Here is a 255015-nt window from a genome sequence, read left to right on the forward strand (position 1 = left end):
TAATTAAAAATGCACGATAGGGTGGATTAATTACACCCCAGGCCTCTGGTAACAGAAACCAAATGCCTTGTTCTGTGGTTTTATAAGGAAGAAATATGTGTTTGGACCACACTCTGTCATCAAGCTCAGCTCCCCGGTGCTGATGCACGGGGCCTGAGGCAGGCCTGGAGGCTGGGAAAGCTGCAGCGGGGAGAGCAGGGATGGGAGCTCGCCCCCAGACCTGCGCAGGGGTTGCCAGCGCTGCTGCTGTCATTTACTAAAGCACGAGGGACCGATTCTGCAAGCTGCTGAATCTATCTGGAGTTGCTGAGTGAGCAGGGCGTTGACTCCAGCCTGGTTTTATAACCACCTCAGCATCAAACAGCCCTGTTTTGGTGTACGGGGCAGGTCTGAGGGTTTTTTTGGTATATAGCCATAGAAGGCCATCACGCTTTCTCCATGTATAGTATGTGTGTGCGTGATTGCAACACGCACGCCTGTCTCAGCCAATGTGTCTGGTGGTAAAAGATGAACCCAACCGCAGATTCGGCACGCCGGGGTTAACCTCTGGCTCACAAGCAGCCAGCGCAGCTCCAGCCCTGTTTCTTGTTTTGAGTAAAGGGGAAAAAAAATAATACACAACCCTGTTTGATTTGCTCCTGTAATAGCAGCTGATCAGGATTGTCTTTTATCCAAGTCTTCATGTGATTATACAGCCTGATCCCCACAGTATGTACACAAAGCTGTTAAAAAAGAGAGACATTTTAAAATACAGTCAGGCTTTAAAAAGGTCTGCTTAAATTGTAAGAAATACTGAACTTCTGCCAGAGATTTTGGCATTTGGGCAAAAATTGAAATTGTAACAAGATTTGTTACTTTATTAAGCAATGATAAGTATCGCTAGTTAAATAATGAAAAAATCCCAGTTTTACTGGTCTTCTGCTAGTGAGTTGTCATGTGAAAATAAAACAAAATATGTCAGTGTACGAGCAGTGAAGCAGAGTTCCTGCAGGAGGGGAAAAGCCCACAAGCAGGTTGATGGCCATGGTGCGTCTCTCTCGTGTAGGAACATGACAGCGTAGAGAAAAGAGAGGATGGGGAGCTGACTTGCACTGTGCATAAGAACTGGCTGAGCAGCAAAGCCCCTGTTTTCTCTGGATAATTTTTTCCTAAGTGAGCAAATGCCTGCTATAGAAATGTCAAATATTTTCCGAGCAAGGTTCCAGGTAGAGAGTGTTGACTTGCAGATCTGAGAAATCACTTAAACTGCAAAGTTCATGAGCAGATGTCAGTGTTTTGAATCTGTTTGACATTATTAAAGACGCAGGTGGCACGTTGGCACTACTGACTCAGCTCTGGGCAGCAATGGGCATTGCCTGGGAGATGCAGTATCTCATCACTCTTCCCAAAACTCTGGTCACGCTCCATGAGGAAAACCAGGCTAAGATGAACTATAAATCTCAAAATACACATTTTTAGTAAAAATTACATGTGAAGTTCAATTTAAAAAATTGTAATAATATTGATGTTACTGGTGTGTAGGTAATTTTTCACGTGTAAGAGGAAATACACCAGATCTTTCATGTCAGTTTAGGCCAAACCTAGTGGACTGTGAAACTCTAGAGAAGAAAGGGATTTAAAAATTGCAGTTTTGTCTCCAATCTTGTTTTCTTGCTGCTCCCAGATTTCCTCAGGTGCCTTCTCAGCTTTTCATCAGCTCCCAGCAGCCAGGACCTTGTCATCTGATATGTTTTTCAAGTGTATTGAGTCCAAATGACCAGTATTCAATGACTAAAACATGCCTGGTCAAGGCCACCGTGCAGGATCTTGTCTCTGAGCCCAGCCCTATCCTGCAACGTGCCCAGCACCCTCAGCTCCCCCCTCACTGGCTCTTAGAACCATAATGTGGTTTGGGTTGGAAGGGACCTTTGAAGATGATCTAGTCCAACCCCCCTCCGTCATGGGCAGGGACATCTTTCACTAGATCAGGTTGCTCAAAGCTCCATCCAACCTGACCTTGAACACCTCCAATGATGGCATATACACAACTTCTCTGGGCAACCTATTCTAGTGTCTCACCACCTCCATCATAAAAAATTTCATCCTTATGTCCAGTCTAAACCTCTTTCCATTTAAAACCGTTGCCCCTTGTCCTGTCACTGCAGACCCCTCTTCTCTGCTGGCAGCAGCTTTTCTTTTGTCTGTCTCTCCACAATAATGGGGAAGGAAGCCTGGCAGAACATAATGCCCAAAGGAGCATTACTAGCGGGGCTGGAGGAGCAGCTCTTTGCAATTCCTAAATCGGTTGTTTGAATGTCGATGCTCCTTCTTACACTTAAAATAACTTATAGTGTCTCTAAAATAGAACGTGGTGGGTGCTGATGAGTTTGTCTGGATTTTTTTTTGTTTGCTTTTTGTGTTGGCTTCTTTTAAGTGCAAGTGCTTTATGTCGCAGGTACAAATGTTTGCAGGGCAACAGAGGCTGCAGTGGGACCATGCCTGTTTGTAACCAATGCTGGGTGAGATACCTGCTTGCCCTCTGCTGCCTGCACAGGACACTGACTAAGGCATTCTCCTTAAGATTTTTTTGTGTCAGGCCCTCGGACCGACAGAGCTGGAAAGGATTGCTAGAGGAAGAATGCGAGGAGAAAGATCTGGAAAGCACAGTAAGGTCCCATAAGTTTAATCTGAACCTTCTCAAACCGTGTGAACTTGGCAAGTTAAGCTTCCAAGTTCATCTGGCTGAGACACAGAGGAATCAAAGAGAAAGAAATCTCCTTTTCACTTGGTTCCAGGTGGAGCAAGATAACTTGTCTGGCAGCCTTTCCATGTCTCAGAAATCTGTAACGATGTATGCTGAACCGCGTGCCCCTACCCTCTGGGGGAGAGTTCAGCATCTGCAATAAACTTGCATAGCCTAAACCATGCCCAGAACAAGAGGATGCTTTTCAAAAGAAGCTGGCGAGTTCTCACCATTGCCTTCAGCAGTTGCAGTTCAGCCAGCTAATTTAATAAGGGACTTCAATGTATGTTCTGCTTCCAAAAAAACAGAGTCCCCTTTACTATTCAAAAGGCAAATACTGACCTAGGGGGAAAAAAAAAAACTATTTGCAAATATGATTGTTTCCTTCAAACTGTGAGTGATGCTGCTTTCCTGCTCAGCTGGCACTGTTTTGACACATACGTGTGAGTATTTAACATGCTAATTAAGTGTCTCGTGCCACACAGGCACTGGACCCTTTTAGCACTTACTTGAAAATTCCCTGAGGAGCTGGTGCCCATGCCCACCCCGGAGCAGCACTGCTGCCCGCTGCCGCCTCGCGCTGGGACCCAACCTCGGGGCAACGCGCACCGAGCCTGAGTCGCAGCCCCTGCCAGGTGCCTTGGCTTCCCTAAGGAATGTCTGGTGCAGCAGAAAATGAAAACTGAAGTAGAAGCATTAACTCTTTGCTTTTCTTTGGGTAAAAAACAGAGAAAAAATAATTCCTCAGTAATATCCTGGAAGAGTAGCTCACATACGGGATGTTTAGCAGTGCTGAGAATCACCTATGCTTTCATACACAATAAAATAGTACGATGATTTATTACATGAGAAACCTTTTGATTATATTTAATGAGCTTCCATTATATTGGTTTATTAGAAGAGAGACAGTTCTCATTAAAATAATTTCCAGAATTAAACTGGAAAATTTATTAGACATATTTGGGGATATAAAAGTCTCATACGTGGGAAAGGGCTATATTTGTCTGAATGTGAGAGTACAAAGATGCTTTTAAATGTGAGGAAGGTGGCAGACAGCAGGAGTTCGGTTTTGCAAACTGAAATTTTTGCTCTGGCCAATGCTTATTTTCGGGTTCTGCATTATTTCTCTGAGTAGTCTTGTTCTTCCATTAAAAAATATGTTAGATAAGGTTTGAAGGCAAGTAAAGAACAACAGAGCTGTAGTAGCTGCTAACTCAATTCCGTAGTTGGAAAAAAAGGGTCGGAAGGGTTTTGTCCTGTAGAAGCAGAGTGACAGCTTTGTGCTCAGCTTTCAGATCACCTTGGGCTTCTCTCAGAATGATTTATTTTTCATTTACTCTGTACTTATTAAATGGTTTGTGCAATGCATTCTAAAAGTTGGAAACACAGCAGCAAAATCCATTTTCCTCATGTACTGCGGATCACCAGCGACATGAAAGCCTTGGCACAGCCTGGCAGCGGAGCACGGGTGAGCGTCAGACACATGTTGCTTTCCTGAGTCACACAAGAAGGGAAAACTTATTGAAATGTTTGTGTGCTTGTGTTGGATCAGACAGCCTGACAACTCTGCTTAATGACACGAGCGGAGTTTAATGTAATTTAAAGCTACTCTGATCACTAATCTCGTCGTAAAGAAAGTTGTGGGCTTTTCCTACTTCCTTAACTCCCACCGACTCCATTGTCCATTGATGTCAATAGGAATGAGTGCCCTGGGCGTGCAGTGGTGAGTCTGACATTTTAATGAGCCACAGTACAGGAGCTGAGCAGCGCTGAATACCCCGGCTTCTATAGATTACGCACATTTAAGGGAGTGGGAGAGGAACAGAGAGATGGAGAAGGAAAAAAAAACCCTTTCTGCCTAGCTTTACACTGACTGGAGTGGAGAGAGCCATCAGCAGGTGATAGGATTGCATCCAAGTCTTGACATTTTTCCTTAAAAATGCCTGTAAAAGCCAGAGTCTGCAAAGGGTCTGAATAAAACATGACGTGAAAAATTGTGCCTCTCTTCTACTGTGAAGAAAAATCAGTGGTGGAACAGGAGCGCCCCTTCCCCGGTTTGATTGTCGCTGCAATCCCAGGAATTAATTACAGCTTGGCCACTGGGTGCCTGGCCAGCAAACACTCCCAATATGTGTATGGAAAAATTATTTCTAGACGTGTTTAACTGTCTCAAAAGACCTTTTCCTAACAAAAGTACTTGCTCCATTTAAATCACAGAGTGCCTGGCCATTGGCTTTATTCGGAAAATAAATAAATACAGTGGATATTTGTACTACATTTGTTAGACAGTCACGTTGCACTACAGCTCGGGGCACTTGAAGATGAGCACCCGAGTTGCCTGTGTGGTCATGGGACCAGAAATGACACCCAAAGGGTGGCCCAGGACATCCAAGACAGGTGCTGAAAAGCAGGAGGTGTGACCGTTCAAGTGGGAGGTGAAGGGACCTGAGCTCCTCTCATGAGCCATCTCACCATTTGTAAGATGAAGTAAATCTCTCAGAAACTCTTTTTTTTTTTAAATCTTTTTCTTTTTTCTCTTTTTGTTTGCTGTACCGGCCAGAGCAGCCTGAAGTGCTAGAACATCTTACATCTGACAGCAGGGTGCAAGGTGGGCTGACAGCTGTGTAGGATGGACCTCTCAATAGAGCAGTGTCTGTGTCTCCTGCCTCTCTAAGATGGTCCAGCCATGCTGGGAAAAGCTTCAGCATAAGGATCTCTTGCCCTCCATGGATGCAAAGGGGTCCAACCAGACCTTGCTCTCTGCAGGAACAAGACTGCAAACTCATTTTTTATGCCACTGACCCCAGTATGGAAGTTTCTTTGGGAAATGTGCAAAGCCTATTCATCTCATTTCCCAGGGGGCAATCAACTGCCAGGGGACAGGTGGAATGTTTTGTCACTATCACCCTGACTTAATTTGAATTTAATTTCCAGGAAGAATGCAGCGTGTGACGACATCACCTTGCCACCTTGGCGTGCTGCCTGTGACGCAGGTGATGGCTGCTCGCAGCCAACTGTCCCTTTTTTGTCTCCTCTTGGCCACCCTCAACAAAACCCACACAAAGCAGGACACTGTACCTCCTTCACTGTACAAGCAGGGAAAGTTCCAGGTTAGGACAAGCAATGTCTTTCACCAGCGTGCGAAAAGAGTCTTGTCACCTACTTTCATACTCAGCTTGCTTCTGGGGGGAATTTTAAGCAAGGTGATGAATCTAAGTGTTTCTTTTCTACAGAACAGCAAGCCTCACGGTAAAGACCTGAAGGCAGAGGACCTACCTCACCTCCTGTGCTGGACTGTTCCAACAGCAGTTTTGTATATGCCAAGGGGATTTCCACCCCTACTTTGGGAAACTCTACCACCTTCTTTTACTTTGTACCTGTGTCCTTGCACAAAACACGTTTTTTTCCTGTCCATAAATTCATCCCATTACATCTAATCTTATCCCAAATGAGCCACCCTTGGTGTTTATAGCCTTCAAATACTTGCAGAGGGTTATCATATCCTCCTCCTTTAGTCATCCTTTGGAAAAGTTGTTTATGCTGAATTCTTTCAAGCTTTCCTCATCCAGCCGTTCCCTCCCACCTCTCATCCATGGCGGTGCTCTTTGAAAGCTCTCCAGCCTGTCTGCATCTTCCCGGGCCCGAGGTGCACAGCAATGATTGCAACAGCCCAGGTGCGGCTCCGGCAGAGCCCTGCTGCAGCCCCAGCACATCCTCACTCTGCGCTGTGGTGCCTCAGTGGGCAGCTCCAAATCACACAGGCTTGTCCTGTCACATGTTACAGCAATGGCTGCTAGTGGACGTGCCTGCTTTCCAGGTTTCTCTGTCCTATTGACCAGCAGTGTTTCAGATTATTTCCCTCAAATATATTAACTTCAGTTTTCCCAGGCACAGTCATCTTTCTAATCTCTCCAGCTTCCCCCGTATTATTGCTACATCCTCCCTCATTTGCTTTTGACTGCTTGGGCCAAATTACAGAGAAAGCAGAGATGAGCCAGTGTGTGTATCCAGGCTTTCTGCCAGCCATTTTGCAAAGAAATCGCCCAGGCCACAAGATCCCATGTCTTGTAAGTCACAGCGACAAACTGTGAGTCAGCAAATGGCTCTTTTTCTTCCAGCCTACCTGGTTACACAGGCAGAATCGGTAGCGGCCGCCAGCCGATCCATGTGGTCACAGGGGCTTGAAGTTTCCAGCTCCTACAGCAACCTGCAAGGTGCCCCTAGGTCCTCAGGGGAGATCATCAGGTATTATTTCCAAGCAGGCATTTGAGGTTAGACACAAAAATGAACGTGTCCTGGTTTTCAGATGTCAAGTGCTTATAGTTTCCAATTTTGGCCATCCTGCTACCTAAAGAATGGACCTCTGAGTGTAATTTGACAGAGAGCAGAAAGGCTCACCACCTGTCTGAATTTCACCTTTGAAATTGCTTTTGTGTAGGTGAACGAATTTCAGCAATTTTTGAATTGTTCGCATGCACATGTGTGCATTTGTGCATCTGTGTGTGTTCTGGTTTTGGAGGGTGAGACCAGGCAGAGGGCCATCAGTACTCCCCGAGAGCACAGGGACTGAAGGGGCGATGACAAGGGTCACTGGAAGTCTGTGGCCTTACCTGGGAGTGGGGTGGCCTGTGCTTTAGCCAGCAAGCTGTTGCATATTTTCCCTCTTCAGAAATAGCCTGAATCGCCTCACACCTACATAAGCTGCTTTCCAGGAGGGTGACCTGCTTTCCTGCATCCAACCATTTAATCAAACTGGGCTTTATTTCTGTTTTACTTCTTTGTGTAATGTTACTCCTGGTTCATGAACACTTTCAGCAGCTGTTTGTGGCCTTTCATCATCGCACCTCTCACTTCCTCAGGGCTTTTTCCCACTCAACAACCAAGGCTTTGTGTCTGCCGACGCGAAGTGAGCGTTCCTAACTTCACTGCCTTCAGCTTTTAGAAAAATGAAAGCAGGAAAGAGCTTACATTTCACTAGACTGCAAATGATTCTGCAAACTAATATTTACTAAGTCGGTCTCAACCCATGAAGCATTCCCAGTAACCAGCTGTCCAACACCTGGGCAGGCAGGGTCAGCTCCTCAGAGCTCAGGAAAGGGAGGAGGACCCCGAGCTCCTGCACAGCTCTAGGTAGGAAGGTGAGAAGTCCTGCTGCAATGGTAAGGGCTCAGGGCAGGCCTTCTGCGCAGAGCCCTGGGTTACTGGGAAAACTTAAGCATCTCTAGACTCCAACAGTGGGATTCCTCTCTTCTCACTCTATAGTGGAGCCATACACCCCAGCCTCCTTTACAGGCAGTAGGGAGAGGGAAAAACCTTTTGGATACCATTCACCTGACTTGCTATATCTGCCTCCTTTTGGATGAGGTGACTCCAATCCTAGAATCCAGCAGCCAAACCAAGTAGAGCTCTGCTGACTGTGGATCTGAGCAGCAGTGATTGCTTCCTGAAAACCTCCTCTTAGCTCCTGTGTGAAGCCATGAGGCAGATTCAGGAGCAAGATATTCTGCAAGTCTGAAGGCTGAAAACGGACAAAAGGAAGAGCGGGCAGGCAGGGCGTTGCAGTGGTCACAGTGACAAAGCCATTTATAGCTGCTTCCATGCCCTCCCTTAGCTTGCTCATTCCTGGCCATTGCTTGTAGGCAGGAGCAAAAGCTGAGGAACTACTGGGGCTTCAGCTTTAGTAAGTGCTACAAAAAGTGAGGACAGAAGACTTTGAATGAAGTAGCTGTTGTGGCCCTCAAGTTGTCTGTGCTTACCTAGCACCAGAATTGAGGAAAACAGCCCAGAGGCATCCTGGTTGGTGGGCTGGGAGCCAGAGCAGGTCCCCTGATGTCAGTGCAGTGCTGTGCCCAAGCTAACAAACCCAGGGCTTATTAGCTCAGGTGCGATGCCAGGTGAACATGTCAGTACTGCTGTCAGACCCACTGCTACATCTGTGTGACATGGGCTGCACCTCGTGTCACTACCAGCTCACTGTGCGTGGGCAGCCCTGGGCTGCTGCCTGGTTCGGGCTCATAACCACTACTTGCCTCAGGCCAAACGTGCAAGATCCACCTCCCTCCCCCTCCTACATGTACAGTAATAAACTCCATTAAAAAGTAATAGCAAGTGAGAGAGAAGAAAGTCCAAGCCTGGTTTTGGTCACTCATTTGGATCTGTGCCTTGGAGACGAGCAAACTGCTGACAACCATGCAGCGTGAGCAGTTTACCCTCACTCTGTTAGTTCCCATGTCCCAGACAAATGTCCTGCACTTCTCACTCGATATTAGAGCCTGCCTGTCTCCTCATAGGTATTAAAATGTGTCTTACAGGTTGAAATTCTTGTGGTCCCAGATTGCTTTCAAGAGACATGACGTATGCAGGAGACAACACACACTGTCACTGGTGTAACAGCAAGGCGGCTGCTGTTGGTTCGTCCATTTAGCCTTTCCCAGCAGTGTTCCCTCTGCAAGGTAAAAAAACACTTGAGTATTCTGCACACGGAGTGCTTAAAAATAATAGATTTTTGTCTATGTGAGGTGGGGCAGGTGGTTTCTCTGCAAACTGCCATGCTATGATCTGGCTGAATATTTCAGCAGCGGAATAAAATCCCCTCTCCAACTCTTCTGTCCCCAAGCACCCAAATAAGGGTGTATGTATTCAGCACAAGCACTGCTCTAAACCCAAGCCCCAAACGCTAGCAGGTGCTTCTCCCTCCCTTTTCATCATCTGAGCGTAGCTGATGTCCCCTGCCAATTTCAAAGGCAAGTGAAGACAATGGTGACAGGGGGCGAAGCAGCTGGGGGGGCAGCAGGGAAGGGGCACAGAGGGGGCCCTGCTTGGCAAGGTGAGCTGTGCCTGGCAGGCTGGCGGGTGGCCCTGCCAGCTCTCTTTGTGAGGGGGGAAGGAAGAGACAACAGCAAGCAAGCAAATTCAAAGTGAAGCGGCTGGGGCCAGCGAGCCATGGCTGACCCGTGCCAGCTGCGAACCACTGCTCCTCTAGTCAATGTGCCAGTTATTTTGCTGGAGTCGGGAAGAAAGAGCCACTAGATGTGTGTGTGTGTTCGTGGGCAATGAGGCTGGAGGAGGGCGGCGTGGATCTACCTTACCCGTATGGCCACCACAGATTTTCTAGTGCTTGGCATTTGGGGTGTGCTCCGTGCTGCCGCAGCCCGGCTGGCCCAAACTGCTGGGTCCCAAGGGGGAGGGAAAGGGCAGCCACGCTCCCCACGCCTATCCCTGGGCAGGGAATGCCACAAAACCAAGGCTGCATCTGCCAGGGAGCCATTTTCTGAGCTGCCACAGGGGATGAGATCTCAGCACTAGCTTACTTAGACCGCCTACCACATAATCAGTTGGCAGGGAAAATGTTTGGCCCTAAAACTGCCCCTGCTGAAGCGCTGGCATCAGCACAAGGAGTGGCTGACTCCCCCCTCCTCTGTCCCCTGGGCCAGGGTCCCCGAGGGACCACGCCTGTTCTCACCACCAAAGGATGGTTTTGCCCTTTTCGTGTGCTTCTGGATGGAGGAATGTGGTTCAACCACAGCTACTGTCCCCAGGCTGGGATTAGTGCCGCCTGCATGGGAAGAGGGCTGGGTCGGAACAGCTCTAAGACCCCGAGGGGGATAACAGTGGGGAAATGTGGCTGCTAAAGGCTTTTGACGTGGGGCTTGTGCAGCCTGGTAATGGCTGCCGTTTGGTAGCGGAGCACCACGGGCACACGGCGGCCAGCGTCGGGCCGTGGGACTCCCCTGTAGCCCCCAGCCTGGGGCTGTGAGCCTGGCACCGAGGCCCAAGCCAGCAGCGACGAGCCGGTGTGGGCCGCTTGGGAGGGCAGCAGCGGCCGGCAGCCCTGGGATCATTTTCCGGGCCTTCCCTCAACCACTCGACTCCTTGTACGCTGACGCCGGTAACCGGAACCGCCCGGCCCCGCCGGCTTGCAAATGCCCCCGGCGCCGTCGCCCTCCCGGCAGGCCCCGCCCCGGGCCCGCCAGGCCGGCGGTCGCGGCAGCCCCGCGGGCGGCGGTGCCACCTGCTGGCGGCGCGGCTCCACGGCGGCGGCCCGCGGGGCTGCCGCTGCCGCCCGAGGCCGGCGGGGAAGGGAGCGGGCTGGGCCCTGCGGCGGGGCGGGTGGGGGTTTGTCCCCGGGGAGCGGCGGGAGGGAGGCGGCCGGGGTTGGGGCTGAGGCGGGGTTGCGGGGTGCCGAGCGCCGTCGCACCCTGCGGGGCTGGGAGCAGCGGAGAGGCCCCTGAAGGCCCGGCCGGCCGGCGGGCGAGGCGAGGCGCCGTCAGGCCCGAGGCACCGGGCGGTGGCGGGTTAATGCCAGCCCACGGCGGCTGAACCCGGCTCCGAGAAGAAGGACGACTTCGAAGCGGCGTGAGGGCAGGAGAGGTGGCAGCCAGACAGTAACGCTCTCCTGCTCCACGTCCCGCAGGCGCTTTCTGCTGTGGCCATTGCTTAACGCTCACCAGCAATTAATGACAGATGCCGCGGGCCAGCTGCGTGGGGAAATGGAGGCTGGCAGTACCTCCCAAACACTGACACCCCAGCGCTGCAGCGAGAGGCGCTGGGCCTGCCACAGGGACAGACAGCTGTCCCCTGCCTCGCCTCTGCACCCCCGGGTTTTCAAACACCTGTCCGGATGAAGGGCACCTGGTGAAGTCCCCGAGGCAACACAGTGTCCTGCATCCAGCTCCGTTTTAGCCAGAGGAAACACGTGAGCCTCCATGGGATGATGTCCTCAGGGCAAGCGAGGGGCAGAGGCAGTCTGGTATGAGCAGGCCGGCTGGCCCAGCCAGGAGAGCTGGTGACAGGGCAGGAGCACAGTGCTGGGCCGGTGTTCCTATGTTGCTCATGGTGAACAGAAGGCACAGTGTTAGCCAGCCACGTTTTGTGTAGTGCAGTAGCCAGTCACCTCCCAGTCAAAATCCCGTGGTTGTGGCTCACATGGTGCAGCGTGAACATGGAACAAGGACAAGCTGCTACTAAATTCAAACCAGGCTGGCAGCCTTCAGACACTTCCTAATATAAAATGAAAAGACGTTTTAATCACTCTGTGCTGGCATTTTTCCAATGCTTTTTCCTCATCTCTTCCCTTTCAAGAGGGCTCAATCATATCCCATCTACCAGCAGTGCCTTCTCATTAGCAAACATCCTCTGCCTGCCTTCACTGGGCTCTGCCTGCCTCCCCCCACACAGCTCAGTCTCTTCTTTGGAAATGCGGCTTTAAGGGCTTCCTAACTTTTCTTAATGAGTTTGGCTAAGAAAGGGGAAGGTTTTGTGTATATCCTTCAGGAAGAAACAAACTCGTAAGAGATCCCTCAGAGGACAGAGTGAGGAGGCCGCATACGCGAGTATGTTTCCAGAAGCTCCACTTTCGATTGTGCCTGATAAGGGCCATCTCATTTGAGAGACATGACTTGGAAGTGAATCTGCTGCTACCAGGCTTTCACAGACCACTACCTGTTGTGTGTCAACAGAAATGAGGCAGCTGCAGTAAGGTCCTCAAACACAAAACTACGTATTCTTCCAGCACTTGATCTTACAGTCTATGAACAACAACAAGCACGGTGTGTTGGGAAAGGTGGTGTCTTATTTGTCCAACTAATATGCACTCCTCATAAACCTCACCTTATGGAGCCTTTGCATATATTTTAAGGACAAACTGTAGATCTTCTGTGGTATCTACTCTGTCCAAAGTGGTACCAAGACCAGTGGTGGTTCAAGAGGATCTCATCTTCAGAGGACATTCCTGAAGAGTTCCAACTTGTCCCTCTGTTGTTCAGACTCTGGACTCCCAAAGTTCATTTCTGTTGCTGCCCTGTGTAATTTTGGCTGTTTCTTCTGTGCCTCGCGTCACTTCCAGCCTTGAGCACTGCATCTGCTTCTGCAAAGTCTGTCTTGCAAGTCTTCGCTCATCCAGCAGTCATGTGTTGGCAAAATGCATGGCTCTATCTAAATCAAAAAGCATTGCAAAAATTAAGTCTGTTTTGATGGAAATTTTGATACTGAAGTAAACCAGAGGCTTCTGGATAAAGTCAAAACCTCAGACTATTTTTGGTAGTTTTCCTTTTGTGAAGTCTGCTTCGTTCCTTAGTATTTATTCCACTGGTGTGGTATGGTGCAACACGGTTCTGCTTCTGGTCTGCAGCCAAATTTTGAAAATATTTTCTTAAATAGAGGGTCATCTTTCCCAGATCACTAATAAACCACTTGGAAAGAACTGGGGGGAAAAAGAAACCGCCCCTGCCCCCAAGTGCACCAGCAATCGTATTCCTGAGATACAAAAGTTAGAAATGTTAAAAAAAACCCCACATATTTAAACTGTTGAGACTTCAGTGAAATGAAGGTAGGAGTCAGAGTTGGAAAAAAGAAAAAGCTTTAGAACTAGTTGAGATTTTACTTGGAAACCTCTTACACAAATGACTTAAGTTCAAAAAAAGCTGTAGAAGTGAAATGATAAAATATTGCCTGAGCCCCCATAAATAAACCAAGCCAAATCTATTACTTTTCTGTCTATAAGTCATGAGCAATTTATAAAGCATAAAGTGAATGAGCAGAGGCACATATAATAAAGTGTTACCACTTCAACAACATTACTATATACAGCATCCAATTTCTGGAGCTAGGAAGCAGGTGCCTTTCTGTGCAGCAAGTCGCCTTTACCAAGAGTAGCGATCGTACCGAGGCTGCATAAAGACAATTAATAGCCCCATACATGAACAGCTACCAGTTTATACAGCATATTTCTAAATTAAAGGGATTAAATATCAGAGTGCTGCTATCACAGCACAAGTGGCTCAGCACTGGAAAATGAATGTGCTGGTTAGGACAGCCTGGACTGCACAGGCTGCAGAGGGGGAGCGTGAGCAAACACCACCCTTTAGGGGAGCGTAAAATTGAAGCTGAACAGGTGTCAGCTAGCAATATGAAAAATGAGGACACTACAGGTTGCTTTCTTCTGCTTCCCCTTGCCCTTGCTTTTCCAGTAGTGCATGTGTGCTAGGACTTTTCTCTGGTTCAGTAACTTGGTGATTAGTTCCACAGACAGGTCCCTGCAGAGGAGAGAGCAGAAGTTTGGGGTTTAGGTAGTGTTTGCAGCCATGGTGTAGGCAGCCAGGCTAGACAGACCCTCAAGGTTCCTTCCAGCTTGGTTGGATTGGTAGGGCCACAAGTGTAGAAATGCACGACTGCGGGGGTTTGCCAGCACGGGGCCTGGGCTGTGCGCACGCAGACAAGTATAGCAGAGCCAGGGACCGCAGATGCATTCAGTAGTTTTTACAATGACTCTCTACAACTGACTCTACCTTCTCTTCAAAAAAGTGAAGGAAAGTTTTCTTCAAATACCCCAGTTCCTGATTGCAATGGGAACATAAAATAAAGCTCGTGGTTTTGTTGTTTGGTTTTTTTTTTCTTTTTTTTTTTTTGTGTGTGTGTGTGTGTAAATATTGTATCTTGTAGCAACAGACTGTAAGAAATTTGTTCAGAGTGTGGTCCTGGCTGTGAAAATATATTGCTGTGCTACTCTAAGGGGCTACACTGAACAGGAGTGATTTACAAAGCTTTATACTATAGTCTTGCCAAGAGAACAGCTGGCACCTTCTGCTTTGCCAGTGCATCGGGACTGCATGTGGACCTCAGGTCATGGGGCTGCCCTTACTTATAACCATGGCTGTAGAAACAGGACAGGACAAGTCTTTGCCCCTTGAGCTGCACATCCTTATACAGAGCACAAGATTTGGCATGTAAGAGTGTGAAGATGCCATCCCTGCCGCTGATCTTGCGTGCCTGCTGCCTTGGCACTTGGGCACATTGCACCGATTCCTTGAGGAATAAAGGGCAGAGCGCACCTAAAAGCAAAGTAGCCCAGCTGCAGGCAAGATGATGGTGTGCACACAGCATATGGTGCTCCCTCTTTTTCACCATTCCTCTAAAATATGCTGCACTTCAGGAGAGGCAAAAGCCTGAGATAAAGATTTACTTTGCTTCATCTCCAGAGCATACTGGTTTACAGGCTGGTGGAAGTTGCTTCTTCAGTGGCTTTCCAGCTCTAGGAATAGTCCCCGCATGACTGGCTCCCAGTCCATCCTGCTCTCTGCCACCCCAGAACACAAAGGAACACGGAGGAGGGCTGTCCTCCCCATGAGATAGGGCTGCCAGCTCACAGCTGCTGAAATACTGCCTCTTAGCTGCATATTCCGCACATCTACCCCCAGGTCTAGCAAAAACGAACTGGAAAATCCCTCACAAAACATTCCTGATACAGAGCAGGTCCTAGGGCTGCCAAACAGAGAGTCACAGAGCAAGTGGGATGTCTTGGGGCCAGCTCCTTTGCTAAACTGAGAGACTGATTTTGAAGATGTATCTCTGTGGGCCGGTACCCTGTGCATGAGCAGCAGATTCCCTCACAGGTAGGGCAGTGGCTGATCAGCACAGTCCCCTGGGACTGCCCTCCTGCCTGCTGGCAGGAAGAGCTGCTGGTTCATCCTTTTCTTTCTGGGACTGGCTGTACTTAACTGCTCAGGTATTTGGGCTGGGCCTCTGTCCGTGCAGAGGTTTTGCACTTGTTCACCTCCAAGTTCAGAAGTCAGTGCCCAGAAAAATACTGCTAGGCAGAAGCCAGTACAGCACACATGCTAAAGCTTAACATGAAGGGAAAAATACTATTAAAATATTTTAGCTAGTTTTTTTTGGTATTATTTTTATAGGACCAGGATAGTTGGATAGAGAAAAACTGTGACACTACTACCTCACAGTCACAGGTTTTAACAAAACTTAGCCACAGAGCCAGCGTGAATGAGGAAACTGCACTGACCCTCCAGACTGTTCTTCAGGCAGTTTTGGCTACCAGCTCACCAGGACAGCACCAGAAAGAGGAGTTACTCACAATTAACTGTTCTTCCAGGTGCTTGTCTTACTCTGCTGATCAAATCACAGGAAAAAACAGAATCAGTGTTAGTCTTACAGGGCATATAAATATGAGAGCAAAGGAGAGAAATCAACTTGCATTTTAAGCACTGCACCCCAACCTGCTTCATCCCTATTAAAGATCACACACTCAGTCTCAGGAGGAAGATTAAAAGTGTTTATCTACCCATGGCAGCATCTCGGGCTTGTATGATCAACTGCATGCAGTTGCCCTGTGAGAAGCAAAGGGGCCCATGTCTCCCCAGAACCCCACCAGTACCGACTGGCTGAGCAGGATCCTCACTGTGCCCAAAAGGGATTTCCCTGCAGCATCAGCTGTCAGCTCCCAGCATCACACTGGGAGAGTGCATCAGGCGAACAGGGGCCTCGCATGTTTGAGCGATGACTTGGGTGTACTGCCTGCTTTCTCCTACTTCTGGGCAGCAATGACCCATTAGAGAATCATAGAATAGTTTGGGTTGGAAGGGACCTTTAAAGCCCATCTAGTCCAACTCCCCTGCAACGAACAGGGACATCTCCAACCAGATCAGGTTGCTCAGAGCCCTGTCCAACCTGGCCTTGAATGTTTCCAGGGATGGGGCATCTACCACCTCTCTGGGCAACCTGTTCCAGTGTTCTACCACCCTCATTATTGCAAACCTACTTTAGTTTCCACACAAGGGGATGTGGATAGCAGGCACTTTGGAGAATATTATTATTTGAGCTATTTCTCCTCATCTGCTACTTGATCCAAAAGGGAAATTTAGACAGAGAGTTAGTAGCAGAGACTGGTCAAATTGTTCTCCCTGCCCCTCCAGTCAAGTAGGGTTAATGCTGCCCTGTGGGGATCATGTCTTGGGCAGCAAAAGCCTCTGTCCCAGACAGCTCTGCAGCATTCAGACCTGACCACGCTAGCCTGCCACTGCCCCCCTCCCACAAAAGCACCACAGGCTTTCAGAGAAGCTCAGAATCAACTTTCACCTGTTGTGCACATCAGTCCACAACTCCTGCTCAGCTAAATACCTGTTTGGGAGACTGGTGAGATGGCGATGGACAGAAACAAGATCTCCCAAACTGTTAAAGATTAGTTCTGGTTTTTCTCCCCCTACCTACCTTCCATTTTCCCTCTTCTTGCTAAAGCATACAGGCTGCAGATTTTTCAGACACAATGTTTTATTTGCTGTTTTGGCATACTAATGTATTCATGGTTCCAGCCCATTTCACTGCTAACAAATCCTTATGTGTGCAGGAATGCTTGTGTAATCAAAGAGCAGTATTTTTATGAGTCAGGATTGAGTAGTTTTAAACCATAGGAGATAAGAATTATGGCTCAAGGCCTGGAAGCTGCAAGATCAACAGAAAATGCAGAATGCCATGTTCAAGGTACTGCCTTTTTCACATACAGAGTCCCTGCACCAGATACGTTGCCTTTGAATGCACCCTAGATGTTAAGTGTGTTCTTGGGGGTCTATAGAAACAAGAAAACAACACTAGGTAAACCCATGCAAATAAAGAAACTACCCCTCTCCTCATACCCAGGCAAAATCTATTTCAGTTGTATTTCCCATGCACGACTGTAAAAACAGTTTAGGAGGATTTTAATGACCCTTTCCAATGGCATCCCCACAGTGGAGATGAAAGGTAGCAGAAAATTAAAACATAACCCACAGTTCTGTGTGAGGCTTTACACTGACTTGCTTTCTGTTGTCAGCTTCACATTTCAGGAAAACATTTGGATAAATAACAAGCATATTAAGGACAATAAAATATTATATTTTCTGAAAAACCTTGAAGCTTTCCTAGGCAACATTATGAGCAAAGCACTTAAGTAGGAAGTTGAGTTCTGTGTCTCAGTTCCCAGAACTGGGACATGAGATACCGAATTGTGTAAAAATTACAGGAACTCTGAGAGCCAACAACATTGTTCTGTGTTTCACTGGCTGCAGGTCCCTGTACCAGCTTGTCTTGTCTTTTAGCTGAGATTCTAAAGGCGTTAAGGATGGGTGGATGTTGCCCTTCAGCAGCACTTGAAGGACTGATAGTGTTTTCAAATAACAAAAGCAGATGATACTACCCTGCTAGAGGGAAAAACAAGGTCAATCATGCTATGCAAATCAGCTCTCTGTTGGAGAGAAAAATCAAAACAGAGGAACCTGCTACCCCCACAGTACAGATTGAACATGAATAAACAAAATTTAATTCCTGTTTGATTTTGTTGCCAGACAGAGTGAAAGAAGAAAATATACGGGTGCAAAACCACTTAGATTAATACAACAGTGACTTTGGAAACTTCTCAGTGCTTGAAAAATAAACTTGTCACTATGAAGTCCTGCATTTTCAAACTAAGAGTGTCTCCCATGCAGAAGACATAGCTGAGAACCTCTGAGGAACTATCAGACATCTAAACATCTTGCTTTTTGCTGGAGGCTATGTAAGAAGTATTCTGGCTCTGAATACTGTTGCTACCCTTTTCTTGAGTTCTTTATTTTCAGTTCTTGACAGAAACCAGTAATGAAAGGAAATACTCTAGTGCAGAAAAGTCACCTGTAATATCTCAGGTCAGGTGAATAGCACTTGTGTATTTCTGGACTTTTGGTTTATTTACTTAAAGGCTAGCTTACCACTTACTGACTGATCTGTCAAAACAAGACTAATTTTAACTATGGAGCAATATTTACTACAGATCTTGATAAAATCTAGACCTCACACCTTCTAAGATCCCTGGGCCTAGGAGAATAACAAGAGCAGCAGCAGGCACCACGGCAGGTGATCCCTTTTTACCTAGGCAGGACGAGCTCTGAATGGCCGCACGGCAGAAGGAAACAGGTTGGCAGGAATGAAAATGTGACGTCCACTAGGCTGCCAGAGGGGAACCACACAAGATGTTAACAGAAATACCAAATGTCTGAAAAACATTTCAAACAATAGCGAATTTTTACTCAAGTACTCTATTCAATGTCCTAATTAGCTGAATTAAAATAATTTTGACTCCAGTGGCTAATGAAAGAATGGACACAATGCCAAACTCATTTTCAGTTCAAGTTTTACTCTGAATTGCACAAAGGTTGAAAAGATTTTTTTCTAAGTTTAAAATCCAGCATAATAATTTTGGTTTCATGTATAAAACAGGGCAACCCAAAGGATACAGGAGTTGGATGACTATTCCAATGTTCATCAATAAAGATTTACACAACCTAATCTCATGTCATACATAGATTTTTCTCCTACATTATCTGCTTCTCAAATTATAACTCCATACAACACTCACAGATATCTAAGGTTAAAATATTTGTATAAAATACTATGCTATGGAAGATTCCAATGACTTAATACAGTTTACAGTACAAAATAATGACAAGTCAGAGCATCGCTAAGGGTTTATTCAGAAGCTTTTACTTTCGGTTCTTATATCACAAAAGACATGTTTAATGTTTACAACAAGTATTAGAAACTGAGATGTTTTTATTTCTACTATTATAAAAGTAACGTAGGAGACCATTCTAAGCCATCTTCAAAATGCAGACCAATCTTTTTTTTTATATAAACTGTACACAAAAAACAAGGCACTATACATTTTTGGATAATAAAGTATAAAGGTTGATTCGCATAGTTTCTCAAGAAATCCATGCTATAAATACAAATGCTTTGTTCAGTTTAGCACCTGAAGCAGCACTGAGAACAATTCATTACCTATTGCAAAGATAAACTTTTCAGAATGCGTAAGAGATGCATATTGGTGGTACAGCTAATTCAGTACAAGCAACTGCCATCCAGCTACTTTTCTGTAGTTTTGACATGAAAGTCTTGAAAGTGAATATATATATTGCATTGTTAAATACATACTTGTTCTATGTGTTTATATAAATATAAATTCTTTGTAATCCACAAACTAACAAAATAACACTATACAAAGAGAACTTCTTCAAAAACAAAAATGGCAAGTATTGTATATAGCCAAAGGACACCTGCTGCAGTAGTTCAAGAAACTACTGTTTAAGTGCATAGGAGAGCAGAGCTTAAACATGTTACCTTTAAGAGTCAATTCCATTTCCAAAGAGTTCTCTTGGCCTTTTATAATATTACACACCTCCAGATAGGTAATCACTAATAACTTCAGATTATTTATATTTATTTTGTAAATGTGGGGTACAATTCTTCTAAAGGGCTTAGAAAGTGAAAACAGACATCCCTTTAGTACTCACTCCAACAAACACAACTTAGAAAAGTCCTTTCGCCTTCTTCAGGTTAACCTGCTTCCAAGATGGCAGTGCATTGTACTCTTCTCTCGTCATCTCTAACGCAACCTGCATTTAAAATGAGAGGATATGCCATAGGTAAAATTACTTACAAGTAGCAAAACTGTCAAATGTCTTCACAGCATGGTTAGATACACATGCACAGAGTTACAGCGCACCCATTCTCTCCTTACCTCAAAGTCCTCATCTGAAAGATAAATTTCAAGTTTCAGTGGATCAACTCCCTCAGGTAGAGGCCTAGCTAAGAGATCTGCTAGTGGATACACCGTTTTACACAGCTTGGCCAGCACGTCCTCTACAAGGATTATCTGATTAGAAACGTCAGCATCCTGCAGGGAGAAAAGGAAAACAGAATAGGATCACCACACTGAAACCACCAGCTGCTCCCATTGCATTCTGCAGGTGGCATGGGATCAACCTGCACTGCCTGGCCCACGGAGCACAAAGCTGTACATCCCGGTCTGCACACAGGCCAACAGCCCTGCCCTACAACTTCACAGCTAAAAAAAGGTCTGCATTTAGCAGAAGGACATTCTCTACTCTCAGAACTTCAGTTTAAGGATGAATTCTGTATTTAGTCATGAAGCCAATATTTTTCACTAAGGATGGCTGCAGAAGACTTAAAAAACAGAAAATGTCATTTGACTTTATATGCCCCTTCACTGAAGGCTTTTAAAGCAGTTACATGTAATTTGGCTGTGACTCCACTTCCCAGGTGGGGAAATTAACGCTGGAGCTCTTGGAGCCAGCTGATCCCTTGCAGGGCATTTTGCTCGCATGCCCTTCAAGCCTGGAGGACAGACCAGAACTGCACGTTGCTACTTGCTTCACGTGATTGAAAGTTGTTCTGCTAACTCTAGCACATCTTCTTCTAAGAAGTGACCCAGATAACACTTTCCTCCTGGTTTTAACAAAAAAGAATACTAGAAGTTACGTGAAAAAGAACCAGGAATGACTCCAATATCCACACTCCCATTCAGAATTTAGCTATGTTGTTATTTTTTTTCCTGTGCAGACTCCTGAAGTGTACTTTGTAAGTTCATCCTCTGGATTTTGGAGCTTGACAGCACAAACAAGCAATGTTATTGACAACACAAGACAAAGTTACTAGCAATAGGAAACAGTCTGTGCAATGACTTACCATTTCTGTGATCTCTGCAATGTCTTCCCTGTGTTCCCAACTTGGGAACATATTAGTGAAAGTCAGAGGCTCTAGGCCAGCATGAATTAGATAGGATTTCGGGGGCTTCTTTACGTTTTTTCCTAAAGAGTCAAAATATTAAAAAAAAGAGAGAAATCACAAATGGTACCATATTTTCATAGAATCACTGCAGTTGGAAAAGACCTCTAAGATCATCAAGTCCAACCATCAAACCATTTTGCAATCCACCATCCATAAGCATGTTTAATTGATTCTTTCCTGAAAAGCTGAAGTAATTTAAGGCATTAGGAATAAATTTCACCAGGATTTTTTTAAATGTAGTATGGCACCTTTTAATATGTTTTTCAGTATTCTTAAATCTGCCTTTTACTATATCTGAGCACAAAGATCAAACCATGCATGCTGAAAATCCCCCCCAGTTATTTCCTAACCCAATGTATTTCTTATCTTAGAAAAACAGAGTTAGAATAGAATAAGCAGAGTGTCATGGCCTGAAATGAGCCATATTCAGGTAAATGAAACCTTGTGGTATGCTCAGCACAAGCATCCTGTCAGCAGCAAATAAAGCTTAAGATTGGAGGCTTAAGTGAGGATGTTTAAACTGTTCTTAACTTGGGATACTGAGGTCTAACACAATCATTTTGTTATTACAAATTCAAAGGAATGGGATCTGAAAGTTAACAGAGGTATTGCAATAGCTGGATGGTACTTACTGATGATTTTCAAAGATAGTCCTGTGTCTTTGAAATATGTATGTGTGCACACCATACAGGCCACGGACATAACCCTGCCTAGGAGTGATGCCATATCAGATTAAGTGGTTAAAGTCGTTATGCCAAGTACTGGTGAAAAAAGGCCCTCCTGGTTGAATGATTTCATTCCCCAAGGTTTCAACAGCACTGATAAACTCTAAATATTATTGTAAAGAGGTAAACCAGTGGTTAGGGACTGGGAGGAGCTATCATTCAAAAAATATTGTACCTTCATCTTACTTGGATTCAAACAACTCAGTCTAATCAAATCTTTCTTCCCAACAGGCAGTGGAGAAGCTGAATATGTTGCAAAATCCAGAATCATGTGAAACTAACAGAGCAACATGACACCACCTCCTTCTGAGGGCTGTAGCTTCCCTAAAACCTGCTTCTTGTAAAATTCTGTTACTCCCTACATTCAATCTCAGAGCATCTTTAATGCCCTAAGATTTCTTCCAGAGCATGTAAATCCGTTACAGAAGACCCTGTTTTTTACTGTAGTCCCTACCTGCACTTCATGCATGTGGGCTGTAGGAGGGTCTAAAAGAAGACAGCCCCGTCCTCCCCATTGCCAAGGAGCAGCCCAGGAAACTGAGGCAACACCTATGCTGAATGCAAACAAAGAGCGTGGCTGGACATTGTTGTTCCATTAGGTCTGCAAAACCTGAACATTACAGGTTTAGCTTTACATCAGATGTTGGGAGCAAACTCATTGGAGAGAATATGTTCACATGAAACTCAGTATACTAGATATAAAAGCTCTGTGGAGCAGTCTAACAAACATATTAGAATGTGAGTGCTTTAATTATACAATTTAGACAGGAGATTTATCATTTGAATACTTGATTTTAAGCCTTCTCTTCCAAATCTTTCCACTGTGGTTTATTTGTTCATTCTACCATGAATGATTTAACAATGATTTTAAAACTTTGCATTTAAAAAATAAGCAAATCTGCTCTAGTTGCACTGCTCCACTTTCAGTAATTCAGCCAAGAAATAAAAGGAGAGTGGCATTTGTTAATGTTCCAGTATAGGTAAGATGAATTTGTAAGTGGAGAAATGTTTTCATTGCATGAGCTCTGTCCTCAGCACAAACTGATCTCCTCGCTAAGAATCACTGAAGGGCAAACCAGATTCTTTCCTCTCCTAGTGGTCTGCAGCTCAGCTCTCCAGACTGCTGATTTAGCAAATAAAACCACAGAAAAAAAAAGTTTCAAGACATTTTGACAAGTTAAATGAGATTTATGCACAAGGAGAACTGCTAAGTATATTCATGGGATATCCAGAGTTGCTAATCAATCTCGTAGTAACACACTGCCAGCCAGGACAAGGTGGGGTGGGGGGGAGGGGGGGGAAGGATGTAGGGGAGAGATGGACAAGGATAAGGAAAGAAATGGAGAGAGGAAAGTAAGATGCTTCTGATCACTCAACTATATTCTGGTAGTAAAAATAATTGCAGCAGCATTGGCATCTCCTGAAATTCAATTTCTCCACCTTGATAAGTAACAACACCCAAGTGCTAGTCAGCCCTGACAGCTTGATGCAATGAAATTTAAGTGGTTGACAGAATCCCAGATCATGAAAGTGACAGACCACCAGAACAGCACAGTTTGAACAGTAAAAAACTGCTAAAGAAGTTCGCATCAGCTTTAGCATAGAAATAGTACAAGTAGAATCGGTCTTCACCAGTAACAAACTTGCTCTGTACCTATCCAACAACAGAGCCCAAAGCTCTTGGGAACTACCCCATGGCAAGGGGGGTATGAGGATAAAGCCAGAACTGCTGCCAAGTCATGACGAGAGGAAAAGAAGTGAGCACCCAGCAAAAATAACTTGTCCTATGATACATATGCTAAACTTCAAACCCATAAGGATCCACTGAAGAGCTTTCCACTGTGCAAACTCACATGCAGCAAATTAAATCCAGTCCAGAAGGTATTAATCCTTTTTCCCATCATAGAACTTGATGAAGTTCAAGAAATCCGGAAAAGTATCCAAACCTCAGCATGTGTATCTGATTCCATGTCCGCTGGGGCCAGAAAACATGATTTTCATTACCAGAAGATTACAGTACTGCATCAGGAACACTGAAACTGGGATCATTCTTACGTCTCTCTCACTAGCCTGCTGAGCAACTCTGAGCACTTCATTGCATGGGGCTCTGTTCCTCTATGCTGACATTCACTTCTGCTGTGAAGCACACTGGATGAAATTATTTCAAAGAAACGCATCTTATCACTCCTCCTGACTTGTAAAAGCTGGGGATGGGGGCAGTGGAGAACAAGTAACCGGCCTCCTCTTTAGGAATTCAGCAGTCACTGCCAAAGACCCTTCCAATCTCTGCCCTGTCTTTAGCATCCCATTCCTAAACAAATGCTGCCGTTTGGCAGGGCAGTGCCAAGGACACCAGAAGATGAACCATATAGAGCAATAACGCGGTCCAGTAAAGATCACGTTTCAGTGTCTGCAGTACTGTTTTTCAGCTGTCTCCTGGCAGGCATTACCACCTCCCCTCTGTGACACGAGGCACAACACTTGCTCCTACTCCTATTTGACCTGCAGACTGGGAGGGAGAGACTGGCTTATCCTCATAAGCGGGGAATCCAACGAGGGTATTGCTTTTCCTTTTTAAATATACAAATGTCTATGGGAGAAGATGACAGATGCCACCAGCTGTGTCACAAGTTGAAAAGTTTATTTGCTACAGAAGAAGTCAGTGGCATCACGAGGTCTGAAGGTCTGTAAGCCATCAGGCTTTCCTTGCAAGAAGGCACAGTTTGCACCAATTAAGCCCTAGTAACTTAATCAGAGTGGGAAACTGGTCTGAACTAACAGAACATCCAAGGTCTGTTCCCAGCCTCACATAACCCTAATGAAGTGAGAGGAAAGCATTATGGTGTCTCATGGAAACTCTACTAATGCAGAAAATAATCTGGTCAGTGTACTCTTACATGATCATCAATTGCAGCTTGAATCACTCCATACTGAGAGGCAATAACTCTATTTTGTAGAAATAAGCACAGAGCCTGAGCTCTGTTCTCCACCATTCCCAATGACCACCTGTTTGCATGTGAGACTTGTTCTTGATCTTCAGAGTCTTTCCACCTCCCCCACTAAATCAAAACCCAGTTATATCAGCAAACAGCATCTTCATTCAGTATTTTAATACACAGAAGCTTACGAAATCTAAGAGGAGCTAGACAAAAACCATTCAGGTTTAAGAGGTTGTGTTCTCAGAAGTCACCTTTAGAGATCTAATGTCTGAACTATTCTCCTACAGTGGGGACACAAAAGAGAATTAAAGCCTTTCCTCTGAGAACTGAGTAAGCAGAGTATATTAGTAATTTGGGAACAATGCCATTACTACACAAATGGTTTGCTAAGAAAGACTGGAGAATATATCTTGAAATACATTGATGTATATCCGTGCCATTGTGGAGGCACCTGAGTACCTTTCAACTCGGGACAGTAAGGCACGGAAAGGTATGACACACTCAGAACGGCCAGGCACAGCAATCTGTTACCTTTGCAGTACCGGAGCACCGTCTCCATGGCGCATTTCCTGTCTGCAGCCCACCTAATTCGAGCTGATCCAGCGATTTTGTTTTCCACAGGCCACCAGCCTTGCCACAGGTAGACTTCATGGTGATTGTCAACAAGGAACAGTGCTACATAGCCAAAAAATACCAAATCCATTATCAGCCACTTATTAGTTCTTGGACTCCCCTAAACAACCCCAGTCTTACATGCTTGTCAGATCAGGACAGGATAATTTCAAAGCCTACCAGTCCCTTTTGTTATTCATCCAGCTGAACCTCAGCTGAACTCAGATTCTCTGATATAAGCAATGTGTTTTCACAGCAAGCTTTTGGAATACATGTACGTTTGATTAGTTCTCAGCATCTTTATCACTAAAAATGTACTGTTATTGCTTAAAGCTGTATAAATATCACATGCATACATTTTCCTGTGATAAATCAAGTTAAAAGTGATTACAGTTACTGAATCACTGCACAATGCAGGATATAGTTATCTGTTTTCTTGTTACTTAAGTATTTCAAAGCATATACCTGGCTGTGAGGCAGTGTAAAGATCCTCTTGCAAGAATGGCATGGAATTGATGACAGCAGGGTCTCTCGAAGGGTAAACGTACTCAGTGGCTGAGAATTCTCCTGATGAACTGCTGAGGCTGAACAGGCGGGGGGTGAAATTAAACTTTCCAGGATCTTTAAAGAACAAAAACAAAGAAGATTTCCAATATTTCCAATATTTTCCAATATAAAAAAAAAAACAAAAATAAAAAAAACAAAATCAACTTTTAGAGTGACTATAAATTCTCCAGTTTTTGTAAAGTCAAGAAAGATGACCCGATGTCTTGGGGGACTAGCAACAGCTGTGAAGAACTTGAGCTAGAAGGCTGGCTGCCATCAGTTTGAATCTGATCCTGGTTAGTTACTATCAGCCATTTCATAACTGGCTGTTTTGCAGCTTAAATGAAGCCAGTCCATCTCAGAGTTTACTTTTTAGCTGACAAATTTTCCACTTGGTAAATCAATCCCCCTGCTACCTTTGTTGGCAGTTTCAAAGCAAAGACTGGACAAGAATGCATGCAGAGCCGCCCTCTAATCCCTTCAGAAGAGAAGCAAAATTTGTTGGTAACAGTGTTAACTGTTGTTCTGTGCTGCATGAATACAGAGGGCCTGCAGAAGGGGGGAGAGAACAAAATGAAACACTTCATTTTCCAGTACTTTCCTTCTAGAACAGTATTACTTAACTCAGTAGATTTTTTTGGAAGCGTCTCTCTGAAGGGATCACGTCAACTACCAAGAAGTTCTTCAAAAGCTTTACAGTAAATTTCAGAATACCGTAGATCAGTAAAGTAAAATGTGAGTGCCCAATCCAGGGATGCAAGTTTACCTTGCAACATGCAATCATAGGCCTTTCGATCTCTCCTTCCTAATGCATCCCAGAATCCCAAGGGCTCTGATCCTTCATCACATTCATGAATCGTCACCTTGCTGCTGCTGTGCAGCCCTGCCTCCAGTGGACATCTACAAAACACAAATAAAGAGAGTGAACCCAACTTTCCTGCCCTGAACACTGCTAACACAAACCTGCTGACTGCTTGCGTTATTAGAACCCAAAACCAACCACCCCATAGGCTTGTTGCACACTTCATGTCAATACAGACTTTTGGAAAATGATGACAAGAATTATCAATAAATAAGATACGTAATTTCAGCAACCATTCTCATAGCATTTCTGATCACATACTCAGAGAGGAGATGCTCACATGAGCTCACAATAGTGATTCTCACTGCCTGTGTTTGTGACAGACTGCTGTCCTCCTCGCACGCTTTCTCAAATTCATTTTGTCTTCCTCATTCAGAAGGCCTGGTTTTAGTCCTCCTATCAACTGGAATTTAGTTTGCTATTCAGATATTGAGCATCTCCCTCCAAATGGAGACTGGTGGTTTGTTTTTTTTTTTTTTTAAATGTTGTTAGAATAGCAGGAAGAGTAAGAGCATTTGACCTTAAGTGCAAGTGATTACAGAACATGTGTTTTCCCCACTCCACCGAATCAACTAGCCATCATTCCTCCTCCTTACCAAGCATGCACACACTGCCATTGTACTCAGAGGACAGCTTTATTTATTTCAACTTTTTTTTTGAGGCAGACTATTTTAACTAAATTGGTAGCCTGTATCTCCAAAATATAGGTCAGACACTCACTGTTCTTTTATTTTATTGGCTGCTGTTCTTCCTACTTCCTTGGTATGAGATTGTGCTTTGCAGCCATGCCACAGGTAGATAAGAGCTTTATTTATATTGAGGACAATCATGGATGTCCGGGAACGCAGGCTGCTGCAGTGACATGCTACTTCAAGTAAGTTTCCTTCATTGGGAACTTCTCCTCGCACGCAATATAGCCTCCAGTCACCTGGAGCAGACAGGAACAGTGTAGCGGTATTATACAGTCACATGGGATTGAAAATTCAAGACTTCAGCTTTGGAACAGCTGTTCTCAGACTGGATTAATTTTACATATCGCATGCCTATATTGTCACAGAATAAACTAGCTAAGCATCAGGTTTGGCTAACAGTACTTTAGAAACCCTGTTGTAGAAAAGATGTCTTACGAAACCTTGCTACAAGAGTACAAGTGCTAAGAGCTGAAGAGCTTAACAGAGCAGAAGAGTCAAATTTCTCCTCTGTTTCATACAAGAAAAAAGGGGAAACAAATACAGCAGTCCTATTCAGCTCCTCTTCCACTGTGCATCTTCGGCACCGGAAGTCACACTCAGATGCAAACTGGAACATGTCCAAGCTACACCTGCACTGAAATTCTCCTACGTCAACTGCAGCATTCAAGCAGTATGTTGCAAAAAGTAATGAATGGGTAACAAAAGCTTAGAGGTCTCCTTGGAGCAGGAGAACCACTCATAAAAATACTCTTTTGCCCAAACTACGTAGAACAGAACATATTCTAAAGCAAACACACACTTTACTTAAATAGAAAACTACTAGAACCATTTATATGCATTTCAATATAAAGTCAGCTTGCTCTAGGGTGACAAAATCCATTCTAAGCTCAAATAACAAAAACTACCTTGAAAAAAAGCATGGCAAAGCTGTCTCATGGGTTAAATTTATCTTTTACAGAGCATGGTAGTTGAGACTGAATTCAAAGCCCTTCACAATAGGTAAAAAAGGATTTTTGGGCAGAAGATCTTAACTAATAGTAATTTACTTTGTGCATTTTCTTCTTCCTCTTCCCTTCTTCCAGCATGCACAATCATCCCTCCTTGGAAGCACTGCAGGAAGCATGGTGGTTCTTTGCCTTGAAGCACTTGTACCTGGATATTGAAAGCACCAATCTTCATTAAAAAAAATGAAGCAAGTATACAGACTCAGGAAAACTATAGTCTCTGTGGATTATTAAAAAGTATATAGTTACGGCCACCCACGAAAATGGCTTTTCTTGTACTTTACAACTGCTGACTATTGTTTAAATTACCATACATGTCAGCTTGCAATGGGTTTCATATGTGACCTGCATATTAGAAGAAGCGTCTGTTTGGAATCCAACAATCAAGTGTTTCAGAATAATAAACTTCAATTTGCATTAGTTTAAACTAAGTATTATTTTAATTCTTTCCAGGACTGGGCCATCTTGCCAGATATTCTTTGAAACTTATGAGATACTGTAGGAACTGAAGTAGCTTCACAATTTGCTGTAAACTGGTTTACATGACAACATGGATGTTCTTTGCTCATTAAACACTGCATTTTGATTATGAAACTGATATAGCCAATTATTAAATCAGCTGTGCTGCACAGCACTCCACACTCTGGGTCAAGTGTGTTTGTGCGTCTCCTCTGAACTCCCGTCTTACTGGTCACGTCTATGTTGCTGTTAAAACACTAATTACGGCATTATTAAGGTACAGAAACTAACTTTAAACCTCTCTTCTTGTGTGCTGGTAACAGTCAAGCCACAGCAAAGCCTAACTCCACCTAAAGACAAAGCAAGCTAGCCTGTTCTCTGTTTGCCATTCAAACTAGCTGTATCTGCAGTTGCTAGAATCTCTGCAAAACAAGGCAATCTACTCCATAATTACAGAGTAAACAAATTTAAAATTTCAACTATATTTTCATGCCTTGGCTTGGCAGAAAGTGGTTCTCCTGTTCTCAGCACTAGAAAGAGAGTCCTGTTATCTGAACATGTATTGAAGGGAAGGCACAAATTTCTTTAAGTGTGCTTCCCCTATTCCTGCAGAGAGAGGAGGGAAGGCATTCTTTTTCAGTCATTCTCAGAAACATCACCTTTAGAAGTGGGATTTGGGAATGATAATCCATAAAGGAGCTTATGTGTCTCTGGAAGTTGAAATAAAGCCAAAAGTAATTTTGAGGGCTGGCTATTTGTACTGGCAAGATGACCTTTACAGAAAGAGAGGAAGCAAAAAAGGATCACCCACGTTTACTGTTAGTGGCTACTTGGGCAGGCAGATCTTACCAGGACTGCCACCTAGGTCTGCAGGAAGCTCACCTGTGCTCCTCTCTCTTCATCAAGTTCCACTGTCATCAGCGCTGATGTCCCTTTCTCACTCACTGTGGAGTGCCTTCCTTGCCAAAAGAAATACACGCATTTCTCTTTTCCAACAGCTCTTACTTGTTGCTCTCCTTTTTGCCTGCTTCCAACTGCAAAACAGAAAGCACATGCTGAAGAAAGTACTCTGGTTATAGGTTTAAAACAGCACATGGTATAATCTCATCTGCCAGCTCAGCATTATCCTGTCCAGAACAGGAAAGAGAAAATGTCCAACTGGAGGAACATTAGGTCTCCAAGCCAGTACATCCCCGTGCAAAGCTGGCATTGTCTCATCAGGTGGATATAAGCCCACATGCAGAGATGCTTGTGTTGGCCAGAGAAAGAGATGTAGAAAGAACTGGTACTATCTGGAGAAAAATAACTGACATCACTGGAGCCAAAATGCATGTGAAATAATATGTCCAGTTATGCTACCAGAAGAGTGCATTATGGCTCTTTTTCCACATTACACACTGTTCTTTGGCAGCAGGAGAGTAGCTGGCTGCTGAGTGATACTGGAAACAGCAACAGTTGAGAAAGCTACAGGCATAAAAGGAAAGTCCTTCTTGGTAAAGTGATATTACAAAGAAAAACTACAGAACAAAAGAATACTAAAGCAGTATTTTGCAGTCACTAAAAAAGTTAGGATTAGGTAAGCTTTATTTATTTCTTTTTTAAAAATTAACTCAGCATTTCCTGTTGGTCTGCAAAGTGCATTAGCAGCAACTGTTTGTTGTTTTTGTTTTGGTTGGGATTTTTGTTGTTGTTTGTTTCTTTTTTTTTTTAAAAAAATTGATATTTAGTTGTTACAATAAACAAATGTTTAGAACAAGTGAAGCTCAACAATATAACCAGTTATAGAATTATTTTACTCTTTCCAGTGAATACTGCATAAATAGATATATTTAAATCAAATATTAAAAAAAAACCCCAAGAGCTTTAAACTACATTCTTAAAAAAACCCTAAACTTCTGCCTTGAATTCAGCAGTGCTGAGCAGCATCCATCTGAAATACTGAGGAGGAAGCATCCTATTTTCTTCGAGTTGAGAATACTCAAATCACCAGCCACTTCTAAAATTTATGGTTTTTACTCTTATCTGTACATTAATTCCATAAAAGTACTGCCTCCTACATAAAAATTTATTCTGTTTTGGAGTGATGGAATATATTTTCATCCACTGGGTTTAGGAGTCTGTTTACAGTCCAGTATTAGTGTTACTCAATTCTCCCAAGACTTAAAAGCTTTTCTATTTTTCTTGGATTTGCCAGTATCTGAACTCAACGATCCTGAATAAGACCTACCTATATTTTTTGGCTAAAAGCCTGAAGCTGTATAGCTGTTATACTGCTTTCAACCAATTTTAATATTTTCCTATTTGGAACAATCATTTTTAGACTATTTCTATTTTACTTACCACAAAAGCCATCTATTCTTAGTTTACTGCCAGAAGGGAGAGTTACAAGGAGCATACCGAGCTGACTGATTCTCAACATTTACCTGCTGCTCTCAGGCTCTTTGTCACAACACTGCTAAATTTTCCGCTTGAGAAGGAAACCCATAGCAAAGGGTTTCCAGAAAGAGCAAAAAGGACAGCAATGGCAATGAGTTGGCAAGAGCTTTTCCTGTCATTGTTACTGTTCTCCATTACCCAGCAAAGGCTTTCCTTGTTGCTAAGCCTACGTCTCCTGCAAGACATTCAGACCACTGTCATTAGTCCAGCTGCCTAGTTATTTTGATGTTAAGCTGTGGGCACAATTCTGGCTTAATGAGCTGTCCTGTGAACACGCACAACACCTCTGTTGGGTAAAAGCAGAGATGGACAGTATTACATTCGATGTACAAAAAATAACTACAGCTTTCGTTTTTTTTATGCTTTCTTTTAAACAAAATTAAATAATAATATGTACTTCTTAATGGCCTAGGAAGGCTAAATTACCATTTCCAACCTTTAAAACAGTTTCACATCCAGGGAAGTCTAGGTCTGGATCTCACTACTAACAGCAGCAGTTTTAGCTGCACTTCTCCATGTTTCAGCAGGATGAAAATGAATTGTTCACTAACCTGTAGTGCTCACCATGTACTTCCACTTCACCACGTACGTGTCTCCCTCATGGAACTGCCCTATGCTTTGCTTAGGCAGTCTACTATAATCAAATTCAAGGATGTGCCAAACATCCACAGATGCAGTGATAATTTCAAACTGCCTCCCGTCTTCTCCCTCAACAAGTCCGTAGCCCCGGCCAATATTCATTCCATCCAAGACTGTGCCTACAGTCGTTTGGGGCACAGCTACCATTAGCATGACATCATATGGTTTAGAGTCAGATCTGGATTCTTCCTGTCAAAAAACACAGAAGAGATTTATTTGAACATAGCTTTTTTCTTCTTACCCCACAGTTCCAGTCAAACAGTTTGACTCCTGCATATTTCAGTACTTTAATATCTTGTCATCTTTTGATGCCTTGTCCAAGTCACCTTGGCAGTATTCATTGAGCTGCTTGGCACTATAATATAAAGCAACTCTATGCATTCACTATAGGTGGTGATGTTCTGACCCCCTGGGTCAAAGCCCACAATATAAAGAAAGTGCCCTGGATCCTTGAGAACAAGTTTCCTTGGCTTCCATCCCAGCTGGGTCATGTAGTTTGAAATACCAAGCATGCTTATACACACCTTCTGGTGAAGGGATTCACTAGAATTCTTCTCGTTGAGCTTCTTCAGCTCTGTCCAATCAAGAAATTTTTCTTTGAACAGTATGGTCTCATTATGTTCTGTGAGTCTGCCAAACACAGCCCAGTCTGGGCGTCCTTGTCCCTTTCTGTACAAGGGAACAAAAGAAATAGAATCAAATTAAAAACTGTGAAATAATGGCAAGAAAACCAAGTTTCTGCAATGAGACTAAACTTGAGTTTTAATACCTGGGTATGAGGGGATTGCATTCCCCTGGGTCCAGAGGATTTATGTCACAGTTGGAGTAGTCAAAGGTGCCATTCCACAAGTGTTTTGCCAGCTGGAATGCCACTTTTCTTTGTGCTAAAGTAACTTCCTTTCCATGCCATACATATACTTCACTGCCAAAATCAAACACCAGCACCTAAAAACCAAACCAAAACAACAAAGCAACCTACCATTAGGTTAGATGATAACCTGATCCTCCAGTTTCCTAGTGCTGCAAGCTGACAGTGCATTGAACACAAACTCCTCCAAATATCTGAGTTTCTGCAGTGACACTAATAACTAGCACTGCAATGCAAGTAAGGCCAGGGCAGTGGTCTGCACTGTGATGTCTAATTGTTGAGGATGATCTAACTTCTTGAGACCTGCAGCACACTCTAGGAGCAAAGTGTTCAGAAGCTTTTCAGAAACACAGAGGACCCAATTTTCAGTGAGCCTCTCCATAAGCATTTGCAGTTACTGAAAGTCATTATCAGCTGTGTGTTCCTGCACTTACCACAGGAGCAGTAAGTGGCACGATACCTCTTTTGGTTGTAGCAGGGTACATTTTGGCACCTTTCCCCAGTAGTCATCCTCAGGAATGAGTTTATCTTCTACAAGGCGGTAAATGCAATTTGTTTCTATTATTGCAGCTTCGTACATTTCATCTTCTTCAGGACTTCCAGCAGCTTAAGGAAAAGATTGTCAAAAATAATTAAAAAATTTAACATCCAACTATCGTTGCTAAGGAGAACAGACTCAACTGTTTTACTGTGATAAAATATCAGATACTGTAACTGTAAGGATGCTTACACTGGTAATTTGTCTGTCCACCAAGGAGTTTCCAGAAGTCTTTGGCTGCATGGGTGTGGGTATTTATTCCTTCTTCTATAGTCTGTATATAAGAAGCTCTACAGCCAAGTTCTCTCTTTGTCTGAATTAAAGTTGCAAGTTCTGAAGCCTAAGAAATTAACAGTTATCTGAACAGAATTGCTTACATTTTTTGAATACTTGTGCATATCTTGTTCAGGGAGAAGGCAAAAGTAGATAAGATAAAATAGAGCAAATAGCAGGAGAAATGGTTATAATTTCTTGCACTAAATAAACAGACACCAGAGAAAACGTTACAGAAATACATTCATTCTTTCATTTGCCTTAAAACAAAACTTGATCTTAATGAACACAGGAATAAAAAGGACATCCTGCAATTCAGATTTGCAGTCAAACAAAAAGCAGTCTGTTTCCTGAGGATATCCTCTTTTCTCTTGCAGCTTCACAACCTACACACTCCTATGTCAGCTTTCATTCAGTGCACAGGCTAAAACATATTTACAGGAATCCTGCTTATCTACCTGTCACTGACTATCAGTTACATGCCACTTTTTGAGACAACTGGGACCAAGGCTCAATTACATCCCAGAGACATATACTGCGACAATTTAAAAAATAAATAATAAAAAACCTTAAAATAATACTAACCTTTGCTTTTTCTATGACATTTGCAAACTCTCCTACCCATAAGAAACAGAGATGTGGAGTTAACAACAGGAAACAGTCTCCGCTGTTCAGTGATGAGGCCCTTGGTTCAACTAATCTTGTTTGAACATGTCTTCTTCCTAAAGAGAAAACAAAGCTAATTATATTCCTTTGACTACTGCTATCAAATGCCAAGATCTAATTTGTTTTGAATGAAACACAAACAATAGCAGCACATTTAGCAAAATATATGGAAACAGACTATTAAAGAAGAATAAAAGACTACTACTGTGGAAAAAGGATTTACTCACAGGAAACAAAAAAAATACCATCTCCTATCAACTAATATTTCTATTATTTCCTGTTCTTGCTTTAACTACTTTGTATCCTTCTGGAAAAAAATTAATTAAGTAAATGGCAGACAGCAGCCAAACTCCAGAATCCTTTACATTTGCTTAAGTGAAGCTATGGCACAGTTTCTGTAGGCAGTAAAAACTTTTAAGAATTTTACTTTACCAAAAAGGTAGCTATTGTTTTACAGAATCAGATACATTACTACGCACTGTAAGGATAAGTGGAGCAATAACAGTCCTGTCACTTCCAAGTTATACTAAGCACAGGAAGAATGGGACAGTTAAAAAATTTCCACAGGAGATGGCTGGAATTCCCAAAATATTCTGTTTTCTCCTTGGAAAACACACACCAGTGGCCACGATGCAAACTTATTTGTAAGGTATTGCATTTGTCACACAGTTATCACTTATTCTTTCAGGTTTTGAACATAAATCTTGAGCTGGATATCTAGAACAAGCTAACTATCCAACTGTGGTAGCAACTCCCACATTACAATCAGTCTATTATGTATAGAAAATAAAAGCAGTTCCAGCATACCTTTAATTTGCAGCAGCATTAGCTTCTTGTATGGCACAGCACTGTTGTTAGAGTTTTGCTCGGTTAGATTAACACTACGCAGGCTAACATTGCTGAAGTTCTCTTTGCTTGCCAAGCCAGCAAGTGCTACTTCTGAGAAATTTGAATTTGCAGACACTTGTACATAAAACGAAGTTGGAGGAAAACCACACACACAGGAAAAAAAAGGACAAAATTATTTTTAAAAGGTTGTTGCATGAAAAAAAAATATTTCCCCCCATTACTTCCAGTCTCCTCCTTCTAAATACCAACAGCAAAACCAGGTTGAACTCAGGTTAACTGTTAGCCCGAAAGCTTTGTGAGTTTAGTAATACCTAAATTTCTAGATTTCATCGAAGAGTAAACTGTCAGTGTCAGAATTAAGTTATTTGGCAGAAATGCCAACTTTGCTAGGAAACATGTCTTACCCAATGTTTTGTGAAGTACTGTCTAGATCTTCGATGCTTCAGTTGATTAATCATAAAAGACAGCAGAGTAGTCAAGGCTAATTAACTGAAATTCCCTTCAAATTTGTCTCAGTCGGTGTGATGCAACAGTCACATTTTAAAGCCTTAGTCATGTTTTACTGTAAATGTCAAGCCTAAATTCTTGGCTTTTGCTTATTTCTCAATCAAAGACAAAGCACTTTATGAATTTATAACTCAGGAAAATGCTTCTCATGAAATGGCAACAAAGTATTGCACATATAATTAGTATTTTCATCAATATAGGCAGTGTTTAAAGATGATCTTTCTTTCTCCAAATGTAATAAGGAAAACTTGTACCCAAAATGGTAAAAGTGTCTTGACAAACCTTTGAATAAATTTTACAATAATGTCTTTTGCTGTCCATCTGTTGTTAGGAGAAAGCCGCGTCACAAGTAAAACACAAAGCCCTGCCACGCAGCACTGATCCTTTATGGAAATGAATCCTTTGGAGTCAAGAAGGCTAATTCCAGTTTTTGAGAAAACTAGGGCCCAAAATTGAGGCCAGTGTACCTGAACAAATGTTTATCTATTCTTGCCACCTCCTCCCTCTAGCATAACATAATGCTAGATCTACTTTCCTGTATCTCCTGTCCTCACTCTGCAGGTGCAGTGGCACTCTCTCTTTACAAGGTGACTGTGCTAAAAATAAATAATTAAACCTACGCTCAGGAGGGGGCTGTAAGTAGCTTTCCCTGAGGAAGTCACACATGTCCTTCTCTCCAGACCTCCTGTAGACAGTCTACATTCAACCTTATACCTCAATCAATTTATTGCCTCTCAAAGAATATGTTCCATTCCTTCAGTTGTGGTTTTTGTGTTGGGATTTTGTTTTGTTTTTAATTAAAATTTTGTTTTTAATTAAGATAGCAGGACAGTGTCTTGTACAAATCATCCTGTTAGCTTACTTTTTTCTACTTTCATTCGCTTTGACTCCATGAAGGCAACATTCAGTCTTTGTTCCGTATATTCATGAAGAATATCTTCTCTTGCTGCCAGCATTTTCAGGGGGTTTCTTGAGGACTGGACTCTGCGCATAGGCCTAACTGCACGTTTGTGCTCTGCTACAGAAGATATTAACCTAAAAAACAAGCAGTGTTTATAATAATCAGTTATTTTTTAGTCAAAATAATCTAATGACAAGACATTTGTTTTGATTTTGGATGTGTCATTTGTTCGGAAATTGGAATCAGTTCCTTGACTCAGGCAGAAGAGTGGTTTCACAAATGTGTAGAAGAAATGGACATCCGCAGTACTAAGATATCTACAAGATGACTTAAAGCTGAACATTTTGTCCACCGCCCCTATGTCTGCATTCAAAACTTTGAGGGAAAAAAAAAATTAGTTCTTACTTTGGTGCATAAGGATCAAAGATGGCATCAAAGTCCTCATCAAGGTCCAAAGGCACTGAGGAAGAAGGGAAATCCACATGGCGATAAAATTTGGAAAATGTTTCATCATCATCCAGCTTCATCACCTCTTTCACAGATTTTCCTGTAACTGTCAGCACTGTCTCTTGCATCCCAGCAACTGCAAGAAAGAAGCATCTCACCCAATAAAGAATCATACTAGAGTTTCTAACTCTAGAAAAGGTAAACACGGCCTGTTTTGTAGTTGTTCGAACGGGGTTTTTTTGGGGTGGTGGTGGTGTTTTGCTTTTTGGTTTTTATTGTTTGGTTTTGGTTTTTTTTTTTTTGATTCATAGAAATTGAAGGAGAGATGGTAGAAAAGTCTGTTAGAAAAGAATGATAAAAATGGAGTGTAACTGCTACTCATATGCAATAATCTTTATTACAAAATGGTTGGGTTGGAAAAGTCACTACTCCAGACTAGTGAGTATGGCACAATCCCTGTCCTACGCTAGTGCTTCCACTGCCGAAATGTGAATATGCTTGTTTATGGTACTTGACACTTTTGTCTTACAAATGGAGGCCAGATATATGAGATGGAAACACCATAGAACTTGAGAGCTTCATAGGTAGCCAACAATCTGTACAAGAAAGCTGTATGAGCTCCTACAGAGAGTCATTTTAAAAAAAAAAAAGAAAAAAAAAAAAGGAGGAAGGTGAATGAATTGTACTTGGGAGCAGCTTAGTGTCCTATCTTGATTTTAATAAGATTAAACTACACTTAAAGCTGTTTCATTGTATATGGCAATATGGGTCAGATTGGCTGTGTGGTTTTAAGAAATTTTGCATTCAAGAAGAATGTGTACATTTTGTGTAGAGAAAGAACAATGTCATTTTGGCATCTGTGATTTATACTATTTGTAATACAACAGTGTAAGACTTTTTTGTTAAATTTAGCAAAGACCGAATCACAAAAAAAACTGTATGATCAGTAAGTACAGTCTGAACACAGAAATATTCCGTTTCTGTTACTAGATATTTTAACTAGGAGGTACTTTAAGTGATTTACTGAAGCCGGAGAGTGCATACGTTGCTACCTTTGGTAACTCTACCAACCTTTGTTATTCAGCCTTCCCAAGAACGACTCCAACTTGTCAAGTTTCATATCTGATTCCAATTGCATATCAGGCCTGGCTTCAATTTCTAAGCAAACCAGAAAGTAAAACTTGTTAATTGACAGGAAGCAAAAAAGCCTGAATATATTTCAGCCGTTTTTATTCCTTACCTTCCAAGGGCTTTGTAACTGGAGTGGTAGACTTCTGCCGGTTACTGAAAGGGGATGCTACTGGTGTTAGCGCACTTGGAGAAGCCAGGCCTGTGTAAGAAGAGAGAACATAGGAAATGCAGTCCAGGGTCAGCCCACGTTTCCAACAACGATGACAAGGCAAGCTATTTAGGGAAAGCAGACGAGCCTTGCTGCTTCTTACAGTCCCTCATACTTCCCCAGCCTCCACAACTGTTATGTTGGGGACGGCAGAGTGCACTGCCCTGCCTGCTCCTTAAATCAACAGCAGCCTCAGAAACTGTCCCATTCACAAGAACAAAGCTTTGTTTCCAAGTGTCTGCAAGCAAGCTAACACAAGGAACATGCTTTCTCTTGAATTTTGCTTTTTTTCAAGGTAGCAGCAGTTCACTTGGCCTACTTTTGGACTCCAGTTCTACTACAAGCCACATTTTAACAGCATGCAACTGTTCTGAACAAAAAAGGGTAGTTAGGAGGGAAACTACCAAGATCTTGCTTGGCACCTTAACAACCACCACACCATCACCCCTCTTTTTTAACTTAAACTCATCTCTATTAATACACATAGCAGGATGCATCTGACCTGTGAATATTGTTGCTGGATTAAGGAGTAATTCTTGGGCCCTGCTGCTTTTTTAAGAACACGTGGAAATGGAAGTAAAAATGGAAGTCAGAGTCCCCACTGCATGAAGCACTACTCCCTCCTTTTGTTGTACTCTCCTCCCTTCTTTTCAGTAACTATCATGAAACAAATCATTCTAGACTCAGTGGATAAAATATGATTATTTTTGTTTAGTTCTTTTCATGTGAATCTATGTTGCTCCAGTAAGAGAAATGGCACAAACTCCATAGGTTTTGTGTTTCTTATTAGGTACAAAAGCATACTGAAGCAAAGAATTGCATCTATTGCCTCTTGTTGCCTAGACTTTCAGTAAATGGGGAAACTAATGTTTAAACTTTCCTCTAATATCTATTTTCCACTTAGCCATAGCTTACTAAGTAATGAGCCACATAGGTTTAAGCCTTGAGTTATTTTGATCAGATTAAATCTATATTGTGCTGGGGAATATACACTAACTGCATTTCTGCTATCTTTACTGCAAGTCCTAGCAAGTCAGAATTGTCAAACACCAAGATAGGTTTAGAATACAACTGAGGAACTTTTCTACAAACAATTTTCTTCCCTGTTACCCAAGAGACTCAAAATTCCAGCAGGGTTTAAGTCAACTAGTAAAGCCTTCATCAAGACGTATTAGATAGGACAGAGCTCTTAAAGCAGCTCTCCCAGGACTTAATCCACAAGACCACACTGAGAACCGCTCAGATGTCAGTAAAAAATCACCTTCCAATTAGGACTGAAAAGTTTTCAGCCATAAGCAGCAATTAAAATACAGCATCTGTGCACATGTATATAACAAGGATTTAATTTTGCATTGCCTTCTCATAATCTCTTAAATTAAAAACTCATCATGATAATTTATTCTTCTAAGCAACAAAAATAGCACATATCTGAATAAAAACCCATGTGGGCTACTTTTATTGATGAAACTGCCACCGGATTACCTTGCTTCTCCAAAAGAATAATTGCAGCACCTAATGAGATCCTTTCAAGGTATTTTTCTTTTCCCATTAAGAAAAGCAAATGCTGTCACCTTCTATTCCTTTCCAAAGACCAATCTATTTGGCAAAAAAAAAACCCTCAAAAATCAGTCTGTAGACAACTGAACACTTTTTCTTGGTGACCCTCCAAAATAGGTTAGTCTTTAGACACTGACCACTGGTGTTTCTAGCAGTAAAACAATGTAGGCAGCAGCTAAAATATGTTACTAATAGATGTAATTCCTAATACCGTGTATGTTTATCTGCCAACAGAATGTGGCTGGGATTTCAAAGGGAGTTACTCCCTGTTGCAATACTGCCCTCACCCCACAATGTTTATTTTTTCTGAGTTGTCATTTACCTCAAGGTTCATTGTTGTTGTGTTTAATAATCAAGTTCTTGTAACAAAATATAGTTTAGTATTTGTTAACCACAAGAGATCACTTTAGGTGCCTTCTTCCCAAAGCTATCGCTGTCCCAGCTGCACTGCACGAACAGCTATATTTCTACCATGTACAACCCTCAGAGACTCCAGTCCACTTCAGAAGAATAATTGCATCTGGAAACAGTGATCGAAGTCAAGAGATCCCAAAAATGTCAACATTGCTCCCTTGTCATTTCTACTCCTTGGTTCTATGCAGAAATTTGTTCAGTGATTTCTTCAGCTAAACACAACACTTGAAATTGTTGTCCAAAATAGCATCCATAAAAGTAACATGTGCTTGCTAAATATTCCCAGTGATCCTAGGAGTGGAGGAAGTGCCAGCAATAGCAACAACTAGATTTCACAACTTTTCTCTAGACAGTGCACCTGGGTTTTCAAAGGAAGAATAAATAAGAAAGAATAATTCAACTGTGCCCTCTGGAATGTGTTAGAAGGAAAAACAAAACATATGACTGCTCAAGTGATTGACTGCCACCAGTCAGATAGCCCAGTAAGAACTGGATGGTAGTGCAACAGCACAGAACAAAATGGATCAATACCAGTGGCCAGAAGAAGCTAGAGGGACAGCCTCACGATGTGATATTCAGTTGAAGATAAACAGTCCTCCTCTTGCTAAACATGGATGCTGTTTCTGCATTGCTTTAGCTGGATTTTATTTTAACTAGACAGATAAGCAGCGGCTTATTTATATTAGGATCATTTAATCACTGACCTTTTTTTACCATTCGGCCAGCTACAGTGAACTGCGTGGAGTCATTGGCTGCTCCTTTACCCTTGGACTTCCAGGCTTCTTCTCGAGCTGTAATCAGATGCTTCCTTTCTTCAATGGTCATCTGGCTCTCCTGGTTATCTGATATTCTCTGCTTTTTTGGGGGAAAAGAGAAAAAGATGTTTTTAAAAAAAAAAACCAACTGGTGAGGATATAGCAAAGGACTACCTGAACATTTCAGCTGCTAGCTGTACAGGGAAGAGAACAGGAGAACAAGCTACTAATGGGAAGTCACAGGCACAGTGATCCTGACCCTGAGGAGCTTCATTGTCTTGCTGCCCCATTACACTGTGAAGACAAGGTTTTGGTCTATGCTCTTTGACCTCTTCTTGAAGCTACCAGCCAAGGCAAATGGCATCCCCCTAAGCAAAGCAAACCATTTACTTCGCATACAATATAATTTTCCACACCTTGTTCTTTTGAAGCGTGACCTGCTACACTAGTGAGATCACTAAACTGACTTCCAGCAGATGTTTTCAAGTGTGCAAATCTGCAGCTGGCACAGGGAATAAAAACGAAGAAGTGTAACTTCAGTTTGTGATTCCTGAGTCACTCTCTTACAGTAACTCAATTCTCCAGGCAGGATTAGCACCCTTATCTCTCCAGAGGCTGCTCACTTTAGTTCCTCTGTCAGCTTGCTCCACTGAATATTTTTCCAATGACTGTGATCATCTTTTTTTTTTTTTTTTTTTTTTTTTTTTTTAGGTCACCCTCAGCTTTCCTTGCTTGCTTTAGAGGGTAACAGCCAACAACTTGAGTGATTAGGAGCAGCTAGGAGCACTAAGTATCTTAGTGCTCTCCTAACACAGAGGATTGATGACGGTACATGAAACAGGAAAGAAACTGAATTTACATACTCTGCTGTAGCTGGGTCAGGCCAAAGAAATACTGCTTCAACACACATCTTAAAAAAGTAGCACAATTTCAGGGATTATACTGTATAGAAATCAAGTATGAAAGTACTTCTAGTGCATGGGACTGTCAACTCTAGAATTACTTCCAAGTTGTCTGCCATTTGGCATTTTTCTTCACAACCTAGCTGCTAGAATTGAAAAAAAAAAACATATGAAAATCTGGAGCTTTATCACAGCTCTAGCTCATACAGCTACAGAGGGGAAATGAAAAATGACCCAAAAGCTTGTGAACATAAACACTCTTCTCAGTTTCAAGATATAAGGAAGAGCTATAAACCCAGATATTCTTATTTATTTATTTGCTTAAAATCAGACTAAATAAAACAGTCATTTTATATAAAAAGTCTTGTGACATCAGAGGACACACAGAGATTTTGTAGCTTTCAGCATTTACCAGGAACAGTATCCATCAGCCCAAAGAATAAAGACAAGCCTATAAGTAGCTTGTACAAGGACTAGGACACAAGAGCCCTTCCTCTGGTTTCGTTTACCTCTGCAGCCTTCCGCAGTAACATTTGCTCTCAGTTTATTAGGAAATAGAGCTGTGCAGCCAGACACTCTGACTGCAAGTCATGATAATCAAGATAAAAACCTCTGATTTTTCCCTAGAATTCTGAAATGTTCAATAGCAACAACAAGATGCAAGTCTACTCAACATCGCTTCCTCTGCTGTAAAAGCATCTGAATGCTTTAAATAAAAACACTGGAAATAATCTCTGCTCACTTCCCCAATCTCTGCCCATTCCAGTGTCCAAAGCAGACACCTATGGGATGAACAGACGCTAGAATAAAACCCCACAGCAACACACTAGAGGAGATCTTGGCAGGAAATTAATATATACATATTTTTTTTTTTTTTTCCCCAGTGACAAGGGGCTTAATTTTGAATTTTATCTCCAGCAAACATCTGAAGGTCCAGAGTCTGCAGAGCCACTGAAAATTCTGAAGACACAGACTTGGTATGCAAATGTGTTAATCACAGCACATGTAAATTGTCAGAAAGATCATGAGTAATGCTGGAGCCTTGTCAAAGGACAAAGGAGAGTAAGTAGCTGTCTAATGTTAGAAACAAACATTTTTTTTTTTTTTTTAATGGAAGATTTCGAGCTGTTCCATTGAGCAAAACATCCTTGGAGTTCCTAAAAAAAACAGGAGTCAGACTGGATGTGTATGTTACAAACCTCAGAGCAATTCCATATTAGAGCTCTTCCTAATGCATGAAGAGTCCCATCTTCCTGTATTAATAAACAAATTAGCTAAAAAAAAATTATAAGCTGAATAGACACCAAGCAATCCCTAACCCATTTAATTTGCTGTAACAGTCCTCGTGAAAAACGAAAATATATGTGACGCTTAAAGAAAATAATTTTCTATAGCTGGAAAACTAGTATGAGTCAATGCAATTGTCAAAAGAAATTTCAAAACAAATATATCTGGTAATTGAGAGAGTTTAGAAAACTTTCACAACTGTCAAATGACAGCATTTATGGAAAAATTAGTTGGTCAAACACGTTCTGGTGGGCAGAAAATATGTCAAGAAAGGTAAAACTTTACAAGCTTTTAAGTGCAAATTTTATTTCCAGTTTTAAAAAAAATATGTATAAACAAAGATTAAAATCTCAAATTTGTAACTGTGACATTTTTATAAGGGGAGCTAAAGATCCCAATAAAAAGCCAAAACAAGAATTATTTTAGTGCATCAGGAGTAAGTAAAAGCTTAGGAATACAACAGCTCCCATGCTATTTTTCCATTAAACAAAAAAGATTGTCATGTTCAATGAAATATCCTAATTTGTCATGAAAAATACACCCACATGTTCATTGATATCTCCTGTTTCAGACAAATGACAAATTTCTAAAATGAAGTGAAACAGAAAAAGGATCAGAAAAATTGGCATCTGACAACATGAAATAACTGGAATAAGAGATGCCCCAAACAGAAGCAGTAATTTTAAAAAAAAAACCTTTGAAAATGGGAAAATGTATAGGACTGATAAAAGCTCAGATGGGGACAATATTTAGAAGAACTAAAGCATGTAGGTACAGGTCACACAAGCTGTGTATTGTTCCGGACACTCATGGTAAGACTGCTCTAAGACAATCAGTAAAGAATCAAAGCTCAGGCACGTAATTAATGCCATTCCACATGGCATTATGGAAAACAGGTTTAATCAAAATGGTAAGTTTGATGAGATCAAGTATGATTAAATATGTTAACACAGTTACCTCTGATTTCTTTAACATATTTGACTTAATCACAGATGACATTCTGAGTTCTTTTGAGCAATATAAAAATATCAGTGCAGCTTACAGGCTGCAAACTAGTTAACTGATTGAAAAATTATTTCTAAACAGAAAAGAGCCATGCAGTGATCTGATTCGTCCCAACTTTGATAAAAATGTTTTCATGCACATCGAAAAAAAAGATACAGTTCTGCTGAGAAGACTCTGAGGATGGCATCAACATCAGAAGAGCCAAGAAGAAATAAGCACATAGATGGATTAAAAAAAAGGGTTATCAGAAAAAATGGTAAATCAGGCTTTTAAGAGAAATGCTATTTGAAAGGGAAACAAGCAAAACCAGCCAATTAGGAAGACAGAAAAAAAAGATAAGAAAAATTCCCATGAAAGAGTTGTTCGGAACAGATAATCTGTACTGCAATAACTCATCCACTTCCAGTCTCTAGACTTCTACCCGGGATGTTGACAATTTTGAAATGTTTCAGGGAAGGACTAAAATATTTTTTCAAGATTTGAAAATCTACCTCAGATTAAATCAGGTTTGTATTTCTTTTTACTGAAGAGAGCATTAAGAGTTAAGTTTTACCCAGTGAGAATAATTACACATGAAAAATTACTTTAATATTGCAGTGAATTTTCTGTATGTTGACAGTTTAGAACAAAGACTGCATATTTTTTTCTCAAAGATCTGTTTTAAGTCTGAGGAGTTACAGACTCGATGCCAGAACAGTGAGAAACAGGGATTACTTTTCTCCCACTGCTTGACTATGCTGGATGATAATACTGGTCTTTTCTAGCACTGCAACACATTTCTTGAGGGTATGCACAGGCACTCCACTGCTTTTGCAGCGCCAGTTCACGCTGAGGAAGGGTTCACATCTAGGCAACGCTCCATTCTGTACCCTGCAATTTCCCAGTCCAAGCAGTGTCCCCTTTAGGTCACAAGAACACAACTGAGAGTGGTCTGTTGGCATGCTGGTTTGTTGCTTGGAATTTCATTTTGTTTCTTAATGCAAGAAATAAGATAATTCATCATTTTCTACGTTGAAGATCAAGACTGTCTCTATCTAAGGGAGCCCAAACCAAGAATGAACATTAAAAAAATGCATTTTTCAGAAGCCGGATCCATTTAAAACCAATGTTACAAGTTATATAAAAGAAGAATTTAAAAAGTATCTATTCGCTTTTTAATGTAAGTAAATTCTCTAGTTTAGGCTCCTAAGACAAAAAAAAAAGCACAAGGAGAATACAACGGCTGTATATGTATGGAAAAGTTTCTGCATTGCTTTCCTCTGCAACTTTATGAGTCTTGTAAGGAGAAAATTGAAATGGAAATGAACAGCTTTCTGTTCAAAGGTGGTTTGAGCAAAATAGAATGTATGCATGTTTGGTGCAAACAACAAAATGATTAATTGTGCCAGGAAAAAACTCAAATCTCTACGCACTTGACACTATCCTAAAAGGAAGCAGCTTTCTAAGAGGGCAGGATGTAGCTGACCATGGTCAATGGAAAGATGAACACTTTTTGGGTGTTCCCCTTTTAAGAAAGATGGCATGAACAGCCCATTGAAGGGCCTCCTCTCACTACTGGGGGGGGATATTATGTTTTTAAGTTAGACTATATATTTACCCCTAGATATATAGAGCTGGTGAACTCTGTCACAATAAAATGAATAGGTTATCAGAAGTGAACAGTAATGAAGGTATATTAAATCTGGAGCTTACAAAGAAGAGGTAACACTAACACATTTCAGTTACTAGCCTCAAATTTAATTTTTAATTAAATAAATTCAGAGTAAAAGATCATAGTATCATAGAATGGTTTGGGTTGGAAAGGATCTTTAAAGGTCATCTAATCCAACTCCTCTGCAAGGAGCAGGGACATCTTCAACCAGATCAGGTTGCTCAGAGCCCCGTCCAATCTGGCCTTGAATGTTTCCAGATCTGAATGTAATTTTCTGTCTTACTCCTCCCTCCAATAATTAAACAGAAAGTTTATACAGCATTTCACCTTCCATCTCCAAGGATGACGTTCATCAGAAATCAGAGAGCTTGATTCTTTCAAACTAGTACTACAGACCTTAAAGGAAGAAAGAGAGAGAGAAGCAAGAAGATGGGATAGTCAGAGAAAAGAAGCAGGATGTGCCACAGCAAAAATCCTTTAGACAGAGACTAGGGAAAAGCTCTATAGGAAAGTCACCTCTGAACAAAAGCAGCTTGTTTTTTACAGTTAATAAATGTAGATGATTTTATGTCTTACATTGTATATGTGCATTACTTACAGAGAAGACAAAGTACACAGCATCTCATTCTATAATTAATGCTGTGCAGTTACATATTGCTCCTTTTATATACCCTTTTAAACAAGTTTTCAGTGTTATAATGAATGCAATAATGTCTCCTTCCTTTACTTTCTCACCTATATAGCCTAACAGATACAGAACTTTTAGAAAGGCAACCATAAGAGAAACACTAGCAGAATGTATATTGAAGAGGAGTACACAGCATAGTGGCATAATACTATGTTTCTTTAAAGCAGCATTTACTAAGCTGGTTAATCATTTAAGAGGATTACTAATTTCCTATGTGAAAAAACCCCAACTGCCAAAATATGCTTACTTAAAATTGTTGAGCATTTAAATTGTGCAGACTTTTGCTCACCTGATTAATAGGTAGAAAAGGATGAAATTTATGGAGAGCAGGTATAACGGGAGAGTAAGTAGAAGCATATACAGGTTCCTATGACAAGGACAGAAGCAAAGCAAAGGAATTAGAAAAGAACTGGACTATCAGAAACAGAGATGAGGGGAAATAACTAATCTTCCTCTAATTTTTTAAAGTAAAGTAAATCTGAACCTTTCAATCCTCTAGAAGTATCTTCTCTATTGGAAAGCCAGAGATCAAAAATGTTATCATAATACAACAGCAAGTTTACCAAAGCCATTCCATGCAGGAATTAAACAAGTTAGTAACAATATCACTACAACTCAACACAGAAGGAAACAGCACAGCCAGAAGATACACTTTTCATGTGCTGGTAATTGTTTTGTCCCCATTTTCATGCACCAATGAATTGATGAACCATGTCAACCACATTGTGAATAATTCTGCTGCAATTCTAATCGGAATCTGCTAAATAACAAGCCACCTATTTTCTGGATGAAAGGAAAGAAAGCTTATTAAAACTGGGATACTCATAAGCCATCTGGAGGGAATTGCTAAGCCCACAGCTCTCAGCGAAGGTGAGTTCACCATTTTAAACACAGCCTACACGTAACCCCTGTCTTAGAGCTGGGCTTACCCAAAGCTGATTAGATGTTGGCTTTATCATCTGTAGTTCTTCTTCCTTTCTATAGCTTAAAGCAAACGTGGAACCTCGCACAGAATACGGGTAAGTTCAGCTTGTTAGAGTGGCTCAGAATGCAGCCTGATCATTAGAGTTTCAGCTTTGATTAGAACTGAGTATGTGCACTCAGCGGATGCCAGATATGAAATGGATAAAACCATTACTACAGCAAGAGACTAATATTTTGCCTAAAGGTGACCTAAAGGTCACTTTTTAAGGGCCTACCCCATTAAGATTTTTACATGCTTTCTCTCTGAGTAATTCTGAATTGACTGTTCAGCCCTAGCCTTTAACACAAGTGCTGAGCTGCAATTTGAACTTGCTGTAAGAATTAAGCGCATTTCAAATGTCATTCACTGCTTTAATGCGACTGCAGTGCAGCTGGTAATCACATTAATCAGGGACTCTGTTAAAAATGGCTGACTATAAACTAGGCATTTTCATTCCAATAAATCTTGATATTTTGATACTAAAGAAAGATTTTAAAGTTAGTTAATTTTTCTACCCATGAGAAAATCCAGCTGGAAGTCTTCCATCCAACCTAAGATGATGAACAAAAATACATTAAATAAAAAACATTATTCCCAAATAAAATTACTCAGTGTACAGTTGTTCCCCTGATGTTAGAGCTACCCTTTGAATTGTCCAAATATGTTTTAATAATAATTTAAGAAGTCTCACAGCTACTAACAAATTTTCCTCCTATATGCAGCAATCATCAGAACAGATGCTGGACCTCCAAGTAAATCTCAGCTTCCCCTCTCATCTGTAACTCCTTGAGTTAATTGCTTAGTCCTTTTTCCCCGTCATTTGAGCTCTGTCAGCTTTTCCATGAATTTTATGTTTTTTCTACAGTTTAGCCTATATATAAATGACTATAACACATTTGGAGCAACATCGCACCACGCAGACAATTCTGCAGAAGCATTTTGACTAGATGTGATCAAACAGCACTATTTAATGTAACTATTTTATTAAGAGTATGAATCTTTCAACTTTTGTTGTTTATTAGAAATCTAAACATACTCTAGAAACCTCTATTTTATACAGGTATGCTTCAATAATCAAATCTCCAGAACAACTTAGATAACTTTTTAAGAGGCACACACACAAAAGAAAACCTAAAGAGGTGTCTGACTACATTAACAGGAGTGACACACTGCAACGAAAAACTTCAGGCATTATTTTGAACCACCAGGGCATGACAGACGTTTACACACCCTTCCTGTCAACACATGACTGCCATGTGTGGAAATTCTATTTTAACTAGCTCAAAACACAGTAATCAATACAATTCCTGCATTTTTATTGCAGTTCAGCAACAGAAAGTACTAAGATTCTCAAGCACATTGCAGTCTCGGAGCTCTTCTACAAATAGAGACTTCAATGGCACACTGCTTCATGGTTCTCGAAGGATAATAGCCATCACACTGATTAATTATCAATAATAGTATTTCCAGATTTAAGGGCAGCTGACACAGTGTGTTTTAAGTAGTGTGGTCAACTTCACGAAGCTTTACATTATTTATCATGTATCACATAATGAATCAGTGTCACAAATATCAATACAGTTCAGGGAGTTGTGTATCTAGCAAGACTAACATTTTTTCATATGCATCCAAGATTTCACCCACTGGCAGACATGCAAATCCTTTGATTTAGGCTCTAAATAGCCAAGAGCTAACATGAAACCAGCAGAGCGGGTGACCCGGTGTCACAGAAACTCCCAGTGCTAGCATTGTCACTTCAAAGCTTGTACCTTTCAAGCACTTCATGCTCGCTTACTTGCTTTAAAAGCCTAACTTGTGCTACGCTGAGTGAAGTTGCTGCACATGGTAACACAGCAGGGAGGATATGGGTGCTGGGGAGCAAGAGGAGAGATCAAAGGTTTTGTCTCTGCCTAAATCTTGGCAGCTGCTTAAAGCTTTTTCTCAACCCCATTGTCTTTACTGGAGCACATTCGTTATCTGATCTCAACAGTTGTCATTTTGGAGACTACTCTGTTAAAAATGTGACCGCAATTTAGCTTTCCTTGCTGAAACTATTTCTGCTTTAGTACATCTTTCAAACTAGCGACTAGATTTTTGAGCAAGTCCACAGGGCAAAACCAAAACAAACTCATAAACCATACTGCAAAAATCAGCTTTCTTGTTTTTCTGTCCAATTAACACACAACCATTTATGAGTTACATGTTCAGGCACGGATTTATCCTCAATAATGACAAACTGTAACAACTCTTTACTTGTGATATACTGATGGAACAGGAGACTTTTTGTTATTGTTTGCCTATACTATTTAATAGAAGCAACATTTTCACAACTAAATAATTAAATCCAAAGATTACTGTCTCCTCTAGTAAAATTTATAGCACAAACTTTACCTTCACTTGTCCTCTGTGAAAATACTCCTTCAAAAATTAAAGGCTTTTGAAACAGTCTATTTTATCTGCTAATCATTTTCAAAATACTAGACTCAGAAGGGAAGCAAGTCTACATTAGTTCTGTAGTTTGAACTAGCAGTACATTTTAAAGGAGATCGCCCAGTCATCCTCACTTTCTGTGCAGAATGCACAGAAACTAAGGATGAACATCCAAAAAAGGATGAAACTAAGCCCTGAAGCACACTCCTGGATTCCCACATAACAGCAGGGCTGCTAAGGCAGTCAGGCCACAAGAGCAGACTAAATTTAGCCTGAGGCAAAACTTCACTGAAGCAAAACAAGCAAGTAGGGTATAGATAGCAAGTCCTCATCAGTAATCGTTCTGCTTTACAGATCCACTCCTGCTGGGCAATGTAACTTACTCATGTATGGACATAGCCAGAGTGCGATAACAATGCATAGCCAGAGTGCGATAACAATGCGGACTTCCCTTTCCTCTACATCTTTCTACCCATCTCTCACTCTATTCACCAACACTGTCAAGACAGATAAAGTCCTTGTCCAGATGGTTTTGGCTATCCAAAACCACCAAAGATCATGCAAGATAACCAAAAGCCAAATGGCTCATCAATGCTCTGGTATGCCTTTCCTCAGTGTTTCTAGGATCCAAAACTGCTGCTCAAAAAGTATTACATGAACAGAGACAACACAGCTTCAGGAACTGGAAATTTTTACAAGCTCACTCATACTAAAGAAAACACCTGAACTTAATGTCTTAAGCCAATTTCATTGTGGGGAAAAAGGGCTTAAACCATTATACCTGTAAACGTTCCAGAAACCTTACAGGCCCACTTATTGGTTCATAATCTGCTGATGTAAAGACACAGTAACCAATATTATACGTCCCAAGACAGTGAAGACATTCTCGTTTAAAGAGGTCTCACGTTGAGAGAATTGTTTTTTAAACAAGTCTGACAACAAGAGGAATAGCAGGAGCTAGTAGCTAATATTAGGCATGCCTATCTAGTTGGATGCATCTTCAAAAAGCTGAAGCATTTCAAGAAAGATTTTTTTTTCCAAACAAGGATAGAGTTACCTTCTTCAACAGCTGCTCAACTTCTTGCATCTGCGCGCTACGATCAGTCACAGACACTTTTGCATACTCCTGCTTTTTGCCGAGCCTGCTCTTCCAATCCTCTTCACCACTCTTCTTCAGCAATGCCAACCTAGAAGAAAAACCACACCAACAGGTAGCTTTAAACACTGTACTTCCGGTTATCCTCAAAAGCTACCCTTATTGTTTCACTAATGCGGCATTTAAGAGAATTTGAAATTAAGATTTCTAACATTAACTATAGCTATATACATTTCATACACATATACAAAGCTCACAAAACCTTTACTGAACATGTTGAGTGGGAACCATCTGTCAAAACTCAGACATCTAGATCTGAGACAGGCACCTCAGTTAATTTGTATAGTCAGTGGAAATTGCCAATACAGTCAAGAGAGACAAAGATACAACACAGATCACCCTAAAGTAGACATATAAATAGGTTAGATTAATCACTGCTTTTTTTCCCCTTCCTTCTGTCAATAAGGCACAGAGCTCAGCTATGGATGCTGATGCTCTAGATGTCCAAAGTTAATGAGATGAATCTTACCTTTGGTCTTTATTGTACTCATTTTACAAAGATTTTAAAAATTATTTTCTGTAAAACCCAAGAAGAAAGAGGTCTGTTCAGCGGGTCCCCACCAATTAGGTTTCATCAGGTACATCAAATGACAACTCTGCAGCTACTGCTTTCAGCACAACTCCAGTGACTGAAGTTACTATCAGGCTCCTAGGCATCACTTGGTATCTCCTTGCTTAGCTCTGGCATTGCTGTGACACAAATCAGTAGTACCAGTGCACCTAGTAACTTGGTGCTAACTACACCACAGCTGTGAAACCTATTTGCAAGATTAAATTCATTTAAAGGATGTCTTCTATTTAAAATGTGGATTACCATTCATCTCAGGTAAGCAGGATCTTTCAGAAGTGCTATTTCCTAATCTTGAGTAAAATTCCGAATATAGCACAAAGTGACACTGACTGGCTCTGCTGGGGACAGCATGTAGATTTATTTTGCTAGAATTAGAACCTATGTGTCCCTACAAACCCTGAGGTGATTAGTTTTGGAGGTAGGGGAAGCCAGTTAGGAATACAAGGTCTACACAGGCATGATCTTCAGCTTACCTTCCTCAGAAATTACTATCTGTATGAATTTTCTAGCTTTCCAAAACGATTCTCAGTAATCCATAAAATGTTTATCCGCAGTACTTGCGCAAATAGTTGCACTGGTCTACTAAATAATTTTAATCTTAGTTTTAATAAATAATGAATAAATATTAATATATTAATAGTAATATATTTAAATAACTAATAAATTTAAATGAATGATAAAGTCAAATAATTATTAATAAATAAATAAAAAACAAGTTTTATTTCAGTTAATTAAGTTCTACTATATAACTTTAATTCGAGGCATTTCAGTAAGGATTATAAAAAACTCTTAACCCTATTAATATTTGAACAAGTTCGGTAGTTAAACCTATTTTGACCAGCATTACAGAGATTCCTTTTTACAGATGTGATTACTGTTACCCTGACAGTAAGTCTTGTCTTGAAGACAAGACTTGTGGGGAGAAGGAAAGGGTAGGACCAAACAAGCCTAGCCAGAAGCCAAGTTTTAGACAGCTGCTTCCTGCAAAAATCCAGGGCGTGCAACCATGCTACTGATCTATTCAAGGATGACCAATTGGTCGTAAGGCAGTCATTTGAGAAAAACTGTGAATGCAGAAAACAGCAAATCCACAGAATACAATGGCAGTAAGAATGTTAGTATTCAAGAAAGCAGTTATTTCCTCTCTTCCTGCCCAGGCAGGCAGCGCCGGCAGGCTTCACTTGCCTGGTTGCTTCATACCTCACAGCATGGGATGAGTAGGGGTGAGAAGGACTCACAATAAGGAGATGAGGCCATGGTCATTGTTTCCAGAACGTATACAAGATTTCACTGCCCAGAACTAATCTTCTGGAGTGCATCCATGCATGTGTGAAACTGTGGAGGAGACCAAGATGGGACTCAATTGCCACCATGCAGTTGAATTATCTTCAGTATTTATGTTCTCTCCGGTCAGCTTTGCTTAGAAATGACCTGTGATCATATGTGATCAAGCTGGAAGGTACTTTGGTTAGCTTTGGCCTAAGATGGCTTTGTTTTTAAAAAAAGTCTATAGCTGCTCAGCACAGCAGGCAGAAAAAAAAACCTCTTTTTTTTTAACCTGACATTACTGCAGGGTATTTGCCCTAGAACTTTGCTCCAAACAACCTGGTTGATCAGGAAGAGAAAATCTGGAATTCTGAGAATGCTCCTACGCGTCTGGAGACTTTGTTTTCTCCTCTGTCATAAGGATGGACTCATACTAGCCCTCCAGTATTCAGTGTATGTGTAAAGAAACAACTCGTTAGGGTGAGAACACAATGATGTCTGCTTTGAGCAATGAAGTCACTGCTTAAAGAAACATGTATGCCCTGTATGCTGTTGAAAACTTCATTGCTGTGTAAAACCTAAAGCCATGCTTTTTTTCAAACAATGGAAACGGCAATAAACTCCGACTGCCCTGACTCAGCAACAATTGGAGGGCACCCTTTGTGTGAGTAAAGATACAAGAACTACTGAATTGGTTCACACAAGCAAGCCCACCAGCTCTGTAGCTTAACTCAAGGCAGATAACAGCTAACTCTTTGGAAAGTACAAAAATAAAGCAATTATTGGGTCTAACCCTTGGACTGGTTTAAGGCCTGCTGCCTTCTAGTTTCATTGCATACCTCCAGTTTTCCACTTTTGATAAACAATGAATAATCATTCATTATTCACTTTCACAGTTCTATTCATACTGCTTTTGCCTCCAAGAGTTACTTTTCCGATCTGAAAAAATAAGTTTTACTCTTTTCTTGAAATAAAAGCTTTTTATATATCTGCCCATCTTTGAGAGCTTGCTGTGTCCTTTTTTCACCTGCTACTGAGAAAGAACATCTGCCATCAAGATAGAATGATTGTCATCTCAGAGGTGTCAGGATGGGTTCAAAGCAAAAGCCTTCACAGCTGAGGGCAAAACGTTTGATTAATACTGAAGGGAAATAGAAATAAGTTTTGAACAATGGTTTGGCCTAAACAAGGAGCTCTGTATGAAAGGCCTTGGCAAAAGTCCTGGCAAAAATGTCAAAAATGACACATCTTTCTTCTGTGGCAATATTTTAGTGTCTTAGCTGCTAGTGTTATCCTTGAGATAGATTAAACTGGACACAGGCTTGGCTTTCACATGTACTCCATTGGCTGCACTTGACCGGTTCTTTTCAGCTAAATCATAAACCTTGGAGGCCAATATGAGATAAGTAACTACAAAAAGGATACCGACTGTTAAAGAGTACATAAATTCACTATAGTGGGGACCAATATGCATGAGAAAGTCTTGCTCTGGTGTCCATACATCAAAAAAGGTTGAAAATTAAGTTTAGGCTGGGCTCTTCCTAAGCAGGAATGAACAATGGTAAGAGGTCCACCAGAAATTAGGATTATTTGTATTTTTTTTTAAATGGTGATAATGGCATGTGGCTGACTTCTAAACAGAGCTGATAGGGTGGCCTTGTAGCAACTTTGGTCTCCATAAAAGCACAAAGACAGGTAGTTTCATGCAACTGATGCTCCATTCAAAGTCCTCCAAGACATTCCTCTTCCTGAAGGCAAGACAGTTAAAAAAACCTAAACAGTTTCCACCACTCATGTAACACATTGGTGGATCAGCCCTGGCTGTCTAAAACAAAGCACAGCCAAAACTATACAAAGATACGAGCCTTTACTCCCTCTCACCTCCAAGCTGCATGTTTGCAGAAGAAGAGAGGATAGGTATCTTTTCTTCCTTGAAAAAATCATTATTTTCATTCTTCCATATAATATAGGTAATTCTGAAAATGCCAGGCATGCACTCACTCCACAAAGATAACATTAGTTCAGTGAAGTATGCCTTTGTGGAAAATCACTTTCATCTAGACCAGCATGCGTGCATCCTGCCCAAATATCATTACATCTGTGGAAAAGCTGTTCTTCCATAATGTGAAAGAATGTCTGACAGAGCCAGAAAAATCCATTGGGTGGGAAGATGAAGTTAGTGAATGTAAAAGAAAAAAAAAAAAAAAAAACCCCAAAGTGTAATAGCTAATCCTTAGCAGAAATGTTCTTTGAGGTTTATGAATACTTGGCACCAGCTATAGCCAAGCAAAAGAAAAATGACTTTTTGTAGCTTTTTAATTCTGGGACAAGTAGTAGACTACTGTAGTATTTTGGAAGGCTAAAACATTTTGATACCAGTTCTGCCATTTACAGATGTTTCTGGAATCAGAATATACAAATTTCTGATGAGACAGCAGGTATTTTCTTTTGTCAGCTTTAGGACTGACTAGACAGTCTTGGAGGCCTAACAAAAGTGATTCCACATTGTGAGTGTGACTGACAGTATTTAACATCAGTTCCTCAAGAGATCAACTCAACTGAAGCATTAAATTTAGGACTGAAACAGCTGCTAATACTTGGATCTTCCCTTCCCTCCAACCTCTTTTCTCCCCACCAGGATCAGGGAAGGCAAATCATTTACTACCTACAAACCGTAAGTTACTGGTCTTAAACCTTATCTGCTCAGAGAGTTGACATGTTTACAGAAGGGGGACAGAGGGGTGAGGGATGAAGGTTGCTTTAAACAAAACAGCAACAGTAAGCTAAAAAAGATAAGTACATCCCTCAGAAGGCTGCACAGCTGTTGTAGCTGCCTCCTCTTTATGTTAAGGGAATAACAAGGAGTGAGGATGCTTTATAAATGAGGATGACTCACATACCTCCTAGAAATACACCAATTTAAGAAGCATGCTTTGAAATTATGTATACAAAAAGAATGGTTAGGAGTTCCTAATATCACACCCCTCTCACCAAGTGAGAGAATACTGTTACACAGTGAAAATTTAATCAAGGATCTATTTTTTATTGTCTCTGTTTTCACTGAGAAAAAAAGAAGTAAAAATAGGCCTATATGTCAACCTGAAGAAAATAATTGTAATTTTACTCACTTGATTGCCATCAGATCCTTTTAAAATCTGGGGCCGAGTTCATACTCTCAAATTTTTAACTAAATGAGGATGACTTTTACAAGTACTATAGCAACTACTGGAGCTCCAGCCATGAACTCCTACTGTCTGCACAAGCGCAGAACACTTAACATTTTGTTTCAGATCACAATGACCTTGGGTTGGAAAAAATATCTCTAATACTCCCACAAACCTGTCTGACTTATTACCCTTTTAAAGATCTCTACAGTAAATGCACAGAAGTCAAACAGGCAACCATGAATTTCTGAAGCATAGAGGGAAACATTATAGGGTCTATCCCTGACTCCCTGTACTGAGCTTACTTAAAAGAGACTCCTGCAGACCAACAAAAAATCAGCTATGAAGAAAATTAATCTGATTATACCCATTGTAATTGAAAGCAGAACCTGGGGAAGTATATTGAGTATATAAGTATAAATGTAACTAGAACATGTACTTTTACAACTTTCATTTTCTGAACTACTTATTGATCATTCAGGTGGCTCTTTCAAAATCAGATTACCAGGTTCTCTTGAACAGTAATGCTCATTCACCACCATCTGCTTTATAAGCATGTCAGGCAGATTAGCTGCATGTTTCTGCTGTTAGTATTTGATATCTAATAAAGCCTAATAATCACTGCTTAGCTTTTTCAGAAACAGATTTAAAGCTTCTTTTTATACCATCAGTCTTATAACTGTATTTATAGAGAACATTTTTTAAAAAGTGAAATTTAAGTACCTTTCCTTAATTGACATAGTTTTGCTGGAATTATCCAGGACATCCTCAGTTGTTTGTGCTTTGTTCTCTCCAACGGAAAACATCTCACAGGAATTCTTATAAAATTTGCCTTCCAACTGCTCGGAGAGCTCCTGCAGTCTACAGGATGCCGCAGCTGCAGTTTGTGAAACCGTCCTCATCGCTGATGTGCTGGCGAGTTCAGAAGTAGGTTCAGCATGGTCTGCCCATTCAAAAGAGAAGTGCTGAATTAGACTTAGTGCTGTTCTCAAGGATATTTTACATTACTAACACCGAAGCAGCAAATCTGGTTTTTAACATTCAAATCACATATTACCCTAACAGAGAAAAAAATTCTGACTGAGCTAGAGGACAAAGATTAATCGTGCAATATTATCTGCTCCATATACTGGCCATTTGTGACTGAAGTTCACACGAAGCCAGAGAATAGCATGTTAAATACAAAATTCTGAACTTCATATGGATGAGGCACAAACTGCAGCTCCTGTCACCACATCAACAGGAAAACAAATGGGGAGATGAAAGTGAGAGGGGAACAAAGCGCAGAGGAAGAGAAGCAGACAAAATTTAAATAAGAAATTAACTTAAGTGGTAAAGCAGTCTAATGAATTAAGTAGAATAGGAGGACATTTAATAGCTTAATAAAGGTGTTATTTTCTAGGAGGGTGTTGGCGGCTTTTTTGGTTTTGTTTTTTCAAGCAGCAGTTAAATCAAAGGAAAAACGGTCTTAAAAGATAAATGCATCATTACAGATATCAATTGTTTGGGTTGGAAGGGACCTTTAAAGGTCATGTAGTCCAAACCCCCTGCAAGGAGCAGGGACATCTCCAGCCAGATCAGGTTGCTCAAAGCCCCGTCCAACCTGGCCTTGAATGTTTCCAGGGAAAGGAAACACCCCACCTCTCTGGGCAACCTGTTCCAGTGTTCCACCACCCTCAGAGTAAAACATTTTTGCCTTATATCTAATCTGAATCTACCTCCCTCTATTTTAAAACCATTACCCCTTGTTCTATCACAACAGGCCCTGCTCAAGTATTTCTCCCCATCTTTCCTGCAGGCTCCCTTTAGGAACTGCTTGTAAGGTCTCCCTGGAGCCTCCTCTTCTCCAGGCTGAACAGCCCCAACTCTCTCAGCCTGTCCTCGTAGGAGAGGTGCTCCAGCCCTCTGATCATCTTTGTGGCCTCCTCTGGACTCTCTCCAACAGGTCCATGTCCTTCTTACATTGAGGGCTCCAAATCTAAGCGATATTCATTTTTCTTTTTGAAATTTTGTAAGCACAACATCTCTGATACTGTTTTATTCCAGTCTCCATCTCTCCTGCAGTCACTAAAAGTTAATTGGATGGAATAGACACTGCTTTTGAGGAATACAGGCAGAACTATACCTTCCTCCCTATGCCTGTTCGAATACCATTAAATTCAAAATAAGTTAACTTCACAGGATGAAAATAAAAATACTTCTAGCACTACAGGGTACCGTGGTCCTGTGCACCATCATAATAAAACAGAAAAATAATACAACATCCTTCTAAATTCAGCAGAATAGAAGACTTTATGTAACGACCAAATTGACTGATTAGTTCCAAAGCACTTTATTTAAAGATGAGTGACTTTACTCATTAAGCTTGAATTGTGCTGTGCATATAGAAATGTAATTGTTCTGATAATTATTTATTTTATATTTAATCAGAAAATAATAGTAGCTTTGCAAAATTAGTTATTTGAAAATTACCCACTATATAGGTACATATGTAGTACATAGGTACCACTATATAGGTACATATGTAGTTAATACAGACCTATATATGCACGAGATGCAACAATTAAGAGCAGTAAGTTTAGTTTGTTCAGCACTTTGGAGGGTGAGGGCAAGGGCCAAAGAGGAAAGGATAAATCTTAGCTTCAGCATATAATACCACTTATTTTAAAGTAAGAAAATCTGCATAAAATTGATCTATCTTTAAATGCTGAAGAAGTGAAAGAATAATAAAGAGAAAACTATTTGTAAAACTTAAGATTTTACAGGCATTTCTCTACTTTTAAGCAGTGTTAAAAAAAGGAAACATAACCAGCCTTGACAATGCTTGAAATGAAGATGTTTAAAACTAGAGAAACACCACCATTTTCTGAATGAGAATACACCAATAGCAAGTATATACTGCACCTCTTTGCAAAGTCTTGCTTTTCGTAACACTTTCCAAATCCATCTTTTCTTCAAAGGACTGGCCTTCTTTGACTTCCCATTTCCCTTGCATGCTGGTAGTGATTTCCTTCTGTTCAAGAGGCTGAAAAAGTGCTTGTGAACTAAACAGTTCCATGCTGCCCTTCCTCAGGAAGCTGTATGTTGTCTCTTTATGGTAGTCTCCTGGTTTTTCAGGAACAGGATGTGTGGTTTCTTCCTCAAAGGAGCTGTACTTTGTAATTTCATTATCTTCATGTGCTAGAAGCCTCTTTCTCTCTTCTTCGTGCTTCTTTGATGGCCTTTTGCTTTCTAGTGCTTCCACGGAGGGCTGCCACTGTTCTGACTTCTGTGTGCGTTTTCCTGAAGAGTCCAAGTTTTCTGCTGAAGAGTGGAATCTCAGATCAGCTCTAGTGGCAGCACTCACGCTTCCATCACTAGCTGTCTTTGTGTGCAGGTCTCCAGCATACAACGGAGAAAGAGCAGATGCCATCGTTGAAACCGATGTTGCGACTGCAGTTGACAAGGGAGTAATTTTTCCACTTTCATTTTGTACCTATGAACAAAAAGAAAAAATTGACTTAAAAGCTCTGAAATCACCGGTTCCCGAAAACAGTCTAATCACATCAGTTCTTTAGAGGTGTGCTTCTGTATGATTATAGTGATCTATAAATATAGACTAGAAAGAGATAAGGAGAGCAACAATGCCCCCATAATTTGGCTGCAAATGGATTATTCTACTCAGGAAAGAAACGACTGCATGTCAACAGCAACATCTTTAGTAAGAAAGGGTGGATGTGTAGCATGCAACATGACCTTGTGTCAGGCCTCCAGAAAAGGGTCATACTGGCATGGTACTGTGCAGCACTGGGGGAAGAAATTAGTTCAGGTTCCCGACGTCGGATGACATGCCATGTGCCCAGGCTAATCAACTCTGCATCTTAGCAGGACTAAATAGCTTTGGCACAGCTCTGCTCTGATAGGGTTACGCAGCTTCCAGCTCTGGAGCTAGCTCAGCGCCAGAGAAACTCTGCTCCATGCTGTCCTACATAGGGCAGACATTCCTGATGCTTCTGCCACGTAAATCACCTTCATGCAGGACTGTTAGTCTTAAGACTTTTTCAAATATAAACATTGGCTGTCATGTACACCTCGAAGCAAAGTGTTTGAATCGAAGAAGCATATTAAAAAACCTCCAAATTTGCTTTGCTGGCCTCCCCAGCGGGTCAATTATCTGTTCTGCTCCTGTAACATAATCACTTTATAAAGTTTTCCTAGAGATAGGAAAGATGCAGATTTTTTTTCTGAAAGGCAGAGCTTGACTTTATCTTCTCCAAAGGAGACAAAAGCTATGAAAGAGACTGACAAACATGCCTCGTACACATCGGGAGAGGTTTCTTGTTTGGCTTTTTTGATTGTTTTCTTAATCTGCAGGGCTAGTGAACAGCATGCAATAGGAATAGACAAAGTCACACCAGTAGGAGGAAATTTGAAAACTTAAAACGCACATGCAAATTCCACAAAGCATGGACAACACAGACATTCATTAAACAAATCAGAAAGCAGAGCAAAAGCTACTATGTTAGCTCAAAGATTCCAAAGAAAGGTTAAGAAAATAATTACCAGTTTATTCTTTTTCCATTGCATCTATCAGAATTAGAAATTTAGAGGAGATCAGCAAAAGGATTTCAGCTTCAATTACAAGACTTACATTCGCAATTATGTATTTCAGTAACGTAACCTCTAGTTATCTATTTTGATACCTTTCTTTTGTTTCTTCCTAGAAAAACTGTAACTGCATCTCAAAACATCCCAACACTCCAAATCAACAGCTCACTATAGAAAGTCTTTTTGAAAATACACTCCCATTGAAGCCAGTTTAGAGTCAACTCTGGTTTCTTCTGCTAGGTTCAGAAAGAGAGGACAAAACATGCTTCCTCCGGATTTCCTTGCTCGAAGAGCAAATTTGTACTGTAAAAGTGTGCTAAAATAACGTGACTGTCACTTCTTTCCCATCTGCCACAGCCCATTTCTGTTGAAAAGTTAGTGACACAATCATTAAAGAGGCCAGACTGTGATAGTGGTTGCTATGTGGAAAATGAATGGAAAGAGGACTATGTAAAGTCTGGAAATCTTGTTGAAATAAGTTTGTCCAATATTTAATATTACTTCATACCTAAGTAAAGTAGGCATAAAGTACGGTTATATATCTGTACAGTTTTGCACCAATATGGTTCTCATTATTCTTTTATTATAAATTATTACTATAATAATCATGAATTAAGCATATAGAAAGGTAAGAACTTCCGAACACTCAGATTCTTCCAGATCCCTAGAAATATGATATGCATAGGAGTTGTGCTTCACTGTTAAAAGTGATTTCCTTTAAAGTTGTAATACTCAGGGACTGATGTTTCTGCTGTTGTGAACATCAGCTCTGAAAGACCACTGCTGGGCCATCTTATGCTCAAACTTCACTACAAAGGCATTCCTTTGCAGTTCCAATTACATGAAGTATTGCAGAACAGGAACCCAAATTCCACTGTATATATTAAATAATTTAATTTTGACCATGACTTTCTGAATTTCAAAAATATTCTGCTTTTAGAGAAAGAAAAAAAATAAAATAAATAAAAATCAATGCTCCTTCCCAGAAGAAAATGACAGAATATATCCTGACTAATAATGGAAATATATAGTGCTTTCAGGAAAGCGTCCGAAAGTTGTGCATGATAAAGCTCCAAAATTCCCTGAAAAGACATCTAAGGTGAGACACATCATCATGCTTTTTTTACCCCTTTACTCAGGAATGTACTTTTAGAAGACATGTACTATTCTACCGGAAAAGAGAGACATTGTGAAAGGTACAGCATGAACTAATCAGGAAGATTATATACTCTTGAATTACTTAAAAAAGAAAAACAAACCAATGAAGTTGAACATTTTAGAGGATGTTTTTCCTCAATGTCAGAAGACTGCTTTCTGACAAGCTTTTTCCTGTGAATACGTCACAACCCCAGTGCGTAGCTCAGAGCAAAGAGAAGGCCTGCTGTTACGGCATCTTACATTGAAGCTGTTTTCTCCAGTAAAACGAAACAAATGAAAAAGAGCTAAGATTGCACTTACCTGCTCAACTTCTCCAAGAGTGACTGGCTGAGTCTGATAACGAGCATTCATTCTCCTGTGCCTAATATCTCCTCGACTCCTTGTGGAGATGGCCCTGGATACTGGCTGAGACAGTTTGTTAAACAAAGCCATCTTTTCTGCCAAACTTAAGGTGGAAGAATCTGGTTCATCAGACTGATCTTGCCCCATCGCCTCTTTGGCTGCTCTTATCTCCTCTTTAGCTAAAATTTTCTGGTGTGCTGATGCCTGCAAGCTGAAGAAACAGAACTGGAAATGAGTTCTGAAGAAGTCATTATGAAGTTTTAAAATCTCACCCTGATAGAAGCAGAAGAACTGCACATGAAGCACAATAGGCAATGTAATATAGCAGCCTAAGTGGTTATGCAGTGGTTCAACATTGGCATGATGAATTCTAATTCAACAGCTGAAGATTTAAAAAAAGTTAAATTTTCATTCACAATTTCACCTGATTAGAACACAACAATTTTTTAAAAGGGGAACTCAAGATTGAAAACAGACTTTTCAGTCCAGTTTCTTTACACAGAATACAGACCTACAGAGAGACATTTAAGATGCCTGCTGTAGAACAAACATGGGTCCTACAGTGCCATTTATGTAAAATTCAATTTTATTAGAATAATTTGTGGAACATATATGATAAAAAAATTTAAAAGACTGATTTTAAACTCCGAGTTAGCGCTGCTTTTAGGTTAGCATAAATTGTAATGCCTCTTGTAATTTGAAGCAGAACAGAATTCAGACTGTCTTTTGTTTTGAGTTATCAGGGGTAACTCAACAACAAAAAATAGTTTTGAAATACATTTCATTAATTTTGAAGATTGTTTGACCAATGCTGAAGGCAGATACATTTATTCATAAAAGCTGCAGCTGTATTTGTCTCTACAATAATATATTCTATTCACCTCTACAATAATACATTTTATTCACTTTCATTCCTATTTATGGAATTAGTAGTATTCTCTTTTTTTTTTCCTGTCGTGGTCTCTGCTAAAATTCTCTCATTCAGAACAGGCAAACAGTATTCTGTAACTTTACCTATAGGTGGTGCAATTTCTTATCTTTCATTTAATTTTGCAAACTAAAAGAAATATATGTAGAGACAGACAAAGAGGGTATGTACTGCTTGTGAAATGAAGCACCCAGCTTTGGTATTTTAATCTCAAGATGACATTACTGTATAAAAAAAAAAGTACAAGGACAAAGAGGGTTCTGCTAGGTTTGCTCACATGCAAATTTCTTTCTTTCACAAAAAAGAATATGCTTTTAGAACAGGTAAGTGTAGTTAGAAAGGTCCTGAAAATAGATGCTTGGCAAAAAAAAAAGCTGCATTGTTTTATCGTGCAAACATAAATGAAGTTGACAAATGTTTTAAATATTCTTGAAACGAGTATTGACTTGACACATTCAAAAGACATTCAAAACTTTAAAGATGCATCTGCTATTGAGGAATCTTGTGCTCCATGTAACATGCATGTTTATCCCCCCCAGTACCTGATAGGTTGTACAGTGCTCTTAACTACAGTGGGACTAGGTACTCTTGTCACTACTGTGTGGGTATTCACAGAACGTGAAGCAGGGGTAGATTCACTTTAAAGAATTGCCAAGGAGGGAAAATTCACAGGGAGAGAGAAGAAAAAAGCATTAAGAAAAGCAATACATTAAGTGTTAACTACAGAAAAGACCAAAACCAAACCAAAACAAAACAGAAAAAAAAACAAACAGCAATGATTTTTAATTAACTGAGTTATCTGCTGCGACCTTTGCAAAATAACTTCAAATACTTTGAAAGAACTAAAAGCCTAGAGGAGCAAACAGGTTGTCTCGAAGTCACTCATTAATCCATAACACAAGCCATCTTTCAGTAGATCATTGAGGGAACATCCATTCACCTTTGTTTAGTTTTCCCCAAAAATGACTTTTCTTTTTCAGGAAAATTTCATTATGTATGACCAGAGTGCAAGAAACACATTTCCAAAAAGTACATTTGAGATTTCAGAGTGTAAAAGGCTTTCCCCAGCACAAATAAATTCCGTAAGAAACTGTGCAGAGTAAATTATCTCGGCGCAAAGTATCTTCTTCATTTGAGTTAGAAACCAATGCTATGACTAATCCCGTTTATCTAATCTACAGGTTCATAAGCTTTCTGCCAAATTAGAGTTCATACAAGTTATGCTTTGCTAGTCCCTCTACTTCTGAAAAGGAATGTCAGTATAGTTCCCCCTGTGGTTCTCAAGGAAGTTGGCCCTTAACAATAAATGTTTTCCTTGCTCCAAAGTTGTAAACACCACATATACAGAACTCATTCCCAGATTTAAAAGCAGGAATCAGAGAGTCAAGATATGTACAAGACTTACGTAGCTGCAATGACCACTTCCTCACTGGTAATTGGCTGTGTGTGCGATCTATCCTGCAAACGCCGCAGCCTTCTCTCTACTGCTGAACTTCTTGTAGGTGGTTTAGGAATATTTTTCATTTCAAATGATTTTTCCATTTCCTAAGAGGATGTATGTTGCAATTAAAACTATGGAAGAAAAGTTCCAGAACAGCACTTTCTTTTTACGTTTCTTGCACGTGAAGTAGCAAATTTTCCAAATGCTCATCCCTGAATTAGAAGCAGGTTGTAACTGCACAGTAGGCATCACGGAGTTAAAACTAACTACTCATCTCTCTAAATGGCATTCTTAAAGAAGGCTTTACAGTGACAGGTCTACTGTGTAGGCAGGTGAGATGAAGTAAAAAAAAAAAAGTTACATAGTTTTTACTTGGTTAACTGCATCACACCTCATTCTAATGCACTTCAGCTCTTTAGCATCTTGTATATGAAATGTTTAAATCGGCCTCCTATTAAGAAAATGTAATACTTACTCTAAAAAGTAGCCTCTTTGCAGCTACGCTTAGTTTGGCTCGGTCATCCAATTTTTCTTCATCTACACAACGGAAAAAGAAAAAAAAAAAGGAGGCTGAACTTAATGAATCAAGCTCATATTAAGTACCAGGGCTTTTCTGAACTCATCAAAAACTGTATTTTAGTAAGACAAGAAGCACTACCAGCAAGTAAGCTGGCTGCTACTCCCTTTTAACAAAAGACTCACCATGAACCAAACTGTGTAAACTTTACTTGTATTTACATGTTTTGCATCAGAGGAAAATCCTTAACAGGATTTGAGAACAAGTCTTGTCTTCAGGACAGTTCATGTGCTTTCAAGTTATACAAACAACCTCTTATGAATAATCAAACTTATTATATTAGTCTATGATAACACATGGACTAAGAAAATAATTAGACTGAAAGATTGTCTTAAGAGTCAGTATTCATCCTGCTGTACAGAACATCTCTTTTCTACTAGCTGACCATACAAGATAGTCTCTCCTAGAAGTTGGTCATTCTGATTACCATCTTGTGTCCCATTTTTGAGAGGCTCAACTAGTATCCCTAGGAGCTAAAATCAGCATCCTTCAGATACAAGAGCCAGCATCTCAAAGCTGCAGAGAGTATCAACTTTCAAATAGCATAAGACATTAAATCTAAATTTAGCTACTCATGAGATTATCTACTTAATTTGTGCCAGACTTGCTAAGAGTGACAAGAGAGAAAGAGAAGCAAGATGGCAGACTGAATTGTATAATTTAATTACCAGCATCTTGCAACTTCCTTAGCTAAAAAAATACATTACCAATATCAGTTTCACACTACAGTAAAGGCTTTTTAGTTATTAGTCATAGACCACTACTGATTGAAATGTGTATTTTTTCCCATCAGCTAGCTTATTAATTGTCTAAATCAGGAAAAAAAAAAAAACCAAACCCTACGTTGAAAAGTATCAAGCCATTTCTCCCCCTTCCCTCCTATACAAAGTTCAGCATCCACAGACAGACTCTTGGACTTAAATGAATCTGAAATCAAGTCTGTAGTAAATATGGCCCAAGGAAAAGTGGTACTTCAAATATATTATAGGTAACAACAGTTACTTTCAAGTGGACTTGGTTTGCATTATCAAATATAGTTCTTCAGTTAAAACAAAACACATTTGCTCCGATTTCTTCCTTAGAAAGTAGTACAGTAACATACCTTCAGCATTTGGTATTTCTGCACTCAAAATTGACCTAGTGAAAAATTATCAAACAGAGAAAAGTTAGTTGGAAAAAAGACATCAAAAATTAAATTTAAACTCCATCTCAAGTAGCAGGACCTCAAAAGTCTTAAGAGTGGGACAACTTCATCTATTTTTCAAGTTTCAACAGTTTCCACTTTAATAAAGCAGAAAGGCAAGCAATTGCAGTTTCCACTTTAATAAAGCAGAAAGGCAAGCAATTGCAGCCAAACTTAAATACAGTAAAGGAAAATTATTTCCAGTTCATTTTGCACAAGATAAAAGCCTAAGATTTGCTGCCATCTTTTTTAGCATAAAATACGTAGCTCTGGTTATTTACAAAAAAAAAAGTCAATGATAAAGCTGAGTAGATGGAAAGTCTTTATATAAAACCAAAAGCATTTATCATTAGACAGAACCAGACAGACTATAGTACTTTATGATGATTCACTGTTCACCATTTTATGTGGGGGGATTTGCAACAAATTGGTTTTGTTGGCGGTGTTCTGGTTTTTATTTTATAAGAAGCTATAACAAATACTTGATTGTTTTTAAAAAGAAACAGTAACCTTGCAAAATGTTTACGCTAATAAACGAACAAAGTCTCTTCACAAGCTTGTTCATGTCTACCTGCCCCAGAATGCTATGCAGAGCTATGTACGTGCGTACCTATCTGTCTCCTTTCGTTCTGCTGACGTTATAGGTTGAGTTTTAAATCTCTCAGAAGTCTTTCTATTTTCACCAGGAGAAAAATAGCGCCTCGGCTTTCGTGGCCCTCTTTCACGGTCACCATTGGCAGACAAAGTGCTACCTGCCGTTGACATCTCAAACCGAGACTCACTTTTAAACCACATGATAGAAAGCGCATAGAAAAGAAAATAGGAGAGAGAAGTAAAGCATAGATGTAAGCATCTTAACAATTCACCAGAGATCACTCTGCATGCTCCTCCGGTAACATGCGCAGACGTACACATTCCAGCTACCCCACATCACAACTTGCATGAGCAAGCAGAAGCACAAAAGCGGGATTCAAACCATCTCAGCCTCCAGTACACACTGGTGAGAGCTAAGCTGTGTGCTTTAAGTGCCGAACACAACTGCTGTTGAGTGTGTGTAATTTTTGCCAAGGACGTGCAAGTTTCACACGAAAATACGTCTGAAATGTCACCTACAGTTCCGTTTTCTTGTTGGCATTAGCAGTTTCCAGAAAGACATTACGGAGCTGGGCAACAGAGACTTTTGTGTCAACCATGCCAATCTCACCGTTTGGTGCATTTGCTTCCATGCTCTCCTTACTTTTAAAAGCTTCTAGCTTAGGAGCCACAGTATAGTCAGACATTGAACGAGTCAGGACTTTATGCTTTGCTGTTGACACTTTCCGAACAGGAGCTTTTGCCTTGGCAGGCTGCGATACAGACCCACTCTGTATGTACATAACAGCTTCACTCCTTTCTATGTTCTCAGGGGTCTTATGCTGCTCAGGAGCCTGCCTCTTATTGCACTCCAGCTCCCTTTCAACTTCTGAGTTAACTGTCAGCTTGCTTGCGAAAGAGGAACTCCCCACGGCTGTATCCATTTCTCCTCCAAAGAGGCCTTCATGGTTCTTCCCTTGCTTGCGAATCTCAGATGGCAAAATTGGTCTTCTGCCTTTGGAAGCGTGGTCACCCTCTAAAGAACCTTCTTCATCAGGCTTTGCTCCATAATCAAGTGCCTTTTTCTTTTCACTCTCTGATGCAGTGGCTGCTGATGATTTTGTTAAGAGGCTAACACTGTCTGGTAGGAGGAGGCTACCAACAGAGGTGTTTGTTGGTTCTTCTGTTGCCATCAGCTGAGCCGTGTGAGCAACGCCAGCAGGCTGAATATAGCCATGTATTGGTTGGCGGACCGAACTGACGGGCTGGTTTATAACCCTATCAAAGGCAGATGTTTCTGTCTGAAGAGGCATGTAGTGGGCTGGCACGGGATGGGATTTTCTCTGAGATACTGTGTCTGTGCCAAGTTCAGGGCTTCCACGAGCACTTTCCTCTTTCACCAGTTTCTCTCTAACTTTTACTCTTTAAGAAAGAAAAAGGATTAAAGCTGTGAACAGCAATACCCAATCTGGGAAGGAACAGACACCTACTGTGGGGACAGACAGCAACATCGTATTAAAATAAAAAACAACCAATACATAAAAGAAACCAATCTTATGATGCAACCCCTTCCTCCCCACCAAATCTTAGGAGTAACTTTGTTCAAAAACGTTCAAGTGATTCACAAGCCGCCAAGCATGCACGACTCCTGAGAAGGCAACTGAGCAAGCTCTGAAAACGCACAGCATGTTCCTATGAGGTCACAACTGTGTTCATCAAACAGCACATACCCATAGTCTCAAACAAACAAGATGATCAAAACTGCTTTTTGTATTATCAAAGTGTTGGGTTCAGCCTGAAATTGCAAATTCCATTGGCAATCATGTATGTAGCCAGATCTCTGAAGATGTCTAAACACTGGGCAGCTTACGTCCAAAGATGGGGAGAAACTCTTTGGCAGGGCCTGTTGTGATAGGACAAGGGGTAGTGGTTTCAAAATAGGAGGAGGTAGATTCAGATTAGACATCAGGAAAAATTTTTTTTACAACGAGGGTGGTAGAACACTGGAACAGGTTGCCCAGAGAGACGGTTGATGCCCCATCCCTGGAAACTTTCAAGGCCAGGTTGGATGAGGCTCTGAGCAACCTGATCTGGTTGGAGATGTCCCTGCTTCTTGCAGGGGGGCTGGACTGGATGACCTTTAAAGGTCCCTTCCAACCCAAACCATTTTATGATTCTATGTCATACTAAGATGCTCCTGCATTGGGGAAAGGGACCAAAAAACCACATTGTTGTTTCTACCTAGCCCTTCAGATGTTTTGGCAGAGACTTTTTTACTTGTGCTTTCATGTATCCTGTAAGACATCTAAAATGTTACATGTAGTGTAACCTGTTTCAGTAAGTGAGAAAAAACGTTAGAAGTGTAAGCCTCGAAGTGAAAACTATGGCATGGCTGTTGCTCTTCAGAGAACTTGCAAGGGAGAAAAGAATTAAAAAAAACAAACAAAAAAAAAACAGAAAAAAAACCCAAAAACCAAAACAGGCATTCTGTTTTAAAACATTTCATTACATTCCAACATGCAAAGCTTACAGGAATGTTCCCCAAAGTTACCTTACTTCAGTGTATCTTCTAGAAGCAGCTCTAGACGTGTGTAACATCCGTGCAAAAGGGGGTCGTGTTCTACCTTCAGACACTTAACACAACTGCACCAGGGGAAGGCAAGCGCGGGCAGCGGGCAGCAGCCCTTCCTCTCTGACCACAACTGCAGGAAAGCTCTCCAGCAGTTTGACAGCCACACCAGTGTTTAGACAGCTTACAGGCAAGCGTTTGTAAATATCGCATACACAGTATTAAAAATGAGAGCCCTGTACTTCCTCCCTTCCCAAATGGGTATAAAAAATTATCTTAATCCTGAGGAAGGAGAAAAACTCAAGTACAATAAAAGACTAGCTCTTTATTTGAAAGTAAGTAATCCAGCTCAAAGTATGTGCAATTCCAGGCTTGCTATCAACAGGAATTTGTTGTTGAGTTCACATTATTAAATATAAGCAAGATTTAGGCAAAAAGGCAAATGAATATCTGAGAGATTAATTCAGGATATCTAAAGTTACCTTAAACACCACCTTGCTATTATTTTGGTGTTTCTTATCTCTGAGGATTGGTGCATATTAGGGAAATTTCTCAAAGTTAATTAAGCACAGAAAGTGTGTTCAGTCTGAAAAAGTGATTCGTTAAACTACACGTACCAAGCATTCTCCAGAACATCCACACTGATGTTAGTACTGGGTTATAAGAACTGCTTTAACCAGGAACATAGAAAAGAGTCTTCCTGCAATGATTCTCATGTTGGTGGGCTAACTGTGTATGTTACCAAACTGGGAGAAAGCAGCTGCTTACAGCTCTGATCAAGATCTTGCTTTAATTTTCAATATGAATTTTTTACTTCTCTTGTACCATCTCTTTTGGAATTCAAGGAATTAATTGTAGGGAATGCTAAGATGGATTGGTGTGCGCTACAAAAATCTGATGGTTTGCAGAGTACAAAATGGGATAAAAAAAAGAAACGACAAAACTTAAGGGAATTATAGTAGCTGAGGAAGAAGCTAGCAGCATTTGTGCTCCTTCATCAACATACCAATTGGTCATAAGTTACAATAAAAGCAGAGGCTTCAGAGAAGTTTCAACAGCTGTTTATCCACAACAAACAACACTTTCTAATGTGCTGCTGTTTAGGGAAAATTAAAGGCAAATGTTAAACGAAGACAGAGTAAAGGCAAAGAAAGGAGAGGTTTGTAGTCTGATTGTTAGCCACACAGCTACATTTCATGATACCTGGAGGGCCAGCTGATAAGTGAAGGTGTGTCCCCTTCCGAATCTTTCTGAAGAAACCATTCAGGTTTTGCTTTCCCTGCACTACTACAGAAAACAGAACTTCAGGTAATTTTTGAGATCTCCACACATGCTCCCATTGTTTCTCCCAATCTTCCCTCCCCATTGCTTTTTTTGTTTTCTAATTACTCAGTTACAGAGGACTGTTTACGAAAATAAAAGCACAGGACATAAATCAAATTGAAAGGTGATAAACTGTGACACAAACTATGATATTAATTTCACAAACATCTAAAAAGTATTCTGAATGTTAAGTATTCTGCAAAGGTAACTTTACCAAGTGTATATCATCCTGAATTTTAGAAGCAAAAGCAACTACAGAATCTTATTTTTGCCATTTGCCATTGCAGGTAGGATTGATGGGTTTATGTAAGGACACCTGGAAAAGCTGCTAAAACCATTCCTTTATTTTGTGGTTTAAAATGGTAAAGATCTTGGGTCCAAAACAAAGTAGTAATATGAATTTAATGACGTCGGAAATTCAGATGGCTACCCTACGAAATTCTCAGGAGCATCTGGAACCCCTCTCTCTCCTTGTAGCCCTGTTTCACAAAAACTTCAGAAACGCAAGCCCAGTCAGCTCAAGTAAAACATGCAGTGTCACTGGGTGACAGGGGAAAGCAAAAGCTTAAAACACAAAGTAACCCCTAACTTGATCTTGTCTTGAATTTATTCTGTTCCCATTTTGGAGTTGAAAGCATAGAAAGAAATAAGATCACTGCAAACTTTTAAAAGCTCTGCAGGAAAGGGTACGCAGGTAGCCTGCAGACACAGTTTCTCAAATACTTTCCTAAGGCCCACCTTCATCGGCAGTCCCTCAGCAACAGCAGATCACAAGCACAGACTATCCGGCCACACTAACGTTTCCAAACAAACTCCACAGAGGTGACAAATGGGCAGGCTGCTTTCCATTACCCACAGCTACACCTGAAAGAACTCCTCGCATTGCACTAAAGCCATTTGGGATGAAAATCCCAAATTAAGCTCCAGGCCATCTACTTCAATTTTTCTTAGCTGGTCTTTTAATAAAAATAGTTGCAGAAGGTCAAATCAATGACTGTTCTTAAGATAACAGTGCACTTACTGCAAATAAGTTTAAATTTGAGAACTCACCTACAGTTGTCACCTTATCCAAATCAAGCTTAGAACAAAGTCAAACACCGACTGCTAATAGATCTTTTGTTTTTCCAAATATTTTTTAATTCCTAAAGGAACTGACGAAATAGGAGGTAAAAACCTTTCACAGGAGCTGACCCAGTAGCTGGAATTGCTTTGTAGCAAGCAGACTTCCTTCTTGTCTGGTAATGTGTACTTTGGCACATTTTATCATGGGCATGGCCCAAGCAGCAATTATTTGTACTTGATCATTCATCCTTTGAAGACAGCAATCAGAAGAATGTAAGCCTTGTTTTGAATTTAATCAGCCACTTCAGTAGCCAAATGCAGAAAATGTCAAATGATACCTTCTCAGCACTTTGTTGTCTTCTCAGTGATGGATAATAGGATTAATTATTAAGTCTCCTTAGGACTGAAGGGACAAAGCTTTCATTTGTATTCCAAGGCAAGCTGCATTTATTTTCCAATTTGAACTCAGCAAATTTAAATGTAACAAAAATAATTTTGCAATCTGTATAATGTGGAACTGACTTCAAAATGGTAGCTAATGCCTGGACAGCTGGCATTAGCCCTTATTTTGCTCGTGCAAACGGCCTTATAGGAGACTACCACACAGTAACTTTAAACAGACTGTGTGGAAATAGGCAAAGACTTCTTTACAACTCAGAGACAGGGACAAGAGTTTCTGCGAGGTTATTCTTACACCTCTGAATATCACACACCAGTTGGTACTGTACACTGGCACTGGAAGTTGTCAGGGGTATTAAAAGGAGGAACGGGCTATTGGCAAGTTGGTCTTTAAAATACCACCTACTGCCTACATAGGTATGCAAACAAAAGACCACATCCTAAGTTTAAACTCCTGGCTGCTCTAAGAGCTCCACCACATCTTGGTGGGAGCAAATTATTTCCTTCAAAACAAGACAGATAGTAATTGTAGGAAATTTGTTTTACACAAATACCGACCCAAGCGTTGCCCAGAAAGAATTAGGAAGTAGTGATAATGCAGCTGCCCGTTTGTATTAAGTTATGACTTATTTCTGCTGTTTTTGCCCCAGTCTCTCATTTGTTAGTATAGCACTACTGCGGAGCAGAGAAGTGAAAATGACCATACCACAAACGGGATGGAGTTTAAACTCTGGAACTGCCCTAACATCAGAATCCACCTGAAAATGGATCTTGCCATTTCATTATCTGGAAATGGAGAACAACTAATTTTCAAAGAAAGGAAGACCCTGCAGAAGGGGCCTGTCTCCAGTGCTTGTGAAACACAGCTGGTCCCTTAGTGTTTCACACTATAACTTTGAACAAATAAACAAATGAAAAAGTATGCTCCCATTAAAAACAGTTTCCTTAATTATATCTCTTCTGCTCAACTTTTGCAGCATCTTTTATTATTAGAAAATAGGTAATGCCAGAAGTGGCAGAAACAGTTGGAATTTATGAATAACTTGGTAATGCCTTCAGCCTGCTCAGACTGAATTTGTAACTGGTTTACAGAGCTGCATTAAAAAAAATACACTTGTTAGCTAAAGGTGAAAGAGCTTTATAAAGAGACCTTATTCCTCCAGATTAAAGGCTAATCTGTGAATTGAGTGGATTCAGGTGCCACTCTCAAGCCAGCAACTGCCATCCCACCCATGCTGCATGCAGCGCAGCTTCTCCTGAGTTGGAAGAGATAACAGCCTCGAAGGCATTTCATTGTTCAGTGTTTCAGTGCTCTCCTAAGGCTGAAAACTTTGTCCCTTCCTTCACCTTACAAAACAAAGAAAACAACCTGCCAAAGGTCCATTGCTCCAATATCCCTTCCTATCAGTAATTGGATTAGTCAAGAGATTTATCTCAACTTGACCATTTGAAGATAAGGGATAACATTTTGTAATATTTGAGTTGAGACTGCTTCAGAAACAAGTATTTCGGAGCCTGGAGTAACCTAGTCAGCTCAAAGAGTTTCAGTACAACTCTGGTCTCAGTTGTATGGATGACCCTGCAACAATTATTTTCTTCACTGTAGTAGCAGAATTGTAAGTTTAAAACATAAATTAAATATAAGATATTACTTCCTAAATATGTTGACTTGCTTTCCCTCTGATGGCTTTTTTTTTGAAATGACAATATTCCTTTAAAATTTTGGCTTAACTGGGAAAGTTCAATGATCACTTATATTGCCATGTATCCATGCAAAAGAAAGTGAGCAGGATTAGAAGTCACCGATAATGAAAAGCTATGAAAAAAAAATTTAAGAGACTACTAGGAGTGTGTCCTATGCAACAAAGTGAAACAAAAAAGAAGGCTAAGTACATTTGAGCAGTTTACAAGCACTGTAAATAGATGACTTAATCTACCAGGTGGTTAACCTTTGACGTGGAAGATTGCTTCCTCATTCAAACTTTAAGGTATGCTTATGAGAGTTAATAAGAAAGTCCACAACAAATAAGAGTCAAGTTTTGTGATTTTGATGGGAAGGATAAAGAAGTCCAGTCAAGGTAGCTCGTTTCTGAACCTACTGCAAAAAAAAATGTAAGCAGTTCAGTTTATGCCAGTTCATTTCAATTTTTTAGAAACAGGCAGCACTGCTCTGCACGATACAGGTGCGTTTACAACTGAGTTCTCATTACAATTTACATCATATTTAGCTGCAATATTTTAACTTGTTTTTATAGTTATTATCTTCCATCTATCCACCTACCTAGAAATTAAAGAATCACACTTAGAGAAAATCATACTTAAAATTCTTAGTCATAGATTGTTTTCAGTCACCATAACACTAACAGTCTGGTTTTGCACTACACTGAAATTACAATGTTAAATTAGTGAAAACTATTTTTTTTTCCTTCTGGAAGGATCTGGCTACCCTATTTCTGGAGTAAATTTGTCAAAACTGAAGTAATTCAGCATGAGGGAGGCTGTTTTCCAAATTCAGCATGGAATATTAACTCTCCCCTTTGTCCCTCCACACACACACACACACACACACACAGAGATATTATCTGAAAGATTAACTCTCACACTTCAAAAGGGTTTTTACACTTTCACAGCAGGAAAGCAAATTAACTATTATTTCAACTGACCGAAGACACTTTTCAGCTGTTAACTCAGGAACTGCTTTATTTTGGCAGAAACCTTCATGAAGCTATTCAAATCTTCACTGAGAAACAGCTTGCCTTTACTTGGAAACCCTCACCCAAACAATTACAGGAAAGAGGAAAAAGTTAAAGGCTTGCTCTAACAGGTTATGGAAAAAAAACCCAACCAAATTTAGAACTGTAACTGCTTAAATTTCTAGTTTGTGTAAGTATCTTAAATATACCAGTTATTCCATTCCCTGCCAAAGGGCCTAATTTTAGCATAAATTCTATAAATATAAAGTGAAACCAAGAACGTATTCAATCATAGAAATAGGTACCCAGCTCCCTGTATCAGAAACACACTGTGATTCAATAAACCAAACCAGTCCAGCCTGAGACATCCAAAGCCACTAAATACATTCTCATAAATGCTGTAGACACTGCTGCAGAAGGTGATGAAGATAAAGAAATCTACCATATAAACAAACAAATAAAAATCACTCTTACCTTTGTCTGATGTTACTGTGCAAGGGCTGGTCATTTTGCAAATGGATTGGTGAGGCTGCCCGCTTTGGTGAAGAAAGGGACTCTCTGGGGATTTGCTTTGGTGATATTGGCACTTCATTATAGGAGGAAGATTCTCGTCCAGAGAGCGAAAGGGAGGCAGAACTGTCCAAGGTTGCAGAAGGGTCAGAAGCCTTTCTAATGGCACTGTCATCATCTGCCTTTCTATCAGTCTTTTCATTTGAGAGGTGGTCTTTATCTGGAACACCATCTTTTTCATGGCTGGAGTACTCTTTGGATTCAGAGATCAGACTCTTTGACTCCTTCATCTCAGTCCTGGACAAATACAGGGAGCCATAGTCCTTGTTTTCATCATCTTGCCTTTCACTTTTCACTGCCTTTCTTTCCACGCTGTCTTTCCTTGCCCGCGTATATCTGGATGAGTAGTCAGAATCCAAATCAGAATCAAGAGATAATCCATATTTTTCTGCCAGCTGGCGCCGCCTCTCTGCCTTGTACCTAGCTATTCTTTCTGCTTTTGACTCTAGTTCCTGAACATCCATGTTTCCTGTACTATACAAAGGCTCTGTATTACCTCCTGTGATTTCTGCTCGGTATCTGGATGATCTGGGTTGTTTTTCTACAGAAGAATCTGAAGTTTCCTCCTCTTCATTTGATCTTCCTGTCAAAAGTACAACATATATGAACAAGTCCATCCCAAAATTCTGAGTATCCTGCCCACCATCCACATCAAGCGAACTAAAAGCTTCCCATTTTCTTACAAATCAAAGTGTACTAGTGACTGAACAGACACGTTACACTTTTCCACTTATGTCTCCAAAAGCACATACAAACAATTAAGAAATGTGTCTTAGTTACAATTCTTTAAGAGTCTCATACAAAATTACTGTTTTAAGACATTACAGATTATCAACCTTTTTCAAATAAGACAAGTAGAGAATTAAAAGGCAACTTAAAAAAAAAAAAACCTAGCCATAGCTCTTCTATAAACCTCCTCACCATGCACTGCACAAATGATAGGGTAGTAAACACGAAGTAATGCAGCAATGCAAGACTGACTGATACATACTACTTACCTAAGTGGGGACTGTATGGATCGGTTGCACGCATATATCTTGGTGTATCTTCCTCTAGTAAACGGTGTGTGACTGATCCTGGGCAGTTTTGTAGAAGCATAGGTTGCGTATCATTTTCAATTCCCTCTAAGCGTCTAGCTATTCTCTCTTTTCTGAAAAAGACATGAAAAACGTGAAATCAGGCATCAAATGATGATTCAAGGGGAGAGTTTCTAAGAGGAGGTAACAAAACAGGTGTGTGTTTTGTTCTACGGGCCGAAGACTTTTTTTTTTTTTTACCTTTTCATTTCCAAAAAATCTTGGTTGTTTGGTTCAAACAGTTTTCTTAATTCTGAAACTGAGACAACAAAAGATTATACAGTTGATAAGCTACTAAGTTTCAGAAACCCCAAAAAACTTGCTAAAATGCTTTAGAATAACAGTCCAATAAAGTTATGAGGTTTGAAATAGCTTTTGTTGGGGAACAAGCATTTTCTTCTTGTTTTCCTAGTTCATGAAGCTTGTGTTTTTAAAAGTGCATTAGGCACACAGCTGTAAACACCAAGGAGCCCTCCTATCCAGGTACTTACAGGCCAAGCTAGAATCTGCTATGTCATCCTAGCAGTTTTCAAGATCTAATATAAACTGGGCAAGTTGGTTTTTGATTGACTGATGTCAAGCTTACATGCTACAGTAACCCGTTTCAGAACCAGGTAGGATGGAATTACTGCTTATGCTATCTACACAAAAGCTGAGGACTGACCATGTTTAAAGAGAAACAGTGTCCCCTATTCCTTACTTTCCTCCACTCCCTTACATTGAGCAAATCCCAAGAATCCCAGCGACTCATGGTTGGAATGAAAATTACTGTGTACCCTCCTGATATCCCTGCATGGTTAATCACTTTCTACTTTGCTAATTTTCCCTTGTAGTTTCAATTGAACATACTTTCCTTCTCTCCCCCTGAACTGTTTGGTGGTGTTATGTGCTAGCAGACAGCTGTCACCGTTCACAAAATAGTAGTGAACCAACAAGAGGCATGATAGATGAAGTAATCTCTACATATACACGCATATGTGCACAGTTATCAGTGATGTTTGCAAACCACACTGGAGCAGCGAGTGCTACGTAAACAAGTGTGGGGTGACTTCTTAACACCAGGAAGAAAAACCATCCAGGCTGTCAAAGGATGCAATGGACTCAGGGGGAGTCCATTGCCTCAGGGTCTCCATACCATTGCCTTGGCAAAGATGTGAAGCTAAAAGCTGAGCGTGCCTATTCTGATGCAGTGCACCTCTTGGATTCTGATCCGGTTGACCCAGGGATCAAAAGTTAAAGTAAGCTTAAGTCTACAGCCTGCTAAAATCAGCCCTAGACTGCCATCAGAAATGCCCGATGAGTCATGAGTGTCTAGTAGACACTGTTCCAAACCACTGCAGAAGTAAATCTATGAGCTTTTTTTTCCCCCTACCAGAGTTCAGTGCTCTGAATACTTAGAAGATAAACATTATTGAAACACCACCCTTTTAAAGGTCAGCTGCACTTTCTCTCCCTTTCCTCTACTGCAAAAACCTAACATGCATAGCCAAGTTAGGATTTGAGCTTAGCTGACACATATCCAGGCAGTTTGCCGTAGTCAGTACCAGTGCTAATACGTCATAGATATAGATAGATGCTATTGACATTGGCTGTCATATCAACCTTACGTGTCGAAAAGTCACTAGGACTGCAGGTAAAACGTCTTGACTCAGCAAGAATGAATACATTCTGATAATGACTATTTGGAGAAGGAAATGAATGAGCTATGAAAATAGCGTCTGAGGCTACAGATGAGTGCCTACTGAGAATGTGCGATTAACAGGGGAAAGAAATCAGCTGGGCCACTCTCCAAAACAACTCCTTTACTTCACATTTTTACACAAAGCAGATTCAAGCTATCCACTTCAATTTCTCCAAACAGGTTATAGATTGTGATCATGCCATGAAAAAAATCTAACACAAACACATTTGATGCAATTAGCAGTGTGGAATAACTAAGTAGGCATCTACTTAACAGTGCTAACCCAAGGGACACCTCTTCCATGCATTGCTTCAGCATCTGCAGCAGAGCAGACTGAGGCCTATGCTGTTGGCCAGGCTGACAGTGCAAGATAGCCACTGAAAGTCAGCAAGCTCCAGGCACAGATCTCTGGAGACAGATGGGAACTGGACTTGGACAATGCAAAATCTGCATCCTGAACCAACACCAAAGCAAAGCAGAGCCCTCACATTCTGTTTTCATAGACTTTTCTCTCAATGTATAAGCAGTTCCCACTGCTGCCCTGCCTACTCAAGATGTGCCAGCCATGGAACTGTATTAAACAGAGAACTTAGCCTTATGAAACCAGTCTTCGTCTCACGTTCACACCAAAGGAAATGATTTCTCATAAATACTTTGCTCTCACCTCTGCCAAATCTACTTCTGTTTTAGTTTGTTCTTCTGGCTATTAGAGTTTTTCTGTTCCATCTGTTGGCTATACATACATAAAACGGTCAAAAGAAAACCCATAATTGTTCTGCCACTTCAGACAGGTCAAAGGTCTCCAAAGCTCACAGTTAACAAAACCACATTCCATCCAAATCCTGATCATTTTTCTTCCCAAGTCAACGATTTATACAGTCCCTAAAACCATCATCAGAGAACAGGTCTTTTACACAGCTTTAGTAAAGCTCTAAAGTACAGATAGCCTCATATACTTCAGTCATCTTTTTTTTTTCCGCCCAGAAAAGGAAACTTGACTATAAGTCATCTGCATACAAGAAATGTGGAACATCCAAAGAAATCCCAGCAGCATTAGCTCAATACCCTCTTGCTACATGTTAGCTGAAGTTCCAGAGATTCTACTACCGCTTTGCAGTCCTAAAAAGAGCACTGGCCTCATGAAGCATCTCTCCAACACCTTCCCAAACAAGATGGGACAAAAATAGTATGGCTCTAGTCTATGCTGCCTTACCACTTTTTCTACACTTGAGATTCCAGACAGTAATTTCAGCTAGGTTGGCCAACATCTGCAGAGCTTTTTGTGAAAAGAGTTTCAGCAATATTCTTCTTCTGGGAAGGTGGGGAAAAGAAGCACAAAAAAGAAGACAAAATGCAGGAAGTCATCTACTCTAGTGATTTCTTTTTGCTGAACAAAATATTCGACTGCAAAACATGAAAGCCAGTTGGAGAAATTTCACTCCCAAGGACACTGGTTGGCCCTTGCAAACTTAGGTGATTGGGGTTCTCTTTTTCAGTTTGCAGTTTGAGTATCTTGGTGCCAATTTCCCATCTGTTCACGAGATGTTCTTCCACATGACCATCAGAAACCACTCCATTTCAGAGACACTCATGACAGTGTTAAAGAATGACAGCACGTCTACCTAAAAGGTCACACAAAGATCTGATTCAGCACACAAGAAAAGACTAAGGAGCTTAAAATTAATTTCACTGTAAATGCTCCTTATTTAAGTTACTTCATGCCAACACACCTTATAAGCAATGTTGCTCAGTGTAGTAAAGGGCAACAGGAAGAACAGCCATAGTTCAGGAACAGTCCTGAACTTCAGGCTTTATTATAGGACGTTGAATAGGATGCTATGGTAGGATACCCTCTAAGACAGACTGCCAAGAGGCATCTTAATTTTGTTAACTGTAGACCTTCTGAGCAGAATTTATCTTGTAACACTAGTACTTAGCAAAAGCAGTATTTTTTTCATGGCTCGTCCCAGAATAAAAAAAACCCCAAAGAGTACATTTGGAACGTACCTTATAAAAATGTTCTTAAGCCTCCTCAAATTAAGGTGAAAGATTTCTTATAGAATTCAGAAATCTTTCAGAAATATTTGATACAGCATACAAATGTTTTTGCTGAAAGCCCTCTTTGGTAACAGCAGAAGGGATATATGTGGATAAAGTGTCAGGCATGTGACAGCAGTTTTATTTTTGAAATACAGAAGCTGTAAAAACTAAATCAAGCCTTCCAGAAGTCCCTAGTAGAGAGTGACCATATACATTCGTAAAGCCTGAACAGATGTGCATCACAAGTTTACCTGTCAGAGGCTTAACCTCTCAGAGATGGTAAATAACCATTGCAACACAGGTATATCCGTTCTCATTTTGAAGAAAATTTAACATAACAGTGAAGTCTACCAGTCTCGTTCCTACCTACTCCTCTCCTCACCTGGAGAGATGATGGTCTATAAACCAGGTTGGAGAAGCATTTATCTTCTGTTTAAGTTAGCAGAGGCATACTAACATGTTCAATGCTTAACTGCAGACAGCAATATGTGAGACTTCAGCTAGACTCTTTGAACCACAGATGACTCTGTGCCACTGAAAATCAAATATATTCCTCTGATTTACCAACATGTGCAAATCTGGCTCAAGGTCAGGCCCTAGATGGGACATGTAACCTGGATTTTTGGAAAGTGTTTGGCCTCAAGTAGTCCCCTCAGAATGTAATCACCACCTCTCACTGCTAACTTCTTCTTAATTCTGGTAGACACCAAATCTGATGTCTTTATTAAGAGAATAATTTCTTAGGAAATAGACATCTTGGAATACAACTTAGTTCACTGAGAAGCAACTTACAGAGGATGTTTCTCAAGCGAAGGCTCTCACAATTAACTTGTTGGCCAGTATGATTCTAAGGCTGAGGATACGGAATAATGAAGGAGTATGTATTCTTACAGACTAGTGCTCTCAGGAAGTTCATATTGTATGAACGCATATCACTCTATTCCATCATTGTGTCAATGAAGTCTCTTTCTGAACATCTGTAATGATTATATTATAAAAGCAAGCACATCACTTGAATATCACTTAAATGTTATGCTGGAAGAAGGGCTCCTTTCTAAAGAAACTCTGCAGAAAATCACACTGAAAGAGTCAGTTCCTTTATGTTGGGATTAGTGCATCTAGCCTTGTAGTTTGTCTGAAAAGGGTAAAAATACCATCAGAACACACACACATCATTTTAATCAAAGTTCTGAGATCCACAACATCCCCGAGTGAAGGGAACAACTTTATGCCAGTTATGTGTAGTTCCTCAGACAAATGTCAGTCTTTACTGGTCAAGAACTATTTCCAAGTAGATTGCAATTTCCTCTAAATAATTCAAGATAATTAATTCTCACCTCTACCTCGACTGTGTCAAAAAAAACCCAAACCAAAACAAAACAAAAACCCCACCCAAAATAATCCTCAAACCCAGGTCCTTTAGCATGCAAGATGAAAATTGAGTGTGTAGTCAGTTGGTCATGCAAGCACAGTGATTCTCCCAACCACTCAAGGGGACTGGAAGTAGCTATGACTACAAGCCAAGCTAATATCTTTGAATTCAGTATTAATCTAACTACAAAGAAACCTCTCTGAAGTTTTGAATTTCAACTACTGCTTGACCTATTGAAAACTATGTAAACAAAGATGAACTTTATGAAGCAGGGATGTAACAAGGTCTTGTAAAAGAGTACTGTGGTTCATCCCCTGTGCATACTTCACAGGAAAAAGAAAACTCATTTACAAAACATCTGTGTCTAAGTGATTTTAACTATGTCTTGCACTTGCATAGACTAAACTTCACACTCTGTTAAATTACCACTTGTGTTCATATGTCTCCCTTACCTACCTTTTGGAAGTACTGCTAAAAGATTAGCATCAATATCCTTTGTGCTGTTGGCAAGTTCTTCTTTATCTTCAAATGAGAACTCCTTCTGAAAACTGAAAGCAACATCTGGTTTACAGAACTGTGGATGTTTCTGCTTCAAATCAAATCAAGCCAAGATGCAACCAATTTACTGAAAGACAGTCTAACAGAGATACCAAAGAAAATATTTTCCATAAGAATAAAACAAGAAATAACCCCAAGAAACTCACAAAGCCAAACCTAACATAACTTGAAACTAGTTTGGAACTGTGACACATTTTTGCATTAAATTACTGACCGGAGACTGCCTTCAAAATGTTTTAACAGCAATTATATTTGAAATAATCTATATTGAATGATTCTTCATAATTATTAAAACATATTTCATCAAATGCAGTACTATATGTACACTCTACCTAAAAACCTTCTGCACAAATGCCCTATTGTTGTTACTGTACTTATCCCTGGCTCTTATATGGGTTATAATAAACTAATGTAAGCAGCAGATAATTTAATTTCATACCTTGTCTTTTCGAAATAGCAAAAATGCCCATTTAGATGAAATAAAATATTTCTTTAAGTATGTTCATTAAATGAACAAATGTTAACTGTAAAATGTAGGTGTCATAATAGCCTAAAGTACATACTAACTGTCTACAGAGACTTTTTGTAGAAAATGTTCCTCCTTGTGGGTAAACAAAGTGAAATTCTTCTCTCCAGTTATTAAAAACAGAGAGAATTAACTGTATTCTGCCATAATGACTTCTAAATTATCCCAACCAAACTTACACTAGTCTTAAAACCTTTAGTAAACCGTGTAGATGAGCATCTACAAACACAACCCCCCACAGTGATCCAAGGTCTTTTGCCACGGTAGCGATGTGCCACACAATTTACTGCCATTCTGGTAAGACAAATTGCACAGCCTCGCTTTGGAAAATCCTTCCTTAGGACAGATTTTAAATGGCTTTTTAAAGAGCTGAATACCCTTTCATCAAGGATATTTGGTGAGAAAAAAAATAATAGGGGAAAAAAAAATGTACTCATAATTCCAGAAGAAAATTTCTCATTCAAAAGAGTTTTAACATATAATGACTAATAACATTTTACATGAACTCCAACAAGTATTTGCTTCTTTATCATCACTACATAATACTCCTTTGTAAGACATTGAGGAGAGAATAAAACCCTTGAAATGACAATAAAGAAACTGAGCTGTGTCACATTCAGGCACCATGCCACCTGCTGCAAATCGTCTCCAACAACTGCACTTACAGAAATTATTCCAGGTACTGCCAAGAAAAGCAATGTCAGCCAGTACAGAAAATAGAAGATGAAGAGCCGCAATAAGCTGTCCATTACAGAAAACTGTGTATCCTTACAGGGCAAAACCGCTTTAATGAAACTAAAAAATACCCAGAAGAAAATTAAAAAATAGCACACAGTAGCCACAGGCAAATGAGTGTGTGTGTGTTGAGACTGGGCAGAGACTCTGACAGTCAACCTCATGTTTTTGTATGTCTAACTCCACATTGCCAACACTCATGATTCTTACTAGCTTCACAATATGTTATTTCCTTACAGACACAGCTTCTAGTGAATCCCCAGGTGGAGATATTCATAGTCTACATTTGAAAGCATTTTCTGCTTCTTTTGGCTGAGGATGAGTTTGAAAAATGCAAATAATATTGGCTTAAGGCTATAAATCAAAACCAAAATTTATTTTGTCAAATCAATTTGATTAGGTAAGACTTGTCTCAAAAGTGCTGAGGGACCTAACTCATGACTTCTGAATACCTGGACTTTATTTAGCAGCATCTCCAATTGCTTCCATAATGCTTGCGACAGTGCAGTACCTTAAGTTTCCATAAACATGGGACTCTATACAGACAAGCATTCACTCATACAGAAAAATCCTTGGTTAAATTAACTGTGCACCAGTATCCACAACTACGCCTCAGTCCCACATGAATTTCCAAGGGTAAAACACACAGAATCAGGACTGGCACTAGCCTGCTGTTTCTAAAAAGAATTATATTATTGGATCACTTGTGGATCCTCAAACTTTTAAATATTGTCAACTTGTTAAATTCATTCCCACCCCTTCCTCCAAACTCCAGAGAGTTCCAGGGACCTTGAAGCCACTGAGACTCTCTAGATCCAGCTAAATGTCTTTCACTGGGTTTCCTTACTTATTTTCCTTAACATATTTTCCACATCTACTCAGCTTCCTCAAAACAGGCTCTCAGTTTCATTGATTATCTGGAAAAATGTTCTCTAAGTATTCCAAAGTCATCTTTTTGTATATAGTGACCAGCACTGGACAGTCTTGATTCCAGACCCGAGTCCTAGCAATATCTTATAAAAATAGGAATTTTAATAGAGAAAGTATTACTACATGATTTGGCAGATGAATGCCAGGATCTACAGCATGTTTGCATTTTTGTATCTGCATTATACTGGTCCTCAATCCCGCATGAGAAACTAATATGGCACAGGCTTTGCTTTCATCAGTCGCAAGTGACAGAAAAATTTATCAGCCCCCAATGCACAACTGTGCACTTAGTATTATTACATTACATCCTTTTTCTATTACTTCTCAAGGTCACCCACTTCTCTCTGTATGTGAGTTCCCTCCTCCTTCGTACTGAGGGTGGCTTCCAACCTTTGCACACTGGCAGATTTCATTAAAATACTTTTGATAACCACAAACTTCTTAAGCTTAACCCTCACCGGGCTGCACAGCATCACAGGTTATCTGCTTTGTGAAAGTCCCTTCACAGTTTCCCTTATGCTCTCATTTTCCATTTCCCTCCGGACAGAGTGTCAACTTTTATTTACCTGCTTATTTTTAAATGATTAACTATTTTATATACTGATTATTTTATCCACAATGGAGGAGCTTTTCCTCTTCAGAGGCATTTTTGCTCCCTCTCACAAAGCTGCAGGTAGCATTGCTTGTTTTAAACATTTGGACATTAAAAACACAAAATGTTTTAAACTGATGTATCAATAACATTGCATTCACTCGCACAGAGAACTCAGAGACAGATGATTGCTCTGAAGATGATACAGCCAAGCCGAACAACTGGGTATTTATAGATAGACACATATATAAAATTAGTTCTAAAAATGAAAGTAGGCTTATTTAGGACACATCACAGTATTCAATAAGAACATTCATTAGGAATCTAAATTGAGATGGAATGATGTTAAAGCAATTCCAAATAGTTTAAAAAAAAAAATTACAGAACACTACTCACAAAGGTTTTAAAAAAATATGCTTGTAAATAATTCCTCACCAGACTTCCTTTTTCCTCAAAGGGATCTATCCAGATGTCTCCCTGCTTTATCAGTTTCTCTGCTAAAGGAGTAGCATCAATTTAGTTGCTTAAGCAGAATCAGACAGTCAGACTTGAATTGCCAGAAGTATCACAACTACATCTACTCATTTTTGCTTTTCCTAATTTCTCAAGTCATGCTATAAATTTATGTGCAGATTTTGAGCAGCAGCACCAGGAGTTTCTGCACTTAACAGCTATGCTATGTACATTCATTATTAAAATAACTTAAGGCATACTTGGGTTTCTCTAAACCGAAAAAAAAAAAAGAAAAATAGAAGTTTGCAAGAATTCTTTCTTCTTAAAGTTCCTGTTAAATCTGGATACTGAAAAAGCAAATTCTCCTCCTTAGCTTGCCTGAAATATAGTCTGTGATCACAGTTCATGAAATGCAATCAACAGCATGGGGTCTCACAAGTTTGTTCTGTACAGGATGTGTGTGTGGTTTGGCCTCAGGTGCCCAACAAACTCATTATACTCTCAAATGTTCAGGAATTCATAGGATTCCTATTAAAACACAGGCAACAATGTTTCACAACCTCAACAGTTTTTCTTTTAAAACAATGTATAATGTGGCATTAGTAGAGTATTTAACAGTTTCAGTAGTTATACTGCTCTTGCAACTTCCGAAGTGTGGGCTGCTTCTATACATCAGGGATTCCAGGCTTAAAACTTCATCTGCTGCTACCGCAGCAGCATGCAATTTCTAAATAGCTGTCCCACTGACCTAGTTATATGCCCAAAAGCAAGCAGAAGTTTGACTTAAACGCCACTGGTAACACTGCCCTGCCATCAGGATTGTAGGATATGAGCTTTTGTGATCAAAACACATGAAAATCCACTTGTATACCTGCCAGCTAGGTGCTCAGTGTTTGTTTTTCTTCTCCCTTTTTCTTCTCCTTCTCTACGTCCAGGAGAATTTCCCTCTTACATAAACAGTCCACTCTACAGTGACATCCTTCTCTACTAGTCTCATTTCTACTGCCTTCCATAACACAAAATGTCTTGTACACCTATTTCCTCCATCTCTCTACACTACCTAACAAACAACATTACAAGAAAAGATGCTTGCAAACACAAGCCTAGGCACCTAAAGATGGTGGAACCCTGTGCAGCTGAGCCAACAGAACAGCTTGTTGCTGGGGCAAGAGTCAGTTCCCAACTGCCTGATCTCCTCTCTGTGCCACTGTGAATTAGTCCAGCAAGCACAAAGATGGACACCAAAGAGCAGTCGGAGTGAGGATGAGAAGAGAGAGGGAACGTGACCCGCCACCGTGCTGAACTGTAAACTGTTCCTGCTTACTCAGCCTTGTGGAACCCCGCCCTAAAACTGCAGGCACGAGGCAGCATGGCCCTGCAAGGAAGCAGCAACATCACCTCTCTATTCATCTCTGCGATGTCCCCCTCCCATGTGCTGACAAAGTTCTCTACATGGCTGTATAATTAATTCACTCACTTTAGCCACCTTCCTTTTCAGACAGATCTATTTTCCAAGTTGGTTGACTAAATGTCTGTTCTGTGCCTGTGCCATGTAAGGAAAAATGGGCACTGCAGTGGCAGGAAGCTCAGTGCAGAGCGGGACTCCTCCCTCAGCAATGCCAGCTATAAATTTTCACTTTACGTAGGAGGCAGTTGGTGTTTTCAATACCTGTTCAGAGCATCCGCTTTATGTCAAAACTTGGTCCTGCCAGAGGACCAATAATCATTTTCCCTGACAAAAGAAAAAAAAAAAAAAAAAGATTCAAGCGATGACTGCAAGTTACAGTCCTGAAACCAGTCACCTTTACTGGGGAAGAAAAACTTGAGCTTACCTTAATGCTCTCTTCCTTTGGAGTAATCGTGAAGGCTTAAATCTGACTGAGTTTTCTTTGCCAAAATCTGTGAAATGAGAAGAAAAAAAAACATGCCATAGTGAAGATGCTTTAATAAACAGGGAAGTTTTAGGGAACTAGGTTATAGACTCCAATCAGACCCTTTCCACTCGAAAAGACCGTATGAAGTCTTTCCGTCTAGTCAAAGCAGCATAAGCTGGCATGCCCAAGACAGCGATAAACCAAAGCCTTGCAAAACTGAGTACAGACAGGAAACATCTCAAAAGCATCAACACTTTATGGAATTGCCATGTTCTAATCCCAGTATTCATGAGACAGCACTGCAGCTTGGGGCTATCATTTAAACTCCTGGACTCAGTTTCCTAGCTTATAAAACAGGTGGCAGACATGTTTATGAAGCACTCTGCAAATGAGAAATGCTGCAAGCAGCAAGAGCCTTTTTGGCTGCAGCCCTGCAATACCATAAAAATTGCATATTCACTGCAGAAGTCAGTGATGCCCAGCTGAGGATCTGTTGTAACAACAGTATTACACCACCCATGACAGAAATATCTCTGAGGGTTGTCTACTGCTTGGAAGGTCCTCTTTTTTTCTGAATAGCCTTAGAACATGCTTACTTTCAGAGAGGAACATGTGTTTACACTGAGAGCAAAACTGTGTCAGATGCAGCCTTATATTCAAAAAGTATGTTTTACAAAGCCACTAGCTCCCAAACCTTTGTGAATTACAACAAGTAATGGGCAATCTCTGCCCCCAGATTTAAGTTTTTCATTTCTGCAGTCAGGAGCATCATCAGAGGGTCTGAATGATGACCAGTGGCAAGGGGACCAGTGCTCCGTGTACTGGCTCCCTCCATTCAACAATGAGGATACTATTAAGAGACCTTGGAGAACTGCTAGCTAGGGAGCACCCGGTCTGTGACTGCTGTTGAAAAACACAGGAAGCTACTAATAATTTACTCCCAATGGGAAAATTGCCTTCTGTCTCCATCTGTATTATGCAAACTACCTTAACACTCTAAATTAATAAACAATTGATCACGGACACATTGTTCCTTTTATTTTTCAAAGACAGACATGAATATTACACAACCTGGAAGAATTCAAAAGCATCAACATCCCTTTTACTCTGCCTCAGAACTGAGATTTAACTATTTCAAAGAAGAGCTAACTGGCAATGAAATATTTTTTGCTTTTACAAATATTTTAAAAACTAGGTAGGATCTCTCTTATTTTCGCAGAAAGGGTTTATTAGAGCTGACAACATGGGTCTTAATTTAGAAAATATATCTATTGTCTATGCCTTTCAAAACTCCTCTTCTCTTCCACTTCTTTCTGCTACCTCTCCAGGTAAATAGACTTAAAAAAAAAAAAAAAGAAAAAAAAAAAGAAAAAAAAGAAAAAGCTTGATAAGGAGGCTTAAAATGTGCAAAAACCCCCATTTTTTAAGGTATCTGCTACAAGTCACTGTGGATTTCAAGCAGCTTTGCTAAAAGCATTTTTCAACTTTAACAGGCAACTTTTTCCTGTTTTTGTTAACATTCATTTTCTCTTTCCAAGTAAACGGAGAGTAAAGCACACAGATTACACAGAAACATCTTGTTACACCAAAACAAAGTATAATAAGAAAAACAGCATGAATGGAGTATAAATCATTATATTTTATGCTACAACATTAAAAAGAATACTCCATGCCATAAGTATCCTCTAAAAAGGCCAGATTTACATGACTGTGAGAGGAGTATGCAGTAACTTAAAAAGCTCAGCTCAGGATCAGCTTAGCTAATCAGAACCAGGCACATCTTAAATTTACAGCCATTCTAACGGGATCTAACCCATCCTATACTTTTTGGCACTAAAACAGCTGTCCACCATGAAAACCACAAGTAGACCACAGCGAAATTCTCCCTACCCTAGCCAGAACTGGAGGGGGGATATGAGAAGGGAAGAAAGCACCTTTCATGGCTTCACTGGGAGAAGGGCTGTTAAGAGCCCTTTAAACACATTCAGTAACATTCATACATACCACATCTATAATGTCTCAAAAAAATATCTTAAAATTTTGCCATATTTCACTGAGGAAAGCTCCTCTCTTCCCCGCTCTGCCCCAAACACAGAAAATCCAACCAGACAATTATATTCTGTTACACAGTTTTGATATTTTATGTATTTCCTCCTGTTCAAATTAAACCCCATGTGGGAGGATTAAAGTCCAATAAAACTTACTTACTACAATATGGAAGTCTTAAAACTATACACAAACACAGGAGAAAAAGTAAAACAACCCTGCTTCAAAAGAAAACAAACATACCCACAAGAGAAACATCAGTTTAGCACAATCTTAATTCAATGGTTAATTTACAGGAAAAAAACCCACCCTCACAGTACCTCGTACACACAAGGAAAATCTTTGCAACAGCATTTTGTTCCTTCTTTCACTGAAGAATTCTGAACATGCTCGTAACTACATTAAAACAATTTTAAATATTTGTATTTAAAATTAAGAGTATATTTACTGAAGCATAAATCGAGCTTGCTCACAAGTTTAACCATTTGTTCAGTCTAGTCCCCTTTCCTCTAAGATACAAACTAACAGATAAAACCACCATCCATAGTTTAACACATAGGAAATTAGAAATGCTGAATTTAAAGGAAAAAAAAAAAAAGTAGATGCAACCTTCCAGTGTTACTTAGTATATTTAAAGGCCCTAAGTCAGTGGCAAGCTAAGCTAATTAAAAGATCCATCTAATCGGATCTTTCAAAAGTGTCCTTTAGGAAATAACGAAATAGCCTAGGTGACTAACTGCATACTGATTGCTAAAGTAGCTAATGTAGCTGCGGGAGAGCCAGTCAAACAACATTTACACATGCACACATATATACAAGAGAGATTACACACAGACAAACGAACAGCATTTTCCTCTATCTACCTGGAACTCTTACCTTGCTCCTCAGAGTATTTAACATTTCCAAAATAGCTGGAGATCCAAGGATTTCTGAACATGGTTGCACAAACAAAGGATTCGGCAAAGAGAAACTACAATAGCAGCTAATTCTCAACCAGCCACAGCCCTAGGCCTGTCTTAGCGGTATCGTGTGGAGATTTTTCATAGCACAGGACTGGAGCTGTCAGGCTATCGCGTCCCAGGGAGTACAGTAAATGCATAGCAATAGGCTGCAAGCTGGAGCAGCTCAAGCCAGTAATCAGATTACAAACAGAAATTAGGCACATGAATGCTAAAACAGATTGGGCAACGGTGATTGGGAGATTTATAATATTACCACTTCAAAGATCCAGCCAAATCACACGTTATATTCCTGCAAAATGAATGCAGAACTCCTAAAGCCTCATACTAAAAAAGAAAAAAAAAAAACCTCCAAGAAGAGAAATAATTCCTTCATATCTCTAATCAGGATAAACGGCAATGCTTCAGAAAAACAGCATCCAGGCTGCCAAAAAAATGGACTCTGTTAATCATATCATTATGCTAAACGTTTTGCCTAACTGTTAGCTGGAACATTTAAAACAGACAAGATTTATGGATAACATATGAGCAAAATTACTGGTGGGGGTGGGAACTTAAGAACAGACACCACAACTCCAAATATTTTAATTTGAGACAGAAGGTGTAAAATGGCACGAAAGTACTGTCTAGCTACCATATTTTTTTATTAAACAGATTTGATGGATTTTGGATTGAAAAGTCAGAATTCTTTGTAGTTCATTTTGAAAGTCTGGAAGTATTTGTTCAAAATGGTGCAATAACCCTGGCTCAGTCTTCCACACTGACCTACCTGATCATCTAACACACACACACACACACACAGACACACACACACAAAGAAGCAGTGAATATGTGATGGAAACAGGTCCATGCACTTCACCCCATCTAATCAAAGGCACCAACTACTTACTAGCTTCCATCCAACAGACAGGATTCTTCCCTTCAAAAAGGTTTCAACTAGTATCAGCAGAAAACTCACCACGAGGCTGGGGTTGTCAGGACCATGAAAAGGTGTGCCTAGAAACACAGGACTGAAGTTCTTGCCTTTTCTCACCTGTTTTTACAATAGCTGGTACAACAGGACCCTGATCCATGCTGGGAATCTCTATGTCCAGGTGAAGTATAAGCAATGATGCTGTGAAAGAGACTGCTTAACCACAGGTGAAAAAATACAATCTATCAAAAATCCTATTAACTTCTGTTAGCTCACCATGAAGTTGTAGCCTGTCTAGGTCATCAAACACTGCTTTTCATGCTAACAAGTGCTTGCAATGGACAGAAAAACATGCACACCATCTTGTCTAATGCCCCTGCTATTTGTATTCATTTATTTATTTTGAAACATGATTAATGTTAGAGTCACCTTAACTGAAGCACCTTCTATTAGGTCATCTTTCAACAGTGCGGAGCTCCTTGGAACGAGAGTCACCCAACACATGGAACATGGCACAGAGTCCCCTGACTCACCAAGCAGTAACCTCTGTTCAGAAATATTTGATGGTACATACCGCATTTTTTTCTTTGCCTGTAACCTCACTGGCTCTTGCATTTCATTCTAACCACTTCACAGCACTACCCATAGAGCACAAACCAAACACTGTTGTGCTCTCTTGACCAGCTGTGAAGGCCTACACATACTTGAGCTTACTACATACAAAAGCAGTTACAAAAACTGGAATCTGTTGACACTGGTCAAAACTTGCCATTAACCTGAAAATCCGTTTTATAGCTTAGACATAAGTACAGGTGTGCCTAGAACACAAAAACGATACAGTGCAGAAATAATAAAGAAGCTGCTGGTAACAGCTAATGGGGACATTCTGGACCAGTATCTGTGTGAGTATATCAATAAAGAGATGCCCAGTTCTGAAAAGGTCCCTTCTTTCTGAACCCTGCTTGTGTGAAGATTGCTTACTTGATCTTGTGAATAGAGGTATTATTAACTGTAACTCATCTGGTACACAGTAAGGGAACCGTTTCTCATGAAGTACAGGTAAATAACACTCATTTGATAAATCTCATCGCTGCAGTCTTTAGCAAGGTTGAAGGAGAGGTTAGACTTGACAGCTGAGCTGGTGCAATAGCTCACGGCTGCCAAGACAGTCCTCCCCATTTCTCTCTGCAGGACCTCTGCTAGGTCTTGCTCCCCTAGTGACCCAGCCAGATGACTAAACTAGTAGTAAATACTCCCTTTTATTTCTGCTGGGTATGCTTTTCAGGAGGCTTCAGAACAAAGAAAAAGGCACGGGATCTTTGGATCAAGATAGGGATCCACCCTTGTGACGAACAAGGGAGGTGACCTTAGCTTGGCTGTCATCCCCATGTCTGGCGATGTCCCATATGACAGAGGAGAGGTGTGTTTATGTTTGTGTAGGGAAGGGAGAGGCTCCCACATTCCTTTGCTGTCATCCTCAATTATTTGTCCTCAGCATCCTTCTGGTGAACAAGGTGCAGAAGGTAAAGCACACAGAGCTGCAAAAAGACAGAAAAACTCTATAAAGTGTCCTTCATAAATGCATATATTTTTAATAGGTTCTTGCTTGTGCTGTTCAAATTCTACTCGCAGGACACAGAGCCCAGTTTCTCCAACAGCTCTGGCTACCACCAGGGAGGAATACTTGTGATAGGCTTTGGTACCAGCTGGACTCCTTTCCCTACTATACAGAGGCCACTTCATGGGAGCAAAGAGAATTATTAGAGGAAAAGTAAAATAGCCAATAAAAGGATCATCTGTATCAAGGTCTTTGCAAAAAACAAACAAACAAACAAAAAAAAAAACCAACAAAACCCAGCCACAGACTGGAGTCTGGCTTCAAGCTCTCTTCCTCTTAGGTTGCGAGGTGATCACCAGTCATAGCTCTGTGCATGGTATCTATGAATTCACATTAACATCACTGCCGTTAATATCAGAACTATGCTACTGTGCAGAATCTGTGACCTCAGAGTTCATTCAGCTTCATTTCAAGATGAGGGGTACACGCCAACATTGCTTCCAATATTAGAACTCTTGAAGTCAAGAGATGCTGGAGCCTTAGGGTATTATACCAATGCTATGCACTTCACAGAGATAATGGGGAAGATATAACAGTACGTAACTTACAGCTTTCCTCCCTCCTTTCCATCAAAAAGGCATCTCCTATTGCAAGACAAGTTTCTGTGCTGTCCCTTAACCAGCTTTAGGAGTGGGTAAGATACCTCGGCAAAACCAGTAAGTTAGCAGGGTCAAGCAATGGCATAAAGAAAAGAAGTCTTAGATTTAGCTTTTTGTTGTTTGTTTGGAAACGGTAAAATGGCAGGTTTAAATGCAAGCCTTCCCCAGACCAAAGAAAAAAAAAAAAGAAGTCCATTTACAAATACTTGATGAGGGAACGAGGAAGAATATTTTGTCCTTCAAAGTGATCCAGTCTCCAGGACATAGAAGTATGCTCAGCCAAACTACGTTATCAAGGCTATGTTACAAATCAGTAGTAATGTTCTTGTTCTCCTCTGCCATCATTAATTCTTGAGCATTAGCAGCCTCCAACATAAGCAAACAAAAAGAGAACAACAGTTCAGCTGTTAGAAAGGGGGCAGCCCAGCTGGAATTTAAGTTTGCAGTCATTTGGGCAAAGAGCTAGAGGTTAAGCATGCATACATTTCAAATCCAAGACTGCTCATGAAAGACCAGCTGGCAGCTAAATGTTGTTCTGAAGCTTCTCACAGGAAGAGAAGGAAAATATCTTCCTTTTGTCTGGCAAAACTAATCACTGTAATCAAAGCTGGAGTTTAAACGGCTTCCAAAGCTGTTCCCAACTTATAGGGCTGCCAACCCCAAAGCACTGAAGAGTTATGAATCAGGTCCCACCAAGATCAAGACTTTTTGCTTTCTGAATTTTCATTGCTTATGAATTCATATTTAGAAGTATTTCTCTGTGGTAAGGAGAACTAGATACTTTGTTGTGGCTTGCAGTTATCATAAAAACAAAAAAAAAAATCAAAGAAGCCCATGACAGCTGTTTGAAGAAAGTCTAAAAATAAAAATAAAAAAAAAAAAATCAAGAATGCAGAGGAAAGAAAGCCCACAGTGACTGCAAAGAAACTTTCAGCAAATATGCTAGTTAGGTAAACAAGCCTGAGCAGCACGGAAAACTGAGATGATCTGTATAAACAAGATGATGAAATAATATTTTCATCCACACTTCATGGTAGAGGTCTAAAGGAGCTCATTAATTTTATTCCACTGCTCTGTTCCTGGACAAGGAGAGAGCACGCTTGGAATAGCAAGTCAAAGCGAGCTGTGCTGAGACTTGAGATACCATGGATGATCTCAGGAATGAGGGTCAGAAGAGAGAGCTAAACCTGACCACTCTCTTCCACCACTCCATCTGACCTCCCTTCCCAGGCTCCAGGCCACTTTCCCACTCTAAGCCACCGGGTCAGGTTTTGGCACGTTAGCATGCATTTCCAAAACTAAATGGTAAGGCACCAGAAGAGCCTTCCTTTTCTTACTTCCACTTTCCCCCACCCTCCAGCAATTTCTGCCAAGGTGTTCAAGAAATCATTCAGCTTAAAGTTCAAGGATAGGTAAAAAAAATCTAACAGAAGATTACTTCAGTAGCACAACCACTTAACAGAAAGTTACCATCTCAAGTCATGTTCAAGCATCCTAGCTTGCAAACACAGCATGTATTCTGAGCTGGCAATGCTAGTCAGTTCTCTGTTTCAAGGGATATTCTCATTTCCTAAATGAAGACCATTTGTAGGGACTTCTAAACTAGAATAAAGTTTCCTGACATGCTATCATCTCTCCAACGGGAAGCAAGTTTAATTCTTTCCACTTTGGTTTCCCCCCCCCCCACTTCCACTGTATAACAGTTTTTGAATAACGATCCTGTTGTACTTTAAAACAGGTCATGTGCAAAGAGATTAATAAAACTGATTAGTAAGCGTCATAAAGGGGACCAAGATTTTTAGGACAAGATGACAGATGTGTCAAAAGAATATGGATGGTCTTTTTTTACTGAACATGTATTCATGTGCCCTGGGAAAAAGGAGAAAACCAGGTATTTTTCCATGCATACTCTAGAAAACTTCTCCATCTCCTGAAAGGAGATTTTAGTACCTTTCCATCTTGCCACATGTTTTCAGAATAAGGAATAAGACATGCCTACATCTTGTATCACTGTTCACAAAACTGTATGGAAAAATTGTAACACAATTAAAGTTCTCCAAGGTTTTCCTCTTTAGGAGTAGGATCAGTCTAGACTAGAGCCTTAAAGGAAGTTCAAAGGCCATGCAACCCTCCCATATGTGGTAATCAGATACACCAGTGAGGCACATTATCCCAATTGAGTCAGACCTATTTGTCTGTGGGCCTGAAACAGTAACCAAAAACGTCAGGTGTGCACAGGGCCAGGGTTAGGCACGGACTGAGCAAATGGCTGGAAACAAGGGATAAGGCAGGAACTCCTGTCCCAGCACTATGCACAATTCAAATGATTAAACAGCCCAAGGAAAGATGGGGTTTCACCTAGCAAAACAACATCTGAGATTATTGTATACCACAGCTCACCGCAAAGCAGCCGCAGCTCAGAGCGTGAAGGCACAGGGTTAGCCACAGCTCTTGGACATCCTTCACTGAAATTGTGACATAAGCTGCTTCTTCTCTACTGCCATCAATGAGAGCTTTGCTGCTGCAACGACCACAGGCATAAGCTGCTGTTGGGAAAGACTGTCTGCAAACTCCCATCCTCCAAACAAGCGGTCAGGGTTTCTAGTACAGGTTTCCCCATCTTCTGATATTTTTAGTCTCTTCAGTCTCTGGAAAATTTTCTGCTGGAGTGCAATACAAGCACAAAGCTGTCTCCTTGCCTGGAGTGGCAAGTGGCCCTGTGCAGTCAAGCAATGGAAAAAGCACAGCCACACTACTGAGCTTTCTCCTGGCTGCTCTTGAACACCTCTGCACTGTTATCTCCGCACGCCTGTAAAAGCCCAATAAGGGAGCAGAGGCAGGCACGCATACCACAAGGAAGAATTTATAACAAAGTTCTTTAGCTCTTCTTGATAGTCATCTAAGGAAAACACCAATTTTGTTTACCACTGCGATGTGACATTTCACAGGCCACATCACATCCCTGCATACTTACCTAGAAATATAACCATCATTTTCAAGCCTTAGGCAGACAGCAAATCCATGACTCCAGCTCCCATCCTGTTTATAGCATGTTGCAATGCTTTCTTTAAAGATTAAATATTTAGTAAAAGCAACAAAGAAAAAGCATGTATGTTATTCAAGAGCTGATGGTCAAGGTAGGACAGCTCAACTCTAAGTACTGTCACTGAAAATAACATCACTATGAACAAGCACTTGTACCAGGCTTAATTTGCATCCAGCAGGGCTAACCAAAAATTCACGAGGAAAGTCTAGTTAGCACAGTGATGCTGCAGTTCTGGAGTCTGTTCTCGAGAGAGCAGGTTTAAATTCACAGCAGCCAAGGCCTTTATTCTTTACTGCCCTCATAAACTCCGTAGTCTTCTGCAAAAATGACAAATGTGCCCAGTGCTCAGGAGGGTCCCAGTCACTAATAGCAAGTTAATCACAAGTCAGATCTGAAGAGTTTTCCCAGAACCGCACACGAAAGCTTGCATAGCACTTTCCTGTACCGTACTTGTCTAAATCTATGGGGATTTTACTAAAGGAAAAACAGACTTTTTTTTTTTTTTTTTAAAGCCTTCTTCAATGTGAAAGTCCGTTTTTATGAGGTGCGTACAAAGCAACCTAGTCAAGTCCTAGTTTGCACACAGGCAGCAGGTGCCAATATTCCCCGTCTCCTGGGAGCAGGATCATTCCTTTAGCCAGGAACAGTCCGTCTTCCAATAAAGGGCATAAAACTGCACAAGGCGAGAAAACAATTCCTGAAGTCTCACAAACAAAATAAATCTTTCCTCTTTACTTCAGGTGTGTCTCTGAAAGCAGGCAGCACAGGGAATGAAAACACACTTAGCAAAGGCCACCGCAAAATGTTCCCGTATGTGGAATCATCGTGAACCGGCATCCTAAGGTTACAACCAAGCATGTGAAAAATATGTCAGGAAAGAGAACTACAGTTATTAACATTTATATGGAAGGATTTATTTTTTTTAAAAAGCATCTCTAGCATACTACTTTATATTTGCCAAGCAGAGTTCTGTCTCTCGACAGCTGGGCTCAGACAGCAGCAGCTCCCTGGCAGTGCAGCCAGCGTCGCGGTACTGGGTCGTATCTCCCGGGGTCTGGGCTGGATCTGTTCTGGGCTGCGCGCTCTTCACCGCCATCCAGCATGTTCTGTCCCCAGACACCATCGTCGCAGCTTGCCTAATAAGGCCACACGCGAGTTGACTGGCTGGCTTATAGGTCACCCAGTGTTTACCTCGCAAGCCAGCAATGCAGCAGCGGCTGGAACCTACCTACCCCTTCTGCAGGCGGAGGGGGGCTCGGCCAGCCCTCCTCCACCGCTGTGCCACCGCTCTGCCACCCCGGCTCTGCAAAGCCACTGGAATTTCGGCAGAGCGGTGCTGGTCAGGAGCTCTGGCTGCTCCTGTGCAAGTTAAGCTCCGCTCACAGCTGAGGGAAAAGTTTTTACCGCAGGCAGCGTGAAACTGCAGCGAGTTTAGATACAGTTTTCATCACAGCACATTTTCGGACCGCTAGAATGAAAAAGTAATCAGGTTTCTCTCTGCATGAATTGCTGCAAAGTAGGCCAGCAGCGTGGGTATAAACAGCCACCTTCCCAGCTCCAAGACAGAAGACAGGTACTTGTCAAGCACCAGAACCAAACGAACTAGATGAAAGCACGGCACAGATACTCATTTGAACACTACTATTTAATTATTTAACACTCTTGATCAGTTATAGTGAGATTCACTGTAACTCGACAGATGGCTTCAAAAGTAATGATTTACTCTCCCCAAAATAGCTACCTGCAAAAAAATCCCTGCTTCTCGCTGCCTCTCTTGTGATTCAGATTAGTTTTCCCTTTATACTTCTCCCAAGGTAATTTCAAGATGCCAGATTTGGACACCATCCTATCCTCTTTCCCAGCACAGCACCTGCAAGGAAAGCCATGAGACCGGTGTGCGGTTAGAGCCGCAGACAGGAGAGGGGCATGGGTCACCTCCTCCTGCAGCCCTGCCAGGAGCCCCCTCCAAGGGGCCGCCTTTGTCCCAGCAGGTCAGCACAGACAGTGCATTTCTGTCATCACTCCCCGCCATGTCTAGCACTGAACAGTACAATACCAGGACAGTTCAGATGTTATTTGTACCCTGATATTTCTAAAATCGGCATCCAATCTTCTAAGCACTTTGCTGCCTTGAATGAAGCATCCCCAGTGAGCGTGCTGCCAGAAGGCTGGCAGGGACCGTCCCCAGTCAGCAGGGACGAGCATCAGTCTATGGGAGGGCACTGAAGAAGAAACAGAGGATCCTACCCACTGCCCTGGAAACTTTTATTCCTTGCATTTTGTAAACTCCGTATCACAGCTCCTTAGTACTAGAAAAACACCACCACCCTGTAAGGCTTAAATACCTAGCTAGTACTACCAGACGTAACCAAATGTAACCATGTACCAAACCAGACGTAACCATGTACCAAATTATTCTCACAGCTAGAAAAATCTCTAACATACAGGGAGTAAAACTAAACTATGATTATCATCCCACTGAAAGAAACCAAACGACCACAGTTATGTCCCATTCCTGCAATGAATGCGGGGTTCACACCATTATAATTAAAACTGACAGCATATATGACCAACTCACTCCTAAATAGTGCACGTTAAAAAATGTGGCTGGGACTCATGCTGGCAGTTTGTAAGCTTAGCCATTATCATTTTGGGCTGAAGCTGTGCCCAGATGCATACACAGATCTTGGCTCAGAACTGCTGATTTTCTGATAAAAGTCTATTCTCACCCAATACATTCTTCACTAATACAAAGAAATGGGGCACACACATTCAAAAAAGGGCCAGACACAATTACACACAAGTTGTCTTAAAATAAGCTAACTCACTTTGTGTCCAATTTGCTTAGCTCAGCAGCACAGTATGCTCTTACGACTATGGAATATCAATAATGAATGGTGTAGGAAACTAAACAACACAGTAGGAATGAAGACGGACTGGTGCGCATGCATTAGGCCTGTTAACAGAGTTTTAGGAAGAAGTCAGGATAGCTCTGAGCTACGGAAGTCAGTCACACTTCACAGACATCGAGCCTGGGATGAGGGGAAACCTACTGGGCTTGCACTACTTGCTAAAGCAAATGTGTTCACCCATTCACTTCTAGTCTTTCAGAATACACACTGACAAACTCGAAGTACCAGGGGGAACACTGTCCCTTCTCTTGGTTAAAAAGGAAAATCTCAATAAACTCAGGCACATCCAGAAAAAAACATTGTGACACCCTCACAGGTGACTGCTTATTTGACACCAGTTAATTTAGGACCATTTGTGTAACTGCACACTAGCAAATGCTTTCAAATGCTTCTATGCTTCTGTAGTTTTACTTTTAAACGGGTGGTAAAGTAACAGCTGACTTTTCTCCATTCTAACACTCCCATTTTCCACCTTTGCTCGCAGATATTAAGAATTCCAAAAGACAGGCTTCAGGAAGGAATTTTTGTGACAGTTTAGAAATATAGCAGTATCTCTTCCACTGTGCTAAAGATAGAAAGAAAAAGAAAAAAAGAGTTAACTTTTTAAATCTGTACTCTGAATATCTTAAATGCAAAAGGACACACAAGTGGCAGAGAAGTCACCCTCACAAAGAAGCATGGCTTTTTCATTGCTCAGAACAAAACATAGTTATTATATCAGTTACACCTGACTGCTGCAGAGCTAGAGAGTAAAATTCTCACTGAATTCTTTCAGAACAGAGTAGAAAAGTAATTTCATCAAAATCTATGCATTTCACAGGTGATGCTGAAAGAGTAATGGCTCACATAAGACATCTACTGTAAATCAAGGCTGAATAATATTTTCTGCATACACTCCTCCAAACAGGTCACTTCCTCTGACCACCTCACAAGAGTCAATTGCCACCCCAGCCCTTGGTCATATGAGAGGAAACAAATTCACCATGTAATCAACAATTATGTGCTGCAGGCACACATTCACTGAGAAGGCAGAAGGGGCTTCAATGAGGTAATGAGGAGGTGTTCTTCCTCTGGTGTACAGATGGTCACTTCAGGCTCCAAAGCAAAAACATTGTGACTTGGTTCAAATGAAACAAAGTGAGCAAACAGCCTACAAAGGAAAGAACAAGGGCAGGTGCTTGGGGAGCTGAGAGGTTTGTTACTGTCCAGCCTCCCTCAGCCGCCTCAGGAACGCACAGAGGACAGCCAACAAAGCTGGTGCAACCTTGGTGCCTGGGTGACGGCTGGGATGGAGCGCTCTGCCACACCATAGCTTTCACTGCCGGATGGGAGGAGCTCAGCTGCACTTGCCCCGAAGTTCACAGTTCTTCCTGAGGCTAGAACTGCCATTCCCAGCCCTACTCCTTTTAGTCTCCCAGTTCTCATTCTTGCCAATCTCTCTCCTCTGATTTTATTCCTGCTGCTTTCTGCATACCTCCACCTTCCTCCTGCACCCCATATCCTATGGGTAATCCCACCACACTTGTATTCTTCAGTGTTTCCAAATCTACTTCCACTTCTCCAGCTCCCACTGCAGATTATCCCATTAGAGACCCAGTCCCACCTTAGTGGTTCTCTTCACTCACTCCATCCCCTCCCCAAACCAGCCACCCTCTTGAGCAGGGCTTTATTTTCCTTCTCCAGGATGTTTCAGTAAAAAGCTGTCCAATCTAGCAGACCTGACACTTGCCTTTACTGGGTGAGATCTGCACATGAGAAACTAAGGATGCACAGACATGAGAGCTTGATCAACCCAGAGCACACAAAGCTTAACTTCAACAGCACGTTACAGAACAAGCCAACAACCAGAGGGTGATACTGTAAGCATGCCGATCGTCTTGGACACTTTTCTTTTGCAGGTAAATTCATCAGTCTACTAATTTGTCCCATTAATAGCACCAAAGGAACGCTGTACTCTTTGAAGAGAGGCACTGAGCATGTGTAATGGAAAAAAGAGACATCCCTTAAGAAAAGAGAAAAGACAGGCAGCTTAAACAAATTAGAGCCGGAAAGAACGAAGGACTCCCTAGATGTCTTGACGGTCATTGGTTATTAAGGTAATACATTAACAACCAGTTACAGAAAGGGCGCCGGACTAGGTCCTTGTAAGGCAGGCCTTACAACCCAGGTTTTGAAAACACACCTACAGTAGCACTTGTATAAAAGTGAGGGAAAACCACTGCGGTCAAAATAAGACATGCACAGTGCAACATCTCTTAGCCAGCAGGATACAGCAGGACCCAGCCCTGTGCCAAGCGATGCTACCAGATCCTGAGTCACCAGGGGCCTGTCGTGTGTGATCGCAGCCTGGTGCTGAGCTGACTGTTCAGCCAGCTCAGGTGAGGCAGCAGCAACACATTCAGCTGCTGCAGGAGAACAGAGCTCACGATGGGCTGCAAACCCCAGCACAGAAACAGGGCAAGTTCTGCAGCAAGACTTCTCTCTGCCACCCACACCACACTCCCTCCAGATCAAGAACCTTGCAGTTCTCAGAAACGACGAGATGTCACAAGCCTTGGGGAATTCTGGGGTGCATGGACCCTGAGAAGCTTCATTGTTAAAATGCCCCATCATCCTCACAGGCCACAGGTACGGCTAGACCCACAGCTCATGATCCAAACAATAAGCGTCAGTTGTACATGAGCTTCAGCGTGTATGGGACAGGTACACAAGACTTTCACTGAAATGCACCCAGTTTATCGTCAGCACAGTGCCCTGCTCACAGACCCTGCAGAAAGGCATTCAAACAGCAAGAAAACAGTCCTTCTTCCTACAGCAGGGAGCCTCCAGGAGCCATTTGGGAACTTTATTTCCGCACACTAGCACTACCAGCACACTTAATAGTAAGTTCTACATCGACACTCCACACAAAGCATTTTGAAGTCCAAGCAAGATGCATGTTTTCCTCACTGCCTTTCTATACCTGGCCTGATTTTTTTAAGTGCTAATGAAAAAAAATGAATAAATTAAAGCAGTAGAAGAGCTAGGTAATTCAGCAGCTTCTCTAAATAAATGATTTAACCATTTTTATTGTACTTCAACATACACATATCTTGCTTTAACTTAAAAAATCAAGTTCTTAAATAGTAAACAGAATAAAGCTCGGTCAAGGCTACCACTCAAGACATTTAGACTCTCTTGTAAGTGCATTGCTTGCCAATGGCTTTAACTCAAACTACAGCAGTATTTTAAACTCCCATGGAAAGTATGTTTGCATTAAAACTCAGTATAAGAAACTTAAACATCCTGACAGCATGTGGCCATGCATGAGATCACTGTGAAAAGCTGCAGCATTTTCTTCATCTCTTTATTTTCGTTTCCTGGGAAGTTTGAAACCATAATAAGCAGCTTATACCCAAAGTCTAGATGTCAAGACAGCACAGACTGGAGTAAGTCCAGGAGTCACATTAGCTCACAATATGCAGTAAAATAACAAAATCCTATCCAAGGAGACCCAGAGCACTAGAATGCTATTTAGCAAGGCTGACAAAAAAAACTAGAGGATTGCTCTCCTGGAGAGGATACTATATAGGGATTTCACTTGGAAAGCATAATTTCAGTTTTATAGTCAAATTCTCACTTTCTTCCCTCAAGGGTATGTGTGTGTGAAAGTATTCTATTAAACAGTTTGGCATATGTAAGTTCTCAACTAGTTGCTTTTTTGGGAGCTTTTTGTTTGCCAAGAATTCTCTGTATTTCTTGCAAGTCATTATGAGGAACAGTGTGAGAGATCCAGTTTCTGATATTTCAAGGGTCTGAGGGTGTGTAAAAACCATCTGCGTAGAAATTGGATTTTAAAAAGGGGGCACAGGAAAAAGGTTTGATTGGTTGGGGGTTTTTTAAACATTTTTTTAATCTATTGACTACAAGAAAATTTTCTGTTAGAATAAACACACAAGTCTTGATTGAAAGAGTCTTATACACCTATCCCATCTTTTTGTCCTGTAACTGAAAAGCAAAGCAAAGCAGAAGACCATCAGTTTGGTAAGTAACCTTGAAAAATGACTTCCAAACATAGAAAGGCAGAGAAGAGAAAGGAGGAGACTAAGGGATGCCAAGGTGAATCAGCACCAGGAATGACAGAAATCTACATCCCTGTAGACCACTGCTTTGTTTTATTTATAAACTTAACGAGTTGTTTCTCTGTGTTTGATAAACTGTTAGTTGTGGTGCTTTTTTTGCAGTCGGTGAAGCATGCCACTGAGGGTATTCCACATTCACTACTTTGTGGCAAATATCTTTAACAGGAACATCCAGTAACATACATTGTTAAATACGGCAACAAATTTATCCTCCTTTGAAGAAAAAACAAACAAACAAAACAAAACAAACCCACAAACTTACATTTTATTTCTATTTTCTTATCTAAAGGCTTAAAAGACATTTTTATTTTTTCCCTTAATATCTTAAGCTGTGAACAAAATAAACACGTGTGGGCTCCACAGATGATATTTCAGCTTTCGATTTTAGAGACTGCAGCAAGACTTTGACTTCCTCTCAGTTACCTTTACTAAGAGATAGGGTTTGGAAAATAAGATGATAAAAAGAATTCAGAATAGATTCTGGGTCCCATTATGTCAGAATAATATAACATTATACCCATCTCCATCTACTGGAATTGATACAAATACCATTTTTCCCCTCCCAATTTTTAATCCCATCATTATGTCAAGTTTGTTCTCTCTTTTTCCAAGCACTGGTAGTATTAATGTATCAAGATAGAGTCCCATAAAAACTCTTATTCCAACTTTATAGAGCGTGCTGGCTACCTCTGCCATAAATAAAAGCTACTTATGCAATGTGCAGCCAATATACAAACAAAGCCCATATCTGTTATAACTGAGCCACCACACTCCATTAAGCTCCAGTTAGATTACAGTTTTTTCTATAACTTCTTCCACAACAAAAATTATTTTAATGCCTACTGCTGCTACTTCTTTTTGACCAAATATTAAAACAATGATTAGTTTTAGCTTCTAATATTAGCTTCCCTGTTAACTTGCTACAGAGAGGCCATACTCAAGCCATCTAATGCCTCAAGACCAGTCTTAGGGTGACTTGGTGTCCAGCTTAGGTTTTCAGGAAATCTCCCGAGACCCATAAGACAGGTTACGAAAGCAATGGTACTACTACTAAAGTGGTAGTGATGGATGGCATTCACAACTAATTACAGGTAATTTCTTGAAAAATTTGAGAGCAAACCACCAAAACTTTGGCTCCAATGCTAGCCGTGTGATTGAAGACTTACATGACTGAAGCACCACATGAAACATTTTAGCATACCTTAATCTTTGACAGTTTCTGTAAAACTGCCTTCCAGGAATCCGAGCCATAGACATGCCATATCCTACAACACCAAGGATCATAAAAGGCGGTGGGATCTCTTCCTCAACATATCCTACTTGCTGTTAAACTGCTCCTAGTACATGACAACTTTTTTCAAATTGTTGGTTCAGCAGATTCGAGGAAGCTGTCTGCTGGCAGAGAATGACAAATGCTAGCACAGCTACACCCCTTTCCTGGCAAGTAATTTATCAAAATTAGATTAAGCTTCTCTGACCTCCTCCATCTACCCAGGGCCTGGGTTAAATGCAAGGGTACCTATCCAGCCCCCTCAGTACTAACAGGACACAGCTGAGCCAATGGCTCTGCCCTCTTAACGTACAGCAATGTGACTCAGAAAAAAGAACAGGCTGGTTCCTGGGACTCCTGACACCACTCAAAGAACATCAATCATTTTGAGCCTTATAATTGATACTGAAAGTCAGTTTTGCATGATAAAGCCAGATACCATAACTTTAAGAGCAACTGTTCATATGTACAGAGGTTAATTTAGAGGGTATTTGCGCAGACAGCCCATTAAAAAGAACTAAGAAGTCAGATGAGCAAGTTAGAAGATAATGACTTCTGTTTTAATATGTTTAATCTGACATTGCTTTACCTATAATATTAACCACTTTAGGATACAGCATTACAGAAAAACAGTGAAAAGATTTAGAAAAAGAGCAAACGGTTTTCCTCTGCACACTGCCAACTCTATTAGCAGCACAAGTGAAATATCTGTTGTTCTGCAAAGCCTGGAAATTACAATTCTGATTTTTTTTTTTCCTGCCCGAGGAAAATTATAGATTTTAAAAAACACTAGCATCCAGGCCTTCTTGTTAGAATAGATTTTATTTGATTTTGGAAGTAAATACTTTGGGCTTTTAAAAAAAGAATAAACAACCGAGGTGTTCTGCCACTACCTTTACAACTACGAATAGACTACTAGGTAACTTCTTAAATTAGCAGTGTAGGCTAAGGATGGAAACCAGTTGAGAAGGAATGTCTGAACTAGACTTGCCTGATAAAGTTCCTTTACATAAATCTGACTGTATTTGTCTATAAATGACTGATTTTGCAATCTTTATTCTCAAAAAAAACCCAAACCCCTATAAAAATGAAACTCTCCAAAGAGAGGACAAAGAACTGAAATTTCCTAATTCCCTTAGATACTGAGAACAGTCACAGGCCCACCAGGTGCTGGTTTTATAGCCTCCCCCTGTTTAACAGGCCGTACACTCCTTATTTCTTTCGACAGTAAAGCAACTCTATTCTCACTCTCCCTCCTCCACTGAAGGAATATCATACCAGCAAGCTCTTCTTTGATAGTTCAAAGCATGTCTGATTAAACTGAGTAGTTTTTTTGTAACTTCTGTTTAACCTTGAAATCTGCTGCTTCTATTTCAGACCCGATGAAGTGCTGGTGTGCCTGCAAGCTTGTCTCATTTTTTCCCCCCATACCAGCTGGTCTAATAAATTACCTCTTCCTAACAACCTCATGTTAGCTATGTCCTTAGATCACACACAGCAAACACCATTAAGTCACTTCAAACTTGTATTAAATCCGGATAAAAAAGTACTCTTGGCTTAAGAAATAATAAAAAATAAAGTCACCCGAACTACTACTTTGCATTAGAAAGGTAGCCATTCAGCTTCTCCACTCATCACATCTACTAGATGAGAGTTTATATGCAAGGAAAGGCTCACTTATTAAATACCTTCCAGGAACACGGGCATTTTCTGTTTAAATGGCTATAAACTAAAAAAAAATATATATATACATATATATATGTATCTCTTGACTGGACATTTTAGTAAGTTTGAGGCGACTCCAGGGCTCACGGTTAGGTTCCTAAACTGTCACAGAGCATGAGTGTAAAACAACCAATTTTCATTATTTAAATTTAAAAGCAACTTTTTCACTTAATTTGAGAGCGGGAAGGGGGGTGGGTGGGGAAGGAACAGTTTGTTGCAGATAAATCACCTCTTTTCAGTCCATGGGTAAAAGGTCCTTTTTTTTCAGGTCCGGCAGCCGGAGGCTGGACTCCCCTCTCAGACATGCCTTTATTTGGAAACAATGCAGGAGCAGGCAGGGCAGGGCTTTTTCATAAATGCTGCCTGGCCACATGCAAACTAACAACAACTTGGCAGAACTGGCAGCTCTGCACAATCAATACAGCCATATGCGCCTCTAACTGTCCCTGTACAAAAACAAATGCAGAGTTTATGGTTTGAAAAAGCAAACCAACCAAAAAAAATCTCTTTGTAATTGCTTATTAAAGGACACAGAATTCTAGTATCTGCTTTTAGGCAGAGACCAGAGCTCCATATAAATCCTGCAAAGCCTGAAGCCCACACAAGGATACTCTGTAGGACACTCACTGCCTGTATCACAGTGCTATCTTCAGGACTGCAGCGTATTTGCTCCTGAGAGCAAGGACTGGCTCCAGATAAGAGGGCATGGTCACATGAAATGCACAGGCAGCACTGATTATGAATGAGAGGGGGAGAGGGAGCTAACTGAAGTGTTGACAAATGACTGGACATAAAGCTTCACAGTGGGCACCATCAATGTACCAAAATGCAGGAACAATACGCAGCTTGCACCTTGGTGTTAGCGCTCATCTGTTCACTGCAATATCTGCAAGATGGCTCCTTCAGATCATATCCCCCTTCTTCCCACAGACAACACAGGAGAGACTATTTTTACACAGCCCCTGACCAGCCCACTTTGACAAAAATAAATGTAACTAAAACTTGAGGCCAGTCTATCTACCAGGACTCTCAGGAACACTAGCAGCAGAGGGGACCCAGTGAGAAGATGAGACCTCAGGAATTTTAAGTTATAACCAAACCTCAAGTGCAACATCAGGATGTGTTTGCATTTCCTCTCTCCATTCTGGTTTATCTCACACCAAAAAACACTCTCAGCTAGGAAAGTTACCATATCTTCAGCAATTTTTCTTTGTTCTTTTGGAAAAAAAAGACTTGATCAAGTTCCACTCAGATTTTCTTTCCCAACTTCTTTCTCTCAGATACTGCCAAGGTCAGATACGGGAACCACACAAAAAGGCATTAAAGCAAAACAGAAAGAGGAGGTATCTATTTAAAGGTACTTTCATCTTCCTCAGGAAAAAAAAAAAAAAAAAACAACCACATTTGTTTCAGAAGTTGAAGTTCACATTCCGCACAATCTTTAGCTTGGAGTGTCCCCGTACTCCTCCTGGAGCACCGGCTCAGTGCTGTTGAGCTGAGGAAAAAATGTCTGCTTTATTGCAGATGCCTGGCACTGGTGCCAGGTGGACCATCACCACCAATCCATGCTATTCCAACCCTTCTAGACCACAGTGTTCACAGAAACACCTGGCTGCGATGACATTTGCATCCATCCTTTGATAGATGACTGATCTGATTATATCAGTCCGTAGGCCTGTGGATACTGCTCACCTTGGGAGGGTACCCAAAGAATCTCGAACTAGACGTGGTCTGCATCTGCATGAAAATGTAGATTCCCCATCTAGACAGCCTGAGCAAATCAGGTAAGAAAACTAAGTACAATAGCAACATAACAACAATGCAATTATGGGAGAAAGAACGGGAAACACCTACTAAAAAACTTAATTTGCTAAGGAAAAGCGTGGACTTCAAACAAACAAGCCTTTTCTTCCCAGAGGACAGACTTGTCATGAAGGTTTGGCACCTGTTCAGTTATTCTGCAGTGGCAAGTAGCCTTGCTGTCACCTGCACGAATACAATTAACACAACTTTGCCTGCCTGAAAGTTACATTCAAAAGGGTCTCATCCAGAACAGTTTTCCACCATGAAACACATTTTGCAAATGTATACTTTTATTTTTCCTGCCTCATCTCATGTAGAGAGGCCACTCAGTTAAAGCATCTTTGGTAGGCTTAAAGCAGGAAGAGGTGGGTGGGGGAAAAACAGTTCCTGTGGCACAAGTCCCTTTGCAGTAAAAGGACTCAAGGTTGAGCAACAAGTGTGGAAGAATGCATGCTTAATTGCCAAATTAAGTAAATTCATTGCTTAATTACGCAAACTCCAAGATTAGGTAAGTGATAAATAGGTTTTCCTCTCAGAGGACTCCAAAGGCCTCTGTCAAGAAGGCAGCCTGTGTTTTACACCCAGACACTGCCTCTTTAGTCACATTACAGCAAGGGCTGCTGAAAGCTGAGGTTAACAAGTTATTTTCTTTCTCTCAAAATTGCAGCATGCCTCACTAGACATCAGTGATTTCCTGTTGCACTCCCTCATCTGGTGAGAGCTCTTGAGAGAATTATTTCTGATAAAGTAGGTTTCAAAAATTAAGATTTCTTAAATTCTTATGGCCATATAGCATCTCTATTAGATTTATGACTGCTGAAGAGTTGCATCTTAAGGAGAAAAATTTCAGTTTCAAAACAAGTTGGAACAATTTTCTAAATCCTCCCAAATCTTCAGAATCCTATTTAGCATGTTTTGAGATCCACAGTTGCTTTCAGGCTTTTTACTGGAATTTAAGAACTGCTTCATCTATGTTTATAGTGTTTACTGTTCCTTGCTCTGGCAAAAGAAGGGAGGCCATCAGCTGTTCCAGTTCCTTGACCAAAACAAATTACTAGTTTGGTTTGGTTTAGATTTTAACTTTACACCACATCTAAAAAAAATTCCAAGTATTATTTTGTTACTCTTCCTCCTACTGGCTGTGCTGCTAAAAGGGTCCCATGTTACAGATCTTGACTTAAGAAACACAGTTACACGTTCTTCCTTTTCACCCTCTCTATTTAAGAAAGGAAGTAGCACTATTTGAAGTGAAACACGAACAATAATTTTGGTAAGGTCCTAAAAATTTAGGATTTCAACTACCCTGATTCTAGGGTAGCTAGAATCCTGTTCAGCATTTTTGCCCATCGTACTGCTACAATGACACATATGGCATTTCTTCTAAAGTTTAAACCAATACTGTGGAAAAAATGCAATAAGAAAAATAAGAGTACAGTGACCATCACCAAAAGTCAGAGATTTTTCAATTCTTTTCTGCCAAGTGGGACTAGAACTGTGACCGCTGTAGCTCTCTCCAACCCCTCAGCAATTCTGAAAGCATTATAAAAAACTGCAATCCTACAAAACAGAAATCAGGTATTTTTCATAACTCTTTTGAGAGGAATAAAGTCTTTTAAAACAAAGCAACAATCCTTAAAACTGATTAGTACCTTGTGTAAGTAAACTTACTGTAGTAAGTCCCCCGTAATAAGTCCAGTGAACACTACAGATTGCATTTAACTATCGGCAGTTTTCAAGAGAGCCACCACGTGCTTCCCAGCCTAGCAGGGCCCTTCATGGCAAGCAAGCCAACCAGAAATTGTGACCAATTCAGTATTAAAAATAAGCACAAAAGAAATAATCAGCAACTCAACTACTTGAAGCTGATTTACTTCCAGAGTAGCTGGATGTAAATACCTCCTCCTCTCTACACTGGTAGACTTTCAGTTCAGGGAATATATTAAGAGATGCAGAACCTACATCCAGCACTGTGGCTCCCTCTGATTGTTGTATTATGTAAAAACCATTGTGAGAGCACGTTCAGCTTAGTTAGCCAAGAATTTTGCCATCTCTATAATTAACTCTGGAGTCTGACATCATTACCCCCTCAAGGTTCTCTTAAAATTTTAATAGCCTGGTTTATGAATATTCATTTGCAAGCATTACACTTCCAGGGATTTATGAAAACCCAATGGCATGTCAGTTCCCAAATGTGTTCCATTATTCCTGCTGCTTCCTCAGCATATTTATTACAAGCCAATTTTATGCTGTCAGAAAGTGCATCAAGCCTGCAGTTGGTCCAGCCATCTAGGTTGTTTCATAGAGATAAAGAGACACAGCAGGCATCCCAGTGCTACTACTAAGGATGCCTATCAATCCCTTCGCTAGACATGATGCTGCTTCACAGCCCTCATCAGTTCTAGGCTCTAAAACCGGCTTCTCCCTTATCTTCTCCTGCTTCTCTCCTATATGCCACTGGAATTAAAAGCCAAGTATGTGACAACCAGCCCTTCAAAGGCAGCTCCTGTGTGAGAGAACAGTCACCCAAACCACACGGGGTTTATGAAATGTGTGCAGACTATTTCACGCAGTCAGGTTGCTTCTGCAAGTGCTACAACTCAGATGAAAACAGCACACTGCAACAGCTAAATAAAGTTTGTGACACATTATTCCATTACTAAGAGGCATAAACAGTTCTTCTGTACCAAAATGTATAATTTGTTTGACAGTTAATTTTTTTCAGAACTGTGACAGTGCTGCAATTTAAGCTTGGGCATTACTGTATTCCAGAAAGACTTGACCCAAGCATGCCCAGATGTAAAGCAGCTCCAGTTCTGAAAGGAGAGCTCACCACAAGTTCACAGTGCAGGTAAATCGAAAGCCCTTATGAACCTGAATTACAGAACAAATGTTAAGAGCACATTTTGTAAAGGCATGTGAAATTGAAGGCTACATTAAATGTATTAAGCCAGGTATATTTTTGTCAGTTATTTAGAAGCTTCCTCCTAATATTTATGCAAACTGGAAAGCAAAACTAGAAAGCTCAATAGTATTTGTCATTTCTCTCGTCTGTTCCTTGGCTCCACTTCTCCTTTGTCAGCAGAGAGGGAGCTCAAGAAAGCTCAGAACTACTTTTGTCATTTTCTAACAAAATGAATTTAAATAGATCTTTGAAGGCATCGTCAAACCCTACCTTGGAACAACTGATGCAATTACGTGATTTTACCCTCACCACCACAACTTCAGAACAAATAGGGCAAGAGGTTTGATCTGTCATAAAGGAGCATTCAAAGTTTCAGCTCCGCATATTTACAAAGCAATGAAAACCTCTCAATTTGGAAGAGCCGTTTCCAACAGTACCATTTGGCAAATGCAATATTCAAAGGTGCCTCTAAATGGAACCTGCAGACTACTCAAAGTTAGCAGGGGAAAGGGGGGAGAGGAATACAGACAAAGAATAACTTAAGTAATAAAATAGTGTATAATGCTTGAAGGGAAAGGGAGGGGAAATTAGAGACCAGCAACTCAGTGAAGAAGAAAGGTCAGAAGCCCTCAAGGATGTAATCATGATCCTGTTTTAAAGAGGTAAAGGCTAAAATTGTGACTGATACAATGGTCTATTGGCCAGTTCAGAAATTCTGAAGTTCCATAAATAAAGTGGCTTTACAGGATACTATCACTTGCAATTTTTCATTTGGTGCTTCCTCTAGCTCCTAGACCACAGCCTTGGCCAGAGAGTGTGTTTGGGAATAGAACTGTAAATTCCTACCAAAAACCTGATGAAAGTTTTTGTACTACAGGCAGTTCTTGATACTGGTGAGGGTACAGCAGGAAAACTGTGGTTAAATTACAGTATTTCTGGTTTGCTTCTGTGGCAAAATCAGGCTATTTGGCCTTGATTTTTTCTTTCCCAGCCTCCTTTGGGGAGGAGAGGGAATAATTTATGCTATGTCTTCAGAACACAAAGACCTATTGTCAAAGTCACAAGCTGCCTGTTTGCCCTAACAGTGATAGATCCTTTGTGGTGGAGGGGGAAGGGGGACCTTTCACTTGTATAACATCTCCTTTAGAAGCAGAATGGGATTTTTGTTATTATTATTATTATTTTAAACAACAACAGAAGGTTAAAATTATTTACTCCAAGAACTCCTGAGCTAAAAGGTAGATTTTTGCATTAAGAGCTCCAAAAGGAGGAAAAAACCACCAACCCCAAGTCTGCTCTGCAGAAATGTCCCTGTCCCCCATTTATTTATTTATTTTTAGTGTCTTGCAAGGTAAATCTCTACCCTGCAACAAAATCAAGTTTGGGTAGCTGTCAGCCCTTAAAGCTAAACCAGGTACAACACTTGGCAGGTGGCTGTAGGAAGGACTTTCAGCTACAACAAAAAAATATAATAGGCTGGGTAAAGCCGAATGCCCAATTTTTCTGGCACTCGACACTCTGGTAGACACACAGCTATGCTGGCCAGGGTCAAGGTCTTGTATTATGTACACATTTCCCAACGTTTAGAACTTGTCTGTCTTGCTAGACCACCCACAGGGAGTACAGCTTGATGGCCATGGGAACAGTACCACCAACTGCATTGTTTTTTACTGTACTCTACTGAATACACTTAACCCCCAGTGAACTGACAAAATTACTCCTCTGTGGCAGGAAGATTTACACGTCTGCTCAGCAGGAGCTGCAGTAAAGCTTCCCTTCACAGGCAGAAGGGCACAGCTCAGCTCCATTAGCTTTCATGCTTAGGTTTCAGCCTACTAGTCTTAGGATGTGCAATGGCCAGGCCTAAGTTTTGCTCCACTGCTAATAGCAGGAACAAAAATACAGGTTTCTGGAAGCAATGCAAACACCAGAAAACTACTTGGTAATTCAACTAATTGCTGCAAGAGAGAAGCAATGTATTAGCATTAAACAATCCAGAGTTGTTTTCAACTCAAACCATTTGTTGCATTCTGCAGTCCAGCAGCAGATTGCATTTCACAGCCGCTGAATCAAAGATACGAATAAGGAGGAAAATATCCCGAGGTACTGAAGAAGGCATTGTCAGTGAAGTCATGTTGAGAACTAGCCATTTACACCTCCTAGGGTGTAATCCCGTGATGCAATACTGAGATTAAATCTTAGACTATTATCCCAGCATATCAACCCTGTCTGTTCCTGGCAGAGGGGTGATGCAAAGATCCTGTTTAAACTAGCCCATTTATCCAATCAAGAGAGTAAAAACAAAAGCATGAGAGAGCTCTTCTTCTCTAAGCACTTCCCTTGGTTCTCCTTGAAACCAGCTCTAGGCTTCAGTCTCAAAGCCTGGTCCTCAGTCCTCGATCTCTCTCTACTCCTGCTTTCACTCCTCTTTCTCTCTCTGTCCCTCCAAAGTCTCGGCACAGGGAGCAAGTCGCCTGCTGTGGAAGCCTGCTTGTAATGCCAGAAAGGGAAGCCAGGACCACTAAGCCTAATAGTTCTTGATTTATCTTAAGTGTTTGCCAAGAGGAATGTGTGTGGAGTCACTTTTTTTTCCAGACAACTACTTCCATAGAGTTCTCTTTGGCATAAGAACATTAGCACACTTGCACAACACATTGGCTTACCTGCCCTACCATGGTTTGTTTAAACCCCTAAATCAAGCAAACTGAGGCTATCATGAACACCGTATGACAGACCTTGGGTCACTAACACTTAAACGCTGACATTCCACCTGATGTGCTGAAAGCAATGCAAAGCACTGAGGTACCTCACAGCTCATAGGGGTCACAGTTTTTGTCCCTTCTCCTGCCATCTAACCAGAGCCAACAGAGTGCTCCTTACTCACCTGTCCTTCATTCTCATTCCCACATTGAGCAGCTCTTTTCAAACCCCAACTCCTCCCACCTCCATTAAATCAGCAGCAGCACTGGCATTGCCGTGGTGAACAGGACTGGGGAACCCATAGGGCTAGAGAGGAAAGGGAAAACAGATCCTAGACAGAGCAGTTCTCCAATCTGTGCGGCCATGTAGCCAACTGACACACATGGAGAAAGTAGTTCAGGGGCAAACTGGCATCAGGAGGGCAAGTGAGAATGATTCCTAAACCGGTGTTTTAAAGCCAGGTTGCCACTTCCACATTCCCATCTGCCAATCCAAACCTGACTGCTTTAGGCAGCTGATGAAGAACTTGGTATCCTGAGCCTTAAACATTTGCAGGAACATGCTCCACATAGGTGGACAACCATCACTCCTGACAGTAGTAGGAAAGAATGTGACTGGTCTCATCAAATGGTGTCTGAATTGCCTAGGTACTTCCAAAAGACCTGAATTTGAAACTCACCAGCCTGAAATCTGAACACACTTCAAGGCAGCCCAGAATACCAGCCTACAAGCAAGCAAACAGCAAGGCTGCTCTTGACTTCTCTTGTTTAAGCAAGGCAGCTATGAAGAACAAAGTCTTATCGATGAAGATGTGTTTTCCTGCAATTAGTAATTGCTATGAATCCTCCCAGTTAATATGTCTGACACACATCACTAGCTCAGAGGACAAAATGTTGGACTGAAGTGTGTTGATGCTGTTTTCTCCTTTGACTCAACCATTATGAATCCTTACAGCCAGCAAATGTACATAATCAAAATAGCCAGAAACATGATTAACAATGGAAAAACTAAGCCTTTATGGCTTTGAGTAAGTGCCAGGATGGATCATTTTTCCTGTGCCCACCCAAACAGAATCCTTAGACATAAAGGGTTGTGACTTCACCTAATGACAGATCAGCAAAGGCTTCCAGCCTCTGGTCAGAGGAGAAACGCCAAGCATTTGCGCGTATGGGAGCTTTTTTAACTTCACAACTCTTTAAGCTATCAGAGTTCCTCTGAGCTGAATGCGTATCTCTCTTATGCTATAATATTACTCATATCACAATATGCTACCTGTGAGCATATGATCATCAAACCTCTTCTTTTGAGCTCTGAGATACTTCAAGACAACCAATCTTTTGCTAATATTTCAAAGAACCTAACCTAGCCAAGTTTTCTACAGCTTAAATATCCCATTTCCATCTCTGTCGGGACAGGTGACTCTTCAAATACAGACGGCAATCAGCAGCTAGATGAAGACTTGGTATAGATTTCTACATGCCAATGGTTAGTTCAGTTAGCCTTTCTTGCTCTGAATAAACCAAAAGACCTTTACCCTTTCTAGAAATTTCAACAAGGAAAAAAAATATCAAAGTTGTCCACACACCAAATACAAACAATTTTTGCAATCAGAATACATTTCTTCCAGAAGTGTTCTGATTCACAAGTGTTTTGGGTACAAAATAACTATAATCAGTTGATGCACAATTCTAGATGATTGCTATATAAGCAGAACTGACTGCAAAAAAAAAAGATACTTCTGATAGTTTCGTTCATTCTCAGTTCAGTTATTTAAGGTCGACTGAAAGTGCAGTGTTCATGATTTTTTGCAGAGGTACAGGAACATTTTTGTGTTAATTGCTCAGTTCAGTTTTAAATGGCTGAGTGGCAGGACTCACCCTGCCCCAAATACTAACAAAGCAATTGTTAAAACATCTGTAACTCCAGTATTTGCACATATAAACTGACAAATGCATTTTGGCAATATCAAAATTGCATCTGCCACAATTACATTTGTAGCATACCTTTAGATATCTGTGTACTGACAATCAGAATATTTTAGCATGTAGAGCTCTACAACCAAAATGTATTCTGTGATTTTACAAGGTATAGGTTTTTTCTACTGATGTTTCCTCACTGATAACTTAATAAGAAATGGAAGTAAGAAAACATGAGAAACCTCAACCTGAGAATTTGGTATTTAAACCTGCAGCTGTAATGCAGCCTTTAAAGACTTGATTTCCTTTTACAGTTATAAAATTAAGTTTCCCATTCTAAAACACAATCTCCAGTTACAAATGTAAAGATTTCTTGCTTGCAAGGACAACCCATACTATCTGATCAGAATGAAAGGACGAGGGTTGAGCTATGTTTTCAAAGTCAGTTTGTACAATTCACACAGGTTTCATTGAGTGCAACGCAAGGAGTTGGCATGTTTTTTGTTTGAAGTCATTTTAGTATAAACTAACTCTAGTTAGGGTTTTCAAGGCATGCAGTAAGCTTAATTTCCCTCAACTTCAAGAGTTTATCATGTTGCTTAGAATTATCAACACTGAATCCTTGAGTCTGTTTCTTTTAAATTATTTACATGCTCTGGATGGTTTGACTACAATAATAAGAAATATATCATTCAAAGTTAGCTTTACTCACTACAAAAAATAGCTACTTGTCCTCACAATGAAGAGGAAGAAAAAGCGAAATCCAATGCCACTGGAGCAACAACTGCCTCAGCTGTTCAGCTCCAGTTGCCCATGTTAACAAATTAAGCAAGTTTTTTGGAAACTGAAGGCAGGCAAGTGTTATGATGACTGACACCAAAGCCAAGTCAACCCAGGTCTCTTAACTCCCAGACCCAGCTTGTGGCTATAGGGTTAGCATTACCAACCCTTACTCACTGCTGGAGTGCCAATAACTGCCTGAAGCACTGCTTCCATCGCTTCTTATCAGAAGGGCAAGATTGAAAAAGTCGTATGTGAAGCACATGACTTGTATATTCCCCAGATCACTTGGTGCAACTGTTTTGAAACATTAATCCACACTCCTCCCTCCTTCTGCAGTGACTTAATATGAGACAGTGCTAGCTTTGTTTTATTTTAGAGAACAGACAGTAATTTTGTCTAAATCTAAGGCTGATATGATGGAACAAGAATGAAATCCTGCAGGTCTTTGCTGACTGCCAAGACTTTTACAGGTATAAGCCCCAAGGAGTACATTTGGCTGTCATTAACTCCATGGAAGTATTATAAACTTTGCATAGTACTTTGGCACGCAGTCTCTCAGCTAACACCTGAACCCAGTTCTTTTGTAACAGACCACTAGTAATGGCATGACAGCTTTCTGCATCAAATGGCTCAGTTCTGTTGGGAAATTACACACTTCCTGCGTAACGGTCTGATGGAGCCTTAAATTGTTTTAGAAACGTACTTGGCTTTAGTTATTAAAACACATGATGCTTCATGTCCAAGTTCATCATAATGCTTTTTTGTATACCTGAAGACAGACAATCCCAGAAATCTAAATTATTACAACCTGGGTTTTTGACGTCTTACTTTACAGCTTATTACTTTTTTAACTCTGAAAACTCACATCATTAGAGCAAAGAGAGACCATCCCATCAACTAAATCAGCAAAGACTTAATGGACAGTTGCTCTACCCTGTCTACTGAAAGACTCCCTTCAACACACCACCATGTGAGTAAGTGACATCAGAACCATTTTTATCACCAGTTACCCAATGCATTCTTATCTGCTTAAGGCAGATTCCCACTAGGACATGTTTTGCTCTTTAAAAATAATGACCTTCCAATGTGCCTGTTAACTCTAAACTGTCTAGTTGAAAAAGAAGCAAAAGCAGTAAATTAATTAGTGGGGAGCATTTTGTCCCTTGCTTCCTTCAAGAGCACACTATTCTCCTCCATTATGCCAAATGGAGGCTTCTTGGTGGAGAAACAGAAGCCTATGCATTCAGCACGAAAACACACTGCGAACCACGATACCTTTGTATCATATAAACTATCAAACTGCGAACCACGATGCCTCTGCAAAGTGAACAATCTCAGCCACCCTGTTACTGCAAACTATTCTAGAGCTTTTGCCTCTTTAAAGGCAAAAGACAACAATAGCCAGCATGTTGCAGAACAAACATGAACTCTGACAATGGTAATTTAAATTAAATAAGCTTGTGCCATTTTAACCTGTGTTCATTACACGAAAGGCTTCAACAGACAAGAGCCAGTCTTGTCAACATGTTCTAAACAAGGAAAATGACAATGTTGGATTTAAAACAACAAACACACAAACTACAAATTCTACAGTCTTAATGCTTTGCATAAACAAATACACTGACACTATAAAAAGCTTTCATACCACTTCATCAATAAAAATTTAAACAAGAGAGAAACCTTGGTTCATCCTGTGTTATGAACCCTTTCCACACAGAAAACTGCCAAAAGACTTCTCCTTCAACCTCTCTGGTAATGTCTTCGTCACAGATGGCTCAACTCCATCATCTCCGAGTCTATCCTGACTCACTATGAAGAAGAAATGTGTACTGCCATCTCTCTTTTCCTCAACTACAGAGTTTTGGGGAGCTCTATGAACACATATAGCGTAATCTCTCTTCTCTGTATAAAAATAAAAATGGCACAGCTAGATTAAAACTGCTTGCCTGTCTCCACTACCTTTATATCATATAAACTATCAAATATAAGGAATTTAGCAAAGAAATACCAATTACAAAGCTTTAGTCCTTCTGAATAAAGCTCCTAGAAATTTGAAATCCGCCTTCCCACTGGAAATTTTTGCCAAAAATGTAATTTAGCAATGCAATCAAGACAAAACATCATTGAAAGAGGTAGAACTAATGCTTGAATTGATTAACTAATCCCCCAGAGATAGCAGGAAGGAAAGTTTACCTGTTCCAACAAGTTTAAGCATCTGCTGCACTGAGAAGAGCCGATATTGTTACTTCTCATCAATCAAAATGTTTCCTGCATGACACTCTTAGTGCATTTGAGCCTGAAACTCAAGTTTGGAACTCCAACAGTGTCTTCCTGCTACTATGCAGACTCTGGGGCATGTAACTTCCATATCTGATGTATTTTTGGTCTGTTTTAAGGCTTTTAAGGCATTGACATTCTAACAGGTTTACAGGAGCACAACACAGGCATGATAAAATGGTGGAGCAATTTATGTTAACTTGCTTTTTAAAATGCAAGTAGTAAAAGGAAAAAAATCAGATCATATAAAAAAAGGATGCCTATTAAAAATACTAATTGTACTGGAAGCAACGTAAAAACATTTTAAAGTCAGGTATCAAACTGAAGTACACATCTGCTAATCCAAGACAAAAATTAACAGGCTATCTGAAGGAGGATACTGATGGGGTATTTTTTTTCCTAACCCTCACACTGCCTCTGCCGATAGAGGGATTCAATCTCCTGCAAGATATGCAGATAAAGGTGAATATTTAAATGTATATCTAAAAAGGTCTGTCTGCATTTTTTATTCCAATAAAATATTCCTTCCCCTAAACTAGTGAAGTAGTTTTTAAACAGTAACTCTCCAGACATGTTCTGTCTTCTGGTATTCTCTAGTCTAAAACATAGGTTTGCATGAATCAGAATTAAAATTCTAGATCCATTTGACAGACAAATACAGATTTGTAATCCAAAGAAAACTGAAGATGGTCTTAAATTGCTAGTTCCTGAAAGAGCAACTGAAAAATAATTTTTCTTTCCTTGGCAAGTACACTATTCTTGTGTTTCTGGAGATTAAAATACAATACCTGGAACATACTTGAAGCAAGGAACGTCCTCTTCCTGCCCCCCTGCCCCTTATGCTCCCCCCTTTAACAGCTGAAACTGCTGCAGGCAAGAAGGGTAAAACACTACCAGTAACTTTCACCTGTGGTGTCTTAGTACTGTTTAAAAATAAGAGAATGGGAAGTTGGAGGAAGCTTTCTTCAGAACACGGCATGTCTCAAAATACAACAGTTATCCAATGAGACAGTATCAGTATGTGTTTATAGAACTTCTTAAACACAAGAGAAAATTACTACTGAAAAATTTTGTTTCTATAGAAGTGTTCTTATAGCTGCTTGTAGTACTGTGGCTGAGGTTAACATATTAAAACTGGAAAAGAAACAAACCAACCAGCAACAAGACTTTCCATTCATAGCAGAATGAACTCATCCTCTAAGCAAAACCACGAGAATAAAATCACAAAATGCCTTAAGGAAGCCTGAATGACTGGCATGCACAGGCTGGAATTAACCCACTCACATTTCAACCTGACAAAGCTGCAAATATTCTCAAATAACTGGCTCTAGCAACTGCGCGCAAGCTCTCCAAATGAGGTGGTACTTACTTCAGAATCACGTAAAAAAAATCCACTTGTCTGCCTTTACACAAGGGAGGAAAGAAAGAAGGTACAGATGCAGCAGAAGGGGTCAGAGTCTTCTCAAAATAGCTACTGATAACGCCTGAAGCTCTCTTTAGCCAGGTATTTCATAATTCTTGTTTCAGACAAGTTTCTCACTTCAGCTAAGATTACTTTCCAAACGACCTAACACTCACTCACTAAGAAAACAGAAAAGTGACTTCACAAAAGTTACCAAATATCAACACGCAGGGCTGGCAACTACATGTGCAGTCAAGATGATTCAGATAAGTTAGATAAATTTAGAACAGCGCTTTCCTAAAAGCATGCGTTCACCAAATGCAGTAAATATGCAGGAGCTATATCCAAGTGCTGATTCCAAACATCAGAGCAAAAAATTTATTAGTGAAAATCTCCTTTATAAGAGTTCGCTGCCATCTGAAGTCCTCGGCAAAGTCGCTCCTTAGTCTGCCTTTAGTATTTCCATCCATCACTAGATTTATCCTCATAAAAAGCTATAGGCTCTCCAACCTCAGAGGACTAAGCCAAATGCAGTGTGGCAACTTCACATAGGACCAACCTTTTATGGTTGGAACAGTAGAGCTTTGATACAGCTAATCTACCATAAATAGCTCTTGAAACTCAGAAGGATCAAATCAGCTGTTGCAACAGTCCCAGCCTGTAGCTGCTTCAAATCCAATTACACTGTCAACTCTGTCTTGCCGCTCTCCTTTTTACTCTTCCTGTCAAAAACATTTTAGTCCTGCTCCTGCAAGGAATTAAAAGCTGCAAAGACAAATGCAGCAGAATAAAATGCATTTAATAAAAATCTGGAAGAAATGCACAAGTATTCTTACAACTACCTTCAGGAACAGAAGTTTTACTCTCTTGAAAAAAAAACAGCTTAATAATTTGATGCCCATTAAAAAAAAAATTATCAGCCCTGACTTGTAATGCAAACACACAATTTGCAATAAGCAAAGAGTTCCAAAACCAGCAAGCTAAAAGGTGGGTGAAACCAAACAGATAAACTTCACAGAGCACCATCCACATCCCAGATTAAGGCATAAGGGACTGAACTGCTTGCCTATTTTTCTTGTAACTTAAATACACTTGAGAAGCGCTAGAACTCAGTTACAGATCCTTGTATTACAGCGTTTCCTTTCAGGTAGTTAGAACCATTTTCCCACACAGAATCTGAGAACTAGAATTTAAGAATTCTTAAGGAACCAGGAACTTCCAAAATGTATGTTTACTAACCATACACGTCAGTATACCTCTGAAAATTACCACTAGGACTACTACAGCACAGCAATTCCTAAGAAATTAATGCAGTGACACTGTTCTGGAAAAAAAAAAAAAAAAAAAAAAAAACAACCAACAGGTTTGGATTCAGTGAAGCACAGGTGAGCAGCATCATCATCTTTATGGTTCACCTCACAGTGCAAAGAAACAGCACACAATGGAAGTACATAAGTATAGACAAATAAAAGATATTTTTTAAACCCTATATTATTAACAAGTCCCCAGTCTTTCCAAAACAAAAAGTTCAATTATTCCAGCACAGTACAGGAAGTCTGGTACTTCAAAGGGAAAGAAGTCTCTTGTGGGCAAAACCTGGATCCATATCTCCTGGGAGCACGTAACTCCTGAACATTGCCAGGGCATCCTCCTGTAATGCTGGGCATGACATCTACCATCTAGGCATCAGTCCTTCTCATACAAGCAGGGGGAGAAGGGGACTGCTAATTCCAATATTCAAACTGCTTTAAGAAGGGCCTGAAATTTAGCTCCTCCAGAAACTACTCTAATGAAAGGGATAAAATAAAAAAATCATCATCTTCCATGTCATGGAAAATTGTCAGTCATACGCTATCTTATTCCTCTCTGAGCTTGTGCTAAATTTTGTCATCTAGGCATGTAACACACCTTGAACACAGAAAAAGTCACTAGTTTCATTCTTGCCTACACAGATGATGACAAAGCAACTTCAACTAAGCGTGGGTGGGTTAAATGACGTGGTTTGCTATCTCCTCTAAATTGTGCATGAAAAACCCAGCTGGGTCACTCTCTGTAAACCTCAGAAAAGTCAAAGAGCTGGAAGAAGACACGGAGTCTTCCCTTTAGGCCCTAGCAAATGCCCAACCGAATCAATTCAGATGCAAGGGGACAGTGAGCTTTTCATTAGCATGGAGTAAACTGAGCATTTGACAAGTAGATAAAACAGACCAGCAAGATCTGCCCGAGTAAGTTTATCACTTTGAACATGGCTTGTAGAACTTGTCACTTTATGCTTCTGCACCATGGTGAAAAAAAGTAGCTGGGCCAACTGCTGACAAATGTTCAACAGAGCTCTTAAAAATGCAGCAGGCATGCTTGCAAGTGGTAAGAGAAAGAGCAGCCATGAGCATGCTGCCAGAGCACAACCACTGGTGCTTTATGCCCTATCCATAACCAGTTAAAATCCAAGGTCTTTTATTATTGTGGAATTTGAAGGATGTGAGTTATGACATGGAAACACACCCCCTTTCAAGGAGCAGGACTGGGATTGCTTGTTTCTTTTATAGAAACCACTCTGAATCTTACTGTTTGCAGTCATCCTCCTTATCACACAAGGAACTATGTTAAATATTTCACTTTCACATCTAATTAAAAAAAAATGCTTTGTATGCTCTTTTCACATAGACTTCCTTGGCTACAAACACAAAAAGCAGAACTGACTACCATGGAATTGCAGCAGTTTCTCCCTCTTCCTCCTCAATAAAAAATTTCTATAAACGCAGAGCAGAGGAAGCCACAGCCAAGCCATTAGTTCACCACTAGCTCTTTACAACAAGCACAAGATCTAGCACATATCTTCCAGACACTATCACCTCAATTATCATGACTTCTCAGACCACAGGTTCTGCTCCAGTTAAGACAGAAGTACAAACTAACAGACTCACTTTTGATACCAACATCTTGCACTGCAAGAGAGAATATATGCTTCAATGAGTAACAGCCAAGAAATAACACCAGTGTAATACAGCGTACAGCGCACACAGCTTGGGAAATCTGGGGTAAGCACGTGTTTATTTAACAATTCAGCTTCCCAGTTTTCAGATATCTTCTTTTCAGCTGGGGGGTGAAGGAGAGAGTTCCCAGAAAAAAAAAAAAGACACACAAATGTAATAAAAAGTGACTTACTAGCATCCATTGTTAGAATCATGACCCCACTTCTGTGTCCCAGGAAGCAGGAAGCCTTACCCATCCAGCGTATGCGAATGACTCAGAAGGACAGCATGGCTTTGTTTCAGCTTATATCTTCTAGCTCATTCACCCCTCCTCCCTCCCGTGGGATAAAAGTGTTGCCTGTGCCTGGCCATCCCTATTGGCTCAGCTAGGGAACCACACTCATTTAGCACATTCACGTTTCTGCCAGAGCCTAAAATGACCCACCACAGAGGACTTTTTATTTTTCTTAAAAAAACCCAACCAAACACACAAACAACCCTTTTTGTCTTTCTGGGAGAACAAACGGTTCAGTCTTTCACTATCAGACGCATATGACAGTTGCTGTTATTGCCACAGGGCCAAACGATTCCCCATGCTCTGAATCAATGAGAAGGTGGCAAATGAGGGAGGACAGTCCCACAGACTCCAGTAATCCCCAGTTCAGCTGCACTGGCTGTCTATGGGAACAAGGCAGCATGTTTTGTATCAAAGCTTATGCCCTCCAACGCAGCTTCTCTTCAATGCACACTGTACATACCCCTAAAAATGAGGATCTCCCAGTTTGTCAGGGAGGATGTGCTCTTCCATTTTACTTTTAAATATGCAGAACAGTAAAAGATTGCTGTCTTACTGAAGAAGAACACCTAGACTCCAGAGATTAAACTCTGCAGTAAGGAAAAAGTCATTTTTTTCTTAACCTATAGGGTCCTCTAAAGGTAATGACTGGTATAATCTAGGCTCTGCCTGAAGAATTTAGAAAGCTGTTACAATTTGTTTATGAACTACCACTCCAGTGAGATAATACAGTGTTAAAAAACCTCACCACAAAAGTGAAGAAACTATCTGATCAACAGATATCACAATTCTTTGTTAACTCTGATCAAACCACAGAACAGCCTAAAAAGTGCATCTGGAAGGATAGAAGGTGGATTTTTCTTTCTGCCCTGCATAATCCTTAAGAATTTGCAGTAGGACCCTGAAAGGCAAGTTTCTGTATCTTGCAGCATGAACTGTCAACAGACTCTATATATGTACTTAGGGATTCAACGAATACAGTGAATGAAACATTGGTGTTCCTCATCTCTGATAAGAACTACCTTTTCTAAATAAAGCATGGACATATTAGGCTACTATCTCACCATGTTAGTCACCGTTAGATAACCTAAGATTCATAACTCGACGGTACAACCACAAGTGTATTTTGGAAGTGTTGCTTGTGGTTGTTGAAATAAATAGAGTGCTCCCTCTCCTCTGTTTTTAGAAAAGGTATCAGTTGCAAGTCTTGAACACCAAGGTTTGTAAAGCCGCCAATGAAATTAGAATTCACCATTCAAAGAAATTAGCAAAAGCAGTATAATTGAGTCATCACTTTTCACGTTTCTTGACCTTCTCTTGCTTTGCATGATTTCTCACTAACAGTCTTGAGTCATTACAGTTTGGAGCAAACAAAGTATTTCTAAAGATGAGAATTTCTGACATTGTCAGCACAACACTGCACTAAAAGCTTTGGAAAGAGGCATGGGTAATTCAGATCCTAGAAATAAACTCAAAATCTTTCACTGAATGGAAATTAGAAAGAAACATCCCCAGTTCACAGGCTGCTCCGGAAAAGTCTTACTACATAAAGAAGCACACAGTGTTAGAAACTATGTCAGACTGAACGGATCAGTGGTTTCATCCAAAGTTTACAACACTCAAATAGCCAGGATGCTCTTTTGTTGACTATAATTACATAGCTAAGGACATTTGGCAACAGCCTAAGCCAAGAGAGATGCAGCAGTAGGGAAGATGCTTTTGCTTTCTCCCTATTCCACCTTTTTTCACCTGGCAACATCTTTACTAAAAATCCCCAATGCCCTAGATAAACAAACAAAAAATGCCTACAACAACAAAAAGTTGAGCATGTCTTCAAGTAGTGCAATCCCAAAGTCTAAGCAGAACCCTGTGGAAACAATTACAAAAGACTAGTCTTTACCAACAAGGTAGAAGGTGAAGAGCTGTACACTTTTAAGCACAACTGAAGACCTCCACTCTGCACAAGATGGCAGGCTGAGTCAACACTAACACTCCGTCCTCAGGCAAACTGAGCATGAATAATACTGCCAGAGAACACTGGGCACAACAGGTACTACGCCAAGCACACACATTTCAACAAAAGCATTATCGTACATTGTACAAGAGCAAACCACTTTCAGGAGGATGACATTCCCCATAAGTCTGGCTTTTGCAAGAAGTCTAGTACTACCAGTTTGCAAGAAGTCCAGTTCTGTGGCAATAAATCACAACAGTTCAAGTAAATTGTTCTAAAAACAGCAAAAAAACCATTCTGGGTGAGTAAGAGATTGTGAGGTACTGTATGGCATTTTTTTTAATGGTGCAAGCATTAATAATTCAGCTTATAAAGTATTCAGAAAGGTAGTTGAATTCAAACCATAGCAGAGGGGAACAGTCTTATTGACAGCATTTCCACAGCATCTTGAAATATTGTGCAGTATTTACTGTACCCATAACTTTCTTATAAAATATATTCAGTAAGCAATTACTGAATATACTCCATGATGGAAGAAAATTCTGGAGGTCATGACCTAGCTTTCTAATCTGTTGCTAGAGTTGCACCTGAGTAAGACTGCTCAGTTGACTTCAGAGGCTGGGAAACGTGCAGGGTGCGATCAGGTAAGTCACTTTATACTCTCTTTTCATATCATGCCACTAAACATATTTTATGAACAGTTATTTTGTTCCTTTAATTTACAGTGTGTTGGCTTTGCTAGCTGCACATCATGTACCATGTTCATGTACATCCAAAGATTACATATCCAAATACCCTGAGGTTTAGTTATCAGACATTCTCAAGCTATGTCTTATCTTAATCACATTAAGTCTGTAAATTGTGTACTATTAACAATCTCTGGTTGTTTAAGTTGTCTACTAAAATAATCCTCATGGATTTTAGTTGTTGATTTATATATTTTTAAAATACAGTCAGAATACCCATTCACATGGTCTGATAGCATCATCTTCTGAAGGTTACACTATTGCATGATGGTATATACTAAGAAGCAAGTTCAGCAAGAAATTCTCTGGAGGCTTGACTTACGTCTTTGCTAGAAGTTATTTAAGTACATTTTACTCTTAAAAACCTAAATTCACAGAATAGTTCACATCATTTTCAGCACATGCTTTAGTCTTGCAAGAACAGGCTACTTCTGCTCACCTTCATTAAATTATTCACTGCACAGAAAGTATACAGCTAATAACTATGATGTGAATGAACATGCTTGCTCTAAATATTTTTGGAGGAGACTTTATACAAATGCTTTAATTCAGAATTGTCAAGAATCAATCCATTTTTCCTATGACCATGCTCCAAACCTGAATCTTCATGAATCTAGGTCAGGTCAGGTTTCACTTTTCTACTGCGAGCCCTTACATCTTTTCAAGCTCTCTAGCATGTGTAAGAGCAAGCACTGTCCTTGTTTGGTTTTTTTTTTTTTTTTTTAAAACAGATGTTAAAATCAGCAAAATAAGCTTTTATTCAAACTTCCACTCTAGCCTTCAGAAGCTATGGCAAGTTGCAAGGAAAACAGTTCTCACGTAATTTTGGAAGAACAACTGAAACAGTGCCTACCATACCTCTGAGAAAAAACACAGGCTACATGTGGGGAGAGAAACAGTAGGATGACAGCTCTTTCCAGGCAGATTAGACATCAGTTCTGTTTCAGGAAAGTTAAGCAATAGATCACCTACCTATTATTTTGCTGATGCAAACCAGTGAGATCTTCCTGACCATGCCCAAGAAATCACATCTCTCCACTAGCAAAAACTACACAATTCTCCAACAGCAAGATTAATCCCACGCACTACACAAGTTCTGGGAGCTCTGCCTTTACATGACTGACAGAACCTGCTACAGAAACTTACACACAAAAAAGGTCGCTGTTGTTCTTGATTTGTGTTAGGGAAATGCCTTCCCATAGCCAAGAACTGGAAAAATCAGAATCAAATACAAACTGCAAATATATCACCAAACACCTGCAAAATGAACAATGGGCAGGTTGGGTACAGACTTACAATTAATTAAAATGTTACATTTGAAAGAATTCTCCATAGTCTAGAGTGGCTGAAGCTATTTTATTGTACAACAATTGGAAGTGGGAATACTAGAAGAACTGGAAGAGGGGATCCATCTCAGCTGCCTCCTGCCTCTCAGTGCACACTGAGATGAAGTTTTGGGAACTCCTATTGTCATCTTCATACCGAATAAAATTTCTTCTTAAAGCAGCAGCATTTCCTAGTTATTTAAATACCATTCAGCTTTTCTGAAGGTCCTAAAGGCTACTCTGGGATTTCAACTATTCTGTCACTGCATTTTATTAGTGCTACACATGTACTAGGAGGCAAACACTGATTCTTCTTTAAATGCTTGGTACAAACAACTCCAGAAAAAAAAAAAATGGGGTGGCGGTGGGGAAACAAACTCATAGTTCACGGTTCACATCTGCATTCATTTTCCAGCCCAGGCTCACCTCAAATCCCAGCCATCCAGGCTTGACTCTCTAGGCAGATCTGCATCACCATGTCCAAGCAGCTCACAATCCAAAAGGCAGTCCTCCTCCTGCAAGAAATAAACACAAAAAAGCATGGCTAAGAACCACAAATACACATCCCAGGGTATGAAAACAACTTCAGAACTACCAGGCAGTTGCTTAAAGAGGGTGATCTGAGTGACTACAGGGAAGGAAGCAGTTCAGAGTATCTTGCTACCTTGCCCATTCATATAGACAAGATCAGTATCCACAAGCAACAGCACTTTTTGAAGCCCAGCTTTTGATGCCTATTCACAAGGAAAGAGAGGTTTTGCAAGTTTGCCAGGAGCCTTGAGGAACTTGACTCTTCAGTTACAGGAGTCTGAGCCTTTACCATGAGACACATCTTGAATTTCTCTAGAATGCCGAGCTTTGACTTAATCACCTTGAAGAAAGTAGTCTGTCACACCTTTTGATAAAGTTAAGCAGCACTGAAGGCAACAACAAAACAGCAGCATCTACGAAAAGACTACTACCCTCAAAATCTTTAATTTTAAACATCAGTGGATGCAAACAGAAAAGCCAGCTCTCTTCCTAGAATCACAGCATTCAGGAGACAGACCTGAGACCCCTTCCTGGTGGAAAGCACCTGACCTACCAAGCAAGTCCATCTCTGTAGGCAACATCTGCCATGTGGCCTGATTTCTGATCCTCACATCTCAAACCACAACTGCTTTTATTTTCTTCTTTGGCAAATACAAATAATCTCTGGCTCTGCCTGTAACACCAATTACTTTCCCGCAGGGTGACCTAGCCCACGTGGAGATTCATATTGATGCAGTATCCAAGTTAGGTTGTTTCAAACTAGTTGAATTATCCCAGCACCACATTGTCCTTAAGGATGCCAATCCTCTGAACTCAAAAACCCACAATAATAAACTACTCTGAGCTTGTTATTCTGTTCTGTAACACAAATGGAGTTGTTTCTTTCCACAGAGCGGTGAAGTTCTCCAGTGCAGACCTGGACTCCAGGAAAGTCTGTGCTGTTGAACAGGTTATTGTCTCCCTCTTGTAGTATAGCTGGTAGCAAAACCAACATTTTTACTCTTGTGGGGTGAGGTTCAGCTCACCTGCATACTTTTTTAGGTACCGAATATACTGCTTTCACTTTCACTGCTTTATTAAACTTCCTTTTTTTTTAATCTACTAAGAGGCAGAAAATGAAGTAATGACATCCTAAGTGATCAGAGCAACAACTGTTAAGATCAGTCAGGTCACTGCTCTGCTTCCACTGCAGCTGCTGAATGTGTCAGACACTAATAACAGCATCTAGAAAAGAGGGCAAAACAAAAATAATTCATTGAAAAGAAAGACAGACAAGAGAGGAATTTTGCCCAAGTTGGGAAAAATTCTTATTTTAGAAGACAAACAAACCCCCAAACACAGAGTACCTTAGAGTCCATGGGAACAGATAAGGCAGCAAGTCAGTCTTCTCCCTAATGTTATGTAACTGTTCACACATTTTAACTAAGCCAGTTTTTACAGTCTACCCACATTTATCTTTGTATTCCTGGCAGGAAACTAAGCTAAAATTCCCAGAATATGGTAAACCACATGCTATTGTTTTCCCACTTCCAACTTTCCTTCATCTCAAACGAGCATTTGGAAAAGTAAAAGAGTGAGGACTCATTTCAGCCTGATAGGAAAGTTGAAGAAAGAAGATGGTCAGCAAGGGGTAGTCAAAACAAAGATAAACTAGTTTCCCTACCATCACATAATGCTCAGTTTCTGAAATCCTTCTTGCTACTTAACTTAAGCGCTACCTGATTACTTCTATTGTTCCTACCTTACTTCACTCTACATATTAACATTTTTAAAAGACAGAAAATGAAGAACTTTAAATCCAGCTACAGTTTTGGTCAACTACTTCACAGGTTTCCTGGAAGCCACTATGAGGTGGCAAGAGGTGATATTTCCAATGCACAGCACGCATTAAACCTGATGTGCACTGCCACTATTCCCCTAGCATATTCCATAATTTCTTCTTTTTCGGCAAATGCTACATTTGTGTATTGGAACAAGAGAGAGAAGACCATGGTGCTGCTGTTTTGAAGTCCTGCAGGTTTGAAGCCTGTCAAAGTCCATCCTTTTAAAGCAACCTGGAACATCTGGTGTAAGTTGAACTATCTTGATAGAGTTGGGTTTGGTTTTTTTTATATATTTGCCTGTGTCACTATATTCTACGCAGCCTTGTAAGTGTCAGAAGTCTTACAAGAAGTTTTGGTAAGAAAACATGACGAGACAAACACAAGGCCTAAGAAGTACAGAGCACCTATCAGGGAACATTTGAGATTGAAATGAAAATGTGAGAGCTGGCAATTGAACTCCAGCCTTTCAAAGATTTACCTTGGCCGCAATTTTTTGCACTCTCTCTCCAGTTCATCTGAGAAGTATCTGCAAGCCACTTGAACCATCTGATAACTCCCAAATTCTGAGAGTTTAGAACAAAAGCAGGAAAAGACACTCCAAATATTAATTGTTGCCTCTTTGATGGACTCTGATTTATTACACAATAGATAGATCCTGGAATCAGTCAGTACCTCATGAAGGAAAGACAGGCATCAAAATATTATTTGGATACTTGATATTACGAATTAGAAAGAGGGGCTAGTGGGTTATTGTTTCTGCTTGGCCACAAACGTCCATAATTTTTGATCCACGAGAATAATCAAACTTTGGATTTTTCTACAAAGATTCTTCTGGATGCAGATAACATCAATATTTGGACTAATTTAACACCTGGAAGCTGAACCAGGAAAGACTGTAACTATGTGCACAGGAGACAGAAACATGGCCCCTCTGCAAGAATCTGCAGTGACCCCCTCAGGTTATTCACTAGGCTGGCTATAGGACAGCTACAACAGCTTCTCTTCAAAATAACCCTCGTTGTTCTGGAGCTCTTACATGCAGAACAGACTTTAAAGAGTTTCACTGAAACAAATTAAGGTTGTATCCCTCCAATGTCAAAAGGACAGGAAAAGGAAAGAAATATTTAGGATGTTTCATTTATTGCCTAACAACTCACACCACATCAGTTCTGCAAAGCCAACCTTTTCTCAGGCTCTTCAAACTTAACCCAGTGAGGCCTGACACCACAAAACTTAAAGATGTTTTGATGAGGCCCCATTCTGCAAAGCTTTGGTTCATCTTCATTTCTTACAGAGAATAAAAAAGAAAAAAAATGTAGCCTGGAAAAACCTGGGAAAGAGGCAAAGGAGAGTAAGAACTTTCCTGTGAAACCAGGAATCCTCACAGAGATTTCAATCAAACCAGAGTCTAATACCTCCTTCCCAACTGAGGTGTCATCCTTACTGCTCCAGAGGCATGTAATAAAGCATACTGGGCAGCAGCCAAGAGCAAAGGAGATTTTCAGACTGCTGGTCATGTTTTTACAGTTCCTCTCCCTCTTCTACCCCATCAAATAAAAGGCCACAAAGACTTTAATCAGTCCAGGTCTCTCCTGAACACTTAGACAATGACTTAACAGCAAAATTCAGCCCTATGCCCGCACTTGCCCTCTATATTGATGCTAGCCTGTAAACTCTTAACATCCTATATTCTTATTTTTCTTGTCTTCCAGGTGTTTCTGAAGAACTCTACACAAGAGTAACAGGATACAGGTACTTTTGTTTGTAGCCAGTTCTCTTAGAAAGTACATTCAAAAGCTCAAATCCACCTTGCTGTTATTTTTTCCTATTTCACCATCTTACTTGAATTGTCATTTGTGACGTCATCTGCTCCAGTCAGCAGGACTCTCCTGCAGTGCACTTTTCTCCCCTTTGACCTGACATAACACTTGTAGTTTGACCACTCTTCTAGTCTCCCTGCCCAATGATGTTTTCAGAAACAATCAGCTTTTGCACATTCCAGATGTTTAAAAAACTACTTTTCTGGAGAACTGAAGAAGACCTGCTGAGGAGACAATCTCTACAAGTACCATGATAGAACCATGCCTGGCTATGCATCCCTCAGCACCCAGAAGTGAAGCCATTCACCTGGAAGTTACCAGCTCAGTGCCCAGGAAGCTGAGAGCTACACTAAGAATAGGAGGGTGCACGTGCAGTTCTCCCACTATGCCCTTAATAAGTACACTGCACAAGTTAAGGATGTCTCCTATAAATAGCATGGCTATTTACAAAAATATACATAGAAATGTATCTGAACCAAAAAGTCGTGTTATTGCAATGCAAGATGAATGTCTGAGGTGCACGTTGGAACAATTAAGTAAGCGTATCCATGCTTACCACATTAAAGTGCTGTTATTGATACTTGCCAAATATTCCTTAAGCAAGGAGAATTGAAAGCAGGAAGCTCAAAAAAGCCCTTTAGCCAAGAAAGTCATAAGACATGTTAATGTGAAGTTTTTTCCACAGCAGTAGACTACAGTGTCTCTTAGAATCTGGTTCCAAATTTCCTGAAATAGGATTCTGCAAGAAACTCTATACCACCTCCCAAGCTCCCGTCATATGCTGACCTCTAGTGTAATAAAGACTCAAAGCATCAGAAGCCTCTTCAAAGTCTTAGAAAACATTATCAAATTATTTTTCCAGCACTTTGAATGACATTTTCACGCAGTAAAACAGACTGAAGTCAGAAGGGCCTTGCAAGATTACTCTCAGTTGTTTAACAGAACTGAAGCACAGGTAAAAGAAGCTGCAAAACTTAAATTGTTCTAATGTGAAGCTACTGCTGTGTTTACACAAAGTAATTTACATCAAAGCTGCATTTAACTACTTTGAACACCAGCTTAATTTAACACCTAAACATTCTGGATGTACAGAATTGTTTTCTAACTACAGTTATACAAAGCTCAGATGAAAAACATTTCAAATGGAAACACTCAGCTCGGGCAAGTCCTGTACCAGACAGATCACAAGCAGATCAGCCTAGGTTCTGTATCAGGCCTTCGGAGGGCATGTGGACAGAGCTGCTGACTCAGATATGCTTACTGTAGCCAATACTCAAGACAAGGAGTCTGCTGGAAATGTCAGAAATCCTCAAGGGTCCTCACTCACTGAAGACCCACCCAGGGCTCACAGTCAGCTGGACAGGTGGCCTCTTAGAGAGCCCTGGCAGACTGGGGTGGGAGAGTGGCTGGTTGGTTTTGACCAACAGCTCTTAAAGCGAATAAATAAAGTTAGTTTCAAAACTATTAACTTAAAACCCAAACAAAAACTTCCCCCCACACTTTAATGATTAAAGAATCTACTTTTTTTTTTTTTGGGAGCTAACTATAATTTTATGATAAAAACTATTTAATGAAAGTGTAGCAAATACTAAGACAGCATTGCTGAACAAGACAATTAAAATAGATGCCCAAATTATTTACTGCTTGTATATCACTTCTACCTACTGCTCAAACACTTCTCCTAAGCACCTGACTCTGGACAACAAATCTCAGATGTTCCCTTACTTCAGACCATTTCTTACGCCTCCTTTAAAAGCAGAGCATCATTCAGAGGCTGTTTCCAAGTGAAGTGACATTTTCACTTTCCAATGTCTGTACGCAGCACCTCTGAAATGCAGGTGTATGTAGCTATGTTGGAACAAGAGCTTTCACATGCACTCCAGAGTAGAAGCTCTTATAAACTGAAATCTCTTTCGAAGAAGATATTAACAGCTTCAAAAATACTACATTCAAAAAGAGTTATGCACAGCACGAAAACAGCCATCATAATTTCAATGTCTTAAGGAAGTATTCGGAAATAATTTCAGAGATAGTTTGAAACTAAGTTCAGATCAACTAAAGAAAGTCCTTTACATTTGTGCTCCCAAATTAGTCTGTGAAGATAACACAGAAGGTAAGGACTGAGTTTTTAAGATAATTTCTAGCTGTGAGTACCAGAATTCAATAAACTCTCATCTGTAATGATGACATTTGAAAGAAAAGCTTTGCATTACTTAAAAAAAAAAAAAAACAAACCACCAAATATGTGTTTAAACCTAAACATCTAAAGTTTCAGACCACTTCTGAAATACATGCAAGTCATTAGGAAGACAACTATTAGTATTGACCACACTTGCCTTCTGCACAGCAGTGAACTTCTTGCAACCTGAACAACGAATTCCACCTCAACATAAGCCATGATCTGTATCCTGAAGTCTGCTTTTTGGATGCACTGTGTCCTGCAACTCAAACCTGGCAGCCGCTCTTGTCAGATCGAGGTGATAGCACCAAATATACGAGTTGTAGTGAAGTACAGCACCCTTCATGCAATTTGGTAAGCAGTCTAGAAGAAATTAGATTCCTAGCTACTGGTCCAGAATGCTAAAGGACAAATCTTACCTGTAAGAATTGCTTTTCTTTCCTACATCACAGTCATTTTATAGCAAAAAAACTCTTACTCCAGTTATAGCATGAAGTCAAACAGTAGCACTCAGGATTTACAAGGATATTGGTTGCTAAGTAAGGTCATTTCAGGCAGAGTTACGAACAAGATTCGTATTTTAGTATGAGAGATTCTGGTCAAAGCCACTCAGCTACACTTCATTTCCAATTCAAGTATGCCAACTCGGCCAGCTACTTACCTCACATACAGCCCATACATCACTCAGACAAGGACCTATATTGAGAAATTCCTTATGGTAAAATGTAATTTCTGTCCAGAAAATAGTTTGCCACTGACCAGGAAAGCATGATACCACTCTCCCAGTCCAAAGGGGGCAACAGCTAATGCACAGAGTACATTACGCAGACCTCTGAATAAGTGCATGAGTGAGCTCTGACAAGCTTGCACAACAGACTTTTCCCATTGCATTTGACAGAATGTGTTCTTCCAATTATTTTTTCGGTAAATTCTTGTATTTAATTCAATGCATGTGGTGGTGGGAATTACTTTTAGAACAGTGATGTGCATCAGTACACAGATGTTCCACATTCGTCATGTCACATGAACCTTGTGGCTAACACCCAACCATTAAAACTCTAAAAATCTGCCTATGTAAAAATCCACATGATGTATTTGTTCCTAGAAGAACATCAGACAATATATTAGACTACTGGAGACAGATTTCTCCAATATCGTGCGGGTTTTTTTGTTTGGGTTTTTTGTTTTTTTTTTTTTTTTAAACTGCAACAAGATTTCTTTGGTTTCAATGAAGATTTGGGATGAAGTTTTGGGAACTCCTATCGTCACTTTAACAAAAAAAAATACAGAGAAATAAAGTCAAATAGTAGCTCGACAAAATTTGCAAGAGCTAGGAGAAAGCCCTTCAAACGGAATTAACTGTAGTGTACTGTGTAAAGAAAATGCACGTTACATATAATCATATCCAGAATTTTTTTGGATAGCCCCTTTTCTAAAGAAACTAAAAACACAGGAGTGAAACAGACAGTTTCATAGTCAGCACAGAGCTCTAAACTCTTCACTCAAAGAAGTTTCCTAGTTTATTCCTTCCTAAATAAATCCAAACAAAAAATAAGGCACAGAAGTTGATGCCAGAATACATGATCTAAGCTCTGCCCTCAGACCCTTAAGCACTGCCTTAATGATAAGGAACATAGCTCAAAATTCTGAATCTGTTAAGAAATTTGTGTGTCCAGCATTAGTGAAATACTCCATTCTAAATTTTGCATTAAGCTATTGATAAAATGTTACACTGCAGACAGTGTGAGTTATCAGGCAACCATGTACTGACTGATTTTTTAGAGTTTGCAATATAATACCTCATAAGGATTTGTTTCAGACACTAATTCCTGAGCTACCTTTATTAAAAGGCAGTAGCCCTTAAACATAAACGCACTGTAGTTGACAGATCCCTGTCTATCCAAAAACCACATTCCTAAGGAAAAGTTACCTGAATTAACTATGAATTCCTCACGGAAAGCACCCAGCTTGCATGTGAGATCTACAGTTACGACCAGCTTGGTACGTTTGGATTTTGGCATACACCAGAATGCATCTATTAATTCATACATTAAGCAAATAATAAAATCAAGTAGAATAAATCTAAAGCCACTTTCTACCACTTATTGCATGTGACAGACCTGCGGTCAGCACCCTATAACACAAGAGAGATTATTTCAATTTCTTGCTGACAGAAGCTTGTGTGACCCTGGAGAAGTCACTGGGGTTGGTTTGTGGCTCCACAGCAACCTCAGCCAGCTGCTGGCTGCCAGATTCCCACTCCACTCCCTGGCTGCGTGAGTCTGTCCCTTCCCTGCTCCACAACATATTTGACCCTGCACTGACTCATTTCAGACCAGCAACCATAAAAATAATTCAATTGCTTCCTTACACATTAAACACAGATGACTCAGTATGGGGTCAGAAAAGCAGAGGAGTGCCAAGGGGGAACCTGGTACATGTGGGTGAGAACATTGTAGCTAGCCCTCATAATCCAGCTCCCAGTCCAACATGCAAGGTAAACAGAACTCTCCAATCTCACAGTGGTCTAGTGAGGATGAGTAACTAAAGGTTAAAAAGGCTCCGAGATCCATGCTCTCTCACTTCAGCCATTTTTTAGATTATATGCCTAAAAAAGGTTGGACGGGGCTCTGAACAGCCTGACTGAGTTGAAGATGTTCCTGCTCCTTGCAGGGGGCTGGGACCAGATGACCTTTTAAAGGTCCCTTACAACCCTAACTATCCTAGGATTCTATTATTTTATAAGGGAATTTTTTTTTTCACAGAATACTCATCTTGGGCAACTTTGTGGCTCCCATCACCCAACTTTCCACGTTCTCTAGGCACTTTGAGTCAGAGACTTAGTAAAATAAAGCTTACACTGGGATCCACGCTGAGGCAGGAGACTCTAGGAAAACCCTTTGTTTTGCAGGAAGCTCCAGTAGAAGAGAAGTGAGAGGGAACAGGCACACAAAGGGCCTTCCCTTCTACACACTCAACAAAATCACCATTTGCTGCTGCTTCTGTAATTCCTTCTGTATTTGGGTATGGGATTGTTATCTTTCTTCCACCCTCTATGTTCGGGGGAGTATTTTTTTTTCCCCCTAGACTGCTGCAAGTGTTGTTTGTGTCTATTGGCACAGCTGCCTCAGGTGGCAGAATTAGACAGGATGGATGGGATCAGGACAGCTATGTGTTAATAGTACCAAAGCAGAACCAGGAATGTCACAGACAATGCTCACTTTATTAGCACAATCAGAATACAACAGACAGAAAATACTTAGCAACATGTATTATCTAGCAGAATAAGCAGCAAAAGCCTCACTCAACATTTAAAGGCTATTTTTAACAGAAGATTATAGGAGTGACCTGTTGGAAACACAGCTATATTGGTAAAGAAACTCAGCATATATCTAATAACAGCTTTCTCTCTTAGACAGTTTTTCTACAATTGCCATGTATCTACACACACATACTTTAAACAATTAAGTAGTAGCCATTAACCCATCTGCAAAACCTTAAGCAGCCTCTGGAGCCTTTAGTTTCCTTGTTTGTTTTATGAAATCACATCACAAACAATCCCGTTTTATTCATGAGCTAAGCTTCGGAAATTTTACGCACTTAGTGAACTACATAATTATGTTAGAGATTATCTAGTCCTGTGGGATTTGCATAGTTCCGTGCTGTCTGCTATTGAAAAGCTTATGTTGCTTACTGTTTATTTATGGACTTAAGTTCCTTTGTTTTAAGGTAGCTGCCTCAGATTACAGCTTAAGTCTAAGATCAGAGCAATTTTGTGGTGTACTTCATTGTAGCCAACAACAGCCTTGTTAGTCAGTAATACAGCCATGAATACTGTACGTAGAAGATAATAATCTGAATTTAATGGAAGCCAATCATTACCAATTGATTTGCCAGTTTTGCATTAATCTGTTCAGAAGACATCTATGCTGTTTGGTGGGCTATCGAATAAACAATGGGGAAAAAAAGCAAGTGTGACAGCAGCTCTTGTAGAGGAATGTTATATATGTTTATTACAACACAAGAAGCACTTGTGAGAAGATTTTAGATTTTTCAGAGTGAAGTAGCCTGTCTACGGTGACAAATTCAGTTTTGAAAACGGAAGCAAGTACTATAAGCCAGAACATCAGTAATGCTGGAAAAGCCACAGTTTGATTGCTTTGCGTGTCACTTAGCTGCCAGTGGGAAGAATCTTCCCACAGAACAAGCGACAGAAGTACATCCCTGCCTCGTGTAACTCCTGGGAAAGCAGGGCTGTGATTCTCGCAGCGTGTTTACCGTGGTTCCCACCTGCAGCCCTTATCGTCGCTGGCAAGCTCAGCCAACACTCCTCCCGCCCCTTCACAGGGGAAGACATCTGAAGAAGAGCAGACCTCCCTGTTTCAAGAGGCTTGAGAAACTGCAGCACAGAGAGACCAGCTCCATCCTGCCCTGCACAGATGTGTGCTCTCTTGCTTTTCCCCAGCTCCATGCAAACTCATAACCTAGATGCTTAGGGTAGATGTTCAGTTTGCCAGTTAGCCAGCAGCAGGTGAGTGCATTTTCTGAAACACACAGAAAGGGCTACAACATAAAGAGTAAATTTGATTCCTTTTCTTAATTTCATTTTAGACTGCCATGTTTCACTTTAAATGAGTGAGAGTGAGGGTTTTGTTAGGCTGCTAAGAAGCTTCTGAAAAGCTAGACACATCCTAGAAAGGCAATTCCCTCTCAGCTAGGTAACAATGTCAATGAATGCAAAAAGTAACTATTTGCATCACCTTTGAATTTCATCTAAGTTCAAGTGAATTTCCCTACCTACAGTCTAAAAAAAAAAAAAAAAAAAAAAAAAAAAAAAAAAAAAAAGGCAGCAAGAAGCTTCATCAACAGCACAGTACACACAATTAGAACTGGGTTTACAGCAAGGCTAGGAATGAACTATTGTTTTCAATCTCTTCCTTGCAGTTTAGGGAGTATGTGCTGTAAAACACCCACCTCACATCAGCCAACTGGCAGACCCAAGTGTTCTGGATTTATGTTATCTGAGTGACTCCTAACCTGCACTTGCACAGCTCTGCTCAGCCAGACCTGGGTTATAAATCAGGACTGTGCATATTTGCAACGCACGCTCTTACTGAGAGAGTTACCTCTGACATGTGCGAGTGTGCAAGGAGCTGGAGCGGGAGTCTCTTCTGACAGAGGTCCCTGGGACAAAACCACTGCCCAGAAACATGTACTATGGTTAGAGCTTCAGTCAGGAGTTCAGAGGGCAAATCACATTGCTGGAGCTCTCTTAGGCACACTCACTCCTTAATCTTCAGCTTGAATTCCTTCCTCATCTTTTACATATCAATTAGATATACCAAAAGAAAAGCCAAGTACTAGCTGCATTAACTAGTTCATCCTCCAAATCCAATTTTAAAAAGTAAAGTGCAGTGATTGCCCCATGTTCTAGACAGTATGAGTGTGGGTATCCCTGTGACAACGTAGTCTGAAGTCTACACAGAACTCTGTGCACAGGTTTCATTGACTGCACATTCAAATAACTTCAGCAACTTTGACTAATACACAAATATGAAAGGAATCTGTTTGCCAAGTGTAAACCAGCTGCCATTGATTCAAGTCACATCTTGAACTCATACACAGGCAAACACTGATGTCTAATGAGACTTGCAGTAAATTGCCATGCTCAGCTGTGTACCTAGGCAAGAATATTTTCAACTTTCAAAATTTTCTCCTAAAACCCCTAGAAATAGAGCACACTTATAACTAAATAAATGCCAATCTTAGCCAAAATAAAATATGATCTTAGATTTAAAGATTTCATTATATAGTAAGCTTGTCACAACGAAAATGTGACATCAAAAGGTGGTTCCATTATAGTGTCTCTTAGCTCCTTTGGCAGGGGCATCAATAATTCAGGACATTTCCTGAAAAGGCTGCAAGACCAAATTATAATGTTCTTAGATTTGTTCAGTAGCAACACTTATGAAAAAGATATTTTATCAGCATGTAAACCAATAACTTCTACCAACCTAACAAGTACCATGGAGCAGATTTCCACGTATGCTCATCAGATTGTCTTCCAAGTTCTCAAAATGAATTTTTTTAAACATTCCTTCAGGCTGAAAGACATTTACATGTTCTGATTTCGTAATAATAGCAGTTTTTTTCCTTCAGAAGATACATTCAGTTATGCTGCAGATTACAGTTCTCAACCACCTCTTTAAAAAATCCCATACATTCAAGACTTCATTACCACAAGGTAACTTTTATTTTATTTGCCTAGCTTAACTCACTTCACCAACTCATTTTGCTGCCATGTTACCTCCTTATTGTAACGTAAGTCTATGGCATTTGAAATACGTAAAGTTTCAGTGTTAATACCAAGCACTGAGGTCTAAAAAAAAATTAAAAAATAAAAAAAAAAAAATCATTCCTTCAAGCCAGAATGCATTCCCTTTCTCCAAAACAAACCAGCTTTCACCTGCTTTCCTTAATTTTGATACTTTACTGTCTCCCTCAGCACTTAGATATAGGAGAATTACTTAAAATCAGATACACCATTAATCTCTAAGAGAGTTTACAAACAAGACCTTCAGCACATTTTAAGTGAGTAACTGCTTAGTTTCCGTTTAATCAAGTTAATCCAAAGCCATTAGTAGCATAACATATTCAGTGCTTTAAAAAAAAAAAAAAAAACTTCTTATATGCTGAGAAGTGGCAGTTATCACAACTGTTTGCCATGGGACCGCAGAGGAACAGACTTGCTGGAACCAGCACAGAAAGAGAGAGAGAAATCTTTAAAAATTCAGTTCTACATGTAATAATTGTCAAATTTTGAACACCAAGTTTTTCAAATTAGTCTGCCAGAGGTTGGTGGGGTTTTTTGACCCTCACTGGGCCTTTACCCGTAGAGACAAAATTTGTTGAGATAACACACAACTCATGCTCCCTTTCCAAATTCACACCACTTCCCCACTCTAGCAAAATTATTGAGTGGTGCACAAACCAAAAAACAGAATACAAATAATATGTGCATGCTTTCTTTTGGCCAGAAAAGAAAGACACTGCAAATATCACTAAAAGAGACTATTTGGTGGAGGTCAGGTAAATGTATAAGTGCTACAGTGGTCAGCAACTCCAAGTGCTTGGCTAGCCAAGGTGGAAGTGGTAAGTCTAGGAATGTCCTATACAAATAAAAAGTGGGAGAGGGAGGGAAAGACAAACTGCACTTAAAGTCTTTGCTGAATAAAAACCTCCTCACTTGAATTGGGCAATTAGGATTGATTTCAAAGTCCCCAGCAGTACAACAGAGCAAGCTTCCAGTAAGTTGGTCTCCATGCGATCCATCACGTATCACGCACTATAAAATCTGGCAGGTAGTGCTGATCTTCAGTTACATTCAGCTATACTGTAAGATCTGCTCTGCACTGGAGCGTTCGCACATGCTCCTTTTACATCTCTACAAAGGAGGAATCAAATTTGGGTTTGGCAGAGATAGTAGTGATACATTGGCCATTTCCTGCCCAAGCTACAATAGTAATTACTACACCTCTGCACTGAAATGGCATCATTCAGCGCAGCAACGACAAAATTGCTCTGTGTATCTGGATAAAACCAGGAACAGCAGAACAATCCCAAAACTTTTAAACGAGAATTAAAGCTGCGCAGCTCTTGAGAGACTCATAATAGAAAAGCAGTCCCTTAAAAGTATACCTGCTTTCCAGCAGCTCTTTCCCTAAAGCTAGCAAGAGGTCACCTATTTTCCTCTTCTTTTTCTACAGTCACCTCTCCTGGTCAGATTATTATGCATCATCCCAAAATGCATAAGCACATCATCCAACTCCAACAGAATGCAAGGTATCTTAGCTGTTGGGACTACATGGGTCAACTGGACATGGCCTGAGTGTCTAGTAATGAAGTTTTTGTAGCAAGTTAGGAAGGAACACAGCCAAAAAAAACCAAAGAAAACCCCCCAAACACCCAAGAACAGACTAATGACAGAAACAGACCATAAAATCCAAAATAGAAATAGTTGAAAATCCTACCAAAGATAACAGTCATAACTAATTACAGTCTCCAGAAATTCCAGATTCAGAAATGGAATGAATATTAAACATTTAGTTCTCTCAGACAAAGCAGAAGGTCATGACTAATACTGCATGGTCATTAACCAATAGGTCGTGCACCAGCCTATTCAGATCATCTCTTAACAACACGTTCAAGACACATTCCCTGCGTTTAGATTTATCTCCTGGGCTTAAGCACGCTGTGACAGCGTGACTGAAAACATCACCCTCATTAATGAAATTAATTTCATTTAAAATAGATTCAATAAATGTGAGAACTCCTAAAGTTTTTTAAAATATAGTTTTCTAACAAAACAACATAATTAGGGACATAGTGGATTCATGTAGCCTACTGCACTTCTATTCACCTACGTGAAGTTTCAAAAATGCTCCATCTGTTAGAGACAACATTATGTTACACTGGAGAACAGAGGAACTCTTACAGAACTGCAATCATCTTCTGATCTGCAATACCTCAAAGCATCTCAGCTTCCTCAACAACAACTGAGATAGCTCTCTTCACCAAGCAATTACGGAACAAGACTGAATACTCACACATGAGAGCAATAGCTGCAGCAGAAAACCCCTCCCCAAGGTTTTGGAAATGGATAGTGCCACACAAGAAACAAACAGAAATTAGGTAAAGGCAGTAGACAAGATGAATCAAGAATCTCAAGAGCCTAAGACAACTGGAACATAAGAGTGACTCTTGTGAATCAGGTGCACACACAAATACATGCTTGCTCTAGAAACAGCACTCAAGACAGAAGCTATTAAGAGGATAAAAAAAAAACCCAAAACACAATACTCATGTTGCCATGGACAACCAAATAATATCAGATGTTGCACTCAAAGATCAAAGTTAGTTTGGTTTCTTCCCCTTCCTTTAATTCAAGCACACTGTTTAAACAGAATCTATTAAATAGATTAAATTAAATCTGGAGAAAATACAAAGTAATATTTGTGAGTGTAATCCAAACAGTCCCAACTAAGTTCTAGCGGCACATTTCAGGCTACGGGTCCTCCATGTCACATCTATTAAGTTAAATACGTTGGTGCTGTGAGACATCAGAAATAGCACTTGAACAAGGAGAGTGCTGTAAGCAGAGCTCAGCTAACAAACCTTGCAGCTCAGCTGAGGAGCAAGGTCACCTCTGTTAACAATTAACGCTGGAACATCTCTGATCAGCATGGACTTTGCTATGGAGATCTTACCTTAACTTTGAGTCTAAATCTCATTAATTATGTAATATTTTGGACAATAAGATCACCAAACAATAATGTAGAAAACTTAATTAGCATCCTTTTGGGACAGTCCTCGAAATGAAACCTGTGAGAGAAGTTTGTTTATACAAGCAAAGTTCAAGGCAGCCAAGCAGTCCCATGCTGCTCATTGCCAGATAGCTCTGAAATTTATTTCATCCACCTGTAACGCAGAACATTCTGCCATGTCTGGAGCTTACCACAACCATGAGTCTTCCCTTTGCACAGAGATGTGCATCTACTGCCAGAACGAAGTGAGAAATCAAATAGTTTTATTTGCTGGCTTTTTTTTTTTTTTTTTTGCTTTAACTCAAATACTTCAATTTACTCAATAACAAGCCACAGTTTTGTTAAGATGCGAAAAAAGACAGAGCCATTTTTATTTTGTTCAAAAATATACACATGAACTATTTTGGAGAACGTACTTACAGTAGAGCACAGCCTTCTCTAAAACACTGAGGCAATTCAACACCTGCAGCAGCCAGTAGGGCCAGTTCAGGTGTCTTTTGTAAACAAAGCCTAGCAACAATCTGGAGATCTTGGTCTGGAAGATAATGTCTTAGGAGACAAGACTCCCGTACTGTGAGGTAGGTGTGCAGGACCAGTCACTGGCTACCAAGCAGCAGCAGTGATGCTACAGGGTCAGCAGGCAGAAGCAGCAGGTTTGTTAAAAACTCAGCTGGCAGCTCCTAGGAAGCCAGCACACTCGGAACCGACAATCCACCAATCTGTCCTGTTGCATCCAATTGCTTTGTTTCAAGCCAGTGTTTATAAATGACTGGTTTTTACCCTATATTCAAGTGTTTTTGAGACATTAAAAAATCCTGGAGTTTATGTAGGTCATCATAACTCCTTTGCTGCCAAATACGCATTGGTGGCACTATTGAGCAGTTACAGAAAAGGCTATGGATAGATCACTGCTGGGAATGTTTCCAACCAGACACTTGTGCTCTGAGAACTCAAACAAGACACTTGTCTCCTCTGTGCCACAGCAAATCCCCGATTGCAAAACTAGGTGAAAAAGCAGGCCTTCATAGAAGATCACAAGCCAAAGCTATCAGGTTCAATAGCATACATTACTCTCTAGTGAACCTTTAAGTACTCAGCCTGAGTTTAACAAAGCTTCCCAAAACTTCCTATGTTGTTTGTATTGATCCAAGTATAGTTATTTCAAATCTCCTTCCTCCCTAACATTTCTTCCCCATTCTTTTGAACTTACTCCCCAGTATAGAAGAGATATCCTGTCACTATGACTACTGTACCTCCAAATTACAGCAGTTCGTGCTGTCTTTAAAAGATGCTAGATGCTCTCATAGCCTCTTTACAATCTGATGAACAAGTAAAGGAGCTGCAATTTCAGATTAATAACAGCCATAAACAGTCACACATCCAACAGAGCCAAACAACACTATACAACTGGAATGGTTTCCGACCTTTCCCAGCTGTGATCTTCCCTGAAAAGTGCAAGGTTTCATTTAAGCAAACAACTTAAAAAAAAGAAAAAAAAAGCATGAAAAAGGCACCACAAACACACACAAAAAAAACAATTCCAGCATTTTAAGCTTCAAATAAACGCTACTTCAGTGTCAATTTGAAAGCTTTTAATTTGTCAAATCACAGCTGAAAGGTGTGATGGGAAAACCCATGTTGATACATGGATCCATGTTAGATGAAGTGAACTGTGAAGAGCACATATTTTTTATCCAGTCTGACTCTGACCCATCTTGCCACCAGCATGAAGACCAAGGCTCTAAAGTCAGCAGCTGATCAAGGAGCCTTCTGCCACCAGCACTCACTTCCCTCTCCATCCCCGCTCCCAGGCGGACTGATCCCCACTGCACCAGCTCCCACACGCACTGGGGATCTGAGAGCTTCCTCGGTTCACTAACACCGCAGAACACCAATGTGCTGACCTAGCACAAAAAAAAAAAAAAAAAAAAAAAAAAAAAAAGAGATAAAGCAGCTTACAAAGTTAAAGGAGTGGACTAGAGCCACTCCAGAATAATCAGCACAGGCATAAAGCTGGGAGCAGGAAGGAAAGAGGGAAATGGGAGGAGTAGGGAGCCGTTAGACTCATAAAACTTCATCCCCAAAATGGTATATTGCAAAGCCACACACACATCAAGAGTTGGCCTGAAAACTGCAATACAGGTTTTAAATCTCACTATAATTGCCTCTAAAACAAAGTTTTCAGGGTAGGGTTTCAGTGGGAGAAGTGAAATAATTTCTCTGAATTACCCTGCAAAGTCTGCCCCTTGTAGAAATGAGTTCTGAGGGTCCACAGAGTAACCCCACTATCCTCTGCAGGGAATATTCCATAATACTGTAATAATATAGTAAATAGCATTTACAATGAAAGTCTGGAAACTTGAACAGCTGTTAGGACATAAACTACAACTGAGAGGGCAGCCAACACCGAGCCTGCCGCAAGGGAAAAGTCCCAAAGCCCAAGGAAGTCAATATGCAATCCATGCTTTCCAGAAGGAAGGGAGCAAGCCGAGGGCAGCACACCGACAGGATGCTGCTAGGTCTGGATCCCAGAAGCCTTGATGTGTGCATGACATGAGACAATATTAGCACCATTTGTGAGAAGGATGAATTTATTTTGTGCACACCCTTACAGTTGAGAAAGTTATGCTTGACTAGAAGGAAAGTTAATTTGGCCTAATTTAGCAAATTCTTAAAACTCTGCCAAAGCATTGTCCAGACAACAAGACATAGCTACTGGCAAGTTCCTGCTCTCAGAAATCACAGACTTTCAAAGAGTCATTTAACCTCTCTGTAGCATTATTTATTTGCAGTATTTTCAAGCTGTAGAAAGAGCAACAGCTACATAGGTAGAGCATAAAGGCAAGAATTGTTCAGCCTTGGGGAAATCAGACTCTGGACAAATCATGACAGATGTCCTGCCTTAAATAGCAGCAGTAACGTTCCAGCACTTGAGAGCCCAGCTAACACACCAAAATAGTAGAAAGTATAAAACGTTAATGAAGATGATGCAATAAATTTGTTTCAAACAAGTAGCTTGCTCTGCAAAGGAAAAAAAAATCATTTTTATCACTGCTAGCTTAGGTAATTTACTACATCCCCATCCATTGTTCTTTCTTCTTTCATTAAAAATAATATGTTGAATATTTTGAGTTATACTCTTGATAGTGTATTTGAAAGCAACAAATTAAGGATGTAGTTGTCAGTTAAGAAAGAGAGGTTTACCTTAGGTGAAGTCTGGAAAATCAGTCATTTGGAATCCAGAATGGGGATTATAAAACAAAGCAAAAAAAAAAATTGAGAAGAACAAGTCATAAAGCAAGATATCAGCACAAAGAAAAAGAAGGATGCTCAGTATAGTCTCAGTGAAGTGATACCAAAAGTAATTTTTCAAGTCACCTGAACGCGAGCTCCCAGCCTGTAATACACGTATCACGCACTAGTGGCATGCAAGCCAGATTAACACTGCACACAAGTGTTGGCCAAGCGTTGCCAAGGAATGCGCATAAGCACACATATGTATTCATGTATGTGTGCATACACGTGTGCATGTACCTACGTGTGCACCCTGACCGGTGCTATCCAGGAGCTACCCAGCCACCAGGGACAACTTCAAGTACAGCAGTTTCAGAAACCCTAACAAAGCAACTCATCAAACACATTGCTGTATTTAAGACAGGGATCATGTTCAGTTGCTACAACTGTCGTACTTAGAGACTTGAGAGGGTAAAAATAATGGAGGAATAAAAATGGTCTCAGGCTTGTAGGTATTTGACAAGTAGCCAAGCCCCCTGAGCATGCACAGTGAATACAAGTAACTGGAAACATCTGAGCAAGTGATCTTCTGTTTATCAAAAGAGCAGCGCTTCTTACAGCAGCTCTATAGAGGCCACACCAAAAAAAAACCTAGAACATTCTGAACAACTTTAATACACAAAACTAATGACTGTTTTACAAGAGCTATAAGTTCTCCACAAAAAGAACTTGTGGTTTCCTGTGCAAGAAAGAATGCCAATTGATACCAACGTCTTCATGGAAAAAGTTTTTTTTCAGGGCTTCCTTAAGAAACTGACCTCTGTAACACCAAGATTACTTGCTCTGTTTCAGCAGACTGACACAGTTGTAAGTTCTCATGTTGGTCTTTGCATAAGAAACATTTAATTAAGTAGTATTTGTTTTATTGGAAGGACACTGTCTACTATTGCACCATGAAAGCACATTTGTATGTCACTCTAGGAATTTCACAAGTAATCATAATTCTCGAAGACAGTATTTAAGGTGTTCTCTCTCTCCTTATTGCATTTGGAAAGATCTTTCGGCCAGGCTGAAGTTCAGCACAAAAACAATCCGATCCTCAGCTTCCTTAGTTCACACACATACACGGGCCTTCTGGAATTTTGCTTTTGATTTCAGCAGCTTGTGGCAAGCACCTCCTAGAAGCCCAGAAAGAGCATGTCCAACCAAATACTGCTTTAAAGTTCTCTTTTAAAAGGCTACTAGGTCAATACTTCAGTGTAGGTCTGAAATAAAATCACTGGTAACTTCTTTTTTGCAGCTCCCTACTGGAAGGCAGATCAGGTTCCCAAACCAGGGAATGGAAATTTATGTCTCACCTGGAATGTTTCATCTGCCATCTCCCTGCCCACACAAATCCCTTCAAGCTGTCTGTGGCCATGCTATCTGAGCAGGGTACACTACACAGTTTATTTCAGACATGAAGTTTATTACAGAAGTGTTAGCTAAGCACTCCTCTCTTAAAGCATAAGTTTTAAGAACCTGAAATGCATACCTAGCAGTAGTTAGCTATGCTATAGTTAGCTTTTATTAATGAAAGTTCTAGGAAGTTCTTAAGCTGGGTTCAGTGCCCCTTAAATTCAAAGTTCATTTTATTCAATGTAATTTAATTTCAAGCTAGAAGAATTAAATTTGCATTCCATACCAGGAATCCATATAAACAACTTATTTCCATATTCCAGGCTTTTGCTTGCAGTAGGAAGGCAGAATGACTTTGTTGCCAACCCACAAAAACAATACAAAAATAGGCATTTGCATGCAAGTTGTGAAGTCAGGCATGTACCGAATATTACTGAGACAAGATAAACAAGTGTATTTAAGAAAAAAACAAGTCCTTTTTCTGTCAACTACTGGCACTGTACAATACAACAGGAAGGAAGAGGGCAGGGCACTGGAGAGAACATCCAGGAAAGGTTTGGTCTAATCCCACAGTCTGGGTGTTTATGGAGTTCTGGGGAGTCTTAACTCTGAGCTTTGCAAGGATCAAGTTTTGCACAAACTGCTTTGAAGTAGTATTCGTCACAGTATATGCTTTAAACCACAAGTCATAGAATACTCTAAGTAAAGTGATCTAAACCTGAAGCCAAAAGCATCATCTAATCAGGAATACATAAGCTAAGCAGTCTTACCGAGTACGGTGGGAGAAACAGCTACTTTTTAACAGGTAACACCTAAGCGCTGATTACAGCTGAGAGCACAGGCTCACATACAGCACGCAAACAAGGCAAAGCATCCAGAACACAACTAACTAACAGGCAACCCTAAAAACAGCAGGATAATTAAGCCAGACCCTTACTGACAGCTATAAATACGCTGTCAGTAAATATGCTTTGTTTTCTTTTTGTAATTTTGTTCATTATTGCAACTTTTGCTTAAGTAAGCTTCTTTCAAACCCTTGAATCTTTCCAGCGATAGAGACGATGGTGTGTGAGCAGGCTCTGGGGAGCCGTATACATGGCTGATTGGCTACATACAGCGCAGAGTCATGATCCTCACAACCTGTGAGACAACAGGCACCCAAGCTCACCAGAATGCAGGACAGTCAGAGCTGCAATGACCAACCTGGAAAGAAACAACTTAAATTGCCAAAGTTAGAGATGACAACTCTCATCACATATCAAGCTTGGGCAAGCAGCTCTACCTGCCACTGCTCTATTTCTGTTTTTAAATTAACACCTACTGTAATTTTTAGTTTCAGAAAGCAGTGGAAGAATGATGGAAGTGAGGCAAGTGAAGTGGCACTTACACTAGTTGTGCAAAGAAAATCATTAACAACAGCAAAAGGAAACAGAGGTTGAAGGAATTAATTTGAGTTACATTTTCAGAACAGCAGTTTCCCTGCTGCTGGAAATGCTGCTCTCCTGTGCAATCAACAAAGTCCCCTCCTCCTCCTCTGCTAAGCCTTCCAGTTGTCAGCTTTCCTGGAGCTGGAAGGCATTACATAGACAGACATGTCTTTAAATTGGCTGGGAAGCCAATTTAAGTTTAGAGGAAACTTTAAAATAAATATTTTCCCCTGTAGGGGATGGAGCAAATTTAAGCCAAGTTAACAACACTGGCAGAATCTTTCATTTAAAAGAAAGAAAAAAAAAAGCCCTAACAAAAAGCTTTCCTCAATGCTCTATTTTTATGCCTTTCTGTAGCTTCCACCAACTTAGTTAAGAACAGTTTTTGAGGTGGGTAAGGAGGTAATCCCTTCTTTTTCCCCCATTGATTTTAAACAGATATAGCAATTTACTGCTATTTAAAGTCTTATCACTTGACTTCCCACCACCTTCCATGAGAAATAAATATTTGTTTCTGCTAAAGCCTTTAATAATTGAATACCTCTTTTTAATCAGATACTGTCTTCCTCCTCTGTTCAACTGAGGACAAACCAACACCTCCCTACTTTCATACTTCTCAAATTCCACTCCTCCCAATCTCCTCTATGTCCATTCCCTAGGGTCACTCCAAAGGGGTTTATGAATTAATCAGCAGCACTTGGGAAAAAAAAAAAAAAAAAAAAAAAGATTATGATACACTCCCTCACTCCCTAACCCTCAATGTGACAGATGTTCCTCCTCCATTCCCTATCCACCTTTCCCTCCTTCAGTATCACACTCAGTTGTCTTCCTCTATTTTTGAAGCATGGACAGTCTGCTGTTCTGGATGAGAATCCCTGTTACCTGTTTTCTGAAGAACCATTCATACATGTAGTTATTAAATCCAGAATACACATTCACATCTACATTTTCTGTATTAACTACACATTTGAAGCCAATATCCATGACTTTGCTCAGCTAACATAACTAGGCATCTAATAGGATATTTCAAACTATAAGCCTGTATTTCTGCTGTGATTTCAGACAAATACTGATTTAGCACTCCAACACTGAGCCCAAAAGAATAATTTTCCAGAAGACAAAACTAAGCATCTAGCCAAAGAGAGTCAAGTGTTTCAACTTCTTTTAAGACACTAGCCTTAGAATGGAAAAGTTCAAACTCTCAGCTATTTGCAGATAGGAAAAACAGATCCTGAAATATATGCTACCTTGAATCAAAGAGATTTCTTTTTATGTTTTTGTTTTGTTTTTACAGGGCAATGCTCTATTATTAAGCCAGACTCATCCTCTTATTAGCATAATTTAGGTAGTATTGACATTTAACATAAACACGAAAGCTAAAACCAGCTAGGACAGAGTACACCTGGTGGAATGAAAAAAAAAAAAAAAAAAAAAAGACATGCATCTACAGTCACCTGAAAATTTCCCCTCTGAATAACATGAATAACAGAGTTTTCTAAACCAGTTACAACGGGTAACTAGGAGCCTGGGGCAGAGGCAACCTGTTCTGCTATCAACAGCGACAACGCACAAGTAATTTCCTTACAGTCATTAACAGAATTATCTCCCTTTTCCAAAGGTGCTGGAATTCATTCTGGTCAAAACTTTCAGTGAAGTTTACCATAGGAAGATGGTCTGCCTTTAACTTCTATATCTCCAGGGAGATAGTTATGGATTCACTGCTGCAGGAAAGAGGAGTTGGGCCACACGAAACGTTTTCTGGAATTTTCTTATCCCTTCCATGACAAGGGTAGCTGGCTGGATAGAAAAATCCAGAAGGCAGGGCTCAGTCTATGGTCCCTCAGCTGGACTGAGAACTCATCACAGATACAAAGCATTTCAGAGCCCCTCTTCTTTCTCTCAGCATCCAATCTGAGCAGTGCTGCCACTGAAATAAAATTAGTTTCAAGAATTGGTAAACGAACAAGTTAGCTGACAAGACAGCAGAGGACACCTTGTTAAACTGAACACTGTTCTGAGAAGTGGGGAAACAAAAGAGCTGTTGACATGGCTTTAAGGGGCACCTTTTCATACCCCAGTTCTTTTGGATTAGTTACTACCACAGATGCTGGATATACCTATATACATAAACACAATTGTTCCAAATCTAAGAAAATAAGATTTTTATGCAAGCTGTTCAACTAAGTCCATTAGAAGCAGAAGAGGGGCTTGCAGCACCTAGCATTTAACAAGTCAATTTTATCTCCGCTAATACTTAACACCAGAGAAACAAATGCAGCTACAGTTGCCTGTATTAAGCAGCTGGCAAGCTCAGAGATGGAAAAGTTGCAGAACAGCTGGGGAATGCGAGACCCTTTTGAACAGGCTGCTATGTGATCCAAAATAATAGTACGTGTTTACACACAACACAATGGCAGCAACAGCCAAACGCAGGTCTGGCGAATGCACTACAGCTGCTCCTTCCCTCAGACAAGGCACAGCGAGCAGATACAAAAGAGTTCATATTCGCAAAAATATGGCTTTCATCTTAAAAGGCAGCAATCTGATTTCCAAAATAGACAGCTGGCCCTCCAACTGGACTAAACCGTACAAGATTCTGTATTACAAGTTACCCTTTACAACAAGTCTGGATTAGGGTCATAGAGCTTTCCAAACTGCTGCTACTTTACGACCAACAGTTTCCAACAATGTGTTATTTCAGACCAACAGATTGCCATCTAACATAAAAAAAAAACAAAAAAACAAAAAACCAAACTTATCTCGTGACAGTATTTTCCAGCTAGCATCAGGAAGATAGCCACATATAAACTCTTAATACAGACACTGACTGCGCAGAAGTTAGCTATCCACTTTAGAGAAAGATGTTTAGTGTGCTAGAAAGGAGGGTTTGAATAAACATGGGCTATTTTACAGCTTTTTTACACTAGTGTTGCACATTGGTGTAAAAGTAAGTTGGCATCTGAAGACAATACATCCCGCTGCTTACACCTAGAGAGCTTACACCTTACACCAGTCCTTACTTGCTCATGCTCACGCAATGGCTGACAGCATGTCGCAAGAAACGCTCGCTTGTTTCACAATTGCTATCTGAAGATAACACCCTTTTGTATATGACCTTGCACAAAAATTGCATCACCTTATTTCAAGCGATCTCCCCAGTTTTTTTGAGCACAATATCAGTGGTACCATCTGTCTTGCTCCAGACAAACCACGATTAAATAGCGCTAACAAACTGGCTACTACTTTATACCATAATTGTACCACTCCTAATTATGCTAGGCATCAAAACAAAGTTAGTAATGGAATGTTTCAACCCACCACATCTTGATTAAAAATAGTATAATTTAAAAGACATTTTTTTACTAGGAGAAGGAGAGGGCATTGAAAGATTTCCTCTTCTACTTCCTCTGCACATAGCCATTAATGTTCCAATCCCAGTTAAGAGCCATTCAGAATATGACAGTTGAAACTGGACAAAGACAACTGTCATAGCAACAATAACAGATGCAGGCACAATTTTTAACCTCCTTTGCTTTTACAAAGAAAAATGCCACTAACAGCCATCATAGAAAGAAGGATCTTGAAATGGGGGTTGTACGATTCTATCTTGTATTTAACGGGCCTCTGTCAAAGGTAAGTACATCTCTCAGCACACCTAAGCAACAAAATGTCACATCTGTACACTTCCATTTCAGACTTCTGATAAAGACTTTCTTTGTGAATTAAGCCGTATTTCTATGAAACTCCCTACATAAATGGAAAATATGTACTGAAAAAAGAAGGAAAATAAGTAGAGCCTTCAATCACACTTCCAGGAAAGATGCTTCTGGTACCAAAACACTATTATGCTAAGTGCCCTTACTGCAGCCAAAGCACTAACAGGCATGCTACCTTCAAATCCTACCATCTGTAAAGGTAAGAGCACGGATTTGCTCTTCCAGCTGCACTGATGCTAGGAGCAACTGCAAATGCTGCCATGGTGTGGCAGAGGGAGCAATGGCTTGTGTCCCCAAGGGACCTAAATATGAGCTCTAGAGCCCACCCGCACCAGAAGCTTGCTCTCCAGAGTTTTGAACCAGTTCTGCTACCAGGATTTAACCAGCTTTGAGCACATCTCACTACTCCAGTGTCTGTAAAGTCTAGATCTCAAGTAAAAATGGAAGCTTGAAACAAGTACAGGATGTTGAAATGAGTTATGACATCAGCAAAGCTTAGCATAGATCAGCAAAGAGATTATTTCTAACAGTTATAGGTAATGCACTAACAGTCAACCTACACGATGAGCACATGAGATGTGAATGATCCGGACCACCCATAAGCTGTACTGAACCTCTCCCAAATTACTTTCCATGCTTACCATAATGGATTACTCTCTCAACCAAGATCACAATAATAAACTAAACAAAAAAACACCCCAACACCACAAAACCCCAAGGAACTCTAGTTCCTTATCAATTAGTCTCCTCTGAAGTAATTACTGCTTTAAAGGAGAAGGTATTATCTTAAAGTTCCAGTGCTGTACTTACCAGGTATGGACAAAATAAGTGTACTTGGAAATCATTCTTTGGTTCCACTCTCCTTCTTTGTAGTCAAATCATATACTGTAGTTCATTTTCAATTAAAAGCCCTATCAAGGTATTCACGTGTATGAACAGGAGGGTGAGTTTGCATCCTTCTGAAAAGTTCTTTTTAACAAGCATTTTACATGTGGATTCAAACTCAGCTCTTTCACAAAACAATTACTGCTGTTATATGCCACAGAGGAACTAAGAAAACAAATATTTTAATAGCTTACTCCCAATTTTACTATAACTGTACACAGATTGGGTTTTTTAAAAATTGTTAGGAGGTACATCTGCACCAAAGTTTACTTGCCATAACAAAGATTTCCCTACTAAGTAGATCTCCTGACAGCTGTGTCCCAACAGGCTCCAAATAGTTTATACACATACCAAGTATTGTTCAAAGCAGACTTGCTTTAAGCAAGATTAAATACCTGTTCAGTTTGAACTGTCCCGGTGCCAGGATAAACTACACTAAACTAGTTCAGACGGTTATCCTGCCGGGCACCAATAGCCTTTGAAACTCCCAGTACCCCAGAATCTGCTGCTTCTGGGAATTATGCCAGAAGCTGTGGGATAGCTCTCCACAGAGGACACTACAAATTAAATATTTTAGAAGTGTGCTTGTGTTTACATGGAGCAAGGCTGTAACAATTCAGCACATGAGTCAGCATGGTTTGCATCCACACAGAAAGGAGCAGTGCAGTTGGGAACTATAAATTTTATAGGGAAAGAAAGAGCGTAAAATGGTTCTCCCAGGGGAATACAGTCGGGCTGCACCCAGCAGGAGATAACACTCACCCGAAGACAGGAATTTTGTTGAGAACTTTACTGCTGAAAAGCCCGTGATTCTCCCGCGGTGATTTCATAAGTTTCTACACAGGACATACACTTTGGTCCTGCCTGTATCAGAGAGATTAATAATGATATCACGGCCAGATAAACTTACAGGCATGCACACCCATGCTAAGATATAGCTCTTTAAGTCTTATAATTAACACTCAGCTTCTTTAAAGTGAAAGCTGAAGTGTATTTCCTATCAGGATTTGAATGCATCTCACTTACTACCGTAACATCCAACACAGTCTTCAGACAGGTAAGAAAGCAGAACTGAAAAAGAGCAAACTACTCTGGTGCATCTCACTGTGCTGTTACCTATGGCCAGATACATTTAAGGACCAAGTCAAGCACCTTTTATTAAGGCCTCAAGAGTCACAGGAAAACAGGATGACATATCAAGCCTCTGAACATCCCACCAGGAAAGAATGTCTCATGACAGGAACAGCTGTCGGGCCTGTGTTTCAAGAGCTGAGCACATTACCACTATTCCTTCCTCTTGTCTCCACAACACACATGCCTGTCTTGTGGAGGTTTGATGCAGATCATCAAGAAACCTGGACTGTTTCTCTGAAAACCCAGGCTGCACCTCTACCACCATCACTTACACAAGGTGGCAGGCACACAGAGCCAGACAACAGCACATCCTCAACTTGAGCTGCACTTTCGAGTCGAGGTAACAACACCTCAACGTAGTAAAACTGCACACGGTTCTGTTGTCACAAACCTCATTAGCCACATGAATCAGTCAAGAGAAGTTTCCATTTTCAAGTGTTTTTTGTTTTCATTTTGAACACAAGAGATTAAGATAGTTACAGCCTGAGAACATTTTTCAGTACGATAGTTTGGTTTACTCTTAAAGAAACATACTTGCCGTAATAAAAGTAACCAGACTAGTTCAGAACATTTTCTGTAAGCTATCAGAGAGACTGTTCACATACCCAGAAGAACTATGTATCTACCAGGATAAGAGTACTGTTTTCACATGAGGTGCTAGCTGAGCTAAGATCAGTCTATGATGACACTAATAACTGTCAAAGAGTCAGAATAACATTAAAACTAAATGAGTAGTTTTCACTTCTTATTTGCTTCCCAGGTGTCATGCTGCTGCCCCCTGCCAAGTAAAAAGCTCAAGTAACCTCAGTCTTTGCAAGACCACTTAAGTCTCTCTTAAGAATCATAATCCATGATCACGTGCAGACTTTAAGAAGTGTTATTAGTAAAATGGAACCAAAGGTGTCATTAAGTAGTCAGCTCTGCAGCATTGGGTGTCCATGTTCTATGTAAAGCCCAACAAGCACTGCACTCGTAACTATCAGCATATCCTATTCTTTTTTTTTTTTTCTATTAATCACAGTACTTCATTGTTTCCTCCCCTTTCTAAACATATCTCTGTTTTCTGGAGTTTGGACAACAAGTCACGCAAGCTGCAATCACACTGCTGACCCATTTAAGCCAGGGAAGGTGAGCACTCAGCCTCTCCAACACAGCCTTCGGGCTCCGCGCCAAAGGGGTTCCGCGCATCAGTAAACAAGCGCCCTGCTGCTCGTCAGCCTCTCCCTGCGCCCCACCGCGCTGTAACCAACCAGCACCATAAAGTCTTTCCACCACACGTGCACGCCGCCGCCGCCTCTTTTTTGCCAGCTGAAAGAAGAGACCAAATTCCTCTAAAAGCGCCTCAGCCCCGCCGCTGAGCCGCCCGAGCGCGGCAACCGGCGAGCACCCTCTGCCGCGCCGCCGGCTCACTGCTCCCGCCCGCCCCAGCGCGTCCCCGCGCAGCTCCCCCGCCGTTCGCCCGCCTTCGCCCGCGGCCGGGGGCGAGGGGACGCGCAACGGGCCGGCCGGCGTTTGCCGGCTCTGCCCGACGGCAGGTGCTCCCGCAGCCCGGGAGAAAACGGCGGCGGGAACGGCAGGGAGGGCGCAAGCCCCCCGCCCTCCACATGTTGCTGCCCTGAGCAGAGAGCCCCAAGCCGGAGTGACAGCCCGGCCCCGGCGGCACGGAGGCAGCGGGGAAGTTCTGTGCAGCACCTTCGCGACGGAAACCCGCTCCTCTCCTCTCCGCTCCTCTCCTCTCCTCTCCGGCTACGGCCGCGCCCCGGGGGCAGCGCCCGCCCCGGCCCCGCGCGGGTTTCCCTCCGGCGGGGAAAGGGCGGCGAGCGCGGCCGCCACTCACCTCACCGCCGGCGGCTTGGGGGCAGCCACAGCCTCCGGCGGCCTCTGTCCGTCCGCCCGCCCGCCCGCCCGTCTGTCCGTCCGGCGGGGCGGAGTGGGGCGGGGGAAGCGGCGCGGCCCCCGCCGCAGGGGGCGGCCGCCTCCTCGGCGGGGCGGGGCCGCGCCCCTCGCCTCAGCGCCCCGGCGCGGAGCGGACGTGCCCGACCCCGACCGGGCGCGCGGCGAGACGCGGCCACGCAGCCCTGCACGGCCCCACGCGGGACTGGGCGGGCGGGGCGGGGCGCCCCCCTCGCGCCGGCCTCGGCCCCGCCTTCGCGCCCCCCGCCCGGCTCGCCCCGCTTCCGCGCGCCTGCTGGAGGCGCTGCTCCTCTCCTTAAAGGGGCCGCGTGCGGCGTGGTGGGGGGCGAGACCGGGCCGACGCGCGTGACCCGCCCTGGCAGTGGCACCAGTGGCACGTTTCGCCCGGGCGGAGCCACCTGCCGAGAGCCTCTGGCACAGGTCACCGGCGCCGAGGTGAAGCCCTTAAGTGGGCTTGTCCTCGTCCGCAAACTGGCAGCAGCCAGGGCTCCACGGAGGCCCGAGGGCAGCGTTGGGCCCTGTCTCAGACGCCCTCCTCAGGCTGCTCTCCCTGAGTGAGGCCCGCGGGGAGAGGGATTACCGGCAGTGAACGCTGCGGGCTGGCGGGTACCAGTGCATCCCAACACGTCTGAACCTTGGGGGTCAACTCCGTGGTGGATGGGCTTCTGATTCCCAGCCCTGCCAGCCCGGGAGCGCAAGGAGGCCTCGTGCCACTGGCCCCAAAGCCCTCTGGCACCCAGGCGTGAGCGTGCCCGGGACCTGAACCTGGGCCTTCCACCTCATCGAACCACGCCGGCCTCTCCGGCCAGTGCGTTGAAGTGTGGTGGGGGTTTTGGGAGATCCCTTTCTTCAGAGCTGGCCCAAAGAATATTTAATTATTTATTTAAAGGGGACCAGGCCCAACAAGAGTGCTTCAGTGCAGCAAAGGAGCTGCGCAGGGCTCAATGCATTACTCGTGTTAGCATAAGTGTCAGGTTGCCTCTTGCGTTAGTGACATTTCTGCACAATGTTTCTCTGTAGTGCACATTTAGAGGCATTGGAGTTCATTCTCTTTATTAACTTGCACAGCCTTTCCAGGCTATCTCAACCAAATTGCAGAGTTTGCTTCTGCTGGGCTGTAGCAGAGGGCTGTAGCAGATCCTGGGAGGCCCTTTTGGGAGAAGGCTATCTAGAGGAACAGCTCACTACGTGTCCTGCTTTCCCCCTGCTACTGGGACCACATGGAGTAGAAGCTGGAGGAAGCAGAAAGTCATCACTTTTTATTGAAATGGATGAACTTTTTTTTTTCTCAGATAAGCTTGTTTAAAATCAAGGCATCATTAGGAACAGAGAAGAAATAAGCTTATGATGGTGTAAACCTTGCCTCACTGATGTAGCAAAGGTATTTGTCCACACAGTAAGCAGGAAACAGAGCATTCAAATTTTCTGATATTAAACAACCCAGAAGGTAGAATCATCACCCTTTCTTTTGTCTTCCTCTCACTTCAATGTTTTACTTTAGACAAACATTTTTTGAAGTGAATTACGTGGAGAATTCAAGCACTGCTTCAGTTGATCAGATCTTACAAAGCAGCGTGAAACATAACCACAGTACATACCACATAGAGAATTACCAGATGGGGAATCATTTGTAGAATGTGTTAAACCTGAGAACTTGGGTAGAGAACACGTGGAACTGAAGAGAATAGTTGCTTCTGTTCCATTCAGTTGGATATGCAAGAGCCGAGCTACCTGCTCCTCCATACCTGTGTGAAGTCTGTGCAGAGAAGCAGAAGAAAATCTTCAGGTGTGGAAGCATCCTAAGATGAGGCAAACCTAAAAACTTTCAGAGCAACACCCAACAAGTATTTCACGAGGCATGCTACAAAATGCCTTTGTCTGCAGCACTACAGCATTAGCTTGAAACATTGCTGGGCTTTTATAGCTTTGTGGCAGGCAGAAGTTTCTTAATTGCAGGATAATGATGTGGTGTGGGCACATGCCTTTTGCCTAGTGGTTATGAATTGCTTTGTGCAGATATGTGAAACCCACATCAAATAGAAAACATAGATGGGTCCTTCCACTCTGACCAAGGGAGAGAAGGAGGAAACCTAGCATGGGAAGGAGGTCAAACATAAACCATAGCAAGGTTAAAAATCTTGGATTGAAAAAGTGGCCTTGAAAATATGATTTAACCTGCTGCCTTTCAACTCAATTTGTGCTGTTGTCCAACACCCCTATTTGAAACTGTCAAAGGCTTTCCATTTGCTTAAAGAAAACAAAGGCAGCACCTTCTCACTAGAATTGTCAAGGTTTAGAGACGGAACTTTGATCCTGCAAAAAAAATGCCCTGTAGCACAGTCCTGAGAGAATTGTCTGAGTGGAGGGGAGAAGAAAGTAATTGAAATGTTAAATTTGCCTTTGTGGTGATTGACATGATTCTGTCCTTACTTGTTTTCAAATATCAGAATGATTTTTTGATGGAACTTTTACAACTGAAAACCTGCAACCCATTTAACCAGAACTCTGTTCAGAAGTCAGTTCAGAACTGATTTGTCTGGATTTAGCTTTAGGCACAGTCCCTGCCATCTTCTGCCAGAGATTTTTCTGCTGCAAACTTAATCCATGATCCAGATACATGATTATCTCAAATTTACATTTAAAAAGGAATAAAAGATTGATTTGAATCCCAAGGGAGGAGTGGTAGACACAATTATATTGTTCAATCTTTTGTTCCCAGAAGGACCAGGAAAGAATTAAAATTATTAAAGAAGTCTATTTTGGGTCAGGCAAACCATCTTAATCCATGTAAGTTAAAAAGATTATTTTCTCCACTTTTTTAATGTGTTAGACACAAGTATGTTTGATTTATGATGAGAGTCAAAAACATCTGTACTTTGGGGCACAAACAAATGCTTATTTAAACAATGGGGCTCCCTGGGGGGGGATATAGGAAAGAAAGGACATTCTTTTGCAAAGAATTCAGTGTTTTCCACTCCGTGAAGTCTCTTGCTTTGTTTTGGAAAGTACTTTGCAGAAGGCACAATGACTCAACCTATTATAAAGGGGTACAGCAACTTTCACCTTCATGTGACTGGTATGAATATGAACCAGGTTAGCACCAGTGAAATACTGCTCCTGCTTGCTTGCCTTTGAGTGACCCGCGTAAAAAGAACTGGTCATCCCAGTCCCATTGGCAGCATACAAGTATTCACATCTTAAAAACATTTGGAACTAGTTGGCAGTCTGAGGTCTTGTCTGCACTCTGGATTAGCTCTGATTTCAGGAATTATTTTAGCTTCTGGTACAAACTCACTGTAGATAAAGTTGTGCAAGTTGTGGTCTACACTGCTGTCAATGGCTGATGAGGAGACTGGTTCTAACTGCAGATGAGGCTGAAGGAAAGGAACCCATTTCTGAATGGTTACATATCCTGGGGCAGCTCTCATGATGTTCTTGAGTAGTTCATTTGAATTTTTTCAGGAAAAAGTGTTGAGGGTATTAGAAGATAAACATGTGTATTGTTGTTTTAAATTCAAGCCTGCACTGGGTGGAGATTCCGTTCTGTAACCAGATACTCTTCTGTATATGCATTGATATGATTAGAAACAGGCTTGAAAGTAGCATTTAAATTTACTAGTAAACTTCTCAGACTTCAGCAAGCCAGGTCTGTGACTGAATATTGTGCCCATTCCTTTTAAATCCATGATCTTGAATCCAGACATCTCTACACTTAAGGGACCTCCTTGCCGAGCTTTGGGCCTGACCTGTGTAGCTCAGCACAGTCCATATACTCTGACAATTATGTGCCTCACTGTAGAGCCCAGGGTAAACTATTAATGTCAACAAAGAGGCCAGAGCAGAGAGACAGAAATATGTCTGTTCCTGCGAGGTTTCCACATATGGAGAATGCAGAAAAAAAAAAAAAGTAACAATCTACATGTCAGCTGCTTTTCTAAAGCATTTTCTAAATGAACGTATTCAACAATGTGGCAGGCTAGTAGCTTTCTCTTCCTGTGTAAGACTAGGCCAAACTAGAGTGAGGAAGCCTAGGGTCTTTTAAAAGAAGGTGTGAAAAACTCTGGAGCAAGTGTAGAATTTTTAAAAAGAGCCAAAGCCTCTGTCCACCCTCAGAAGAGCAGAATGACAGAGCTCTGGCAGCCATTGCAGCCACCACCGATTTATTTACGAGTTCCTGGAGTCGGTCCAGAGTAATTATGGGCCTGAACTCCAGATCAGATTCACTTGACATTTGAGAAAGTCTGTGGAAAAACAGAAATAATAAACTGATAATCACCATCCGTCTCATAAGCAACAAAAAGTAAAGAGAAGAGAAAGGGCAGGTGGGGAGAGGGGACAGCAAGGTAATCCCTGAAAGATTTCCTGCTTGTCAGGAGATACTTTCAGTATGTACCCCTATGTATTTTCTAAGAGGAGCTATGGAGAATTCTGGAGTTAGTCCTGACTCATGTCAGTGCTATTGCAATTAGTGCACTGGAAAAAATGAAAATGAGGAGTGCAAAGGAACCTGGGATAAGTTGGGACAGCAGTTTCTTTTGGTGGAGTAGATAGTTTGTGGCCCACATGGCATTTATCCAAGCATGCTCATCACTTAAATTATATTACCATGAAGCCATTGGCTTTGGAAAAAGATGTTTGAAGAAACTATGCTGTAGCATATGATTTGTTTTCAATTTCATGCAGAGCATAGAAATATACTTCTTGTATTTTACTGCAGGCCTCTGATTCTGCTTGTTCATATCATTGGTATAACATGGTTTAAAAACAGGATTAAAAAATCTTTGTATTTAAAACATCTGCAGTCTTATATCAGGATTTATATTCCACTGTTCAGTCCTTTCCATTTGAATCACTCCATATTATTTTCTATTGAATTTCTGTCAGACTGCTTAAAAAATCCAACTTTCTGGGAGTTTAAAAAAAAATATTTTTCGAGTAAGGTAAGTGGATTAATTCTGCTGAATGGAAAAGGCATCTTCTCTGACAAGAAAGAAGGCTGACATTTAGTTTACAGTGATAAGTATTTTATTTCAGGTGATGGAATTGAATTGCAAGTTATGAGTGACTGTTTAGCAAAGCAAGAATAGTCAGTTACATTTATGCTACACCTGAACAGCATATTGTGAGTTTTCCTTTTGTAGATTTCAGAACATATCACCTACAGATGCACAGGTACAAAGGTGTCCATATATGTAAAAGGATTTCCTCAGAGGAAGCATTCCAATTAGCTGCTTTCATCAAACAGCAGCAACCAAATGTTGAGTGCCCTTGCAATCAATACCGAGCATAGTAACACTAGCCAGTGTCCAGAGGAAAAGGAATCTTGGGTGCATGAATGGGGTTATTGGCACAGAACATGTAATCTTCAAGTGACCTGCTTTACCATACTCACCTAACTTCTCAGGAACTTCCTACTCACAACTGGGGTGAGTAAGTCCAGTTCTGAAGGAGAAAGAATATTGAACAAGGAATGGTCACAGCTGTGTGCAGAGCAAATTCACTTCTCAGATATCCGGTAAAGGTACACTTCTTCAGGTTAAGTGCATGGGAGTCACACACGTTAAAGTGGATTAGCTAGTGGTTAGCCTAGGTTGTTCTGACAATGGTACCAGATATTTCTGCTTAGGAACTATATGTAGAACTGGAGTTCTATGTTGTCTAAATTTTGTGGTTTTAATTTGGCTTTTTATCTAACTTTATTTAACTTCTTTATTTGACATTTAACACTTTATGTTATTGTGTTATTTCTGTATGCTTTGATACCTTAATCAATAAATATATATCTCATAGATCTTGAGAAGGTGGCTTAGCAGTCTGAGGCACTGGTGTAAGGTCAATTGTAAAAGTGTAATATATAGAAGTGGATTTTTTTTTTATTCCTTACCTACCATACGTCAGGCTTTCACCAGACATGTCCTTTTTTTTTTGTTCCTGATAATTTTGTTGGGGCAGAATTTGAAAATGCTGACAATTGTCTGGAACAACCTTACTAGAATAGCAGCTCTGCCTGGGCTGGTGGATATCTGGAAATCCTCAATACATTCACTGTGCATTGGAGAGCTGCTCCACAAAGTATGCTGTACTCCCACAGCGTTAGACCTTCTGAGCATATGTTGCCCAGATGAACTGCACAACCCATAGTAAACCCACCTACTGTGCAAAGTCAGATTAATGATATAATTTATGCACTGTACATCTGATACTTTGATACGCTGGGCTTACAGTTATTTTCTGTTCTGCACAGGCTCATAGATTTCCACTGAGTATTTCTTGGGTGGAAATCAACTGCATGTTGCATGTCTCTGTGATGAGACACTGTTACCTGGAAAAAACTTATTTTTGTTTAGTATCAGTGCATAAAATTCAGCAAGACTCTGTTGTAGCTGGTCAGCTGAGATTGCATCCAAACCACTGAACTCAGTGGAATGTTGGAGCACAGGGTCACACTGAATGAAGCTTTCAGCCACTGATGGCATCTGAAGAACATCAAGAAAAAGTTGAAAGCCTCAGTAAATATCCTTCAGAAAGTACCTGGCACTGCTATATGGATTTCAACAAAGGCAGCGAGCCTATCTGCCACAGAGTTTTCTTCATGTTATTTGGTGTAACAGTCCTCACATGGAGTTCATAGCTATTAAAGTAAATAGTGCTTGTAGGATAATAGGTGGGATTTTGAACTCCATTCCTAAAACTTTGGCTTTCAGTACCATCTGACAGTCTCACAGCAGGTATTTAAATATGAAACAGTTACCATGCAAGAGGAACAAAAATAACAATTCCATAATTGGAGAGACATTGTTGGAGAGACAACACGGCAGGGCACAGGCAGTCCAGGAGGTTCCTGGAATGCGTGGATGACAACTTCCTCCTGCAGGCGATAGAGGAGCCGACAAGGAGGGGTGCCATGCTCGACCTTGTGCTCACCAACAGGGAGGGACTGGTCGGGGATGTGAAAGTAAAGGACAGCCTTGGCTGCAGCGACCATGACATGGTGGAGTTCAAGATCCACAGGGCAGCAAGGAAAATACACGGCAAGCTCTCTGCCCTAGACTTCAGGAAGGCGGACTTCGGCCTCTTCAGGGACCTGATGGGCCAAGTGCCATGGGAGGCGGCCCTGGAGGGAAGAGGGGCCCAGGAAAGTTGGTCCATATTCAAGGAGCACCTCCTCCAAGCTCAGCAGAGGTGCATCCCGATGAAAAACAAGTTGGGCAAAAAGGCCAGGAGGCCGGCGTGGATGAGCAAGGAGCTCCTGGACCAACTGAAAGTGAAAAAGGAAGCCTATAGAGGGTGGAAGTGGGGACAGGTAGCCTGGGAGGACTACAAAGAGGCTGCGCGAGTGGCCAGGGATAAGGTAAGGAAGGCCAAAGCCCTGGCAGAACTGAATCTGGCCAGGGATATAAAATGTAACAAGAAGAGCTTTTATAGGTACGTAGGGGACAAAAGAAAGTCCAGGGTAAATGTAGGCCCCCTCCAGAAGGGAACTGGTGTCCTGGTTACCCAGGACATGGAGAAGGCTGAGGTTCTCAATTACTTTTTTGCCTCAGTCTTCACCGACAAGAGTTCCTGTCCCACCGCCCAAGCTGTAGAAGGTGCAAGCAGGGACTGCGAGAATGAAGAACTGCCCATTGTACTCGAAGAGCAGGTTCGGGATCATCTAAGGAACCTGAAGGTGCACAAGTCCATGGGTCCTGATGAGATCCATCCGCGGGTCCTGAGGAAACTGGCGGATGAAGTTGCCAAGCCACTGGCTATCGTATTTGAGAAGTCGTGGCAGTCTGGTGAGGTCCCCGATGACTGGAAGAGAGGGAACATAACCCCAATTTTTAAAAAGGGGAATAAGGAAGACCCAGGTAACTACAGGCCGGTCAGCCTCACCTCTGTGCCTGGCAAGGTCATGGAGCAGATTCTCCTGGAAACCATGCTAAGGCACATGGAGAGCAAGGAGGTGGTTGGTGACAGCCAACATGGCTTCACCAAGGGCAGATCGTGCCTGACCAATTTGGTGGCCTTCTATGACGGGGTGACGGCATCGGTGGACAAGGGACGAGCAACTGACATCCTCTACCTGGACTTGTGCAAAGCTTTTGACACTGTCCCGCACGACATCCTTCTCTCTAAACTAGAGAGACATGGGTTTGATGGACGGACCACTCGGTGGATAAGGAGTTGGCTGGATGGCCGCACTCAGAGAGTGGTGGTCAACAGCTCAATGTCCATGTGGAGACCTGTCACGAGTGGCGTCCCTCAGGGGTCCGTGCTGGGCCCAGCCCTGTTCAACATCTTTGTCAGCGACACGGACAGTGGGATAGAGTGCACCCTCAGCAAGTTCGCTGACGACACCAAGTTGTGTGGTGCCGTCGACACGCTGGAAGGGAGGGATGCCATCCAGAGGGACCTGGACAGGCTGGAGAGGTGGGCCCGTGCCAACCTCATGAAGTTCAACCAGGCCAAGTGCAAGGTCCTGCACCTGGGTCATGGCAATCCCAGGCACAAATACAGGCTGGGCGGGGAATGGATTGAGAGCAGCCCTGAGGAGAAGGACTTGGGAGTGCTGGTGGATGAGAAGCTTAACATGAGCAGGCAATGCACCCTTGCAGCCCAGAAGGCCAACCGCATCCTGGGCTGCATCAAGAGCAGCGTGGCCAGCAGGTTGAGGGAGGTGATTCTCCCCCTCTACTCTGCCCTGATGAGACCCCACCTGGAGTACTGTGTCCAGTCCTGGAGCCCCCAGCACAAGAAGGACATGGATCAGTTGGAGAAGGTCCAGAGGAGGGCCACGAACATGATAAAAGGGCTGGAGCACCTCTCTTATGAGGACAGGCTGAGAGAGTTGGGGCTGTTCAGCCTGCAGAAGAGGAGGCTCCGGGGACACCTGATAGCGGTCTTCCAGTACCTCAAGGGGGCCTACAAGAAAGATGGGGAAAGGCTGTTTAGTAGGGCCTGTTGCGATAGGACGAGAGGTAATGGTTTTAAAATAGAGGGGGGTAGATTTAGATTAGAAATTAGGAAAAAATTTTTTACGATGCGAGTTATAGAACACTGGAACAGGTTGTCCAGAAAGGTGGTGGAGGCCCCATCTCTGGAAGCGTTCAAGGCCAGGCTGGATGAGGCTCTGAGCAACCTGACCTAGTCAGGGATGTCCCTGCTCCTTGCAGGGGAGTTGGACTAGATGACCTTTGAAGGTCCCTTCCAACCCTAACCATTCTATGATTCTATGATTCTATAATGACAAGAAACATCAGCATCAGGAATGCCAGTTTGCTGTTCGTAAGAATTTTGAGAGTTATTGGCATCAAATAGGCACAATCTGTAGTGTTGAAAAGGAACTTAATGTTGATATTCCAGAAGTACTGCCTTCCCTTGACAATACTGGGCTGCACTCAAGGGCGTCCCAGTGACTTCAGATAGGTATGCATCCTCTGTGCAAACAGCAACACAGTCATTTACCTCTGCTGTGACTGCGGCACAACAAAGGCTATCATCTATAATGTTAATGGCTTTGAAATACAGGTGTATGCAAGGGGAATAAAAGGAATTTGTCAGCCTTCCAGGCCTCAGCAGGCAATGTAACTGCGACATGAGTTTGTAGTCTGTTGTTGCTTTCTGGAAAGACACTTTTTAAAAAGAGATGGGGCAAAATCAGTGTCAGTGCATTCATGTGCAGGGCTCTTCCCACATGGAAAACCCTGCAGGTTCCAGTCCTTGTTTTAAGTCCTTGCTCTTGTGTAATGGAGCGTACCAGTTTATTGTTTTGTCCATATGCACTTCCAACTTCTGTTTCCACAGAGGTGCTATTCTGCATAGGTGTGCTTGTGTTTCCAGCACTGAGGGAGTGTTCAAGTTATAAACAACGATGTAAATAAAAATACACGTACTTTCAACAGTTTGCTCACAAAATCTTAACATACATTAGCCTTTATGAAAGCCTTGTATGAAAGCAAGGTGTTTACTTGCAAAGATCTACAATTAGAGCTTTAACTACTTCAGTGTGCACAACATTTGATTGCTTGTACGGGATAGTATGAGAGCCCTCTGGAAGTCCCTTTGCTGTAGAACTTCTTAGTTGTAGAGAAAGGATTACTTTGCACTACTTTGGAGTAACAAGGTTTTTAATTTACATAGTCAAGTTATTAAACAAGTTGCATTTAAGAGGACAGGAGTATTTGGAGACATCAACCTAATTTTCTTAATTGTTTCAGCTGAAAAATAGGAGAGAAAGAATGAGAAACAGTAAATGTTTAATTCTGATATGTTTAAGTGAAATGTTTTGACTTTGGATTTGGAAATAGCAGGTCAATTTTATATTTAGCTTAATTTTTAAAAGAACTGCAAAACTATTAAATGAATTCTAAAAAACCTTAGAGAAATCACAACTATGGAAGTTTCTAAATTTTCTTTTTTTTTCATCCTGGCTCACTGAATCAGTAATCCATGACCGATTTGTCTTCATGGTCTGCCTCTAACCACGACTCCAAGATCCAGTAATATTCTTGTCATAGAGCTGTGTCTTGGTCTCTTGAGCTGGAGCTGGAGTCATTGCTGTTGAAGCTAGGAGATGGAAGTGGATGGTCCTGAATGATCCACTAGTGATAATAATTTATCTGGAGCACTCTTGTGCTTAAACACAGACTTCCCATGAAGACCCACAATTACAAATACTTAAAGATATGTGAAAAGAACAACCTTTTAAAAATAAGCCCTCCCAAGTCTTATAGCTGCCAATGTCATACAGACATACAGTATGAATCATGTTAGCACTCTTCACGAAAAGTCTGAGTTTCTTGCAATCTTTCTCTGGGATCCTGCAGTTTAATAGCTTATTCATTATTTATTTTCCCTCTTACACTAATGTATCAGCAACAGATATGAGAGGGGCTAGAAAAAAAAAACCAGAAAACAGTTAAGTGGAGACACTTCTTGTAGGCAATTCATATCAAAGGGTATAGACTGTAGAAGGCGAAACTGGAGCTTAGATTGACTTCTGCCCAGAAGAATGAAAATATTTGCTGTCTCAATTGCCATGTCTGTCGTCAGAAGAGCTACATGGAACCCATCCTCCTCCAAGCCAGTGTGTTCACATCTCATTGGTGTGAAATAAAGACCCCATTTTTTGGCTTGCCTAAAGCAACTTTTCAGAGAAATAGAATAAGGTTATTTGAATAGGAAAGCCCTAATTTAAACAAGTAACACTCTGTACAACTCAGAGCTTTTTCAGCAAACTGAATTCATGAAGGAAGAAAAAAGACTGAACAGAGATGTTTTGTCTCCTAGTGAAACCCCCAACCTCTTTTAGGTCTTAAATAAAACTTTCAAGGCAGGAATTTAATAGAAAGACAGATTCCATGAAACAAGTTCTTGTTTACTACCAAGTGATACAGTGAGCAGTTTGGTGACTTAGCAGTTATTCTTTGTTGCATGATTGTATTGTGCTCTTTCATACGAAAAATATCATCTGTGTCAGTATGTTGTGAAATAGAAATGCTATCTTTAGTATAGACTGATCTTGTCAACGCTCTTATATATTCACTGGTTGTCTACAGCATCAGAGTAGACAACTCAGACAACGCTGAGTCACTCAAATAGCGAGATTAGATAGAAAACACATCGTGGGCCGTCAGCTACAACTCACAGCCACAAAAATGGAGGTTAGAGTGTCATTCAGTGGAAAACTCCATTTCTGTATATACACAGATTGTGTAAGAACCACTGCACACATTTCCAAAGCGATCCAGAATATTGCCACGATATTGTAGGCAGTAAGGCAGAAGGTACAAATGCCTGTAAGTTTTTTTACAATGCTGACACCATTTCACACATTTCCCCCAGCCCTGAAGATATTGTGGCCAAATATTTGTGTCTGGTGGTAACCAACAGCAAAACATGAAAACATAATATCAGCTCTGACACTGTGTTGAGGAGTAATATCCATAACAATGATAATTTTGCAAAGATCAGAATGTAATTAGTTATAAAACATATTATCCAACAGTGAAAGCACCTCAAATCAAGGACAAATTATTTTCTGCCTTCAATTTTATTTACTTATTTATTTATGCTCCTGTTGAATGTATCAGTGAAGTACTTCAGAACTCTCGAAGAATACAGTAGCAATACTTAGAATAAAATAGTTGTACTTGAAGACTTTAAGTTAAGCATGTGCTGAAATGATTTGCTAAATTTATGCTGAGGAGTGAGCTCACAAGCTGTGATTAATAGAGGTTTGTAGCAAAATATATTGGTACTTTAAGCTCTGGTTTTGCTTCTCATTTTCTCCAGCTTGAGGTTCTACCAAGTGCTATAATATCCAGAAAAGAAAAAAAAAAAAAAAAGGAATACAGCAGGATCTGTCAACAAATATCTCTTCATTGATATACTCCAAAGCCTGGGTACTGAAGGTGGGAGATGAGCAAGGGAGCACCTACGCTTGGGAAAATCCCTGGAGACCAGTTGCATTAACTCTGAAGCCCATCATGTTGCTGTGACAGTAGGGAAGAGCTAGAACCGAAGGTTTTTAAAGGCTCAGTGGGCTTAATGTCATAGGAAGGTCATGAGCAGTGAGCTGCCAAACTGCACTCTGAGACCTTTCTCCTATGTGGCTATGTAAGGCACAAGGCAGAGGAAAATCATGCTCTAAAGCTATCTTTCATTAAATGCAAAATATTTACCTTTTAGCCAATTAAAATATCTCAGTGTGTTCAAATAATCTGTAAATCCATGATCTTGAAGCCTGTCCAAAACAAATTAAAAACGCCAGTACCTGCCACAAAGATGTCACAAGTCAAGGAACATTAAATGTGCTGCACAGATCTACATAGTGAATGCATTTGGGTGGGATGGCTTGTAGGTTCACAGATTTGCCCTGGCTTGAGCAGGCTTAGGCACTTTATTGGAAAGTGCATCCCCTTACATTAGGGTTGGATCTTCTTCCTGTGCTTCTCTGTTTTTCTGCTAAGCATAATTATCAACTATCTTTACACCTAGGTCCAACTCCAAATATTCTTCTTAATCATTCTCACTAAAGCAAATAACCCTCCCCAGTCTGATGTGACCATAATTATATCTCATTACTTCACAACTGAGCCATGAGAGAGCCATAAAATGTTATATTTTGCGCTAGAAGCAGTGAGGAAAACATGGAGCAACTTCTCAACATTGCTGGCATCTCTGAATGGATGGGGTTCATGGTGCTGTGTGTGTGCAGATCATCAAATACAGAAATATGAAGGGGAGAAGTTCAAACAACCTAGGAGAGACTGAACTACCATAATAAGAATACTTCTGCAGGGTTACCAAGTTATTTTTTTCCCAGTGGAAATAATGCCAAAGGCGAGAGAAAGCGTATGGATAGACATCTCATTGATGGGGACAATGACTATGTAAGTTTGTTCTTCAGACATCCACTGTTGTCATGTCTTCTGCTCCTTTGTTAACAATTGAACTTTAGTGAAAAAGAGCAGTTGTGAAAGTTGGTGGAGACCTGGAGTTCTATTTTCTGCTTTTGTGTGACCTTTTTATGCTGCCAAGGTGGCACAAAAAAAGCACAAAGCTGGGAAGGAGCAGCCTGCTGCTAACAGCATCTCAGGTGAAGATGTTCTGGTTGGAGCCCAGGAGGTGATTCCAGGGCAGACTTCTGCCCATAGAGACTGGTGACCCTCAAGTGACTGTGCTGCTGGCTTACGTGCAAAGTATGTTAAGTATAAGATGTGGAGAACACTTATATAACATTTATGGTATTTTAAAGTAGAATTTAGTAGAAAATAGTAACCAAGGAAAACTCTGAAGCAGCTCCCCAATCTATTCCTATTGCTGGGCAAACATTTTACAAATTAGTGTTTTCCATTTTAAAAAATGCTGGTTCAGCAGTGGGAATATGTCAAGGTGGATATTTCATAATTCATACTTAGTAAAAGGCAATTTGGTTAAGGCTCATTGCAAAGATTTTGGAATGGTATATTTCTCATTTATTACTCCTCTTTGAGAAGAGCTTTTATTCTTTACAAAAACAAACAAGCAAAAACCTAAATGGATTTCTTTATTTTAACAAAATTATATAATTCCATTGACATTACTTTTTTGGAACATTTTGTTTTACAGGACTTTACAAATGCTCTAATTTTTTTCCCCTCCAAACCTGGATATGTTTCAAAATGTCAGAATTTCCTGTGAAACAGAAGTTCCAGTTCTGCCGTAGCCCTTGTGGAGCCTTTTGAATGGGGAATGGTGGTCAATCTCTGTAGTTACCCTAATAAACCCAAACTTGCAGGAGAGAGAAAAGAGTAAGAAAAAAAACTGAGAGAAGACATAACTTATGCATAACATATCCTTGATAACTCGGGCATACACGTAGTTGTCCCTGTAACAGACGTAGTTCTAGTCACACACAGAAGCTTTCTAGCCATAAACCTGTGTCTGCCCTCTGACACTGTTGTATGAAGGAGACATCAGTAGTATGGCACAAGCCATTCTTCTAGTCACTTTTTTCAGCAGACTAGAATAGAAAAATGGACTTTGTTTAAATCTGTGGCAAAAATAATCACTCATAAAATCATGGGATCTGAATGTAGTCATTTGGGGCCTTTTAAAGCTGCCTTGCTTTGCTTTACTGTACAATTTCAACTGTTCATTATTGGCATACTTAAATATCCATCTACAAACTTGTAAATCCCAGTTCTCTTTCTGAACTGCGTATCTCTAATTTATTCACCTAAAGTCTGAGACTTTTGTTTTTCAAGTAAACTTAACAAATGCTTTTTCTCTCTTTCTCTCAAATCCCTTTTCAGAAGATTAAAAGAGGGAATATCTAAAGAGGATATAATATCCTAAGGCATTCACCTACTTAAGAAGGTTGATCCAACCTAAGAAGACTACGGATAATTCAAGCCATCTGACCAAATCACTTTTCATTTCTAAAAATGCCTTGTTTGGGTTGTATACAGTAAGATGAACAAAGGGAGAGAGATGTGTAGGCGATAGTAAATACAGCCAGGTAATTTATGATAGAATAAAGACCAGAGAGAGAACTGCAAAGATTAGGAAGAAGGTTCTGTGCTCCTGTAGCTTTTTTTTTTTTTAGCCAAAAAGGAACCAAAAGAAAGTTTATAACTTTATTTATTCCAAGAATGTGTAAATCTGGAGGCACAAAGAAGTAACATACTGTGTACATAAAACATTTCCATTTGCTGGCTCCTCCCATTTGGATTTACTGGAGTATGGCCAAAGAGTTGTAACTGCCAAATTCTTCTCTAACAGAAAATCATCTGAGCAGAATTTAATATTGGCAGAGGATGTTTGGAGACATGTGTGAAAAATTAGGAACCCGTTAAGGGAAGAAGTCACCCAATTAAAAACGTGCAGAAAATAATCTATCATACATTCCCATCAAATCCCTTTTGATTTAAAGTACCAAAATAATGACTGGATCAGACCCTAGTTGAGACTAGAGCTGGCTGAACTGTTTGTGGTAGATTTACCATTATTTTTGGAGAGAGAGAAAATCTGAATTGAGCTTTTTGATGTTTTTAGTTTTGCTTTTTTACATACTTTCTGTATGGAATACCTTGCACAAATAATTTTCAGTCCTTCGGCTCTTTGAAACAGCTTCCTTTGAGCATTTCAGTGCATTTATTCATGTTGTGTGTTTGTACTTTCAAGTATTGTTTTGCCCTGGCTGAATAACTCTTAAATTTAAAATAGAATCATAAATCAGGGAATAAAAATGCCGCACTGTAGCATATTCTGTTTCAAGAGGATAATCACTTTCCTAAAATGTATGAAACATTTGTAACCACAGGCATTTAGAGGAAATGCTAAATCAGGCAGCAGATTAATAGTATTACTAATTAACAAATCACATTCTTCAGCTTATTGACAACCATATTTGCTACTTAAGGGTTTTTGTTTGTTTGTTTTGCTTAGTAAATACTGACTCAACCCTACCACAGTATGTGTGCTACTGGACCTGTAGAACACAAATCAGTGAGGTAGATTTTTTTCTATTTTTTAGAGAAAACAAAAAAACTGCAAAAAATTACTTGAGGTTCTTTTTTTTTGCCCTGAAATACAGCTAACTGTTTAATTTTGAAATTATTATGAAAATACTTTCCTGTTTAAAGAAACACCCCCCTTAAAAAAAAAATTTTTTTTTTTCCTTGTTTCCAAATAAGCATTCATTTGACCAGCTGTAACCATCACAGTCTTAAATACGTATCTTTGAATAAAGTGAATTGACATCCAGACATGCCTGTTTCTCTGAGTTGACCATAACTGTTGAGTTAGACAAAATGCTTAACTTGGATTTGGCTACAGATAAATATTTAAAAAAAACCCAAAAACCAAAAAACCTCACTCCTCTCAAACCTGTCTTACTTGGAGTAGGTTTGAAATTACATCACATATTGAACTCTTAAAATTCAGAGAATCATAGAATGGTTTGGATTGGAAGGGAGTTTAAAGATCATCTCGTTCCAACCCCCCCACCATGGGCAGGAACACCTTCCACTAGACCAGGTTGCTCAAAGCCCCATCCAACCTGGCCTTGAACACTTCCAGGATAGTGCATCCACCACCTCTCTGAGCAACCTGCTCCAGTATTCCTCCACCCTCAATGTAAAAATTTTTTTCCTTATATCAGGTTTGAATCTACCTCCCTCTATTTTAAAATCATTAGCCCTTGTCCTTTCACAACAGGCCCTGCTAAAGAGTTTCTCCCCATCTTTCCTTCCAGCCTCCTTTAGGCACTGGAAGACCGCTATAAGGTCTCCCTGGAGCCTTCTCCAGGCTGAACAACTCCAACTCTCTCAGCTTGTCCTCATAGGAGAGGTGCTCCAGTCCTCTGATCATCTTCATGGCCCTCCTCTGGACTTGCTCCAAAGGTCCATGTCCTTCTAATATTGGGGGCTCCAGAGCTGGAGGTACTCCAGGTAGGGTCTCAAAAGAGTGGAGCAGAGGGGCAGACTCACCTCCATCAACCTGCTGGCCATGCTTCTTTTAGAATCATAGAATCATAGAATAGTTAGAGTTGGAAGGGACCTTCAACGGTCATCTAGTCCAACCCCCCTGCAAGGAGCAGGGACATCCCTGACTAGGTCAGGTTGCTCAGAGCCTCATCCAGCCTGGCCTTAAACGTTTCCAGAGATGGGGCCTCCACCACCTTTCTGGGCAACCTGTTCCAGTGTTCTATAACTCGCATCGTAAAAAAATTTTTCCTAATTTCTAATCTAAATCTACCCCCCTCTATTCTAAAACCATTACCTCTCATCCTATCGCAACAGGCCCTACTAAACAGCCATTCCCCATCTTTCTTTGATGCAGCCCAGGATGCAGTTGGCTTTCTGGGCTGCAAGTGCACATTGCCAGCTCATGTTGAACTTGTCATCCACCAGCACTCCCAAGTCCTTCTCCTCAGGGCTGCTCTAAATCCATTCTCTGCCCAGTCTGTATTTGTGCTTGAGATTGCCATGACCCAGGTGCAGGACCTTCCACTTGGCCTGGTTGAACTTAATGAGGTTCGCATGGGCGAACCTCTCCAGCCTGTCAAGGTCCCTCTGGATGGCATCCCTTCCCTCTGGCATGTTGACAGCACCACACAGCTTGGTGTTGTCGGCGAACTTGCTGAGGGTGCACTCTATCCCATTGTTCATGTCGCTGACAAAGATGTTAAACAGGGCCAGTCCCAATACTGACCCCTGAGGAATGCTACTCATCACCAGTCTCCACTTGGACATTGAGCCATCAACCACAACTCTTTGAGTGCAGTGATCCAGACAATTCCTTGTCCACTGAGTGGTCTGCCCACCAAATCCATGTCTCTCCAGTTTAGAGACAAGATGTCATGCAGGACAGTGTCAAATGGTTTGCATAAGTCCAGGTAGATGACATCAGTCATCCCTTATTCACCAATGCTGTAATCCTGTCATAGAAGGCCACCAAACTGGTCAGGCACGATTTGCCCTTAGTGAAGTCATGTTGGCTGTCACCAATCATCTCCTTGTATTTCATGTGCCTTAGCATGGTATCCAGGAGAATCTGCTCCATGACCTTGCCTGGTGCAGAGGTGACACTGACCGGCTTCTAGTTCCCCAGGTCTTCCTTGTTTCCTTTTTTAAAAATGGAGGTTAGGTTACTCTTTGTCTAGTAGATGGGAACCTCACCAGACTGCCACAACTTCTCAAATATGATAGACAGCAGCTTGGTAACTTCATCTGCCAGTTCCCTCAGGACCTGCAGATACAACTAGTGAAGATAAAATAACATCATAATAAATACAAAATGTGTAGGCTATATTCCTATATTGGCAGAACTACTTCTTGACATAATGAAAATTAATTTATTTTCTTTCTTTTCTTGTGCAAGTTGTGTTCTACCTGTCAACTTCTGTCTGATTTGGCAACTAGTGACAATATTTTTCATAGAATCAAAGCACAATTCAGGTTAGAAAGAGCTTCTGGAAGTCATCCAGTCTAATCTCCTGCTTAAAACAGGACTAACTTCAATATTAGATCAGGTTGCTCAGGATCTTGTCCAGCTGAGTTTTGAGTATCTGCAAGGATGACGTTTCTGCAAGCTCTTTGGACATATTGTTCTGGTGTTTGGCTACCTTCAAGGATTTTTTTTCCTAATCGGAATTTCCTTCTTGCAGTTTGTCCCTGTTGCCTCTTTGGCTGCTGACCTCTAAGAAGAATGTGCCTCCATCTTCTCTATAACTATGCAATAGGTAGTTAAGACAGCAATTAGATCCCCGCTTTTGGCCTTCTCTTCTCAAACTCAATTGCCTCAGCCTCTCCTTGTAAGTCATGCATTCCAGCCTCTTAACCATTGTAGTGGGCCTCTACTGATATGTGTTATAATTTTCACATTTTCTGCAATTTCTTAGAATTGCTACCTTAAAAAATCCCAAGCCCTTGAAGTTAAAATACATTTTTATTTGTGTAGTTGCTGATGCATTTGCTGTAACCTGATCATTCCAAAAGAGAACTGCTTGAAAAATGTAACCAGCTTTTCTAGTCATCTGGTCTGTGGAACAGTGGATTACTCCATCAAGGCAGCCAAATTTAACAAGGAAAAGAACCAGATTTAGCAACCATATCAAAAGCAGACATTGTTTCAAACAATGAGACTCATATTCCATCGTGATACCAGCCAGACAGATAGCACAAACAAGTTCCTCGCTCTGTTTTTAAAGGTGGATGGAGAATGTGGTTCTTATCTAAAACTGTGTAAAATCCCCAAATAGTAATGAGTGTGTACATAGGGTTAAAAATTACACACACATTTCTGGAGCCGTGCCAGGGAAGAACAGTGACAGTGCAATCAAAAGTAGGACACTGAACCTCTTTTTGCCAGAAAATATTAAGAGTTAACATAGAGTATAGAAGGCGTGACTGGAATTAAAATACTGATTCCTCTTTGATTTCGGTAGAATGGCACTGAAGTCGACTGACAGATTTCTCTCCCTGAAGAATCCTTAACTGCACATTCAAACCAGAGAACATCCTCTGAGCCCAGTCCTACCTCCATGTTCATGGGAAATAATAAATACCGTAGCAGAAACTGGGCCTGGCTCCTGGCCTTATCCATCGCTTGCTCTTGCACAGGAAGCCCCAGCGTTAGTGTCAATCTGAAATTAAGTAAGTTATGAACTGAAGGGAGGTGTATGCCGGGGGAAGTATGTGTGCGCCGTCCTGCAAGCTGGGGTGAGCGCCTGCTGTTCCCACCAGCCTTTCTGCAAATGGGTCAGCGGCCAATTTGTGCTCTCCACCTGGGCACGGGCACCGGCTGCCGGTGGGGAGTGAGTCAGCTGAGCCCCTGTAGCCCTGCACAGGCTTTGTGGTCGGTGCTGAGTGCCTGCTGGTTTCCTTCTCTAAATGCTTCACCCCTCCCTGCAGTGGGGAGAAAGTTAACCATGCTTTTTGGAGAGTCCGGGGATGTGCATTCATTTTTGAGGAACAACTGGGGACTGGCAGTCTCAGCTGCTTGCTGGTCGCTGTTGTGCTGCTGGGAGGGAGGACTGAGCAACTTCCCCAGCTCCAAAAGCTTCAGCCATGCTCTGAGGCTGAGCCGGTGCCAACGCGCTTCCTGCAGCTGATATATTTTTATCTCATCCTCGTTATCAGCAACACCACCAACAGCAACACCAGCTGCAGGGGAGAGGAGAACCTCTGCCAGGTAGGGGTTTTTTCATATGGAGCAGGATCTGACTTGTTTACTGAAGGAAGTGGGGTTGATTAGTTGTGTCACAGGACTCCTACCCATTTAGGGACCAGTGGAAGAGTCCTTTCCCATCCATTTAAACCAGATGTAACTACTGGGCCAACAGTCACAAGGAGGAAGTCAACAACCTCTTAACTGAGCTGGCTTAGTAGTGGCTTAATCTGACTGCATTTCCAGGATTTCTGGACTTATGCCCAGAAAGCAAACCCAATATATAATACAAATAATTGAGATAAATACTATTATAAAATAATATCATGTATTATAGCAATTGTTATTATATTTTAGAACCAAATATGTAAGCAAATATATGTAGCTAGCTAGGTTGCTAATGCCCAGAAGTTCATCCTGTGTGCGCTGTGCGAAGGCAGGGCTCTTCTTCTGCTCTGCGGAGTGTGCAGCAAGTGTAGTTCTGGTTAGCGTCTGCCTTATTACATATGTATTGCGGTACTGAAGTGCATATGTGCAAGATATCCATTATGTCCCAAACATTTCAGATTTACATAACCCACACCTAAGAAGAAGACAAAGTAACTATGGCTCTAGCCATTTAGTTCATTTGGAAAAAGAGCCTCAAGGCTCTTCCTGCATGATTCTGTTAGTTCCTTGCTGTTGAGCTGGTAACATTTTTGATCTTTCTTTCTTTCTCTTGTTAGCCTTGCCACTCTGCCTGTTTTGTTTTAAAAAGGAGTTACTGCAGAAGTTTCCAAAGGATAATTATCTGGGGAAATACTTGTGTTCTCTGGAAGCCAGTCTCAAACCTGTGGATTTACTTCAAAGGAGAGGAACGTTTAAATACAGAAACACTGGTAAATTAGCTCATTTCTAATTTTTATCTGCCGATTTTAGATTTGTGGCTGCAGACAAACCTTAATGTAGGATAAACTTGGGCTTAAGGAGGTACCATTGTTTGCTATGAGATGAGAGTCAGAAACAAGCTCTGGAAACCATTTACCAATAAAACACTGATAAACCTAGGAAGCTATTCATGTGGTTTGTGTTCGCACTAAGTCTGGTAAAGCACTATTTATCATGGTGACAGCCAACACGTAAATCTCATAATTATAAAGGGACACTGCTAAATGGTTTCAAAACTAAAATTTTGAGTTGGAGCGTCAGACACTCAGCTGAGCCATATTCTGAGAAGACACTAGAACTATCTCATAGCCACTTAGCGAAGGAAAGCATATGGGCTTATCTAGATGAACGTTACTACACAAAAGTGATGTACCGAGCAAAATAACAAATGATGCTTGCCACCTGTTCAGCATGAAAGAATACCTTGAAATTCTAGGAGGGTGAAAAAAGCAATCAGATGTAAAGGATACTTTCGCTGAAGACGGTTTGCATGGATTGTTGTCCCTGGAGAAGGATAGATACCTCTTACCCAGGCAGTGATCCTGCACACAAACAACAGTTGCAATGTTAGCACCATGCATGCTTTTCCTGGTATGTTTAAAACATTAGGCAGTAGAGCGATGAGTTGGTCATGGGAAGAAGAGAGCCAGCAACACTTGTGGCTTTGAGACAGCAGGAGCCCTGAGGCCTGGAAAGCTGACAGCAAGTCTTAAGATGGGTATTTAATGAACTGGGTAGGTAGAAAGCTTTGACCCTCTGATTCTTTCTTGGGTTTTTTTTCCCTATTGAAAAGCTTTGGGCTTATTCAGACTGTCTTGGCTTTTGGGTTAGAAAGATCTGGCTTCTCTGTCCAAAGATAATGAGGCTGCTTGATTTTCTGCAAGGATCTTCACCAAAAGAGTCTGTACCAGCTACTGTAGCACTTTCAGGGCTAGTCTGGTTTAAGGCTCTGTGGAAGCAGCTCAGAGGAGTCAAGCTGCACAGTTCCCTAGTCAGTCCTTTTCCGAGGCCAGGAGAAGAGCCAGCACAGATCTCTTCTAGCAACTGTGCAAAGGAGAAAACTGGAAAGGCTAGTACCCAACATTGTTTTAAGTAAAGATCTCTTAGAAGAAAGAGAAGCCATCAGTTTCGTGCTCTGTTGCTGTTGGATGAGTGAGCTCAGCTTTTCCTCTTCCTCATCTTTTGCTCCTTTGTTTTCCCATATCTCAGTCAGAGTCCTGAGTGTACCAACAGGCTCTAGCTGCCCCCACTTTTCCTCCTATTCCAATAGTCCTTCTTGTCTCCTATTTCAACGATATTTTCCCTATGACATCCCCTGAGTCCAGGTTTAGGTAATATAACAAAGCAAATGACTCAGAAAGAAATGGAGCTAACAAGCCATGTATCTATCATCACCCTCTCCCTCGATTTGTCTCTGCTATTATATCCCACAAACTTGACCATTGTTTGTCCTTTCAACTTGCAAGTTATTAAGGCCAGGAACTCTATCTTTGCATGCATTTGGGCAGCACACTATTCAATGGAGACCTAATTTCTGCTGAGGCCTTGCTATAATATTAATTACAGTAATTGAGAGTCTCAGGTGTGCTTTGGCTGGAGTTGAACCATAACAAAAAGCAAGCCTGTAGACTATAAGCAAGGCAGAAGCCTACTCAGCCCTGACAATGGAGTTTCTCGCTTTTGCCAAAGATGGAATAACAGTTTGTATTTTCCTTTCCTGAAATAGTACAGCAAATTCCCTGTAGAAAAATTCAAGGATTCTAGCCTAAGGTTTTCCTTAGTGAGATGGGCACAGAGCTGAGAAGTGTCCTAGGGACACCTCCATACATCCCTTCTGGTATACCTGGATGAAAGCCATCCTCCAAAGACTCCCTAGCATGACCTCCCACTTCACCCACCTGCAGTCAGATTTTTTCTCTGTCCTGGGATTCACCCTCCAGGCAGAGCACATCAGCAAGTCCACCTTATGCCCAGCCAGCTTCTTCAGAGAGCTTTTAACCCCAAATGGGAATCTTGTGATTGCTTTGTATTTTCACTACGCATCCAAGTACAACTGGAATTTCTACTGATTTTAAGAACCTTGCCTCTAGGGCAATTAGACAGTCTGGCATCAGTTTTTAGGGAAATAAATCCTTTTGTTGGTACATGTGCATATATTTTGTCAGGAGTGGTGCATCTATAGCTATGCTAGGCAACTATCTCAAGTCTGCACCTTGTAGACTAAGATATATTAGGTGGCATTTACCTTTGTGCATTGGCACCGGTCATTTGTATCCACGTACATGACAGAACTGCCTGAGCAGTGAGTGGCAGCTCCCTTTTTGTGTAATGATAGAGGAGCATTTTAAGATTTGTCTCATGCTTGCAATCACTGGCTTTACTTGGTTTCCAGCTTCAAGACTGGGTCTGTCAAGCTCTTTTAACACAGCAGAAAATATCAAAACAGAGAGCTAAGATGACAGGAATGCACAAACAGCTAGCAGGTTCATTAACCCACAATTTCTGGAAATCTGGAAACACGGCTGTGGACTAACCTTGAATTCGCGAGACCTGGCTTATTCCCATCTTGCTGCTCCCACAGTACGTTAGAGGTTTCAGTTCTCTGTTTTACCTCCTACCTGTGTTTGTTCTGTAAATAACCAAGCCTTGTTACTCAATCTCCATAAAATTCCTAATAGGTTAACCTATTTTTCAAGTATGAAAACACATCCACAGGGAGGCTGTAAACTGGTCTGAAAAGCTTGAATGGAAATGCCATCACCATGCTCTTACGAGCCTAACTCAGATCAGAAGCTCTCCTCTGAATGACTCCGCAAGGTGACGTGACAAGTCAAGTCAGAACCGAGAATAGAAAGGAGGAGATTTTCTTTTCTGGGCATGTTCTCGGAAGATTGGATCTTTGTCCTCATTCTGCTGTCATTGCCCGGGGAAAGTAGTGGATCAAGAACCAGAGATGGGAGAAGAAGGCGGACCTTACTGGCACAGTGAGCAGGGTCAGCACCCAGCTCAGGCAGGACCTGTTTCGGTTTTGTCTGTCTCTCTTTTGGAAAAGACAATTGGGTAAAGGGAAGGAGCTTTGTAGAACTTTTGAGAGTTTTTCAATATTAAAAATGTCACAAAACTAAGCTAGCATGGGAAACATTTGCACCTTAATCACATTATATTTTCCACATTTGATCAATGATTCATCATATTTAGTTTCTTCTCTGACATTGGTTAATACCAGATGTTTCAGAAAAAATGTACAAGTTACCCTGTAAGTAGATAGTCTAAGGTTAGTTTCTTCCTAAAGCCAGGTAGCTGGCTGATGGCCTAGCCTGTGAAGGTCTGTTTCCCCACCATCATCGTTCAAAGATGCAATGATACACTGATTCCATAGATCACCACACTGTATTATTTGTTATTCCAAAGTACAAGTTATTAGAAACAGAACAGGAAGGAATGTTTTGAACTGTCTTGGTTTCTAACCTGATGATGCGGAGCACTGAAGAATTATTTTAAGTGTTCTTCAAAGGGCATTGTAAAAGAGTTTGAAGATTGAAAGGAGTGTCAGTTGCATCCATTTTGGGGGCCACACATACTGCTCCCTCCTCAAAAGAAAATGAATAGTCAGAAGAAGGGTTTGGTAGTCTTCATAGTTTTCAGAGTCTGGGTTCAGTCAAGTACTTGAAAGCTAATGTTTATTTCACATTTACATATACCACATAATTCAGCAGATGAGGAACCCATAAAACAGTCTCTCACATAAAAATTTCCAGCTCTCTGATTTCTGTTGTTGGCCAGAACCCCTGCAAAACCAGTTTTTCTTGTGATATTTTGGCATTTTTGGGCCTCATCCCAGAAGGAAATGGGAAGTGTGAAAAAAAATCGAAAAGCTTACTCATGAAAACATGAGTATGGGTGGTAACATAAGTAGCAGGTAGTTACAGTCTACCTCCAAAACAGGATCCTTCTCTAGAAATGTCCTCAGCTCATGACACTGGCAGATCCTAGGGTATGTCTTCTGGATGGGGTAGCTCTCTTCAGCTAGTTGCTTCCACTGCTTGTGGTGAGTGAAGACTCTGCATGTCTTTGATAAAAGAGAAACATTTAGGTTAAATTTGCTTTAAAATGTTTTCACTGTAACCATTAGAGTTTGTGTTCTCCTTCATAGCTTGCATCTGTCTTAAAACAGACAGCAGCCATACTTGTGTGCTCTTCCTACTTACCTCTTTCAGCCAATATATTCCTGAACCCAAGATGGAAAAAAAAATTGCCCCTTCTGATGCTCTCAGTCCTTCTGACAAATTTCATAACAATAACATCCAACCTTTTGATGCTACTGTAGGCTTTAGTGGATCATGTCTGAAGACACCACAAAGCCAGAAATACCTACTGCTCAGTAGCAACAGTGCAACTGGTACCCCCTTGCCTACGTGCGTGCTCTGGGGAGCGTGGGTTGGCTGCAGTAGAGGTGTATTACTTCTCAGCTCTTCAAGGCATTTTCTGTGCCTTCCCACTGTAGCAAGCCCTGCTTTGTGTAAGTTCACTGTAACCTCACTGTAAGTGAACTGCAAATAGCAGTGAATAGTAAGTGAATAGCAAACTATTTCATTCTTGCAAGCCACTGCAGAGTCAAACATAGCCAAGACAGGCTGAGAGCTGATCTAAAAGGATTAGCAAAGATGTCGAAGACAGTCTGTAGGCACCTTTCTGCCCCTGCCCATTACCCTGTACAGAAGCTGCTCTTAGCCCACAGGCACAATATCAAAGGCATTTAAGGTTCAGTTCCTTTGTAAAAGATTAAGAAATTTTGGAGAAACACCAGGATATTTAGGACAGTCAGATCAAGAACTGGTTCTAAAAGTGAATTTAAATTCATCTGGGATTGTAGTGCATGTCTGGAAAAGCAGCACCTGATCTGGTGGTGGCAGATCTCCCATTGCCAGATCCTTTCTTTGTGAGCAGGAGATTTTTCAACACCTACTAATTCACCAGCCAGACTGGGAGTGGGAAAGATCAGCAAATTACAAGCAAGGCAACAAGAATTATGCTCTACTCCATATTCTGATCAACTATCTTGAGTTTCTCCTGCATTAAATATTTTGAAGCCTCAGCCACCAGCTGAGAGTTGGGCAGAAGCAGAAAGACAGCTGCACCAAAAAAAAATAATTAATGAGATGCTGAGTAAGGAGGCTGATGTTCCCAGCCTAGGTAAGGCAAAGAGACCAACTCTTGCCATCACCCGACGGTTTTTTAGTGTAATACAGCCTATGATGTTTATAGTTCAGGCTGCCTGGGATAATGTTGTTCTGTCCTACACTATAACGATCTCCCAGTGTGATAGAGTTACAAAGAGGGCAGTATATAATGTTGTATGTATTCATGTTTTCCAAGCCAATTAAACAAGCTTTCATGTGTTTTAGAAGGAATCTATTCAAACTTTGGCAGAGCAAATCAATAATTGTGTGTTTCCTTTCTTCCTCCCACTTGGAATCCAGTCTGGATCACGAGATGGTGCAGGGAGAGGAGAGAAAGGGACCTCCAAGAAATGAAATGCCTCCCACCATTAATTGAAGCAAAACGGTCCCATTTCATGCACTGCCCTCCACAGCCACTATATTAATGTGGCACTTCACTCTGTAACAACAAAATAGAGAGGCCATCGCTCACCCTGCTGCAGTCCCAGCTCTGGCTCTTCTCTGAGCTATTTTTTTATCCATCCTACCCAGACAGACCTTCGGGCTGTGGCCCCTGGAGCCATCTGCTCCAAGGCCTGATCCAGATTTCTGGCCTTACTGCTCCTCCTGCCACTGACATCTGCTCTAACTCCAGCATGGTTTGGGTGTCATGGCATCCAGCTGCACGTTTCACAGGACACTGGTTTGTTCTGCACTTGCACCAGCAGCTAACTGGAGCTCTGCCCCATTAGCAGCATGCCAAGCCACCAGTTTCTAGCACTGCTTAACTGAAATGAGCTGGATCCTGAAGAAATGAAGCAGGCAGCATGTAAAACAGTGACTACATTTATATAAACTTGCCAGTAGTTTCCAGTTGGTAGGAGGTAAATGGAGATGGAGGATACAACGCCCCAGAATGCAGACTCAAGGAAATGGGGGAAGTTATTGTAGGATTCTCAAAAGGCAGTGCTACTCCTCAGACTGTAAATGAACCCTAACAATAAATTAGGTGGGCCAGAAGCTTTCTTACATGAAAACCCGGGTTTTAGTCAGCTGCCCCTATAAGGCAAGCAGTCCCATGCTCAGAGTTCATACGAACTTGATCTTTGGAGGATTTTGTGAATTTGGTAGTGGGCTTTCACTAAAACCCTGATAAAATCCTCTAGGATGAAAGGCCTAATTCATGGCCTAATCCTTTGTCTCTGAATTTAGTCACTGAATATTCACAGTTTGACTTAGTGACAAGTTAAAAAAAAAGAAGTACACTCTCCTAGCTTGCACAAAGACAGGGTAAACTGCTGTTACCCATTTAACTCTTAAGGGTTAGTATCACTCTTAATTCTTAAAGGTTAGTGTCCCTAACCAAAAACCTCAGCCTCAATGCTGGCGAAGGAAGGGAAAAAAAAAAAAAAAAGAGGGAAAAGCCCAGTAACTAACAAAGTTTTACTGCACCCATTCTCTTTTAAATTGGATCTTTTGCAGGTTGGGTCCTCAGTCCATCTCTTTTGTCTGTTTATCCCTCAAGTGTAAACCTCTTCAGCTCACATTGTTCTGCTTCTGAGAGCTAATTCCATGTGAGTCATGGTGCTGGAATGCCAATAAATATGGCTGTAACCATGCCCCAGTTTGTTGCTGCAGATCATTTTGGAACAAAATTAGACCTGTTCTTATCTTTGTTTGTGCAGCTCTTCTTGAAAAAAAGGAGCTTAAGGCCTGGCTGTGGCGTTTGGGTGCAAAAGCAGGAGAACGATTTCAAAACAACAGAAATAGTTCATACTTTGTTGAACCAACTGACAGTCAGAGATGGGCTTCATAGCTTCTGAAACCCCCCGAAGTGGGTAAGTCCATGCTTCCCTCTGTGAGGGCTGCTCTCCGTTTCTGCTAAGTCAGAAAGTATTGCTACTTATTAATTGCGACAGGATGAGAAGACGCCCCAATGTGACTGATATCAGGTAGGGCTCTGTTTCCCGATTACATTTGTATGGTTAAATTTGTTGCTCATCAATTACATGTGGAAATAAAAGGTGAATACTTAATAATTCTCTTTCCTTCCTCCCTCCATTCCTCCCTCCCTCCCTCTTTCTATCTTGCTCTCTTTCTCTCTTGTTCTTTTTCTCTTTCAAGTACATCTTAAAACTATTGGTTTTGGCAGCTATTCCTCTAAAATAAGTTGTCAAAAAGTCCTTCAACTGAAGGGAAAACACAAGCAGGCCCACAGCAACACCCTTTCCTAATAAGGTTGTCCATATCGGCTGGTAAAGGCCGTCTAATGAGATCCATGTCCCCCGGGCCTGGAACGCAATGCAGTAATTGAGGCATCTATTTATAAGCTAGTTGAGAGATAATTGTGTTTATCTAATATTTAATCATTTTTATGAAGTTTTACAAATAAATTAGTCTCTTGGATGTTGTCCTAGCATGAAGAATTTCTATCCAAAAATACAAAGCGGGAAATCATAGGCAGTGCAAAATGCAGTCAAAAGGAGTTCTCTGCAGATCCCTCTGAAAATCACTTTGGTTTGTATTACATTAAACACAAGCAGGGCTGTTTAGGCTTCAGCTTTCTAGGCCTGACTAGTAAGGGCACTGCATCTCAAAATACTGTGAGGTTGTACTGTATCCTCTACCCCCTTGGTCAAGGGGACAGCAGCCGGTAGCACCCTGCAGAGGGGTGGCAGGTTGTTCCCAGACCCCAGCCCCAGCACAAAGGAGATTCCGACTCTCGCATATCGCCTTTGCTGCATTGCTGTTGAGCAATACTTCTTAATGAATGAGCCATTATCTTGAAATTGCTTCAGAGTGAGTGTCACTGGCTAGGAGCCAAGACAGTTTCCTCTGTTATTGAAGGGTGTTATTTTATTTGTGAACATCTTTCTTTTTAATTTCTTTTTACTGACACCAGCTTCTTGTTTCTAACTGAAGTAACATGCAGTCCCAAGGCCATTTTTTAAGCCTAGGTCCCTAAAGCTGCATTTAGTCACTTAGCAATAGCTATGTCTAGCGAGTAGCATTCAGAAATGCTTTCCAAGCAGGTCCAGGTACACACCAGAATCACTTCCCAAATGTTTTCCAATGACAGCTGAGTGTGGGAGGTCAGTCAGCTCCAGTGCAGAGCCATCCCATCAAACTGAAGGAGGACATAGACTTTTGTTTGTATGTTTTCTGGGAGAAGATAATTTCTTCATCCAAGATTTCTCCACAGTGGTCACAGTTTCACTGCCAACTGAGAACTGATAAGAGTTGGTTAAGTAAATAGATTGCATTTGTGTTTACAGCACACGATGAAGGAGTATGTATTCATGCCAGGGGAAGATCCCATTAAATCTGCTTATACCGGATTTATGCCTTCGCAGTGCAATGCTTATTCTTTTCCGGGGCAGTGTGCTGGGACTGTGATTGATGAGGACAGTGCCCTTTAACATCCTGTGCTGACAGAATCCCATTCCCAGCAACCTGGGTGGACCACAAAGGCAAATTAAAGAAGCCTCAAAAACATGTTAAAATTTTAAAGAAATTCATCTTTTCATCCTTCCACTGCAAAAGCTAAAGCAAATGCAATGCAAAGAGCATTAGCTGAGGTATCTTTTGCATGGAACTAGTCTAGTGGGAAAAGCCTTATATAAATAACTGCAAATATGTACAGGTATGTACATTGTATATAGATATAAAATATTTATGCATGTGCAGGTATGTATGTGTAAATGGATGTATTGTGACATGTATTGAGATGACAGTGGAATTTCTGTCCCACATAAAGAAAATCTTTCTCTTTTGAACATTCTCTAAAAAATCTACCCCCAAAGCAGAACATGCCTTAGAGGGCAGCTTGTTACCAACCTTGGCTCCGTTAACAGTAACCACTATCTTTCTCATCGACAGTAGCAGCCTAAAGGGATCTATAATTCACTGACAAGAAACAATTAAATTACCTTAACTGTTGTAACTTGCAGATCAGTCAGCACAGCGCCCCAAGATAAGCTCCATACGAGTTGTACCTGAGAGCTCCTTGACTCAAGTGCTTTGCCCAGATAAGCCTGGGATACTTTGATCCGGAGCCAGGTCGCTGCCTGTACAGCACAGCCCAAGAACCCAGCACCGAGGCCCAGGTCCTGGCTCCGGAGGCCCTTCCGGCGCTGGCTTGCAGCAGCAGCCAGGTGAGGACCAAGAGGTTTCTACATTGCTAAAAGCAGAGCTCAAGACTGCTTTTGCTTGATCTGTTTCATGTGTGAAATTCCTCCTGGCATGCATCCCAAGTGGCTCCAGAAATGTGATCCTTTGGTATCCCACCACCTGTTGTGTGATGTATGGAGTCACTACATTCATCGTTGGAGGAATATTTTCAGGCATCCAGGCTTTGATCTGTCCTCAGATTATGCAGATGTTTCAAAATGAGTCTAAATGTAATGCTGAGCATTTAAGAACATAGCTTTTTGTTTTGTCCTGGAATGAGTTGGGCTGCTTCCTCTTGGAGCCTTCTAAGCAAAGGACCCACTCCAAATCAAAGTTTCTTATAGCACACAAGGATCCATTGTTTCAAGAACTGCTACAAATTAGCAGCTGCAGTCAAAATAAAGAGTGGAGATATTTTTCTTAGCCTCATTTAAAATTGTTTGGGATAATTATCTCAAAGTACATTGATAAAATAAAAGTCCCTTAGGGGCTGCCAATTCTGTATTGATCCCATTCAGCCACACGTTGCTCTCAGAGATCTGATCAGGCCATGATGATGTGTTGGAGGCAGAGTGGTGCTCTAACTGTTCACCGAAAGACCCATTCTGTTGCCTCTGGCAGCTGTAATGAGTTTTAGTGGTGGCAACCAAGGATTTCTCCCGAGTTAATGAGGAGACCCACTATATACTCAGACAGCACGTGGTGGGAAGGGAGGCATCCCTCCAGCATGCAGATGTCTAAACTGGATTCTTCACCGGCGCCTGAACCCTTGTACGCTTCTCGATGTACGAAAGCCGAGGAGCCGATTTGGTCAGAAGGCCCAGATGAGGTTTCTGTAGCTGTGGCATTAGTCCCCAGTCCTGCCCTCAGCTTTACTTCAGCACAAGCAGTGACAGCCAGCCCTCCTCCTGCCTTTTCCGTACCCCTCTGGTTGGAAATTGAGTGCTGCTGCACTCAGTGGCACGCTGTGGGCGGGGGACTGTGGAGCGTGGGCAAAGGTGGAGCTGCCCTGTTCTAAAAGCTTCATGAAGAAAGCTGTTTCCAGCCTGCATGACTTGAATCCTGTCATCTGGGACTTTGCTTTAACTGGCGGAAGGTGTGATCCTGCTCCAGATGAGGATCTGTCCCAAGGGTGGCAATTTGTAGTGTCCAAAGGAAAGTGCTTGTGCAAAGAGGACTCAAATGCAGCCCAGGGACTGGAGTAACCAGCTGGAACTACCAGGGAGCAGTTGTACCCTCTGCCCAGGGTGACTGTTCCTTGGACTTGCCTCTTAGCTTGGGTTTGTGTGCTACCTGCCACAATGGCCAGGTAGCCCACGTGTGCTCTGGAAGGGGATTCTGCTGTTACAGAAAACAGGACAGAGAAGGAATGTCTCCTCACTGCAAAGCCTGGGCTGTCACTCAGAGCTCTGCTCGTCAAACCTTGGGATTCCTGTTTTGTGGGAAATATGGCTGTTTAAAAATAAGTGTTCTGAACATGAAGAAAACCAACTATTTTCAAAATTAACTGTGGAAGGGGAACTCAGAAGAAATCTACCTGGAAAAAGTAATTTAACATTTTTTTTAAAAAATACAATTTAGAAACAAATAGTATTTTACACTTCCTTACATGTTGTTGTTCTTGCTTCATTATTTTAGGGGAAATCACTAGTAGAACACAATGTAAAAATGTAAGAGTGAAAGTATTATCTTGTCATCACAAAATCACAGGGAAAGAGGTCACTTATGGTATCCCACTACCCATTTCAGGATGATAGTAATAACAGAGTCGGGGCAGCTGCAGCTGAGCATACGTTAGGGCTGTGTCTCCAGTTAAAATTGTTTGGATCCAGGTTGGGTCACATTTTTGATCATAATTTCTTGCACACTCTATCCCTAACCTCTCCCCTCTCATGAGGCAAATCTAGCACATAGAAATTGAATGCCATTTTCCACTAGGTCTAGCTGTCCTGAAAAGGGACATGAAGCCAAAGTGCTCAGGGAGCAGGCTAGTGCATCCAGCCTTTCCACGGCACTGTCCCCTGACACCTCTCCAGGACAGGACTCTCACCTGCACCCCATGGCTGCAGAGCCATAACACAACTCCACTTCTGCCACCCAAAGAGATGGGGAATATGCTCCAGGATGTCCTAGGGACAGGAGTCAGAGCACAGCGCTGGTGAAAACACAGGCATTCGATGCAACCCTGTAACCCTGGTGCCAATCAAGCCTGCAGTGAAGACAGACAGGACAGGGGAGACCACGTTGCTGGGTAAACTGGGACTCCAGCCTTCAGCACACAGAAAGCCTTGCTCTGAAGTGGTTTGAGGACAGCTGTGTTGTCCCTTTCAGGTCTGGTAGGTACTGCCAGGGGCACTCCCAGTCAGCCCTTCTGTGGGTCAGCAAGTGGGCTGGAGCTCATTGCAGTGGCCCTTGTGCCGCAGGGGATGCAGCGTGCTCCATGTTACTAGGGGCGCTGAGCATGTGGGCAAAGATGGGGAGTCCGGCTAACAGTAGCTCTGAGATTGTGCTGTTCAACATACAGCCAGGATGCATGCTTAGGAAACTGTGCCTGGATCCGGGAGAGCAGGAGAGTTAGGGATGCCTCACATCTCTGTATTGGTGGGAGGTGAATTAAAGTGCGCACAACTCCATTGTGCTTACTTAACTTATGACAAAATCACACAGATTCAGCTCTGAAGGCATCCAGAGCACTGCTAGCCTTTATTCACGGTAACATGAAGTTTCATTCCAACCTTTGATGCACTTCCCCACTCCCTTATTATTTAAAGTGTGGTTTTACTCTAAAGATTGACTGTATAAAATTGGCATCTGCTTCCTCAGCAGATATATTCCATGTGTGAAATCAGAATACCAGTCTAGTGACTTCAATGGCAAGAATTTTTTTCACATGCTCCTTTTTCGTGTTGACGGTGCAGAGGCTGAGTTGCACTCCTGCATCTCAGGCAGCAGCAGTACTGCCCTTCCCTTTTGACTCTCAGCTTTTAGCCAAATGAAGGAATGGTGGACTATTTTCTTTAAAGGAAAAAGTGGTGATGAGGAAGTTATTTCTTTTGATGCACCTACGTTAATGCACTAAGGGTATGCACTGGTCACGAATCACAGGAAAATCAGACAAAAGGGGATAATCTCTTTTCTTACACCTCTAACCCACTCAGATGCCCTTTCTTTCCTGCATAGCTTTTTATGTTGCACTGTTGGGGTGGTTTTGTTTCAAGGGCTTCTTTTACATCTTCTCTGCTAGCTTGCTTTGGCTGCTTGGCCTCTTTCTTAAACACATAAGCCTTTGTAAAAGGGGAGGCAGTTAAAGCTCTCCCCTTTCTATGCCTCGTGCGTGCTTTCATCTGGGGTAGTGACACATACTTGCGTTTGATGTGGAGGTTCCTGTAGGTTTAATTATATGGTTTCTTGTGGAATGTAATAGTTTCTTCAGCTATCAGTGGTCGTCACTATGGCTGGCCAAATACAGTGTGAAACTTCATTAATACCTGCTCAGTCAGATTCTGAGCTCATTCATCACTCTGCAATTCCAGAGAAGACAAAGACGATCCCCGGTGCGGAGGGCTGGGTACAATGGTGTGCACCATGCAGGGGTAACAGAGTGTAGCCAGGTCTGCAGGCTGGTTGGGGCTGGGAATGAGACACAGGGGAGGAAACCTCAGCTTAGCTTTCAGATCTAAAGTGAATCTTTTCGCTTAAGAAATAAAAAAATCATGGTCGTTTCACAAAGAACTTTGCAAAAAAATTCAGAATAATGGTATTAAATAATTCAGAGATTTTCCCATATGTCTCCAGAGAAATCTAGCCCATGTTTTGTGGAATTGGAGGAAGATAATTGTTTTCTCTGGAGAGGTTTTTTGGGGGCAGGTAGGTTTCAGAAAAGGATAGTGGGAAGCTTTCATGGGTGCTGGCTACCTGGTGTGCCTCTGTACGATGCTTACTCAGCACCAGGGATTGTCCAGAGTTGGAGGGTGGTCACACAAAGAGCAAAATACATCCTTGGGCCTTATTTAGTCCTAAACAAACAGCAAACATGTAAAAAACACAAGGAATTTTGTCTATGTAAGGACTTGAAGACCTGACAGTTACCAACCTGGGTTCAGCACCATGCCTACTTCCCTCTCTGTTGTAGGAGAGCATCCTGCGGGATGCTGGAGTCTCCATGTAGGTCACCTCCTCCACGTAAACCTGGTAGTAAAATAGATGCCCTCGCCCTGAGCTGCCCTGTACCCCTCTGAGCCCCTTACGTGATGTGGGGCTTAGAGCAGATGGGGCTCTGACTAATGCCGTCTACACTAAGTCCTCCTCTCTTATAGTCCCTTCCAGTTTATGACAGACTTTATTACTGCAGCTGTGCGCTGGCCTCATGGTTTCATAATACTCTCAATCCCTTCCCTGCTCATTGCTTTAGGTGATTGGTTTCTTGCCCTTATATTAAATTATGCTCCATTTTTCTGCAGCAAACTGTATTATACTGTATTACAGGCTGGTATTCACCATCTGCTGGCCCAATCTCACTAACAAGCCAAACCCTTTTGAATAAAAGGCGTTTTTCCTCAGAGTTTGTACAGCCTCCAGTGCAGTATTCTCTACAGACCCAAGCACATCATTATTTCATGGGGTATCCTGCAAATAGATCCAATCAGATATCAGGGCATCCTACAGAATAAATCTGTAGCAATGTATTTGCAGGATTTGGCCTTTCCAAGGCAGACAGGTAAGGCGAGCAGCTATTGCAATCTTTTTGCTGTCCTCTCTTAGTAATTAAAATTTCATTTCACAAATGCCATTTGCTTCCTTCTCCTAATCTGCTATTTGATGTTGCTTCCAGTTTGATCAGTTTCATAAACCAATTAGCCACTGGCTTGCCCCCAGAGGGCCGTTAATTGCTGACTGCCTCAGAACCACTGGACCATTACACTGACTATATCTATTTAAGTTTCTAAAAGATGCTTAGTGCCACTGTCCAACAATTTGCTACATCTGAACCTGCTGGAGTCCTAAAAACCATAAAAGTCCCAAACCAAGGAGCAGCCCGTCTCTCCCCGCAGCCTGTTCTGCAACGCCTGGGAGAGCAACTGAGCCTCACAGGCAGGTCCCTGCCATGGGGAAGGGCAGCCTCTTTCACTGCTTCATTGCTCCACTGAATCTTGTTTAGCCTTGTTGCTTTCCTTGATCTGAGTTTGCAATGTAAATAGATCTAAAAAGATAAACTTCCAGCTCAGTCTTTGGCAATGGCAGTGGGATGGAAGGAAGGGTTGTGATGATGGTAGAGAAATGACCCAGGAAGTTCAGGAAGGATCTCGTTATCCCCAGCTGAAATGAGGTTGCTGTGAATTGGGGCTTTGGGAGTAAATTAAGAAAGGGTAAAGGTGGCCGCAGGCTAGGAGGATATTGAGAAGGTCAAAGCGGAGTGGGTACCTCAGGCTTTGTCATGAATTCACATGCAAAAACCCTCTGGCAAGAAACCTCAGTTTACAAGGAGCTAGCTGAAGCTAGCAACCCGTGGAATATGTCTGATGCTTGGTGCAGATTATTCCTTTATGTTAACAAATGTGCATTTTCTCCCATACATGCGAATGCGTAACCCCTGAGCCTTGCCTTGCAGCTCCTTTACCAGAGGGGTACCTCTTAATCATAGCAGTATGTGTAGCCGTGCATAGAAACATCTGTACGAGCCCCGGACTTGGCTCTGTTCTTCTTGCCCTGATTTCTACACTGCTCTACGCCCTTTGACTGTGCTTGCAGTGCAGATTTTTAAATGGCTGGAAGCCATTATTAAAGGGGCTTGTAAGGAAAGAAACAGCTTCCACAGACTGAGGAATACAGTGTCAGCAAAAGAAAACTATGTCTATCAGCAGCAAAACTGTATGTGTGAAATGATTTCTTATAAATACGTCTGTGCCACAAGACAAAGCCCTTCCATGTACATTTGACACATTTCAACTATTTCAGGGCTTCTGGGTTCTAGTCTAGTGTTTCCATTGATTGACTGAAAAAGATAAACATACACATGTAAATATAAAAATATACCATTATATGTAATAATAAAATGACTCAAAGATATATTATTATAATACCATATTATTAGATGTTGTTATAGTGTGTAATATAATTATAAATACGTAAATAAAAGCATGGGCGTGCTTTGAATCTTCCTGCATGCTTCTGTTCAAGAACAAGGGCTCAGTGTTCCCCCTTCAGCTGTACAGAACATGGACAAATAACAAACACTACTTTTCTGCTCACCTGAGTCCCAATACCTGAGTGCAAGCAACCTGAGGGATAAGGAAATAGGGGAGAAGAGCCTGGGTAGAAACTTGATGGCCTGAAGGCGAGAGGGTTTCTAGAAGCTTGTGTGATGCTTTGGGAAGTTTGCAAAGAAGCTGCGGTTTCATATTAGTTCTCGTAATCGTCTGCAGTTTGGGAAATTACAGGGAAATACTGGGAGATGCAGTGACACCAAGTGTGATAACCTCTACAGAGAATGTGCAATCAGCTTTACTGAGGAGTAACATGCTCCAAAGGGCTTAGGAAATCAATTCCCAAGCCTGTCTCCTAGTGTGGGTAAGTCATGAAGTTGTCAAAGAAGTCCAATGCCCTCTGATCAGGTTCTTTTAGATGTTCCACATGAGGAGGATTTGATGTTTAATATCAAATTTACTTATTTGTAGCTATTTGACATTGCATGGGATTCTGATTTAACAGAGCAGTACAGCAACACAATGCAAACACAACATAGCAATTGCAAGACTGGATCGCGATACAAACATGATTCTCATTACTGGCTGAAGGCAGCTCAAGCCCATTGCTCTCTTCAGGGTTCATTTTGTTGGTTGGTTAATTTTTACACTCTGTGTTGGGCTGAGCCACAAATACACGTCTCTTGTGCTGGTCTGGCTGGCTCAGGAAATAATACTCCCTACTGATTATTTTAGGGAAGGCCATTTACACAGCCAGTTGACCCACTCAACTGATGCAGCTGTTTGGCTAAAACAAAGGCCACCCTCCGTTCCCATTTGTGTTGAGATAAGTTCAGCTTCCTTTACAACAACTGTGATTACTTTCTACATGCTTTTATGAGTTTCATGAGCACATCATCCTTGCCTATCTTCTTTGAGCCTTCTTCTCCTGAAAGGGGTTCATTGGTCAGCCACGGAAGTCCTCCAGGCTTCAGAGCAGGCAGTGGCTCCACTCACACGCAAACCATCCCTGTTAACAAAGTTTAGTATCCACACTTGTGTGCTTTGGAGGCAAGATCCTGCCATCTTCACCTAATTTTCAGTCATTGTTAAACAAATCACAAAGCCCAGGCTAAACTCTTACTTCTGGTGGCAACCACTGGCACCAGGGCATAATCCAGCCTGACCACGTGCCCCGGCTGGTGAGCTGCCCTGCCTGCCAAGCCGCTGCATTAAATTAGCAGACTACTGTGCTGTAAACTGTGCTGTACGCTGCGTAGCTTGAGTTCCTGCCATCAAAATAATAGTGTCCAGCATTTTTTTAATGGGTGGTCATCTTTCTGGGTTTTGTAAGCCATTTTCCCCAGCTGGAGACCATACATGGCTAAGATTTATGTATATTTATTTTCGATGGCCTATTCGCTAAATCTACAAGATTGTGCATGCAACACAGGGCATCCAGAGCTCATTTATCCCAGAACGAGGGAGGAGCAGAGAAAAAGATTGAAGATTAAACAAGTGAGACCAATATTAAGAATCATTTATAGCATTCTTTTGAATGAATACACTTTTACAACATATTTTTCTCCTAAATGATGTGTTCAGGCAGAGGCCCAATGTTGTAAAAAGACACATAATTGGCACTCAAACAGGTCTGAGTTATTGCCTGGTTGGTGTAATTTTACACCTGTCACTGCCCATATATTTAGAAAGAGTGAAAAAACCAGACCTGGGGTTGTTTCCCTGCTGCTTGCCTTGGGGCCGCGCTGACATGCTCGCCGAGTTTATGGCGTGCCTTTGTGAAACGCAGTGCCTGCAGAGGCGAAACCAAGAACTCCTCTCAGACGCAGCTCGGCGGGGGTCAGCAAGCGGCCTCCGGTTAGGGACATCACAGGAGAAGCATGGCTTTTCAGGTCTGGCCCTGCTTTCCCATCCCCTTTCGCAGAAGCCCGCCCCGCGGGAGCAGTGCCGATCCCCATCCCAACACACTCCTTCTCGCTGAGCATCACCCAGTGCCGGCGTGCTGGAGGTGGGCAGCAGGAGCACTAACATAGCTGCCTTCTAAGGCAACTTATTCAGATAGCATTGCTGGCTTTTTTTCTCCCTGGCATTTGCTGAAAGTGCCTAGCCTGTGGCCTCAGCTGCTTTTCTTGAGCTTAAAATATACAAATATAAGAATAGAAATCCAAAAGTGCTGCCAGCTGAGGCTGCCCAGACGTCAGTAGCATTTATCCAGAAGAATAACAGCACAACCCCAATCCTCCTTAATTTACCTTCTGGTGGCTGGGAACAGAAGGCTGAACGGTACCAGTTAAAGAGCCTGTCCCCCTCCCTGCCCCTTTGGGTCAAGGCGAGTTGCAGCTTGCCCTGGGTTGGTGGGCTCCTCCGCCCAGAGGCAGAAGCCCGGCCAGAAGCTGGAGAGCCGGCGCTCGGCCACGGCACTCCGGGAGACTTCTGCAGGTGTCCCGACCCGGGGGGGCTGGGGACGGGGGATGCAAATCAGCTGGAAACTCAACTCATGAGCCTGGCTGTGCTAATTCCCTCTGCGGAAATGCTTGTCCAGGTACCTCGGGGCCCTAGGCGCTGCTTCTTAATCCTCCTCCGTCGTTTGACCTAGATGGATGATTATTTTTTTCTCCTTCCTTTTCCAGTTAGTCAGTGAGGCAGAAACAAGCCAGTTGTCTGCAGAGCTCCAGCCACAATTTTCCTCAAAATCTTTTGCATGATTCACCTGGCGGCACCAACAGCTGCTTGCTAATGCAAACTGGAGGAGCAGCCTTCCTCCCGTGCCAGCCATCACAGCCCTCCTGCGTTTCCCAGGCAGGTTGTGGTCCCTCTTCATCCTCTCTGATGGGGCTCTGGTTTGCATGGCCTGAGCAGAGAGATTTGAGCTCCCACACAATCAGCACTGCTTCACAGCTACTCACTTAGAAGGTCCATTAAAGAGAAGCTGGCCAAGCTGTATTATTAGGGTGCAAAATCAAGGTATCATCCATTTTTAAGAGTTTTACAATGCTGGAGAAAGACCAACCTCTCTGGCTGTAGGACTGACACACCTCTGAATACAGGCTGGTCAGTCAGATCCTATCAATTTGATTTAAAAATAATGGTATTTTGTACAACAGCTTACTTTGGATACTTTTTCCTTTCAATTTCTGAAAGTCTTTAATTACATTCATTTCATATTTTCCAGGCTTTTTCCCTGCAGTGCTGAGAGCCGGGAAATCATGTCTTGTGAACTGACATTTGCATTGTTGCGTGCCCAGATGGTAAGTCTCTAAGGACATCCGAATGGCAGGACTGTTGTGACAGCAGCTGGGCTGTTAGCAGGTCCCCTGCGGCCAGGGAGTAGCAATACTGAACAAGAAACAGTTCTGCACATAACGTATTTTGTCCCTCCTCACTTTAAACTTTTTAATTTTCTGGGGCCATAAGCCACATAAGGGAAGGTCTCACTGCCCTGTTACCTTAGAGCTGTATTATATTCACACCTGTGGTAAATATTGAAGACATAGATCTGTTTTTTAGTTTCTATCTGTAAATTCTAGCCTAGAAAAGTAGGGAGACCTGCAAGCCCAAACCACCCAAAGTCAAGAGGGGGCCTTCGAGAGGGAAAGGTTTTCCAGAACAAGCTTTCTCATTGTGAAAGGCTAAAATTATTGCTCTCCCGTGATTTATAGTGCAAAGGCTTTCAGTCTGACAGAGCACCTGGAATATTCAGCAGTAATTCAGAAACAGAGGCATGTTGTTGATACAGCGTATCACTGAGGAATATTTAGCATCAGAGTACCTGCACATACTTTACACACCAAGTGATTATCCTGAATGTGCTACTAATGTGCGTAAATGTATTTGCTATTGTTGGCATGATTCACAAGCACAAAATGAATGTGGCTACAACAAAGCCCTCAGGCTGCTCCGTCAATTACTCCTCATTTTCTAGCTGTGACTTGTATCTGCTTGTATCTCCCCAGAAATGATGAACGATGAAAGATGAGAATAATTTAATTTATGGCTTCGCCACAAATTAAGTCTTAGCTTACCGGTATGTAATCTTTAGCGTTGTAACGAAGCTGCTCATACAGCAAAGTTCTTCACTGAACAGAAAGAGCTGGTATTTACTTCTGAGTGCCTGCAGCACTTCTCCCCAGTGAAGGGTTGGATGGACCCTGGCCCATTTCCTGCACATTGCCTAGGAAAAAAAAAACCTCCTGTGAGAGAGCCCGGACCATCTTAACCCCCACCCAGACGTATCAGCAGTTTAACCATGCTCCTGAGCTTAGCTGCTCCTCTCCTTTCACCCCAGCCCTGAGTTCAGCCTTTGGGGTTCTCCTGCTTCTCAAATCCACACCACCAGTGCCAGGCAGCATTTGCTTACTGGTTTGCTAGCAGGGAAGACCAGCCCTGAGCCCTGTATCTCCACGCCTCATGATAGTGTCCTTTCCTGTCCCAAATCCACTCACTTCACCCCTCAGTCCATGGCACGAATGAGGGAGTCAGCATGAGTAAGCTGTGGGACCAAGGCTTGAGAGATCTGGAAGCGGTGCCTGCTCCTGGTCTTATTTAGACATGTGGACACTCTCTGGACCTGCAGGCTGGATCTGGATGCTCTGTATTCCTCTAAATCTGCCCCTTTGGCCTCCTGCTTAGTCACTGGGCAAAGACTCTGACACCTTCAGGTATAAGTGGGCACCAATAGTTCTGCTGTTCTAAGACCAGTCCTGAATGCCCTGCCCTTTGAAGTCTGTGGTTAAAACCATTCTCCCCAGCTGTCTGACCTTATGGGGTTGCTGGTTAATTTTTATTCTTTCAGGGACACCTAAGCGCTGAAGCAAACATGGCCAAAGCTTTGTTGAATGATTTCCAAATGTGAGTGTTACAGACACGTAGTGGCAATCGGAAGCAGCAGGCCACCGTTCCTACCCATGGCCTTGCAGTCGCTGGCACCTCTGCGGTCACTGTTGTGCCTATTTCCACACTGCCTGAGTTTGGCCTTCTTTCTGGTGTGCAGCCTTCCTTTCTGTCAGTCCTCTTCCAGGTGACCTCTGGATGTCCGCTGTAGCCAGACTGCATTTCAGACACCTCTGATATTGCCCTACTTTTTGGTTCCTCCTTTTTGCCTGTTCTTTTCTGCTGCTAAATGAGGAAACTTGTTTCACTCCTGTTACAGCCACCCTGTAGTCCTGGGTGGGGTGAGGGGATGACATTTGTTGAGCTGTATATAGCCCTGTGCAACGGACCCCGGAGGGGCAGAACTGGACACCCGTTCCCTTTCCTTTAACAGAAGACATACGATAAACCAGAAAGATGCCCAGGGTATGACAAGGGAGTAGGTCCCTATCATGAGAGCTCCTAGATGGATGCTCCCCCTTGTGTGTGGAGAGATGCAGCCATGGCTGTAGCCATCAGAGGTGGAAAGGTTAAGGAGATGTACTTAACACAACGCTGGGAGAGGCCAAGGAAGATTAGGGTTTGTATGTCTTTTTTTTCCTAACAATCTCATGCAGGTTCTCAGCACTGTTAGTAAATACCTTATGCTAGCACAGGAGGATCTAACATCCCAGAGCCTGTTTCTGGGAAGCGCTGCGTGCCCCTGGAGCCAGCCCATGGCTCAGGTGGCCTGTCCCCGGCAGCACTCGGGATGCCACAGGATGGGGCTCCCCAGCTTAGATCAACAGGAAGAGTCCAGCGTAGCACGAAAGCCACAACATGAAGCGAGAAGGACTCTGCATATGGGAGAAATGGCAAAACAGTGCACGTCAGGATAAGTCCTGACTGAGAGTCACTGAAAAAGTAATCACAACCTAGGCAATTTCGCCAGCACTGGTAGCTGGGACAAGTGTTTGGTCTCATTTTTCTCTATCACCAAAAGAAGGCATGGAGTTCTGCGTGGAATAATATTAAGTGTTGATTGATTGCAGATTAAGAGCCTGAATAAAAGCTTAGTGACGTCAATGGAAAGATTCTCGTTGGCTTGAGCCAGCCCCAAGACACTGCTTGACTGATGCAACAGGAATTTTTTTTTTTTTTTAATACAATTGTTATAATGTTAAAGCTTCTGTTGGACAGAAATATCTCATAGAAACAGAATTTAAAAGAGGCCCTGAACAAAAGAACAGATGTAGCTGCCCAAGATTGCTGTTTTAGCATGGACATATGTTTATATGATGTTTCACAACAACGCACTTCACTCTTTGTATCATATGGTGGGAAAGCTCAGGTTCTGGGGGACAGTTAGCATGTTGAACCTGGGAGTTTCCCTGTGTAAACCAAAACAGGTCTTTCTCATACAGTAAATTAAATGTTCTTTACAAAGATTTTTCTACGCCTCTAAGGACCTGCCTGCTATTGGGGAGATCTTTACCAGCCCAGAGTAATTCTTTTAGCCTCTGCGCTCACAGGAGTGTGTCATGCTTGGCACAGAGATATAGGCCATGTTCGCGGGAAAGACAAGGGCCCTGTCCCCTCTTGCCTGTAACATATATTACCCATGAGAAGCACACATATAAATATATCTAAATTTATATTACAGATTATTGTCCTCTTTCTTCAAAGCTAAGGAATTTTCATGAGGTGTGTATACATCTGGTATCAGATCAATTCAAGATTATGATAAAAAGATTATTTATAGCTCTGCATTGACATTTGTTTATTGTATAGATGACATCACCATGCCAGACCGTTGCTTTAACTCAACATTTCCCACTTTTATTGCATTTGTGATCCTGTATATGGCCACAGAACAAACCATTAAAGAGGATTGCATAAAGGATAATGAGTACCATAATACTTTTAAGTCTCGCATACACTCTTTAGCTGGACCCAAATTCTTTTGATCTGTTGAGCGAAGTTGCAAGAAACAGAAAATAACAGACATTAAATTACATATTTGCTTGTAATCTCAGATTTCCCAAATCCCCCAGTGTACCTGTGTTCCCCTTTTCCTCATTAATGAATTCTGACACTGAAACAGATGTTGCCCTGTAAATTCTCTTACATTATTTTATTTTCCAGTAATGCTGCTGCTCCAGGTTCATTTGGTAAGAGGCAAATGCTCAAACATGTTGACCCCTTCGTCATGTTTTTCCTCTTCCCATCCCCTTGCTGTTTGCCAGATCATGGTGGACTCCATCCTGCATCACACAACAGTGACATGGGAATTACCAGTTTTTAAGATAAAATGGTGGTCAAGTTTCTATTCTTTCCTACAAACAAAACATTCTGTTAGATATTTTATTAAACCAGGCAGGAAAAAGCTAACGTACTTTTTAAAAAATTCTATATTTCTATGTTACAGTTGCAAATTTACTACCAGAGTATGCAGCTGTACCTGAGCCTAAGCCCCATCACAGCTGCCAAACTAGGAAAGATGAGAAGCTCAACATGAGCTGGCAATGTGGGCTTGCAGCCCAGAAGGCCAACCGCATCCTGGGCTGCATCAAAAGAAGTGTGGCCAGCAGGTCGAGGGAGGGGATTCTCCCCCTCTACTCCACTCTTTTGAGACCCCACCTGGAGTACTGTGTCCAGCTCTGGAGCCCCCAATGTTAGAAGGACATGGACCTGTTGGATCAGGTCCAGAGGAGGGCCACGAAGATGATATGAGGGCTGGAGCACCTCTCCTATGAGGACAGGCTGAGAGAGCTGGGGCTGTTCAGCCTGGAGAAGAGAAGGCTCCAGGGAGACCTTATAGCAGCCTTCCAGTACCTAAAGGGAGCCTACAGGAAAGACAGGGAGAAACTCTTTAGCAGGGCCCGTTGTAATAAAATGAGAGGTAATGGTTTTAAAATAGAAGGAGGTAGATTCAGGCTTGATATAAGGAAAAAAATTTTTACACAGAGGGCGGTCGACACTGGAATGTGTGGTGGTGGATGCCCCATCCCTGGGAACATTCAAGGCCAGGCTGGATGAGGCTCTGAGCAACCTGATCTGGTTAGAGGTGTCCCTGTTCCTTGCAGGGGGATTGGACTAGATGACCTTTAAAGGTTCCTTCCAACCCAAACTATTCTATGATTCTATAAGTCTATGAAGAAAGCTTTGCACTGCCGGGCTATCTGGTCCCCTGCAAGCTCTCCAGCAGTGCCTGTCCAACCTCAGTCCCCAAACCCACTAAGGACCACCCAGAACAGCACCACCACCACGCTGATGGCTGCTGGTCCAGCCGTTGCTGGGCTTCTCCTCCACATCAATTTGCCACTGCACAAGCAGCAAGCCAGCACACTCCCTGTTTCGTTGTTGGGGCTGGACTGTTGGTTTTATATGACTTTACAGTTTTGCTTGTAAAACACCTTCTTTTGGGTAACTGTAGAAAGCAGCCTTTCTACCAAGGGACTTGTTCTAGCCAATTTTTCTTTCAATGTTCTAAATTTTACTGCAAAGAGAGGTTTATTTGTGCAAAGTAGGAAACTGATTGCACTGGCTCTGAAATGTTTATATAAGGGGCTTCACCGGCCCCGATCTCAGACTAATTGGCCAAATTAAGTTGCCTCAGAACTTCTTCGAAGGATGGCATGAAATGCACTTGTAATTAAGGCACAAATGCTGTGGCACAAAATCTTTTTATGCCTCTGTACAGCAGATCTGCCAGTGGAGTCAGAGGCTACACAAACCGAGTGAGGGCGGCCCTGTGATTTCCGTTTGGTCTGTTCAGATTTCTGAGAAAATGCCCATTTGGCAGATCAGAACCCACTGATCTTTTTTTTTCTTTAATAACCCCTATTCTTCTTGCCACTCATCACTTTTCTTTTCATTTTCCTTCTGCTGCTCTCTAAATTTTCAAAACTTCCACATTTTTATAATGTCTTGAAAGCTTAGGGTATCAAAGGGAAAAGTGAAAAAAATAGGGAAAAGTGCTACCCTGTGGCCACCACTTAGTTTATTACATTTGGCAGCAAATAAGAAACTCAAAGCTAAACTACCAGAAAGTTGAAATAGTTTGAAAACATTCCACAAATTGTGGAATTGTTCACCTCAAACTTTGCAAAATGAAAATATTGTTTATTCCATTCTGGTTAGTTTTTATTCCGTTCTAGTTTCTCATTGCATTCATTAAAAGTCATAAGTGTTTAGGCATGAATTGTCCATCCTGGTGTGGGCTGTAAGAGAAAGGTTCACAAGCATCTTTGTGGGTTTTGCTGGCTGGTTGTCACCTGGGAGGAGAGACATGGCTGTTTGCCTTTCCCTCCCATGGGAAAGGCCTTAGTGGCCAAATCTGGTGGTTTCCCAGGAAAATGCATGAATTCAGGGGGAATTCTTGGAGTTGGCCTGCCCTTTACCTTGTGGTCAGCTCTAAGTCTATGCTCTTTTCATCTGCTCTCTCCCACATGACCACAGTGAAGCATGACTGCCAAGGACCTGCAACAGCGGTGGCCTTCACTTGATCCATCACTGTGGCGTCACAGGGAAGCACTGAGTGGAAATTCCCTGTTACCTCAGACTGTTGCACATGTAGGAGTCAACAATGGCAGGAGATCAAAGGTCTGCACTGCTTTTGGGAGCCTTGTTTGCACTTTAATTTGAATTTGCGGAGGCAGGCAGCCCTTGCAAGCAGATCCCCTCTGCCTGTGGGGACAGCTCTCCTGTGTGAGAGAGAGGAGGTGTGCCTGGGTGTCTGCCATGAGGACCTCTCACCTCTCCAAGCCTGATGATGCAGTGTGTGAGGAGGGGGCGTGCAGAGGGCTCTGCTCAGCTCCGCTGGGCACCGGAGCTAACACCACCAGCTAACGCACCGCCATCTACTGCTGGAAGAAAGACCCACAGATATACAACTCTGCCCCTTCTGTTGCCATGACAGAAGCTTGCTTGAAACCGTTTTGCCTCACACTCTGCACCCAGATGTGCAGGTAGACAGGGGAGGATCTTCCCTGGCAAAGGGGCTCCGGAGCCCCTGCCTGGCTTTATGCAGGCAGCACTGGGCTATCGGAGGTGCCCTTGCTGCTGGTGGCCCTGGTCACCCCAGGGACTCTCGCTTGCACACAGGGCAGGGTGCTGTGCATCACGCAGTGGAGTGAGAAGCAGTGCAGCCCAATATTAGCATCTCCATAGTAAATAGGTAGCACACTGGGGATCTTCCCTCAGGAGGGCTTCTGGATTCACAGTCTTCTGCCTGTAAGCACTGCAAATCCAAGCTCCAAAGCCTTCACTTCTCTAAAACCAATGACAGTTTTCCCTCTGTAAAGAATTGCCATAAAAACTGAACAAGCACTTCAAGATCTGCCCTTCTGGCATCTTTCCATTTTGTCTTGGCTGCTGCCTGCATCTGCTCAGGGCTTACCTCCAGAGCTCATTTTCTGCCGCGTTCGGCTGCTGGCTGCTAGCTTTCCAGCCTAAGATCATATGTGATTTGGCTTGGGGACACATCACATGTAGCTTTACATCAGAAATGGTAGTTTGCCAGTTGTAGGTATAATTAACAGACCAGAAAAAAAAACCCCAAACAATAGCCTCAAGTAGCCTCAAGCCAAGTTGTGGATAGAATATTAAATAGACTACATTTTTCAGAGTGTATAGAGAGAATTAAATCTGTGGCTGAGGAGTGGCTCCAGACAACCTGAGGGGATCTTTGAAAGGCTCATTAGCTTGTGATGCTGAGATCTAAATTTCGGATTCATTGGGCTCTTTGAGCCCCAGGAGTATTTCCTGGGCTTTCACAATTTAGACTCAGCCCAATTGCTCCCGTACTAACTTACCTTGAGAAACAGAGAAGATGGCAATTGCTGACATGAGGCTTGTCAATGGTTCATGACAGCCTGTCCTGCCTTCAGGATTAATAGGGTAGTCGTGCAAGTAAGATAGGCTCTGGGGATCTGGAAGATTTGGGTTCAGTTACCAGCTTTGCTATGGGTTCTGTGGAGTCTGGCATTTCTTGTCTGCAAAGTGGGGATAAATAACAATTCCCTTTCTCTGCCTTGTGTCATTGACTTTAATGACTTCAAAGAAAAAAGAAAATCCTCTGGCAAAAGCGGCTGTCAGATCTCGATGCCACTTGGAACTAAGAAACACTTGTGATGTAATTCAACAGGCACTATGGAGAACTCAAGTGTCAATCAGACAAAGAAAACCACTTGGGATTCAGGCCAGGACAAGATCAGAATGAAAAACTGTGTAATAATAATCACTTATATGCATACAAAGTCACAGAAACATAGAAAAATAGAGGGGAAGATACACCAAAGATATCCCTTAGCCCTTCCTGGTTCTCTAAAAATTTTGCCATTCCCTATGGTTATGCATCTAGCCTGCTGTCAAGGATGTCCACTCCCTCCTTCAACATCACATTTCCATGCCTTGCTTATGCAAATGGCACCACCATGGTCATGCTGCCTTCTGAGATGTTCCTGTTTAGCTCTTGCCTCTCTCTTGCCTTAGCCTTGCCTCTCTTTTTCAGACTTTCTGCTTAATTCACACAATATAGTTTCCACTTTTTTAGTTTCCCTGTAGCGCCCAAAGCAGAGATAGTCACTACCCTAATGGGGATGTTTGTCCTTGTGCCCCTACTGTCACTTATTTGCGGAAAAGCCAGCTCTCCTTGGCTTCTTCTTTTTCTTCCCTCCCCTGGAATCTGTCAAGCAGTCATTTTCTCCATTTATTAATCCTCAGATATGCAGTCCCTGTTGACATACTGTCAGAGAAGTTCTGTGCATGTCCTGGGGGCGTAGTTTTTCATTACTATTCCCATAAATTAAAAGGAAAAAAAATCCAGACACATGATTAAAAAATGTAAATCTTTTGCTTGTCTTCATTAGGGATTCCATATAGACTGGGGGAAATTTCAGCCAGAGTCTTCGGGCTGAACAAATAAAAGAAGAATTAAATATAAATTCAATAAATAATATAATGTAGCTTTTCAAACATTCTGGCAAAGTTTAATAAATCTAAGTTACTTAGACATATGTTTATCATAGAACTATTTGTAGGAACATGGTATATATCAAAAAAGTAAAATTTCCTTGCATTCTTGTAGAGACATATTGTAAGGTGTGAGAAGAATGTCCTAGTCAACAACTGTTCTTTGCTTTCAAAAGCTGAAATATGTTCTCATATAAATAAAAGAAGAAGCCAGTAAGTGAAGGTTATTTCAGTGGAGGAAAGTAACAGCTAATCCAGGAGTTAGATTTTTCATTGCAGAAAGCATTTTACAACTTTGAAGTTTCTTTCATTCCAGAATGAATATTGCAAACAAATCCTCATTGTGAAAAATTACAAGATGGTTAAAACATCTTGTGCTAACAAAAATGAAGACTTTGATTGAAATAAGCTTTTGGGAAGAGCTTATATAGTTTATAAGACAAAGAAGAAGAATGATGATATCCAAATAGAAAAATGTTCAATGTTATTAAAATTATATTTCCTTTTTTTTTCTTCAGTTGATTTTTTTTTAATTGAAGGCCAAAAGTATCCTCAAGACAGTTAACTGTCGTCAGCGTTTTGCAAGAAAAATCTTTCCATTGGAAGACTTCCAGCCAGGTCTCCATTTCAGTTCTGCAGAACCTAGAATTGATTTTTCCATCTAGTTCTACTCTATCAATCAGATGTATTTAAATCTGTATTATGCTGCCTGTTTAATGTTGCTGGCATACTTTATTAATTTTAAAAGATAATTTTTCGAGCTTTCTTAGTAGAATTTTGCAGTTACTATCCACAACCTGAGGCTGTGGATATCTGCAAATACCTTTGCAGTGCATAGACTGCCTTTGGTATCTACAGGAAAAGCACTGAATATTCAACTCACTGTCTGAAGCATACATGACAGTAAATTTTGTCATTTACTGTATCAGAAACATGATGCCAAAGATATTTCATTATACTCAAAACTTAAGATGATGCAACCCACTGTATACTTTTGACTCTATGTTTAACATTTAACTACAACACCAGTCAGCCAGGGCCTTCAAGTCATCCATCAGAAAGGAACCTGCTTATCAGCTTCTTGCTGTCAATGCAAAAAAAAAGGAGTTACTTTTGTAAACAGGTAATTAGAAAACTATACTCCCATGGCATTTGGTGCACAGAGAAGAAAATGTTCTTCAGTTACTGAAGAGGAGCCAGATGACACTAATGATACTGTGATGTACCAGCCCCAGTCATCACCACAGAAGGAAATTGAGAAATGGGTTCATGGTGATGGTGAAAACCTGATGTTCCCAAACGTGGCAACTCCAAATGAGCTTGGAAGCAGCAGTGAATCATACTGCTACCTGCTATGTAATGCTGCTACACTGTAAGAGACAAAATAAATCACACCTGCATTTCTTTTTCTGTAGAAGCTCTCTTCTTTATTCTTGTGACAAGTTTTGCTCATCCTGATTTTCCAGACATGCTTGGTTTTACTTTGTTCAGCTAATCAACGGTCTATATTATTACCCAAGGTCTGTAAAGCGACATCTTTAGGCATATTCCTGGGATTCACTTTCTTGGAAAGAAGAATGTTAACTTTTCCTGTTTTAGACAAGGAAAGGTTTAGAAGGGAAAATGAAGCTCAGCATTCTGTGTAAGAAAAAAGATCCCTCTGCAAATCAGGGTCCTGTTCACACTTTCTGTGCACTTTTGTGGAACAGCTTTGCCATCTCAGTAAAATACAAGAAAGGTGTTTTGCCCACAAGAAGGATGAACCAGCACCTTCTTGCACTAAACAAGCCCTGCACCATGCAGAGGGAAAAGAAAAAGGTGTCCATCTTTTTTAGCAATTCCGCACTGATCATGTAACATTATCTCTATTCAGTGTCACGCAACAGGAGTAAAATTATAGAGTGGAAAGTGTGCTGAGGGCCATGCCTATACACTAAGCCTCTCAAAGGGGTCTTGCTTTGCACCAGCTGTATGTGGTCCCATGGACCGAATGCCTCTGCACCATTGACTGCATGGCTGAAGTATATTCCCGTTTATCTCAAAGGGATCCAGTTCACAACCTCCAAAACTCCTCTGTGATCCCAGCCAAAGCATGGCACACAGAGACATTAACTTCAAAAGCCCCATTCTGATCTGCTCCCTGTTGCTGACAGAGACACAGCCAGTGTGTGCCTGAGCTCAGGGATCTCCTGCCATCTGTTTGCCTGGCACCGCAGAGGCATTTAGGGACCTGAGGGAGACGGTGACTCCTTAATTTTAGAACCCATCTGGCAACACTTTCACAACTTCTGACAGCCACAATACCAATGGCATAATTTTCCAGCTTTAACAGCGATGGCCTCCAGGTCGATGAAGTCTGGATCTTTTTGTCCCTTGAACCCTACAAGACAATCCTGAAACCACAGAATGCAAATTAAGGTTATTCCATGTTCAACATCCATGTAAGGACATTTGTCATGAGGTCTCCCCTCACAGAAACCAAGGGGATATCAGCATGGACTCTGAGCGGAGCCAGCTGCCTGTCCCACCAGCACCTTGAGGCCCACCAGTCCCCTCCAGGCCGTTGAACCATGCCAGTTGAGACCAGACAGAGTAAGCACTTAGACGGTGACTGATTAAATAGGGGTTATGCAGTATCTGAGGAGGCTGCCAAAATCCCTCATGATTAATCAAAATCTTTAAAAAATTCAGGGAATCTGAGTGCTGCAAAATCTCACTCTGTTTTTCATCTCCCGGGAAGGTAAACAAATGAGCCCACTCCACACCAGAAGTTAAAGGGCCTAGGAGACCCTAGAGCCAACAAACCTCGTAGCCATTTCCAAAGCAGTTCCCTGTCTCTTTCCTCTGTTTTTTTCGGTAGTGCACCCTCTCCCCAAGGCCTCCTGGAGCATCTCCCTCAGCCTGGCACCTTGTGTCCCCTATTCTTGGCCATCACCCACCACCTCCATGCAGCAGTAGCCCCTGGGGTCCCCTCTGAGAGCTTCCCTGGGAGGTGCAGGGAAAAGCCCATTGCATAGGTGTGACAGATGCACAAAGACACACTGGCAGAGAGACAGGACTCCTGGAAACATGCAGCACAGCCTGGGCAGGGAAGAAGATCTGTCCAGTCATAGAGATGAGAGCAGTAGGGCTGGGTCACATCCATAATTCATGAAGCTTTACAATAGATGAAATCCAGGTTTTTTCTTTCAGAGGTTCCTCCATGCTCCTTCCCTTGTGAAAAACCCAAGTGAAGAAACTTGAAATATTTTTCCCTCTGTTGCCTGAAATGCTCTCTGATGCCTTCAAGTGTCCTGGGAACAGGGCAGCTGACTGCTCTGCCATTTATTCCGAGACACTAAGAGCAGAGATCCAGCAGCCACCATGCCTCAAACATAGGGGTAGGGCAGGCAGCAGCTGCCCTTAAATTAGGAAACCAAAAGTTGCAATTTTGGACAGGAAGACAGAGCTGATAATAGCAGTTTTATTTGTAGTGGGATTGTCTGAAAACAAGAGAGAACGTGATGCTCATGATGCTGGAGTCCTTTGCCTGGGGTCATCTTGCACCCCTGACCATTCCTCATGGTGCAGGAAGCCTGCACAGTGCTGAGCAGTTTGCTAATGACTATTGACCGCTTCATTTTATAAACACCTGACCTGCGATTTCCTGAATGTGTGCGTTTCCTTTCTCCCTGCCCCGTGCTGCCAGTCATGGGATGCTGGAAAGCAGCATGGACACCAGCCATCATGCAGAGCCAAGGCCCTTGTGGGGTCTGTTTCTGCCCACAGCTGGCTGAAGTACCCCATGCTGGAGTGCAGGGAGACACTGGAAAAGCTCCGGCACATACTGGCTATGCTTCCTGCTTGCACAGATTGGATCAGTAAGCAACAAGACAGAATAAAGCATTTTTCTTTTAATAATTTAAGTTTATGTGTCAATGATTTGACATGTAAAACAAACATTTGGGGGAGGTAATTTTCTGCATGGCAACGCACATGTTGGAAAAACTTTGGGTTGTGAGTAAATGGCACACTTAGCTGAGACCACAAACATTCACACGTGCCTGCAAGCTGTGACTCCGTCTGGGCCCAGGGCTGTAAGAGGCAGAGCTGTGTAGTCCCAGCATCACGGGCATTTCTGTCTGTTTTTCAGTCTCCTGTGTGCTCAGTTTCCCATGGCACCTTCTCAATCACAGCCTCTGTGACCACTCTGCTTGGGGTGCATCCCTTCTTCCCACAGAAACAGCAAAGTGAAATGAAAATATATTCCTTACCGAAGTTTTGTTAATCTGCAGAGGGAGCCAGACAGGAAATTTGTACATTGGTCCTCACTGACATTGCAAATAATATAAACTCCTTATTTCCTCCACAGCTGGCTGGAAGCTCAGCCCCTTCGACACAATGAGGGGAAATGTAATTTTCTGTTTGTTGTATTGTTGGAGGTTCTCGTTTTCACAGCTGCTATTTGACTCCCTCTACTTTTTATAAAAGGCGCTTGTTTCTTCTCATATGCAGGTTGCCTCTCAAAAAATAAACTTTTGGAGGATCTGCCGCACAGTCTCCATCTCTTGCATCTGTGCTTACAGAGGGCATTGCATCTGGGAAGAGCAGATGAGCCATCAGCCCGGGATATACCTCGCACCCCAGCCCTCCTCACCCCTGCTTCCCATTGTGGCCACCCCCCAGGGACTCCTCCGAAAGATGATTAACAAAGCAATAACATTGGCAATAGCTGATCTGGATGCTCTTCAAATATTTGCCCCATGATACAAATGCTTGTGGTTATCCCACGAACCATCCTCCAGACAAATGTTTTGAATTATCTGTTTCCAGGAACAACCCTGTGGGCTGCAGTCCCAGGAGCTGGACTGGGCTGCCGGAGCCAGCATCTGATGGTAGCCCAGGGGATCGGCACCCATACAGGTCCTGACAGTCTCCCAGATCCGTTCCTGTGTTCTCGAGACATGGCAGCGTCTCCTTATCAAACCTCTCCCTATGGGAAACTTCCCACACAATGGAGTTTGGTCCAGCTCTCCTAACTATCACACCTAGGCTCCATCTGCAGACTGTTAACAAAGTCCTCAGTGCCTTACGATAACAAGCTTGGTTAATAAAACTGGGAGAAATACATAATCACAATGAGGCTGCTGTGTATACAGAAAGGCAAGATTAATAAACCATTGTCGAGCCTGGGGTAAGTCAATAAAGTGGAACTGATTGGCAGCCAGGACAGCAGGCAGGTAATCATTAATCTCTATGTGTGATGTTGAGTTTAAAGACCAGATGTTACTTGAAACCCGCGCAGATGCATGGGGTGTCTGGGAGGGCACCGTAGCGCTGTTATCGTACACCCCTGCATGTGGAGCAGGAAGAGCTGCATTCCTTGTGATTAACCCAGCTTGAACTTTGAAATCCGAGTCCTAAATATTTGCAAGAAAACTGCAGCTAAGACAAAGGATCGGGGTTTGAAAGGTCCTTTGGTTCTACAGTGTGGGAGAAATGTCCTCTGGGGCTCGGGGCAGGTCCCTTTCCCATCTGGGACTTCACTTTTCCGTCTTCAGAGTACGATTATTCCCCAAACTTATTTCCTTTGTATGTCTTATTTCCAGGTGGAATTAGCATTGAAGTTTTAGATGGGAAAAACAAGAAGACATAACTAAACCTTAAAACTAAAAGTCTGATGAGTTTTCACTTATTTGAAAGAAGAGCATAGCTAATCATGAAAGTAGCAAACATTTCCAAGTTCAGAAGTCTTTTCCTAAAAACCTGGGTAGTGCTTTGTTACCCAGCTCATACTCACAAATTTTCTATGAGAAGGCACCACGTTTCCAGCAATCACAGCTTCACAGCTGTAAATTCCATACGTGGAGAAAGAAGGTCTTATATTCTGAGAGCTTTAACAGAGCTGTTTTCCCCACCATTGGCTGGCCACTAAAATAATCCCCTTTCCTCTCCTCAACCCAGAGCACCCACCAGGGTCTCCAGAGAACAGGGAGAGCGAGGGGTCCTTGGGTGATGCGATGTCCCATGGTGCAGCATGCCCATCCCGCAGGCGGGCGTGGGGCAAGTCCCGGTGCCCGGGCTCCCATGGATCAACCCCACCGGCACCGCTTGCTTACACAAGTTGCAGCCAGAGCAGACTACTTGTTTTACCCTTGTGAAAGTGGTTTAACTTAAGAATAAAATATTGTTTTACCCTCTGCCCTGCTGCTCAGCGTAACTCCAATGTTAACTTCCATAACTATAACAAACCTCCTAAACAAACAGGTTTTAAGCTCTGCTTCCAAACCAGGATGGATAAGCAGCAAGCAATCTTAATTAGGTGCTGCGGCCAATTCATTGCACCCACTTCTGCCTCTGCTCCCCCCTGAGGAGTCAAAGGTGGGCATGCTGGTCCCAGGAACCTCACCAGGTTGTACTGTGGATGGGTAGCATGGAGGGGCATCTTCCGGATGGATGGGTAGCTGCTTTCCAAGGGAGGCTGAGAGACAGGGTTCAAGTCCTTCTGCTTTGCAGCTCACGCTGAACTGAGTAAATGGGATATTTGTCCCCTTATTTGCATGGAGAGGGGGGATATTTTAATGGTTTGGAGCCAGCATGGAGTCTCTGCACTGTTTAAAGCTGTGGAGTTTCAGCGGATGGCTTCCCCGGAGAAGGGCGGACATAGCCCTGCTGTGGCTGCAAGTGGCTCGGGTGCTCCCAGGTGTGTCACCTGTGTGACAAACAGGGCTGAAGAAGATGATTTGGCAAGGTGGCAATGGCTGGTCAGACTCTTTCTAAGGTGGTGGTGAGCCTCCCCAGCATCTCTCCAAAGAGCACAGCTCTGGCGGCAAGCAGAGCCGGCAGGAGAGCAGGGAAGGGAGGGAGGTGATGGAAACTTCCCAGGAGAGGGTTATTAAAGAGACTGAACAGGCTCTGGTAGATCCAAGCACAAGTAAGCGTAGCAATGTCAGGCTCAAGTGCCCTGTTTTGTTTCATGACAGCACCTTCGCAAACATCTCAAACATTTGTTTTCCTTTGTGCAGCCTCACATGCCACCACCCAGCACCAACAAATACAAGCTCCTTCCTTTTTAAGCACAGCCTTATGAGGAAATATTGTTACAATGAGCTACAGCTCAACCCTGGTGTGAAGATAAAAATGAACACAGGAATAGCAGGCAAGTGAGAGTGAGTGCGGAATGGTAGCTGCAAGGAGAAGCGAGGCCAGGAACAACTGCAGTGGCTTCCAGGAGTGCTATGGGGAGAAAGAGCCTTCAGATAGAGAAAATCAGGAAATCTCTTAAGAAGAACTTGCTGTGGAGTTAGTAGAAGCTGTTTTATGACTCTCTGGACTGAGATGGCCATCAAAAAGGAGCAGGTAATTTTTTTTTCCTGAGGTGCAGTGAGCTGTGTTGCTGCTGTAGCACCACCTTCACCAAAGGAGCTGTGGTGCCACAAGAGAGTCCACTCTGTGAGGCAGGAGCCTTGCAGAGCTCACGTGAAACATGGGGCCAGTAACTCTGAGCCCTTGGACATGCATCTGCTCTGCTTGACATCTGAACAGGCCTGAGTTCAAAGAATAGGTACTTAGCATGCTCCAAAGTTCACATCTTTTGGAAGACAACCCCACTAATCATCCCTAACCACTAATGGTTTTGCATATCCTGGCCTCAAGTCTCAGTCTTCTCAGCAGACTCTAATGGCAAGGACAGCAAGGCTGATGGAGAGAAGCAGCTGATGGGGACATCATGTAGACCCAAAGCCATGCGTTTAATTGAGTTTAAGGGCAGATCACCAAACTGCCTGCAGGTTAGGCACTTAGCCAGCAACGTTTTGCCTAGTTCCTGTCTCTCAAGCCCATGGGCATGAATTAGACAAAAGCACATGAATCCTCAGGGAAAAGAGCTACTAATTGCCACCAGCAGGATTTTCCCCACCAACAGTGACACCCAGTTCCCAGTAGGGGAACCAGGCAATGTCATCCTGATGTGGGGAAAAAGAGCCCCAAATTAGACCCCAGGTTTGTGGACAGGGAAGACAGGGAATTCTCTGCCCATTTCACATCCTGTCTCCTCAAGACTTACAAGGTTTTTCCCACAACTGTGTCATACTGTGGCTCCCTCCCAAAATACCTCTTGAAGCACAGACAAGGAAATTGCATTGCACCAATCCTACCAGGGTTGTGCTGGAGAGGAAGACCTCCTTCCCTATTTCTCTTTGATGGACCTCCAGGAGACCCTGGTAGGTCTAAGATTTCCTTAGGCTCTTGTTCTGCTCCAGTCTGATGCTGAGTGCCTGCTGAGGCCCTGGGAGCTGCTGCTGGAGTGATGACTTCAGCCCTTGTCAGAGCCACTGCTTGCCAAGACTATGCATCCCACCCTGGGCTTGTCGTCAGTACTTATCTCCATTTCCACTTGCAAAGAGCGAGTGGTTTGAAGGAAGGGGAAGTTGAACCACCCATGCCAGTGGGACCGTCCATCAGCTTTGTGGGTCACGTTCTTATACCTGCACAGGAGCAGGGGGGTCATCCTGGGCCTAGCCACCAACAGGCACTCTCCCAGAGACCTCCTCGTCCCCCAGGCCTCTCGTGGTTGCAGACTTGGCAGCTGGTGCTAGCTGGCCCCACCACACACATCTTTGCCTAAATATTATGTTTTTCAGGGTGTTGGTTTTAGCTGTTGTGTTTGGCAGGTTTCCCTAACTGCCTTTAGCAGCAACAACTTACCAATAGGAAGGAAAATTTGAGGACATTAGTGGCTTACTCCAGCTCCCCTACTTTGTTTCCTACACAGACATGCCACCCCCTTACTACCATGCCCAGAGATGGTGGTAAGGACTGGTGCTTAGGGCAGTATATATCTGCATCATCCTCCTTGCAGAACATTTCCAGGATCAGACAAAACTGTGTTTTGGTTCTTTTTGCAATATTCACCAACTTCTTGGTAGGATGGGACGTGGGGTAGACCAAGAGGTTCAGATTTCCCAGCTGGGAGACATGTACAGAGTTTTTGTCCTTCTTAACACTGCAGGCTGGCATTTCAAAACTCCCTCTTAAAAGCCGAAAAAGCAGCTACTATCTCAGTAGAGCTCAGATCCTGTGTGCTGCCAGTCTGTAAGAACCTCAACGGATATACTAGGTGGTCCCTGGCAATTTCTGAAAAACTTCATCTTTTTTCTACAGCTACTTTTGAATGTTTCAGCCACACAAATACATGGTCAGAAGAAAGAGGAAATGGGAGCTGAAGGGAGGTGGGAAATGAGGGAGAGAGAAGATTCCTCTCTTCTTCCTAACACAGTTCTTTCATCTGTGAATATGGGTTGTTACCCCAGCATTAGGATTTGGGCTGAATGTTTATAGCAAAGATGTAAAACTCCTCCCCTATTCTGAGGAAAACATGCATAAACAGAAATAAACGCATAAATATTGAACTGAGACATCAGACGCTTACCAAGGCATTGACTTGGTAACTCAAAAGTCAACTCAACTTACCCAATGCATTGACTTTTATTCTAGGCCATCTTTCTGTTCTGTATTTGTGCATATCTTTCACCATGGGGTTCTTGGCTCCAAGGGGGACCACGACCTACCACTGCTATGTCCATGGTGAAGCGAGGCCTCCTATGCTTCATGTGCTGAGCTTTGCTGCCCTCACCTTGCCAAGCATCCTCCAGAAACAGCTGGGAAGCTCCTCAGGGGAAGAAAGCTCTTTGGTAGGCTGATTTCTGAACATAGTGGATGGGCTTCATCTTAGTTAACACTAGCTGCTGGAAGGTAACTGATTCCTTCCTATTTCCATTCTCACTAGAGCAAGTGAAGAAAAATGGAAGAAGAATAATAAATTACCCTGGCTCTTCATGACTGGGGGCCTCCTGGGAGATGAGATCAATCCCACCCTGAGGAGCTTTGTGGTTTTTGGTCCAGTTTGCTGAGAGGAGGAGGGCAGAGCCAGCCCTTGTCTCTCAGTTTGTTCTACAGACCTTTGCTTGCCTTTTGGGAGCTCCCAATGTAGTCAAAACCAATGTAATCTCCTGGATTTTACTCAGAAAATGGGGTCTGTATGCAAGGGCTAGTTATTCCTAATTCCTGGTCATTCAAGACCAGTTGGTGAGGCTTTACAGGAGCTGAGGCCTGAGTCCCCTCCCAGGACCACTGCCTGTTGTGTGCTATGCACGCTCTGGAGTTCAGTCACGGAGACATCCAGCTCCCCTGTTTACGCTGCGGCTGCCTCCCAAACACCCTTTGAGGATCCAGGCGAGACAAGAGCACTTCTTGTACTGTGTGCAATATATACAAGTTACAGGATAATTTCTGTCTGCAGGAACTCGCAGTCTAAATTAAGACAAGATTGCAGTGAGAGGTGTCACGAGAACTGGCAACAGGGAGAAAGAAGGATGGGAAACAGGAACCTTGCTACAATCTCATCCTTCTTTCAGCACACTGCCTTTTTTGTTTAAAGCAAACTTTCCTGCTTTGTGGAATAATTTCCCAGCACATCCCACTTATCTCCTATTTATCTCTGTCAATATCTGGTGCTTATATTGCATCTCTAGATACACAATGCATCAGCTTCACATATGGTATTAATAAGCAGCGGGTATCTGCACAGAGTGGTCGCAAAGAGCATCTGACTGACTGCACTGCAGAAAGACGCCTGGAACTGGGATTGTTTTCCCAGATGAACATATGCAGGACGAATCTGAATCCATTTTTTTTCTCCATTCCTTCTCATCACATAGATATCTTCAGGACTCAAAGCATGGACAACCAGAACATCACAATGTCAACCAAGGGAAGATGTAAATCTCCCTAAGTAATTTTTAATGAAAAAAAATATTGAGTTACTCCAAGTGCCACAGTTTCTGGGTGGCTTGCTTTAACTTTAGCAATCCATACTTAAAGGGAAATTTTACAGTCTTAATATTTTCCAGATGCTCTCCTACTCCCAGATGAAAGCTCTGTCGTCGTTTACTGTTAATATTTTTGTCAGCAGTAGAATTTTATTGTAATACCCCATCTTATTTGTAGTCACTTTTAGTCATGAGAGAAACTTCCTCTGTAAGTAATCCCTGGGTCACTCCTTGAGTGTCCTGTCTCACTCTATCTAATTAAAAACCATTAACTGCTTGTTGTGTCCAAGACTTGTCTATGTAATGCACATATACAATGACTTTTTACCTGATGAAAACCATTTGCTTCTAGCAGTTAGACAAAAAAAAATAAAGTTATTCTCTACAGTAACAACAGTTGGCTTTATAACAGCTCTCCGGTGGAATGAAAACAAGAGATTTGCTTTGAATATTAACCTCCATGAACTCGGATCGACAACAAGGGACATGAAAGTTTACTGCAAAAATAAGAAATGTATTTCACACTGTTAAACTTTGATCAGATGTTAATTTCTCACAAGGAGAATAGTATTTAAATGTGGCAATTTTGATCCTTTGCAGGACCATTGGTCTGATTACAGAGGGAAGGGGATTAGGGGAAACACAGTAGAGCAGATTATCAAAGCACACGTCCTCTGGATACACCTCTGAGGACCTTCCTTATTCAATGACGAGCAGCTAGAGTAAAAAAAATGTCACTACATGATAGGCTCCATATGATATTCACTTAGCATGCAAGCTGGAAGCTGCTGTGTTATTTTTTTCTCACCACTGTCTCTGACAATTAACTCAGATTTTGAAAAATCAAGTCTCACTGCTCCTGCTCTTGCCTCACCATCTTCTTCACAGGGCTCTAGAGCTACTGCCAGCAGCTGAGAGGAGCCACAGGGACACGCATGCTCTCAATGCTGTGGCCAACTCTTTGGCCAGCTCCTCAGCACCAACAGCAGGGTTCCACTCTTTGGAAAAATAAATCTTCTCTGGCTAGAGCAGTGGCTGAGATTGAGTTTGATGCATCCTGAGGTGCTGCATGGGGACTGAATGAGAATGAAGCATGTCTTTCAGTCCTGGGCTGCATTTTCAACATGAACACACCAGGCTATGAGACACCCCAGAAGTGATTTCCCTGACACATGAGCCATTCTCATGTTGGATCCCATGAGGGAAATGTTTTACAACATGATGGGAGCCTGTGCAACTATACTGAAGCAAGAGAACATGGTTCCTGGTTTTGCACAAAGTCTCTGCTGGGCAGCACAACTCCAGGCAGTGGTATTGCCACCACAGTCCTTTGTGTTTCATGACCCAACCTTGCAGATGCAGCCGGTCTGTGGTGGAGCACGTGAACCAGCTGTGTTGGACAGGTGGAATCTGGGAATGACTGTAGGATGGTGCACAGTGGGACCCAGCTGTGCAAGTCTCGCACACACATTCTACACATGATTGGAAAACTGGGAAAACTACCACTGAGATGTCCAAGACCGTGGAGGCCCTGTTCTGTGTTAATTCTGACAAACCCTAGGGATGCTGAACCTCACCAAGATGAAGAAAGGGCCTTCTAAAAAGACTTAACTTTACACCCTGCTGTGGCCTCCAGCAGCTGAGGGCCTGCTATGAAGGAGATGGCTACTGGAGTCCTGCACTCCAATTTACTAACAGTGTTTATCCCATAATTAGTGCCTTTAAGTCTTGACTAGAATCTGTTTTTACTCAGTGATGGACAAATTTTATCGCAGAAGCGTTCCTACTCAAAAAACCTAAAACCAGAAGAATATCTAGAGTACTTATTAAGTATTGGGGAGTTTGGGCTCTGTGTTGGACTCCATATCCAGAAATCATACTGTGAACAGGAGCTGTAGCTTGCTTTAAAACTGCCTCTGCAGTATACTATGTGAACTGCAGCCAGCACATACATCTGTAAGAAATTGGAATGCGGACCTCTTATTTAAAGCCATAGATTAATTTATCCATGAAAGGTGAAAGATGGTGCTGGGGAGGGAAAGGAAATGCTGTCTACTCAAGCATGACTTGATCAAAAGGGTCTAACTGGAGTGGAACTCCAATATTTGCTCTCACCTCTGTGCCTCAACTTCTAGTCTTGGTGCTGGGACACCCATGCTACCGCAAAGCCCCAGGGATATGGCTAGAAATGTAACAAGATTTATTCCAAAGTCCTTGTTTATACCATCTGGATGAATTCGAGCAAGTGCAGATTCCTAAAGCGATGTGAAGGCTTGTAATAAATGCCCAAGGCCTCTCGTCTTTGGTTTCTTCATCTTCTTGTTCAATCTGTTGGCATCTCATGGTGTAATAAAAGGACTTTTTAACCTTTTCAAAAGTTCTCTTTTAAATTTACAAACATGCTTAGAGCAAGAGTTAAAGTGCAAGCAAAAAAGACATTAGGGAGATTATTATTATCCAGAGGCAGCATTCAGAGTAGAGCAATAATGAGATAAAGGTTTGTCAGGTTTCTTCTGTCCTGTAGCTGCAGCTGTGGTTGTGTCTTCATGAAGTGGCCAGCAGAAAAGCGTTCTCTGTTCAACTCAGCTCTTCACTGTGTGAAGCTATTCACAAGAATTTAATGGAGTCGTGACCAAAGAAAGGAAGAGGGGGATATTCCGCAGCTATAGAGTGTGTAATGAGCCTTCATATAGTAGAGGCTTAAAGAGGTCACAGCTCATCTGAATGTCATTGAGACACTAATGTACTATTTCTGATTTTTCTTTTGTACAGCTGTACTGTGCGCTGCTAGTAATGTCAGGAAACCACATCTAATTATGGACAGTACAACGTTATCCGCTGATGTTAGGCTGCAGAGTGAATTTCAGAAAGACCTTAATTGGAAGGGAATAGTCCCCAGCAAGTGTACTGTGTCTTATATATCCCTTTCTTTCACTTTGGCACCATTGCCATCATCCAGGTACTGTTATCACCTGTGAGCACAATCTCCTGCAATGCCTGCACTGGGAGATGAATGACGACTGACAACACAGAACAGGCACGGCAACAACTTTTGAAGCAGCCTCTGCTCTCTCCTGATGTTCGTGGTTAAGGTGGTTTTTGGAAAACCTCCTCTCTGTCTACATGGAAATTGCACATCAGTATTTACTACTGACTTTAAATCCAGCAGACGACTGAGCCATTCTCTGACACTGAACAGATGACACCACCACTAGATATTATATATCACACTGTCTTTGAACCCTTTATGGCTTGAGTAGCTCTGATATTTTTGAAGAGAGGAACCTTCTAGCTAGCTGAAACCTGTTATGATAATCTTCTTTTTCTTTCTAACTTTCTACAAGCCCTGCATCTGTAAGCCATAGGCTGATAACCACTGGTACTTACTTGGCACTGCACTTGGCATACCTTGCGATTTGCAATGTATTAGGGGTGAGCCAGGAGAAACACCAGACTTTACTGAATGCAGGTCAACTAATTGGCTGAATTACACAATGTCTGCTGGTTAGCATCATCTCATGGTACATTCATGGACCATTATTCAGCAATCCCATATACCAGCTTTCTTTTGCTCTTCCACTTTCTTTTCATCCTGGTTTTTTTTTTTCCTTTAGTTGCTTAGGCAATATCTTTTCCTGAGCTGTGGCCTTAATGTCCTCTTATCTTTTTATGTTTCCCTTTTCTTTAATTTTGTTCTTTCTACCCTAGTCTTGGGTGATGCCGGTTCTGTTTCCTCTGCACTGCCTGCATGATTGGCATCATAGCTCCAAGCACCTGGTCCATACTGCCAGCTTTTAGCTTTTGACTTTGGTGTCTTGAGACACCAAAATGACCCCATGTTTCATATGGTGACAAGACAACTCCCTGTACAGAGGATTCATTGAACCTTTGCAAGAAAATCTGTCATCAAGTGCATGAGGTAAGTATTTGCTATTTACGCACCCAGCCAGAAATTTTCTCCCATGCATGCCATTTTCATACCTGGCTTCCTTCTCTAAACACAAAGGTCTGCAATATTATCGTGTTTTAACTGGCAAAGCCTCAAGCCCCAGTGATTCTCATTTCAGATGTGAAAAATGTGATGAAAAGTGGAGGCCTCAGTTTCGGTTTTGCTTTGCTCTGCAATTAAAATCTGTTAAAATGCTGGGATTTTCCCCCTGTTGAACTCTAACACAGAAAATCCAACTTAATCAGCAGTTGAGCAACTTGGTGTCACCCTGTGAAGTCCAGTCAACTCCCCTTTTCCCTCTCATGACCCAGGAATGAAATAGATGTTCTCTGGCCTAAATATCAGGTGTCCACCTGCACAGATAATCATGAGCTGATCTGCCAACAGGCGATATAAACGGAGGGGATAACTACTGAGCACTTACTGGGAGCTTTTCCCCCAGAGCAGGCACTGATCTCGGTCTCTGTCCCTTGTGCAGCCCCCTGGTCTTACAGGACAGGGAGGAAGAGCCTCTCGGGGACCCTCATCCTGCTCCAACCTGGCTGAACTGGCACACAGGCTGGAAAGGCGCTGGCTGGAGGAGAGGAACAGAGTCTGACAGGCGGAGTGCGACCATGTGAGCCTCATTTCCTTTGGAAAGCAGGCTTGGCAAAAGTGTACAGGCATTTTTTCTAGGTTAATTTCTTTTTGCAGCTGATAGAAGCCTAAAGAAAAAAATCAGCCCTCTTTGACTCCTCTTATTTTACAGTTTGGGCATTTAGCGGCATATTTAAGTCTTATCATACATAGACATAAACAATGGGTTGAACCAGGACCTTAGGACTCAAGTGTGGATTTCACATCCAGGTGGCTTAAGCAGGGCTGGAGTGGGCACCCCATCCATCCAGCTTGGCCAACCAACAACCTTCAGGAGCCATCACTCTCGGTGGACTCTGCAGAGCTTCTCTCCTTCCTTGCTTGCCCCAGAAGACATTTAATTTCTGTGCCAACCACAAATAAGAAGTGGAGTTTCAACACAAGCTCTTTGGTGAAACAAAGCCAATCACCCTGAGTTCACGGCGTACAGTACACTCTCCCTCCCAAAGTGGAATGCAGTTTTGGAAGGGGAGCACCTTATGATAAAACAAGCTATTGTTGTCCGTGGTTGAGTGCAAGCAGATTAATGATGAATCAGCTTTTTATGAATGCCTCTTTTCATCCCTTCCTTATCCATCACCTGTGTCTTACTTTTAAGACAGATGGTGTAACTTCCTTTGTAACTTCAGTTCCCACTGCTCACTTCTCGTCTTGCCGCTGGGGAGCACTCCCAGGTAGGGCAGCTCATAAATAAATCTGTCCTTACAATTGCTTAGTGACATGTGCAGCCTATAAACAACCCAGTAATGTCAAATAAGGAGCTAATTCAAGCTGGTGACCCTTACACATGAACTGAATACACTGAATAAAGACAGCTGGGTTATACGTTTTGCTACTTTTGTAAAACATGCTTTCAATTAAAATAAATATATTAAATGTGAACTTAGATATGAACCAAAACAAAACCCATGTAGAGCAGAACTATGAATTCCCAGATATACAAGACTAGCAGTCAGCTGCTTAAACAGGGTAAGTAAATAGATAAGCCATTGCAATTTCAGAATTAAAATGTGTAATGTAAGGAAATTAGATGCATTACAGAAGATCCTGCTTCAGTCTTACTCTGTTCCAAATTCATTGTTCTGAAACAGTCTTCCAAAGTTTATTTTTGTGAAAGTAAAGACGAGTGTAATTTGCAATGTTTCCGCAAACAGCATATGCAGTTCCTCAGGACTTGCATCATTAGGGTTGTGTTAAAAAAGCCTATATACTGCAGAGTAAGGAAGGTTTTTTTTGCAGTATGGAACCCTATTAAAAGACAAACATTTCTTCCCCCCTCCGAAGGTCATGGGAACTGTTTCCCATAGAACTCTACCCAGGATTTTCTAGTTAAATGGCAGCCATTTTATTAAAATGTCTGGTTTTTGTCAAGGAAACTTAGCACATCTTTAACTGTCAGAAAAGGCTATACAAACATGTGCTATAGCAGGACACAGAATCCATATACATTTGCTAATAACATACTATAGCTTCACTGATAAAGACAAGTTTATCAAGCCCTGGAGTTACCACTGTCATCCTTAAGAAGCCTTGCACTTGGCCACAGCTGACCATGAAGAAATACTGCAGGAACAATATTATCTCTACCCTCACCTTAGGGTTAGGCTGTGGTACGTGCCGTTGCATTTGTTATTACTGTCTTATTGTGAATAGCGCCTGCTATAGCAGGAAGATATGAGGTATCTTTATTTAATCGCAAAACCCAATTAAGCCAAAAGCCCAGAGTCAGACCTTGTGGGGTCCTTCCCACATCAGTACAAAGTCACTTCTTCATCTTGGCAAACCACTCAACTACTCTGTCCTTCCTACACTGAAATTTATACACTCCATCACCACATCATCCGATCACATCTCCATCCTCAGGTCCCCGCTGGGATTAGCTTCTCATGTGCTTGCTTTCTTTTACTCTCTCTTCCAGTGTATACAATGATTTGAATTTCTTAACAACACACACATGTTATTACACATTTAAGAGAAGGTAACATCAAACAAAGAGAGTTTATACTGAGGGCAGAAGGTGATGAGGTATTTCCTGGGGAAGTTCATGCTACGGTCTTAGAGCTGCTAAATATTGTTGTTCTGAGGAGCTAAATCTTTGGTAACCCTTAGGAGTTTTTGCAAGTTTTTGTTACGTGTGATGTTCTTTAATCAATGTTTAGTATGCAGTATGAGTTATTTGGCTGGGATTTGTATGGCAACCAGGAGAGCCAAGTGACAGAAGAGCAGAATACAGGCTGTAAATTTATGGCGCTCAAAAGTTTCTAAAGTTCCCACTTGAAAAGGCAGCGTTCTGTGGTACAGCATAGGCACCCTTTGATATGCGCTGCCCCAAGCGACTCTGCTGAACCCACCTTCCACAGCTTTTACTGTCAGGCCAAAGATGGTTTCCCTTTGAGCTTGTACAGCAATTCAATAAAGCCTAAATACCAGTGAAGATGCTAACACAGTATAAATATTTACCTCTGTTCCTGGGTTTGAGAGACAACTATTAAGTTTGCAGCTATGGATAACTGCAACTGGAAAACAATGTCCCATGACTGCTGAGAGGTCCAAGAAGTGGTAGAAGAGAAGATAGGAAAGATGGGAAAGATCCTGGACTTCAACAGAGCTCTGGACAGAAGATTTATCCAGGGAATTGCTTGGTTTGTACAAACTGTCAAGAGATAGGACCCGACCAGGGGGGACAGGAGAGAGGAACAGGCAGAGAAAGGCAGGTCAGGCTCAAAGCAAGGACAAAGTCATGGGGAAGAGGAAAAGGAGCAGGAGTAGGTAGAAGCAAAACGGGTGCAATACTGAAGCAGAGAGCACTCAAGCATCGTACTGTAGATGGCCAGATCCCAGGCACTGCCTTTAATATAGGGTGAAGCCATTTGCAAGGAGGGGCAAGCAGGGATCTATAGTCTGAGGTGCAGCGAGAGTATTTTAGCACTGCAGCAGGGGGGCAGTTTTGTAATCCTGCAAGAAATTTCATATAAAAGAGCTATATACTCCCTTTCTTATTATTGCAGACAATAACAGAGCTGTCTAATATGTGTGTGCTCCTACACAGCGCTCTTTGAGGGATACACAAGAAAATAATGAAACAGAATAAGCACTAGAAGGAGCTAGATGGAGCTGCCTGGTTAGAGAGCAGAATAAAGGAGCCCTAAGAATAACACGGGGAAAATGCAAAAGGAAGCAGAAAGCCAGGAGGAGCTGGAGGACGCATCCAAACCGGGATGCAGAAAGCCTGGAGAGCAGGTCAGGCAGGGCACTGGAAGCTGTCATGTAGTGTAACGAGTGGGACTCATCACCAGTATGTCTGGGATATTTCCATGAAGCTTATTTCTTCTATGGGCGCCTATGGAACCACTGCTTTGGATCACACTCATAGTCCAGTACCTCCTGTGAAAGAACAGCCAGAAGCCATGGCCACGGAGGAATGAAGCCTGAAGCTGACATTAGGGAAAAGATGTTGCAATGAAAGGTTTCCCCAGGAGCGAGGTGATAGGTTCTGTCCTATGACCTCAAAGTTTAGATCCTTCCCGTTGCTCTTTCAGTTTTATTTGGTTTAACGCTAGAATGCAAGTGCTTATTATTGGTTTTCAAACCAACATTTAATCCTCATATTTGAAAATCTCTTTAGAATAATACTGCATTCCCACTAATTACTGTAGTAAATAAAATCTATTCCAAAGTGTAGAAACTGTCAAGTACATGAATTGTTATTCTTCAGTGTCAGGAATTCCCACTTTTCCCCTGGTTTCCCAGCTAGAACAATGAAATTTCTCAAAGCAGCCATTCCAGGATTAGTTGTAAGAAACATCTGAGATGATCACTGATTGAGACATAACCCAGTTCCATTTCTACAGAAGTTCCTGCTGACCTTACATGTCATGCTTTCTTTTTATTATTTAACATATTTTCTTTTTCTAGTAAGAGACGTACTCACCTTCTATACCGACATTATATTTTCATGGAGATACTTTCCTAACGCTCTGCATGGAGATTTTTTTATTCTTGTCATTATCTATGAAGACTTTAATCTGAAGTTATTATTTTTGTTTCATTTGGCACCTACCCTTGGGAAAAAGCCAAGGCAGGAAGTGACAAATCCATCAGCTTAGGACGGGAAACCCTGTGATTTCAGAACTGAAGTTCACTAGAAGTTGCTTTTCCCTTTGGCTATTCCGTACTAACATCCTTTCATGGGATAATTTCTCCATTTACATCACTAAAACATACCATCAAAACATTTATTCATCAAAAACTGACTGGAATAAGTCTAATCTTGCACATTATATGCTCTACCATGTTTACACAGCACCCAAGACAGCAGACCTTAATGGGACATGGGGGTATGACTGTATATTAAACATAACACAGTAATAACAGCTTTACAAAAAGAATGGCTCATTTGGCTAATTGCTATCCTGCTTGTAAACTATTTTGCCTGGAAGATACTAAGCCTATCACGAGTACCACCTTGTATGTGTATGTTCCTAACATATTTCTGTAGCATCTTTTCTCCTTTGCCTGAGTGGAAACAGGCAGCAGTCACTCACTCCGGCTCCTTCCCCATGTATTCCAGTATCAGAGAAAGGGAGAGTTTCAGTTTGCTTCTCTCAGCAGCAGCTCTCAGGGTCTTGAGATGCTTGTTACAGCAGAAAAGCAAACAAGGATAACTGCATTGATTAAGCGTGCCTAGCAGAAGCCCTGGATAGCGATTCCAAATAATAATAAAAACCTTGCAAAACAATATAAATACCAGTGTGATTAAAAAGCCTTCCTCTAAAGCAAACAAGGCAGAGCACACAGAAGGAGTGTCACATCTAACGGCTGCCCCAAGTTGCACAATATCTAATATCTCCTACCCGAAGCTCTCACCATCCCTCCAAACAGCCTCCAGCAAGCAGAGGGCATTTCAGTCCTCAGTCACTGGTCCCAAGAGGGCTTGGTGCCTCCATGTACACCCTCTAACCCCCTCAGTTGCATTGCAATGCTAGCAGGGGAACCACAAGGACCAGGACGATCAGCAGCGAAGTTTGGAGGGAGGCTGCCTGAAAGAAAAGGGAGATTAAGACGAGGGCTGCACTGAGCCAGAGCCAACCAGTCAAACCATGGTACTTACACAGTAAATAACCGCGATGACAACTAAGTTCACTGTTCAGCACTTACTCCTTTTAAACAATTCTGTAGTATCTTGTACCCATACTCCTAACAACGTATCACTGTGGGTGTTGACATTTAACCTGTTTGTCAACAGATCCATTTACATCTCATTTCACTGGCGCTCCGTGCAAGAGGCAGTAAGTGAGGAGCATTTTAGCGCAAGTGATGAAAGATGTCATTGCTGGTGCCCTTTAGCACTGCCTGCACTGCCATGAAGTATAGCTACCATTAGTAACAGGGATTTGAGTGTAATGTCTACTTTCACCCAGCAAGGTCACAAATTTATGGTTCTGACCTTTTCTCTCTAATTTGATGTTGCAGTGGGCTCAGGTCAGGTTTGCAAGGAATACCACAAAATCAAATAGAGTGGAGAGTGGATGCAGGTTCAGTGTGAAGTGATGCTGAGAAAAGGTTCCACCTCTCCCTGATGAAAAAGGACTTCAATAACAAGGGACAGAAAGTTCCCCAAACTTTACAGAAAAGGTTGTAAGGGTGTTAAATATTTCAAAGGGTCACATAAGAGAATGCAATTATTCCAAGAAGATCTACATCTATTCTTATCATTATATTTCTCAAGGTCTCAAATATGTGTTTCAAGAACAGCAAGCCTTGTTATGGCATAAAGGTTAAATCAGCGTAACTTTTAAGTGCAGTGCTCTCAGCAAGCTGTAAACTGCTTTGACTTAGTTTGGGTTGGTCACTTTGCAAACTAGAGAGTCACTGGAGTCCTCTGACGTGCACAGCTGCTGTACAGCCTCCAGCACTCTCCTCTCGCCCTGTCACCAGCAGCTTGGCACATGAGGAGCAGCAGTGCTGCTCTCCGTGCACACCAGTGACAGAGGGCAACTGCCCAGTGACTGAGGAGAAGGGATATTTTAGGGACTGTTGGCTCCTCTCTCAGTAAGTGTGACAGACGAGAGTCACAAAGTTCAGCCAAGATCAATCCTGCTGGTGTTTAGGACTGGGTATGAGCTCAGCCCATTGCAGACAAAACGGCTCAGTGAGAAACCATTTTCCAAATAACAAGTTGCTCTGTGGTCTTGTTATCTGGAATGGTTTTTCTTTTTTCTTTTTTTTTTCCTGCAAAGAAGGTCAATGCTTTGTCCAACTGCTGAACGCATGCATAGTAACTATGCAGAGATTCAAACATCTATCATCTGTGATGTTGTAGTACAGTTAGCATAATGGATTTAATTTTGGTGCAGTTTGGTTTGCTTTTTACTTTCTTGTTGTTTTCAACAGGAATGAGACATCACTTTGATAAGGAAAGATTTAAATAAATTCTGGACAGTCATAAAACATGTTGATATAAGAGATATGCAGATACCCTGCAAATTTTTTGTGCTGGTGTTTTTTTCTTTGCATCTGTAGATGCTCCCCCTGGCTGCAGTACCAAAAAGTCTAAGCAAATTTAGCCTTTTATGAAGATAATCTTTCCCAAACTTCCTGCTAGGATGCATAACTTCATCAGTTCCCCAGGCTTTGGATCTGAGTTTGGGTCTTCTGCCAGAAAATGCAATGTCTCTTTGCATTCAAGCTATCCATTTTAGTGTGCATACAAACCGTCCTCTGCTGTCAGGGACTTCAGCAAGAATTGTTGCTTAGCAGTGTCTTTGGAAATATCAAGTCATACACGGGCTATGAAATAGATTGTTATTGTTATATGGATATTTTTAACATATTTGAGCATTGAGCAATTAATACAAATGCATTTTGATTCCTGTTAGCTAAATCCCTTGGTATCTAGCGTGCTTCCTCTCTGGCTTTTGTAGTCCAGCAGGGAATACAATTTGTACCAGCCCACCCAGGGCAAGGGAGCAAAAAATAAGCTGTGTAGTGCCTATCTGTTTTTTTTGCTGCTTCTCACTGCTACAGTGACCTTTCTCCCTGCTGTGAAACTTTATGTCCAAATTTCCTCCCCAGTACCACAGGATGCTGCAAGTCCTAATTAAAAGAAACGCAGGGGAAAAAAATGAGGAGAAAGAGAGTAGTTAAATGTCAATTAGCACAGATAACAAGATAAACAGAAATAGCTGTTACAACACGGGTTCTGAACCAAGCAACACCACTATGAGAGAATATTATACCCCGTAACGTTCCTTGTCAAACTTAAGGGATTGTAAGTACCTCGGCTGCTCCTTATATAGATACTTTAAATTCACTTTGTAAAAGCACGAGACAGATACACTAAACACCTACCTCTGGCCATCTGCTCATCATCATCGCAGCTCGTGACTTGCCTTGCATACCGCTGTGGTCCACTACGTCTGTGCTCAGCCCCTCCTTTCTGGTCAAGAACATGGAGGCACGGAAACTCTCCTAACTATAGGGTATTTTCAGATATGTGGGCACTTCCCCAGGAAGAGCGCAGCAGCGTGTTGGTTTTGTTACTACAGGTGACCAACACTTTTCCAGGCAGTGCGATTCCTCCAGGGAATATTGTATTATTAATACCACCCAGTTTTCACAGTGTTGGTTTTATGTGGAATGAGTCAACTCCTAGAAACTACAAGAAACTAGAATCTCTGTTCCTAAAATGCTGTCAGATCGAGCCCTATGCTTCTGTTCCTCCGGGTCCTCCCCAGCTGGCCGAACCCCTCGGGTTTAGGAGGCAGCGATGCCTGGGGCACCGTGCAAGGCTCAGCCCAGCGCAGGAGCTACACCCCTGCAGTGGAACAGGCATGGGAGCCACAACACCTGCATGTTACTGCAGTACAATATACTTACTCAAATGCCTGGTTTTCACAAAAAAAAAAAAAAAAAGGATAAATTTTGGTTAGCTTTTTGTGTTTCGTTTCTTTTCCTGAAAAAAGCTCGTGTTTACATTAGTATATCCCGGATATCAGCACTGCAAACCTCACCACCACAGAGGCTGCAGAGCATTACCGCTAGTACAAAAACATGACACCATGCTCTGAAACACAGTCTTTAAAGCAAGGGTTATCCCACTGAATATTTTATGCTTTTTGTTTTGCTTTTTGCTTAGCAATTAGACCGTGCCCTTTGTTTGTGTTTCGACAGAATTATTGTAGTAGGACTCTCTACCAAAAAAGGCAAGAAAAGAGCTTTCATGCCAGTCAAGAGTTTTCTTTTTATTTTTCTAGCAATGACGGAGTCACAAAATAGGAGTATTTCAGATGTGGGCAATCTGGGGTTTGGTTAAACAGGAATGAAACAAAATCTACAAATGACAACTTGCTTGTGTAACAAAGATTACCTCAAACCCAGGAAACGCTACACAATAAACCTCTCCTTGCTTGCATTTCAAAATAGTTGCTAAAATACCACTTCTCGGTGCCTGAAAATACCCAGTGCATATATTCCTCTTGTGCCCTCCTCAGCAGGGCTTCAACAACGGATCTGCCCCGCTGACCTTTCAGACCTGAGCTGCCACGTATGTTTGTCAGCGGTTTCTGCGCCTTTTGGTCTGGAAGGAAAAGGTGGAGCAGTTGGGTGAAGCCAGCTCCGTCCCACTCCCCCAGCCACAGCCAGCCGAGCCCCCGGAGCAGACTATTTTCTCATCCTTGCATGACTAATATAACCACAGGCACTTGAAGTGCATGGGAATTTTTCCAGCCAGTACTCAGAGGGCAGCGGCAACCTTTCTGCTGGGGAGGGTCTTACAACATATTTTCTATTTTTTTCCTTTCAGTGAAGAGTTTGCTGGCACTGTCGGTGTGGCAAGATAGACCCCAAACCTGGCACCATTGGGAAATGCCTTCTTGAATCCTTCACATAGCTTTAATTTCATGCCAGCCCAGGCCACACTGGTGGCAGTGACAGTCCGTGCATTTTCTCAGGCATGTTCTCTAGTAAAGCTCTGCCAAAAATGGCTGAACCGATCATTTCATGGTTACTGCACAAGAGCTCACAAGACGAACAGTGAAGCCTTGCTAGGCTGTGCAATATGTTCCACAGCACAATACCGGCAGTGTATGGTGGCTGCTCACAAGGCTGGTAAGAGCCATTTCAAGTCTTGCACGTGCTGACACTGCCCTTTCAGGTTCTCTGGTTAGCTTGGAGCCCACAAGCTCCTGAGCAGGGTTAACCAGCTCCCTGCTGGAGCTCTTATTAGGAGCAGCTGAGGCATTGCTGTTTCTTCTGTTCCTCTTTTTACATCTGTTTCTATGTTTCAGAGAAGCTTGGCCAAGAACACCCCAATTTATTTAGCTCTCATGTCTGATTTGGTTTGAAGTTTCTCAGCCCCTCACCCATGGGTTCACTGGAGCAGAAGTCACAAGATTTCTTAAGAAGAAAACAACGGTAAAAAAGCTGATTAGACAAAACTGATGAAAATATCCAAGAATTCATTTACAGACTAGATGTAATAGCTTCCCAGAATGGCATCTTTCCAACCGCAGCGTCCCTATCACTCCAGTCAATGATGGGACAGATTAGGCACTGAATACCTGCCAGCTGATACACTAGAGCAATTTTATTTATGAGAAATTTTGCAATTTGGTAGGCTTTGACCATTTCTTTGAACTTTGGATGTTCACGTTGCCTGATTTTGGCAAGTTTGCACATTGGCGAATAGCGGTGTGCTGTTCAAAATCTACATGACCACAGCAATGATACCTTGCATTTATAAATGTCACCCACAAATACTTTGGCTACATGAGGTCTGGTAAATGGAGAATGCAATTACACTTCGGCATGAGAAGAGACACAGAGCTAGACTAGACGGGGTGGGGGGGGGGTTGAAGATGTTTTCCATGTTTCAATTTCAATGCTGTCTGAATTAAAGCTTGATAAAAATCTTATCTCAACCACAAAACCTGAGCAGACAATTAATTACTAGCATTGTCTCAAATTACTTCTAAATAAAGAAGAATGTGGGTGTCTTCAAGGCTGACATTTGAGGTATGAAACTCAGTTTCATGTCAGAGATCCTCCACTGCGCTCCATGACGAACCCTCCGCGGGGCCAGCCTGGCTGCTGGCACTCTGCCTTGCCAGCCCAGTGGGAGTCCAGTTCTGGAAAAACCTCTGAATGAGGCTACGAGCATCAATCCACGGCTGATGTCTGCAAGCTGGGAGCATCACTAGCCAGTCTGTAAGATAAATATGTCAGTCAGCCTTCCAGAAACACAGAAAAGTCTGCACAGAAAAGAGCTGGAACCAACTTCTAGCTATGAATTCTCTATTGCAGTGACAGTGTGCGTCTAAAAACCCAGTTATCAGCGGATAAAAGGCACAGGCCCAAATCTGATCTTTATGCTTTTGAAATATGGGGGAATTAATATTTAAGCCTTCAGGCCTAAATCCTGTAGACTGAAATTTCTAGCTAGCTCAACAATGTCCAGCACAGAAGGAAAAAGGTCTTCAGCAAGCAAGGAGAAAACTCCTTGTGACTGGTTCTCCAATTTTTGCAGGACAACTTATGAAAATTTAAGCCCTTTCCCTTGGTTCAGTTTATAACTGGATCTCTGGGATAAAAAGATAGATTTTGGACCAAACTCTGCTTCTTGCAATAGAAGAGATTGTTTTGCTTGACTTGTTTCCTACAGAGGTTGAAGAAGGGCAGTTATTTTTTTCACAAATCTAAATGGGTATCGAGTGATGGTTAAAATAGGAGAATACCCCAGGAGCTACAGCCTCTTTGCATAGGTGCAAATCTGTAATTCAGCTGTATTCATTCCAGAGCTATATTAACCTGAGTGCAGGTCAGCAGCCAGCAGGTGGAACACAAGGGCAGAGTGGGGCAGGAGAAGAGGCTTGTTAAACTCTGAACCTTCCACCGGATCTCTGCTAGCGGCTGTTCAAAGCAGCCAGAGACCGCAGGCAGGCCGGGGGCAGGCAGGGCTCCATGCCCACACAGGCAGCCGCTGAATCAGGGACTTAGGCACTGATTTATTTTAGAAAGTCCAGGACACAGTTACTGGACAGCCTAAATATAGCTCTATCAAAATGGAAAAACAAACTGGATTCAGGAGTGTACAATCAACAAACCTTCTCACACCTCATGTGCCGGGACATGCTGTACAACGTGCGAAAGTCAGCTCTTTGTAGGGGCAGATGGGGAAGGAAAGTGCCAGTGGAAGGAGGACAGACCCCGAGCAGGAGCTGGGTCTCCCCTGCAGGGTCACCACAGCAGGGAGATGCAAGGGGACTTCAGCCAGTGGAGGAAGCTAGCTTCTTCCAAGCAATGCCCCAATGGCAAAAAAAAAGGAAATCTGTAGAGAAAGCAAATGGTAATTACACATTGATAGAGCTCTTGTTCTCCAAAAACTTACTCTGAAGCAAGATGTGGAGGAAATCTGGTTTTGACTTGTGCAAGCTGTCTTGGCCAAGTGTCTTCTCTTCCCTCCCTCTTCACTACTTTGCTAGAAATCCCCTTCATTACTCACACACAAACAAGGCTGTTGCCATGGAAGTCTTCTTGACTTGGTTCAAAAGTGATTCAAGAGGATCACCCGGTGGCTGAACCGGCTTATGCTGAGAGAAAGGCAACAGAAACCAGGCCCTCTCTGGTGGCTGGGGCCGTGGCGAGAGCCCCGGCTCTACCATCAGAGCTTGCCAATCTCGATCTCTGGTTTTGCTCAGAAAGTGAAGCTGAACAGGAAATTATTGTGCTGTGTGACACAGAGAAGTGTATTATGCAGTATTAGGAAGATCATGTTTATGAAATGTTATTTTTCCACTTTAACAGTTAAACCTTTGGACTTGTTTTCATAACATAATTTTCATTTTCTGCAGTTTTTATACGTCAGTGCTCTCCTCCTCCAAAGGATAGGATCCCCTCCTCTTGCACTAATGCATAAACTCTGTGTCTCCACGGCAGCCCTGGGGCCGAGAGAAGGGGAGGTGAGTCCTGACACACGCCGAGCGCGTGGTGGAAATCATCCCCATGTGTCTCGTCACTACCGACCGATGCCAGACCTGCGGGCCAGGCTCCTGGGCACACGTGTGGCTTTGGGGACACAGTGAGAGGTGCAGGGTGGGAGGCAAAAGGAAGGGGCTAAGTGTGTAGAGATGTGTTCTCACCTCCTTTATCTTTCAGAAATTGTCTGTAGCAAAGTGCTGGCATTGCAAGGGGCCCTGTGACCTGGCGAGTGCAGTATAAAATAATTCATCCGTTTCCAAGAGTAAGGCTAAAATATGCACTGCTCAGCTCACTGTAAACATTAACAACCTTCCTTGATGAGCCTCCTCTAGCTACCGTTGTGTGCTGGAGCAACAGTTTGGCATGGCCATTGCAGACATACACCCCCTCGAGAACATCCCTGAGTTAAGGGTCCCTCTTGCCTCGGAGAACTTGCACTTCTCCCAGGCTTGTTAGAGAGAGAAGCTGCCAGGCTCCAGAGGTGCCACAGCAGTGAGCTTGCCACACTGCCCCAGACATGCGTCACTGCAGCAGCTGCCCCATGGTCCCTCTCTGCCTGGGCTCAGGCTCCCAAACATCCCTCTGCCAATAGACTGGCAAGGGGTGGGACGCAGCATCCTGCCTTTAATGGGAAGTGAAGGACAGAGAGAGATTGGTAGGGTCTGCCTGCAGGAAGGAGGGAAGGATGGCACAGAGGAAGGAGCTGGATCTGTTAGGGCAGACTGGGATGCGTGGAGAAGGCAGGAGGACAGCCACATCCTCACCAGCTCCCCTAGGAGATGGCAACTTGCTGCTGAGCCACAGCTGGAGGGTCTGTGGTCTGACCCTGCCCTGGGCTGAGCAGGCTGCAGTAACCAAGGCACTGGGTTACCCTTCAATGAACAGGATTAAACCAATCTCTTCATTAGCTGTCAGTTAATTAACAGTAGCCTGCTGTACCCTGGCTGAGACAAGAGGCTCCATCATTGTGCAGGACATGACACAAGGAGGAACAGGAGGATTGCATGGGCATGGATACTGGCCTTTCCTAGCCCAGGGGCTTCATTTGGTAGCTTCAATGTTTAGTAGACATATTTTTGTGTTATTTTATATTTTAAAACACACCGTGAAGTTCAACATAAACCACTGTCACAGACCTGAAGTTAAAAAGCAAGACAGGGCTCATGGGATACCATGCGTGCATGTGGATCTAATTAACGGGGGAGTATTAACAAAATAATCTTTCTCTGCTGAGGCTTACGAGAGCTCTCAAGACATCATCTGAGAGAAGTATCTGACATCTTTAGAGTGTTAAGGCTAAGGATTTTTCATACTTTTTTTAGAGCTAAACATGTGGGACGCATACAATATATTTTTCCATTTAAATTAGCATTTTCATTGGATAAAGTGTGCCTGGCCTTGATACTTCTGAGAGACACACTGATTCCATGCACCACGAAGGCCACCGAGGGAAATAGATATGCAAAGAGAGTGTAATTATGCAGGATTTTAAGCAGCTTCCATCTAACCAGTGAATGGTGTAATGCTAGTCTTAAAGCTTTAATCAGCTTTTGAGGTAAAATTTCACTGTTGAAAGAGAGAGACAGAGAGAGGAAGAGGAAGAGAGAGAAAAGAAAAAGCCCTGATCAGACTTTGCAGACTGGAGCTTAAACCGCTGATCAAATGCTGTTCGATCAGTTGTGTGCCATGATTTGAACAGAAAGGAGAGGAGAGCTGAACCTCTGTTTGAAAGTTGTTTCCTTCCCAGATGCGAACTCAAAAGATCACCTATCTGCTTGGTATTTAATTTGCAATATTGATGTGCTAAGCTGCTCCCACACACAGTAAATCAAGGAGCAAGGAGCAGAAGATAACTGCCAGCCCATACGGACAGTGACTCGCTTCATTTATTACCCAGGAAAGTGTGTCCATTTTGCAAATAGAAGTGGCATTTTCCTTGCTCGGCGGCGCTAAGTGTCTTATTACAGCAGGACTGTCAGGGCGAGAAACTTAGTGACAGCTTGGGTTAAAAGTGCCAAGTGCCCCGTGACTCCAACTCAGTGAAAGCCAGCCTGATGCAGACATGATCACTCGTATCTCTTTAAAGGACACAAGTATACTGCAGTGATGCCAGAAGTTCTCAGGCATTATTTATCTGGGAAACGATGGGTCTGAAAGGGAAAATAAAATAATTTTGACAAGCTGCCCATGCCAAATGTGAAGTGCTTGGCTGTCTCCTGGAAGAAAGCAGGACTAAGGCTGAGGAGGTATGCCTCCCAGGCCTGCTGGGATGTGGCTGGGCTGTCAAATCCAGCCTTTGCCTCTGTTAAAACAGGTCAGAAGCTGAAGAGACGAAAAGCAAGAGATACCTGTTCCATCACCCATGACAGCACTTCTCCACTAGCAGCTTTCAAACAGCTAATCAAGAAAGCAAGCACGGACTGGTATAATGCTTGAAATATGCTGTTGTGTTTGCATGCCACTGTCTTCCACCCTCACATGCTCCAAAGCCCACGGTTTGGTTTTTAGGTGAGGCACTGGACAAGCTATTGTCCCAGGAAGCTGGGCAGAGCATCGCACAGTGATGCAGCCCCATGGTACAGTGCTGCCTCTCTCAGGAGCAGGCCAGAAGCTTTGCACTGAACTTTTAAGGCCTCAGAACAGAGGCTTTCAGGCTGTGCTTGGTCTGAACTTTTCTTGACCTGCTTGCAGCTTTGTATTACTCTGTTTTGCTTCATTTAGCTGTGGCAGCAAGTTCTCTAAGTGACTGCGTATGCAAAGCTAATTTGTTTTACTTTTGTATATTTTTGCATGGCACACGCATACTTTCACAGAGATAGCAGTTATTCTATGCAGAATGAGATATTTATGACTAATATAATAATGCAGTGTAGAGGAGGACGGGTCTGCTACAACAGCCATCGAGAAGTGGAGACACAGGATGAGGTGCAGAGGAGCACGGGCATGGGATGACGAGAGATGGGGCACAGGCTGGCACTGGCAGTCTCACAGCTATGAACATCTCTCAAACAGTTCAATAAAAGTGGAGCTGGACAAAATTTGATTTAGAGTAAAAAAAAACAGAACAAAGAAATAGTACCCAATATATGTAAAAGGCACCACATATAGTAAATTCCAGTGAAACACTGAGCTACAGACCAGTGGAGAAAGAGAAAGGTGTAAAAAACCACATTAACAAACTTCTGGAAATGACTCTAAGTGAATCCTAGATTGAGAAAGGAGACACCATCAACCTGAACATCACACTTCTCCCTGCAAACCACTGCAGATGCCCTCCACTCACTGCAACACCCCCAGCCCCATCCTGAGGCCACCCTGAAACCATCCACCTCAGGGCATGGAGGAACAGGGGACGGGCGAGTCTGACACCAGGAAATGGGGTAGAAATTGTGTGTGAAATGATTTTAACTGCATTGTTATTCTTTCTTTTTCTGTAACAATTCTGGCAGTGATTCTTGAATTACTGTTGAGGTTTCAGTTAGTAGAAAGTGAGCTTTCTCTTCACCAGTAAACAAGATTTTTAACATAAAAATGGCTGGAATTAATTAAATGTGGTGACATCAAAATGATGACAAGGTCACGGATAGGAAAGAGTCTACTGGTCTTCTGTGGGTTTGCTCTGGGCCGTCACAACTCCCGTGACTGAACTGTGGTACAGGGTGACTTCTGGAGGTCAGATGAGGCACAGCCGGGAGCCGCACAGCACAGCGTGTTCCTGGGTGAGGGACAGCTATTTCGGCAGAGAGCGGCCACTGTGGCAAGCTTTCACCTAGCGCGAGGAAATTGCTGCCTTTCCCAGGAATGGGAACATAAATGGATCCCACTGAGGAAACGAGAATCCTGGGACAGATGAACTGCAACGCACATTATTTATGTTAAAATACTAAAGATCAGGCCAGAAAATGCTATAGCCAAATTGATTTGGAAGAGCCAAGCTGGACGCGTGAGAAGGAGGCTAGCAGAGGACGGCATGTGTATAATTTGTAACTTAACCCAGGCTGCAGCGATATGGAGACACCAGCTGTCATACCCTTCCTGGATGCATAGAAAACATTTAACATGATTTAACAGGACTATTTGGATCAAGTGATGTTGAAGTTTGTTTTTCACAAGACCTTTGCTGATAGTGTTTTCTTTATGGACCTTCCCCTGCCAAGCTGTTGCCAAAACTCAGCAGGATGAAATTTCTTCTCCATTTTCCCTGAGAAAAAAAAAGCACGGCAGTTCAGTGGGGCAGGTATCAAGTCTTTAACAGTCTTCAATCAAGTCCTTCGTTGTTTTTTTTTTTTTTTTTCTTCAGAAATGGGAAAAGGAGTATTTGCAGCTGCTAGCTTAAAGCACCTAGAAAACACCAACTACAGAAAAACAGAACCTTGGGGGGCCTGGAGGGCCAGTATCCAATGCATTTCAGGCAAACTGCATCATGTGGAGCATCAACTACCAGTTCTGTAATCACAGCTTTTATGAACTCCAGGAGCTGCAATGCGCTTTGAAAACCTAGTTTTTGGTTGGATATATCTGGATGCTGGATCCAAGTCAGCCTAACCAGCTCAGTGGAATGAAACTTCTGGAGATCATCAAGCTTTGGATCAATAGAAGCACAAGACGTTGGCAACTGTTCAGATAGGCCAACATTTTCAAAGGTCATTCACATTTTGCAATACCAGATTTTTAGTCTAATGCTCAGACCTATGCCATCTGCTTTACAGATACACAGAAAAGCCTGTCCTTGCTCCAAAGAACTTACTTTCTAAACACATGGATCCCATACAGGCAAGGCTGCTGCTAGAATTAATAGTCTACTAATCATGTTAGCTTTTACTTTTTAGCATATGCTGATGCCATACTTCTGCAGCCAAGTTATCTATAACATGATGGATAGTTTTGCCTGCTTCTAATTTTCAAGTAATAGTGGGAAAATTTTAGATTTAATCAGAAGAACCTGACATTATTCTGTGCTTTTCTTCTTGGCATTGCTTTCACGATTCAAAAACATTCCCAGTGCCTCATTGTCAAACTCTTAACAGAGATGGGGGTGGGTGTACCCAAGATTTCCTGTCTCCACCGTTACGAGTGGGACTCACTGAAGAGGTGAGCTGCTTTCCTGTTACTTGCTGCAGCGCCTGGACCTCCCGTGTTGCCAGCCCAGCACCAGGGCTTCTCACACAGTGTCCAACCCAGCAGCCACCCTGTGCCTTGCGCAGTGGCCACGGGGCAGAAGAGAGCCTGCTGCTGGGGAATATCCCTCCTCGTGCCTTGCTGGAAAGCAGTCAACCCGCAGGACCCGCTGCACTGCGGTATCGCCTTCCAAAGCAGCTGGCGGTGGGGAGGGCAGCCACGGCGGCTCTCTGGGGCTGGCAGACCGAGGAGTCAGGAGGGCGTAGCACCCTGCGGCGCTGCCACGGTCCTTGCCTGAGTTGGACTGTGTGCTGTCAAAGGAAAGCACTGGGGAATGTCTTGCTGTGGTATGTTCCCTTTCCCGTCCTGGCAAGATAACTCATAGAGCAGGGCGAGTTCATTATGTTCCATGTTTGTTGATCTAAGCAAGACAGAATGAACTAAGACTGATTTTATTTGGCTGGAAAGGGCTGAATGGCAGCTAATATTAAACACCTCTCATGTGAAGCGGGGACATTGGTACTGAAAGAATTATAATGACTTAATGTGAACATTAATAAAGTGTTCATGAATAATACATTTTAAATTATTACCTAGATATTGGCTGGCTGGAGCTCCGACCTTAGCCCATATTTCTCTGGCACTATTTAACCTCATCACTAATTCAGGGAATTAGAGGCAGTAGAAATCCTAGCTGTGGGGGAATATGGAGAGGCTTAATAGCATAATCCTTGTCTCATTCACGTGCTGTTTCCCTTTTGCTCCTATAAAAGAGGGTAACAGATAAAATGAAGTCTATGAATGAAGTCCATAAAATGAAGTCTACAATAAGCCCATGGCTTCTCCACACAACGAGATGGGGCTTCCACCAACCCAGGCCATTCAGTGTCCACGGGAGCTCGGCAGAAGTGCAGGAGCCATTTTCCTGTGAGGCTGCAAGTGCCCCCAGCAGGTCCCTGCTTGTTCCACCTGCTGTTGATGTGGCCAATAACCGCCTTGTGTCTGATGGAGCAGACAGCAAATTCAGCCCATCTCCTTTTGATTGTGAGAGCCAAGATTAGGATTCATTTGGAAAACACCCCACTAACCAGAATTTTCCAAGCAATGGGCAGAGGAGGCAGGTAACACTGCAATACATAGACTTGTAAAGCGACACACTGGACTTCTCTCCTCTTTCCCCGCTGGCTGCTCAAGTAGCTGTATCCATTTCCAACACCCAGCACGCTCCGCGGGTACCTCCTGTGCGGCTGATTCTTGCAGCCGTGAAACCGCACCGCTAGCAAGTGCGTTGGTAATACAAGGTACAGCTACGCAAGCAGATTATGCTGAACGAAGAGGAGGGGTGGATTACAGTGTCAGTGGAGCTGCTAGCAGCACCTTCTCAGAGGCAGCCTCTTGCCTTGAGGCAAATTGACCTTTACTGTTAGGCAGCCTTTCACTTACCACAAGCCGTGAATGGGACCTTGCTGTGGAAAACATGATGTGATGGAAATGCACATCCTCACAGTCACTTGTTTGTATAGCTGTACCTTTAGAAAGAAAAGTTGCAACCAGAGTAGAGCTTGAGAAGAGCCCTGCTGCTGGCCAAACAATGCTTTCAAAAGACTTTCAAACACTGCTTCACGTGGGATTTGTAAATTGTTTTGCTGTGCAAATCACTGAGCCCATTTCAGCCTGATCCTGAAGCATGGTTTATAGTCAAGAACACCATGCAGCTGTAATACAATAACAAAGCAGTTCCTCTGACTAAATCTGGCCGCAGCCCTAGGGGCTTTTCTCTTGCTTTCTCAGTCACACCCTTCCCTTAAATCCTCTCCTGGGTCATGCAGCTGACCCCAGGTCTGGGGCCTTTAGTGGTTAGTCTCAACCAGCAAAATGATTTTCCAGACCAGAACATTTAGGGTTTGATATATAGATAAAGAGTGAGCTTTAGTACTGTCTCATTTTTGACTCATGAGCAATGCCTGACCTTACTGATGTGCCCCCAGCTGGTTTTCAGAAACTGAGCTATCAGGGAAAATATTCATCCCCAAATTCCCAAGCACCGTAGGTGCTGTGTGGATGTCACCAGAAGGCCATGCACCCACACGCCTCTCCTCTGCTGTACCCCAAACTGCTGTGGCTCTTCAGGAGCTTAAACATCTTCAGGCTTTCTGCCACTTCTGGGTACATACATGGGGTACGTACATGGGGTACGTACATGGGGTACGTACATCGGTGACAGCTGTTGGCTTTCTTCCTGCAGTGTAAGCACCAGGAGAAGGCAGCCAGCAAGGACCTACACGCATGACCAGGTACAGCCACCCCTCCCCAGCCAAGCAATGCTGTGCAGGGCTGTGCCTTAATTTGGGATTGCGGTAGGTCTAAGCAGAAGGGACATTTTCAGCAGAATGTACCTGTTTTCATCAGAATTTTTTGAAAGATTGAAGTAAGGGAATGCGTAGAAATATCTCTTTGCAGTAACTCAATTTGAAATTTTGAATTTTTGAATGTGATCCTTAAAAAAAAAACTTTTTTTTTAAGAAAACCTCAAAATCTGCAGAGAAATATTCCTCAAATTTCTTCAAATTTTCCCCAAACTGAAACTTCTGTCCAAGTCAGGCACTTTCACAGAAGAAAAAAAAGCAGTTACAAAGCTGGATCATTAACGTTACGTAGAAGCCGAATTTCAGCTGCCGGTGTTGCAAATGTTCACACTTTGAATACGTTTTTCTTCTTTATCCTTTCTAATTAACCACATAACTTAGGGGAAGGAGACCCTACAACACACAAAAACCTTAGTAGTTTTCCTCAGTGCTCTGCAATCTCTCTTTAGCAAACTAGGTGCCTGGTTTTGTCATCAATCCAGACATGACCCCACCTTGCAGTCCACCTTGCAGTACACAGGAGTGTCAATATGCTGCACTAGCTCTACTTAGACCAGCATCCACCTTCAGTGATGAAAGATCACAGGACCAGTTGTCTCTAGGCCAAGCATTCCAGTAAGTGAAATTTATTGTTTTAATATTCCTTTCTCCCATTTCTCCATCAAGGGATCTTCCATCACTAAATCAATGTGACTCAGCCTGCTGCAGAAAGATAGAAAACAGGACAAGTGCAGGCCGTCCGAAAATAAAATGGAGCCAAAGATGTATACTGATTTTTACTACAGCACCAAGATGACTGAAGAGAGCTACTCTGTGAGGCCAACAGAAAAAGCAGGTAGCAAGAAAAGCTTGTAATTGCTGTCAATATGACAGGAATGGGTGAAAATCATCCTGGTCTCCATATTATATATGGAAATCTGAGGTCCTGCACAGAGCAGAAGCAGGCAATCCAGTCACTCCAGCCCAGTGCCTTTATCATCACACTGGTCACAGAGGAGGACAGGAAGCTTTGAAGGTGAGCATTTGCTTTGTGCTTTGTCCCTTTCACTGTGCCCAAGGCCACAAGGGCTAAGAGCATTTTGTATCTCAGTGTCCACTGGCAATTTCTCACTGACACAGAAGGGGAAATTGGGCTCTGCAACACCCTGGCTTATGGATGGCCCAAATGTACCACCCAAGAGAAAGAACTGAAATAACATCTTCAGCCTTCCCACATGGGCTGTCCATGCGGAGCCATAAGATCTGGCCCTCCGTGTAAGTGTCCCGTCCAGCTCCTACAGGATACCTGGAAGTGCTCCACCTATTTCTAATAATGTTGAAAGAGAGTAGTCTCTGATGGTATGTAGTGCACAAAACCAGGGTAAATATATGATCCAGAGGATTTACAATCTAATTAAAGAGTTTAATTCTTTATACACACTGTAAAACTGCAAATCCAGGGTAGGTCCATTTGAAAACAAAGCAAACCAGATAAATGTGAGCTGTTTCACACTGGGCTATGGGCATAGTTATGTGGAAGACTGAACAAATAAATTAGTGGTTTCTTCTCTGATAATGTAAATATTCCCAAGAACACTGGAGATCCCAGCGAAGTCATCTGGACAGGGATATAATGCAGTGCAGATGTGAAAGTGCTTGAAGGGAAAGAGGGAGCGTCCAAGCCTTTCCTGAGACTCTCCTAACACCCTTATGACAGTGATCTGCCTCAGTGTTTTTGTTGGCACGGCTCACTCAGCAGCCGTCACAGCCCAGCTTCATAATTGAAGCTACAGGCCCAATTCATTAAAAGAAGATTTACTGGTGTTAAGAGGGTTTTGTTATAGATCTTGTTTTCATAAATGGGGGTCTATAGTGCATTATGTGTGTGATTTACAGAGGAAAGAAAAAACTGAGTTATGGGGAGAAGAGCATGTGAGCAAGGTTCTTGGAGTGAGAATAGTTTAGTATGGAAACAAGATACAGATCTAGGGGAAAAGGAATTCAATTTCCTCCTATTTGCTGGTGTCCTAGGAGATGCCACAGCACGATGCAATCGCATGGGGGTTGTTGCGGTTCTCTGCACACCACTGCTCCTGCTACTGTCCAATACGCCCCGGCAGCTCGAGGGAAAGCAGCAGGGAACTGGGGGGCCCTGGCTCCCACAGCTCACTACCACCTAAGTCTGGCACCTTCTGTCTTGGAGAACTGTTCAGCTAAGTGCCAAGACCCTGTAGACGTCTTCTACACTTCCAGCCCTACTTGCAAGCACAGCCCAGTGTGGTTAGCAGGGGAGCTGCAGCTATAAGGCAAGTGACTATGGGAGCCCGAGTGCGAGAGACATGTCAGACATCTGGGTATGGCACAATAAACTATGTTCAGCACACAGAGACCTAGTTAATAGGGGTAGTAGAGTCTTGGGCATGTCATATCTCATCTGAAAACGGACACCTAAAAATGGGTGCTCCACAATTATTCCACTCTTTCCATTGATAAAGGGAGCCAGGGTGACCAGCCCCAATGAAGTCCCTCCACAGGTCCTGATTTAAGCCTAATTGCAATGTTCAAATCCTGGTTGTCTGTGTGGCAGAATACAAACAGCGTGGCTACCTACAGTGCTACCTATAAGGCATGAGCAACACAACAGCTGGATTCAGATAGGGAAATCTGGAGAATAGACCAAAATCCTTCTGGTCTCCTTCCTCCTTCCCTTAACAGCCCCCTATCAGCCTTTAGGTCTAGCATGCAAAACAATTGAGTAAAATATCCTGTTCCTTTATTGAACCCTTTAGGTTTCTGTTCTTAAAAGAGCAGATAGATTATTTTATCAAAAAGCTGTGGAAGCTTCTAATTTTTATAGGTTTTGTCTCTCAAAATCCAAAAAAAAAAAAGGCAATCCTATAATTAACAAACATAATGAGTAATGCACAGCTTAGTATCAGTCCCTTCAGAACTGCTCAAATTCTACGACACCCAGGAGTTAACAGACTTATAGTAAGGGAAATTGCTCTGTGTTTTGATTTATGATGCTATGTTATAGTTATTTTGTTCTTGCAAGATGTGATATGCTGTAGTGACCTACAAGTGACACACAGCTCTTTCAGATGCTGTCCTGTACACAACCAAGCAATTTCCCCGGCCAGATCTCGTGCATATAAAACGTTTTCTGGAAACATTCATTCACATCTTTACACGTGATTCACTCACTACAGGAATATCATAAAGGCCAAAAAAAGTTTTGCAGCATTTTAATAAAAAGGAAGTGTGAAGTGAAGCATTTACTGCCTTTAATTTAAGTTGTTCATGTTTCCCCAGTGATCAGGAGCCAGTTTCCAGAGGCCCTGCAGGTGTTCGAGTGCACATTGGATTTGACAGGGTCTATTGTTTGTGCCAAGCAGTAGATTTTCAAATAACATTTGGAAATGTTCACAGAAAAGGGCAATTGTGGACTTGTACAATGGGAGTGATTGTACACAAAAATTGAAGCTAGGTTTCACTTGCCCAATGGGAGAACAAGGAGCAAAACCATCCTTATGAGTCATTGATTCAGTCAACTCAGTCAGTGTCCAAATACTGCAAACTAGATACAGGCTGCTCCCAAAATGCTTTTGACGAGGGAATTATCCACTGAGTAATTTTGATTAAGCAAAAATGTTCTAAATGGTCATAACCTGCTTTTGGCCAATTCACAAGAGGAAAAAAAAATCATCCAAATACAGTCTCTGTTCCAAGAAGTTTATTCTGCTCTAATCACGTGGCAATACTCAGGTATATGTATCCAGTCGCACTCCACTGGCAAGTGACCAGCAATAGGACACCAGGATAATCAGTCTTGATGCCTCAAACCCATGTTTTTAATTTGCAGACCTCTAAAGAACCACGCAGTGGAGGGGAAGATCCTGCATTTCAAATGCAAGCTGGCTGACAACAAGCAGTTAACTCGGACAATCCCCGCAGGAGTCATTCCAGAGATCCACAGATGACGACTGAAAACCACAGTTTTAGATCAATCATATCTGACAACCCAATTTCAGGGCTGGGCTTTTTCCGTGTTGGAACTGTAAAGTTAGAAAGAGATTAAGAAGCCTGCCTAATAATTGGCATTCCAGCCTGTCAGAGTCATATTATCACACATAAAACTTTTATTAGATGAACAACACAGAGGTTGCCAAGATGAGTATTCAAAAGCTAGGCAGCACCAGAAATAAAGTCATTATGCTCTGTTTTAGCACTCTGAATGACACAGCCACGTAACCCCTCCGTGGCAGTCATCACTGTAGTGTCTGTCCTCCACAGAAAAAAAACCTATTATTTTCAAGAAAGTCTGTGAGATTAGCATTTCCATGAGTGAAGATCCTATCTATACTCACCCATCTAAATCATGACAGCCAGAGTTTGCCGGAAAATTGATTGCTCTGTTTGCAGTGTGTCCAATCTGATTTTTCAGGATTTTTAAGCATGGCATCTCATATGCCCAAAGCATAGCTCCCACCTTTTCAAAGATGATCTAAATTATATGCCCTGTGCCACCCGGAGACAGAGGGACAAGGACAATTCAGCTTTCTGGAGTGCTACTGTCCTCTTATCCCCGTGCTTCCCTGCTGCATGTGCTCAGGGAGGATGGACTCCGGGAGGTACTAAAATCACAATCTGTAAATGCACCTCGAAGACTGCTCTGGTGCTTCAAAGGCTGTTCTTTTGCTCCATGCTCTGCACTATAGCCAGTATTGCCACATTGCCAGCCCTTTCCAGAGAGTGAAAGAACTGTCACCCATTCCACCCTCTATCCAAAAAAAGGGCACTCAGACCATGAGAAAAAAATAGGATTTTTCATCCTTAACTTGGATCTTGGAAGTAGCTCAAGCTGAATGTCTGGCATGGAAAATATCCTGCCCAAACATTTTTAAAAGTTCGGCAAAATCACAAACAAGGAAGACTGGGATCTTGTAACAGGGAAAATTGTTCAAGCCAAATAATAAGTAGAGCTGCTAGATCTCTCCAAAATAGCACTTGATATACGTTCTATAACAGTTTCTCCACATAGAGCTCAAAGCTAAAAAAGCTAAGAACTGGTATTTCATAAAGACCTAGAAGGACTGCAGAAAATCCGCTACCTTTTCCTGTAGACATTCACTGAGATTAGACTGACACCAAGAGTTATACTGAACTAAATCCACAGCCAAAAAGCAATGGTGTCTCTTGGTTAATGTGAGCAGCCAGATTCTTCAGACTGAATCACTAGATTTCTATTCTACACTAACAACCTGAAGGACTAATTCATGGACTATAATTGGTCACTTATTAAATCAAGGTGACAACAATTCATACAACTCAGCTTTTTTTTCCTACAGATGGTTTCCTCAAAAATGTTACTGTTCACTTGCAGAAAGCCCTGTTCGGAAGAGAAAGGAAAAGCATTAATTTGACACTGACTGTCTCTGTGTGAGCATTGCCTCTCTTTACGTGCTTTTCACTTTCTAAGGGCTAAAATGTGGGAACCGAAACAGTGACTCGAAATGGTTCTGATTTAGATACCTAATGTGAGATAGATATGTTTGAATATTTATCATCCCAGATGCTGTTTTGGGCTTTCTGCTTTAGGCTCTTCTCTATTCTTTTCGATTTAGTTTTCACTAATACACGTTTTCCCGAAATCCTCTTGCACTGCAGGAGAGAAGAGCTGGTTTGTGTAGATCTTTAAAATAATACTGGCTTACACATTAAAAGACAGACACAGCTGCAGTGAAGGCCACTAGGCTTTTGATCTTAAAAAAAAAAAAAAACAAAACTAGAGTTTAAAGAACATTCATTTTATGCAAATAAACCTGTGCAGAAAAACAGTGTAAGAGAAATCTGTGCCCTTTCGAGACCGGGGAAAGCAGCTGGCCTGGCTCGTGCAGGAAGCAGCCTGCAGGTGCTGGGAATGGGCCAAAGGGTGAGATTCTCAGCTGCGGGACTCAAACCTGGTCTTTGCTGCAGCGGGAGCAGGAGGACATGCTTGAGGAAGCGGTGCTCTTGTGGTAGTTGTCCCTGGAGAGATGTTTACCCCCTCCTGGCTCCAAGTGCTTGAAGGGACTTGCCTGATTCTTTGCATCTATCAAATGCAGATATCTATCAGGCTGGATGTTGTGTTTGTCTTTTTTTTTTTGTGAAATAAGACTTAGTTTGAGAAATGTCTCTTTAGAGGTGGTGGCTAGCAGGTATTTCCCTGTAGGGCAGCCTGTGCTCTGATTTTGGTCAGCTCAGAAAAAAAGTCAGATAAATACTTCCAGAGAGCTGCAGAGGAGAATCTGATCTTGATTCATCTGAATCAAGAGGAGTTTCTATTTGCAGGACTTGAAATCTTTTCTGTTTATTTATCTTTTTGTTTTTTTTGTCTTGCTATCATGACTATGGATTTTCTTCCTCTTCAGTGTCTTTTATACGAACACCCCGTCTTTTCACAGGCAGTATTAGAAGGTGAGGGGAGGCGGGGGGGGGAGACAAAAGGGCTGCAATTTAGCGTTTCTTCCCAGCCAGGCAGATCCTGAAGTGCTTGGCCTTCATCTCCCTCCTATAGTAACACCAAAGGGATCAGTATAGGTAAAAAATGTTATGCTGTGTTGTGCGACATGCAGAGGGCTGGCAATTCCAAGGGCTGTGTAACAAGCTGAGGCAGACACAGCACAGGTAATATGACAGCACTGCATGCCTTTTGTGTCACCACAGAGGAGGAGATGGACCAAAACATCTGCCCAACTCCCAGCTAAGACAGGAAAGAGAAGATGTGTAGAGAGCTGGAAAAACAAGCATTTTAAGAAAAACAGATGAGAAAGATTGGAAAACACACTCATAAAGATGTAGTGGTAGAACAACCTTTTCCTACCTTTGAATCTCAAAATGCTTCACCATTTTATAAGATGGAAAGCACACAAAGCCCATTGCCAAGTTCACTGAACCTGTTTACATCACAGTCAAGGGTGAAAAAATACCTTAATGCTGCTGCACTCTTGAAACATTCCTCTTTCTTCCTCCCAGATCATCTTGTGACATATTTCATTATAAACACTGAGTTCAAAGGTTGGAAGAAATCGAAGATAAGCTTGGAATTGAGATGGATTTCAGGAAAAGTGGGGTTAATTTCGCAACATCTCTTTCAAACTTTGAGAAAAATATGTAAGTGATAGTTGAGGTTACAGAGCAGCAGGGCAATTAATTGTTCAGTTCAGTGGGTGTTCCCAGTCACCCTTGGACCCAGCTCCCCATGAAAGAAATACCAAGACACAGTTTTCCTCCTCCAGCATCAAGGTAACATGCCTAATCCCTTCCCAGCTATTCTTTAGCCATCTGGACACAATCAACAATGAAAACCAAAGCCAACCTCCATAGACTTTAATTTTACTCAATGCCTTGAAGCTATTTTCCATACAAGTGTGAAATGTCAAATTTGCCTGCACTTGGTCTGAAACCACAGGCCTGAGATCAGACAATTCAGTTGTGATATCAAAGTTAAATGGGATTCTGAGTTACATATTTGGGACTGGGATATAGGATGGCTAGCATGAAAAGAGCGATGGAGCTCTGGCTGTTATTGTTTGGCAAGGGGGAAGAAACTGTGGTTAATCCAATTTTGAAAACGCCCTCTTATTGCTTTCCCTCCATGAGAACCACCACTGGAATAAACCCCAGGTCTTTTGAAATATTCATTAAAAATAAGATTTTCCCTTGCCAGAAGAGCCTGGAGTATGCAAACCCAACCTCATGATCTGGGTATGTACCAGGCAGAGCAGAGACTCTGGCTGCCATGCATCGGCTTTTACTCTTTTTTGAGATTCTGGATTATGTCTCAGTCTCCCTTGCTAAAAGTATCCTAGCTTGTATAAATATTTTGTTATTTGTTAAGAGTAGGAGAAATCGTGTCTGTAGAGACCATTAGTAGGAGTAAACTGATGACTAACTACCTGCATCTCAGTTTAAAGGAGGAAGGGATTAAAAACAGAGGGTTTTGGCCAGGTGCAAATGAGAACAAGCCAGGCATGACACCAAAGGCAGGGAGGAGGGATGGCTATGGAACGAAAGCAGCATGCTCTGAAGGAGTTTACTGAAGAGTCAAATGTTGATGATGTTTTGCCCAAAGTGGGACTAGACGTGCTGTGTTCAGAACTAAGAGCAGATGTTGGTGAGGTAGAGACAGATGTTTTAAAAGGTCAGTGCTAGCTGATGAATGCTGTGACACTGCTGAGTAATTTCGTATATATTTTGTTGGACACTTCTAACTCCAAGGAAATCCTCTGACTTTCCAGTGAAAATGGTTTTGGGACTGAGGTATATGGATATATGTCTCATAGGTGAATCCAAGGAAGTGGGAGCTCCAGTGGAAGAGTTTATGAAATTTTTCACTCCTTCCAGGTCTGCCAAATGATGCTTCTAACAAATTGTGTGCCACAGCATCAGCTAGAGCAGCAAGCCGACACACCTGATCTGTCTGGCCTCCCCACCTTCATCTGTCACTGCCTCTTTCTGCCCTTTAATCGTTGGTAAGAGGTGCCTGGCCAGCACACAGCCCCGTCCTGCCTGCGCTCCTCCCCGTCCCCCGCGCTGCTCCGTAACCTCTAGCCCAGGGAAACGCCAGCAGGCTCAGGGTGGCTAACGGCACAGAGCCGCCTTAGGCTGCGCCCTCACTGCCGCCACCGCCCAGCACCACCGCCCAGCACCCCCGCTGCCGGCACGGCCCGGCCCGGCCCGGCCGCGGTGCGCCCCGCAGGTGGCGCCGTTGCAAAGGCTGCCGCCGGCGGCCGGGCCTAGCGCGGAGGGACGAGGGTCCCCGCGGCGGGAGGGGAGAGCGAACCCTGCCGGCCCGCCGCCTGCTTGGGGAAGCGCGGGAGGCGGCTGCGGGGACGGCGGGGTTCAGCGGCTCCGACCGCGGTTTTTTTTCGCAAGGCTGCGAGGAAGGGCTGAATTTGCCAGAATTTTGCGCTCTCTGAAAAGCCCCCTGATCCTGAGTGGCACTGGGGGATGCCTGAGGCAGCTGTGCAGAGCAGGGCTGCCAGAGAATGGGCAGTAGCCTTAAAGACTTGACGAACTGTGGCCTCTTACATAAAGAACACCAATAAAACAAACAAACAAAAATTGGAAATTTTTCACTGACAGACTTTCTTCTGCAGAAAACAACCAACCAAGCAACCGTGGCAGCAAGCCTGAGGGCAGCCTTCCCCCCAGATGAGAAACCTGCAGCTCCCCTGACACAGCATCGGCACAAAATGGCATCCGCCCCAGCAGTGTTGCAGCACGCTCTGGGTGCAGGAAACCCTGGTGTTTCCTGATGGATTCTGGCTTTGGGTCGGGGCACATCTCAGAAGGGATCAGGGTGGCATGGGATGGCGATGGCTGCCAGCTGTGTGAAGTTGCTGTGGAGTGGGGTCCATGACCCTGTGGCCGTGTCTTTGCAGGGATTTGTGAGGAAGGGGCTGCAGCGTCCCCTCATCACCACTTGGCTCCTTTGTGTAAGGGGGAAGCGGGATACGAGTCCTGCTAAAGGGATGCTCTGGGCTGGCCAGACAGGAGGGGTAAGGGCCAACTCCCTGATGGGCTGCTGAGGCCTGTGAACAGTTGTCGTGCCCTGCTGTGTAAAAACAGGGTGGACAGCAAAAGGGGGAACAAGTGCTTGACAAAAGTGAGGCAAAGTTAAGGAACACACACTTCACAGCTGTGATTTTTGTCTCTGCTAATGTCTTCGAGGAGGACATCGGGGAACAAGATCTGCCGCTGCCTTCCCAGGGGTTTCCACTGAAAAGCACAGTCAAACCCAACTGTCAGAGCAAGAGTAGTGGTTACAAACTGCCTGTAAAGGGGACATGCAAGCCAACAACCACACTCCAGTGAGGTTCGTGGGCTGACAGGAGATCAGAGGTCAGCTGCAGCTGTTTTAAACAAGTGACTCTGCTGAAAGGAGCTTGGCTTTTTTAATGCCCTGCCTGCATGTAATTGAATTTTTTTTTGTTTCCCTTTTCAGCTCAATCTCTTTGCTTCACTGCTCCATGGCTATTATGAACTCCTTCAGCTATTTATATGGTTCAAATGTAATGACACAGCCTAAAACAATTCTTAAGGCAGAGTTTTAGGAAATTGGTCAGAAGTCTCAGAAACTGAGTCACTGGGGATGGGTTGCATTTTGCTTTTTTCTTCCAGCTGCCTGCTGTGTGTTTGTCAGATAGAGATTGAACTGAGAAAGGGTCTTGGAGTTCAAACACCTTCCCTGCTGCAATGAGGTGGAGCATGGCACAGGATGCAGCTTATCACAGATAACAGATGTGTGTATCAGGGGTCTCCGCTTCCCTCTCCCATGCTGCTTGCTCAGCTCCCTGCCTCTCCCGCGCACGCTGGGTGGAGGGAGGCTGGGGTAGGATATGGTTTTCAGACCCATTAACAGCTCTTCAGCCAGCTAAAGTCTGTGTCACAGGGCATATCCTGCTGATTCAGCAGTAGACAGCAGTTCCTATCTCAGGGAGAAGGAGAATAAAACAGATAATTCTCCTTTGCCTTAGGAGGCATGAGTTACACCTTTGAACCCTGTCTGGGTGAAATGTGGACTTATATTACAAAACTCTAGTGCTTCACTCACATAGTTAAAGCAGTATAATTTCTCAGAAGTCAACAAAACCATCCAGATATAAATGTAGTCACCAACACTTACCAACTACTGAATTATAACTTCAGCTGGAATAGATAACTCCACTCCGTCGAGCTGTGCGCACACCAGGCATTGATGGTTGTGATATGAAAGGTTGGGGGGAACCTGGAGGTGTAAGCAGATTAAAAAAAAATGAAAAATTACTTTTGTGGAGGAAAAAAGAAGGATTTCAAAGAACATTTCAGAAGGTTTGAAATGTATCCACAATTGTTTCATTATTCCCACTCCCTCCAAATCCTCTTTCTAAATCTGTTATCAAAAACATTACCCAGGGATTCTTAAAACACCAACACCATAGCCAATAGTCATTTGATAATGCAAAACTACACAGCAATAAAGGGCACAATGTTCTCCATGAACATCCTCTTACTACAAGAGTCGACAGCATTAATGAATTTTGTTTTTCACTTGTTCCAGGAGAATAAAAGATTATTTTTACATAAGGACTGTTTCTGTTTAAAATCTTGTAACCCAGGAGCTCAGTGGCCTCTGACTGTCCTGACTCACCTCCCCACAGTGACTGTGATTCTTGGGGGCAGGGGAAAGGGCCCTGCATTGTTGGCATGGTGCTGATACCCTTTAGAGGGCCTTTGGCGGAAGCGACTGAATTGTATGAGAGCTGCTTAGGGCAAGGAGGATGTTGCAGAAACATGAAGGTGTGTCTGCACTGAAAGGGAGATGGAGCTGAAAAGTAATGCAGATGGAAAATTTTTGTGGATATTTTTCAGCCTCGGGCACTCCAGAGGAGGCTGAGAAGGGAAGGAAACAAGAAAAGCAGCATATCATGAAGTGAAGAGAGCGGTGACATTTTACAGCAGCCGAAGATCTCCTCCACAGTGTTTGTACTCCTTTCATGTGGTGTTATCAGAGTTCTTTGCGAGAGTTTATTGTCATGTTCTCCGAGACAGAAAGCAGACAGCCATCCTGTGACCCACATCCTGAGTTTTACAGCCCTCCTTGTCCTCTGCCATTTGGGGTATTTATAGTGTGGCCCACCACTGGGAGAGCAGAGGACTTCCTTTATACTCTAAACATTATGCTACAATAATAATGAGAAACTGGGACAAATGACAAGCCTTCCTGCTCACAAAATGTCATAACCCTGCCATTTCAAATGACGCGAGCTGGCTAGGTCACCATGCTGTTTGCTCAGCGCGTTTCAGGTTACTGGCTGCTGTTGCTGCTAGAGTGAAGCTGAGGCTTAAGCCTGTACCTGGGGCAGTGCATGGAAAGAGTCTAAATATTCTGCAGGCTAAATGGAGCAAGGGCAGGCGTAAGAGGAGAAGGTGAAGCTCCGCAGTTAGGGCAGTGTCTGTCCACCCAGCCCTTCCCAAGGACTGGCTTTTAAATCAATGGCAAAGTGAGCTACAGCTGGCCTTTGAAGTACACTGCTACAGAGCAGCAGTATAGCACCATGAAGAGATCTAAGAGATTTTTTTTTCCTATTGTTTTTTTTTTTTTGCAAACATTTGCCATGATCTCAATTATCTTTACAATAAATGTTCTTATTTTAAGGGGTAAAAGGAGGGAGTTGACTTCCTTCCTCTCTGCATCACCCCCCTGAGGTATGATACTTCTGCAGGCTGAAGTGAGGTGTTAGCACCTCACTGCATAAATAGTGCAGAGACTCCCAGGGGGCTGTTTTTCTTTCCCCTAAAAAAAGGGAAGATTCAGAGCAGAACAGAGAGAGATAATACAGCTTTAATTGAACCTGGACATGCATGCCATTGTTACCCAAAAAAGATCAAACATGCTCTAGGGCCGTAAGAGGTCAGTGGGAGAGATAAAGACGAGGTGTGTGTAGAGTACGATAAGAGCGAAGGGTCTTACACGATTGTCCAAGGGTCAGGCATGTGTGAGCTAGTGTGGCAAAGGGTGAGTGTGCTGATGGCTCTCCAACTGGTGCTGGAGAGGGGGTGAAGGGAAGCCCTGCAGCTGAGGGGGTTTCTGGTTGACTTAGCAGGAGACCTTCTGAGTGAGGGCTGAGTAGCATCTGCTCACCCTTAGCCGCCCCTGCGTTTTCCCACTGACTTGCTTTGCAGGCCAGGGTGGGCCTGAGCACCTATAGATTTGTCTGGAGGGAGCATAGACTATATTGGCCAGCTCCTGACCCTGTCTGGTGGCAGACAGCAGAACATCTGCCCACCTGAAGCATGTCATGGGGGTGCTGGCCAGGTAACATCCAAAAGCAAAAGCGAGAGATGGCTCCCTGCTGGTGTCGGCCAGCATCAGGCTTGATACAGCTGCCCTCCTCTTTGCGGAGAAGGTGAGTGGGAGCAAGCGCAGAAAGGTCTCTGCCCTCATGCCTTTACCTTTCCTACTGGGGTCTGTGTGTAGGTTCCCTAACACATGGCAAGCCCCTTGCTTTGAAGCATTGGGTCTTGGGGTAACAGGACAATTTGGTCCCTAGGCACTCTGGGGACTTCCTCCTGGTGTAGCTGATAGCATAATGGGCCAATTCTGTTACGTATATGGCTCCTTCTGTAAGAAGTAATGAACAATGTGTGTTCATTGATGCAGGGCCCAAAACTAAGGTAAAGAGTAGAAACAACCACACATCAGCAATTGGAAAGAACCAAATGCCTGCCTTCTCCTACCAGCAGGGAAAAAAAAAAAAAGTAGGAAAATTGGTTTCTAGACTCAAATTGGGTGGAAGATGGGATTATGCTGGACTAGAGATTTTTATACTTCAAGCAGGTGGGGACGGAGAGGGTATAGTGAGATCAGATTGGCTGGATGATGGAAAGAAAAGGAGAGCAAAACTGCCGCGATCATTTCCATCTTCAGCCTCCCCAGATCTGTTAGGTCCTTTGTTCCACAGGTTTGCTGGTGACAGGTGAGGAGTACCAGGATGAATCCATTGCTTCTACACAGCAATGTATGTGAGCATGACAGTAAGGTCTAGCCTGTTTGTGAGCCAGTGACAAAAGACAGGGCTGCACATTCTAGCCATGAGAAGCCTACACTTTTGCCTGGAAAAAAAAAAGATTTTTTTTTAATATTAACTTGGTAACTTAGCTTTCTTGAAGTACTATCAGCATAGATACAAAGCATGCCATTCTTTACTGCAACGTGGCCAAAGTAAACTATCCCAGTGCCATATCAACTTGTGCAAAGGGAGTGGAAAATACTCACATGGAGTGGAAAATGCTCCGACACTGTAGGACTGCCCAGTGCAGATGGCTGGTTGCCAGGCAGTAAAGGAGGAATCAGCTCTCGCACAGAGGCAGAACATACCCTAAAGGTAGCAAACAAACAGAACACAACTTGGAAATGAGTAACCTACAGTCTGTGCCGATCTGAGAAAGTGCGGATGTGGAAAGTAATTTTTTTCAAGTAAACACATTTCTGTACCTGATGGTGTAACAGGCCAGTCACAACATCAGGTTTTGAAGTAGTGGTCCGAGGAGAATATTGCAGCCTTTTAACACTTCACCAATACATTTATCTTTCTCGAAGGCAATGCAAACATCAGAGAACATGATCCATTTTGCCCCATGATAACAACATCAACAACATCACAGAGGAGCGTATCCATGCAAAGCCTTTACTTGGAAAATGTCTCCTCTTGAATAACAGTACCCCTCCAGTTTACATGTAAGCCCAGAAACACAGTATTTGCATTGTGCAGAAAAAGTACAACAAAAATTCTTAAAACACATTAGTCTTCTGATATAATGTAAATAGTATTGTAATTGCTTACCCCTATTTCCTCTCTTTTTATCCCTCTAAATCTGCCCTTGGACTAGTTAGAGCAGAACACCATAGCAGTGACATAGTATTAGTTTTGGAGATAGGCCACAGTATCTTGAAAGTCAGTGTGGAGAATTATCTGCATTGCGTAAGGACAAAGACACAAGGATACTGATATACTGTCTAGCACATATATCTCCTTGTTTTCCTTCCAGGTTAGGAATGGCTTTTGGAATGGTTTTCATTATTTTCTCTGCTGGTCCAGAGCTTGAAAG

At 42.0% G+C, this 255015-nt stretch overlaps 1 protein-coding gene across 20 annotated transcripts; it reads right to left on the minus strand.

The window, feature by feature from the left end:
- Positions 1-18978: 18978 nt before the first annotated feature.
- SVIL (supervillin) lies at positions 18979-157227 on the minus strand. Of its 20 annotated transcripts, XM_086742054.1 has the most exons (43): positions 157052-157227; positions 128171-128259; positions 87419-87485; positions 87256-87318; positions 82249-82340; positions 76901-76958; positions 76622-76773; positions 75528-76206; positions 70780-70863; positions 67548-68429; positions 67045-67215; positions 66354-66388; positions 65150-65211; positions 64639-64778; positions 63776-63871; positions 62264-62516; positions 60761-60784; positions 59123-59693; positions 56942-57161; positions 51119-51248; positions 46957-47034; positions 46307-46375; positions 41084-41234; positions 38310-38399; positions 38141-38227; positions 37028-37205; positions 36584-36756; positions 35173-35328; positions 34285-34421; positions 33619-33766; positions 33349-33494; positions 32790-32965; positions 32545-32689; positions 31933-32209; positions 29828-29979; positions 28529-28634; positions 27511-27718; positions 26695-26828; positions 25848-26003; positions 25302-25445; positions 21005-21126; positions 20037-20192; positions 18979-19911 (listed from the first exon to the last, which is right to left on the minus strand). In XM_086742054.1, exons 6-43 carry the CDS (start codon positions 76906-76908, stop codon positions 19825-19827), a joined length of 6783 nt encoding a protein of 2260 aa, XP_086598180.1. In that variant the 5' UTR covers positions 76909-76958; positions 82249-82340; positions 87256-87318; positions 87419-87485; positions 128171-128259; positions 157052-157227; the 3' UTR covers positions 18979-19824. The 20 variants fall into 20 exon arrangements, with proteins under 20 accessions (XP_086598180.1, XP_086598181.1, XP_086598182.1 ...); XM_086742055.1 differs by lacking the exon at positions 87256-87318 and having other exon boundaries at positions 70780-70860; XM_086742056.1 differs by lacking the exon at positions 87256-87318 and having other exon boundaries at positions 41084-41231.
- Positions 157228-255015: the final 97788 nt, after the last annotated feature.

This window comes from Chlamydotis macqueenii, chromosome 2, assembly GCF_036417535.1.
Source record: "Chlamydotis macqueenii isolate bChlMac1 chromosome 2, bChlMac1.mat, whole genome shotgun sequence".
Lineage (NCBI taxonomy): Eukaryota > Metazoa > Chordata > Aves > Otidiformes > Otididae > Chlamydotis > Chlamydotis macqueenii.

Bases quoted from the DNA above. Each gene is read 5' to 3' on its own strand.
- SVIL (XM_086742052.1), bottom strand. The intron at 28,635-29,827 runs GTGAGCTTCCTG...TTCAATATCCAG, and splicing joins ATGAAGAGAGAGGAGCACAG to GTACAAGTGCTTCAAGGCAA. The intron at 19,912-20,036 runs GTAAGGAGAGAA...TTTTAAATGCAG, and splicing joins TTTCAGATGAGGACTTTGAG to GTTGCGTTAGAGATGACGAG.